At 43.4% G+C, this 288,358-nt stretch overlaps 2 protein-coding genes across 7 annotated transcripts; one reads left to right on the top strand and one right to left on the bottom strand.

Moving 5' to 3' along the window:
- Positions 1-27,503: 27,503 nt before the first annotated feature.
- On the bottom strand, positions 27,504-66,655 carry GXYLT2 (glucoside xylosyltransferase 2). 2 transcript variants are annotated; one of them, XM_061618609.1, is made up of 7 exons: positions 66,111-66,655; positions 41,967-42,159; positions 41,561-41,692; positions 34,862-35,005; positions 31,860-31,983; positions 30,336-30,508; positions 27,504-28,797 (listed from the first exon to the last, which is right to left on the bottom strand). In XM_061618609.1, the coding sequence occupies exons 1-7, from the start codon at positions 66,407-66,409 to the stop codon at positions 28,615-28,617; spliced, it is 1,248 nt and encodes a 415-aa protein (XP_061474593.1). In that variant the 5' UTR covers positions 66,410-66,655; the 3' UTR covers positions 27,504-28,614. The 2 variants fall into 2 exon arrangements, with proteins under 2 accessions (XP_061474593.1, XP_061474592.1); XM_061618608.1 differs by having other exon boundaries at positions 34,862-35,113; positions 66,111-66,653.
- Positions 66,429-218,193, top strand: SHQ1 (SHQ1, H/ACA ribonucleoprotein assembly factor). 5 transcript variants are annotated; one of them, XM_061618604.1, is made up of 12 exons: positions 66,429-66,807; positions 90,728-90,892; positions 93,209-93,270; positions 94,053-94,175; positions 95,265-95,422; positions 99,925-100,037; positions 103,528-103,658; positions 113,810-113,964; positions 115,050-115,103; positions 117,976-118,099; positions 132,971-133,091; positions 214,926-218,193. In XM_061618604.1, the coding sequence occupies exons 2-12, from the start codon at positions 90,750-90,752 to the stop codon at positions 215,581-215,583; spliced, it is 1,842 nt and encodes a 613-aa protein (XP_061474588.1). In that variant the 5' UTR covers positions 66,429-66,807; positions 90,728-90,749; the 3' UTR covers positions 215,584-218,193. The 5 variants fall into 5 exon arrangements, with proteins under 5 accessions (XP_061474588.1, XP_061474587.1, XP_061474591.1 ...); XM_061618603.1 differs by lacking the exon at positions 66,429-66,807 and adding an exon at positions 86,420-86,489; XM_061618607.1 differs by lacking the exons at positions 66,429-66,807; positions 214,926-218,193 and adding exons at positions 86,422-86,489; positions 161,748-163,817.
- Positions 218,194-288,358: the final 70,165 nt, after the last annotated feature.

Raw genomic sequence — 288,358 nt, forward strand, 5'->3', positions numbered from 1 at the left:
CTTTTTCATAATCCTGTACCTTTGCTCACTTTCATGAATGGTACTGAGTGATGACTGTTACTTTGGTTCCTACTGGTCTCTACTTTGTTGTTATGTGCCTTCAAGTCGTTTACGACTTACCGCGAACCTATGAATCAGCCATCTCCAACAGCATCTGTCGTGAACCACCCTGTTCAGATCTTGTAAATTCAGGTCTGTGGCTTCCTTTATAGAATAAATCCATATCTTGTTTGGCCTTCCTCTTTTTCTACTCTTCTGTTTTTCCAAGCATCATTGTCTTTTCTAGTGAATCATGTCTTCTCATTATGTGTCCAAAGTATGATAACCTCAGTTTCATCATTTTAGCTTCTAATGGTAGTTCTGGTTTAATTTGTTCTAACACCCAATTATTTGTCTTTTTCCCAGTCCATGGTATGCTAAAAGCTCTCCTCCAGCACCACATTTCAAATGAGCTGATTTTTCTCTTATCCACTTTTTTCACTGTCCAACTTTCACATCCATACATAGAGATTGGGAATACCATAGTCTGTGGAAAACTAAACAATGGCCCACATACTGGAAGCATTCAATATGGTAATATGGCAAATGCAATTCAATATAAACAAGTGTAAAATTATGCATATTGGAGCAAAAAATCTTAATTTCACATATACTCTCATGGGGTCTGAACTGGCGGTGACCGACCAGGAGAGAGACCTCGGGGTTGTAGTGGACAGCACGATGAAAATGTCGACCCAGTGTGCGGCAGCTGTGAAAAAGGCAAATTCCATGCTAGGGATAATTAGGAAAGGTATTGAAAATAAAACAGCCGATATAATCATGCCGTTGTATAAATCTATGGTGCGGCCGCATTTGGAATACTGTGTACAGTTCTGGTCGCCTCATCTCAAAAAGGATATTATAGAGTTGGAAAAGGTTCAGAAGAGGGCAACCAGAATGATCAAGGGGATGGAGCGACTCCCTTACGAGGAAAGGTTGCAGCATTTGGGGCTTTTTAGTTTAGAGAAAAGGCGGGTCAGAGGAGACATGATAGAAGTGTATAAAATTATGCATGGCATTGAGAAAGTGGATAGAGAAAAGTTCTTCTCCCTCTCTCATAATACTAGAACTCGTGGACATTCAAAGAAGCTGAATGTTGGAAGATTCAGGACAGACAAAAGGAAGTACTTCTTTACTCAGCGCATAGTTAAACTATGGAATTTGCTCCCACAAGATGCAGTAATGGCCACCAGCTTGGATGGCTTTAAAAGAAGATTAGACAAATTCATGGAGGACAGGGCTATCAATGGCTACTAGCTGTGATGTCTGTGCTCTGCCACCCTAGTCAGAGGCAGCATGCTTCTGAAAACCAGTTGCTGGAAGCCTCAGGAGGGGAGAGTATTCTTGCACTCGGGTCCTGCTTGCGGGCTTCCCCCAGGCACCTGGTTGGCCACTGTGAGAACAGGATGCTGGACTAGATGGGCCACTGGCCTGATCCAGCAGGCTCTTCTTATGTTCTTATGTTCTTAATATATATCCCAATTCCAAAGAAAGGGGATCCCAGAGAATGCAGTAATTATCGAACTATTGCCTTAATAACTCATGCAAGTCAAGTAATGCTCAAGATTCTACAACAAAGCCTCTTACCATATATGGAGCAAGAAATGCCAGACGTCCAAGCTGGATTTAGAAAGGGAAGAGGCACCAGAGATCATATCGCAAACGTATGTTGGATAATGGAATGGACCAAGGAATTTCAGAAGAAAATCACCCTGTGCTTTATAGATTACAGCAAAGCCTTTGACTGTGTAGATCATGAAAAACTATGGAATGCTTTAAAAGAAATGGGGGTGCTACAGCATCTGATTGTCCTGATGCGCAACCTATACTGTGGACAAGAGTGTCTGATTGGTATAAAAGATGTATTCAAATTTTGGTTTCGCATTTCTAGGGAGGGGAGAGGGAAAATTGCCTTTGGCTTACTTTCTCTTCTTTCTTGTGGCTATGAGCTCTGCCTTGCTTTTCTGTGCTCTACTCAGCTAAAAATTCACTGTCCACTCATAGGTAACTATTGTTTGGATGTGGGGCAAGAGCAACTCCTGTTTTGTTCTTTTGTTTATGTTCCAGAAGGGAGATAGAGTTAGGGTCCTCCAGATGGATAGGCTTGACTACCTTTACCTGTGATGTTCTGACTGACTTCCTTCCGTCGTTAGACTGATATGCAACAACTCCCATCAACCCTAGCCAGTTTAGCCAGTGGCCAAGGATGAAGGGAGTTGTCGTCCAACAACATCTGGGAACCCAAGGTTGAAGAACAGGGTGGGCTTTTTCAGGAGTGGTCAGATCACCACCTCTTTCAGGTTGAAGAACAGTGATTTATAGGACCTTAATAATTATATAAGAACATAAGAAAAGCCCTGCTGGATCAGGTCAGTGGCCCATCTAGTCCAGCATCCTGTTCTTACAGTGGCCAACCAGATGCCCTGCTGGGAGGATGGGCGGGATACAAAATAAGTAAATAAGCAGAACCTGAGCACAAGAGCACTCTCCCCACTTGTGATTCCCAGGAACCAGTATACAGAGGCATACTGCCTCCAACAGTGGAGGTAGAACATAGCCATGATGGCTGTTGTTATGTGCCTTCAAGTCGATTACAACTTATGGCGACCCTATGAATCGGTGACCTCCAAGAGCATCTGTCATGAACCACCCTGTTCAGATCTTGTAAGTTCAGGTCTGTGGCTTCCTTTTTGGAATCAATCCATATCTTGCCATGATGGCTAGTAGCCTTTAAAAGCCTTATCCTCCATGAATTTGTCTTAACAGTGCAATCGAATACATGTCTACTCAGGAGTTAGCTCTGTTGGGTTCAATAGGACTTACTCTAAGGTAAGCGTGTATTGGATGCAGCCTAAGCCTCTTTTAACGTCATCCACATTAGTGGCCATCATTGCTTCTTGTGGGAGCAAATTCCATAGTTTAACTATGCTCTGCATGAAGAAGTACTTTCTTTTGTCTGGCCTGAATCTTCCAACATTCAGCTTCATTGGACAGCCCCAATTTCTAGTATTATGAGAAAGGGGGGGGGAAACCTCTCTATTCACTTTCTCCACACACGCCATAATCTTATACACCACTATTATGTCCTCTTTTATTTGCCTTTTTTCTAAACTAAACATTCCCAAATGTAACCTTTCCTAACATGGGAGTTGCTCCAACCCCTTGATTGTTAATATACTGTCGCTGAAAGCAAGGGGAGTGATTTTGGTTGCAGGAAACATTTGCAGGGATGGCCTGCTACCTCTCACTTGGAATCATCCCTGCTGTGGAAAGCAGTTCATGGTGACAGGATAATATGCTACCCTAGAGTAATACCATATGCCAGAAAAGATAGAATCAGCCCCAATGTTACTGTATGGTATGATTTTTATGTGAACTGCCTTCTAGAACAAAAAGTGAGATAGAAATCGAATAAATATGTGTTACTAGACTTGCTTCCCAGGCAATTGTTATTTTAATAAAAGGATATTAATAAAGTATTTCTGGTCATGCAGAAAAGTTGTGATGGCATTTTACTGAACATCTTCATAAAGTTTGGTTCTTTGGGTTTGAGCTAAGTAAGGCTCAGGAAAAAAGGCTTAAGGAAAAAAACCTGGCCCATCACACTCCCATGCATGTTTTAAGAAAAGGGTCAATAATGACCAGTTAACTTCCATAGAATTATACACTGTCTGTTAGCCCACTGGTGGCACAGACTGGCCATCATTGCCTGAACTATCATTAAAAGCATGTAAGGCATTCGTTGAACAGGTGCTTTGCTCGCCACTTAGTAACAAAGCTCCAATTTGATATTTAGCATTCTTTGACTTGTACTGGCCTAGGGCAGTTTTGTTCAAACGATGGCATGTGCAAGGAATGTATTAGGTTTCCTCTAGTTCTGTTGTGGCCTTATAATTTTGTGAGACTCTTCTTGCAGCACATGAGAGCAACCAATCTTCAGATATCAGGAGAGCTTGACATAACTGGGAAAGGGAATCTCCTACCAGATTCATCCTCCTCTATGGACTCTATCAATGGGTGTGCAATGTTAGTAAGTGGACTGCACTAGAGTTTGTGTAATGGTAGGGTTGCCGTACTGCCCAGTTAGCAAAGTTTCACCCAGATTCTATCCATGCCACCCGGTACCCGCTTAGTCCATTAGGTGGCCCGGATTCTCAGCTTTCATTAAAAAGTCTCTAGCCCTTGTGGATCCAGAGATAGAAGGCAAAACGTGGAGGCAGTTTTCTGCCCATTTTGCCCAGACTTCCAACACAAAATATATAGCATTTTCACCATATAGATGACCAGGGCTTTAGAGCGACGCCAGTCTCCATCCATAAAGCCCACAAGCCTACGTTGCTTCCTTGCTTTTTCTTTTAGAGCTTTGGCTGGTGCAAGTGCTGCCTGCCAGTAATTTTTTGTTGTTACCGCAGCCGCCCTTTGCTTGGTCAGGTTGCTATGGTGAGTCCAGGGGATAGTGATCAATGTAAGAGCATATTTTAGTCATAGAGGAGGTCCTGCTAATCTCTTGTCTAGTCTACAAAATCAAGTCTAAAATCCTTACACAATTCTGTAACAGATTTAAAACCTTTTATCTTGAGTAACTCTAATATCACACCAAAATTCTACATAGACTTTGATTCGTAGTTTATAATAACATTCTCCCGTGTAGTACACTGCTACAAACTGCACTGATCACATATTATAGCCATTCTGCCTCTGTGTAATCCTATAGGATTTTTTTTTTAATGGAGCTAAAAAGATAAGGAGTAAACATGAAATGTAGTGGGACAAAATATATCTTTTTAGAGAAACAGAATAAATGTGTTGATTACTGTAGTAGAATATATGATCAGATTGTCTCTGATGTACTTTTAAATGTACTTGTAAACTTGTATAATTTACATTGCAATCCAATACATGTCTACTCAAGTAAGCTCCACTGGGTTCAATGAGATTTACTCCCAGGTAAGTGTGTATTGGATTGCAGCCTTATTTTTTATGTTTGTTTTCTATGTATTTTTTTTAAAGAGATACGTGGAATAATTCAAATAGATTTTGTTCGTTTTCTTTCACTAACTCATACTGAGGATAGTGTTACAGGTTTGGGGTTGAGATGGATAATTTCTATGAGTCTGCTTCCAGCCTCTGATTTGGCAACTTGCGCCTAGGGGTGAGAAACCCACTCTGCTGGTCAGATGAGTTTCTTTTCTAATCTAATGAAGTGGCCAGGTGGATTAATGGGTCTATCAGGTGCCCATCCACTGGTGAATGGGCCAGGGAGATCCTTTTGTCATTGAAACTCTTCAGGAGAGCCTCCCCCCCTTCTGGGGCCGAGGAGAGGCTTGTGTTGTTAGTTGTGTCTGAGAAAGGCTGGGAACTGAAGGCAGGCAGAGAGGCTGGCTCTCTGCACCATGGCTTTGGGGTACCTCCTATAACCCTGATGGAAAAGCTGGATATTGGACTACTGATGCCTTGAGCGCCTCCATCTTAAGCTCAGGTTGGAATGTGTGTGAATAAATTAACCATATTTCATAAAGACACCACAGTCTCTGCTGACCTTCCCAAGGAAACCAAACCCTGGGTGAGCACAGGGACCCCTAGAAATCCTACTGCTTGGAGATTGGTGTGGCGCACAACAATATGATCAGAATTTCTCATAGCCCTGAAATATATTGTTATTGTTCCTAGTTAAGGCTATTCTGCCTGCCTCATTTAGCATAGATGTTCTTCCGCTTGGAGATTGGGGTGGCGCGCAACAATATGATCAGAATTTCCCATAACCCTGAAATATATTGTTATTGTTCCCAGTTAAGGCTATTCTGCCTGCCTCATTTAGCATAGATGTTCAAAGTTTCACAAGTCAGTGAGAGAGATTTCATATATTTTACAGTCTTCTGTAGACCAACGTCACAGTATTGCAATACAGAATTAGTAAGCTACAACAGATGTTAAAGAACTTTGTTGTTGTTATGTGCCTCCAAGTCAACTAAGACTTATGGCGACCCTGTGAATCAGTGACCTCCAAAAGCATCTGTCATGAACCACCCTGTTCAGATCTTGTAAGTTCAGGTCTGTGGCTTCCTTTATGGAATCAATCCATCTCTTGTTTGGCCTTCCTCTTTTTCTACTTCCTTCTGTTTTTCCAAGCATAATTATCTTTTCTAATGAATCGTGTCTTCTCATTATGTGTCCAAAGTATGATAACCTCAGTTTCATCATTTTAGCTTCTAGTGATAGTTCTGGTTTAATTTGTTCTAACACTCAATTATTTGTCTTTTTGTGCAGTCCATGGTATCCGCAAAGTTCTTTCAAATGAGTTGATTTTTCTCTTGAACCAGTAGCACAATGGATTTAAATCTAGAACTTATAGTATTTCTAAAATTATTATCTGAATTTTGACTTATTTTTAACAGTGGAAGGGCAGGATATAAATCCTCTTAATAAATAAATATAATAAATATTGCATAGTATTGGAAATTAAAGTCTAGGCATTTAAGGCTGATTTTTTTTTTTTTAAAAAGATTCCTCATATCCTCCCCCAGTTTTTGGTGGTAATTACTAGGCACAAAAAACAACAACTGGACAATGCAACCATTGATATACTTAAGTTACATAATTGCATAACATTTAATATTAGCTTTTAATGTATATTTTGGGTACTCCTTCGGAGGTTTAGTAATAGAATCCCGTAGTTTCATTGATAAGGGGCCTTCTCAGGGCCATGTGTATTTTCTTGTGTATATGTTCCCATGTTTATGACCACTAGAAGTGTCAGTTACTCACCTCATCCCTACCCTTATCTCACAATGTAGTACTCAAGGGCTCCAAAGATTCAAGGGAGGAACGTCCTGACTTTTGAATTGTAGCAGGGACCTGTTACTTGTCTCTGACGTTGTCAATAATGTTATGTTACATTTTGTTTATTGCTCTTTTACTCCTTTTTACTTCTGAAACCTATATATTGGCTCTGCTGAAAATAAACGGGGCCTTCACTCTTGCCTGGCTGACGTGCCTGTGTGAGACTGAGGTCACTCTCTTGATCAAGAAGTGTGTGTCTTTACTTGGTACTTGGCCGAAAGCTCAGGAGCCCATTTGGCTCTCCTCCGCCCGCACTTACACCCGGGTATTGAGGTGAGCATCACACTGCTTTAGCGGGTGCTAAATAGCCTCAACAATTAATCCCCCCTTTCAGCTACATTCAGACGTCCAATGTCTAATGCATAGCTGCCTCATCCTTTACTGGCCACACAGACACACGCATCAAACAATAAGTCATGTCCTGTAAAGCTAGCTCGCTCATCGAGAGGGGCTTTCTTTGGCAGGCTGCAATACATTTTGTACAGCAAGTGGAAAGAATGGATACCAGGTTGGGAAGACATTGGATAAGACAACAACAGAGTACTAGGGAGCATATCCCACCCACAATATATGCTACGATCTTGTGCCAGCTAGACCATTCACTAAACCATTGAGTGACATCTGGAATTATGGATGACTGTTTAATTTTTTCAACATCATTATATACTTTGCCTAAATGATTTAAATGTTGTAAGACATCTGCTCTAGAATCTGTGATAGAAGTGCAGCATTCGCTTCCAATTAATGCGCATATACCACCTGAACTTGCCAAGAGGTAGTCTATGGCTAATCTGTTTTGTAACGCTACTGTCCTAATTTGCCCCTGTTCATTAGTCAGGTCTCGCAGGGAAATTGTGGTGTCATTTAGAAAATCCTCAAAGGAATTAGATAGCTTTATCAGGTCCATATAATTTTGCCCTGCCCTGTATTGTGGGAAGAGGCCCCGAAGGATTGCTTCCCCCGTCTTCCTTCAATTCCTGTGTCGCGCTACTGGGGGAACATTGGAAACTCGGATCCCCGGGACCACCCTTCCCAAGGTGCACATCCAGCGGACTGTCGTTGGCAAGCGTCTTTGTGCCCTGTGGCCACACAGCCACCAGAGCCCCTTGGGAGTGGGCTTGGACTATAAATTAAAAAGGAAAGGGAATAGTCCTGGTTCAGGGGAGTCTTTGGGTAGGAAGGAATACCAAGCCTGTGTCCAGGTGTAGTTTCCATAAAGCAAATGGGTATCACTGAAAACTCCCCATACATTAGTTTTTTGCTTACTCAAGATGAAGCGGCAATGCATGCCGAAGTGCGCTCTAGGTCTACTGCTCACACAGATCTCCCCTTGTAACGGACCACTGGTTTCTAAAGGACCATCCAGTTCTCTTGCGGGTGGTCGCTTTAGAAAACTCGGTATTTCTTTGATAGAGAGAGAGGTGCCTACCAGGGGAACCCCAGCTTCCCCATGTGGGGGTGTGTGTGCACAGACGTAACAGGTACCGTTCTTAGGGGCGGCAGCTTCCAATAGGGAGAGAAACACATTTGCTTTCCAGCTATCCCCCTTGTACATTAAGGGAGCTGGTGAAAACTTTCTTACTGGAGTGGAAGTGCCAGATGGGGGTCGGTACTTGGCTGTCAGTCCCTTTTGCCTCAGGTCTCTCAAAGTGTTATAGCAAGTTATGAATTCAACCCCAATACAGTATTTTGGTCCTGGGGCGCCTTTTTCCCTATAGGTAAACATGGAATACTCTTGTACAAGGGTGTACGTGTCCATGCTTGCCGGGCAAGGGGAGTGCCGTGACATTCCCTTTGGTCTAACACAATTTAAAGCAAGTTGTACTGCCCATGCCACCTCTGACCGTATACATTGCGCCACCTTGGGACCCAAATACCTGTGCGTAAACACCACAGCCGCTTTCTGACACCAGGTCCTCCATCCAGCGATTTCAGCCCTAAAAGATAGGTTATGTGCACGCATGGCTTGGTACAAGTAAGGATCTGGGCAATCCCCTGACGTTTTCGGGTCAGGCAGTCCCATCCTATTCCCTGCCGGGGGGTTCTTGTAATCTGCCTCCATACATATTTTTATTCCGTCTGGGCAACAGAGAGGGACAACGGGAAGGAGATCCCAACACATTGAGAAAACTTCTAAGGATGAGATGGGAGGGCTGATTTGATGTCAGATCTGCAGAATCCTAAATAATAATAATAATAATTTAGAAAATCATACACAGATCTTTCTTTGGTTTTATACTACATCATGGAAATAATGACTCCACAAACCTGCATTTTAATGCTTCCTATTGATGCCATTTTCCAAAGAGCTGAAGGTGTTGGCTGTTGACAAACTTCAACAGAGTTTTCAGTTGTTGAAGGACCCTAGAAAATTAAGCACATGCTTTAACATTTTTGCATCTTTATTTTACACCTCAATCATTTACTTTCCAAATAAAAGCTTACTGGCATTACAGCGTTATCTGAGGCAATCATCTCCAACATGCTGATCCATCTTTGGTTGACCTCATTCACTTCCTCTTTTAGCAGTTTAGCTGGTGGAAAACAATCATCTTCATCAGAACGTGTGCTAATATAGTGCTTTCGAGGTTTAGGCTCCTCTACTGCTGGCTGCTTGGTTAATTTCCCTGGACTCTTAGGAGTGCTGGCTGCTTCCATGTTCAAAACTCAGATTGTGTTCAAAGCTCAGAACAAGCCTGGGCATGCAATACTGGCCAGGGATGTGTTCAAGGCACAGAACATGCCTGGGCATGCAAAATGCCCGCTTTGACCGCCCCCCTTTCCTGATTGGTTCAAAACCTTGGCCTGATGGTTGCCATAGCAACAGTGGGGCCATCTGGAGGGGGTCCAAAGGGGTCCATTTCCAAAGGGTTGTGGGTGGGGGAGGGTGGGGGAGGTCGGGGTCATAAATCAACACTCCTAGGTTCACAGACAGGGGTTGGGGTTGGTGATGTCATTTGGAAGGGGGGTAAGGGCTGGGGTTGGGGGAAGGGGTCAGAGGACAGGGGGCATCATCAATCATTTTGACAGCAGGTGGTCTTTCTATACTACTCTTATTTAGACCCTCTATTCATGGCTTCTTCCCTACCCTTCTTCCAAGCCTTCTCCTGTCAATACATGCTTGTGAGTGAGGGCACAAAGCATAGGGTTTGGGGAACAAAACAGCAGAAAACTTTGGTAAAGGCTTTGAGGGAGTACCAGATTTGGGGGTTTGCAGTTAACACTTCTTAGCAAGTTAACATTCCTCTTGGCAGCACAGAATGCATCTTTGTGTCATTGCTCTGCACAGTGATTCATGTTCATGACCAAAAGCAAACTAATGCATACCAACCAGTCATATTTTGTGACTCTTCTTTTTTTTCTTGAGGTCCAATTTCAGTCACTTTCCATGAGCCATATTTGGAAAGTAAGGTTTAAGACTCATTAGATCTTATTAAGTGTTACCAAACTCACCTCCATCATCACAAGGATGATAGCCACCACAGCATCTATTATTAAGAATCTGAACAGTTCTCAGTCTGACAAAGGGACTTCCCAAATGTCAGAACTGATGAGATCATTCTATGGTTTGAGTTTTGAAGATGATTGGATAGCCACTGCAGCAAGGCAGCTGGTTTTCAGTCAGCCATTCAAACCTATGGAACGAAGCAGGGTTTCTACAGATGTCCACTTTGGAAAATACCTTTGTAGCCAAACCTAATTTCTTTGCCTAATGTATAATAATTATAATTAATCTGATTTCTTTCACAGAATCTCACATAAGAAGTCATAGGGTTGTGTCCAACTAAGTTTTGTGCAGAGTAGACCCACGGAAATTAATAGACTTGAATTAGTCATGTCTATGATTTTTTTACTTTTTTAAAAAGATGTCTTGAAAGCTTTTTAAAAATGTTTTTAAAGATGTTTTGTTTTAATGTATTTTAAAGTCTGTTTCTATTTTGTTTTAAAGTGTTTTTAGTGCTTTTGTTTGCTACCCTGGGCTCCTGCTGGGAAGAAGGGCAGGATATAACTAAAATTAATTAATTAAATAAATAAATAAATTATGGATTTCAGTGGGTCCACTCTGAGTATGATTAACATTGGATACAACCCATAGTTGTTTTAAGTAGGCTGCAGAGCAGAGAGAAGCAGGGCTATTCCATCAGCTCTCCAGACTGTTGTGCCCCAGGTGCACCAGGAGTTAACTCAGGGAGAGGAGTCAGATGAAGACGAGGTTCCTGGGAGCACTGAAGGAAGGGAGAATGCAGGCAGCCCACAGAGTCTCTCAGCCAGCCCCCCCCCATCGAGGCAGTTCCTGCTCCGCCTGCGAATCCCCCCCCGCCTGAGCCGTTGGGAAGCGACCTCTTGTGCCGTGCGCCAACCACGTCCTCACAGGAATCCCTGCCTGGCACTTCAAACACTTCCCAGCCAACCAGCTCCCTGCTCCCTGAAGTCAAGCCATCACCTATCGAAGCCCCACTGTCAGATAGGCCATCGGAGGCTCGCTCCCCCTCCCCCTGCACAAGACAGGGTGAGAAAAGGGTCCTTGAGAGGGCAGAACTTCGGAGGAGCCCTTGGTTACAGGCAAAGACCTTCCCTACATATGCAGATGCCCGCCCAAGCTCCAGTGCTGATTCAACTCTCCCCACATGCTGCAGAGAACGTAGTGAGCTAGACAAGTTTATGAAGCACACTGCTTTGGACATAAGCATCACTCTAATAAAACAAGAATTAAACCAAACCTCGTCTCCATCTTGTGTTTTGGGCTCTGGGCAGGACACAGACAGACCAACTGCCTTTGGCTCTTCATTGACTATCACCTAAGCGGCAGCCATTCTGCAGGAGAGAAGGGAAGCAGAGCTATTTCATTGACTCTGCTGAGACACCAGCTACCTTTGCCACTTCTTCATCCATCTGTCACCTAGCAGTAGCTATTCCACATGCGTTATATCCACCCCAGCTAGTTGTTATAAGAATTGTCATTTTAAAAACTGATGCCCAAGTTCGCTTCTCTCCTCTGTCCTCCCATTCCCTTTTCCTTGAGGACATGGACTGTCTTTTAAAAAAACTGATCTATAAGCCACTCTTGAGAGCCTTTTCAGCTGAAGAGTGGGGTAAGATTGATTATAAAATTAATAAAGCAATTGATGTTAGGAATTCATTAAGGTATGAAGTATATATAGTCCATAGAAACTAACACAACATGAACTACATTCATATATTTGCTAAATCCTTGCGAAAGCTTCACCATGTCTCCGAAATTGTTTGTTTTTAGTCTTGTTCTTTATGAGTATTATGAGCTTGCTTTGATGTATAGTTTAATTTTATAATTCCATACAAATTTTATGTATATACCAACTTCTGGATTATTGATTTCTTTTGATGTCTCACCTACAGCACCTGGCAGAAGCTCTCTTTTCTAATCACAGAGTTGATCTATCAGTACCAATAATTACTGACCAAAACTTACACAAAAATAGAACAGCAGCAGTGTTCATGTAGGCTAGTGTTATTTGGCCATGTGTACAGGGCCATAGTAGTCAATGGCAAATGGATAAATAGCCTCGATCTGGTCAAGTCTTTGTATGAAGAACAGAATTGTTCAATTTCCCACAAACACTGAATGTGTCCTTTCTTCCCCAACTCTGGCAGTCACCCAGTTTTGAGTCCAGACATTAGTTGTTGCTCATTCTTTTATGCCCACACTAATTCTTATCCTTTGTTTCAAACATAGACGTCATTCCTCTTTCCTAGTGTGAGGTTTAGGCAAGTCAAATTTTTGACTAACCAGCATGGAATACATCAGCTCTTCTGAGACACACACTGCCTCTGGCTCTTCTTCTCCCACATCTGTCACCTAGTAGTAGTCATTCTTTTTTTAACTTTTCTGACATTAATAGCATTAGAATTGGGCTACATTCACACCATACATTTATTCAATTATTATTCCACTTTAAATAATCATCCTTCTCCACAGAATCCTGGAAAGTGCAGTTTGTGAAGGGTGTTGAGTTTTTCAGGTTTAACATGAAGGTGAAGAATGATGAGGTGTAAAAATACATACACTCCATATAATAGTTTATTGTCAAAACTGACAGTCCCCTATACTATTTTGATTGGTCTACCCCTAGAGGCAATAATGAGGGGGCATCTCCAAGGTGAAAACACAGCCTATTCCCCTTGTTTTCCTCTCTTTTATTTTTTAAATGCTCTCTCCCATATCAGCGGACTATATCCAAACATGTGGAATATAATTATAGAAGATGAGACCGTATAGATTAATGACAGAAGGGCCATATAAGCAGTTTATTTACATCTCTAGCAACCACACCTTGTTCAATACATGTAGCTTTTTGTAGCACTTCCATTCAGGGCTAAGTCTGCGATGTGCAGCCTGTACAATTTAAGAGTCTTAAATCGCATCCTGATGTATGCAGTTGTAGCAATCCATTTTGTATTGACCATAAGTTGTAACAAAAATAAATTGATATACATGTTTTAATATATGTGTATCATGTATTAGCACTGAGTAGAACAAAAACAACATATACTGTTATCAGAATTAAGACACTGGTTGCCAAGGAAATGGAATGTAGTAAACAGATACATGGGGGGAAACTTATTGTTAGATCTGGGTCAGTGGTATTCAAACTATGAAATGAGCTGCTAATGGAGATCGCTGATTCATAGGGATGCGTAAGTCATAATCGACTTGAAGGCACATAACACACACACACACACAAGGAGGTGAAGATAATTTGAGAGGCGTTACATGTGATTCCTTCCAATTTAATTCGCCACCTTACCCTCATGTATACCTTTGGCTAGACTGGAAGTGTTCAATATATATCCCAATTCCAAAGAAAGAGAGTCCCAGAGAATGCAGTAATTATCAAACTATTGCCTTAATATCCCATGCAAGTCAAGTAATGCTCAAGATTCTACAACAAAGGCTCTTACCATATATGGAGCAAGAAATGCCAGACGTCCATGCTGGATTTAGAAAGGGAAGAGGTACCAGAGATCATATCGCAAACATATGCTAATAGAACGGACCAAGGGATTTATTTATTTATTTATTAGATTTATTAGTCGCCCATCTGGCTGGTTGTCCAGTCACTATGGGTGATGTACAGAATAAAAACATATACTTATATTAGAACATTAAAGATCTCAACAACAATAATAAAACCTAACCCACCCCAAAAGCCTGTCCAAAGAGCCATGTCTTCCAAGTCCTGGCAGAAGCTCATCATGGAGGGGACATGGCAGAGATCATTTGGGAGGGAATTCCACAGAGTGGGGACCACAATGGAAAAAGCCCTCTCCCTAGTCCTCACCGGTCTAGCTGTTTTAACTGGTGGAATGGAGAGAAAGTCTTTTGAGGCTGATCTTGTTGAGCAGCATCGCTGATGATGCTGGAGACGCTCTTTCAGATAGACTGGGCCGAAACCGTATAGGGTTTTAAAGGTCAAAACCAACATCTTGAATTGGGCCCGGAAAATAACTGGTAACCAGTGTAACTCCTTTAAAACTGGAGTAAAGTGATCTCACCGGTGACTGCCTTTAATCAAGCAGCTGCCGCATTCTGTACCAGCTGCAGCTTCTGGACCGTTTTCAAGGGTAACCCCACGTAGAGCACATTACAGTAGTCTAGGCGAGAGGAGACCAGGGCATGTACCACTAGTGGGAGCAGATGGTTAGAAAGGTAGAGGCACAGCCTCCGTATCAGATGGAGTTGATATAGCGCCGCCTGGCTTACAGCTGAGACTTGAGCCTCCATGGACAGCTGGGAGTCAAAAATGACCTCCAGACTGTGGACCTGGTCTTTCAAGGGCAGTTGTACCTCACTGAGCACCAGGTCAACATCTTCCAACCCTCTCTTGTCTCCTACAAATAGTACCTCGGTTTTGTCCGGGTTCAGCTTCAGCTTGTTCCTTCCCATCCAGTCACTCACCGACTCCAGACACTTGGACAGGGATTCTACAACCAACCTCAGTGAAGATTTAAATGAGAGACAGAGCTGCGTGTCATTGGCATACTGGTGACATTGCAGCCCAAATCTCCTGATGATCGCACCCAGCGGCTTTATATAAATGTTAAACAGCATCGGGGAGAGGATGGAACCATGCGGCACCCCACAATTGAGAGGCCAAGGGTCCGAAACCTCCTCCCCCAATGCCACTCTCTGGTACCTACCAGAGAGGAAGGAACGGAACCACTGCAGTACAGTGCCCCCTAAACCTAACCTCTCCCGGCGGTCCAGGAGAATACCATGGTCAACGGTGTCAAAAGCTGCTGAGAGATCCAGGAGGACAAGGAAGGTACATTCACCCCTATCCAATGCCCTCCTCATATCATCCACCAAGGCGACCAAGGCTGTTTCAGTCCCGTGTCCAGGCCTGAAGCCTGATTGAAATGGATCCAGATAGTCCGCTTCCTCCAGATGCGCTTTTCAGAAGAAAATCACCCTGTGCTTTATAGATTACAGCAAAGCCTTTGACTGTGTAGATCATGAAAAACTATGGAATGCTTTAAAAGCAATGGGGGTGCCACAGCATCTGATTGTCCTGATGCGCAACCTATACACTGGACAAGAGGCTACTGTAAGGACAGAATACTGTATGGAGAAACCGATTGGTTCCCCATAGGAAAGGGTGTGAGACAGGGGTGTATTTTATCACCCTATTTGTTTAATCTATACACAGAACATATCATACGGAAAGCAGGATTGGACCAAGATGAAGGAGGTGTGAGAACTGGAGGGAGAAATATCAATAATTGAAGATATGCAGATGATACCATACTACTAGCAGAAACCAGGAATGATTTAAAATGAATGCTGATGAAAGTTAAAGAGGAAAGCATGAAATCAGGACTACAGCTGAACCTCAAGAAGACTAAAGTAATGACAATAGAAGATTTACGTAACTTTAAAGTTGACAATGAGGACATTGAACTTGTAAAGGATTATCAATACCTTGGCACAGTCATTAACCAAAACGGAGACAATAGTCAAGAAATCAGAAGAATGCTTGGACTGGGGAGGGCAGCTATGGGAGAACTAGAAAAGGTCCTCAAATGCAAAGATGTATCACTGAACACTAAAGTCAGGATCATTCAGACCATGGTATTCCTGATCTCTATGAATGGATGTGAAAGTTGGACAGTGAAAAAAGTGGGTAAGAGAAAAATCAACTCATTTGAAATGTGGTGTTGGAGGAGAGCTTTGAGCACACCATGGACTGCGAAAAAGACAAATAATTGGGTGTTAGAACAAATTAAAACAGAACTATCACTAGATGCTAAAATGATGAAACTGAGGTTATCATCCTTTGGACACCTCACGAGAAGACATGATTCTCTAGAAAAGACAATAATACGGAAAAACAGAAGGGAGTAGAAAAAGAGGAAGGCCAAACAAGAGTTGGATTGATTCCATAAAGGAAGCCACAGGCCTGAACTTACAAGATCTGAACAGGGTGGTTCATGACAGATGCTGTTGGAGGTCACAGATTCATAGGGTTGCCATAAGTTGTAACTGACTTGAAGGCACATAACAACGAGACACTGAGGTGGAAATACTTTATATGGGTATCTCAGTTCAGATTGCAGGTAGGGGGCATATATAATCCCTGCATGTAGAAATCTAGTTGCTGGAAAAATGGGTTCCAGGCTAGCCTTATGTCTGACATGCTAGTTTTCTATGTGCAGGATTTTTTTTGTATGGAACATCATTCAATAATACACCACATCAAGATTGGTACATTAAGAAGTACAAGCTACACACAGCTTTTCCAACTTAGTGAGAGAAAGAGCAGGACAACCATCCATCCCTACCACCCTGTGCCCTGCACTTGAATGTCGATACTCTTGAGGGTCATGGGGTCAATATTCCCCACATACACACAAAAGGGATTTGCCCAGAATCTCTCTCTAGGAATATTTTTCTGAGGAGTGAGAGTTGTTGGGAGATCCCTGTCCCTCTCCCAAAGCTAGAAGTCCCAGCATCCTGTGGGAAGAGGGATGGTTACACAACTTAGGCAGTTGTAGCTCTGTGAGGGGAATCAGGGTCTCCTAACAACTCTCAGCACACCACAAACTACATTTCCCTGGTTTCTTTGGGGAAAGCCATGACTGTCTACAGTGAAGTAACAGCGGAATAAATGTATGGTGTGAATTAGGGATAAGACGTTATCTTCTAAAATCAATAAAAAGTTAAAGGTCAAATAAAACCCAAGGTTTTTGTTCTACAAATCAGGGATAGGGAACCTGTGGCCCTCCAGTGTTTTTGGATTACACTTCTCATAATCACTGACCATTAGCCAGGTTGTCTGGGGTTTATGCGATTTGAGAGTCAAACAACATTTGGAGGACCACAAGTTCCCCATCTCTGATTGGTGACTACCCTGAAGTCAAAATATCAAATTAATTGCATATATAGGTGCTCTTGCCCATCTCGCTATCCACCCCACCTCATGTTCTTTTTTTCCTTCCAAGATACACATTCGTCTGCCCAAAGGAGAAATCTTTTTCTTTCTCCTTAAAAGAGGACAAAGCACTTGCCCAATTCACCCAGACGTATAGACTGCATCCTGCACTTCAACAAAAACATTACTCAAGGTTTGAATACTCAGCCACCTCATTAACCCAAAACATTGATTCACCTTGACAGTTATGGATATTGATAGTTCAGACTCCAGTAGTTGGTATTTTAAATAGGTTAGTATTGATTAAAATATGTAGGCAATCTCAATGAAAGAATGTCCCAGAGGGAATGGGAGGTTGCCAAGTATATGCTGCTCTAGTTTCACAAGTCTGGACCTGTCCAGAGGCAACTGTATAGCGATCTGTATTCAATCATATAACTTGAAGATAATAGGGAATTCCCAGCCAAATAGCAGCAGGAATAAAATGAATGAAGTAGAATTGCTTTTGGCTAAGTGTCAAGGACTGGTTCTGGCCACAGAAATTTCACCAGCTGAAACAGAAGGTAATTTTGAATAGGAAAACAGCTATGTCTGCTAGGCTCAGGATACTGAATGGTGACATCAATTCATCCTTTCTTTTCTTTTTTTATTATTAATTTTTATTCAAATTTTCAAAGACAAAAAAACCACAAAACAAAAATAATTAAACAATAAAATAAAATGTTGACTTCCTATTTGTCGCAGATCAGTTATAAGTCTACAATATATAACAATCCTGTCTCCTAAATTATATTATAAAATCACTTTCCTCCAGTAGTTATCTTAATTAATCATCAAATCTCATAAACATTACTTTACTCTTCCCACAAAAAGTCAAAGAGAGGTTTCAGTTCCTTGAGAGATATATCTTTCAATTTTTCTCCAAATAAACATGTCGATTAATTCATCCTTTCTGAAACACAGCAAACTACTGGAAACCAAGGTACTCCCTTTTATGTAAAATCTAATCTGTCTGTAGGAACTGAGTCTCCAAAATTTAAATGTAGAGATTACAATTCACACTTTTACTCCATATATAATGAAGAAAATCTGTACTACCCACTCTGGAATTACAAGATTGTATATTGCAAACACATCATGTGCTCTGTTTGTGTATTCTGTTCCTTGGTCCTTTCTTGTGAATCATTTGTTGAGACTCCATAGTAACCTACCTGTAAAAAACTTTTCACTCTACATTGTAGTGCACAGATTGCTTTACACTGTTAACACTTTCATAAATTTATATTTTAAGTAATTGGCTAACAGGCAAAAAAACCCTTGCGGGTTTTATAAGTAGGTTATAAGTCTACTTATAGCCAACAGATATTTCTGGGAGGAAGGGAGGGAGGGAGTGCTGGAGTGGGGAGGGGTTGAGGAGTAGGGAAGTAGGGGAGAGCGGAGGAGGGGAGATGAAAGGCAGGTGTGATCATTTACATGCTTATTGAGATCAATGGGATTTACTCCTATGCAATCATGCTTAGGACATGACTTGGGAGAAGGGCAGGGAGGGGGGAGGAGGGTAAAGTGGGAGGGGAGGAGATTGGGTGGGTAGGTACTGGGCAGAAGGAAAGACCCTTTCCTTTCCAAAAGGAAAGCATAGTGAACAGTATAGTTTTTCAGGGTTTCCCCCACCTTTTTCTTCTACAACAGGCACATGTAGTCTCCCACCCAAATTTAAACCAAAGCTATCCCTGGCCACATCCACACCAGACTTTTATTTCAATTTAGACAGTCATGGCTTCCCCCAGAAGAATCCTGGGAAGTCTAGTTTGTGGAGGGTACTGTTGCTAGGAGAGGCTCTGTTCCCCTCCCAGAGCTACAATCACCAGAAGAGGGGCTGACTGTTAAACCACTCTGGCCACTGGAGCTCTGTTAGGGGAATAGGAGTCCCCTAACAACTCTCAGAACCCTTCACAAATGACACTCCCCAGGATTCTTTGTGAGAAGTCATGACTGATAGCCGTCCAGTGGAGCTTTTCCATATTGTCAGGAGTCTGTTGACATCAACTCCAAGAAATGGGGTTTTAGACCCTTCAGAGGCCCAGTGTGAATTGTTTGCAAGGCACTTGGAGGGTAATGTCGCGTGCCTCCATAGCAGTCTTGATGCCCCATCCACATCTACTGTAGTCCCCAATGAGATGTCCAGTGCAACGTCTGCTACAACTTCTTGGGAACCGTTTCAGTTGATGCAGCCTGATGTCATAGACAAGGTGCTTGCGATGATGCAGCCAGCAACATGTCCTCTTGAGCTTTGCCCTTCTTGGCTTATTAAAGCTTGCCGAGGGGGTTTGACTGAGTAGGTCCAGGGTGTGGTCAACACATCATTGTGGGAGGGAGTGGTTCCAGCCGCCCTGAAATAGGTGGTGATCCGACCACTCCTGAAAAAGCCCATCCTGGACCCATTGGTCTGTGACCATTATTGACTGGTCGCAAATACCCTCTTCTTAGGGAAGGTGATTGAGAGGGTTGTGGCACAGCAATTGCAAGTACTCTTGGATGAAACAGATTATCTTGACCTATTCCAGTCTCGGTTCAGGCCTGGTTATGGGAGTGAATCGGCCTTGGTCACCCCGATGGATGACCTTTATTGGGAGGACAGGGGGAGTGCGACCCTGTTACTCTTACTTTATCTCTCGGGGGCTTTTCATACCATTAACCATGGTATCCTTCTGGGCTGACTTGGTGAGATAGGTATTGGAGGCACTGTTTCCAGACTGGGATAGCCTGACCACTGCTGTCCACACACTGGTAACCTCTAGGTTCGATTACTGTAATGCGCTCTATGTTGGGCTGCTCTTGAGGTTGGTCTGGAAGCTGCAGCTGTTGCAAAATACAGTGACAAGACTGCTCACTGGGGCAGGGTATCACCAAAATGTCACCCCACTGCTGAAAGAATAGCACAGGCTGCCCATTTGCTACTGGTTCTAGTCTTGATGTACAAAGCCCTATACAGCTTGGGACCAGGATACCTGAAATACCATCTTATCCCTTATATACCCAGTCGATCACTGCGCTCTGCAGGTGAGGGCCTCATGCAGATACCATCTTATCAGGAGGTCCGTTCCACACAACATAGGAAATGGACCTTTAGTGTGGTGGCACTTACCCTATGGAATTCCCTCCCCTTGAATAATAGGCAGGCGCCATCTGTGTTATCTTTTTGGCGCCTATTTTTATTTTTATTTTTTTAAAAAAACAATGTTTTTAACTTTTTTAAAGATGTCTTGAAAGCTCTTTAAAATGTTTTTAAAGATGTTTTGTATTTTAAAGTCTGTTTTTATGATGTTTTAAAGTGTTTTTAGTGCTTTTGTTTGCCACCCTGGGCTCCTGCTGGGAGGAAGGGTGGGATATAAATCAAATAATTAATAAATAAGTAAAATAAAATAATGACTGTCTTAAGCAAAATAAAGGTCTGGCATGGGTGTGGCCTCTGATTAGCCAAGTCAAACAGCTGTGGGACTGGCTTTTAGAACACTGACAGTTGGTTCTTACTGAGTATGCCCTGCATTATCACAGATTTCAATGTTCATTTTCTTTAAATTAATTAAAAATCAGCCATGTACTTTTAAAAAGTTTTAAACTGCAGAAGATGAAGGTCAAAATAAGGGGCAAGGTCAGTAATAGGATTGCAGATACTCTGTGAACATGGCTTGATTTTTAATTAATTTCAACAAATTATGAGACCACTGACAGAAAAAGTCCAAAAGGGGTCTGGATTTTCTCTCTCTCTCGCTTTAGACTTTCAACTCTGGTTTCTCTCTGTTTTGTGTATTGCCATGAAAAATTAAGAGGGTTGTTAAGCAAGCGTTTCTGAGTTTAGGACTGTAAGTTTTGTAAGATTTTGTTTTGAAATGAGCTAATGGGAAGCAGCAGAATGGCATGCGGGTATTTTCAATTTAACATGGTGGAATGTGACAAATCCATGATGGCTATAGTATACAGCCACTCTCGTGGCTGTATAACAACTAAAATCAATAAGTACTCCTTAATTAAGCTCCATTTTAAAGGGCACAGTATTTCTGGATACGACAAATGCATGTTTGTGTGTACATATGCAGTCTTGATTATCGGAAGACTTAATTTTGTTCTAGAAAAAACAGCGGCTATTCAAATTTGAAGTTTGCTCAAAAGTTCATTTATTTACACGGTAAGTCTAAAATTGTGCATGAAATGCACTTTAATCATCTCCTTAGGAGCTATAAACATTTGGTGCACTTGTCAAATAAAAATATATAAGACACTTAAGTGTCATGGCATTGATCGTAAGGAATTGATTGTAATTCCTTACAGGCATACCAACACTTATGCTGCTACACATACACAAAGCAATTTTCATTTTTCATTTTCCATACAAATCTGCATCACTTTTCCACAGACAGCCATATAGCTACACAGGACTGAGACTCTAGTAGACTAATCTTAGCAGATTATTTTAAACACCTTTAATATTTCAGTTCCGCTCAGCAAATATTCTTGAGAAAACTATTTCAATGGAACTTGCTTCTAAGTTTTTGTGCTTACAAACCAAAGTATATGATAGACTGCATGACTGAACTCCGATTCCTACACATATTAGTCAGAGGTACTGTAGGGTCTATTTCTATGTAAAGTGTTGATGGTGAAGCACAGTTCTTAAAGTATTGTGCTTTACACTGGGGAAAATGGGAGGACAGGATTTTTTGCTTGGCAACCCTGCATCAATTTACATTTTTGGGTTTGGAATGAAGAAACATCATAAAGATTCTAGCCTGATATACTAAAGCAACTTAACATTATGGGAGAAATGCCATCCAGATCAAAGCAGCTAGCTTTCCCCAAGCTTAATGCTGAAAAGCTTCATTTGCCCTTCATAGGATCTTTTGAACTTGAATTGTCAAGCCCTTTGAGACAAGGTTTAGATAGCTGTTGAAATCCTAAGTGCACTTGCAGCCCGATGGGGGATACTATGCACAGTTAGGCACATCTAAGCTTGAAAGCAACTGGTATTCCTAGCACTGCACAAAATTGAGTAAATTTGCATACATAAGTATGCTTAGGGTTGGCCCTCTAATGATTGCCATAGTCAAGATTTCAAGATTGATGGCCAATTTATATTATTTACACCATATGCTAACATGCTGGTTTGTCCTTTTTACAGCTGGAGGTGTGCGCTATGAACTTGCCAAGCAAGACCACTGATCTATCTAGTCTAGCACTGTCTATTCTGGCTGGCAGCAGCTGTCCAAGGTGTCACCTGTGATCTTTTTTATTTAGTTGCTGAGAGTTCATCCTGAGATCTTCTGCATGTAAAATATGCACTCCACCACTAAGCATTTTAGCTGCTTGCTCACTGACTGCATTGAATGCACAGTGAGGTCATTATATTATAAATGGCTAATGGGTAGGTTGTGAATCGATCACTGTAGCTTCACCACAGGCCTACGTGCAGCAAGGTTTGCCTAGGTGCATATATTTGCTCTGAAAGTTTTAAACGTGTGACTTTTATATTAGTTAGTAACCATTCTGTTGACATCTTTTCTTCCTTCAAAATCACAACAGGTGGAAAATACCCTTCTGGTAATCATATTCTAGTTCAGAATATGCTACTACATATGGATAAGGAAGAGGACAGCAAGGTTTATATATTCCAGTATTTTATAAAAAGTGGTTATTGTTTTTTTAAAGAATCAGCAATAAATATGACATAATATGTTAATAAAGTTTTTAAAATGAACTATTGTTAAAACTGGAATGTGATAACAGCTCTGTAAATTGCAGCAAAGTATAAATTACTATGCTAAAGCATTTAGTAAACATTTATATTTTTGTTTTTTTTAATTGTTTAAGAGTGTTAAAGGCTACCCCCTTCCAAAAAATACAATGCACATGGAAAACATTTTCTTGCATAATTTCATTAATATTGTACAGAATGGTTTTTATGTTAAACCAATCCTTCATATACCAAATAGAGACACTAGGAAAATGTTTCCTTGTAAAAAACAACTTGTAACTTCTGTAAACATATCAAGCACTATGAGAGATAATGCTTTCTTCTACAACTGGCATAGAGAATCTGTGGTCATCCAGATATTGTTTGACTCAACTCCCATCAGCCCCAACCAGCGTTATCAATGGTCAGGGATGATGGGAGTTATAGTTCAACAACATCTGGAGGGCCACAGCCATTCCTGTTCTACAACAAACTCAAGTCCTTTGCTTCCTTCATTATCTGACCTACACTTGATACTTCACCATAATGGGATAATTGGAACTCGGCTTCTGAACAGGTGATCTGAATACATAAAAAGGGTTTAAAAGTTTGAAGGCATATGGCCAGCAATAATTACTTAATTTAAGCTGAAGCTTCACACCTGTCCTCAGTCAAGGGTGTAAGCTCAGCTTTCCATATGTCTGTCAAGACTGGCCTAAATCAAATAATGGCTTTATCCATGGAGCAGTTGCTTGTACTACAGTTCCCTCTCTGCACTGTAGATCACATCACTATAAAACATGGCAGGCTTCAGAATTTTGAGAACACACCTAAGATCCCTTCAGATATTTCCTTTGAAAAATGGGTATGCTCTCGGGTATTACGCAGAAGTCTTAAAGCAATATCAAACATAATATCAGAAGGGTAACAGAAACCCCTTTCAGAAACAAGCTGCCCATATTCAGAATTTGTTCTGAAACCATATGCTACATCAGACATTTCCAAAAGAAACCTAAGAAACCTGCATAGTAACCTTATGATGGCATTACATGTTTGTACATCTTATAACACAGTTTGAATCCTGCACACAGAAGTGGATTTAAAAAGGGGGGAGCTAAACCAGTCTTACTCTTTTTCTCCATCTGAAAAATATATAAATGGGCTCTTCAGAAATGTCTAAGTGTATTAAATGGACATTTTTCATACCCTGACCTTTGGAAAGAGGATGGTAGGTAGGTGGTTCTGCCTTTTGGATAGGGGATGATAATAGGTGGACTTTTGGTCACTTGCAAGATTATGATCTCATCCTTTAGCCCTTTATTTCCTTCCCCATATTTATTTGACTTTCTGAAGCCTGACAACAACAAAACACACCAGTGCTGGATGAGGAATGGGCTGTATCCAACTAAGTTCTACTCTCAGAATAGACCCACTGAAATTAATGTCCCTAAGTTAGCCATGTCCATTAGCGTGAATGGGTCTATTCTGAGTAATACTAACATTAGATACATCCACTGACTCTTTCTGTCCGCTGCTAGTGCAGATAACCTGTATGTAGTAAGAGCAGATCGTGTGAGATTTCAGTTCAGGAAAGGAAGTAATTCAGGCTTTGTGGCCTACAAAAATCGTATCAAACCACAAGAAGGGATGTGACAAGGTGACATTCTTTTCTGTTTTTCCCTTACTCTTCTCAGATCCCTGACTTGATGCTAACCACTTTGGTGCTTTCCTAATAGCATCTGTGTCTTCAATCAAGTGTATTCACCTTGTGGCAACAACACACCTAATCTGTGTGAGTTGTTCTTTATTTTTACACTTCATGTGTTCCAGGTTTTTTTAAAAACCTATTGACTGTCATAACTGCCATTACACATGATGGTTAATCCTGTTTGCCCACTAAAAAAAGTGTCACAGCCATTTTCAGGTATTGACAAGTCAACCCACACAAGCTACTCCCTAGCATCATGGTGAACTTCTAGCTCAATCTATAGGGTCCCTCAAATTTCTGTCCTACATTTTAGCAGAAATATTCTTGGTCCATTTGAGCTAATATTGGAAGTAGGATTACTAGGCTGTTCTCCACAAGAATGTAACTGTTAGGAGGCAGGGAGAAGTTCCAATGGTGCAGCAATGCTTATTAGAGCAGCCTTTGACAACCTGGTGCCCTCCAGATGTTGCTGGACTCCAACTACCATCAGCCCCACCCAACACAGCCATGCTGGCTGGGACTGATGAGAACTGCAGTCCAACAACATCTGGAGGGCACCAGTTTGGTGATAAGACCACATTAGAGTATATAATAAGAGATGTGGCAGCCAGTTTTGCATTCTCCCTCTATAGGGTAAGATGCACTGTCCTTAATAGAATGCCACTCTATATGAAATGTTTATGTCTTAGTAAGTATCACAAAGCAGAAAATAAGATATCCTCAAATTACAACAGCTATTCTGGTTGTTCTTCAAATTCTACAGGTGGAATGAAGCAATCAGTTTTCTGTCCAACATTGCATTCTATATTTTCACTAAAGAATGGGGTTATTATTGCACTGCAAGTTCTCACTTCTGTTCTTAATAGCTACATGGGGCATATTTCAGAACAGTGGCTGTTGCCACAAAGATGAGGCACAATCCTTTACAGACATAAGCATGCCTAAATCCATTGAGATTAATGGATGTAGGGACACTTAACTGTATTGCATCATGACCAAGGAGTCCCATGCCATTTTAACAACTAGTTAAGGAGACTTCATATGCAAGAGCCTATTAGGTCCTTTATATACAATCCTACCCACCTGTGGTAAGGAAATAGCACCAAGAGTGGCTGTTATTTGCATTGGTGGTATAAACACTGACAGAGAGAAAACGTAATTTTTTTCTCCCAGAGGAAGGTAATAAATGCTATGAAATTACAGGAGATGATACAGTACTTCTCAATGGAATAACACCGGTACTTCAATAGTGTCATGTATTACCCAGTCACCACTGCTTATTCCTTTACTACTGGTGGTGCTTTAGTCATGGAAACACTATACCATTGAAATTTTCATCTGCTAGTGATGATGATTGTGCCAGAGAACACTGTTGCTGATGCTTTAAACCAAATGGCTGTAATGTTTAAAATGCTGAAGATTTGTTTGCTCACAGTCTCCAAATCTGAATGAGCCATAAGATGTGCATAGCCAGTCTGGGAATACAGAATGCCAAGCTATACTGCACTGTGCCATTGTAGCCACTTCTACATGTACAACACTGTGTATATGTGAATTTATTCTGCCAATTATTCTCCTTTGTTACCCATGCACAGGCATCTCCTACATAGGATTTCACGTGTACAAGAAAGAGCAGTGGATCTGATCCTTATTTGTTTTGTGCAGCAGAAGCCTATAAGAGACTTTGCTCATGGAATAGGTTTGCTAGATCAAGGTGTGCTTATATCCAAAAATCACTGAGACACTATAAATTCACACTGTTATACAAAATACACTTTTAAGGACAAATGTGTCTCTCATAAGGGTTTTTTGTTGTTCTTGGCATGACAAAAGCAACTACAGGCACATGGTCTCAGCCTCTATGCTGTTAGTGCCATAGCAATTAATACACAATTGCTACTAGTAGTGAGAGCAAGAAATATAGATTCAATTCAAAAACACTTATGTTATATGGTCTTACTTCAAGCAATGACTTACCCTACACAAGAAATGAGAAAAGGTAACCACTTGCTATAAATGGTAAGGCATTTGCCACACACCTTATCACCATTCACCTTTAAAACACTGCAAACAGGTTTTCCATCTATGGACCAATAATGGGAAGTGCTCTGAAATAACATGGCATAAAATCACTATGTTGACTATACATTTTGTTTGCTTGTAATGGAGAGTCAGATCACCACACAAAGTATGGTTATCAGTATGAAATCTACTTAGGGGCTACTTAAAAAAAAATCAAAAAAACCTAGCTGCCTTTTTCGAGATCTGCTACTAGCCTAATGTCTCTCCCATGTTGCCTCCAATTTTTTCACAATCAGTTCACCATGAACTGTCCAGGGCCGGATTATCCATTAGGCTTAGTAGGCTGAAACCTAGGGGACTGGAGCTCTTGGGGGCCCGTGTCATGGGACAAGAGCTTCTGAACCACCCGCCATTCCCCCGCTTCATTTACCTTTTTCTCCGCTGTTTTTTGCGGTTTGCCACCAATCAAGATGGTGGCCGACGTTTCCCTAAGGGGCTGAAGCCTCTGCCGCCATCTTGGTTGATGGCACGCATGTGTGCTACACGCATTGCTGCCATCAACCAAGATGGCGGCAGAGGCTTCAGCCCCTTAGGGAAACCTTGGCCGTCATCTTGATTGATGGCAAACCTGCGCGCGCATATTGCCTAAGAGGAAAAGGGCCCCCCAAACACCAATCAGCCTAGGGGCTCTCCTCAGCTTAATCCGGCCCTGGAACTGTCCCTTATCAAGCCACACCGAATTTCACATGCAAAGAGCTGAGCAATAACATTTTATTTTATGTAGTTCCCATTCACTTCAATGGGACTTGCAGAGACATTCCAGGTGGATTGTGCCCTTCTAAGTACAATCTAAGTGCACTTGTACAGTAGCAATGTCCCTGTTGTTGTAGAGAGAATATGTAGACTTGTCTCTAATATAACAGTGCAATGTAAACAAGCAACTGTGATGAATTTCCTTCAGTTTCATGTTTATCTCAAACCAAGTAGCCTACACATTAATTAATGCTCAATTGGTAACTTGCTATTGTGGTATGATTGCTGCTGGAAACCTGTTTTCCTGTAGCTGGCTCTGGTGTTAGACTGTTAACACACAATGTTGGAATCACATGAGTACTTCTCACACTAGCTTTGGTAGCCCCAATGGAGGACAGATGTTAGCATGGGAAGTATCAAAAGCCAATGTGCAAGATCTAGGAATTGAAGCATTAAGAGCAACAAGAATGCATTAAATGAGGAAGCGTTATGCATTTCCTTCTACTACAAAACTTAAGCAATACCTGTAAGCATAGTCCCCACAATTACTTTCAAGTACAAGGAATAACTCTGAAGAGGACAGTGGCCTTCTCACAGAATTACAGAGAAATTCAGAGTTCACCCAATATCTGTCTCTACCTCTCAAGACATTCATTTTCCTGGGTAGCTGAAACCTCACATACTAACTTTTGGCTGTCATCTGTACACTCTGAAATGGGATGTGTCTAGACTAGAGCTTTGTCGCCTTCAAACAAGACAATAAGAATCAAATTAGCTTTAACAATCGTTTCCAAAAATTTCTGACACCTTCTGATGAATTTTTTAGATTTTTAGCCATGTTCACATCCATTATTATCAGCCTCGTTAACTGTGTTCACACCATTAATACCAAACAAATACAGGAACACCCTGACTGGCATTTTTGCTCAAGATGCAACTACCTTACAAGCCTATACATGTCTACCCTAAAGTAAGACCCACTGAGTTCAACTGGACTTGCTCCCAGTTAAGTGTGTATAGGATTGCAGCCTAAAACAGTCGTTCTCCCTTAAGATAATCTATCTCAGGGGGACTGAATAAAGAGATGAAAACTATATCAAAATATACTGTTATGATTATAATCTGAAGTTGCCCCCAACGTTGATGATCACTTGGCGTTCATAGACTTTCTTCATGGTTCTCTCAATTTGTTTTAGAAAAACCTGTGGAATTCGCCCGCATAAAGTGTGTACAGCATCAAGGAATTTCGACTGGAGAGGATAGTACATTGACTGGAAGATATTGTCTTCAAAGGGAAACTAAAGAACAAAAAATGGATAAAAAGACAAACAATATCTGTTATAATTGTTGTTATAACTTTTCCTGTCAATTTTAACTTGGGGAGAGGTTTAAATTCACAACAAGCTGACAATAACTTTTGTACCATACAGTGGCGAATCAATATCAGCATAAGTTGCTGATGTGCCTGCCCCTCTCTTATGCAGAAGAAAGAGGGATTTTCAAAGCTTCCTGTCCAAAATTAGAAGCTAATTTATACCAAATCACACCACTGGTCCATCTAACCCAGTACTGTCAACTCTGGTCAACAGTCTCACTTTAGGATCTCAGGCAAGGGTGTTTCCCAGATCTGCTATTTGAGACACTGGAGACTGAAATGAGACTTTATGCACACAAATCATGTTTCCCCCCTCACATAAACTTTAATCTCAACTTCTTCCCCCACCCAAAATACTTGCCATCAATACCTCATAGCTCTCATTCCTCTTTCCCCTTTGCTATTACAGTACTTAAAATTAGGACAATCTATTTAAGTTAGTGTGTGTGGAACCTTCTCAAGCTTTCACACATTCTGAACTGAATTTGGGCTGTTCCAAACTTGGGCTAGCAAGTTGGGCCTGGTCAGTCTACTGGTACTGCTGCTAGAATGTTCCCAACAGCCAGGTAGTAGTTGGAAAGTCAGACTAGAATCAGGGAGATCCAGTTCAAAATCCCACACTGTCACTAAGTTCATCGGGTGACTTTGAGCAAGTCACTATGAGTGCTTCCAGATGTAGATGATTTAGCAGAATTCAATCACTACTGTTCTGCTTTAGCAATTTCCACACTTCTAACATCCTATAGCTAAGTGGGCAGCCCCTTTTATCCACCCCCAGATGTTGGGAGGGAGACTATTTGCACTGGTACCACTGTGTGAGGAAATGGGTTAAATACTCCCTTCCACTCCCAATCATGATTTCCCTTTCTTAGTGCAATTTGTGTTTTTTTTTGGGGGGGGCAGGGATAGAAACAGATATAAAGGTAATACTGTTTGGAAAGGGAATGGTTAAATTGATAGAGTTAATTCCAAGAGAGGAGACATGGACCATAGAGAAGGAAATAGTTAGAAAAAGCATTAGAAAAATGGATGAGCAATATATACAGCCCATGACACTAGCGGAATAGCAATATTATTTATACCTGGGGAAATTACACAGCTATTCTGTTCAGTTAAATAAGGGATTTTATGGGTTATGGGTGTGGGGGAAAGGTAACAAACAGAAGCTGAACAAGGGAAAAGGGAAAACAGGAGAATGTTTTGTTAATGACATTGAACCAAGTGCCCTGTAAAAAGTGAGTAAATAATATGTTGCTATTCCACAGTAACTGCTCACTGTGGAAACAGCCTACCTCACAGGGTTGGTTATGAGGGTAAAACACAGGGGGTGGGGGAAGAGGCCATTTATGCTGCTTTGAGCTCTTTGAAGGAAAGTCAGAAATACATGAAATAATGTACTATAACTAAGTCACATGTCAGAACATGGTATGAAAATGTGCTCTTTGGCAGGGCAACACTTACATCACGTATTACTTCATACAGTGCTTTGAAAGTAGGCTGTTTATCATCATGGTAGACACCTCTGTTCCCATGGAGAATGGAAATGCCTTCTTTCTCTGCTCCTTTACAGTTACTGCCATACATGCAGTGATCTGGCCGATAGTTCCATTGGCAAGAAAACAGATACAGACATTCTAGAAAGCCCAGTTTGAGCAAAGATGGAAAAGGAGAAAAAAAATGACCACATGGCATGGAGAAACTACTAACCAATGTCTAGAATTTGGCACTGAACACAAAATCTTCAAAATGTGATCAGAAAATCTAAATTCTGAAATAAGAAAAGCTATACAAATTAGAGACAAGACATGTATATATTTAACTCCAATAGATTTTTTTCTAGTTACACAATTCGGAGTTATAGTTTTGGAAAGAGCAGGAACAGAAGGCTGAGCAGAATTTGGAAATTTTCTAATAAGAACAGATTAAACAAATAGTATACATGCAGAAAAGTCAATGGCTGCATTTGAACGCAACAATAAACCATACTTAATACTACAGGAATGAACCTCAGGCTCGCCTGCATGCTCCCTGCCTCTCTCCCCCTTCAGTGTGGCTGGAATTGGAAGCTTTTGCTTCCAAATGAACAAGAGTTACTCATTATATACAAATCCAGATACACTGTATTTAGTGTTAACTATGGAAACAATAAAAGCAGGGTTAATGAATTTAGCGTGTTTCCCTAAACTAAGGGTGGGTAACCTATGCCCAGCCAGATGCTGTTGGACTCCAACTCTCATTAGCCCCAGCCAGCATGGCCAATGGTTAAAGATTATGAGAGTTATTCTCCAGCAACATCTGGAGGGTCACAGGTTACCGACTGCTTACCTAAACCATAGTTTACACTAAACACGGTTCAGACAAAGCAAATAATTGCAGTTTTTTTTAAATGGAAGTCTCCTTGAGGCTGTGTCAGAAGGGAAGCGGAACTACTTGAGTCCTGAGCCAATGAGAGACAGGGAAATGGGCTAGTATGTCCATATCCTGACAGTCCTGAGGCTGGTACACTCCCTACTCCAAACCTGCAATCGTGATCATGCAATTTTTAAGACTTCCTACTCAGAAACCTTCAGCTGAAAACAGCCAATTATTATACAAAAACACTCACTGTAGCAGCTCAAGCCATGTGGGGAGCTATTCATTCCTGGCCCTAGTCACACAGCAAAATGAATATTACTGTGTTCTATATTTCTCTACAGTACCACAGCAATCCTTTGGGTTCAAGCCACACAAGAGCTAACAGCTCTCTACATGGTTACAGTCACCATGCAGAAGGGTTTTAAGTGGTGAACAATAAGTGGCAAAATTTATTTATTTATTGAAATGATGACAATCTGTTATCTTTCACAGTAATAATAATTCAGGCCAATGGGGCAGAGAGCGTGGACAGTCTACATGCCATTCTGTCACATATTCCAAGGAAACAAAAAGAACAGATTATATACACACATCTGTCATATACACATACACAATCTGTGCATCATTTACCTGGATTAAAGTAAAAAATAATATTGAGCAAGTCCTGGTCTCCCCATGTAATGTAGTTTTTGTACTTTTGGTATAAAGGGTACAACATCTCCTCCCATGTCAGGCCTGTCGGTATCATGCTGTTCTGAAAGATAGGGATAAATGATAAAAAGTAGTACTAACAGAAATCATAGCAGGAGTAAGGCATAGCAATGGTGAGCAACCTTCCAGGTTCCCAGAACCAAACAGCACAGAAAGGAAGAGCTGCTTCAGACAAAATCATCAGCTTGCCTAAACAGGGAGCCCATGAAGGAAAACTATGCAGACTGCCTGCCGGCACCTTCAGACAAGATGTTTCTGTACCAGCAATTGACCGTTCAAGCAACTATGTATTTGGCTGCCTGTGAAAGGCCATCAAATCCAAAAATGATTAGAAGCATGGATTATAGCCTCCTTTTATTTATAAATATATTTGTATAATGCTATTTTGTTAAAAACATCAAAGTGGTTCACAACAACTTATGAAAAGCAACAAATATACAATAAAAACATTAAAAATACAATAAAACAAAGGTCAACTATTGTGAAAATACATATTCTTAATTGCCTGCATTAGCATGCTGGAACAGAAGCAGATGTTTAAAAGTTAAAACAGAAGGTGCCTGTTGAATCTCTGTTGAAAATGGAAATGGACTGCCTTCAAGTCGATCCCAACTTATGGCTACCCTCTGAATAAGGTTTTCATGGTAAGCGGTATTCAGAGGCGGTTTACCATTGCCTCCCTCTGAGGCTAGTCCTCCCCAGCTGGCTACGGCCTGCTAAGCCTGCCACAGCTGCACAAGCCAGCTCCTTCCTTGTCCACGACTGCCAGCTGGGGGGCAACTGGGCTCCTTGGGACTATGCAGTTTGCCCACGGCTGCACAGGTGGCAGGGCACATAACCCCTGAGCCATTCACTGTGGGGGTGATCTTTAACTGGCCTTTTTACACCCAGGAGACATGAGTGGGGATTTGAACTCACAGACTCTGGACTCTCAGCCAGGCTCTCCTCCCCACTGTGCTATACCAGCAGCGAATCTCTGTTGGCACAGCACTATTGTGCCTCCAAGTGGCATCCATGTTTACATGAAAATGAAAATGGACTGCCTTCAAGTCGATCCCAACTTATGGTGACCCTATGAATAGGGTTTTCATGGTAAGCAGTATTCAGAGGTGATTTACCATTGACTTCCTCTGAAGCTGAGAGGCAGTGACTGGCCCAAGGTCACCCAGTGAGCTTAACGGCTCTGTGAGGATTCAAACCCTCGTCTCCCATGTCATAGTCCAACACTCTAACCACTACACCACACTGACTCTCTATGTTTACATATATGCAGTTAAAAAAAGACCATGTAGTAACACAGCTTGAACATAATACACCTGTAGTCACTCTAGCTTCCTTTCTTTTACTTCCATTTATGATGTCAGTTCAGAGAGAAGAAATCTGGCCCCATGCTCTGTGGTAAAAAACCAAACCAAACCAAACCAAACCAAACCACAGAGGCTCAACAGGTGGTCTCTATTTTTCCTGAAAAAACCCTCCAAAGTAGCTCTGCCATTTTATAGAAGCTATAACAATTTTATAGGAAGAAGCCACAGCTCAGTGGTAAAGCACGTGCTTTACCACTCATGAAAAAGGACTAGATTCAATACCACATCTCCAGTTAAAAGAATCAAGTAGGAGGCGATACAAAAGGTCACTGCCAGTCAGAGCAAAATATATTGGGCTTGATGGAGAAATAATGTGACCTGGTATAAGGCAGCTTCCTGTGATCTCATGTGCAGAAATTATTGCCATAAATGCCTTAATACTGTGGTCACATTTGAAGGTCTGGAATCTTCATGCCAGCGTGATGTAGACTGGAAGCTGGGAGACCAGGGTTTTAAATCCCAGCTCGGCCATGAAGCTCACTAGGTGACCTTGGGCCAGTCACTGTCTCTCAGCCTAACCTACTCCACAGGGTTGTTGTTAGGATAAAATCAGGAAGAGGAGAATCATGTTTGTACTCCAACACTCAAGTCTGTACACTTGAGCTCCCTGGAGGAAAGGAGGGATATAAATATCATCATCATCATTGTCCTTTTGCTTTTTGCATCTATAAATAAGAGCTGAAATTATTTTACATTCTGGGACCCAAAACTTGCCAGGAAAACTGCCTGAAGAATATGTAGGGTTATATGCAAATAAAACATTGTACATGTGAAACAGCTTCCATGACCACAACTTCCCCTCCCTCTCTCTTCCTATACCACACCCAAATCTGCTCCAGAGGGTTGGCGAAAACCCCAGAACAGATTTGTGGGATGCACAGGGAGAGGAGGAGGGGAAGTTGTGTTGGGCTCACAGAAACCATTCCATGCACTCAATGATTTAGTTGCATGCAACCCCATTGTTCTTTTTTTCTTAATTCGATGAGCAGGAAGATGCAAAATGCATCTCCGTAAGAATGTTGCTCAACAAAGGCCACACTAGTGATGTCAGTGTGACAGCACTCGAAAGCCTCCAAGAACGCTTTCACACAGCCAGCCCAAGCTAACTATCGCTTGGCTATGGGCCAATCTGAGAAGCTGTTTAGGTGATTCTGGCAGTCAGTGCACCCAGTGCAGTGGTTAGAGTGTTGGACTACGACCTGGGAGACCAGGGTTCAAATCCCTGCTCAGCCAGGAAGCTCACTGAGTGACCTTGGGCCAGTCACAATCTCTCAGCGTAACGTACCTCACAGGGTTGTTGTAAGGATAAAATGGGCAGGGAACCACATACTTGAGCTCCTTGGAGTAAAGGTAGAATAGAAATGTAATAATAAATAAATAAGTTACTCTGAAGACAACAGTCCAAGCTGGTTTTTCAGTCTGTGGAAAGTCATCTGTATAAAACTGTGAGAACGTTTCCTAAAAAGTAGCCAAAAACAAAAGGAGCACAACCCAGTCCCAATTTGATGGTATGAGAAAGACGTTTACTTCCAAAACAAAAACCCCTATTCTTACCTTGAACTGGGCATTTCTTATACGGGTTAAATTCATCAGCATGACACCAGAATTGACCCCAGTCATTCCATAATATGGGTGGCGAGCAAAGCGACTGTACCAGCCAATCTTTGGTATTTCATGTTCTGGAGCCATTGCAGCCAGCTGTGTGGAATTGAAAGCTCTCAGAAAGCCCCAGATGTCATCAATGGGTCGCAAAAATAGGACATCTGTGTCCACATATAAAAGGGAGTCTACATCTTTTAAAATCATCTTTTGAGTTGGAACAGAAAGCATGTAGAGGAAACAAACATACATACACAGTATCATCAAGAAGACCAAAAAAGACTGATGACAGGCTGATTTCTCATTTATGCTGTGAATACATGTAAGAAAACACATCATTTTGACCTAACATCCTATAGAGACATACAGTATAAACACCTCGGGGTCAACTGGGCAAGTGAGCCAGTTACTGCATTCTGGCTCACAAGAGTATTAGGGGAATGAGAAGGCGACAGAATAAGGGGTTTGCAAAAGGGAATGTATCTTATTTTTATTTAAAGTATTTCTACTTAGTCTTTCAGTTTTAAAAATAGCTAACAGAAATATAAAATAAAATGAAATCTCCCATCAGTAAGATTCACAATTGCAAAATATAAACAATAAAACCCATTTCTAAAAAACAATGCTGAAAGGATAAGACTTGCAATGAGAATGTACTGCTAGAAGAGGTTGCCAACTCATATAACCAGGTAATAGCTCGGCTGTACAATGGGTTACTAAATGGTGGTCCTCATTTTAGGCATGGGAAAGAACTTGCTGTAGAGAAGCACAATGTGATAACAGGTTTCAAACTTCCAGGCTGCTCCTGATAATTGTCATCTTCTGTTGACTGTCTTGATCACATGAATTATTCTTAAATGGCCAGAATCCACAGTGTGGTCTGAACTTCTGAAGGAGAATTAGCAAAAAGACATTATATGAATATACAGTGCCTTGCAAAAGTACTCAGACCCCTGACCAATGCTCTCATATTACTGAATTACAAATGGTACATTGTCATTTTGTTCTGTATGGTATTTTATTTTGAAACACTGAAACTCAAGATCAATTATTGTAAGATGACATTGGTTTTATGTTGGGAAATGTTTGTAAGAAACATAAAAAACAGAAACATGTTGCTTGCATAAGTATTCAATCCCTGTGCTATGGAAGCTCCCAGTTTACACAGATGAAAGAAATTGCCTTACCAAGGACACAATTACCTTAACATTGGCCTCCGCCTGTGAACCATTGAAGTTGTTGTCACATTGTCAGGATAAAAACCCCACTATTGAAGGATCATTGGTCAGGCTGTGGATCTGAATGAAAATGAAGACCAAAGAGCATTCTACAGAAGTGAGAGATAATGTAATACGAATGCACAGATTAGGAAAAGGGTACAAAATAATATCCAAGCGTTTAGATATCCCAGTGAGCACACTTGGATCAATAATCAGGAAGTGGAAGCTGCATCACACCACCCAGGCACTGCCAAGAAAAGGCAGTCCCTCAAAACTCAGTGCTTGAACAAGACTTGTGAGAGAAGCCACAGAGAGGCCAACAATCCCTTTGAAGGAGCTACAGAGTTCAGTGGCGGGGAGTGGAGTAATGGTGCACCAGTCAACCATATCAAGAGCTCTGCATAACACTGGCCTAAATGGGAAGGTAGCAAGAAAAAAGCTGTTACTCAAAAAGTACCATCTAAAAGCACATTTGGAGTTTGCCAAAAAGCATTGGAGTGCCCCAGCTGCGATGTGGGAAAAGGTTTTGTGGTCAGATGAGACCAAGATAGAGCTTTTTGGCCAAAACTCAAAGTGCTCTGTGTGGTGGAAACCTAACACTGCCCATGCCTCAAGACACACCATCCCTACAACAATCCCAAGCACAAGGCCAAAGCAACATTGGAGTGGCTCAAGAACAAAAAGGTGAATGTCCTACAGTGAGCCAGTCAATGTCCTGATCTCAATCCCACTCAATCTGTTGCGTTCTTTGAAAATTGCGGTCCACAAGCGATGTCCAACCAACCTGAACAACCTGGAATGAATCTGCCAAGAAGAATCTGCCAAAATCCCTCCAACATAATTGATTTTGAGTTTTAGTGTTTCAAAATAAAATATACAGAACGAAATTACAATGTACCATTTGTAATTCACTAATGCGAGAACATTGCTCAGGCATCTGATTACTTTTGCAAGGCACTGTATGGTGATGCCTGATTCAGACTTTTAGTCCATCCACCTAGTGCTGTCTGCTCTGACCAGCAGTGGCTTTCCAGGGTAACTTTTGAAACACTGGATAAAGCTGTAATGAGAGATTGTTGGTGATTTACTAGTTACCTCAATATATCAAAAGGGAAAAGAACACTAATCAGTCTGCTGATTCTTGTTCACAGTGTGCCCTCTTGTGGACATTTGATTTTGTACACAGCCATTCATAACTAGTACACTGTATTCATAAAAACCACAGAATAGGTTTCAATCTCTCTTCAAATGCAGCAGAGTGCCTCTTTTCTGTTTTACTTTCCTTCTTCTCTAATGTTGCAGAAAATCCCTCCATTGGTTTGCCTTCTTTCCCAGCTATCTCTTACTAGATACCTGGCAGAATGGCTCAGGTATGGGTATAGAGGTGGGAAGAAACCCCGGTAGCAATTCCCACTGTATATATATAATGCACAAAGTTGCCTTGGACAAGTCTCCCACCCACTCTCGCAGTCATCCAGCCAAGAGAGCGGGCATAATCCTATGTATGCTGCCCTGCTCTCCTTGCAAGAAGGGAAAGATGAACATGTGGCATATAACATCATGTGCACTTTTAAATTGGCCATAAAGATAGCATGTATTAAGGTATGTGACCACATCTGTGATGTTAAAAAGATACTCATGGAACATATTCAGCAGAGAAAAATCTTGACTGTCATTTGACTAGCCTTGAAGTCTAAATATTTGAATCTCAAATTCAGTAAGAGCATTTCCTAACTTGGACAGTTAGATGCTCATAATCTTATTGTCCAAAGCTTAGAAGAAAAAGAAAAAGAAATGGTTGGGATAAGCAGAAAAAAGTCATCAATACTTTGGCTTTTAAATAAAATATCTGTTGCATTTGAAGGCAGACTATTAGATTGCATACATAAATAATTTAGACAACCTATTCTGGAGAAAATATTTTTTTAAAGCCTATTTAATGGATATGAAGAGACATTTTTGTTCTTTTAAACTCTGGTTCTTATCTGGGCTTTTGTTTTTGATCAGTAGCACATGCTGCACTATTGGTGGAATAAGTTAAGTGTTCCATACAGCAGGCACTTCTACAGAAAAGCTGTAATCAAGACAATATGCTGTACTCCCCTTATGATAATGGTGGCACTTTGGTCTCACACTCCTGACTTGACACTTGACTTCTCAGCTTTCTTTTTCTCATTAATTTTCATAGATTCATTCCCAATCTCTCCAATACACATATACTGTTGCAGCGAAGTGTGGAACGCTACTAGAAAGTAATGAGCGCCATTTATCATGACCCCTCCAATATCACTGTTCCCCACCCAAATATAAATGCACCAACCTGTGAAGCTAGCTAAATATTGTTGGATGAACACAACACTTTCCTCTGAGGCAGGCAATTTAGAGACAGAGATTTCATTATGGATGTAGGAGGCCAAACTCTTCCTTAGACCATATCTGAGTCCACCAATGATTTGGCCAAGCAGGAGATCGAGCTAAGAAACTCTGAGATCCTTACATTCTGGCAATATTTTAAAACAATTCCGTGACAAGGATTGCTAGCTCCTGGGCAAAATGCAAGCTCTTATGCCTTTAGCAGATTTGTGAAGAGAGATGCCCAGTAAGTTTGAGGTCCCCTATTACAGCGCTGCAGGGATAAGAGACAGCACATTTCTCAATCACAAAGCTATTATATAATAGAGGAGCATCCTTTAATGCCATGTACTGGAACAGAGAACTGATTGTCAGAAGGCAGACCTAAGCAGGATTCACTCCCATCTTTACATATTATAGCTATGGGCTGGGTAATAGGGTTAATTAATTAATTAATTAATTAATTAATTAATTGTTAAATTTATATCCTGCCCTTCCTCCCAGTAGGTGCCCAGGGTGATAAAACAAAAACACTAAAAACACTCTAAAACATCATAAAAACAGACTTTAAACTATATTAAAACAAAACACTTTTTGAAACATATTATTTTAAAAAGCTCTGAAAAAATCTTAAAAAGCAATTCCAACACAGACACAGACTGGGCTAAGGTCTATACTTAAATGGCCTGTTGCAGGAGGAAGGTTTTCAGTAGGCACTGAAAAAGATAACAGAGATGGCGCCTGTCCAATATTTAAGGGGAGGGAATTCCAAAGGATAGGTGCCACTACACTAAAAGTCCATTTCCTATGTTGTGTGGAACAGACCTGATAAGATGGTATCTGCAGCAGGTGTCTGCAGGTGAGCGTACTGATCGACTGGGTATATAAGGGGTAAGACAATCTTTCAGGTATCCTGTTTCTAAGCTGTATAGGGCTTTGTACACCAAAACCAGAACCTTGAACTTAGCCCAGTAGTTAATGGGCAGCCATCTGAAGAGCTCTAAAATAAGAAGCATATTGTGAGAAAATGATCTATTACTTCTGTCAGAATATTAACAGTACTTATTAAAGTATACCGGGGGCGTGGGGTGGAAAGAGAACAAACTGTGTTGCTTATTATTTCAACACTAAGGAACCATTCCTTGAAATGTTGCAACGACACGGGCTGAAACTGTAATTTGATGCTACAGTTCTTGAAGAAAATGTCTCTGGTTGCAGATGCCAAAAATGTAGGACCTTTTCACTCTACAGTACATAGGAATCAGCTTGTTCTCTTGAGATACATTCCGGGAACGACTGATGCTGACTACAGCGCATCACGGGTGGTATCTGTGGTAAGGCTCCAGTTCCAGATTTTGCAGTGAGGAAGTCAGTTAATAACTTCATGATGTTCTTTGCAATGTTTGAGCAGGCATCACAAGAAAAATAGCTCCTGCTAGCTTGTTACTTCCAATGAGAAGTTGGAGCATCTACCTGACAGTGAGATGTAGAATTCACAGGTCTGTAGCAACAGGTTAAACTTAAGTTATGGGGAAAGACTGTAGCTCAGTGGCAGAGCATCTGCTTTGCATGCAGGAAGTCCCAGGTTCAATCCCCGACATCTCCAGGTAGGGCTGGAAGAGAACCCTGCCTGAAACCCTGGAGAGCCATTGCCGGTCAGTGTGGGCAATACTGATCTAGGTGGACACATGATCTGACTTGGTAGAAGTCCGCTTCCTACGTTCCTAACTTCTGCTAGTCAGAATCTGATTTTTTTAAAAAAGGCTGGGAGAAACTCAGCAGAAGAGCAAAGTTGGACAAGACCAGTCCACCTACCTCTAGCAAGCAGCTGCCAAAATAGTTATATAATTATTGACCAGATTAAAAGAATGCTGCTCCACCCTACTCATCTTTTTTCTCCTTGAAGCAAGCCCACGAGTCTGAAAAACTGGTTCAGCTGGATTAAGGAGAGGAAGAAAATTGAAACCAGCTCTCCAAGTGGACGCTTCCAAATGCATAATCCTCACATAATGTACACCATTGTCTGGGTGCCCTAACTTCATCACACATCAGTCCCAGAGACAGCAAGAGACAGGCCAGTCTTGCTGGACAGCATATCTCAGAGGCAGAGCACTGCTCTATCAACCAACAGAGTTTTCAGATCACAGGATGTTTCCGATCAGCGCTGGAGGAACAGCTTGGTCTACCTGCTCTTGGGCCTAGGCTTTGCCAATTCACCTTGAGTCGGCTCCAACTCTTATGATGTGCTGTCTCAGGGCCTAACACTGGAATAGCATGCTTTTCAATATCACCAGCTTGCTTGCCAAACTCTGCAACCCAACCCTGGTACAACTGTAAGTACTCCACAGTCTTACTCGCTGCTCATTTTTCTGCAGGCTTCAGTTAAGAGCAGGAGAGGATTAGGGCTAAACGACCTGTGATGTTAAATGTGCCTTTGCATTTTTTAAAATGAAAATGCAAATAAGCACCAGCAGGGAAAGGGGTGCCGACCATTCACAGCAGGCTTGGAGGGGAGATTTATCCTCCCGTGCCATGGTCCTGAGCAAAAAGCCCTCATCTGCCAGTGGGGGTGAACAGCGCCTCCAGAGGAGGGAAGAGCTGTAGCTCAATGGTAGAGCATCTGCCTTACCTGCAAAAGGTCCCAAGTTCAATCCCCGGTATCTCCAGGTAGGGCTGGGAGGGTTCCCTGTCTGAAACCCTGGAGAACCTCTGCCAGTCAGTGCAGACAATACTGAGCTAGAAGGACCAATGGTCTGACTCAATATAAATAAGCTTCCTGTGTTCCTACCCAACCTAAAAGAAAACTGAGATTGGCATCTTGTTGGGCTTCTGGAAGGAGGTGTGGGAGCGGAGGAGCTGTATGACAGGTCTGCCAGCAAATGGACCATTTCAGTCTGTGCGTGAGGGAGATCTCAACACTTCTAAGGTCAATGGAGTTTCTAGTCTTGAGATACCTTAGGTTGCAATCCTAACCATGTCTACTCAAAATAATGTCCCACGGAATGCAAAGCAACTTACTCCCAGATAAGCAGGGTTAAGATTGTAGCCTTAGACTCCACTCACTGAAATCTGGGTGCCTTACCGGAAGAAACAGACGCTGGGCAGCACATGGCTTGAATAATTTTTTCCATTCCTGAGCATTTCCTACTGAAAAGGCGATTGGGTAGACATTATATTCAAACTTCTTTGTATAAGAAGAGGGCCATTCCTGTAACTGAAAAGCACAAGGAGGAAAGGTGGATTAGAACTCCTGAGAGGCAGTTTGTGGGAAATGCTATTGCTCTACAAAGTCAAACAAATTAAAACAAAGCCCTTACTCAGGGAGAGCTTTCCTGAGGACTTGCTACTAGAAAGAGTTTATCCGCTCATTAACTTGTGGCTGTCAGAGCATTTCTAAGTGAATCTGCAAGCTAATAATCAAAGATCTAGATTTGGTTGTGGTGGTGTGTTTGTGTTTGTTTTTAAAGAAAACAGTGAAGGGGACTCACTTTCCTGTCAAATTCAGGCTTCAAGGAATCCTCTGCGAAGATGTGGAATTTGAGTTTCCTGTTACTAAAGAGAACTGCTGATTTCAGCATGATGAGAGTTTCTTCCAGCCGGTTGCCACATGCTACAACTGCCAGATGCATCCATTGAGACAACGAGAGCTGGGCTGTAGAATGCTTCTGGTCCTTTGGTCTCCTAAAAATACATATATGTGTTTAAAAATGTGCTTGAGTGAAATACAATTATCATTTTTGGAGGCTTTATATTAAATAAGTACAATAGCATAAAGAGATGTGTTCTCAGGCTGGATTATAAGAGCTTGCCAGGGTAATCTTAATTAGGTCACCTAATCAGCCCAAGTTTTAAGGTGCTAACATTGTCCTTGATTATCTTTATTGTACAATTGTTTCCTTACACATAGTTCGGTTTTTGTTTCATGTTTCAAACAGCAATTAAGGCAAAAGATTCAGAAATGTATTTTATGGCTGTCAAAATCTGGATGGCTTCAGTTGTTACAGGAAGCATCACCAGCCAAACGTTTAACGGACTCTCACATCTGGTGAACAGCCTTTCTGACTGCAGAGATACATTTGCAAGCATGCAGGCACAAGTTTCCAGGAGATTTTGGAATGGATTCCTGGAACTCTTTGCTGAGTGACACCAGCAACCAATAGGAGTGAAGATATAATGCAGATGCTGGAACCTTTCTGACTTACATCCTAGTCACTTGACTCTCTGTTTCAATAATACTATTTTTTCCTTCAATCCTCACTTGGCTAACCACCCAGTTCTCAAAATTACTACTTGTTCACTCCAGTCCTCATCTGATCAACTATCCATCATGTGCTCATTTATTACAAGATTTGACAAATGACTGAGTAGCAGAGACAAAACCATCTCTGCAAGGGAGACTACAGGTTCGGGGAGGGTGATAACCAGGGAAAGTGGGGATAGAATGGTTATATTGTACAAAAAGAGAATGTGAAAACTCTAAGAAACTATCAATAATAAAAAAAGAGATTTGGACAATGGCTGTAAACCAAAGGCCTCAATGTTTAGGGGACAAGAGTTTCTAATATGCCCAGCATAGATACTTCTTCTATGGCTTTCATTCACACTTCTCCTCCCACACATCCTCTATTGGCTCTTTGCTACTTACTGACACTTCTTCCTTTTGCCTTACACAACCAGTTGCCAAAAACTTCAAAATTCTATGGAAATGCAGAGTAGGATTACATAGAGGAACTATTATATGCAAAATAAGGTCATCAATGAATCATGGCTCTCTCGGTGCAAAAATGTCAACAGCCCTGTGATTGGGATACTTCATACGTAAGGGTAATGGATTTTCTTTCCCACCAGAAATCAAAATAAAGTCTGCAATAGCTGCTGTTCCATATTGCAACATAAATCTTCTTGTGCCTAAAGGGACACAAGCATTCAGTACCTGACTGGTTCAGGATTGTAATATATTTCATTAATTGCTGAAAAGTCCATGGGCTTTTGTCTTAATTAAACCTCAGTTTCTGCAGTGGATAAATAATGGCACACTACACTTATGCAAATAGTATTTACTTTCCAGCCAATTAGCACAAAACCCACTGAATTATTAAAGCACATAATTGGCTGCTTGCACAGATTGTGCTCTTTTCCCTTTCTTATTGCCCTGATTTTGTCTCCTTCTATGCTTACTCTTAATTGCATCATTAAATCATGCTGTACACAGAAAATTAAAGCTTTGCTATAGCTCTTGCCCATGTGCTGCAACTGACGCAGGTAGAAAACTCCAGCTGTTTATTACACCAATGTTAAAATGTTTTGTGCCAGCAACATAGTCCTTAAACAGGGACACTAATTTTATATGTGGCCTGCCATCTTAGCAATGAATTCATGGAAATGCTACTTTAAAATCTACACTGGCCCCAATAGGGGATTTCAGAGAAGGAATTTCCCTCAGGGCTGCATTGGGGAAGAAAAGGTTAACTTTCCCCTTTTCACCTGCTGTGATTCTGAAAATTATCAGCACACACCACGCCAACCCCAGAGGCCTATTTACATCTGTTTAAAAATTGATGCTATTTGTGTTTTTTTCCCCATAATATGTTATTTAACATAACATCTAGTTTGGCCCCTGGCCTGGTATAAAATAACTATGTGCACCAGACAGAAAGGACCCCTGACCTCTTCGAAGAGTGGAACTATGCTTCACTCCTCCTGAAGCTTAAGAATGTGTGTTTGGTGGCGGTGGGGAGCAGTTTCTCATCATCATGGCAGCAGCTTCTCTGGATCTGGTGCCACAGAGTTGGCCCAGGAGCCAGCTTCAGCTCTGAAGGATTGCAGGAACCAAGAGTTACAACAATTTGCTTCCTCTCAAACAGCATTTAGACAGAAAAGAGAAAACGCTGGGACTGGACCAGTGAAAGGTTCATTCACAGTGCAACAATGTGCTTGGGGGTCCAAGAGTCACATTTGAAATCAATTCAAGCTGGATGCAGCACCACACATGACAATGCATTAGTCTAAAATTTCCCTGTTCAGGTATCTGTATTAAGCTGAAATACAGAATTCACAGAATACAAGCAATACAGCACATGGTGCAACACAACAAATACTGACAGCTGCAACTCAACCGTCCATGAAACATGGAGCATAAAGCAGCTCACCAGACTTGCCATATCTCACAAAATAGAAGATGGGTTGTAAAAGAGAAAGGGTGTGAGGGACTGACATATCAGACCCCTGATCAATGCTGTCATATTACTGAATTACAAATGGTACATTCTAATTTCGTTCTGTATGATAGTTTATTTTGAGACACTGAAACTCAAAATCAATTATTGTAAAGTGACATTGATTTTATGTTGGGAAATGTTTGTAAGAAACATAAAAAATGGAAACATGTTGTTTGCATAAGTATTCAACCCACACAAATTAATATTTGGTAAAGCCACCTTGCGCGGCAATAACAGCTTTAAGTCTTTTGGTGTAGGTACGTACCAGCTTTGCACACAGTGTTGGAGGGATTTTGGCCCATTCTTCTTGGCAGATTTGCTCCAGGTTGTTCAGGTTGGTTGGACGTCACTCCTGGACTGCAATTTTCAAAGAAAGCCAAAGATTCTTAATGGACTGAGATCAGGACTTTGGGCCACTATAGGACATTCACCTTTTTGTTCTTGAGCCACTTCAGTGTTGCTTTGGCCTTGTGCTTGCAATCATTGTCCTGCTGAAAAGGGAATTTCCTCCCAAGCTTCAGTTTTTTAGTGGACTGAAGCAGGTTCTCATGCAGTATTTCCCTGTATTTTGCTCCATCCATTCTTCCTTCAATTTTAACAAGATGCCCAGTCCCGGCTGATGAGAAGCATTCCCACAGCATGATGATGCCACTACCACACTTCACTGTAGGTATGGAATGTCTTAAGGCATGGGCAGTGTTAGGTTTCCACCACACAGAGCACTTTGAGTTTTGGCCAAAAAGCTCTATCTTGGTCTCATCTGACCACAAAACCTTTTCCCACGTCGCAGCTGGGGCACTCTCATGCTTTCTGGCAAACTCCAGACACGCTTTCAGATGGTACTTTTTGAGTAACGGCTTCTTTCTTGCCACCCTCCTATACAGCCCAGTGTTATGCAGAGCTCTTGATATGGTTGACTGGTACACCATTACTCCACTCCCTGCCACTGAACTCTGTAGCTCCTTCAAAGGGATTGTTGGCCTCTCTGTGGCTTCTCTCACAAGTCTTGTTCAAGCACTGAGTTTTGTGGGATGCTCTTTTCTTGCCAGTGCCAGGATGGTGTGATGCAGCTTCCACTTTCTGATTATTGATCCAACTGTGCTCACTGGGATATCTAAACACTTGGATATTATTTTGTACCCTTTTCCTAATCTGTGCATTTGTATCACATTATCTCTCACTTCTGTAGAATGCTCTTTGGTCTTCATTTTCATTCAGATCCACAGCCTGACTAGTGATCCTTCAACAGTGGGGGTTTTATCCTGACAATGTGACAGCAACTTTAATAGTTCACACGTGGGTGCCAATGGTAAGGTAACTGTTTCCTCGATAGGGCAATTTATTTCATCTGTGTAAACTGGGAGCTTCCACAGCACAGGGGTTGAATACTTATGCAAGCAACATTTTTCCGTTTTTTATGTTTCTTACAAACATTTCTCAACATAAAACCAAGCTCATCTTACAATAATTGATCTTGAGTTTCAGTGTTTCAAAATAAAATACCATACAGAACAAAATGACAATGTACCATTTGTAATTCAGTAATATGAGAGCATTGGTCAGGGGTCTGAGTACTTTTGCAAGGCACTGTACATTAGGGCCCCACTCATATGGCGGGTTACATTCCAGACCCCAGCCGAAAAGTGAAAACCGCTGAAAAGCAGAACTCATTGAATAGAATGGCGCGCGATGCCTGAAAACCGCCGTAAAAGCGGAACAAGCACCGTATGAATGGGGTTTTAGTCTAATTGCGTCTAATTGAGACCGCCGCAAACCGCCGTTAAGCTAAGCACCATAAAGCGGTGCCCTACTGTATAGCAGAAGGAGGGAACAGAAATTGGGAGTGCTGCAGTAAAACCAGCGGGTCGGGGACAGAGGAGAAGGGTAGGGGGCAGAGAGAGGATGATCTGGAGAGATAAAGGCAGAGAAGACAAGAGGCAAAGCTGCTTCACCCGATGCTCAACTGTTCTACAAAGCAGCCTTTGTCAGCATCAACAAAGCTGCCTTTCTTGGCACCTGACGTTGCTGGTGTCAGGGCTTAGTGGGCCAGAGGGAGGGATTCCCTGGAATTCAACCTCCGAGAAATTCAGAGGCCAGCATGCAGCCTCTCCACCACCTCATTTATTTCTGAAAGGCAAACTTTGGTATTAACAGAAAGATCATAAAAGAAGGTTGTGAAGATGAGGTTCCGAGCCTGCAGGACGCTTCTGTCCAATCAACAACCTCTGTCCTTCTTCTACATTTTATTTACCTCCTAAAACAGAATTGTGTACCCTTTCTGGCATAGCTAGCTTAACTAAGGTCTGGAACAACTGAGAAGGCACTACCAGGGGCCACATAATTGCCCTCTTTAAGACACTGAAACCCATTCACATTAGACGCAACACCACACATGACAATGCATTAGTCAAAAGGCTATGTTTTCAGCCATCTATATGAAGCTGAAATACAGAAATTACAAAATATCAGGAATGCAGCTGCAGTTCAGCCTACCACAAAACATGCAGCCTAAAGCAACCAGCACAACACTCCAATATTTCATAAATACAAAGCAGAGTTAACCCACCTCACCTAACCAGAACACAAAAAATACTGTTAACAGTGCCCTTCAGCAGCTACTAAAAACAGTAATAATGTTAACATTTAACATGCACTCCCCATAATCCAACAGTACTTATAGCACGAAACAGTATTTACAGGCCAGGCCACAACACATACACATAAAAAAAAGGGCAAATCTTCAAGGGCAAATACAGTAACAGTTAAGGAAGCAATTTGTGGGCCCTTAATGGGGTCCTGGTACTGGATTGGGGTTTCCTGGCTGCTCCTATTTCAAAATAAAAGTGACAGCATTAAGCACCCCTTTTATAAAGCACGATTAACAAAACACAGAGTTTGTTCCAAAAATGAAGAGTTGCTATAAGCAGAAAGTGTTAGTTATAGTGCAACTTACACTGTTTTTCTTGTGTTTTATAATGCCTAGGTTGGAACTTATTCTATGGTGCTAGTATGGTGCAAAAACAACAAAGTATCTCATGGCACGTTAAAGACAAACAAACTGATTATGACAAGCTTTTGTGCACTAGAGTGCACTTTCGTGGACTACAGTATCTTCATTTGGCAGGCACACATACAGAGGGTGTAAAATGAAGAAGTTGGGAGTCAAATGCTAATAAAATGGAAAGGTATAGTCTGTGACAATTAAATTAGAGCTTAAATGACTTAACACAGGTTATTAAACTGATGGTGGGGAACGGTGATTCATGTGTTATCCTATCCATGCACCATATTGAACCAGCAAGAGCACATACAGAGAAATTTGGTGGCTACCCCTAAGCTCTGAATGTGCATTCCCTCTGACAACTATGTATGAGTATTGTTCATAAGAAGAGTCGTTTTCAATAAGACAAAAAGCCCATCAAGTCCAGCATTCTGTTTTCACAATGGCCAGCATGCCTTTGACTCCCTTGTCATCCAAAGGTCCAAGTGCCTCCCTAGCTACGTTTAAAGAATGTTTTAAATTGTCAGTCTTAACATTTTTAGTGATGTGCTCCTGTGGAGAACCTTTTTGGCTTCATGGATCAACTGTGACAGGTGGGTGGGGCAATCCACCTGTTAATCACATGACATCACTGTGATATCACATGACCGACAGCTGAGTTGCAAATATTTGCTCTGACAGGGATTGCTCCAATACACAGTAATGAAGAAACAGGTGCTTGTTTTCCAGCGCTCTTTGAAGCTGTCTCCCCTCCCCGTTCAAAGGCGTGATCCCATGCTCAGGCGGAAGTTTGGAGACTGTCTTAAAGAAAGCACTCTTTGAAGCAGCGATCTTTAAAAGGGGGGTTGAGACTGCTTCAAGCAGTGCTGCAAAACACTTTCAGATAGTCCCCATGCTCTCATGCTCAGACAGGAATCAAGTGCTCTTTGAAGCAGTTCCCCCACCCCTTCAAAGATCTTTAAAGGAGGAATCTTTGATTCTGCTTGCTAACTGTGCTGTCAACCTTGGTGGTACCTTTCCAATATGTAGTTTGCTTTCTAGTTGAGGTTCGTTGTAGTTGTGAAGAACCCCCAAGTTTCCTAGATATTTATTTATTTATTTTGAGAATCGCTTCCCATGAAACATCCCAAAATTGCAAAAATACAATAAAACACAAATGATAAAACATATATAGATACAATTTCTAGGTCAATACACATAATGACTGGAATAAAAGTTTTCACTTAAAAGGCTTAAAATTTTGACCTTCACTTTCAATTTCTTTCCCCCGCAATATCCTCATTTTTGAGAAGTTTCCTCTTTTGAAATCAAATGTGACTGTGTTGGACTCTCTTGGCAATTAATCACATACATTTATATTGTAATTTGATAGCACTGTGGTCACTGTTCCTAATTGGTTCAAACACACATCTCACACCAGGTACTGGGAGCCACCTTAAGATGAAATCCAGGGTCACCTCCCCTCTTGTCAGTTCCATGATCAACTGTTCTAAGACACAGTCATTTAGCCTATCTAGAAATTTTCGTTCTTTGTCATGACTAGTCTTGAAGTCTCCCATTAATACAATATTTTCTCCTTTGGACACCTCCTTGATTTCATTTTCCATCTCAAGTCATCATGAAGTCTATACACCTATCACAAGTTGCCCCATGACTTCCCCAGACCTGCTCTGAGGGTTGTGGGAAACCCCAGAGCAGATTTAGAGGGCATTTTGGACAGGGAGGCAATAGTATGTCCACAGCACTAAATTGCTCTTGGGGCCCAATACTGTCATCCACAGGCATTCAGTGGAGGAGTCGGCCCCTTCTGGGATTTCCAGCTATATGACACAGAGCAACACCCCCTCTGGTATGCCCTTTCTTGTCCTTGTCAGAGAGTTTGTATCCAGATATAATTATGTCCCACTGACCTCCCCATGTTACTTTTATGGACCCTATATCTACGTTCTTCTTTAAAAATAATCACTCAGAGGTTACTATTATTAGCATATAAATAACTATACAATGGTGTCTCTCTCCAAATGTCTCTGGCATGTGGGTTTTAGCCTATGGTACTTTGGCCTTTTTGAATTGCGATCATTCTCCTCTGCACTTTCATTGCTTAGTTCTACCTTTCTCCTATTTGGACAATCCTATTTTTTATTATTTATTTATTATATTTATACCCCGCCTTTCTTTTCATGATAGAAACCCAAGGCAGCTTACATATGGTTCCCAAGCCATCTCCTATCCAGGCACTGGCCAGACCTGCTTCAGCAGGGTGCTGGCCTCATGTGCCTTCAGACCATAGCCTGATAACCATACTGAAGTGGATGGCTCCTGTCAGCTTTACTGTAGCAATCAGTTTAAAAGCTGCTCTGCTACCTTTTTTATTTTGATCGCCAAGAGTCTGGTACCGTTCTGATTCAAATGGAATCCATCTCTTTTGTACAGGCCCAGGTTATCACAAAATGTTCAGTAGTGCCTAACAAATCCAAACTCCTTGTCCTGACACCACCATCTCATCTACGCACTGAGATTCCTTAGTTGTGCCTGTCCAGCTGGCCCTGTTCATAGAAAAGGTAGCATTTCAGAGGAGATCCTGCCTTTTAAGCTTCCAACTAAATGATGCTCCCAAAACCTCATGACTACTTGTCCCAGTGTCATTGGTGCCAACATGCACCATGAGTACTGGCTCCTCCCAAACTCTATCTACCAGTCTACCTAAAAGACATGCAGCATCTACAATCTTTGCACCAGGCAGACAAGTCACCATGAAGTCTATACACCTATCTCAAGTTGCCCCACACCTTCCCCAGATATGCTCTGGAGGGTTGCGGGAAACCCCAGAACAGATTTAGGGGGCAAGGGGATAGGGGAAAGTTCCACTGCACTAGGATAAATCCTTGCACTATTGAAACAAGTGACTTAGTGCTATGCTGGATACAAGCCAATCCTTTTGCTCTGGATACTTTAACATAATAAATAAGTGGTACTTAACTCTCCTCACATAGGCACCTAACTCACTTATTACCTTTACACTTTGTCAATGGGGCAGACACTTTGTCAGCTAGGGCTCCTCTCTCAATGCCATGAAGACATATTAAACTATATGAAGCTGCCTTATACCAAGTCAACTTGGTATATTGTAAACCGCCCAGAGAGCTTCGGCTATAGGGCAGTATACAAATAAAATAAATAAATAAATAAATAAATAAATAAATAAATAAATAAAAGGCTGATTCATCTAACCCAGTTGCATCCATTATGGCTCACAGCAATGTCTCGGGCACAGGGCTTTCCCAGCTTTGCTACCTGAGATTCTTTTAACTGGAGTATCCAGGGATTTCTTCACCATGCAGAGCATGTTCTACCACAGAGGAATATCTGCTTTCCCTTTAAATCTGTGCTGGGAAAAGCAGATATTCCCCTGAAGTACAGTTATCTTTGAAATTCACTGGGTTGGAGGGGAATTTTATATTTATACAATGTTTATTTATGGCAGAGTTTTGCCATTGAGGTGAGACGGGTGGTTACCAAGGACAGCAACTTCTCTGAGGTGGCACTCCATTTTTGGAACTCTCCAGGGAAGGTTACCTAATGCCTTCTTTGCTATCTTTTCAGTACCAGGGAAATCCTTTTTATTTTCCCAGGCTTTTATTATCCGAAGGAATTTTTAACATTCTTTTTACTGCAACTTTTAACCTGCTTTTTTATACTTTTGCTGATATTTTCTGTATTTTCATTTTATTCTTAACTTGTATAAACCACCCTGATATTTGTATTATTACAGGGCAGTATGAAAATCAGATGGATAATTAAATGTTTATAGATCAGATTTTATTTTTAAAAAAGAATTTGTAAGTGAGGCATGCTTGCACTATTTCTGGCTTTCTACTTTTTGCTTGTTTGTTTGGTAAATTGATGTTGCCCTCCTTGTCCATTTGCCTTTTGGGAATCAGACAATTTGGTAGATACCCGCAGGTGCTAACATGTTTTAGGTTTTTTGCTCTTTTAATTGGACTTCAAATGAATTAATAATCTATATTTTATATTTGCCTTTATATTTGTTTCCTTTTGTTATCTACCTCAAGCTTTTGAACAAATGAATTCATTTAGCCAGTGCTGTTTGGTAAAAAAAATGAGGTGTCAGTGTTCATACCTTGCTGTGGATGCCAGCACAAAACGGCTGCCATGGGGAGCAAAAAGAAAAAAATAATTTAACTGCTTGCTGAATTGGCATTAACACCTGACAAGAAGGAAATAAGTCAGTCCTAAGTAATAACTTTCATTCCCTCCATATCCATGTCTTGCCTCTAGATCAGTACCTGGAGGATGAGGGAGTTGGTATTCCTCAAGACGGCTGGATTTGCCTCTAAAGTTTTTGCTTATCCATTCCCCTGTTAGAATAACAACTCATAAAGGATCTCTACTCCAACATGAATTTGCCTACATAATTCCATCAGGAAGCATTGGATATGTATGTAGCTGCACCATGTGGTGAACCACTGAACTGTAGCTGGCAGCGTTCTCAATGAAGAACCATCCAGCACTGGACTGACTCCCCAGTGGCTCTTTCCAGGCAGGAAGGAGCATAAGAGGTTTCCTGTTACAGATGACCCTTTCTTAAGCAACATGGTCTTCCTGAATTTTGGTATGGTCCCAGGTCCTGTTTTGCTCTTTGTTATTGACTACTGGCTGGTCTCATGGTTCTTGGTTCCCAATCCCAGTCAATCCCTTCCATTTTCCAAGGCCTTTCTTCATAGGCCCACCTTTGGTGGGTGGTGACTGGAGAAAGGGTCTTGTTGGTCGTGGTGTCATATCTGTGGAATGATCTTCTTGGGGAGGCTCAGTTCGTGCCTATTCTAATGTCTTTTCACCACTACGTTTTCATGTCTTAATTTGCCATTATGCCCTTTTTTATGTACTGAAAGACAATTCTATCTGATAATAATAATAATAAACTTTATTTCTACCCCGCCCTTTTTCCAATAGGACTCAGAGCAGCTTACAGCTAAAAGATAACACACCATTAAAACATAGAAATGTATACAATTAAAAATAGAATTAAACTATGAGAAAAATTAAAAACTATAAAACGTACGTTTAAGAACAGCAGACAATTTAAAATAATAAGTTCATAATGTAGTCACCCATCCTATGACACTTAATCCTGGCCGTTCTCTATCCCAAATGCCTGTTGAAATAAAACAGTCTTTACTTGTTGCCGGAAAGACAGCAAGGACGGAGCTAATCGCACCTCACTCAGAAAGGAGTTCCATAGCCTAGGGGCGGCCACTGAAAAGGCCCTATGTTGTGTCCCCATCATATGTACTTGCGAAGGTGTGGGGAGCACAAGAAGGGCCTCACCTGAAGATCTCAAATCCCAAGCAGATTCAAGTAGGGAGATACGATCTGCCAAATAGCCTGGACCTGAGCCGTATAGGGCTTTGTAGGTCAAAACCAGCACTTTGAATTATGACCAGAAACAAATTGGCAGCCAGTTGAGCTGTTGTAACAGGAGAGTTGTACGGTCCCTGTAACCAGCCCCGGTTAGCACTCTGGCTGCAGCTCTTTGTACCAATTTAAGTTTCTGAACAGTCTTCAAAGGCAGCCCCACGTAGAGCATGTTACAGTAGTCTAAGCGGGATGTAACCAAGGCATGCATCACCCTAGTCAGATCAGGCAGGTCCAGGAATGGGCGCACCTGGCGCACCAGTTTTAATTGGGCAAATGCGCTCCTGGACAAAGCAGTAATCTGGGCCTCCAAATTCAAAGCTGAGTCCAGTAGTACACCTAAACTGCGAACCTGAGACTTCAGGGGGAGTGCGACCCCATCCAGCACCGGTTGAATCCCTATTCCCTGATCTGCCCTCCGACTGACCAGGCGTACCTCTGTTTTATCAGGATTTAATCTCAACTTGTTTGCCCTCATCCAGTCCATCACTGATGTCAGGCACTGGTTTAGGACCTGTATGGCTTCCTTGGCTTCAGGTGGAAAAGAGAAATAGAGTTGAGTGTCATCAGCATACTGATGGCACCGAACCCCAAAACCCCGGACAACCTCTCCCAGCGGTTTCATGTAGATGTTAAACAACATGGGGGACAAAACTGAACCCTGAGGGACCCCATAGGTCAATGGCCAAGGGGTCAAGCAGGAGTCCCCCAGTACCACCTTCTGGGTTCGGTCCTCCAAGAAGGACTGAAGCCACTGTAACACAGTGCCCCCAAGTCCCATCCCGGCAAGGCGGCCCAGAAAGATACCATGATCGATGGTATTGAAAGCCGCTGAGAGGTCCAGTCGAACCAACAGGGACACACTCCCCCTGTCCAGTTCTCTGCGTAGGTCATCCACCAAGGCGACCAAAGCCGTCTCTGTCCCATAGCCAGGTCCGAAACCAGACTGAAATGGATCCAGATAATCCATATCATCCAAGAATCTCTGGAGTTGGGCGACCACCACACGCTCTACTACTATGTTTGTTTGCATATTAATTATATATTTATTTTATTGCTTATGGAAGCTACCCTGGGAATAGAAACGTAGAAAACTGTGGTATAATAACCTAAAACAAACATGTTTGAAACATGCATTGCTATGCCGTGGCATGATAAAAATACAAGTCATTGTGTTTTTAAGGGTACAAACTATAGTCAAGGTCTGTTCGCACAGCAGTGATATCTCCCCCCACTGTGTAAGGGCCACATTCTGTTCTGGACAAACGTCTAGGAACCACATGCCAGTGGTGGGCAGAGCCAGAGGCCAAACTGACCTGAGCAATGAATGTAGAGCTCACCTTTCTACAGCAGACTAGCTTCTACACATGGTCACACATCCCTCACTATTCTCCATTCAGACTAGCAAGAGTTAAAGGCTGAATTCCAGCTACAAAAAAGCAATCAGGAGGGTGCAAAGCTGGGGGTAGGGGGGGTAGGGCATGTACCTTGGTGAAAGTCCTAAGGGCCAGGTAGAGAGACCTATAGGGCTACATTTGACCCCCAGGCCTAAGGTTATGCACCCCTTGAGTAAATGCTTGTTTTGCTTACATCTTGGGCTTCAGTCATAACCATACTTACCAGGAAGGAAGTCCCACTGAATTGAGGGCCAAACTAGATGTGACTCAGGAGATCTTGATTAGAATCTCCCTCAGATTCTCTTCTGCTAATTAGCATCCCTGTTGGTTAAAGGCTAGGAACGTGCTGCTCTGAGGGTATATTTTATTTCATAAATGTAGCCCTGCTTTTTAACAACTTGACTTGCAACTTTTTTTTAAAAAGACAATACATTATAATATGATAATACAGTAAAAGTATAATCAATAAGAGGGCACTAAAAAAACTAATAAACCATCACAGGATAATAATTTAACCCTTTCCTTCCTCCTTCATTCTCTGATGTAAGTCACCCACCCCAATTCACTATTAGCTCTGCAATGGAGCGAGGGGGGGGGAGAGAGAGAGAGATTTAGAGAAGGACAGATGGTTTGTCCCTCAGTGAGATTTCTGAATAAGCATGATTAAGATCAGGCTGCTAGTGTCCTTTGGAATGCTAGCCGAAATAGCTAGCAAAGAACTGCCTTGAAGCATAAACTCAGCAAGATTACATCAACAGGAATATTCTGTTATTGTCTTGAGCTCCGTTTACTACAATCAATAAACAAGAGTCTACACAAGTGTATAGGGGGGGTAGAGCTGACAAACTATAAAAGGGCCCCCCTCAATGGCTGTGTAAGGATTAGTTACACAAATGAGACTTTGAAGGGTATCTTTATTAGCTGGTATCTCCTAAGACACACAAATTGGCTGCTAGCCTAAGCAACAGACAGCATTAAGCACCAAGCATTAAGCAGACAGTGTTAAGCATTTCAAACAATACTGCATGAAGGCCTGGAGGCATACTTCCTAAGAATATCACTTTGATACTTGCCACCAAATATACAACAGGCAGGGCCTTACCAGCTGTTTCAGCCATCCATTGCTGCCAGCATCTCAGTATGATAGCTTTAACTAGTATGAGCACTGTGGCAAAAGACCAAGCATGACACAATATTTTTGTTTGCCAGGAGGGTTAGATAAACCTCACTTCATCATTAAGCACAGCTGGATTCTGTCAATCTTGAGCCATTCCAGATCCAGACAAAACAGGGCTTATCTGCCAAAAGGCAGCCCTAGAAATCTTACAGCCCAGAGTTAACCATGTATACTTGTAATTAAGTGTGACTTCATTCAAGGAGATATTCTTATGCTTTGTAATGTTCTTCTTAAATTTCACTCAAATCTAGGCTGCATACACATTATATGCATATTTAATAAATCACACTGTTTTCAATGGAACATATTCCCAGTTTAGGTGTTCATGAGATTGCAGCCTCAACAAGGAAGCATATACAGTGTAGGGTTGTCAGGTCCATGGCCTGAGACTGATCCTGTATCTTTAGGAGAAGAGAAGGTCAGCCAAGTGCAGGTGTTCTTGCAATTCTGTAATGGGAAAAACCACCAGGTGGAATTCTCCCTCCCCCCTCCACAACTTTTAAAGATACAGAAGACCTCTTGGAGGCCGGGCCTGGCCGGGCCAGTGGAACATGCAAGCCAATTCTATGCAGTACTATTTGCATTTATCCATTCTATTTTTATTCTGTTTTTCAGTCAGTGGGCCCTCGGAGCACCCTGCATAAATAACTCAATTAATACAATAAAAACATAATTAAAATATTTGGCTGTCTGTCATTTTTAGTACTAACAGAAGGAACAAGTTTCCAGCAAACTAGAGAACTATAAGCACTTTGTCTAGACCACAAAAGCTCTGGTGGACAAAGGTCTTTACTTCTTTCTTTAGATTAACCTCCAAAGCATTTGCCAGAAGCAGCTGTCTTGAGAGGAAGTTCCATACGAAAGTTGTCAATAAAGAGATAGCCTTGATCTAGCAGCCACTTACTGTGCTTCTTTTAAGACCCTTTCCATTCTCCCTAGACCAATCTCTCTCTAAAGGAGATTGACCACAGCCCTGATAAAACATGGCCTAGCACACTAAAATTGGCCTGGATGGGCAAAGGTCTGAAGAACAGGTCATTGGATAAAGAGCTAAGCAAACTCTGTCCATTTCTTCAGCCTGCAGCAACTGAAACCCATCTAAGCAAGTGTAAAAAGGAGAAAGCCCTGGACACGTCCCTGGGCTGGAACTGTTATGCAACAAAATATGGAGTCCAAATCGGAACAGATGTGAACAATTTTACAGGGAAAGTGCTGAGCAAACGTATTGTAGTGGGCTGCCAAGTAATCACTCATTCCAGCAGAAAGCCAAATTATTCTATGGCCTTGAACTAGCCAAGTAAAATGGATGACAATGACACAATGCAATTGTAACAGAGTCTGTTTTTCTTTTTGCCACTGAGCAAACTGCCACTGAGCATACCCTAAAATAAGCTCCAGTCCAAACTCTTCTCCAGCTATATTCCCATTATCATCCCTGCTGCTTCATTGATTGTAGTCTAAGTGCTATCATATTAATTAATTGAAATTAATTAATTGAAAGAGGCGGTGATCTGACCACTCCTGAAAAAGCCCACCCTGGACCCATTGGTCTGTGACAAGTACCGACTGGTTGCAAATACCCCCTTTTTAGGGAAGGTGACTGAGAGGGTTGTGGCGCAGCACTTGCAGGTACTCTTGGACAAAACAAATTATCTTGACCCATCACAGTCTGGGTTCAGGCCTGGTTATGGGACTGAACCGGCCTTGGTCACCCCGATGGATGACCTTTATCAGGAGAAGGGCAGGGGGAGTGCGACCCTGTTACTCTTACTTGATCTCTCAGTGGCTTTTGATGCCATTCACCATGGTATCCCTCTGGGCCGACTTGGTGAGATGGGTATTGGAGGGACTGTTTTACAGTGGTTCCGATCCTATCTCCAGGGTCGCTCTCAGAGAATAGCATTGGGTAATTGTCTTTCAGCCCCCTGGCAGTTGTGCTGTGGGGTACCACAGGGTACCATCTTGTCCCCCATGCTGTTTAACATCTGTATGAAGCCCTTGGGAGCGGTCATCAGGAGATTTGGGGTGAGGTATCAGCAGTATGCTGACAATACCCAGCTCTATTTCTCTGTAACATCTGAATTGGGAGAGGCCGTGCAAGCCCTGGGCCGCTGCCTGGACTCGGTGGTGGGCTGGATGCCGGCCAATAAGCTGAATCCTAGCAAGACGGAGGCACTGTGGGTTGGTGGTTCCCAAGTTCGGATAATTGGTCAGTTGCCTGCTTTGGATGGGGTTGTACTCCCTCTGAAAGAGCAGGTCTGTAGTCTGGGTGCTCCTGGATCCATCTTTGTTGCTAGAGGCCCAGGTGACCTCAGTGGCTAGGAGTGCCTTTTACCAGCTTTGACTGATAAGACAGCTGCAGCCATTTCTGGAGCGGGATAGCCTGACCACTGTTGTCCACACACTGGTAACCTCTAGGCTGGATTACTGTAATGCTCTCTATGTGGGGCTGCCCTTGAGGTTGGTCCGGCCGCAGCTGGTGCAAAATGCAGCCACGAGACTGCTCACTGGGGCAGGGTATCGCCAACATGCCACCCCACTACTAAAAGAATTGCACTGGCTGCCCATTTGCTACCAGGCAAAGTTCAAGTTTCTAGTTTTGGTGTACAAAGCCCTATAGAGCTTGGAACCAGGATGCCTGAAAGACCATCTTACCCCTTATATACCCAGTTGATCACTGCGCTCTGCAGGTGAGGGCCTCCTGCCGATACCATCATTGGGAGGTCCGTTCCGCACAAAATAGGAAACAGACCTTTAGTGTGGTGGCACCTACCCTGTGGAATTCTCTCCCCTTAAATATTAGGCAGGCCTCATCTCTGTTATCTTTTCGGCTCCTTTTGAAGACTTTCTTCTTTCAACAATCCTTTTAAGTTGAGACCTATCCCAGTCTGCGTCTGTATTAGAATTGCTTTTTAATATGTTTTTTAAAAAACAATGTTTTTAACCCTTTTTAAAAGATGTTTTAAAAGCTTTTTTTAAAAAAACGTTTTTAAAGTTGTTTTGTTTTGGTGTACTTTAGGGTCTGTTTTTACGATGTTTTGATATGTTTTTAGTGCTTCTGTTTGCCACCCTGGGCTCCTGCTGGGAGGAAGGGCGGGATATAAATCAAATAATAATTAATTAATTAATTAATTAATTTTTGGATTAGCTGTCTATTTCAGAGATCAAGGAAGATTTCAACAGGGTATTTAAAAACTACATTTGGTATCTCCTGAGGGTAGTTTGGAGTTAGATCCATCAGCAGGGGGCATTCCAGACAAGACAAGCACCCAGACCTCCAGAGCACTGGAGTGACTGTAATCCAAAACACATCCAGGCAGCAGCCTGTACTGGATGAAACAGTTGCATAAATCAACTCTATTTTATTATTTTACTTACAGTTCTTCCACCATGGAACCCTAGGCAGCATACACGTGGTTCCTAGGCAGTTATCCTTCCAGGCACTGACCAGACCTACGTAGCTTCATTAAGATGGTGGCCTCATACACATTCAGATCATACACTGGGACCTCTACTCCAGACTACTCTATTCTCAGCCTGATTAGAACATCATCCACCACATGTTCTGCCATATATATGGGTTCCAAAATATACTGGGATAGTCTCCTGCTATCACAACAACCAAATATTTTGAACCACCTCAACAGGAGGGATATCAGCATGCATGTTGAAATTCTCCAGAACTAGTAGCCTGGTTACCTCAACATGACATCTGAGACCACTTCGGCTAGCTCATTTGGGGAGTCTGCAAAGCATGGCACGGGGAGCATACTAGCAAAATTCCCCACTCTATATCTTGGATGCAATACCAAGTACATGTGCTCAACATAAGAGGTCTGATGGATGGGAGAACCCGGTCAGAGATATTATATCTCAGAAGCAAATCCCACTGAGTGAGGGACTATTCCTATGCATGCAATGCTCTGCATGCTTAATGCAATTGATTGTGAGTAAATATACTTAAAGTCAGAATGCAGTCTTAAGCATACTTACTTGCAGCAAATTCTTGCTAGAACATGGACACTGACTGAATTTGGACACAATGCTAAGCCATGGTTTAGTGACAAATGAATGAGCCTAATGTACTTCTGGGCTCACATTCCCCCTCCCCCAGCTTGAGGATGGCTTAATTTGAAACTAACCATAACTGGTGTTAAAACCACAGCTCCCAGCTAGAATGGCAGATGTAATCAAAAGTTTCAAGCTCCTCTTCAGTCATGTGGGAGTACACAAACCCAGGAGGAGGCTAGGCTTAGGCACATAGCACTAAACTGGTGGGATAAATCCTGGGTTCCCCCACCAAAGATGGGACATTTTGGCAGGCTGGTGTAGCCACTCACCTCACTATCATTTGCTGTCACTATGACATCAGGCATCCAATTTTTCCTTTGTAGCATGCCGAGTCATGCTAGAAGGGAAAACCCAAGTCCAACCAGGTGCAGCTTGGTGTTACTGCTGATTGACACTTACTTCAAGCTTCACTATCTGCAGGGGTCGGCTGTGCTAGCAGAATCCCAGCAAGCTTGTTAGCTGACAAGTACTGACTTCAAGCTCTGCTTTTCTGCTAGGATCAGCTGGCTAAGGAACTCAGCAGCGCAGCTGATCCCACTCTCTTGCTCTCTCTACCAATCAGCTGATGGGGAGCACACTTTATTTTATTTATTTATTTATTTATTTATTAAATTTCTATACCGCCCGACTAGCATAGCTCTCTGGGCGGTGTACAACAAAGGAATATAAATATACACAATAAAATCCAATAATTCAGTGCCAATTGTGCACTGCCAGCTGTGTCTCCACCTACCCCTCACCTGTCATCATACATGTCAGATGTGGGGCAGGTGGGTGTGGTTTGGAGGGAAGATCTCATGGACCACATTGGGACCTGTGGCTGGCCTAATTAGGGCCACATGCCTCAGGTTCCCTGTCCATGCCATAGGAGCTTAGGGTTCACAGCTGTTAAAACTTTGACTTCCATTAAAAATGAATAGATCAGCCTTCTAGTATTATATTTGCACATTTATCTGAGATATAAAATGTAAATACTTAAATGATGTATTTCTCCATGTTGTTTATTAGCATTATTCTCACTTTAATTAATGGATCTTTGGGCAGAATGAACTAGTGATCCATAAAGATTTGGGCAAAAACTTTCGTAGCAAAAAAGATGGAGAGCTGAAAACTCTATCCCTGCTTCCTCATTCTGAAGCGTTCTCCTTTGATGAACAGTTCCTGTGAAGCCAGACTTTGCAAGCTGCACTTGACATTTCTGTAAATAAATAACACCGAGATAAACGCAAACTTCAGAACAGATTATTAGTGTTCATTTATGCAGGGGACTTGCAGAGCAATCCTAAACTCTAGTGCAGCAGGGGAGGGAGATACCACCATTACACCAGCACAACTTCTATCCTACAGTCACCCAGAACAGCATTGGGATGAGAAAAAAACACTTAGATCTTAAAAGCCGAACACAGAGCAACATCCCCCAGCATCCATAGCAACACCAACAGTGGCCACCAATCACAGCCAATGTGGTGATGTCATGGAGATGACATGGTAAAGCTGCAGAGAAGCCCCCTATGTCAGCTGGACATGGGAGGAGGCAATCCACTCTCAATGGCAGGGAGAAGCCCTGCTCCACCTGGGACAAGCCAAATATAATGATGCCACAGCATCATTCCACTGTATGTGGCACAGATAAGAAGCCACCTGCAATGAAGAGTTCAGGTTTTCACAGGCCGAGGCCCTGGTAGCATCTATCTTGCTATCCACCCCCCTCAGAGCCCCAACTTGTAAGGCCAGCTCAACAAAGGTCACAGTAGGGAAGGAAAAGGATCCTAATCAACCCCACCCTAGCAACAAAGAAATATCGCATAGGGCAAAGTCACAGCTTTTAATGAATAGTATCTGGGATGGAGGAAATGCTGAAAAAAAAAGAGACACACGTGGGGTTGCCAGCCGGTCACCCCAGCAGGACTCCTCTGCCAAGGCAGCACAGTAGCAGGTGCAAAGTCCCTCGTGGCCCCATCTCCTTCATCAGCTGCATAACTGTCTGTTGGGCAAAGATACAGTAGCCTGCCTGGAAGAACTGCTGGGAGCACCCTGGTCACTGCTCCCGGTCACAGGGGAGTGTGGGAGAAGGTCCTGTGAAGAGCAAAGGAGGACAGAGAGTTATGGCCACCACAGACCAGGATGCATAGTAGGTGCTTGTGCGAGGTGGTAAGAGAGAAGAGGAAGGAGTGCCAACTAGGTACCCTGGTGGTGCTCCCCCTACATGCAGGGAGGAGACTAGAGCGACTAGGGTCGCATTTACCCTTAGAAACCGGAGGGGTTTTTTGCAACAGCTTGCTCTGCTCCACATATCTGAGCTGTGATCTCACCAGGCAAAGAAGATGAGTGCTTGGCCAGCAGTGGCAATGGCTGGAATGGAATGTCTTGTAGGAGCCGCCACTCCCAGCTGTTTGGGAAAAGAACGGTACAGCAACACAGTTTGGGCAAGGCACAGGGCTCACATACAGCAAGGGGAGTGGAGGGGGGGCACGAGAGACAAGTGCAGCAGACACACTTTTTGTAGCATGGTTTCCCCCCTTCCCTGGCTTACCTGTGTGAGGTGCCCTCTCCTGTCATCCCCAGTTCTGGCAGTGGAGCACAGGTGGATGCTGGAGTGGCAAACTGAGGTGCCTGTTAAGGTTCTAGGCACAAAAACTTTAGCAATGTGCTCAAGTGTGTTCTAGAGAAAAGTTGCTTGGTGTAAAGAGCTCCCTTTTTTATTACTAGGAGGAAAGGCAAACCCTTTCAAAGAGGAGCCAGCAGGTACTTGCCCTAACAGACTCCATTCCCAAGGTGCTCCCTTTTTGCAGAAAAAGGGCCCCTTCTGCCCGTTTTCACACCACCACACCTCTCCCTTGTGAGGTCTTGTGGGCGTGTTCATGACCCGAGGCCAGAGACACACAGTCCTGTGCTCTGGGCAGGATTACCTTGAGTTAAGTGTCCAGGTCTTTCCCTATATAGGAGGTTTATATGCTGGTGAGGGTGTGCTGTGACTGGGTGCTGATTTGTGCCATATCCTCTACTCTGTCGTGACGAGGTGGGCAGGGTGCTGAGGGTCTGGAAAGGGACAGGATTTGGCAGTATTTATTTATTTCCTGTAGTGGTTAAGGTGTTGGACTGTGACCTGGGAGACCAGGGCTTGAATCCCCACACAGCCATGAATCTCACTGGGTGACCTTGGGCTAGTCACTGCCTCTCAGCGTCAGAGGGAGGCAATGGTAAACCCCCTCTGAATACCACTTACCGTGAAGACCCTATTCATAGGGTCACCCTAAGTCAGAATCGACTTGAAGGCAGTCCATTTTCTTTCAAGGAATTCAAAGGAAGGCGGCATACATGGTAGGCTCCCCACCTCCACCCCCATCTTCACCCCATTTTGGCTGCTACATCAGCAGAGTTGCTTTGACACAGTAGATATGACGGCAAAGTGTTGCACCAGGGTATTCACACAGTTATGCTAGTACGGACAGGACTACAACTCCCATGATGGAAACTGTAGTCCAAAACATCTGGAGGGCACTAGGTTGGCAAAGACTGTACTATTGCATCTTGTATTCCACTGACATAGGGCACGTGCGCAGTATCCTATAGCCCAGCCTTTCCCAACCTTTTTGTCTCCAGATGTTGCTGGACTAGAGTTCCCATAATTTCTGACCATTGGGCATGCTGGCTGTGGCTGATGGGAGTTGTAATAGCAACATCTGGGGACTCAAAGGATGGGAAAGGCTGCTTATAGCCTCTAAACCAGAAGTATGGTACTGTGCCCTCACTTACCCTTTATAGGGGAGTTTTTAACCACATTTACTTCTCATTTATTTGCTCCTGCCTAAAATGTCCATGATAATCTAACAGATATAGTCTGAAGAAAAATGACTTCAGGAGGTACAGTTGCTAATGGAAGGTAATCCTGCCTTAATACACCCATTTGAATTCAGTCCATGATTCACGCCCGGTCACAGTAAACATCCCTTGCTCACAATCAGATACAATGCTGGTAAGAAACCAGCCGCTTTAATAGGGAAAAGAATAAGATCTTAGAGAATGGGGCAGTCTTTCCTTCAGAACATCTCTGTGAAATCATGAATCAAAGACACACAGAGTTTATTTGATAGATGAGGTCACACTGAGCTGGAAAAGGGATGGGAGAGCAGTTTTCCAGCCCAGAGACACCACGTAGCAATTATCTATACTTTCCTGATTTAAAAGCCTATTATTTTCTGGCATTTCAATTTCACCCTTTTTCAAAGAATCATAACAGGCATAAATTGCAGTGTTTTTCTAATTGCAGTAATATTAAAAAATATCTAATTACTGTCTAAATTAGAGATGTGTTGACCAGTTAATTATTCAGCTGCCTATTATTTTACAAGCATCATTAAAGCCACACACCTGTCATGAATTCGCCCCCCCCATTTTGATACACTAGTGTCTGTGGGGGGGGGGAGAATGCAGAGAAGACAGCACAAGTTTAGCTTCCAACCGGAACAGCAACGGGACATAGCTGTGATTTTCAGCAGGAAGTGCCCCCCCAGAGCCACTGTCCTGATCCAAATCACCACTTTTTACATATATATGTAGAGAGATCGCAAATACAAATCTTTAATGTCTCATCTGGTTTGGACCACAAGGACACAGAAACGTGTACTGTAACCTCTAAACATTTTCATGGTGGAACACACATCATTGTATTGTGTTTTGAATGACTTACTGAAAACTTATTTAGTGTTCTACTTAACGCATATAAGTGAAACGAATCTACTGAAATATTTTAAGTATCTTTATAGTCAGTGTTACTGCTTCTAATATTAACATCATCTTCATAAGTCTAGCCATGAGTATTTCAAAAGAAAATCAGCCAAGGATAAGGTTTTTAATCTTTTTAAAATTCTGCCTGAACCTTATCTTAAAAGAGCTATCAATCTGCTAACTAGGCTCAAGCATGAGAAAAATGCATACAAACCACATAAAATCAAGGGAGAGACACTGAATTGGGAAATCTCAATACATTTCCTCCCACAACAGACATTTTTCATGCCCTGGAGGATGGAAGCTTGCTGAACTAGTGAGGAGACCCAAGAGACATGACACTCAAAAACATGCATACTGACAGTTGTGAAATGCATTGCAAGTGTTTATTTGGGACAAGTATATAGGTCAGGAAGTTGATGCCCACCACTCTTCACAAGTAACCAGGTACATTTTCCCCACTCTTATAAGAAGATTATATCTGTGTAGCAAAACCACAAAGAGTAAAGCCACCCTGAGCAGAGAAGGGCACAAATATTCTACAAAATGAATTAAACAGAAGATTTCAGCTGCTGATCCAGCAAAACTTTCTGGAAAGGGTTATGTTTTTCATATTGTTATAGGTTGAAGGAGCTGATTTATTTGTCTCCCATTTCAGTAAATGGGTTGATGACTGTAACTGATCTTTAAAGGCCATCACTTCTCCCTTGACATGATGTACTCTGGCATGATCCTATAGAACGAAGTGCCTTGTGCAGGTTCTCTGTGGCATATGTGTATTCTTTTCAGCAAAATATAGCAAAGCAGTGAATAAGAAAGGTTTGTGTCCCATCTCTGTGCAACACTGCACATGCTCACACATGGGTACATTCAACACATGTGCAGCAGTACACTTAATCTGTACTCCTTATTTTTGAGTTTAGACCACACACTGACTTTCAAATTCACCATGTGTATTCACACAAACATCTGTATAGGCACCCTGCACATGTATACAGCAAAATGTATGAACAGCCTTTTCTCCTTTTCCCCAAAAGTGCAAGCACCATTTACAGCATGTGTTACTGATAGTGATATACTCTGCTGTACCAGCCCCAGTCAAGCAGGAAGTGGTCCTGAGGAAATTACAAAAATCAGCAGGCACGAAAACTGAGTAATGTGATGTACATGTGAAAGTGATACATTTTCCACTGTTTGAGCCAACTGCAGCACATCCATGTGTGTGTCATGCAGTGCTTCATATGTTCTGAGGTATTACAGAAGGGGTATTAGGTGTACCTGTTAATCTGCATCCTGTAAAGCAGCCCCTAAGGTTGTAATCCTGATCATTCTTCAAAGTAATTCCCTTTGCAAACTTTCATGGAATCATTTTGTTAGGATCGGTGCACTAGGCTACTATAACGCAAAACACTGTGGTTTTAGACAAAAAACACTGAAGAAACCCGGTTTCCTTTTCATGTAAACGAGTGGAGGATCAAGACCCCTTCTTTGCAAACTCCCCATCCCAACATACAAGGCACCGTTTCTAATTCATTATTTGCGACCAGCATTCAAAAGACAATACACCCACAGAAGAAACGAAAAAACACGCCCAAGGTTTTTACCTAACGTTCGCAAACTTCCCTCTAGCAGCGCTGCGTTTGCCTGTTTTTTTGTGGAGACGTGGCTCCCTCTTGGAAACCTGAACTGCCTCTTCCTCCTCTTGCTCCGCAGCCTGGACGGGTCCGAAATGTGCCTGCAGCGCGGGGGCGAGGTTGCTTCCAGGCCCGGAGGAAACGTGAGCCAAGTGACTTTCCTTCGCAACTTTCAAAGGCGGCTCGTCGGCGTTACCCACGAAGAGGTAGAGCAAGAGCAGGATCCCCAGGCAGAGCGCGAGGGCCACCACTTTGCAGTAGAGTTTCATTGTGCGCCAGACAGCGGCGGCGGCAGCCTCAGCCCCGGGGAGACGCCGCCTCGCTCGTCACCATCCTCCTCCCGCTTGCTCGCTGGCAAATTGGATCCAGCCTTGACATTTTAAAGCTGCTTTTTCGCTGCTCGAGACATTGTGCGCAAGGAGGGAGTTGGCGGCGTACAGCGGTACGCCTCACTAGCGCGGCTCCGATTGCGGCGGCCAAGTGGGAGGGAGGAGCGACTGGGTCACTCCTACCGTAAAGCGCAGAATAGCACCTCGTCAAATTAGCCTGAAAGAAAGCTTTTCATTCCTTGACCTCCAGAACTTGCTGCTTCGGAGCCTTCAATATTCCAGAGATGACAATAAGGAGACAAGGCCAGCCCAAAACACTTGGCTGCTTGAAGCGAAGGGTAAGGTGGCACTCCCTTCCATAAACTATTTTTAATGTGTTTTATATTGTTGTGACCCACCCTGGGATGGTGATGATTATGATGATGAGAATAAGAATAAGAATAATAAAAAGCAGAAGCTAACTTCCTGTTTTCTAATCCTCATACTATGCACTATTTTAGCCTTAGGTGGACAACTGGCTTGTATCTAATATCATACTCAGTCAGAGTAGATCCACTGAAATGAATACATATGACTAACTTAGAGCCATTAATTTCAATGGTCTACTCTTGAGAAAAGCCTAGTTGGATACAGTCTAATGCCCACCACTGGTTAGCGGGTGCAGACATTGCTATGTCCTCCAACTAGGACAGACATGTGTCCTGCTTTACAGAGAACAGTTCTCTGTTTGAAGGCATCCTCTGTTTGAGTGCTGTCCAGTTCATCTCTGGTTTAATGACCCATAAGAAGGAAGCTTAGGGGCCTTGACATTGCCCATCCACACTTTGCACCTGGACAGCAGACTAGGTAGGCATATAGGCCACCTAGTCGCAGGCTTCCCCACTGTGTTGAGATGTAATGCACATTCCCATTTAAATTACAATTATTTCTAGATTTGCATCTTTACATATAAATAAGCATATACGATTTTTGTCCAAACCTGTGACCTCTTACGCTCTCTCTCTCTCTCTCTCTCTCTCTCTCTCTCTCTCTCTCTCTCTCTCTCTCTCTCTCTGCATTCTTCTCATTTTGACAATGGAGTAGGTTACCATACACCAACATAGGGAACTGACCATGGGGTGGGGGTACTTAGGCGGCATATCCACCACTGCTTAATCCCCCCACCCAACATCTGCCGCTTGAAGTGTCTGCCTCACTCTGCCTAAAGTGGATTGGTCCTGGGCTACTCTTGAGTGGTCAGTAGGTCAGTGGAAGAGCATCTGCCTTGCATCCAGAAAGTCCCAGGTTCAGTTCCTGACATCTCCAAGTGCGGCTAAGAGGCAATCCTGTCTGAAATCCTGGAGAGTTGCTGCCAGTCAGTGTGGACAATACTGAGCTAGATGGACCAATGGTCTGACTCAGTATAAGGCAGCTTCCTATGTTCCTCAGCATTTAGACAATGCTGAAGGGACTTTACGCCACCTGCTCTGTGTTTAGTTTTCTATCCACTGCTATCTAGGAGGGAAATGGCAAGTGAATGAGCAGTCATAGCTGCCCTCCTCTTGGGCAGAGTGAGGAAGCAATCAGTGATGGCAAGAACAGCAGCAGGATCATGCAGCTCTAGTGATCACTTGTGGGGGCACTGCTGAAGTATTGCCCAACAAATAAAAGATGATCAAGTGTTTTGGACCCGGATTAACATGTAATTAGTTATGGGATACTGTGATGGTCAGTAACAGACATGACTTTAAAATAGATTCATTAGACAGAATCAGGGAGAATACCAGCACTGTCCTGTGTAGAGTTAGACACAGAATACTATTGAAATTAGTGGACTTGGGTCTTCCTAAGTGGGCTGAGTCAACCAATGGCTATGATAGCTAAAAATATTTAGAGGAGGTATACCTCTAATATCAGATGCTTGGGAGAAATCACAGGTATGGTTGTCACCATCTTGCCCTGTTTCTGTGATTATTTCCATTTTACAAAGAAAGAACTGATAGTGAGAGGCAGTAACTTACTTCAAGGTTACATTTTACTAAAGCAGGACCTGTACTCACATGGGGACATAAGAAATGACTTGATGGATCAGACCCATCAAGTCCAACGCTCAGAAACAGGATGTGATGGTGTCTACAGCGGCGTCACTACGGGGGTGCGGACCGCACCGGGTGACACCATCAGAGGGGGTGACACCCAGAGCTGCCCCTAGGCACCGGGAAGCCCTGCAGCGGGCATCTTGCCAGCCACTTCCCTCTTGGGGAATCTCCCGCTCTTCGGCTGTAGAGCGGTTTTTCCCCCCATCCTGCCTGGCCTGCCCGCTCATCAGCTGTGAATTTTAGGAGGGAGGTTTGAATCCCCTGCCTGCTCTTGGGCTGCGTGCCTGAGTGGCTTCCCAGGAGTAGGGTTACCAAGTGTCCAATTTTTGGCTGGAGTTTCCGGTTTTGGGGGGTCCCCTCCGGATCCCCAACTAACTTACCTTAATCTCCGGACTCTCAGGTTCAATTAAAAAAAACACTAAGTTTCTAGGTCGTCTGGTTCCCGAGATATACACCAAAATGTCAGCCCCCCCACGACAATCTGTTTTTTAACCGATCTGTATAGCAGCTTTTAGCGCCCTTTCAGGATTGTAGCCAATAAGGGGAGCCAGGCTTGTGATCTGTTGACCCAGGCAGTGCTTAGGCTTCATTACAATGTCAAAATGGTGGTTTTGAGGTCTTCAGTTTGAGTAAGTAAAAATATGGGTTAAAGGTTTTTTTCTCTTGTGTGTAGCAGTCAGACCCTGGGCTGTTGGAGAGGGCAGTGCTTTGAAAACCTTTCCAATATGAAAGCTTTAATTCAATACTTGCTTTTCTGGAAGTAAAGGAATATTGATCCCATGTACCTGGCGTAAACCCCATCGAATTCATTAGGACTTACTTTTGAGTAGACATGGTTAGGATTGTGTTGTAAATTAATGGGACTTCTGAGTAAACATAACAAAGAATTGTGTTTGTGTTGTAAATCTTTCCCTTCTTCTCCAATCCTATTTTTAAAACAATTAGGCAGAGAGAGAGAGAGAGAGAGAGAGAGAGAGTGGAGTCTTTCCAACAACCCTGTGAGTCTTTCCAACTTCATGTGAGAGGAGTTTTTCAAAGCTGAAACTTATAAAGAACTTATAAAGAACTATTTGCTATCTGCCATGGGACAGTCAAGGCTTTCCAATCTTGCGATATTATCAATTTTGATGTAGTTCTTAAATGTTTTTATTTCGAATTCTATTGTTTTCTTACTGAATTTTCACTTTAATCACATGAAATTATGTAAATGTATATACATTTAGGCTGTGCGTATGATATTGTAATTTAAAGGTGTAATTTTAATTTTGCTAGTTGTTTATGTCACTACTATTGCCATTACATTCAGTGATATACGGGAATTACGATTTACGAGTAACATTAGTACAAAAAACATTACTAAGGATTCTGTATGGTCTGGTACAGGAGGAGGTCCATGGGGGACACCATGAGTTACCACACTGGGTGACACCAACCCTAGTGACGCCACTGGGTGTCTATAACTATGTTATATGATTTGTGTAATTCTTTAGCTCAAGAGCAGGCAATGCACTGGTAACATTTGCAAAATAACACTTGTTGCAAACTTTCACTCTTGCTTCTTCCATTAAAAACACTCCAGAATCTGATTCCTCCAAGAATTTGGAAAATTTGGATTCCATGCAGGCCTTACTTTGGCATTTCCCAAAATTACAACTTAGGGTGATGCATTTTTTTAATCAAAGGGTTGTGTCCAGTCTAGTCCAGTGTCCTGTCTAGTGGTTAAATCAGCTTCAGAGACTCCAGCACATGTGAACTCTTTCCTGCATTACTCAGAGCTGAACATATGATTTGCTGGTTTCCCAATTCCTGGGGTGCTCAATTAAGCTATGATTGTTTATCCTTCCTGAAAGAAATACAACAAGAGACCAGAAAAACCCACCCCATCCAGTTTGGGTGTATCTTGCCTCATCTTTCTGAAAGAGGACAAAGCTCATCACCACATATAGGAAAGGTCTCATTAGACAAAAGCAAGGCTCTACATTCCACCCTCTGTGACAGTTGGACAAACACTCATGAGTGCTTTTGCCTTCCAGGATTGTGCAGCCTGGGTGTATGGAGCAGAAGAAACAGTTACTGCACACAGTGTTTCATTACAACCCCCAAAGGGGGTGAGACTACAGCGGGCACTAGAGGGCAGCCAGGTCAAGCCCTGGCCAAGAGCCCTGTGGCCCAGAGGTGCCCCTGAAGGGCCCCTCCTTAGGGTGGGAGGGTAGCAGTCCCGTTCTGCTCCTGACCCTGCCACAGATCACAAAGAGGGAGTTCCCAGGCACCCCCCTCCAATACAGTCAGTGCAGGCTTCAATAAGCCAGCCAGCCCCACCTACCTCTCCTGCCCCTGTGAATGACATGCATGCTGTGATTGATTGACGCCAGGCATGCACATGCAGCGTGCACGTCATTCACAGGGACAGGAGAGGTACGTGGGATGTGTGGGCAGGCTTATTAGCCCTGCACTGCCTGTATGGGGGGGTCATGCCTGGAGCTGGCCCTGGGGAAGACTATACCTGTATTAACAGTCACTGCAGGCTCCCTGCCCTCACAGGCAGAGGTAGGGGACCTTTTTCATCCAGATAGCTGCATTCCCTTCTGGGCAACATTCCAGGTGCCACATGCCAGTGGTGGGCAGAACAACATATGTAAATGTTATCTTTCTGCAGTAGGCTAGTTGCTGCACACCTTTCTATGTCCTCCATATAGGCAAGCATGAGGCATGATCAGAGTTCAAAGACACATTCCAGCCAGGCAAAAACATGCAGGGTGTGAAGCAAGGGTGGTCATTGGTGTGGCTGGGAAGGGGATGTGGCCTGCCCAACGCCCAGACAGAGAGGCCTGGAGGAGCATATTTGGCCTCAGGGTTCCCAACCTTGCCCACAGAGAACTGAAACACCAGCACTGGCACAACACTTGGGTGGCCCTACTTCCTCACCTTCTCATACACCTCTACTATTCAGAGACTATTTGTTTCAACTGCTACCTATTGCTCATACTCACTCTGTGTCTACCCTTCCTTTCCACAGACTGCTCACAGGTACAAGACCTTCTCCCATACTCTGTCCTGTGAAGGCCACTCAGGAGACCCAACCTATAAACAGCAACAGGGACGAGGGCACTCCCAGGTGTTCTTCTGTGGGCTTGTTTACCTGCCTGCTACAGGCAGGCTCCTATATTCTTGTCAGCTCCATAGCAGACAGTTATGCAACAGGTGAAGGTGGTTGCCATGAGGGATACTTCACCTGCTACCCTGCCATCCAAGGCACAGGAGCCCTGCTGGGGCATCTTCTGAGCAAACTCATACATGTCATTCTCTTTCAGAACATCTCAGCACCTGTTCTGTAAAGGCTTCTGACATTGCCACACATGTTGTTTCTGTATTGTGAGAGTGATAGATAGGGATATTTTCCCCATAGCTACTATGATCTGGCTTCAAGTGGCCTCAGGATGAGACTCTAATGCAAGGGAAGCTGGGATGTTGGTGGGCTCAGAGGCAGTGGCTGCTCAATCAGATACCCCAGACTGTGACGTGACATGCATAACTGTGATGGGTTCTGCAGTAAGAATGTATAAGGCAGTCAGCTTGGGATGGGGGTGGTGGTGGAGAGAAAGAGGGATGAGGGTGAGAAAGAGGGAGGAGCAATGCAAGTTGGTCTGTCAAGTAACATGGGGCAGTAACATGGATTGCTAGGGGGACAGGGTGGACTTAAAGGGCTGGTTAGTCCATGCAGTGCTCCTCCTGATAGACTCCTCTGGCTGTAGGCATGCCTAGAAACCTACAGCACTAGGGCCATTGCTTGAGTGTGTGTGGTGATGCATGGGAATGTGCTAGGTGGTATTGCCAGCACATTCCCTGACTGGTGGACAGTGGCAGCATTTCCAGGAATGCCAGGGGCATGCCTGTCATTTTCCCACCACGTTTAGTTTCTGTGTTGTGGGTTGTACCCTCCCCTTGTGGGATGAGCACATATTGGATACAGAGTGGATGGTCTGCTAACATAGCAGCGGTGTATCTCTGGCCCCAGCATAAGGAGAGTATAGAATTTACGCAAAATGTAGTTACCTAAAATTTGAGTACACACCTCTAATTTCTGTATGGGTCCCTTTGTTTGCTAAAATTATTTAATGAAGGGTGCACTTCATTTTTAAAACTGTGTATTGTTCTGTTCTAAATTGGCCCCCTATAGATCTCAAAATTTACTGTTAAAAAGTTCTAGCAATATTAAAAGATTTTCATACATCATTATTTGAACAAGATAAACTGGTTATACAGCCTTAAGCAGCTTGGTGCCACCCTTATGTACATTTGTTGTTGTTGTTATGTGCCTTCAAGTCGACTATGACTTATGGCGATCCTATGAATCAGCGATCTCCAACAGCATCTGTCGTGAACCACCCTTTCCAGATCTTGTAAATTCAGGTCTGTGGCTTCCTTTATGGAATCAATCCATCTCTTGTTCGGCCTTCCTCTTTTTCCTCTCCCTTCTGTTTTTCCCAGCATTATTGTCTTTTCTAGTGAATCATGTCTTCTCATATGTGTCCAAAGTATGATAACCTCAGTTTCATTATTTTAGCTTCTAATGGTAGTTCTGGTTTAATTTGTTCCAATTATTTGTCTTTTTTGCAGTCCATGGTATGTGCAAAGCTCTCCTCCAATACCACATTTCAAATGAGTTGATCTTTCTCTTATCTGCTTTTTTCACTGTCCAGCTTTCACATCCAAACATAGAGATTGGGAATACCATGGTCTGAATGATCCTGATTTTAGTGTTCAGTTATATATCTTTGAATTTGAGGACCTTTCTAGTTCTCTCACAGCTGCCCTCGCCAGTCCTAGCCTTCTTCTAATTTCTTGACTATTGTCCTCATTTTGGTTAATGACTGTGCCAAGGTATTGATAATCCTGGACAAGTTCAATGTCCTCATTGTCAGCTTTAAAGTTACATAAATCTTCTGTTGTCATTAGTCTTCTTGACATTCAGCTGTAGTTCTGCTTTTGTGCTTTCCTCTTTAACTCTCATCAGCATTCGTTTTAAATAATTCCTGGTTTCTGCTAGTAGTATGGTATTGGCTGCATATCTTAAACTATTGATATTTCTCCCTCCAATTTTCACTCCTCCTTCATTTTGGTCCAATCCCGCTTTCCATATGCTATGTTCTGCGTATAGATTAAATAAATAGGGTGATAAAATACACCCTTATCTCACACCCTTTCCGATGGGGAACCAAGAGTTTTCTCCACATTCTGTCCTTACAATACTCTCTTGTCCAGAGTATAGGTTGCGCATCAGGACAATCAGATGCTGTGGCACCCCCATTTCTTTTAAAGCATTCCATAGTTTTTCATGATCTACACAGTCAAAAGCTTTGCTGTAATCCATAAAGCAGAGGGTGATTTTCTTCTGAAATTCCTTGGTCCATTCCAACATATGTTTACGTTCTGATCTCTGGTGCCTCTTCCCTTCTAAATCCAGCTTGGACATCTGGCATTTCTCTCTCCATATGTGGTAAGAACCTTTGTTGTAGAATCTTGAGCATTACTTTACTTGCATGAGTTATTAAGGCAATAGTTCGATAATTACTGCATTCTCTGAGAGCCCCTTTCTTTGGAATTGGGATGTATATTGAACGCTTCCAGTCTGTGGGTCATTGTTTAGTTTTCCATATTTCTTGACAGATTTTTGTCAAAATTTGGACAGATTCAGTCTCAGTAGCTTGTAGCAACTCTATTGGTATGCCATCTGTTCACGGTGATTTGTTTCTTCCAAATATTTTAACAGCAGCTTTCACCTCACATTCTAAAATTTCTGGTTCTTCATCATACGGTTCCTCCGTGAATGAATCTGTCATCCTGGCATCTCTTTTATAGAGTTCTTCAGTGTATTGCTTCCATCTTCCTTTTATTTCATCTCGGTCAGTGTGTTCCCCGGTTGATTATTCAACATCCCTACTCTTGGTTTAAATTTCCTTTCACTTCTTTAATCTTTTGAAATAGGGTTCTACCCTTTTTGTTGTCCTCTTCTATTTTTATACAATAACTATTGTAATAGTTCTCTTTGTCCCTACGTACTAGTGGCTGTATTGTTGCATTTAGGGTTCTAACCGTGTTTCTATCTCCTTTTGCTTTTGCTTTCCGTCTCTCTTTAACCATTTTAAGACTTTCTTCAGTCATCCATTGAGGTCTTTCTCTCTTTGTAACTAGAGGTATTGTCCTTTTGCATTCTTCCCTGATAATGTCTCTGACTTCACTCCATAGTTCTTCTGGTTCTCTGTCAACTAAGTTTATTGCCTCAAACCTGTTCCTTATTTGATCTTTATATTCTTCTGGGATGTTATTTAAATTGTATTTTGGCATTATGATTGCTTTGTTGGTCGTCTTTGGCTTTACTCTGATTTTGATATGACCAGTTCATGCTTTGTACTGCAGTCTGCTCCTGATCTTGTTTTTGCAGAAAATATGGAACTTCTCCATCTTGTGCTACCAGTTATATAGTTAATTTGATTCCTATATTGACCATTTGGTGATGTCCACTTGTACAGTCATATTTTCGGTTGCTTTAAAAATATGTTCACAAGAAACCAATTATTGGCGTCACAGAATTCAATAAGTCTTTCTCCTGATTCATTTCTGTCTCCTAAACCCCATTTCCCCAAAATTCCTAGTTCTTCTCTGTTCCCTACTTTCGCATTCCAGTCTCCCATGATTATCAGCACATCTTGTTTTGGTGTGTGATCAATTTCTTCCTCTACTTCTGCATAAAATATCTCCAATTCCTCTTCTTCTGCATTTGCTGTTGGAGCATAGATTTGGATGATGGTTATGTTAACAGGTTTCCCGTTTAATCTCATTGATATCACTTGCTCAGACCTTGCGTTGTAGCTCCTAATTGGTTTTGCTACATCACTTCTCACTATTAAAGGAACCCCATTTCTTCTTAATTTCTCATTTCCTGCATAAAATATTTTGTAGTTGCCTGATTGAAAATGTCCCATTTCTGTCCATTTTAATTCACTCACACCAAGTATTGTAATGTTGATATGGTCCATTTCTTGCTTGACAATTTCTAACTTTCCCTGGTTCATGCTTCTCACATTTCATGTTCCTATTGTGTGCATCGTACAACTCCAGACTCTCCTTTCACATCTGTGTGCATCAGCCTCTGGGCTTCCTTTCGGCTTTGACCCAACTGCGTCATTAGTCACACAGCGCTACTCGTACTTGTCCTTTGTTCTTCCCCAGTAGCTTGGTGAGTGCCTTCTGACCTGGGGGGTCTCATCTTCCAGCACTATCTCGTGTTGCATTTTGGATACTCTGTTCATAGGGTTTTCGTGGTAAGAGGTATTCAGAGGTTGTTACCATTGCCTTCCTCTGAGTTTGGATGCATCTTAGTCTGGTGTCTCTGGTTTGGCCATTCAGACTTGGCTGCCCCTGCTAGGAGTCTATCCTCTTGGTCTAGACTCCTGACGGCATTGCTCTCAGCTTCTTCAACACTCTCAAACCCCCTCACCACGTTAAGGTGTGCATCCTAGAGGGGGTATGCACATTTATCTGTGAGGGAACTTCACTGGACATAGTGCAGTTATTTCTGAATAAACATGCACAGAATTGTGCTGTAAACCACAGAAGGTAAATGTGCCCATGGAGAGCACATTCTTTTGCAAGTGCTAGTAAGCTAGCGTAAGCATGAAATCTTCCCTCAGAATACTTTGTAATAATTTGGACATTTTTTCACACTTGCATACTTCCACATTTTTCCATGCCACCCTGTGATGTTTTACATGAAAGTGTAGAGTGTTGTACTGGTTAAGATGTTGTACTACAACCTGGGAAACCAGGGTTCGATCCCCACACACCCATGAAGCTTACTGGGTGACTTTGGGCCAGTCACTGCCTCTCAGCCTCAGAGGAAGGCAATGGTAAACCACCTCTGAATACCGCTTACCATGAACACCCTAAGTCAGGATCGACTTGAAGGCAGTCCATTTACACTTTTATAGTTTATAAATATTTAAAATAAATACTATTTCCTGAAAGCGATGCTAGTGAAATGGACTGCCTTCAAGTCGATCCTGTGCGGCGCTGTATCAACTCCATCTGATACGAAGGCTGCGCCCCTACCTTCCCAACCATCTGCTCCCATTGGTGGTACATGCCCTGGTCTCCTCTCGCCTAGATTACTGTAATGCGCTCTATGTGGAGTTACCCTTGAAAATGGTCTGGAAGCTGCAACTGGTACAGGATGCGGCGCATCGCCTGATTAAAGGCAGCCACCGGCGAGATCACATTACTCCAGTGCTGAAGGAGTTGCACTGGTTACCAGTTGTTTTCTGGGCCCAATTCAAGGTGTTCGTTCTGACCTTTAAAACCCTGCACGGTTTCAGCCCAGTCTATCTGAAAGAGCGCCTCCAGCATCATCAGCGATGCCGCTCAACAAGATCAGCCTCAGAAGACCTTCTCTCCATCCCACCAGTTAAAACTGCTAGACTGGTGAGGACTACGGAGAGGGCTTCTTCAGTCGTGGCCCCCACTCTGTGGAATTCCATCCCAAATGATCTCTGCCATGCCCCTTCTATGATGAGCTTCCACCGGGCCTTGAAGACCTGGCTCTTCAGGCAGGCTTTTGGGGTGGGTTAAGTTTTATTATTATTGTTTGAGATTTTTAATGCTCAATTGTATTTTGTATGTTTTTATGTTGTACGTTGCCCAGAGTGGCTGGATAACCAGCCAGATGGGCGACTAATAAAGTTAATAAATAAATAAATAAATATTCAGAGGGGGTTACCATTGCCTCCCTCTGAGGCTAGTCCTCCTCAGCTGGCTAGGGCCTGCTCAGCTTGCCACACCTGCACAAGTCAGCCCCTTCCTTGTCCACAAGTGCCAGTTGAGGGGCAACTGGGATCCTTGGGACTATGCAGCTTGCCCATGGCTGCGCAGGTGGCAGGGCACGTAACCCCTGAGCCACTCGTTGTGGGGGTGATCTTTAGCTGGCCCTTGACACCCAGGAGACACGAGTGGGGATTTGAACTCACAGACTCTGGACTCCCAGCCAGGCTCTCCTCCCCACTGTACTATACAAGCTTGAGCATTATGTAAAAGCAGACGGTTTAAATATCACCTACTCAAGCAGATTGCAATTAATAGCTTAGATGGCCATGTGCAAACACAAAAGAGTATTGTTGCACGCACCTCAGTCTCTGAGGTGTGCAAGACTTCCGGGGGCTCCTGCACTTACCTAGGATTCAGTTTCCTTGGAATGAAGGCCAGTGAAGACTGTGTTGTCTTTATGGTATATGGTTTTATTTACACATATATACAACCTGAGGGTAAAATGGAGGGGCTCACAGCATTAACACTCCAACAGATGTTGCTTCCCCATTAGGCTTCTAGGGGAGGCTTCCCAAAGCTACAACTTTGGATTCAGCACAGAGAGCTAGGCAACCCTCTCGTGTGTCTTTCCAACTTCTAGCTTCACTTCAGACTAACACACACATGCACGCACAGACGCTACTTCCAGTGTGGGGCAATAGTTCCTATAGCAACAAGATTTCTCTGGACCACATCTTTAGGTATGTAGATCAGCCCATCCAGTGAACAAAGAAAAAAGGGCAACCAAGATGATCAAGGGGATGAGGAAGGGACGTAGCTCAGTGGTAAACATCTGCCTTGAACTCTATCTGTTCCTATGGAGTGACTCCCCTATGAGGAAAGGTTGCAGCATTTAAGACTTTTAAGTTTAGAGAAAAGGCGAGTAAGAGGTGACATGATAGAAGTTTATAAAATTATGCATGGCATGGAGAGAATTGAGAGAGAAGTTTTTCTTCCTCTCTCATAACACTAGTAACTCATGGACATCCAATCAAGCTGAATGCTGGAAGATTAACGACAGATAAAAGAAGGTACTTCTTCACACAGTACATAGTTAAACTATGGAACTTGCTCCCAGAGGAGGCAGTGATGGCCACCACCTTGAACAGCTTTAAAAGAGGATTAGCCAAATTGATGGAGAATAACAGTATCAAAAGCTATTAGCCATGATGGCTATGCTCTGTCTCCACATTCGGAAGCAGTATGTTTCTCAATACCAGTTGCTGGAAACTGCAGGGGGGAAGAGTGCTCTTGTGCTTAGGTCCTGCTTGCAGGTTTGCACTATGAGAACAGGTGCTGGACTAGATGGGCCACTGGTCTGATCCAACAAGCTCTTCTTATGTACTTCAACTGGTTTGGCCAGAACTATTAATTTATGAAAGGAACTGGTTTGACTAGTACAAACTGCATCTTTTACAGGTACAGGATTTTAGGCTGGTAGGGGACTCACAGATATCTTCTAGACCAACCCCACTATCCCATAAGAGCATGTTGTACAAACCTCCTGTAGACCAATTAGATAAATGAGGTTGTTTGGTTCTCTCTGAACTAGAATCATTTTGTCTAAATTGTGACATTTTGATGGGAAGGAGCTTGGCCTGATAGTTATGAATCTGTCTGATCAAAACAGAATGCCAACATGTCTTTCTTTCTGTAAGGCACAACTGATTTATGGGGGAGCGGTGTTGATGGTTGCCTCTCTTTGTTTATGTGATTTGAAGAGTGCCTGGCCAGTATTATCTGGAAACCTAACTAAAACCAGATGTTTTCTCTGCAAACAAAGCAAATTAAGTTCACGCCCAGTATAAACATTATTCAAGTGGGATGGTTACATATAGTATGAAGATAACATGATACTTTCCATATCTTAGTGCATCTGTACATTACATACCATCATCTCGTGGTCTCCCATATCTAGGAAACTCAGAGATAAGTTTATTTGCATTCTTATTTGCACACAGAGTATACATTCAATAGACTGTGCAAATACATTTAATCTGACATTAAGAATGGCACATTAGCGAGGCCAGAGACCTGGCAGATTTGTGAGGTTCTGGATGGAACTGAACATAAATAAGCCCCAAATGCCTCCATATGCTAAGCAAGTCTCCCTGGGATTGCAAAACGGAGATGGGGGAATGAACATCTTTATGAACATTCTATATTTTTTCTGTTTAAAAAAGATACTCAGAGAAGGATGCAGTCCCAGGGCTCTTGCCCCCAGTAGTGGCTGGTGGGACTGCTGGGGCAGAAGGCAGGGAGCCCAACAGTAGATGGAGTCAGAGTCAACAGCAGGAGGAGCCAACTAAGTCTAGCTTTTCTCACAAACTCCTCCCTGCTGAGTTCTACAAGGGGCAACACTGTCACTAAGGCAGGGCTACTCCTAGACTGGTAAGTAAGGAGATAGGCAAGTGGGGGCTGGCTGAGGTTGATGGAGCAGTGCCCCATTCACCCTCGTGGTCTAGTCTCCACTGTTGCCCCACTCCCCCTATGATATCACTGGTAGTAAGCAAGACTCCATTTCTGTACTACAGTACGAGGAGATGAGGCACTTGAGGGAGGAGTCGGGGTCAGGGAGTTGCTGTGACTACATCCTCTTCCCAGCTGGAGGAAACTCTCCCGGATGCAACTTGGTAACCCTAACATGTGAGGTGTGTCTTAGCATAGAAATGCAATGTTGAGGAAAGCGTCACTGAATTCCTGCTTGCTAGATATGTGCAGGTTTTTAAAATAGCAGCTTTGGGAGGGGGCAGGAGGGAACACTCCCCCTCCCTGCAAACAAAATGACTGGATATAATCTAATAGCTGCACAACTGCAAGCAAATCAGGATGACTGCTCAGTAAATAGGTCATCTGGAGAAGCCCTGAAGTGTCGCCAGTAATAGTGTTGTTTATTTTTTAATTTTATTTCTTTGAGAATCGGCATCCTGAGCAAGCGCTTCTCATTCATATGCATTACTCAGCAATTTAAATAACACAATCTTGAGATAAAACAATAAGAAATATAAAACACAATTTCCAGAGGGGTTGCCTTATTAATCTCTTGTATCAAAAACAATCAAAGAGTCTTGTGGCACCTCAAAGACTAACAGATATGTCATCTGCTTTCATGGACTCAAGTCTACTTTGTCAAATGCATAAAATACAAAGGGGAATAATTATTTGTTTGTTTTATTTCAGGTATTTAAATACTGCATAATATTCAGAATTTCCAAGTGGTATTTCATAAAATGTAAAAAAAACCCCACCTATGAAGACCTCTCCACCAACTCTTAGGTAGCAGGAAGGTTGATATGGAAGTTATTTCTGCAAGTACATACATACATGGGTCATTGTTTCTTAGCACACAGGTTTGATTCCCTGGCAGATTAAAACAAAAATCTTAAGGCATTCTTGACTGGAATGTCTGACACAGGGCTAATCATTAAACTAATTTAACTAATCATTACAAAGTACTATGACCTACTCCTGTGCCTTTAACAGCCATTTAATCTGTTTCAGTCAGTGGAGCTTTTAATGACAATGGAGATAAGCAATGTCAGCTGCCAATGCCTGGAGCTCAAGCTATTGGGGCCAGTAGAAGACTTCGCAGTAATAACTCCTACACTTGCAAATAAAACATGACTGTTTTAAAGCAAAGGGGCTAACTTAACTGAGTTGTGGACCACAGCCAAAAGCATAAAACAGGCAAAATTATGTAATATTGGCATAGGTATGAATTGACAGTTTTGATTTTATAATTATCAGAAACAGGATGAAAAAAGTATTTAACATGGGAATCAGTCCTCTGTAAAAGGCATTAACAATACATCATTTTAAAAAGTAGCTGATAAAGATGATTGATCCCATGATTAGTCTATTACTGCCGAGGCATGAGAAATAGATAACTTTTTCATATCGCCACAAAAATACGGGATGTTAAGCAGTGTAGTGGCAAATTTAGAAGTGCAGGGTCCCTTTATGATAGTCACAGCCGTGCTCCCTTCTAAGATTATACAACCTTTTATGAGCATGAAAGGGGAGTATGTTAACTACTGAAAAGAGCCTTCTCAGTGGCTGACTCACCTTCTTTCACTCTGACTGGCTCCAATAAGAATGGAAAGGACAAAGAAGCATGATAGAAAAGGCTTCTAAGTGGCCAACACCTCCCCTTCCTGCTGATTGGTTCATAGAACGCTGGAGACATAGGGACCCCGCTGGGACCTGGCTCCCCAAAACATAAGGAGTCTAAGACCCTCTAAGACCCTGGACAACTACACCCCTGGGGACATTATGCTAAATTGGTGGTTTCCGCTGAAAACGACAATCCTGATTAGCTCCCTCTTCCCCCCTCCCTGTAATAGGGATGGGGAACCTCTGGCCCTTCAGGGAGGTTGTCAGACTACAACTCATATCATCACAGTCCATTGGCCATGCTGGCTGGGGCTGATGGGAGATGGAGTCCAACAACATTTGGAGGACCACAGGTTCCCCACTCTAGTAATGGAACCTACCCATACTCTTCCGACCTCTCGACATTGTTAATTCCTCTACTCCAGCTCTATGTCGTGATATCAGGAGGCCATGAGCAAATTCTGCTAGACATTGTGGAGCGGAGAACTATGCAATCATTAGATTTGGTGGCAGCCACAAATTTTGGGGTAATGCCTACTTTAGAGCCCCAGTGAGAATCTTTCCCCTCAGGCACTATTTGATGGGGACTTGAACTGAAACAGTACAGGATTGCAGTGTTAGGTTATGCACTTCTTCCTCTATACTGCTCATGACCCCACTCCATACCCTGGGGTGCTGCAGGGTACCATCTTGTCCCCATGCTGTTTAACATCTGTATGAAGCCCTTGGGAGAGGTCATCAGGAGATATGGGGTGAGGTGTCAGCAGTACGCTGATGGTACCCAGCTCTATTTCGCTGTAATATCTGAACTGGGAGAGGCCATGCAAGCCCTGGACTGCTGCCTGGACTCGGTGGTGGGCTGGATGAGGGCCAATAAACTGAGTCTGAATCCTAGCAAGATGGAGATTCTGTGGGTTGGTGGTTCCTGAATTCAGATAATTGGTCAGTTGCCTGCTTCGGATGGGGCCGTACTCTCTCAGAAAGAGCAGGTCCATAGTCTGGGGGTGCTCCTGGATCCATCTTTGTCATTAGAGGCCCAGGTGACCACAGTGGCTTGGAGTGCCTTTTACCAGTTTTGGCTGGTAGGACAGCTGCGGCCATTTCTGGACCAGGATAGCCTGACCACGTCCATGCACTGGAAACCTCCAGGCTAGATTACTGTAATGCACTCTATGTGGGGCTACCCTTGAAGTTGGTCCGGAAGCAGCAGCTGGTGCAAACTGTGGCAGCTGGACTGCTCACTGGGGCAGGGTATTGCCAACATGTCACCCCACTAATGAAAGAATTGCACTGGCTACCTGTTAGTTACTGGGCTAAGTTCAAAGTTCTAGTTTTGGTGTACAAAGCCCCATACAGCTTGGAACCAGGACACCTGAAAGACCATCTTATCCCTTATATACTGAGTTGATCACTGCGCTCTAGAAGTGAGGGCCTCCTGCAGATATCATCTTATCACGAGGTCCGTTCCGCACAACATAGGAAATGGACCTTTAGTTGTAGTGGCACCTACCCTTTGGAATTCCCTCCCCTTAAATATTAGACAGGCGCCATCTCTGTTATAATTTTGGCACCTACTGAAGACCTTCCTCTTTCAACAAGTTTTTTAAGTTGAGACCTTATCCCAGTCTGCATCTGTGTTGGAATTGCTTTTTAAGATGTTTTTACACTTTTTTTAGAAGATGTTTTTAAAGCTTTTTTACAAATGTTTTTAAAGTTGTTTTGTTGGATACCACTTACCATGAAAACCCTGTTCATAGGGTCACCATAAGTTGAAATCAACTTGAAGGCTGTCCAAAAAGTCTGTTCTTATGATGTTTTAAAGTGTTTTTAGTGCTTTTGTTTGCTGCCCTGGGCTCCTACTGGAAGGGCAGGATATAAATCTACTTAATAAATAAATCCAGCCAGCCAGCCATTCCTTTGGCTGTGTTATATATGTCCTGCTGTGGACCCACTGCTGCTGCTGGAGGGGACACTGTGGCATCATCTTGTATTCTGGGTGTGTGGTACTGCCATGGGTGTGCTAGGGGGAAGGCCCCTGTTGTTGCAAGCTCATTGGCTACCTTTGAACATGGGTGGCATGTTGGTACAAACCCTATTGGTGGGCACTGTCAGACTTTCCAGGATGTTGGGGACATATCTGCTGTTTTTACACTGCTTTTGTCTTTCCTGGTGAGGAGTTGTCCTTGCCCCTCCTGAGCTTACACATTGAAAACACATTGAATAATATAGGCTGGGATTAGGGTTGCCAGGTCCATGGTCTGAGACTGATCCTGTATCTTTAGGAGAAGAGAAGGTCAGCCAAGTGCAGGTGTTCTTGCAACTCTGTAATGGGAAAAACCACCAGGTGGAATTCTCCCTCCCCCCTCCACAACTTTTAAAGATACAGAAGACCTCTTGGAGGCCGGGCCTGGCAACCAAGAGGTCTTCTGTATCTTTAAAAGGTGTGCAGGGGGGAAGAAGAATTTCACCTTGTGGTTTTTCCCATTACAGTATTGCAAGAACACCTGCACTTGGCTGACTTTCTCTTCTCCTAAAGATACAGGATCAGTCTCAGGCCAAGAACCTGGCAACCCTAGCTGGGACAGAGGTGGTATACCTCCACCCTCAAGGCATAATATGAGTATTGGATTGCTCTGTTAGTTCTAAGTAAACATGTCTAGGATTGTGCTATAAATATTCTGGCAACTGAATTAAAATCTCTTTTTTCCTTTTATTTTTTTCCTGTTATTATAAGACCTCCAAAATTTGACAAAAGGATTGAAAGTGAATAAAGGCCATCATTTAAGAATATTTAATGCCTCATGCAAGGAACTTACTGAACTTAAAAACAGATAGGTTTCCAGCTAAAAAATTAACTTAGATTTGAACATTCAGCTTTCTATATTCTCCCTGTAGGGATTAAGCAAGGGATAGAGACTGAACTAATCTAGAAATAAAAAGCTAGAAAAATATCAGTAGATGGTCATAACACTATTATGAATGAAACTATTATAGCCTATAAAGTCCTGAGGAATTAAATCAATGACTTGGACAACAAGATCACGTTAAGGAACATTAGATTAGTGGGGTATCCCCCAGGGCATACTAGAGAACAGCAGCCTTTTAAAAAAATATCCCACACAGAATCTGGTTTCTAATGCAAGGATGAAGAATTATGACACACACACACCCACAGTATTCAGGAACATTTTCAAATCTCCACAGACCTTTTAAAAAGCATTTGCATCATATTCGGAGAGTGATATAGTCCACCATCATGTGGCTGGGAAACCATGTGAAAATGAAATCTTCACCAGTTATTGTATTGCCCTGTAAGTGGAGTCTGTTCACCGGACATGTGAAACCAAACTGAATCAAAGCATCTTCAGTCCTGCAAAGCAGGAACCTGAAGGCGACCATATTTAAAACAAACAAACCTCTTCTGAACCTCATGATTAGTGTAGATGTTATTGTAAAAAAATGTATCCAGTTTGTTTTTTAAAAGCCTTCTGTACCTTTGCAGAAGATTTAGAACTACTAGAGGCTTAAGAAAACACCCAACACCCTTAATAAGAACTTGCACCTGCCATCTTGCTCAGAGGTGAAAGGTGTTCAATCTCCTCCCACTAGACACAAAAAGAATGAATAGCATTGTTAAAAGGACATCTGTATAGACAAAAAATCACCCCAATCCTGCTCCTCTTTAGATATCTGTACCTATCTATCTACTAACTGTGGAAAGTCTAACAAATTTTGGAATATCTCATTTTAAATATATTGGCCAATCCAGAAAAAGGTGTACCCTAATCCTATTACATGTTTACATTGAACAGTTAACACCTACCAAGCTGAACAGGGCTTCCTTCCAGTGCTTTAGAATTGTTGCCTTACAACTAATCCTATCCTTGTTTATCTGGAGTAAACCTATTGGTTGCGCTTACATCCTTGACATCAAGGTAGTTGCAAATATTATTTTGTCCACCGATTTCATTTGAACTTAATTGCTCCTAAACTCCTTGGGATCAGGGCCAAAACATCATGTCCTAGTGGGGTAGGAAATTCCTCTCTTCTACTTGCCTCTTCACGAGAGCCAGTGTAGTGTAGAGGTTAAGGAGTTGGACTATGACCTGGGAGGCCAGGGTTTGAATCCCTACATAGCCATGAAGCTCACTAGGTGACCCTGGGCCAGTCACTGCCTCTGAGCCTCAGAGGGAGACAATGGTAAACCCCCTCTGAATACCGCTTACCATGAAAACCCTATTCATAGGGTCACCATAAGTCGGAATTGACTTGAAGGCAGCCCATTTCATTTTTCACTTGCCTCTTCATAAAACCTTCAGGAATGCAGACTGTCCTGCTATTCTGGGAATTCTGTTCCAGCATCCCCTCACCTTGAGAACCTTAGCTGGACACTAGTTTTTCTTCTTATTTTTCATACCAGTCTTTTCCAAAATATAGAATATTTCTATTCCATTAATTTTTCTCAAATACCTTTACCATTTTCATAAGACTCCTCTAAGATATCGACTTGTTTGTAACTTTCAGACTTTCCATGAGTTAAGATACACACTAGAAAAATGGCTGTTTTATCATTATTGTTATTTATATTTGATTTACTAACAGTATTTCTAAATCACCTTTCAAAAATATTCACAAGATTGTTGATGAATGCAAAACTAAAACACAAAAATTGTAAAAAGCAATTAAAGCAATGTCAAGCTATATAAAAAATAGGATAGAGCAACATTGAAGCAATGTCAGCTAATTTCCAAACGTTTGCTGGAACATATATATGTTTCAAAAAAGATAGCAGTGAGAAAGGCAAATGAAGTTCTCCAGGAAGTGCATTTGAGAACTCACGGGGCCACTATAAAAAAAGGCTGTTGTTCTGATAGATGACGATCTTACGTAAAGAGAGAAATGGCTCATTGCTCAGTGGTAGAGCACCTGCTGTGCATGCAGAAAGTCCTTGGTTTAGTCCCCAGCATCTCCAGGTAGGGCTGGGAAAGCTGTAGACGATACTGAGCTAGATAGACCAAGGATCTGATGGTATAGGACTGCTTCCTATGCTCCTTAAGAGAAGTAAAAGCCTTGAGCGGGGCCTTATTGGCAAATCTTAAAAGAGAGAGAGAGAGAGAGAGAGAGAGAGAGAGAGAGTGTGTGTGTGTGTGTGGAATTACACAGTTTCTGTGGTAACACCCATGTGATTGACTGTCTTCTTAGACATGTTTGCCTGGTATCATTGTTATCCTGTCTTCTTCCTTTTAATAGTTTTTAGCTGCTGCCTCTGGTCTTTCATTTTGTGCTGTTACTGCTGTTTCAAAATTTATTTCTATTATATCTGTTTGTCTAGCCAGTTCACCCCCATCAATAAAAATATGGCAACCAGCACCATACTGCTAATCCAAGCATTGCTTTTAAGTTGTTATGTGTTTTTAAGTCGACTACGACTTATGGTGACCCTATAAATCAGCAATCTCCAACAGCATCTGTCGTGAACCACTCTGTTCAGATCTTGTAACTTCACGTCTGCGGCTTCTTTTATGGAATCAATCTATCTCTTGTTTGCCCTTCCTCTTTTTCTACTCCCTTCTGTTTTTCCAAGCATTATTATCTTTTCTAGTGAATCATGTCTTCTCATTATGCGTCCAAAGCATAATAACCTGCCTCTTTTCAACATAGCTAGCTGCGATCACCGAACCATTTAAAGACAGGAGCAGCTGCTCTGTTCCCTTCACTCGCCAAATTATACCAGAGCAGAAAAAGGAGAAAGCGTACTTCAGCTAGAGCGCATGCGCAAAATGACGACAATGCGACTTCCCTTTGTTACCCGCATCTAATCACGTGGGTTTTCTTCGCTCGTTGGACCGTCTCTTCCGCGCTACTCTTACTTTCTAATCTAGACGATTTGTGAAGGAGGTAAGGCGACAGTTCCTGCCAATGATCTTACAGCCCGCCTCCAAAGAGTCCGCCTCCAAGCAGCCCTTTTCCTCCAGTGGAGAAGGGTGGCGGGACTGACTGCAGGCTCCGGCCAATGGAAAGCATATGCGCCATCGGGATGGGTGGGCCAGGGCTGGAAGGGGAGGGGAGAAACATTCTGAATGCGCGTGGTCTTCGGTTGTATCGGTGGGTGAACCTTAAAGGCGGCAGGCTGCCGATCCTGCCGTTTTTCTACTTTCTTAGAGCGAGTTTCGAGCTGTGTACAGGTAGAGGCTATATTTGACTGAAAAAGAATAGCTGAGAGGTGCTGGGGGCAGACCTTGCAGAAAAGGGGCCTGGAGGGGCATTAGCAGTGATAGCCGTTTTATTTCATCTGGTGGAAGAACGGCGTGTGTGGCAGCCTCTGGGCATGTTTGCAGGTATGTAAGTTGAAGTGTATGTATAAAAGTAACTGACGATTACCTTGTCGCTGACTCCATGTGACTGAACATTCAGACATATCTCTGTTGCGTTGTCTGTGAAAAGGAAGCATTCTTATTGGTGGCTGCTAGTCATGATGCCTGTACTCTGCCTTCTTCCAGGACCCGCGGCTTCTGAATATCAGTCGCGGGAGGCCAGAAATAGGGAGAGTGCTGTTGTGCTCGTGTCCTGCTTGTGGGCTTCCCATAGGCATCTGGCTGGCTATTGTGAGAACAGAATACCGGACTAGATAGGCTGGTACAGCAGGATCTAAGTTCATGTGAAAGCTAAGAAAGTATTTCAGGGTTGTGTGTTTCTGCACTATATGCCTCTGTTATTTACATTCTGGGATTTATAGCCCTCTGCGTTGCAGAGCTTCGGGGAGGCTAATGGCATGCTAAGTATTCTATTATCAAAATTCAGTTTGAATAAACATGCCTTATGTTGCATGTGGAAGAGTAATCTAATACACTAAACGTTTGTGAAAACGTGTTTGGTGCTGCTTTCTCTCTCTTCCTCTAGCTCTGCTGCTGTCCCTCACTCTTGTCCCTTTAGCTGCTCCAGAGGTTGATTGCACAGCTTCAGCTGAGGACCATTCTCAGCAACATTGTCTGTCTCTGCTGTGCATCCTGCAGTGTGTCCCTCATCTTCGGCAGATAGGGCTGCCATTCTCATGACATGTATCCTGTGACCAGCAGTCCCTTCCACTATGTTATGCTCTGTGCCTCAACTCACTAGCCCTCATAAACCCTTGTTTTGGATCTACTTCAGCGTTTGCGTCTCCCTCTGTACTTTTTCCAAAATCCTCTCACAGATCGTTTAATTTATCATTTCAGCATTTTCCATCTAGTGTCTTGAAGGGGGAAATTTGCTTTCATCCTCTTTCCCATCTGCACGGGGTTATTATCATCGGACCTTTGCTGCTACAGTCATGCTCCTGACAGGATTGCTCTATAAAGGCCCAGTTTTGTTTATTATTTATCAGAAGCTTTATGGTGTTCTCATTAAAATCCAAGGAAGGTAGATTCCTCAATTCCTTATGCATAGCAGCATTCTACACTTCTTCCACAAATCTCTTCTTGAGCATCTGTTCTGTGTCTTCAGCTTCTCACCGTTCAATTGCTCCTAAAGTTTCCTGAAGCCTCACAGCATATTTCCTCAAACTTCCAGTGGAGCCCTGAAGCCTTGAATAAAATCTTTGTTTCAGACAGGGTGCACCTTCAAACATGAACCTCAGCTTCTTAAAAGATTTCTTCTACCATCTTTTGATTTGACAGCCAAGGCAGCACCCACACTCTTTATGCCAACCCCTTCGGTCAGTGAATCAGTAACTCTGCTTTCTGTCTTTCACACAACGCATGTAACCCAAACATGGATTGCAGGATAACTTTAAATCCTCCCAACATTACCTTGTTTCCTTTTATATTTGCTCTTGCAAAGCTAGGCAGCCAGGGAGGGTGCTCCAGAGATATCGGGTAGGGTTCATGGCATTTGTACCCTGAAGTGTCCTTACTATTCACCACCAGCATTGTCACCAGTGGGGTTTGTGATGTCTCTGAGATGGTTGCCTTCTAATTTAGACACTTCAGGCCTTTTCATGATGCCAAATAAGATGAAGGGGTGGTGGCAAATTGCAATCCCTCTGGAGTCAAAGAAAATAAATATTTATTTTGCCTTGCAACATTAACAAAACTATTTCACACCACTAGTACATGGACAATTATAACAATTAATGGACAATGCAAATACCTCACAATGAGTGAAACGATTGCTGGTTGCTTGTCAAGAGCAAACTTCTTGAAAAATTAATTTTAAAAATGGTAATTAACTGCTTCTATTTAGATAGCAGTTCCTGTATGTGGACTTCTCAGTTTATCAGAGTTGGTTTTTCTTTCCATCACTCTGCTACTTTCTCCCCTCTCTCCTCTCAGGACTCCTCTTCCAACAGGTACTTTTACTTTCTTTTTCCGCCATTCCATGCCTGTCCTGTTTACACATCTTTTGTTCTAAGGTCCTTAGGAGCAGGCATTACATCGCTACTAAACACAGTGTTTAACATCAGCACTCTACTAGGTGCATTACAAAACAGAGATGTGGTAGCAGCCCTTGGCCATGTTGCTTGTGTGCAGATGCCATGCTTTTTACAAAATTCTTACTCTAGACAAGTCTGCTTGAAAATATAGTGCTGCTTTCTTGTACTCATCGTAGCTAGTATACTATACAACTGCACTTTCACCTAAGAGCAAGCTTGGAAAGTAGGGCTGTTAACAAGTTACAAGGATGTTTAATTGATCTTTTGTCTTTTTAACTGATAAATACAAATGTTCATATTACAAATATTCAGTAGGTGCTTTTTTGGATTAAGGATCTATGTAGGAGTGTTATTTTAATCTAAACTGCTATTCATCATTACAAGTAATAGCCATTTTTAATATTGTATTTTCATTCACTGTTACATTTCAGGGAATGATCTTGAGGGCATATGATGCAATGACCTTGCTGAAACTTACCAGGTCAGGGTCTGGTCAGCGAGTGGCTAGGAATTGCCATTTTGAGTTTCGTGATAGAAAAAAAGCAGTATATAAATGTGCTAAATTAATTAAATACTGTGTTATAGTAATGCACCAGAAACAAAATGGCCTCAAATATTAAACAAGTCTGCTGTTAATCACAGCTTCACAAATTAAAATTTACTCTCCCTGATTTAAATTGTGTCTACTAACTGAACAACTGAGGATTTACTGAAAAATTCAGTTATCATGCTCAACTGCAACCAATATTCTCTTATGTGTGTAGAAGGTGATTATTTTGTTTCCATGACATAATTTTGCAGGCAGCATCCAGCAGTATTCATCATGATAACGCCAGCATTTGAACTGAGTCAGGATCTGGAATTTCTTAGAATAACAATCAAAGTGCCATATGCACGAGTTTCAGAGTTTGAGATCTATTTTGAAGGAAAGGAGTTCAAATTTTATGCAAAACCATACTTTCTCAGGTAAGTAATGTCACTTCACTAGGTTCTGTTTAATTGCTAATGTCTTGTTTGGCACATTGTGTTAATGAGCACTTTCACCAGTCTTTTTTGGAGCAAGGTTTGTACATTCATGTGTGTGGCAGACAGTCATTAATATAGGAAAATTCTGGAACTGCATATAGGCAGAATTCAGATGGAACAGTAGACCATGGTTTGTTGCAAGAATTATTCTGTGGCTTGGTGCAGTACAATCCTGGGTTATTAACTAACTGTGATTTGTGCAAACTGCAGTATCCTATATTCAGATGAAACAAGAAACTAGTTTGTTAGAAACCATTAATGGAAGCTTCAGATTTCCTCTGTGAAAAAGAGGGAGGAAGGGAATGCATGAGGGAAGGCTTGCCATAGCACATTGTTCTGTCTGAATTTAGCAAATGTGTATTTGCTATAGATTGGCTGCTTATACTGAAAACCTTCTGTGGAGGTATTCTATATGTACAGCGTAAAATAATATACTTAGCATTTATATAATGCTGTTTCGATTGTTAAAAGCACTTTATATACATTCTCAATATATTCTTGTAACATTTCCTTAAGAGGCGTTAGTATCTCTATTATAGAGGGTGGAGTGAGGCCACTTTGTGATTTCATGGCAGAGGTGAGATCTGAACTGATTCTTGATTCCCCCGCCCCTGGCTCTGTTACACTACATGCCAGCATAGGTATCTGGAATAGCACTCATGCTTGCTGAGCAAATCTTCTAAATGGGCAGGCTGTATCTCTTTAAAATATTGTGAGAGCAGAAGACAGGCTGGGACAGGACTTCACAGGGGATGGGACTTTCATGTCTTGCATTCAGCAGTCACCCAAGCACATAACAGTTATTCACTAATAGGCAAAAAAAAAACCCTGTGCAATTTAAGAACATGCCGATAGCCAACAGATATTTCTATCAAACTTTTAAAAGCAGGGAAATTGGGCAGCTATAGTGAATGTACCAGGGGAGCAGGAGACCTGACCTCTTCTCTGAGATATTGTACTGCCCTGCAAATTTGTCAAAATGCAAACACCATTTGGGTTGGTCTTTCACAGTCGAATCCACTTCCTCTGTAGCTTGAAAGAATTTGGTAACATGGAGGGGAGGGGAGGAGATTTGGTGGGTGGGCACTGGGCAGAGGGAAAGCCCCTGTCCTTTCCAAAAGGAGAACATTGTGAACAGTACTGTTGTTTTTAAGTTGCTCCCCCCTTTTATTCTACAGCAGACACATGTAGTCTCCCACCCAAATTTAAACCAAAGCTATCCTTGGCCACATCCACACCAGACCTTTATTTCACTTTAGACAGTCATGGCTTCCCCTAAAGATCCCTGGGAAGTGTAGTTTGTGAAGGGTGCTGAGAGTTGCTAGGAGAGGCCCTATTCCCCTCACAGAGCTGCAATCCCCAGAAGAGGAGCTGACTGTTAAACCACTCTCGCCACTGGAGCTCTGTCGGGGGAATAGGAATCTCCTAACAACTCTCCGCACCCTTCACAAACTACACTTCCCAGTATTCTTTGTGGGAAGCCATGACTGTCTAAAGTGAAATACATGTCTGGCGTGGGTGTGGCCACCTGATTAGCCAAGCCAAACAGCTGTTAGTCTGGCTTTTAGAACATTGACAGTTGAGCATGCCTGACGCTATAATAGACTTCAGTGTTCATTTTCTTAAATTAATTAAAAATCAGTCATGCATTTTTTTAACTTTTAAACTGCAGAAGATGAAGGTCAGAGTATGGGGCAAGATCAGTAATAGGTTTACAGGTACTCTGTGAACATGGCTGATTTTTAATTAATTTCAACAAATTATGACCACTGACAGAAAAAAGTCCAACATCGGTCTGGATTTTTTTTCTTTTGTTTTACAGTTGGAACTCTTGATTCTCTCTGACTGTTTTGTGTATCACCATGAAAAATTAGCAAGTGTTTCTGAGTTCAGGACTATACATTTTGTAAGGTTTTGTTTTGAAATGTGCTTATGGGAAGCAGCAGAATGGCATGGGTTTTTTTTCAATTTAACATTGTGGAATGTGAAAAATCCATGCTAGCTATAGTTTACAACCACTCTCATGGCTGTATAATTTCTCTGTACCTAACCTCAGACTCTGCCTGTCTTCAGTCCCTGTCTGCTTGCCACTTCACTCAAATTACACAACTGCTGATTTGGACTTCATTTGCACTGAAATGGGGTTTGCCAATGAGGTTTGCCAAAGCCTGGCAATCAATCAGTGAATGCCCATTATTCTTATAAATATAAGAGTTGTAATTAAATGCCTTTAATTCCTCACCCAACCCCATACAGACTGGCACTTCCGGGAAGAATTGTAGAAGATGGGAGAGAGAGAGCATCATATGATGACACAGGTTTGTAATACTTTTAAAAACTTTATTTTGCAGAAAAACTTTATTTTGTTTTCTGTTCCACCAGTAATACAAAATATGGCTAGCTGTTCTTTCTGTTTCAGAATGTGTTGCATCATAGAGATAAGTTACGTACTTGAAATGCTTCATGTTTGCTAGACAGAAGGCGAGGGTGCTTCCCATGTTATGACTTCTTTGCTTCAAACACAGTCTTATCTAGTGGAATGTGTTGTGTGACAAATTATGCATTAGGGAAGAATGTTTCTGTGTCATGTCTCTTCCTCATATGCTTAAATTGGATTTTTGGATTGATCCAGCCAGATATGTAGAAAATTATATAGTTTGCATCTGTTTCTTACAATGTGGAAAGTGGTGAAAGAGCACATAAGTGACTCATGCTTATTACATTCAAAGAGGAAACTTTTTGAGGTGTAGGAGCTCTAGATGTGGAATTGGCTTCTGCATCCTGTGACTTCTGCATCTTTCCATTTGGAGGATGTGCAAATTCTTCTTTTGCATGTTAGTGTGGAAGCTGAAAATTAAGCTTTAATCATCTGTGCTCCTCTTTTACTGCTTTCTGAATATGTGAAAACATAAATGAGTGGGAACAGTTGACCTGCAGGCCTCCCCATGGATTAATGTAAGCAAAAATGAGAGCAGGGTGGTGGTAGGTTTTTTTTGGCATAGTATGGTCAGCAATTTTGCTATTACTCTTTGAAACACCCTAGTAGCTTATCAGAAAAAATGGAGGAATACCTCTGTTAACTAAATCCTTTTCTTTCAAGGGATTTTGACAATCTATCTTCCCAAGGAGATTCTCGGAGAGAATTTTGATGGCTTAGACATGTTGACAGCTCTCTTAGCACCAAAGAAATCAAGATCTGCAAAATCTTTAGTAGAAGAGATGGGTTTGTACAGTTTTAATTTAAAAAAATTGGCTCCTGGGTTTGAGTTCCTTCTCTCTTTGCTTCTGTAAGTTCATAAAAGCACGAATTTATGTGCAATGGAATGTAATGGTTTATATAAACTGATAATGCTCCTGGTTGTTTATAAGGACAAAGGAAGCTGTGTTTCTATCATGTCTGACCACTGGTCCATCTAGCTTAGTATTGTCTGTATCAGCCTTCCCCAACCTGATGCCCTCCAGACCTGTTATTCCTGGTCATTGGCCATGCTGGTGGGTGCTAATGGGGGTTGTAGTCCAACTGCATCTGCACTTGACTGACAACAGCTCTCCAGAATTTCCCCCCTTCCTTGCACAAAAATGAGGCTGACATCAGAGTCTCCCCATCAGCTGCACTCAACCTGCGCTATTGTTTAATGATGGGAAAGGATGGTGGTGTTTGTCAACCATCTGCTGTCCCCCCTTCTCTGTGGCTCTAAATGCCAAGGTCAAACCCCATTATGGCCTTCCAAGATCTCAGTTCTTATATCGCCTAACAAAGGAGCAGTTCACTTCAGCCTGTTTATGGGACAGCTCTATTTGGCTTTCCTCTACGGGATTTTCCCATTTGTTGATCAACATTTTGTTGGATTTGCAAGGAGTCCTTTTTCAGCTATTCAGAACTAGTTTTATTTGCAGACTTTATGCTTCAACTTCTGGATTTTTTTTAAAGATCTTCATTACTAGCCCTGTACTAATCCTGACTCTTAACCCAGTACTGTTTAGTAATACCAGTTTTTCTGGTCATGCACATACCTCTACTTTTATGCATAAACAAATGGAACATAGGTGCATACTTTTCCCCTGCAATACTAAATTACATGGTGAGGGCCTGCACCCAAATGGGCTTTATGCATGTGGGCCACCTTAATCAAAGTGACTTCCAATGTGTAGATGGAAGATAGTATGGGGAGGTAGGGTGAAAGAGTGTGATCTCAGTTCTCCAACTAGGTATTCTTTAGTAGATGTTGACATATGGCCCTGTGGAGTTTGAGAAGAAATTTTCTGATAGGCTCATTACTGTTGTGTTTTTCCCCTGGCTTGAAAACCTCAGGTGCTGAAAATGAGGAGAAGGTGGAAGAAGAAGAAGAAGAAGAATTTGACTGGGAAATTGAACAGACTCTTTATGAGGAGAGTAAAGAGAGCCCATTATGTTCGGCTTGTACCTATGGATTTGGAAATCTGAAGTCGGATGTTTTCAGACGTCTTCAGGTGTGTATGGATATGGTTACTGAAGTAAACCATCTGACCTCGAAGGCAGTGGTTCCCAACCTGGGGGCTGTGACCGCTAGGAGTGCTGCGAAGTAATCCAGAGGGGCTGCGAACAGTAAATAAAGGAATTATTTATTGATTTTTTTTAAAGAAGTCTTCATTCCCTGGACACTGTCTGCTCCCCATTGCCACTGCAGATGACACCTCCCCCTTGCTCCAAACTAGAGGGGAGGACTTTTGCTGAAGTGCCAGAGCATCTTTCTGGTGCACCAAAGGCAGGCATCTGCCTATAAAACTAGTGGCAAATGCAGAAGGAGGCTGAGGGTGGAGCTACCAGGAGGAAGAGGGGATTACTATCACTGATTCCTGTTTCCTTGCACTGCCACTACTGACAACACCCTTACGCAGAATGAGAGGAGAGGGTTTTTGTGAAGCAAAAAGATGCAAGGCTGCAAAGAAAGGCTGCTTTCCCCCTTCCTTCTTGGCAGCCAGTCTGCTTGCCTTTCTTGTCTCCTGATTCACTGCCATCTCCTTTTAAAAATTATTAATATTTGCGAGGCTGCCCAGATCTTGCCTTTGGCCCAGATGAAGCCAAGGAGCAGTGAGGAAGCTCAGGACTTGCTCGCCCCCCATTTCTGAGGCTAAGTGTGTGTGCCAGCATCCCCCTTTTCTTCTACCTACACTCGGTCCCCCCAATTTCTCTCTCCAAGATGCTGCGGCAGTTGAGGGCTTCCCCCCTCCCACGTGCCAAAAATGCATGCACGCCTGCAGATGCTTGCAGGAGGGGCAGGTGTGCTTGTTCATGCGCTGATCTGTCTTCTGCTCCCCTTTCATTCCCCAAGTGTATGCTAACCAAGTCATCAGTTCTGATGCTCATCCCAAGGCCTAAAAGCACTAACCCACCTACTCAATCTATCCACCCTTTTGTCTTCAGAATCTAGTACCCCCACCACTACCACATTGCTGTTTCTTTTATTTTTATTATTATTGTTGTTGTTATTGTTATTATATTAAAGCTCAGCAGGTTGGCTGAGGCTGGGGTCCACATACTGCAGCTGAAATGCATTTATTTATTTATTTGTTATATCCCACCTTTCCTCCAAGTTGTTCAAAATGGTGCACATGGTTCCCCCCCTTTCCATTTTATCCTTACACCAACTCTGTGAGATAGGTCAGGCTGAGAGACTGTCTGGCCCAAGGTCACCCAGTGGGCTTTATGGCTGGGTGGGGATTTGAACCTGGATCTTAGTCCAACACTGTAACCCACTGGTGTTGGTAGAGAAGACTGTACATCTTCAGACTATCTGTGTGGGGGAGGGGGATACTGATTTGACTGGAACTTTGCATCAAGAAAAGAAAGCAACACCTCCCTGTCTGCAGGGAGCTTTTTATGGAAAGGGATATTTAGATATGTGATTTTGCCATGCATAATTTTTTCAATTAACAGAGGCTAAAATTACAATTAGTGTGGGGAGGGGTCACAACATTTTTTGAGCTTATAAAGGGGGTCCTGTACTGATAAAGGTTGGGAACCACTGCTCTAAGGTCTTCTATTCTTCTCCCACTCTATAACTAATTTATTTATTTCATTTATACCCCGCGTTTCTTTCACAATGGAACCCAAGGCGGCATACATGTTCCCAGGCGGTCTCCCATCCAGGCAAGGACCAAACCCAAACCTGCTTAGCTTCAGCAAGGTGCTTTCAGACCATACCCTGGTCTAATTCTGAAACATATTGCTGTATCACTGTGAAGGAAATCCTTATGGTAATGTCACTGAAGTAGAATAAGACCACCACACAAAAAATGTGATGTCTGAATGGGTGCCACAAATAAATGTGGCTTTTCTGGGTGGGCAGATGCCCATTTGAAACAACCTGTAAAATGGAAGCCTTAAACTGTAAAGAGAGAGAGAGTTCCTGGGTGATTTACTTGGGAGTGAGTCCCACTGAATTCAGCAAGGGATGGCTGCTGCCATCATGGGCTAAATAAGACCCAGCTGCTTCCCCAGTTTCCTGCTGTGTTGTTTTTGCTATTCCAGAAGGTCTGTTAGCCCTCTGGAGCAGCTTTTCAGGGGATATGGAGCTGTAGGAGATAGATGGAAGCTGTAAAAATCTCCTTCCCACCCCCATTTCCTCCAGCAGGGACATCCTGTGAGTGGAGTTCTGCTTACAGGAGCTATAGATTCAAGCTGTTGTACTGATTAAGTCACAACCATGGACAGTGTTGTGTGTTTTTATATTTATTATTTATTTATTTATTTATTAAATTTATATACCGCCCGACTAGCAATAGCTCTCTGGGCGGTGAACATAAAATAGCATAAAAATACAATGAATAACAAAATAATACTAAAATACAATCATCAATCCAATACAATAAACATTTTAAAAAGTAAATCAGTGTAACTTAAAATGCTTCAGAGAATAGGAAGGTTTTGACCTGGCGCCGGAAGGAGAGCAGAGTCGGCGCCAGGCGTACTTCCTCAGGGAGACTGTTCCATAGTTCGGGGGCCACCACTGAGAAGGCCCTAGATCTTGTCATCACCCTCCGGGCCTCCCTGTGAGTTGGAACCCGGAGGAGGGCCTTCGTAGCAGAACGTAGTGCACGGGCCGGTTCATATCGGAAGAGGCGTTCCGCAAGGTATCGTGGTCCCGCACCGTATAAGGCTTTATAGGTTAATACCAACACTTTGAATCTAGCCCGGAAACATATTGGCAACCAGTGCAAGCTGGCCAGAACAGGTGTTATATGCTCGGACCGCTTGGTCCTTGTCAGCAATCTGGCCGCCGCATTTTGCACTAGTTGTAGCTTCCGAACTGTCTTCAAAGGTAGCCCTACGTAAAGCGCATTACAGTAATCCAAACGTGAGGTTACCAGAGCATGTACCACTGATGTAAGGTCCTCTTTATTCAAATAGGGACGTAGCTGGGCTACCAACCGAAGTTGGTAAAACGCATTCCTAACCACCGAGGCTACTTGAGCCTCAAGTGAGAGGGAAGAGTCTAAAAAGACTCCCAGACTACGAACCCGGTCCTTTAGGGGGAGTGTGACCCCATCCAGGACAGGGTATATATCCACCATCCGATCAGAGAACCCGTCCGCCAACAGCATCTCAGTCTTGTCTGGATTGAGCTTCAGTTTGTTAACTCTCATCCAGTCCATTGTCGCGGCCAGGCAGCGGTTCAGCAAATCGACAGCCTCACCTGAAGAAGATGAAAAGGAGAAGTAGAGCTGCGTGTCATCAGCATACTGATGACAACGCACTCCAAAACCCCTGATGACCTCTCCCAACGGCTTCATGTAGATATTAAAAAGCAGGGGGGACAAAACTGACCCCTGCGGGACCCCATATTGGAGAGCCCGCGGTGTCGAGCAATGTTCCCCAAGCACTACCTTCTGGAGACGACCGCCAAGTAGGAGCGGAACCACTGCCAAGCAGTACCTCCAACTCCCAACTCCGTGAGCCTCTCCAGAAGGATACCATGGTCGATGGTATCAAAAGCCGCTGAGAGATCAAGGAGAATCAACAGAGTTACACTCCCTCTGTCTCTTTCCCGACATAGGTCATCGTACAGGGCGACCAAGGCTGTCTCAGTGCCAAAACCGGGCCTAAAACCCAATTGAAATGGATCTATAATATGTGCTTTGTTTGCAGATACCATGGATTTGCTGTTGAAAGCCCTGTTATGGTTTCACCTTCGGTCATGATTTTTAATGAAACTTTGCACTACATAATCGGCCAATGCAAAATGTTAATGGTGCCATTCAGGAACATTCTGTGATCTGAGCTTGCTTGTCTTTAATTGAAATCCATGGAAGATGCTTAACAACCTCTTTGATGAAGAGTGACAGTTAACTATAAAACTGAGAAGTGTTTTAAGTGCTGAAGAGTTTCTTTTTTTATATTTTGTTTAAATTGCACTTCTCTGTATAAACAAAATTAAGAATTCACACAGCACACTTCCATGTGAAGAACCCAGTATTGGAAACAAATGTATAGTGTTAAACGAACTGTTCTGCATTCTTCATCGTGGAAGCCGGGGGGTTCTGTAAATGCTTGTTTTCAGGCTTCTGTTTTCACACTTATTTACAAGTCGTGGAGGTAAAGGTGAATAGCTTTGTTGTTGTTTCTGCAGGAGCCGACAACTGTTACAAAGATTTCATCTTGGGTAGGCAGATCCTGGGAAAGGCTGATTTCAATCTTTGGGTCTCAATCTTAGGACCATTTTCAGGAGTAGCCCTACATAGAGTGCATTGCAAAAATCCCGTTGTGAGGTCATTGGAGCAGATGACTGAGGCCAGGCTCACTCGGTCCAGGAATGGCTGTAGCTAGCAAATCAGCCATAGCTGGGCATAGGGTCATTTCACCATTCTAACCACCTGGGGCTCTAGTTTCAGTTTAGATTTGAGGAGAATCTCCAAGCTTTCTGTCTAAACCTTTAACAGTGGCATTTTCCCCTTTTACAGCTTTGTTGATTCTTTTGTTCTTGTCTTTATAGGATGAACTTAATGAAGTTATTGATATTAAAAATCCAGACTTAACCCCCGCAGCTGAACGCAGAGAGAAAAGGCTTGCAGCAGAAGTTGCCAAATTTGATCCTGATCATTACCTGTAAGTACTTACCTGTTATGTGTTTCCACAACATGTGGTTCACCATCACTTCATCATTCAATCAAAGGTGGATCTAAAAATACTTTTTTAAAAAAAGGAAGGATGTGCTTTCTGTATCCCCTAATATTTTGCTTTATGTTGCATCTTAGACTCTTCATATGTATAATAATCAGAGAAGATAACGTACATGATGCAGATTTATTTTTTGAGGCTCAAAGGCTAGCTGGAATTCAGACAGAGTAGATGCAACCTCTACAGAACCGGCTGAAGGGCTGCATTTGGCCCCTGAGGGTTTAGATTAAGTAACTACCTCACAAATTTAAGGCAGTTTCTCCACAAAACATGCCAACTGAAGCTACTAGCCATGATGGCTGTGCTCTGCCACCCTAGTCAGAGGCAGCATGCTTCTGAAAACCAGTTGCTGGAAGCCTCAGGAGGGGAGAGTGTTCTTGCGCTTGGGTCCTGCTTGCGGGCTTCCCCCAGGTACCTGGTTGGCCACTGTGAGAACAGGATGCTGGACTAGATGGGCCACTGGCCTGATCCAGCAGGCTCTTCTTATGTTCTTATGTCAGAATGGGACATTTGGAAAAGCTGTCATTGGAGACCAATTTATAACCCAAGGACCTCCTTGTTAGACTCTTTGAGAATATCAGGTCACATTCACACCATACATTTATTCCACTATTATTCCACTTTAAACAGTCATGGTCTCCTCCAGAAATCCTGGGAAGTGTAGTTTGTGAAGGGTGCTGAGAGTTATTTATTTATTTATTTGATTTATATCCCTCCCTTCCCCCAAGCAGGAGCCCATGGCAGCAAACAAAAGCACTAAAAACACTTTAGAACATCATAAAAACAGACATTAAAACAAAACAACTTTAAAAACATTTTTTAAAAGCTTTGAGGATTTTTTTTAAAAAAGGTTAAAAACATTTGTTTTTAAGAAAAGGTATAAAAGCATATTAAAAAGCAATTCCAACACAGAAGCAGACTGGGATAAGGTCTCAACTTAAAAGGCTTGTTGAAAGAGGAAGGTCTTCAATAGGTGCCGAAAAGATAACAGAGATGGCGCCTGTCTAATATTTAACGGTAGGGAGTTCCACAGAGTAGGTACTGCCACACTAAAGGTCCATTTCCTATGTTGTGCAGAAGAATGGACCTCCTGATAAGATGGTATCTGCAGGAGACCCTCACCTGCAGAGTGCAGTGATCGACTGAGTATATAAGGGACAAGACGGTCTTTCAGGTATCCTGGTTCCAAGCTGTATAGGGCTTTGTACACCAAAACTACAACCTTGAACTTGGTCCAGTAGCAAATGGGCAGCCAGTGCAATTATTTCAGCAGCGGGGTTACATGTTGGCGATACCCTGCCCCAGTGAGCAGTCTCACTGCCACATTTTGCACCAGCTGCAGCTTCCGGACCAACCTGAAGGGCAGCCCCACATAGAGCGCATTACAGTAATCCACCCAGGAGGTTATCAGTATGTGGACAACAGTGGTCAGGCTATCCTGCTCCAGAAATGGCTCAGCGGTCTTACCAGCTGAAGCTGGTAAAAGGCACTCCTAGCCACTGAGGTTACCTGGGCCTCTAAAGACGAAGATGGATCCAAGAGCACCCCCAGACTACAGACCTGCTCTTTCAGAGGGAGTACAACCCCATCCAAAGCAGGCAACTGACCAATTATCTGAACTCAGGAACCACCAACCCACAGTGCCTCCGTCTTGCTAGGATTCAGACTCAGTTTATTGGCCCTCATCCAGCCCACCACCGAGTCTAGGCAGTGGCCCAGGGCTTGCATGGCCTCTCCCAGTTCAGATGTTACAGAAAAATAGAGCTGGGTATCATCAACGTACTGCTGACACTTTGCCCCAAATCTCTTGATGACCGCTCCCAAGGGCTTCATACAGATATTAAACAGCATGGGGAACAAGATGGTACACTGGCACCCCACAGCAGAACTGCCAGCGGGCCTAAAGTCAATCACCCAATGCTGTTCTCTGAAAATGACCCTGGAGATAGGGTTACTTCCTGTTAAAATCTAATGAGGCAAGACTTGGACTGACAGCACTTCAAAAAGAAGTAAAACAGTGCCTCCTTTTTAGGAGACCCCTATTTCTCTCACATGGGGGAAGCCATGAATGTTTAAAGTGGAATAAATATATGGGGTGCATGTGGTCTCAGTTGAGTTTTGCCCAAGTTGTTGATGCTTTAAAAAACATCCTCAGAATAGCATGGTTTAATTTGGTATTCCTATTTTGCTGTTTATTAGACAATATTGATTGGCTCTGCTTGCATATCGAACTTTAGAATGGTTTATTTGTTTGCATTTACTGAATAAACCATAGTTTTTCAACTGTCCACCAACATTAGGTCTTAGCTTCATGTGTCTCGAAACTATGACAAAAACAAAAAGAGAAATATATTTAGGCTGGATTCAAACACACAGTGAACTGTAACCAGGAAACTGCGAGCCTGGGCTTGGACAACACATTAAGCCCAAACTATGGCTTAGTTCATTGCAGCACAACTGTAGCAGGACCAAGGGAGGAGCACAGAATTCGCAGTCTCAACTCTGGAAACCTTCATATTTGTGGGTTCATTTAAGCCATGGTTTGGAATAGGGTTGGTTCACACATAATGCTATGCGTACATCAGTTTTAACCATGGCTAGCAGCAAACTGCAATGATGGCTAGAACTAGACCTTTCTCTGTGTTGTCTTTTTGTTTTTTTTAAAAAGAAAAGCCTATCTCTGTTGTTCTCTCCCCCCACCCCTGACTCCTGCGTAGATCTTTTTGCTATTCCTTAGCTTGGTATTTGGACTTCAGCTCCTGACACACTCAAAGATTCCCCCCCCCAAGTTTTCAGGTTAAATTTTCTTAGGGGAATTTGCTTGAGGTATATTTTCAGGCTGCTGAATCCAAATGCACTCTTATCATAAATCCAAAGATTACAGCCCAAATGTTTGGTGCAAACTCATTACGAGGAAATGTGTGCCCGTGCAGGCTTGCTTTTTAACCAATATTGATGAAATGTTGAGGGCAAACTCAGAGGGCAACTAGCTAGAATTCGTCCAGCAGACCACATCCTACCTTTTTTTTGCTCATCACTGATTTGCAGTGATGTTCTTAACAAAAGAAAAATAATTATTCCCATTTCCCCAGGTCAGGAACTGATACTGGAAGACTTTAGCTCTCCTTCAAATGTCAGGTCATACATGTTCAGCCTTACAACTAATTACGCAAAAAAATACTGATGTATGAAAATAGTCACATGTTATCACCCCTCTAATGAGATACACAAATTTCAGACGTGTTTAGGAGTCCTGCATCTCTGGGCTTTGCATGGCTACCAGGAAGCTCAAAGAAATTTGGCAACCCTGGGCTCCTGCTGAGAGGAAGGGTGGGATATAAATCGAATAAATAAATAAGTAAATAATATATGAGTGCCTAATTGGATTGTAACACAGGAATCCTTTTTATCTTTCCAGTGCTGACTTTTTTGATGACAAGACTGTTCGTCATCTGTTGAAATATGAGCCTTGGTGGGTTAAAGCCTATGGAAAAAAGATGAAAGCCCAAGAAAGCAGTCCTTGGAATGAGAGCAATCAAACTGCACTTGGTAGGGCCACACTTCTAAGTCTTGTTTAGATGTTCCTTCTCCATGTTGCTTGACAGCAGCAGACCTCTTAGTGGGCATTTTTCAACCATTTATTTGCTCTACTTTGTGGAAAGGAGGGCCTTTCCAAACATCTTTCTGCTTGTTTTTGAAAAGACTATCAGATGTTGCTTGAGATTTCACAGCATAATAAGGACAAAGAAAGGTATATCTGGAATGAATTGTTGGCTTTGCTCTTTGGAAGGGATCCGAAAGACAGGCAACATTTTTGGGTTTTTTGCTCTCCTCAGTCTGGGAGCTGGTATGCCTAGTAACAAAATGAGAATAGCTAAGTTGAGAGAAGTCAGTGCTCCACATTATTAAAAATGTGCAAGTACCCATTTTCATTGTGTCCTCTCCTTAGTGTGCACTAGCAGCCTGTTAAGACCACTACATGTTCATAAGCCTATAAAGTTAATGAAATCTGTCTGCAGTTTTCTTTTGACATTTGTCTCAGTGGTTGAGCAAAACAGCAACTGTAGGGGTTTTTTTCCATTCATGCTTTGACAACAAGCAGTTTTCCATCTGGATGATAACAACAGATGTCTGTCTTTTTGCTGTTGTGCTGCCTTGTGTCCTTAGGTTAAATTGCTTTCTCACAGAGGCCTACTGGGATAATTGGCTCAGGTAGCTTATGTTGGTGGGCTCTTGTTGGGTTCATATCAGGTGTTTAGAAGGACTCTTAGTAAGGAGAGGCATGGGTGATGCCACCCCAATCTTGATGATCACGGGTAGAGGGAAGTATAGCCATGGGGAGGTGGTGAAGTTCCATAGAAGATGAGGGCAACGCTATCTACGCCTTGTTCCTCCCTCTCACTCCTCTAATGGATGGGTTCCTCGTTGCGCATCTGCTGTGCCTACAGGCCTGTGTGTGGTGTTGTTAACTCCAGATCGGTACACAATACGACCACACTCATCCATGATTTGATCGTGGACGAAGGTGCCTATTTGGTGTGCATTACTGAAACCTGGATGGGTGAGCTGGTAGGAGTTGATCTGACCCAGCTTTGCCCACCTGGATACTCAGTGCAACACGAGCACAGGCTGCAGGGATGGGGGGAGGAGTTGCTGTGGTCTACAGAACTTCCATCTCTGTCACCAGGAAACCACTCATGTCTTTGAGCTGGCTATGAGTGCCTGTACCTGGTGTTGGGCCAAAGAGACAGTAAACTTCTCTGACCAAGCTGGTGGAGGCCGTCTCGGCTGTGGTGTTGGAGGAGTCTGGAGTGATAATGCTGGATGATTTCAATGTCCATGCTGAGGCTACCTCTTGTGTTCCGGCTTGGGGCTTCAAGGCCTCCATGACGGCCATGGGGCTGTCCCAAGTTGTCACTGGCCCAACACATAGGGCAGGGCATACCCTCAACTTGGTTTTTGCTCCAGATGGAGGAAGGAGTGGTCTGGAGACGGGGGTGGATGTCACCCCATTGTCATGGTCAGACCACTTCCTGGTGAAGTTTACACTTACGGCTCCAGTCCTCTCCTGCAAGGGTGGTGGACAGATTAATATGGTCCACCCCCGGAGCCTAATGGAATCCACTGGATTCCTGAATGCCCTGGGGTAGTTCCCAGTAGATAGAGCAGGTGACCCTGTTGAAGCCCTTGTAACTCTGTGGAACAGCAAGGTGTGTTGGGCTCTTGACATGCTTGCCCCTCAGTGTCCTCTCCGGCATTGCAGAGCCCGGTTTCCACCTTGGTACACCAGTGAGCTAAGCGCAATGAAACAGGCTGGCGAAAGACGTGTTGTGAGGCTGATCGGGCACGAGTAAAACATCATAACCGTGCCTACTGTGTGATGTTTTAAAGCGTTGTTAGTGCTTTTGTTTGCCGCTCTGGGCTCCTGCTGGGAGGAAGGGCAGGAAATAAATAAATATATAAATAAATGTACTGAGTGACAATATTAAGAAGTGCATTATCTACCCCTTTATAGTTAAGAACAATTTATAGTGGAAGTATTTTCCGTTCCTGCCAGAAATCTTGTGATGAGGAAAATTACTTCAATTTGCACTATGTAAAAGAATTTTAAAAGCAAGTTTCTCACAGGGTGGTTGTGAAGATCAAATGGATTGGGAGAAAACCACTTTGAGCTCCTTGGAGGAAAGGTGGGATGTAAATGTAATAAATAAATAAAATTGAAGAGTTTAGTTTTGAGCTGTTAGTATTCTCAGCTGAACACAAAAGGTGGCTCCCTCACAAGGATTTATTAACTTTTTCAGCATAGCAACAGTCTTTTAAAATTCTGAGCAATTATGGTAGCTTCTGCAAGTGAAAGACAGATTTCCCAGTCTCATATTTTTGCAAACATGAACTACCAGGTTGCCCCTGTTAAAGGTCCTCGGCACGCACTTTTCTCTATGCACAGCTTGATGAAGCGTTGTCCAATAATCATTTCTGTTCTCAGTTATGACTGGGGGCTGCTTTGTATGTTTTTGGCAAGCCGTCTGCTCGCTTGCGCCATTGCTATTGGGATTTGTTGTCTTCTGTCTTGCTCCCTTAAAGCATTTTGTCCTCTGGTCTGCTTGAACAACAGGTGTGTGCACCTAAGGTAGTACTGGGAAAGCAAAATTCCATTTCTTTTGCTAGCTCAGAACTATGCTTCAGTAGTGACAGTGCTCTTGTCTGTTCATCTGTTATGCACAAGAAGACAAATCAATCAATTAATTAATGCATTTGTATACCGCCCCATAGCTGAAGCTCTCTGGGTGGTTTACAACAATTAAAAACGTTAAAAACAAATATACAAATTTAAAAACACATTTTTAAAAAGCAATTTAAAAACACATGCTAAAATGCCTGGGAGAAGAGGAAAGAAGAGGAAATAAATAATAGTTATACAATCCTGGACAGAAAGGAGATCAGGAAGTCAAACTGTGGATTATGGCAGCTGGGGAGTAGACCAAAAAGTGGAAACTGCAGCAAAATGTAGGGTATTGCTTTTCATTAACAGCAGTGCTCCCATTCAGGTCTCCAGCCAGCCTGGAACATGAGCTTTGTAGTCCTGGTGGGGCAGGAGGTTTTAAGTGGAATTAATTGGGGGATGCTCCTGGAACCATCTCCATCATTTGAGGCCCAGGTAGTGTCAGTGGCTAGGAGTGCCTTTTACCAGCTATGACCATTCTTCGACAGGGATAGCCTGATAAAAATGATTCATGCTTTGGTAACCTCAAGACTTGATTATTGCAATGTGCTCTATATGGGGTTCCCCTTGGACCTGGTCTGGAAACTCCAGCTGGTGCAAAATACTGTGGCTAGACTATTGGTAGGAACAGATCATTGCCAGCATGTAACTCTGGTGCTTAAAACTTTGCACTGGCTGTCCATGCTTTTCTCAGTGTTACTGGGCCAAATTCAAAGTTCTTGTAGTAATTTACAAGGCCATTAACAACCCTAAGGACTGCCTGATCACTTATAATCCTGCCTGATCACTGAGATCAGTGGTGGAGTGACGTGTCACTCTGATGGTGGTGGGAGACTAGCTGAAGCAACAGGAGAGATGCTCCAGCCTGGTGTAAGGGGTGGGGGGTTGGATTGCACCCTTAGTGATCTATTGTAATTGATTAAAGTATTTTTGTTTTGTTCTCATTTGTGGGTATTTTGTTAATATGATAATATTAACCAAAAAGGAGACAATAGTCAAGAAATCAGAAGAAGGCTAGGACTGGGGAGGTCAGCTGTGAGAGAACTAGAAAAGGTCCTCAAATGCAAAGATATATCACTGAACACTAAAATCAGGATCATTCAGACCATGGTATTCCCGATCTCTATGTATGGATGTGAAAGTTAGACAGTGAAAAAAGCAGATAAGAGAAAGATCAACTCATTTGAAATGTGGTGTTGGAGGAGAGTTTTGCGCATACCATGTACCGTGAAAAAGACAAATAATTGGGTGTTAGAACAAATTAAGCCAGAACTGTCACTAGAAGCTAAAATGATGAAACTGAGGTTATCATACTTTGGACACATAATGAGAAGACACGATTCACTAGAAAAGACAGTAATGCTGGGAAAAACAGAAGGGAGCAGAAAAAGAGGAAGGCCAAACAAGAGATGGGTTGATTCCATAAAGGAAGCCACAGACCTGAACTTACAAGATCTGAACAGGGTGGTTCATGACAGATGCTCTTGGAGGTCACTGATTCATAGGGTCGCCATAAGTCCTAATCGACTTGAAGGCACATAACAACAACTCTCTAGTTTGGCGAGATTTCATTGGAGTTCTTTGTTATCCTTTTTTTATTTTCACCAACCTGAATAATTTGGTGTCATCAGCAAACATGCCTGCCTCCATTGCTTGCCCTTGGCTCCAGATCCTTTATGAACAAGTTAAAAGGAGCTTTCTGATGCTCATCTTTCAGACCCCACTTCTTGCATCTTCTGTTGTTTGTTTACATGTTTGTACTGTAGGAATTTGCTGATTTATATAATTGTATTTGCTTTGTTATGTTAGCTGCTTTTGGAAGGCAAGTGATTTGGCAATGGCCATGGGCTTAGACAACTTTAAAAGAGGATTAGACAACTGTCAATGGCTACTAGTCATGATGGGTATATGGAACCAACAGATGCAAAGAGAGTGTGCCACTGAATACCAATTGCTTGAGGGGGGGCAACAGAAAAAGAACTGCTGCGTTTATGCCTTGCTTGTCAGTTTCCCAGAGGCATCTAGTTGGCCTCCATGTGAAATGGGATGCTGGATCTGAGTAACCTTTTGGTCTTAATCAGCAGGACTCTTATATTCTGAAGTAACCACATCCCAGGCTTTTTACGGCTTTGGAGGTAAAAGCTACCACTCTAAATTGGACCTGCAGACAAATGGGTAGCCAATGTAAAAATGCAGTGTTCTGCTCCATTCTCCCAGTCAGTTACCTGCCAGCATCATTTTTAGATCCGTGGATGTTTCCTGACATTTGGCAACGCTATGTAGAGTATGCTGTGTTGCAGCCCAATCTGGACATTTTATATTTGCTGCTGAAAGCATGAACCCACTTAAAGTACTTACAGATAATCTTACAAATCATCCTCAAAAGAAATACACACACACACACATTCATATTTTTTTATATTAAAACTGATTCTTGGCTTGGAGAAGTAAAACATCTGCATACCTTTTTTCATTCTTTGCATTGACAGTTTTTGTTTGCTTGGTTTACTATATTTTTATTTCCAACCTTTGGGCAGGGCATATGACTACCACAACTCTTAGCTGTTCTGTTTTAGCTTTTGTGTTATGCATCTGTTTGCTTTTTTTTTTTTAAGTGACTACTGCAGCCATTTTATCTCTTCTTTCTTTGCTTCTCTCTGCTTCAGCCTTCCTACACCAGGAGCTGAGAAGAACGTTCTTCCAAAAAGCCAGTAGAAATAAGAATGTGGTGTAGATGTCATGATGATGGGCTTTGTGACCAAGGATCTTTCCAGTAGGGGGCACTTTATTCCTTTAGCTGACAGTTTGAAATTTCTTTTCATGATTCCATTAAGTCAAACAAATTTTTTACATAAGCTTAACTAATTATTTGGCATTTCCCATGTGTGTGTGGGGGGGGGGGAGGAGATGGGTGGACTTTGCAAAGGAGTGCTCTTCCGCTACTCAGGACTACATTGTACTTTTGCTCTGCAAGCTCCAGTTGAAAGTTTAAGCTCTTTCAAAAGTCACATTTGGCTTGGTTAACAACAGTTCATCTTTATTTGCCTTCAAAATATAATAATAATAATAATAATAATAAAACTTTATTTTTACCCCGCCCTTTTCCAATAGGATTCAGAGCGGCTTACAACTAAAAACAACATCGTTAAAACATACAGAATATATTATTAAAAAAGAATTAAACTATCAGGGAAAGTTAAAAACGACAAAATATAGGTTAAAACAGCGAACAATTTAAAATAATAAAACCATATAATATGATCACCAAGCCTATAAGACATTAATCCTGGTCGTTCTCTGTCCCAAATGCCTGCTGAAATAAAACAGTCTTTACTTGTCGCCGAAAAGACGGCAAGGAGGGAGCTGATCGTACCTCACTCGGGAGGGAGTTCCATAACCTAGGGGCGACCACCGAAAAGGCCCTATCTCGTGTCCGTGTCAGCTATACTTGCGAAGGTGTAGGGAGCACAAGAAGGGCCTCACCTAAAGATCTCAAGTCCCGGGCTGGTTCATGTAGGGAGATACGATCTGTCAAATAGTCTGGACCTGAGCCGTATAGGGCTTTGTAGGTCAAAACCAGCACTTTGAATTGTGACTGGAAACAAATTGGCAGCCAGAGGAGCTGTTGTAACAGGGGAGTTGTATGGTCCCTGTAACCAGCTCCAGTTAGTACTGGCTGCAGCTCTTTGTACCAATTTAAGTTTCCGAACAGTCTTCAAAGGCAGCCCCACATAGAGCGTGTTACAATAGTCTAAACGGGATGTAACCAAGGCATGCATCACCCTGGTCAGATCAGGCAGGTCCAGGAACGGGCACAGCTGGCGCACCAGTTTTAATATAGAATTCTAAAACTCTGTTTTAGGTGACAAGCAGTCTTCATAAGTTTAAGCAGCCACATGCATTTAATATGTCATTTACATGCTCTTTTATTTTCTCTCCTAGTAATCTGTCATGCTTAGTAGTGATCTGTCTCCAGTTTCCTTTTATAGGAGAAGAAAAATGATACTTGATTTCTTAAAAGGCCTGATATATCCCTTTGTTTCTAAGGCTGCTATCCTATACCTGCTTACCTGGGAGCAAGCGTCCTTGAAACTCATTGGGAATTACTTCAGAGTAAATGGGTATAAGATTGCACTGTAACTGCCTAAATATAATATTTGCCTCACTTTTATTTATTTGGTCCTTGCATTTAATGAAATGATGGTGGTTCAACATCCCAGACATTCTAATGTCTTTTGTGACAACGATAGGCAAAATAATTTCCCAAAGGTGCAAAGAAGTCATGACCACAGTAATGGTGTGATCCAGACTAGGATCCTTGTGTTAACATCCTTTATAAATTAAGGCTGAGTTGGTAGTCTGTGTCATAGAATCATAGAATAGTAGAGTTGGAAGGGGCCTGTAAAGCCATCGAGTCCAGCCTCCTGCTCAATGCAGGAATACAACTTAAAGCATACCTCACAGGTGGCTGTCCGGCTGCCTCTTGAATGCCTCTAATGTTGGAGAGCCCATGGGCCAATCAGATGACATCAGTATGATGATGATAATGAAGTCACATGATTGACAGGTGGGTTGCCCCTTCTGCTTACAAAGCCTGCCCTGAGCCCCTCCTTTTATTCCGCTATCAGAGCTTGAAAGGGGGGCAGGGAGGCTTGGCAAGCCCACCTCAGACTAATCCCTTCAACCTCTGAAAAGGATCAGCACAGGGTGAACTTTCCAAGGCAAGCAGACCCGGGTTTATTTCTTCATCGGCGTGCAATGGAGCAGTCCCTGCCAGAGCCGCTGCCACTTTCACAGATTTGCTCTGGCACATACTGCTCCATTGTGCAGCAATGAAGCAACAGGCTTCTCACGGAGTTCAGGTGCGTGAGAGAACTCTCTGGCATGCCCAGCAGGGCTTTTATCCCTACTCAGCTGGTGAGCAGGGATGAAATTTATTTATTTATTTATTTATTGTATTTATATACCGCCCCATAGCTGAAGCTCTCTGGGTGGTTTACAGTAACTAAAAACATTAAAAACAAATATACAAATTTAAAACACATCTTCTCAAAACAATTTAAAACACAATTTAAAACAATTTAAAAAGACATGCTAAAATGCCTGGGAGAAGAGGAAAGTCTTGACCTGGCGCCGAAAAGATAACAGTGATGGCGCCAGGCGCACCTCGTCTGTACAATCTTGTTCCATGCTGGGAACAGGTCCATGTAGCCAAGGCAGGATAAACCCTGTCCTGCCGTCCATCAGCTGACATCATGTGTGATGTCAGCTGGTAGGTGGGTGTGGTTTGGGGAAAATGATCTCATGGGCCAAATTAGACCCCTTGCGGGGCCATGATTAGGCCAGAGGCTCCCCACCCCTGTCCTAAAGGATAGCACAAAAAAAAAAAAAATCTTGTGGGAACTTAAAGATTAGCAAATTTATTCTGGCAAAAGTATTCATCTGATTTTTATCAGATGCATGAACTGCAGTCCTAAGCTGGCGGACACATAGGGGTTGGGAGTGGGGCCAGGAGGAATGGATGAATGTGAAAAAAATCTGGTGCTTTTTCAGAATAATTTTCAAACTTAAGGGAGCAGAGAGCCCCTCCCCAGACCAATTTCTCTATCACTTTCGGTTTGATTTTTCTTCAGCAGTGTAAGTGTATTTAATTTCACAATTCATTCCAACATGGTATAATATTATTTTGCAGCTATCCCAATATTAATTATTTTTGGGAAAATTGTAGGTGTAGCTGGAGCTGTGTTGAGGCATTCACCAGAACAGTCAAAAGAGTTAAACTGGGGTGCCCTGCCATTGTTGATTCCAGGTGTGCTAACATATACACACCAAAATAATTTTTTCTTCCTCTGGATAACCTTTAATCGTAATATACCTCGCGTTAACATATTTCCTTCTTATCCAGTTAAAACTGATCTGTAGTTTAATTATTGCTACACCTTTTGATTTTAGTTTTACACAATCTGCATTTGCATTTCTAATTTTCAGATTCTTTAGATAATGCTATGCTGCTTTTAATGTCTATTAGAAGAAGAATCTGAGCTTGATCTTTTTTAAAAATAAAAATGGCCTTTTTTTCCTCTTCACATTGACTGTTTAAAATGAACAATCTTTAGTCAATCTGGATATCAAAATAATTGACAATGCAATATCTCTTGACGTGAGGGTGGGATACATATTGAAGGGAAGCCTTTAAAATCTAAAATATTTGCATGAATAATCTATCAAAGATCTTGCATTGGGGAATTGACAGCTAGCCTGCCTTGCTGATCACTAGTTGACTCTGGTGTGCTTTGCTTAATGTGCTCTGCTTGTCTTGGTCCAAGGTAGATGGCATGGGAAACGTAGGAAGTCGCCTTATATCGAGGCAGACCAATGGTCCAGCTAGCTTTATACTGTTCACAATGACTGGCAATGGTTTTCCAGGGTTTCAGACTGGGAGTCTTTTCCAGCCCTGTCTGAATATGCTGGGGACTGAACCTGGGACCTTCTTCATGCAAAGCAGATGCTCCACCTTTGAGCTACAGTCCTTCCATGACCTGTTACATTTTCCTTGCTGATGGAAGCCTTGCTACCATATCCTCTGCTCTGAGCCCAATTGCCTTTGGTGCTTCCTCTCCATCAGCTGTCACCTTGGAGCAGCCATTCTGCCTGGCAGCAGCAGAGGGAAGAGATGGGAAGGAGGGACACTCCCATCAGCTCTGCTGAGCGGCCAGTTCCTTTGGCTGTTTCTCTCCCTCAGCTGTTTCCATTCAGGAAGGTTCTTTATAAGGATGCTGTGGACAGCATAGAGCTAACACATTCCATCAGCACAAGGATTTCCCCTTGCGGAGTGGAACTCTCTCCCCACGTGTGCCCTGTGCCCATTCCAGATCTGCTCTGTAGGGTTGGAGAGAATCCAGAATAGATTTAGGGAGTGCTTGGGGGCAGAAGTTCCATTGCGCAAGTGGAGATCCTTGCACTTGCGGAACATGTTGGTTGGATGCTGCCCTGTAACTTGAAAAAAAATGGTGCCTGAGTTTGCCTTTTCCTCCTGTTTCCCCGTCCCCTTTGTGTCATGTCTTTTAGATTGTAAGCCTGAGTGCAGGAGTGGTCTTGCTTTTTACTGCGCTGGGATAGCCTTTTTGGCTGAAGAGTGGGTTTAAAAAATGCTTTGAATGAAAGAATGAGTAAATCCTGAACAGAAATCCGATTGCCCTACTTCCCTGTTTACAGGAGAATGGGGAAGCTGCAACTTTTTTGACTGCATGTGGTATGAGTTGATAGATGTCATAAGGAAACTGCTCTTAATTCTGAATGGAAACAAGCAAGCAGGTGCTGCAAAAGCCAACTGATTTGTTCTGAACTTAACACACAGGAGTGGTTCTAGGATTTGAGAAAAAAGTTCCCATCAATATCACCCTTGTTAATTCAAGTCATGTGGATTTTTAGCGTGGCTATGGATATGGTGTGTTAAAATAACCTTTTTTTTTTTTAGTTTCCTTCACAGAAGACGAGAAAGAACAGCTAAGAAAATTCACTAACAGAACTTTCCTGCTCGATAAAAGAACCTGTCACCAAGTATATCTGAGTTTAGTCGATATACTTCTGGCTTATTGCTATGAAATCTATGCCACTGAAGGAGAAAAGAATGTGAGTTTCTCTCTCCCCCTTCCTTGTATGAAACATCAGTGAAATGGCTCCACTAGAATGGCTACAGGGAATTACTCTGTCATCTGGGAGATACGGCTTTCAAGATGGACTTTGTTCCCAGCACTAAAAGCACGGAACCGAAATGTTATATCACTAGATTGGTTTCCCAGGCAGCTGTTTGAAATTAACAGTCCAGGGTGTGAGGTGTTCTTCTCTCTCTCTCTCTCTGTCTCTGTCTCTCTCTCTCTCTCTGTCTCTCTCTCGCGCGAATGCTGCTCCAGCAACTCTGCTGTTTAGCAGTAGAGGAAAGGGAGGGAAAGCCCACTGGGAACTTGATAAGGTGATGAAATGATTTTACAGATAATATCTGAGAGACGTTCTTCATCTACATGTTGATTGGATGTTTTCTAGGACACTTTACTGTACACACAGGAGCATTATTTTGTTTGAAGTAATGTTTATTTGTTGAGAATTACTATTCTTGAGGTAAGAGGCACAAGGTCTTCTGTAGTGTATCCTAGACTTGTTGTTCTGTGTTTGTTAAGAATAACAAACTGCCTGTTTGTGGAGGCCTGTTGTGGACTACTTGGGATATGATTTTTGGAGATGGAGGACTAGGTGTAAGTTTGGGTAGGATAAGGATTAAAGTGGCACCAGGTCCATATTGGAGGCAAGTTGGGACAGGGTTCTAGAAAATTTGGATATTAGTAAACAGGTAAGACTTGGAACAGGGATTCAAGCCAGAGAACAAGCTGATGGGAAATGTTTACAGTGGAGAGAGGGTAAGCAAAAATAAAGGTCCAGAAATGGACAGGTAACAGGTTCAGGGAGGTAGTACTGAACTTGGTGTTGTAAGCTTTTTTTCCTATATCAGAGTTCTAAAACAGTTTGTCTAACAGAACAAAAGATACAGGAAGTGGTGGAGGAATTGACGTGGGTTAGTATTGGCAGTCATATGGGGAAGATCTAAATGAGCTTTAATTGAATCAATATATCTTGCAGTTTTCATTTTCTTAGTTTCTGCACATATAGCTTCTTTTTCTGAACACTATGTTGTGTTCTAATCTAGTCTTTTTTCCTTTCAGGTTGAGTCACCATGGAATATACGAAAATTGAGTTCAACTTTGTGCTGGCTAGAGGTAAGACGAATGTGTCCAAAGTGCATTGCTAGGGCAATACATGCGAAACAGAAGCATACCTGATAAAGCATTGCTTCTACTTTTCATATTGCATTTTACTTCTACAATGTACTGCTAGTAATGCCATTTTTATCCTACAGCTGTTCCTATATTGCAGCTGAAGAACCAAGGTTGCCCAAGGCTACCCACTGGTTTTGAAGGTTGGTCTCCTTTCTTCTGGACTGATCCCTATGGACACAGCACCAAATTGTGGGCAATCGCCACTTGACCGCAGTGGTTTCAATAGCTGCTGCAAATACTGTGGAGCCCCTTTTCCTCAACACTTTTGCTGCATTCTGTTCCTCCCCTCTTGGTGTTGGAGCAGCAGAGAGGAAATGTGCCTAACCATAGTTCCTCATGTTGTCCAAACTTGGGGGAAGGTGGTTTGTTTAACTAATGGTGACAAGAAGCTGGGATCTGAAACCATGGTTTGATCCTGGCTTGTTCTTGTTAATCTGATGTCTGAATTCAGGGAATTGTGCTTTGTTTAAAAGTGGAAGCTTTCAGTCCCCTCTGGTGCATTAGAGGCAAGGGGGGAACGTGTAGGCCAAAGGCTTATTCAGACTCATTCATGTGATGGGGAACTGTGGCTTCTCCTAGGTTTAAACTAGGTTAGTTTTGAGTGTTTTCTCTGGTGTTGGTCTGTCCACGTCCAAATCAAACTGCTGAGGAAAGGGGATGTGTGTATAAGAGAGTGAATATGATACCATGTGTCTGCATTTGTGCTTCTGATGCACATGCCTGTGTAAATAGGCATGTTGTCCAGTGGCAAATATTCCCTGTTTGGGCAAGGTCCTTGACAGATTGGCAGCAGCCTAGCTTCGAGCATGCTTGGAGGAAACTGATTATCTGAACACATTACAGTGCAGTTTTAGGCCCAATCATGGCATTGAAACAGCTTTTGTTGCCCTGGTTGATGGCATTTGCCAGGAGACAGATTGGGGCAGAGAGTATTATCCTGCTCATTCTCCTCGGTCTCTCTATGGGTTTTGATACTGTTGACCGTGGTATCCTTCTAGGGTGGCTCCAGGAGGTGAATTTGCGGGCAGTATATTACACTGGTTCCACTTCTACCTTCAAGGTTGTTTCAAGACAGTAGACATGGGGGGGTTGTTGCTCAACACCATGGAAGTGTCCTGTGCTGTCCTGCAAGGTTCCCTCTTGTCCCCTGTGCTGTTTAGTGTCTAGTACCTAAAAGAGCCTTCCCCAGTATCAATCATCTTGGATCCTGCAATTGGCAGGTGAGGCCTTTTTGGTGGTGCTGCTACTGGGGGCTGCCTGATTGGCATTGACCCGTGACGGGGCCTATGCAGTGGCAGTTCTGCGCTTGTGAAATGCTTTCCCTGGTGAGGTGCATCTGTCCCCCTCATTATTGACGTTCAGAAGGACTTTGGAAACATTCCTGTTTACCCAGGCATTTGATGGCTGAAGGAGACTGTTCCTGGCAACCCGGAAATCACTGGATGAGACAATGTTTTTAATTAATTTTAACTGTTTTTGGAATGCTTGTTTGTTTTGATGATGCGTTTGCCAACCTGGGCTCCTTTGGGAGGAAGGGTGAGATATAAATTCAATAAATAAACAATAATAATATCTGAAATTGACAGGAGTTGTCATCAGGAGATTTGGAATGAGCTGTCATCAATATTCAGATGATGTCCAGCTCCATCTCTCTGTTCCAGCTCAATCAGGAGAGGCAATTCAGGTGCTAGACCATTTGGAAGCAGAGATGGGCTGGATGTGGGCCAATAAATTGAGTCTGAATCCTGATAAGAATGAACTGTTATGTGTTCAGAGTTCTTAGGTTCAGGAAGGGTGGAGACGGCCCGTTCTGGATGGATTGTCGTCACTACCTACAAAACAGTTAAGAAAATTTATCTTCCTAGGCAATGCACTTAGGCGTTTTAAAAATTCTTATCTTATTTGCAATGAGTTCACTGGAGAATGGCAAGCATATTTGCTTTTTGAAAGGAGTCTAAAGATATAATGCTTGTTGAAGCTGCTCCATTCTCTAATGTGTTATTCCTTTTAATTTAAAAAGGGAATTAAGTAATAGGTGTTTTCCCTTTAAACAAGGTAATTGTAGCACAGGAGTCAGGAAAGGAAGGCAAATGTAAATCCACCCTGCAAGTATCATGCAAATATGAATTGATCAAAGTCTCTCTTAGGAATGAGTTTATTTATGTACAATCCCAATTTTAAATCTTAACAGATGAAAGGTATTTTCTTTTTCGCTGCAGGGATATATTAATTTCCTGGTTAGAAGACAAAAAGCTTGATATTTTAGATTTCAGGCATATCGTTAACATAAAATCAATGTGGGTCTCTGTGCTGAGATCATCAGTCAAGTAAAGAGAGAGAAAGACTACTCAATAAGAACTTGCCATAATTGCTCTGCCATGATTGCCAGAATAAAAGGGGCATATAATTTGCTGCATTTTACAGGAACTTGGCAAATACATTCCTTCTTGACTTTAAAATGTTAGCTTTATAGCCAAACTTTTTTTTCCTGTTTATACTTTTATAAACGGGCTTCTTCGGGAGGAAGGGTGAGATATAATTTCAATTAATAGCAGTAGCGGTAATCAGGGTATATGCCCTGTGGTCTGATCAGTTTGCCCTGCTTACTGAGCTAGGGAGGTGAGGATATGGCACTTTCTAATTGAATATGAAACAGGATGGGAATTTTACTGGTAAGACAAAGTTGCTTGTAATTTTGTTGGAAAAACCAATTTCTGTTGCCGTATTATTTAGCCTTTTTCTTATAACTGCTATTGAAATAAACATGTTTTGTCCCCTTGTAATCAGCCTTTAAAAATATTGTTCCATGCAGAGTTTCACTAGCATTTTGGAAGTTCTAATATCCTTTGGAAGAAGAGTTCTGTGTTATCCACTCTACCGACACTTCAGTTTAGTGACTCGAGCCTTAAATGACGCTGTTATGATATTACAGCTGGGTAAGATATTTATGTTTTATCTTTATAGTCTGGCTGTTTCAGATTGCTTGTGTATTTGTATGTAGTAATGTTTGTTCAGAAAAGCATAATTTTAAGTAACTTTACTGTACAAGGAGTCTGAATAGTTTTATGGGACAACTTTTTAGGTATGTAATGCTTAATTTCATGTGTGCTTGTAAGCATTCTTAATACTGCTATCCTACACAGTTGCCTGTGAGTAATTGAACTTGGTGGGACTTATCTTTGAGTAGACATGAATAGGACTCCTTCAGGGAGGAAGGGCAAGGATATAAATTTAACAATAAGTAAATAAAAATAGGATAGCAGTGTATATCTGCTTTGTACAGTATTGAATTGTCATAGTGTAATCAATTTAAAAAGCCAGGTTTGGTTCAGTTACCTGTTACTGTCACATTTGCATAAAGTATAATGGTGCATTCCTTGCTTGTTTAAAAAACAAGAACAAAACCCCACCAAAGTTGGCAATTCCAGAAGGATGAAGCCTTTGTTTCCTTGTGGAAGCACGGCAAGCAACCATTCTCCATGGTGCAGTGGGATTGTCCTGTATTGAGCTGCGTTGGCTCCTTTGTCTGCAGATATCCCTGAATCCGCACTGAATCAAAGTGACATGCACAATTTGCTTCTTATCAAATTCTGACAATGTATTGTTGAAAGGCAGGTGTAAGAGCCAATGAGCAAAGCCTTCTGTTCGTAGAACCAAAAGATCACTGTAACCCCACAAGTTACTCAGTCTCGCCACTCATTCATAATGTTTAACAGCTTTAAAGCATTGTAAAAAGTCAAGTTGGAACTGGTTTATTTCTTTCTACATTGGCAAATGCTTTCTTTTGATTGTGTAAAGTTACCTAGGAAACCATTGTTAAGATGAAATGTGATTGGCTCAGTTGGATGATCGTTAGAGTTGTGGTTGGAATTTAAATAACTTAGGCGTGAGTGTATAGTTGACAAAAATGAGTTCTTATCCATGTCCACTTGTATTATTTCATTAGAGAAAGGAAGAGTACATAGAATGATAGATAATCATCCAGATGTTCTTCCACTCCCAAGTTCTTTAGTTAAATAACGTGGGAGTGGAAGAACAGTCCTAATAATGGTTTGTTAAAAAAAGAATTACTGTGAATATGAGAATGAGCGAAAGTGTGTAATAATTGACATTGAAAATGTCAATATTTGTGCACTGAATTCTTGTATGTCTATAAGTGTGGGTGTAATTCTGCCCACATTTATCTACAATTGGAGGAATAAAACTGACAATTGCAAAATACCTTAGAGTGGATTAAAAATATTTAAATATTTTTATTTAAATATTTTTGTTTGATTTTTAAAGAAATTGAGATTAGAAAAAAGAACTTTAAAAACCCTTGTTTAAAACAAAATTACAACTTATACAAACAAATGTGTTTAAATCTACACTTCCAATCTCTCAAATTTAATCCATAACCCTCTAGGGAAGTGAATGTGTTCTAACATATAAACACATCTGTGCTTACATAGTTTTTAGGAAATTTTATTGAATGTTACTCTTTTTATGCAAATAGCTTAGAAATTTTTATTAAGTAGTAAAACCATTTTATGAATAAAGATTAGTTTTAGTCTTCGAGCAAGTGGTAGTGCTTTATACATTAATACAGTGGGCAACATCCAATGATGTCTGCTTGTGCAATGGGGCTTCCAGTTTCTCTTCTTTCCCCTGACGCCCCTGTAAACCCAAAAAAATCTGCTCTGGAGAGTCTCCCAATTTTCTGGAATGGATTTTGGGAGTTCACAGGGGGGATAGATGAAGGCAAAACTCCATTGCACAAGTAGATGCTTGCTCATGTTGCGTTTAGTCTCACCCAGAGAAAGTAATTTCATATCTGCCCTCTTTTATCTAAGCAGACATCCTACTGCTCCTAAGTAGTACAACTGTGAAAGCATGAATATGCTCCATATGCCTATTCAGAGACTATGTGAATGGCAAAATAGGAAGCATGTCTTTTTCCCCACTTCATTTTTAAGTCATAACTTAAAATTTTCTCGTGTTTTAAATCCATCCATCCGAAATATATTTATTTATTTCAGCATTTGTATGTTGTCTTTTAGGACTAACCAAAGGCAGCTCACATATAATACAAATAATCCAATAAAATGCATCCTATAAATCATAATCCAAACTAAAACACTTGAACACTGCAACATGCACACAGAAGCAATTTAAAACAACAGTGTACTGCATAAGCTAATCTAAAAGTAGTTTAAAATGAACATTAGAACAGTAACAATCCAGAGCACTCCAAATATTAATTAAAACCAGCTTGAAAAAAGGTCTTCAAATCCTGTTTAAAAACTGATGAAGTTAGGAGCTATGCATAACTTCCCAGAGAGTTTTAAAAATATGGGACCACCATCAAAAAGGCCTTGTCTGTACTACCCGCCGGCCTAATACGTCTTGTTAGAGAGCCCCAGAAAGGGCCTCTGAGGCTGATCTTGGGTGTCGGTGTCAGCAACCCTTCAAATAATTTGGTCCCAAACTATTCAGGGCTTTAGCAGCTGAGAAATAAGTTTGATCTAGTGAAAGTCGTCTGTGCCATAACTACTTGAACAGAGTTCTCCAAATGTTGGCATACCTTGGTATCTAGTCAAACTTTTAATTGCCACTAACTCTCCACTTCCCCAGCAGGGCCCTTGCATCACGTTGAGCTTCAGAGACTCTCAACAGGCAGCAAGACTTCTTGCTGCTTTTCAAGAGCCTTTGAAACCTGGGGCAAGATTTAAGACACTCCCATCAATTTCTCACCAAACTAAAACATGAAGTTATAAAACTCTAAAACTGGCAGGGGGTGGGTCAAAAATATGTACTTTTAAGGAAATTATGACATTCCAAGTTTACGACTCTGAGTGCTGCTCTGGGTGTGCTATGGCTGCATTTGCACATTACGCTAAACCATGGTTTAGCACTGCGTGTGCAACCCTGAACCAAATATTCCCTCTCCTTCTCTTCCTCCTGCATGGTCAAGAGAAGGACATTGCCAGTATTTAGTTTCACTTTCATAGAAGTGATATATGCACTGCATGTTGTGTTTTAAAACAAACTCTGTTCAGTTTCAAAACAATAGGATAAAGTATAAGCATCAATGAGGGTCCCAAAATGACAGTGCATAAACAACAAGACCCAAAATATGAAAATAGTACTGTATTGTGCTCCAAGGACATCTATACCAAAAATAAATATAGATACAATTAAAGAAAACAGTGTATTATACGGATTTTCAGCAGTGTTCTGATATATATTACACTTTTTTGTTTAATTGTATCTATATATTTTTTTGTATATATGATACTAGAGTTTCAGAACAAGCCAACTTCATATCATGGACTATGAAGCGTGTTTATTTAACAAACCAGAGTTTGTTCCAAACCACGATTTCTAGTTCAAATAATACCACAAGCCAAGATTCTGCGAAAGTGAAACTAAATGCTGGTCAAGTCCTTTCTTCCACCTGGAAGCGGGGAATGTGCAAGTCTGAGACTTTGATTGGGCTCATTCCCGTGTGTGTGTGTTGCATTAAAGCATGGTTTCAAGCATAAAACCAGTAAGAAGCAATGAACTGTTGCCTTCAATAAAGTTCAGCCTTGAAAACATCTTGATTGTTGGAGGATAAAAGCTTTACCTGATTTAAAACAGAGAAACTCAAGGCTATTTTTTAACCTACTTTGTTGATTTGCTAGTATTTCTGCCATAGTTCAAATTTATGTCTGTAGCTGTGTGGGCAAGAACAATTTTTAATGGAAACTTTGAGTTCTTGAGAATATGAGAAGACCTCTCTTACCAGTGTACCTTCTGTGGTGAGGCCTGCATGCAAGATGGGAGAAATATTTTGCAGTTCAGCAATGAAGGAAGACACTTAGACATGCTATAGAGCAGGGATTCCCCAACTGTGGTCCGTGAACTTCATTCAGATGGTCCACAATGTGTCTATATTTGTGGCTGAAGACATCCATTGCATTAAATGTTCACAGAGATTTTTAATTGTATTTTTAATGCTTCTTTTATTTCATATATTGTATTTTATTGTACTGCAATTTAAATTCTATGGAATTCAAACTGTAATACAAGAAAATGCAATATATAAGTAATAAAATAACCAATACAAATAACATTAAAAATCATGCAGCATCTAGCACAGTGCATTACAATTGCTGCAACAGGCAGAAAATCATTTCTGTGGGGGGAAATGTTTGGGAACCACTACTGTAAAAACTAAGTTTTTGATGTATTCCTTGAAAGGCTTGACTGGCATCTATTGTCTATCTGTGCATGATCTTATGATGGGTATCTGAACTGGATAACTTACGGAAAGCATTTTAGCTCACTGATGAAAGCAGATGATGCTGTAATCTTCACGCGAAGTGGCAAACATGATGTAAAAACAATGGATACACTGGATGCAATTTGCCTTTTGCAGCAGCTATCAGCTCTTGTGCCAAACATCTAAGTTACTATTTAAGCGTGGAGTTTTAAAAGTTTCCCTGTTCCTAGGGAAACTGTACAAATAAATCCAGTTCTCTAAACATATGCATGCCTTGATTAGCATCCTATGTTGGTGCCTGCATTACAGATTTTTGTCTTGGGAACAAAATATGTTCATGTATTAAGGCTCTATGTCTTTTGATGAAAAGGATATTGAAATGTTAACACTTTTTCCCCTTTTATATCTTGTTAGATCTAATTTTCAAAGGAAACATGTACAAACTCAGCTGAATTTGATAGGCATTTGATTGAGTTAGTAGTACATAAAATATTAAAAATATTAAATGTTAGTAGTACATGAAATATTGAAAAATGGCTCTTGACATAATTAGGAAATTAGAAACTAGAAGTAATAGTGTAGCAATAGATTAATCACAAGTAGCCCAGATGTATTTATATAAATTCCGCTGATGATCTTCTGCAACCTGTATAGATAAAGCATGCTGTCAGACACTGTAGCAATAATGTGTTTAGTTTGGCATTCACATCTGGTTCCACGTGTAAGGATTGTGTTTGGCCTATTTTTGATGAAAGAAAGAGGAGAGAAGTATGCTGGGTGCCCACTTTCCCTGGGTGCCCACTTTCTATTCTCCCCAAATTCTTTATATGTTTGTAAACTAGTCCCAAGTACACTTGTTTGGAAGTAAATCCCATTTATTTTAAGGAAGCTTACTCCTTTGACATACTGACGGGCTTCAGATACTAGACCTAGTTCATGAGCCTTTGTGACAGGAAATGAAATCTTATATGTATTTAGTACTATTGTGCAGGCAACAAATATTAAAACGTATTTCAGTTCAAAACTTTACTAAAAGGGACATACCAGCAGCATTTCATCTGTGCTGAACATTTTCTGATCTGTTCAGATTCCTGATCCAGAGATGAAACATATTGAAAACATATCTAACTTGTTGCATGACACTTTTTCGCTGGCAGCCTGGTGATCCACCTTGAGGTTTAGGTATCTTACTCCTTGAAATGCACTGATGTAAATCAAAGAGCTCTGTAAAGATATTAAGCTGGTGTTTTTTGTCCCAATGTGTTTTTAGAATACATCCTGTCTCGAGGTTGCCAACATGTTGGACTCCAATTCCCAACAGATCCAGCCAGCATGGCCAATGGTCAGGGATAATGGGAATTGGGCCTTCCAAATGTTGCTGAACTACATGTTGACTTACCTTGGCTATTAATAGAAACTCTCTGTGGATTTTTATGTAGCCAGAACATCACCATAATAATAATAATAATAATAATTTAGTTTGTGGGTCGCCTATCTGGCCAATGGCCACTCTAGGCGACGTACAATTTAACAATACATTACATCATAATAAAATACATCATAAAATACAATATAACAATAAAACAATAAAACAGTTCCAGTACAGAGTAGTAGGCTATTGGTCGTAAAAATTTAACCCTCCCCGTAAGTCCCAAAGGCCTGTCTGAAGAGCCAGGTCTTCAAAGCTTGGCGGAATACATTCAGGGAAGGGGCATGTCGAAGGTCATACGGGAGGGAGTTCCAGAGAGTGGGGGCCGCCACTGAAAATGCCCTCTCTCTTGTCCCCGCCAACCTAGCTGTTTTAGTTGGCGGGATTGAGAGAAGGTCCTGTGTGGCTGATCTTGTTGGGCGGCATGGTTGGTGGCGCTGGAGGCGCTCCATCAGATAAACTGGGCCGAGACCGTATAGGGATTTAAAGGTTAATACCAACACCTTGAATTGGGCCCGGAAAATAACTGGGAGCCAGTGTAGGTCGAACAACACTGGGGTGATGTGTTCCCGGCGGCGACAGTTTGTAAGTAGTCGAGCCGCAGCATTTTGTATAAGTTGTAATTTCCGGACCGTTTTCAAGGGTAACCCCACGTAGAGCGCATTACAGTAATCCAACCGAGAGGTGACCAGGGCATGTACCACCAGTGGGAGCTGATGATCAGGAAGGTAGGGCTGCAGTCTACGAATGAGGTGTAATTGATACCAAGCTGCCCGGCTCACTGCCGAAATCTGAGCCTCCATGGACAGCTTGGAATCAAGAACAACCCCAAGGCTGCGGACCTGGTCCTTCAGGGGCAATTTCACCCCGTCGAACACCAGGTCAACATCTCCCAGCCTTCCCTTGTCTCCCACGAGTAGCACCTCAGTCTTATCAGGATTCAACTTCAGCCTGTTCCTTCCCATCCATCCACTCACGGATTCCAGGCACTTGGACATGGTCTCCACAGCAGACTCTGGCGAAGATTTAAACGAGAGATAGAGCTGAGTGTCATCCGCATATTGGTGACACTGCAGCCCAAATCTCCTGATGATTGTCCCCAGCGGCTTCATATAGATATTAAATAGCATGGGAGAGAGGATAGAGCCCTGTGGCACACCACAATTGAGAGGCCAAGGGTCTGAAACCTCCTCCCCCAATGCTACCTCTTGATGCCTGTCGGAAAGAAAGGAATGGAACCACCGTAGTACAGTGCCTCCTATTCCCGATTCCTCCAGGCGATGTAAAAGGATACTGTGGTCGACAGTATCAAAAGCCGCTGAGAGATCGAGGAGGACAAGAAAGGTGAATTCTCCCCTATCTAATGCCCTCCTCATATCATCAACCAGAGCGACCAATGCTGTTTCAGTTCCATGTCCAGTCCTGAAACCCGATTGGTATGGATCCAATAATCCGTTTCATCCAAGTGTGTCGACAACTGATTAGCCACCACTCGCTCAGTTATCTTGCCCAGGAATGGTAGGTTCGAAATTGAGGCTTGGAGGGACCCCAAGGTTTACAAAAGTACAAAAAAATCTTTAGGCAGGGATATGCCAAGATAGACCAGTGAGGAGTGAGCCTGCACAATGAGCAAGGTCTGCTGGCTGACTATTGGAGGATGGAAAACTGGGTGGAGGCAAGTGGAATGGAAAATGGCATGCTATGGTTGGCTGGAAGCCAGAACAGTAGCACTTCGAACTGCAGTGTTTTGTTGTAGGTCTAACTTTTTATTACAACACAGGCTGCATCCTCTTTGTACTGGAGATTGTAGCATCCAGCTTATTTTATCCAATGTAAAAGGAAAATGTTTTATCTGGCTCATTTCTCTTTCTCTCTGACCTTGGACAGTGAAAAGTCTAGCAGTTCTTGAGGGGAGGGTAGTAAGGAACAAGGCAGTTTAATGCCAGTTGGCCTCATCTGCCTAACCACTTGCCTTCCTTTTCTGTTTTTTCCATCTATCACATGTATCCTCAGAACGAATGTAGTGCAACAGCAGCATTGGGGTTTTGTACAGTGTAAATAGCAGCCCATGGTAAGCATGCAAAAAATAGGTACAGTTGTATGTCCTTATGACTCTTAAGAGTCAGGATTGGGGAACCGGATCCTTCTCTCCTCCACCCCCTGCAGGCCAAGTTAAGCAGGTGGGTAAGACCATCCACCTGTCAATCACTTGACATCACAATGCAGTCAGATGACCTGTTTTCCCCTGACGATCAGCTGATGGTTCGTGCTTGAGATACTGCTGTGATTGTCAACTATTAAGACAGAAGCCACTGTGCCTGCATGTTCAATTAAAGTTGCGTTTGCTGGTACAAGTGTACTAAACATTCTTAACAAGGAAGAATCAGACCAAAGTACACTACTCAATTGCAATTTTATTTTTTTTAAATGCTATACCTCTTAAACACAATGAAGCTGCAGGGGCCTCCCAAACCAGATCAAGACTGTGTGGACAATAGGGTTCAGTCCCCCTTTCCAAGATGTTTTCCCATGGAGAATCATCCCACCGAGCTGCTCACAGGGCTAAATCAGCAATTTGGTTTGGACTTGGATCAGGTGGGGCATGTCTACTTTTTGTTGAGGAGCTGTGTCACTCAGGTTCTGACTAAATTTTAAAAACAGCATGTTTAACTTGATGTGTGCTTTAGTGTAAAGCCACATGATGCAGCAGCTCTACTGAAGCTAAGCAGACCTGTGTCTGGTTAATGCCCAGATGAGAGACGGTGAACCTATTGTATGTGGCCTTCATATAGGAGATGCAGGATGTAACTACAAGTAAATAAATCTGAGTGTTAAAAAAGAATCTTGTTAAAAAGACTATATATCACAAAATAAGTAAGTCATGGTAGGCCATGTTTTTAGAATGCGAGTGTTTGAGTACTCTTGTTCCTCCAGATTCTGGTAACTGTTGTTTAGGATGCCTGTTTGGTGATGTCTCTGAAGAACCATAACGTTAAGCAGTGTTCCTAATTAGGAAAAATACCTGTGATATAAACAATGATTATTTGCCACTTGAAGGTTGTAGGCTAATTTTTGATTTCTGTGTTTTTTCCAGGCATTAGCTTTGGGATGAAGAGTGTGTGTATAACGTTCACCCATTATATAGCAAAGGGTTTGTTGTTGTTGTTGTTGTTAGGATATACTCAGTAATCAACTTACCGTTTTTGCATGTGTTCTCTCACTAGCTTACTTCCCTGGAGTGCTACAGTTGGTAATGAGTGCTGGACTTTGTTTGTAGCACATTCCTTCTCTGCAAATCTTTTACCTTTTTATTGATCTGTCTTGATCTCTATCAGCTGGCGATATTCCAAGTCATGAAATCTTGGACAGCAGGGGGAGTTTTGAGTCAAATGCAGCTTGGGAGTTTTTGATTTGTCACATAGTTTGCTTATCCTTTTTGTGCTTGGATGTGGAGTTATCAGAGAACAAGGCGCAGCCAGAGTTTTGAAAGCTGCTCTCCTCTTTTATTCAGGTGCTTATGTTGACAAACTATATATTTGTATCCTCCCACTGACCCATGAGCATTCCATGATATATTTGAACTTTAACATTGCTTTTTGCGCAAGAAAAAATCTGCTGGAGAACATGAAGTGATGGTGGGGAAGTGGGTTGAAGCTTTTCAGTGCAGAGGTCTTATGTTTCAAAAATCAATCTAACATATCGTTATAAATGGGCTCTCATTTTCTTTAAAAGCTTGCTTCATTTTTCTTCCAACAGCAGTCAGAGATAGCATGTGTTTTAAATTGTTTTAAATTTTTAAATTGTGTTTTAAATTGTTTTTAAAATATGTTTTTAAATTTGTATGTTTGTTTTAATGTTTTTAGTTACTGTAAACTGCCCAGAGAGCTTCGGCCAAGGGGCGGTATATAAGTACAATAAATAAATAGCTCACTACCTGTAATAGCAGCAGTCTGACAAATTACAGGAACTTGTCCTGTGACCTTAGGAGACACCGTGCATTTCTTTAATATCTAGGTACCTACACTGAAATGAAAACCCCTTCAAAACAAGATGGTAGCCTTTAATCTCCGTGTGTAATGGAAAAGCCAAGCCTCCACCCTCTGTCCTTCCATGTAAGAGTGGGAAGCCTTTTTTCACACCAAGGCCTGCATTCTCATCTGGACAACTTTCTGGGGGCCACTTGCCAGTGGTGGGTGGGGGCAGAGGCAAAAGTGGGCAAAGCAACTACAAAAGGCTACTGTTTGCATACCCCTCTCGATCATCCATCCAGACAACCAAGAGGCATTATCAGAGTTCAAGGACACATTCCACCCAGGCAAAAATACTCAAGGACAGAGATGTGAAGGCCTGGAAAAAAACTGGAAAATTTGGGGGGAAATCCATTTTTTCCCAGGAGGAAAACCCACAATACTAATACCAATGAAACAGGACTTCTCAATTCTCTTAAATGTGTCTGTTCTGTAGAAGGCCTGTGACAAAGATCGGCTCTCTTGCCCCTCCATTTCAGCTGGGCAGCCCAACACATATGCCCAGCTGGAATCCACAAACCCAGGGTGGATCCTGTCAGACAGGAACATGGCCCTTTCCTCTGCCTAGGGCAGCCTTTCCCAACTAGGGGGCCGCCAGGTGTTGCTGGACCACAACTCCCATCAGCCTCAGCCAGCATTGCCAATGGTCAGGAAAGATGGGAATTGTGGTCCAACAACATCTGGTGGCCCACTAGTTGGGAAAGGCTGGCCTAGGGGGTATCCGGCATCCCCTCCCTCCTCCCAAAAGGTTAGTCCCCGTTACCAGCAGTACGTGACTTGAGCCTTAATTGGTTTAAGGTAAGCCAGGTGTCCCTTAAACCCACGTGGGAGGAAAAATCTTTAAGAGGTGGGCTGTGATTGGCTTGCTTTGTCCCTCATCTGCCATCAGGAAGAAAAGCCTACACTTCACCAGCCAAGCAGCTTCACACGCGAGGAGACCAGACCCATAGCCTTAATGTAGGTAGTGACTTAGTATCAGTGCTATGAAAAAGTATTTGCCCCCTGTCTGATTTTCTGCATTGTTGCATATTTTTGGCACTGAATGTTGACAGATCTTGAACCAAAATCTAATACTAGAGAAAAGGGAAGTTGAGTGAACAAACACCACAGAATTTTGATACTTATTTTATTTATTTATTAAAGAAAGTTAGGCAACACCCAGGGCTGTTGAGTCAGAGTCGTGGAGTTGGAGTTGGAAGCAATTTTGGGTGCAGTCGGAGTTGGTAGAAATGTACCGACTCTAGCTTCAGAATAAATTTTGATTGACAAATTTTTTAAAATATAAATTCACAATGTCAGAGAAGCTTCCCATGAAGTCAGCTGTATTTGAGCATTTCACCATAACTCAAGATGGAAAACATTTTGTGTGTCAATGTATGACACAGGACCCAGATGAAGACAAATGCTGTGATGCCAAGATCAGCGCATATTCAGGCAGCGATAAAAATGCTCCTATGAGAGCTTCAAATTTAAAAAGACATTTACAGCACTTTCCAGGACTGTGGAGGTGGAGTCGGAAGCAATTTTGGGTGGAGGTGGAGTCGGCATCGGACAGTAGAAAAATAGAGGAGTCGGAATCGAAGGTTTGGCGTACCAACTTCACAGACCTGGCAACATCCAATGCTCCTGTGTGAAAAAGTAATTGCCCCCCTATTAACTCAACCCAATGAAAGGGATTGTTAGGGCCAGAAGTTTGAATATCTTGGTAAACAATCAGGCCTGCTTTGGGCCAGCCCTGCCCAATATAAATCTGACTAACTTTGGCCCTTGCCATCAGATTGAAGTTGCCAGCACACCAGCTCCACAGCCACATCATGCCACAATCAAAATAAATTCCTGAACACCTCTGGAAAACAGTTATTGATGCATATCAGTCTGGAAAGGGTTACAAAGCCATTTCTAAGGCTCTGGGGCTCCACCGAACCACAGTCAGAGCCATATTGACCAAATGGAGAAGGTTTGGGACAGTAGTGAATCTTCCCAGGAGTGGCTGTCCTGCCAAAATCCCTCCAAGAACAAGGCATAAAATCATCCAGATGGAACTTTTTGGGTGACATGGGCCCCATTATGTCTGGCGAAAACTGAGCACTGCATTCCACATGAAGAACCTCATACCAACAGTCAAGCATGGTGGTGGCAGAGTCATGGTTTGGGGATGCTTTGCTGCATCAGGACCTGGACGACTTCTCATCATTGAAGGAACTATGAATTCATCTTTGTCTCAGAGAATTCTACTGGCGAATGTCAGGCCATCCATCTGTCAGCTGAAGCTGGAGCGCAGCTGGGTCATGCAGCAAGACAATGATCCAAAACACACAAGCAAGTCTACATCACAATGGTTAAGGAACAAGAAATTTAAAGTTTTGGAATGGCCTAGTCAAAATCCAGACCTAAACTCCATTGAGATGTTGTGGCAGTACCTGAAAGGAGCAGTTCATGCTCGAAAACCCACAAATATCACTGAGTTAAAGCAGTTCTGCATGGAGGAGTTGGCCAAAAGTCCACCTCAGCACTGTGAGAGACTGATCAGGAACTACAGGAAGCTTTCAGTTGCAGTCATTGCTGCTAAAGGTGACGTAACCAGGTTTTGAGTCTAAGGGGGCAATTACTTTTTCACATGGGGGCATTGGGTGTTGCTTAATTTTCTTAAATAAATGAAAGAAGCATCAAAATTTTGTGTTTGTTCACTCAGGTTCCCTTTTCTCTATTATTAGATTTTGGTTCAAGATCTGTCAATATTCAGTGTTAAAAATACGCAACAGTGCAGAAAATCAGACGGGGGCAAATACTTTTTCACGGCACTATAGATAGCTTGTTTTTATTTGAGACATTCTGCTCTGTCCTTCTTTTGCTCTTAACAAACATTATCTAAATGGGACTGTGCGGGTCTGTGTGCTTGGCTGCCAAACTCTTAGGGTGTTTAGAGCCCACACATGCCTAGGGTGTTCAAGAATTTCCACTACTGGATAAAAGGATTTTGGGGGGTAAAGAAAAGCAGTCTCTTCAGATTGCTGGGAGCGATATAGGGAGACTGGGGTGCTGGCTTTATCTCTCACAGTAAAATACTGAGGGATCAGCTGGAAACACAAGAGGCACTGGTCCAGGATCCTGGGGATCTAGAGCTAAATTAGATCCCCCCATTTCTGTCTGGAAAAAAGGGGTGTAGGAAGTGCTGGCAGCTCTACTGGATAAATGGAGAAGTACAGCTGGTCTTACCTTATAAGACAGCTGTGCAAAGGAAGGGAATGAATAGGCTTTTCTGAGTCTTTCATTCATCACAAGGACCAGTATTGAAAATGGCATGATACTAGCTTGGCTTCCATGAATTGAGTGATATCCTTGGAACACTGACAACGGTACTCTTCAATATCTAATGTGAGGCTGCTGGGAAAAGATCATCTGCAGCTTTGGAGTCAGGCATCTTCAGTGTGCTGATAGCCAGCTCTATGCTTCTTTAAACCAGGAGTGGGGAACTTGTGGTCCACCAGCTGCTGTTGGGCTCCAGCTCCCAGCAGTCTCAGCCAGCATGGCCAATGGTCAGGAATGTTGGGAGATGTAATTCAGCAGCATCTGGAGGATCACAGTTTCCCACCTGTGTTTTAAGTTGGCCTGGTCCTAAATTGCATCTAGAAGCCTTGGTCAGATAGATAAGGCTAAAAACTGAAGGTGGTGATGACAAGACTAGTGGTTATGCTGGTGGGTAATCCCAGTGTTGTGATGGGATTTATGTTGCCTGCCATGCTGAGGTTACTATTTCCCTCTCTGAGCTGCTTTGGAGTCCAGAATGCTCCTGTCTGGACCTTGACAAACAGTTGGAGATGGAGGTCAGAGTGTCAGACTAGACCAGGGTTCAAATCCTCACTTATCCATGGAGCTCAGCCTAACCTACCTCACAGAATTATTGCAAGGATAACATTGGGAGGGGGAGAACCACATGTACCACTTTGAGCTCCTCAAAGGAAAGGTGGGATTTAAATGTCATAATAGTTATAGGCCTTTTTGATCTGCTAGTGGTTTTTTTAAAACCAACTTAATGCTGAGACATTTAGCTTCTCTGCTTTTAAGTCCTCAGAGAGAAGAGTGGGATACCAAATAATGATAGTAAATGCAGTTTTATTGTGTAGACTTTTACTCCTTCTGGTACAGGGGATATTTTGCCATGTTTGTGCCAACTATTGGCATCGATTATTCTAATGTGCTCTTCTGGGCTGCCCTTTAGGATGATTCAGAAGCTCCAGGTGTGTAGTGCATAGCGCTGCTGCCTGTCTCGAATATTTAGAATTAGAAGCCCATTCAGTAATTTTAGGACTACTATACTGGCTGTCAGTTTGCTTTTGGAATTCAGCTTGTTGGTATCTACATTTTTAAAGCCCTTCAAGTCAGGGACCCATATTTTAAAAACTGCCTCTTCCTGTATAATACTCCATCTCAGAACAGGTGGTTATGATACCAACCAGAGGGGAGGTGGTCCTGGATTTAATCCTACATTATGCCCAGGACCTCTGCAAGATGCAAGTGTTGTTGAAGCAATTGAGAACAGGTAAAACACTAGTCAATTTCTAATCAGAGAGATGCTGTTTTGACAGAAGAACCTTTACCTTGTGCCCTTGAGGAAGGTTGTCTTCAACTGAAACACATCAAGCATTTTATTGCTTTATATCTCACAAGGACTATTATTATTGGGTAGAGATTTATAATTCGGTTCCGGTTTGAGGCTTTACCACTTCTTTTGCCTCCTTCAATTTCTAAGTCAACTTTAAGCAGTTTTTAACCACAATCTCTGGTTTGTACATAATGACTAGTGTTTTAGCATTATGTATGAACCAGCCCACTGACGTTCTTCCTTTCTTCTTTAATTCTGACATGTAAAGAGGAGTTTCACCATTCTTGCAATCTTTTCAGGCTTTCATGAACCATTGATTAATGCTAAAGGCTGTTATTACTTCCCCAGTTTCTAGCAAATAATAATTTGGCAGCTGATAGCCTGTTACTAATAAGATATTGGATCAACTTCCCATCCAAATTTTCAGGCTGGAAAGTTATAAGAATTGGGTGGTGGGGACAAAAAAATTAAATGTTTTTTATATGATTTCCTCCCTTGCAGGTAAAAGTGCCGTTTTGAAGTGTCTGTTAGATATTCACAAGATTTTTCGAGAAAATGATCCTGCATATATTCTCAATGATCTTTACATCACAGATTATATTATTTGGATTCAAAAAGCCAAGTAAGTTTTACATCTGCAGTTCTCTTGATGAAAGCCTTTTGGCATGTTTGATCCAGTAACCTAGCTGAAAATAAGTAAAGTCACTGAGATACAAATATCCACTTTGCCTAACACCCTCAATGGAAACTTTCTCAACTCATCTCTTATTGCAATTGGTACTTAGTTTTCTTGAAAGGCAAAAGCAGAAACTCTTAATTGAATTCAGCGTAAATGACAGGGATTGCCTCCTTCAAAAGAGTTGTACTTATATATATATACATACACAAGTGGTCTGCAGGCGCAAGTATCGTGTTGAAAAGTTTCCTGTGTTATAATGTGACAGTTTTGAGAATAAGGGAAATGGCTGAGCATTATTAAAAATTACTAAGCAGCATTTTACACAATGCAATACAAACTCATTCAGCTGAGGAGCTATATTATGGGCGTTTCATATTGTGAACCAAAGAACTCCAAGTTCGAACAAAGTAGATTATGCAAACAAAGCTGTATAAAAATGCATTTATTTTACATAATGGTACCTAATCTGTAGACATTTATTCTGAATCAAAAATCTGACTGCTTACAAAGTTGGAAGCAAAGAGTACCGTGCAGGAGGAAAGGAATGGCTAAGTAGTAGATAAGCATAATTCTGCAGAGAGTAGGCAAAAGTGTCTGGAAAAGTGATGAATGTGATACAGATTCTGCCGCTTCAATGGCGAGGTTTTTTGCAGGTCGTGTCTTCATGGTTTCAAATAAAACTGCATCCAAGAGGCTTAGAATCTTTTTTCACTGAGAATTATGAATCGAAAGGCATCACATTTGCATACCAAGTGCCAGTTTACTCATGCCATTTCCCATGTATTGAATCATGCAGTATGAACAACCCTAGCCACATTCATGTGCCAGAAATGGGGATAAGCAAAACTGCCATGCAAGTAGTTTTATACTGCCATTGAACTATTCAGGCAGGATATGAACGAGGGAAACAAACCGTTATGTTTGAGGGATTTCATGGGAGTATTCTGCTGTGCTTGAAAAAAGTTTGAAGTGTTTTCATGTTAAACCTTTTTAATGTGATGTTGTAGCACAAATTCTACATTTTTGCCTCCAAAAATCTGCTTGCATGTTTTACAAATTTGTACAAGGTTGACATGTGACATAGGGGAGATTCAGCAGCAGTTGCAATTTATATCCTGCATAAGAAAATACGCAACCCAGCTGAATGAATGTTGAATGAATATTTATTGCGGTCATAGACCAAAATATGTATATACATTAGTAAAAGCAACAAAGTACAATAAAAGTAACTTAAAAACAATTAAACAGTTAAAATTTCATTATAGCCTGGGTTACATCTATATCCAACCCTCGCCTTGACATAGATCTCCTGCATTGGATAGCAGCAGAGCAAAAGCTAGCAACCTTAGCTGTTATCTGTGGAGTCTGAATTGGATAAAAGGTAATTTGCATAAAAAGCCTCACTTGTACCAGGGAGATTTTGTAAAATTGGAGTGATTAACTGAAATCTGAGATCTCGATAGAATAGGCAATGAAGTAGCACATGTTCTACCGTTTCTACTACTCCACCACTGCATGGGCAAAGTCCTTGTAAGGGATTTTTTTATATCTGCCCTCCAAAAGTGCCGAGGGCAAGATGTTGAACCTCGCCCATTTAAAGGCTCTTCGAGATTTAGGTACGGACAGTGTGTTTAAATAGGAAGCAGGTATAAATGGCCTTGGATTATATCTATGTTTAGTAATTAACATCAGATGGCCTTGAAGATCAACATCTCGGATCCGTCAAAGGATGCTCTCTTTAGCTTTTACATGTCCCATTTTAAGGATCACGGGTAGGGAAAACCCTAGGCTTAATATTTTGGCATTTGTCATCTTTTTCCATTTGGACTGGAAAGCATCCGATATGTTCAGTTTTTCTTTAGCCGCTGGATTGCTTGTCATTTATCCTACTACACAATAATCTGTGTTAGAAGGATTTGCTTTAGTTGCAAAAATATGTCATATATCTTTTTTGTGGCTATATGAGTGAAGGCATTCGGTATCTGAGCTAATCAGTATTAGAAAGTAATTGTAATATGTATTTAGGATATAATTTGCATAAGATAAACTCAAACCTGATGGAGAATAAGCCTCTAAGTGGTTGGTAAATTCTGTTCCCCAGTATTGATATGTGATATTCCCAAGAGCTCTTGACATGATGAACCTCAAAATACACCTAAGGGCTAGAGACTATGTAATGAAAACTGAAATAAATGGGATTTTAGCAGATGCTTATGGTCTCTATATATGAGCTGCAGACAAACCATAGCATATGCTATCCTGATCATACAGGGTTTAAGGCCATGTCAGCTAGGATTTGCAAAAGAATATTCATTACTTTATAGGATCTCAATGGAGCTCTGTAAAAATAAGCTCAGCAGTATTGATAGGCAAATGGTCAAGGAATACCTAATCACTTTGAATGGGTTCAAATCTGTAGGACCTGATGAACTGCATCCTAGAGTATTGAAGGATCTGCCTGAAGAACTCTTAGAACCACTTACTATCTTTGCAAAATTGTGGAGGATGGGTGAAGTGCTGGATGATTAGAGGAGGGCTAATGTTGTCCCTAAGGGCAAAAAAGAGGAATCTGGGAACTACAGACCAATCAGACTGACATTGATCCCTGGGAAAATTCTGGAGCGGATCGTAAAGCAGTCAGTCTGTAAGCACCTTGAAAACAATGCAGTGATTACTAGAAGCCAACATGGATTTGTCAAGAACAAATCCTGGCAGCCTAATCTTATCTCATTTTTTTATTTCCTAACCTCCCTGGTAGACTGTGAAAATGCTGTGGATATAATGTATCTCAACTTCAGCAAATCTTTTGACAAAGTGTCCCATGATATTCTGATTAGCAAACTAGCTGAATGTGAGCTGGATGGAACAACCATGCGGTAGATCCACAGTTGGTTACAGAATTGTACTTAAAGAGTGCCTATCAATTGTTCCTTTTCAAACTGGAGGGAGGTAACAAGTGGGGGGTACTGCAGGGCTCAGTCCTGGGCCCAGAGCTCCAACATTTTACTAGCGACTTGGAAGAGGAGGTGCAGGGAATGCTTGTCAGATTCGCAGATGATACAAAATTGCGAGGGATAGGTAATACCTTGGAAGACAGAAACAAAATTCAAAGGGATCTTGATAGGCTGGAGCATTGGGCTGAGAACTACAGAATGAAATTTAGCAGGGCTATGTGCAAAGTTCTACACCTAGGAAAAAGAAACCAAATGCACAGTTATAAGATGGGGGATACTTGGCCCAGCAATACTACATGCAAGAAGGATCTTGGGATTATTGTTGATCACAAGCTGAATATGAGCCAATAGTGTGATGTGGTTGCAAAAAAGGCAAATGCTATTTTAGACTGCATTAACAGAAGTATAATTTCCAAATTGCGTGAAATATTGGTTCCCCTCTATTTGGCACTGGTTAGGCCTCATCTTCAGTACTTCATCCAGTTCTGGACACCACACTTTAAGAGGGATGCAAACAAACTGGCACAGGTTGAGAGGAGGGCAACAAAGATGATCAGAGGACTGAAAATAAAGCCCTAGGAGGAGAGACTGAAAGAATTGGGCATTTTTAGCCTTAAGAAGAAAAGACTGAGAGGAGATATGATAGCATTTTTCAAGTTCTTGAAAGGTTGTCACACAAAGAAGGGCTGGGATCTCTTCTCGATTATCCCAGAGTGAAGGACACAGAATAATGGGCTCAAGTTGCAGGAAGCCAGATTTTGACTGAATATAAGGAAAAGCTTCCTAACTGTTAGAGCAGTACAACAATGGAACCAATTACCTAGGGAGGTGGTGGGCTCTCCAACACTGGAAGCATTCAAGAGGAAGCTGGACAGCCACCTGTTGGGTATGCTTTAATTTGGATTCCTGCATCGAGCAGGGGGTTGGACTCAATGGCCTTATAGACCGCTTCCAATTCTATGTTTCTCCAGGTCCTCCCTCTGAGGGAGGCTGAGAGGGTGGTTACAAGGGAGAGGGCCTTTTCAGTTGTAGCTCCCCATCTGTGGAATGCTCTCCCCAGTGAGGTCCACCTGGGGCCTTTGCTGACATTGGGTTCAATTGGAGGAGTGTAAGTGTGTTTTGTAAGTGTAAGTGTGTATTCTATTGCAGCCTTAGATGATGTTTTGTTACTAGTGTGCTGCCAAAGCTTTCTGGGACTGTTACTTCCCCCCTGTTTTTATGATATAATGTATTTATATTTGTTTAAAATGTTTTGTGAGTCTGTTGGAGACCTTCCGGTAACAAGCAGCTGACAAGTCTAATAATAATAATACCAACAATAATAATAGTAATAAAAACCAGAATAGAGTAGGTAAAGAATATACTTCTCATTCACATGGAATTGCTGAAGCAAACACCCCATCTCCACTTTAATACAATCAACAATTTATATAAGCAAATTGCAGAAACGTAAAATGGATGAACCTAGAATTTCAAATATATTTTCCAGCAAGGAAAGAATTGTAAGACACCAGTATTGCTGCTACACTGTCAGTGAATATAAGATCTATATAAGGCCTACCAAGCCAGTCATTGGAACTGAAATTATATTTTGATGGCTAAAAAGAACATAGGCCATGTATAAGTGATTGATGTATTAACATACTTAGTGCCCGAATGTATGTTGTGCGCCAGTTAAGCAGAACCTATTTTCTCTGGAAAAGGGGCCATTACAGCTTTTTTACTGTCATAAAGACATGACACAATTGCCGCCTCCCAGTAGGGAAGTCTGAGAGTTGGGTGACTGGAAAATAATCTCCTTTTTCTAATACCTTCTGCTAATACATTATTGCAGCAGATTGTTAACAGCATGTGCAATAAAGGATCATACCTACCTGCTTTTAAAGCACGTCCACTTTTGTGATCTCTCTCTGTCTCTCTGTCTATCTCTGTTGTGCCCCAGACTGAGGGAGAGCTAGATAGGGAAGTGGAGTGGAGTCAGATGAGGATGAGTTTCCCTGGCAAGCAGGAGGAAGAGAGAGTAGTGGGGAGAATTCGAGCAGACCCCAAACTCCCCTGACCAGCACTTCCATGGATGCAGTTCCTGCCCCTCCTGCGAGTCCTATGCCAGAGCAGTTGGGAAGCAACTCTTTGATCACGCCATCCCCAGCCGCTAGGGTTGCCAGGTCAGAAGCATCCCAAACCCTAAGATTTTGGGGGTGGGCCTGAGTGATGTCATGGGGCGAGTCCAAGTGATGTCATGAGGCAGGTCCAAGTGATGCCACAGGGTGGGTCCAAGTGATGTCATGGGGCGGGTCCAAGGGATGTCATTAAGCATGATACATTAAGCACCAACCACAGTTGCTTGGCGCATACAATTCATACAAAAACATTTCTCTGATTGGAAATTAAGATAGAAATCTTAGCTAAAACATGGAGCCTGGGTCGGGAACATTTAATCTAGCCAATTCGCTTCTGGCAAAAAGGGGTCAAGTGCCCTCAGGCCAGGCCAGTCACCAGAAGGCCATTGTAGGAAGAAAGGAGCCTAGCGCTGTGGAGATGTTAGATGGGAGCACTCCGGAGTAAAGATGGATGCCCCTGAAGAGCTGCAATTCTAAACACACTTACTAAGGGACTAAGCCCTTACTTTGCAGTAGATACGGTTTGGATTGTGTTATTGGTAAAGCTTGACTAGGGATCCTCTGCAAAGATATCCATATCCAAGAAGGTTGGCAACCCCCTGCTGGGAATGCCCTGCCTCTACCTTTTAACATCCAAATTTGTTTACAGATTTAACCCTTCACTTCAGAAAGAGGTCTGAATACTGAGTAAGAAGATTCTCCACCCTTTTCTGTCTCCCCTGTGGGCTGCTATAAACTTTATTAGCCAACCCAATTCAAGTGAATATAATTTACAGAGAAAGCATGCTTGATTTGGTCTACCTTCATAGGCAGCAGCTTGGGAACAACAACAATTGCAGCCACACTGCCCAGTATGTGAATTCTCTTTTACCACTATTGGGCAAGAAACAAACAACAAGGTACATCATCAGTGGATTTAAGAAAATTGAGCGGAGCGCATGGAACCACTGTTGTTGCTTCTGTGGATGAAAGGGAGTGAGGATAAAGGCAAATGAAATGCAAATAGAAAAAGAACAAAAGACAGTGATGATTTCTTAAATGCAATACCATACCAGCTGCAACAAGATTCCTACGAGTAAGGCAGAAAACTAAGCATCTCACAACCAATCAGGATTCCTAACCCAAAATATGAAAAATGAAGAAATATTTGTATAGGCATGACTTTCAAATATATATATTATTTACACAACCTGTAAAGATATTTATAGTGCAATCCTACATTTATTTATTCAGAAGCAAGTCCCAATGTATTCAGTGGGGCTTACTCAAACAGGGACAGAACTGCAACCTCAAGTGATAAGCAACTTCATTCACACAACCCAAAATTCAGAATCATGCCACTTTAAGCTGTACTGCAACTATTTATACTTGTTTTTATGGTTATTGGATTTTAAAGGGATTTCTTATTGTGAGCTGCCTTGGTTTCCATACTGCAACCCTACCTCACAGGGTTGTTGGAAAGACTCCCATATACACACACACACTGGAGATGTTAAAATACATACACCCCATATAATAGTTTATTGTCAAAACCAATTGAACATTGCAGAACATTAAAAAAAATCAGTATTAGTTCCTTGCATAATAAAAACAGTGATACCTAAGTATGCCTTGCCTAATTGCTTTAAAAATAGGATTGGAGGGGGAGAGAAAGATATACAACACAAACACAATTCTTTCCTGTGTTCACTCAAAAGTCCCATCAATTTACAGCACAATCCTAACCATGTCTGCTCAAAAGGAAGTCCTATTGAATTCAATGGGGTTTACTCTGGGTATGTTTACTCTGGAAAGCAAGTACTGGATTAAAGCTTCAATTTGGGAAGTTTGCAAAACACTGCCCTCTTCAAAATTTAAACCTGTCTGACTCTTACACACAACGAAAAGACTGATACTTATTCAATCTGTGAGATGTTCAGAAAAGCAGGAAAAAGCACATTTTCTGAGCCTTGGGCCAGTCACTGCCTCTCAGCCTCAGAGGGAGGCAATGGTAAACCCCTGTTAGCTTCAGGGCTGGGCAGTAACGAAGCAGCCGGCAGTTAGCTGGGCAATAAATCAGTCAAGGCCAGGCAGATAACGGAGGTCGGCTGGCAGAAGAAAGGCTTGACAAACTAACCAGTAGCAGTGTCCAAGAGCATTGTTCAGGTAGGGAAGCAAGGCTCAGAAAGCGAGAGGTCCAGTCCAAAGGTCTAGAGACTAGCAACAGCATTACACACGAGGGGTCACAACTGACATTGTAGTCAGCAGTCTGCTGCAGCCATGAACTGCCTTTTATAACAGACTCCCTAAGCCAGGTGCCTGTGATTAGTTTCCCAACTGCTCAGAGCTGCTTGTTCTTAAACGACCCGACCTCTTCCTTCGTTGCTGTGCTACTCGCTGGCATCTCCTTTCTGCAGGGGGGAGAGGAGCCTCCTGTTCATGCCCAGAATCCAACTGAGGGGCTTCAGCCAGGTCCTGGACATTCTCCAGCTGGGGAAGAGCCAGAGTTGTGTCCTCAGGGGTTCCACTAGTTCCTTCTCCTGGGTCTGCCAACTCTGCCTCTGAGTCCTCTGAAGGGGCCATGACAACCCCCTCTGAATACCGCTTACCATAAAAACGCTGTTCATAGGGTCACCATAAGTCGGAATTGACTTGAAGGCAGACAATTCAGTTTGACTCTTCATTTTTGGCTCTATAATTCCTTGTCAATCACAACCCTGATTTCTTATTGACTAAAACCCTGGAAGGGCAGGGATTAGAGCAGCAACTAAGAAGTTGTAGGGGGACTGATGTTTTGGTGTATATCTCTGGAACCAGACCACCTAGAAACTTAATTTTTTAAAAAAATGAAAGCTGAAAATCCAGAGATTAAAGTGAGTCACTCGGAGACCCGGAGGGGACCCCCAAGAACCAGAGTCTCCGGCTGAAAAACTGCGGCCTGGTAATCCTACCAGCCACACAGGAATTCCCGTCAGACATTTCAAATGCTTCCTAGGCAATCAGCGTTCAGTTTCCAGAACCCGCGCTGTTCACCTAGTGAAGCCTCCCTGTCTGATTTGCCGTCTGAGACTCCCGCCCCACCCCACATGAGGAGGCGCAAGAAGAGAGACTTTCAAAAGGTGGAGCTCAGGTGGAGCTGCTGTTTACGTGCGAAAACTTTCCCTACATAAGTCGGTGTCTTTTTTTTACAATAATTTTTATTCAAATTTTCATAAAACATACAAAACAAAATCATAAAACATTCAAAGACAAAAAACAAAAATGATTAAACAAAAAAATAAAATGTTGACTTCCCATTTGTCGCAGATCAAATCAGTTGTAGGTCTACAATATATAACAATCCTGTCTCTTAAATTATATTATAAAATCACTTTCCTCCAGTAGTTATCTTAATTAATCATCAAATCTCATAAACATTACTTTATTCTTTCCACAAAAAGTCAAAGAGAGGTTTCAATTCTTTAAGAAATATATCTATCAATTTTTCTCCAAATAAACATGTCGATTAATCCATCTCGTTAATAATAATAATAATCTTATTGTCATAACCATAGTCCAAATAAACATATCGATTAATCCATCTCATCAAAATCTGTTAGGTCCAATAATTTCAATAGCCATTATTCCATTATCCATATTAATTCCATCTTCCATCTTCAATAGTCCTGTTAAGTCCAGTAATTTCAGTGTCCAATCTTCCATTATCAGTATTCCATAATAATCTTGCTGTCATAGCCATAGTCATATAATAAGAGTCTGATGGGAATTTCCTCTATCCCAAATATTTTCTTGCCATCAATTCTGAATAAGTTGCTGAAATATTGTTGTAAAGTCATATCTGTGTTCTTCTTTTTTACAAAATGCACTGGCTCATCTCTTGAGAGTTTTTCCATTGTCACATGGCTGCAGTTAATTCCATAGATTTTCTCTATATCAAGCTCCATCACGTCATTCCAGTCCAGAAGATTATCCAAGTCATTGATAACTTTATCTCTTAATATCTTCATTAATTTCTTCAGAGATAACGTTAAATTCCAAACAGTAGATTTTATTTCTAATATCCATAAACTCCAGATCTTTTTCCAATTCCACATTTGTTCCAATCTCCAGGGCTTGTATCTTCCCTTTATTTTTTCTTTTCTCATCTCTGATCTCATTCTCCTCTCTCACAGGATCCCCTATTTCTTTAAGCTCCTGCGTCATTTTGCTCAGTTCAATTTTCAGCTCCTTACTGCCCTGTCGCAGGGTTTGTTTCGTTATCTCAATCTCATCCATTATTTTCTGAAACATAATTACTTCCAGATTCTCAGCCACTTTCTTGATTGCCATTTTTAAAACCACCAAAACAAAACAAAAATAAAGAAGAACCACTTCTTATTTCAGCAACAATTGGGTTAATATTCCAGGCTTGATGACATCACAGTATAAACAGAGCAGCCTGCCTTATCTCTCTATGTTCAAGAACACAAAACAAATTTAGTTCCCAGCATCAAAACAGTTAGTGGCGTCGTGAAGAAGCAGATTCGTCAAAATAAAATAGACCAAAAAGAGAATAGTCCCAGACAATATAATGTTCCTCGGAATAGAAATCCCTCTTCTGTTTATATCTTTAGAATGCACTTCCAGGACAGCTTTTTGCAATAGAAACAGAGATAAGCTGTTAATTTCGTGAATAACAGAGAAGAGTTATAGCTCACCCAGAAGTTCTTTAAAGCTGATTCATTTGACAAATCTCTTTTTGCTGCAACAATTTAAACCAAGTAAAAAAAATAATAGAAAGAAGGGTGCTTGCCTGTTAGTCCGTTTTCTCTTTGAAGAAAAGATAAACGTATTGCATTAATCAGATAGAGCTTGTTCGGAAGTCCGTCCGGCATTGCTGGCTGGACCTTTTCTCATAAATTAATGAAATCCAGTCCTCCCAACAAAAACAGGCATTTGAGGTTGATCTCTACGTTTCTCCCTGCCCGGGAGAAATTTCATCAGTCAAAAAAAAAATGTTCTGACTGATTTATATCTGAATAAGCTTCTTTTGAGGCGGGAGCCCGTCTCAAAAGCAGGCACAAGCGAAGTCACCCTTCCCGGAAGTCCCAAGTCGGTGTCTTCTGACGTACAAGTGCTGAGTCAACTTTCCCCAAACGCTGCAGAGACTGCTAGTTAGGATAGTTATGAAAACTTGTGAGTCAGAGTAGACAGGTGAATGAAGTGCACCGCTTTGTATGTAACTATAACTTTAATTTTAAAAAAAGAAAAAGACATCACCAGTCTCAGTCTCAATCCTTGACAACTTGACTCAGCCACTGCCTCCCTTCACCGGCATGACCATGAGAGAAGACGTGGAGAGCAGCGGCGGCACAGAAGGGGGTCTCCAGTCGAAGCCTTGTATGCAGAAGTCCAGAACCTCCGTGCAGAGACCCAGAACCTCTGAGCCCCTTTTAACCAAGCTACTCAAGGGGGTGCAGCTGCAGCGGCTGCGCCTGCAGCCCATATCAAAACGCTGGTGGGATTGCCTCCACAATATGGTGGCCAGAGGGATCAGTTTGCCATATTCCTTGCCCAGTGTGAACTGTACATGCGAGTGCGTCAAGCCGAGTTCCTGAATGATGATGTGAAGGTGGCTTTTGTTATCAGTCTCTTGGAAGGGGAAGCTGCCAAATGGGCTATCCGGTTTTTGTTCAGGAACGATCTTGTCTTGACCTAGTATACAGTGTTTGTCGACGCTATGACCAAGATGTTTCGTGATCCTCAACAGAAAGAGACAGTATCCTGCCAGTTGGGAACCCTGAAGCAGGGGGAAAGCTCTGTGGGGGTGTACACCAACACCTTTTGTGTCTTAGCTGAAGAGGAGAATTACAGTGACTCTGCCTTGATGTATTTCTACCAGAATGGACTTAGCGCAGAAGTCCTGGACAAACTGGCACACACCTCCCCGCCTGGCAGCCTCACCGAGTTGATCCAGTTATGTCCGCAGATAGACAGCCAGCTTGAAGGTCGTTGGTTGGAGCACAAGGCAGAAGCCCTGTGTTCTCAGGCTCCCATACTACTCCCCCATGCCCGTTTCACCCCTGGCGTGGGAACTTCGACTTCATTGAGGCCCATGCAAATTGGAGGAGAAAGGCCACACCTGTTGGAAGAATAGGAGAAGTGCAGGAGGGAGGGGCTGTGTTTGTACTGTGGGAGAGTGGGGCATCTAGGTTGGGGGTGCCTCTTCAAAGGAGAAAGGTCTCTGGTGCAGGAAAACTCCAAATCCCAGCACTCGTAGAGGCCAAAGAGGTGGGAACGGAGCAAGAACCACGGCCTCATTGCCAGCCCCTTCCTTTGAAGCCTGCTCTTCACCTGCCAGTCTGATTGGTCCTACCTTTGGGACAAGTCCTTTAGGTCCACACCATGATAGATTCAGGGGCTTCCTCCTGTTTTATGGACTGGGGTTATGCTAAGGATCATGGAGTGCCATCCCAGACCCTAGAGAAGATTTTGTCCATCGAGACCATTGATGGGTGGTCCTTAAGTGTCGGGAACTGTTCCTAAGGCTACAGAGATGCTAACGATGGATATTTTGGTACACATGGAAAGCCTGTCATTCTACGTGGCCACCCTGCCTTGCTTCCCAATAGTATTGGGAATGCCCTGGCTGGTTCAGCACAACCCCACTATTTTGTGGGATGAAGCTGTGGTAGTGTTTACTTCAGACTATCGCCATCAGCACTGCCAGCTGCAGAAGGAGACTCCACCCAATGTCTTGGCGGGAGCCGCGCTGCGGGAGGGAGTTGTTTTGCCCCCAAAATATGAGTACAACTGGGTGTCCTTCCTGTCTTTAGCAGAATTCGCTTACAACAGTGCAGTGCACACTACCACTCAACAAATACCTTTCTTTGCTAATCTGGGATATCAACCGCGAGCCTTTGCCAACCCTAACATCAGCCCAGCCGTTCTGGCGGTGGAAGACTTTGTACAGGAACTTCAATCCATGCAACAGTTGCTAAAGGAACAGCTGGAGAGAGTGAAGACTGACTACAAGAGAGTAGCTGATCAACATCTGCAGGCGGGACCCGAAATTCATGTGGGAGACAAGGTATGGCTATCCACTCGCTATTTGCCGACCCGAGTACAATGTCATAAATTGGAAGCCAGGAATTTGGGACCTTTCGACGTAGAAGCCCAGATCAATCCAGTAGCCTTCCGACTGAGATTGCCTCCCTCCCTAAAGATACATCAGGTGTTTCATCTCTCTGCTTACACTAGAGCAGCCCCCCGATCCCCATAGGATACAAGAGGTGCCGCCGCTGCCTATAGATATGGATAGGCAAGAGGAGTACAAGGTGAAACAGATTTTGGACTTGCGGAAACGCCATGGGCAACTGCAGTACATGATCCATTGGAAGGGATATGATCAGGCAGAGCGCTCTTGGGAATCAGCTACCGACATCCACGTGCTGGACCTGGTGAGAGAGTTCCACGAAGCCTACTCGGATAAGCCCAAGCCCGTGGGGTGGGGGGGAATGGAGCATGGAGGGGGATGTGCCCCAGACTGAGGGAGAGCTATATCGGGGAGTGGAGTCAGATGAGGACGAGGTTCCCTGGGAAGCAGGAGGAAGAGAGAGTAGTGGGGAGAGTTCGGGCAGACCCCAAACTCCCCTGCCCAGCACTTCCATGGATGCGGTTCCTGCCCCTCCTGCAAGTCCTACGCTAGAGCAGTTGGGAAGTGACTCCCTGATTGCGCCATCCCCACTGGACACTTCAAATGCTTCCCAGCCAATCAGCTTTCAACTTCCAGAGTCCGCGCTGTCACCTAGCAAAGCCCCCCTGTCCGATTTGCTGTCTGAGATCCCCCCCCCTCGCCCAGTACGAGGAGTGAGACTTTCAAAAGGTGGAGCTCAGGCGGAGCCGCCGCTTACGTGCGAAAACTTTCCCTACATAAGTCGGTGCCTTCCAAGGCATGAGCGCTGAGTCAACTTTCCCCAAACGCTGCAGAGACTACTAGTTAGGATAGTTAGGAAAAGCAGTGAGTCAGAGTAGACAGGTGAATAAAGTGTACCTCTGTGGATGTAACCATAGCTTTAATAAAAAGAGAAAAAGACATCACCGCAGTCTGAATCCTTCGGCTCTGGGCAGGACGCACACACTCAATCTCAAAAACATTCACTGCCCACCTAATGATAAGGTGAAATTTTATGTCCATCTTTTCTGGTTTTTCTTTTAATGGGTTCCTTCTTGGACTTAATAACATCTCTTTGTGTGTGTATGTCATATTGCTGTCCTTGGACTTGGAAATCGGTGGAACACTTTTTCTTTGGGGAAACAATAGGGAGCCTAGCAGCGGCTAAATATGGTTAGTGAAAATATTGGACAACTTGGACTCCCTGACAAACCCAGGAATCAGGGGCAAGACATGAATAACACCTGAAAAATTGCTGTAGCCTCCCCAGGCACCCTGAGAGCTTAGGAGAGGTGGTTGGCTACCTGGAAGACATTTGCCCCTTTTCTGGCTTCTCTGAATCTCTCAGGGAGGGCTGAGCAGGCTCTGGACACTATGAATTAGCCACCAAAGAACCCTTTCAATTATGATGGTTAGGATGATTTTCCGACTCCCCCTCCCCCCCCCAGAAATCACTAACAGTTTTTACCAAATGTACCTTTCCCTTATGTGGTTACATAGTGCCATTGTGGTAATTACAGCTACTTTCAGGGATGGAGGCCACTTCTGGAAAGAAAATGCTTGATGGTCCACAAGCTCTTCCTGTGGTTTGAGACCCGCAGGAGTAATTAATCAAGGAAGCTCTCATTCCTGGAGGCTACCAAGGAAAGACTAGTTTAAGAGTCTTTCAGAGATGCCTTAAATGTAGGGTGTCCTGACTCGGGCTGCAACCTTAACACCTACCTGGGAGTAAAGCCCATTGAATTCAGTATGATTTACTTCAAAATAGACTTGTTTAGAATTGTGCTGTTAATTTCCAAGAAGGTGTCCTTGTAGTTTTTGATCACCATTCAAAAAATGAAACACTGCACTTTCCAGAAATGATCCCTCTCCTGATGCAAGTGTGGGGCAGTTGGGGTGATAATTTCCACATGAAAGTCATTCTTCTTCGGGTGGATGGTGCCAGCACATGAAATCTAAGGAACTGAGAAAGTTTAAATCGTTTTGCAGGACTCTCTGTATTATGCCATACATTTCTAGGGACATGTTCAAAAAATGATTTCAGTAGCCTATGGCTGTCTAGCTGTGGCCCTTATAATTAATTTAAAAGGTTTTTATTTCATTTTTTAGCAGAAGCTTCCAAGGCAGCTAGGCACTGTGGTTTTTCCAAAGGGATTGCACACTCCCCCTAGCAATCTCTTGTGTTGTAGAGAAATCAGTTTTCCAGCACCCAAAATACAAGTTCTTGAAAACAGCAGTTCTCACCTAGAACTATTTTTAAAAAAATATTGTTTAAAACACGTGGACAAAACAAAGGGCAAAGAGTTCAAGTTGCATTCCATGTATATTGATTTTTTCAGAATTCTATAACTGGCTGATATATACAAGATTTTATACATCCAGACTTACTGACTTAGTAGTGTTGTTAACTTCTAGTTTAGTGTCTAATTTGCTATCAACAGATTGATAATAAATTGGTTTTCCTTCCTCCTGATGTCATCTAAGTCATGGTTGGCAAACAGTGCGTGATTCCAGAGTCTGTCTGTCTGTCTATTTATTTATTTATTTATTGCACTTGTATACCGCCCCATAGCCGAAGCTCTCTGGGCGGTTTACAGCAATCAAAAACATTAAAACAAATACACAATTTAAAAACATATTTTAAAAAACAATTTAAAACACAATTTTAAAATTCAAAACAATATAGAAACAATTTAAAAAGACATGCTAAGATGCCTGGGAGAAGAGGAAAGTCTTGACCTGGCGCTGAAAAGATAACAGTGTTGGCGCGAGGCACACCTCGTCAAAAACATCATTCCATAATTTGGGGGCCACCACTGAGAAGGCCCTCTCCCTTGTTGCTACCCTCCGAGCTTCCCTTGGAGTAGGCACCCGGAGGAGGGGCTTTGATCTTGAACGTAGTGTACGGGTGGGTTCGTATCGAGAGAGGCGTTCCATCAGGTATTGTGGTCCCAAGCCGTGTAAGGCTTTATAGGTCAAAACTAGCACCTTGAATCGAGCTCGGAAACATACAGGCAGCCAATGCAAGTGGGCCAGAATCGGTTTTATATGTTCGGACCGTCTGGTCCCTGTTACCAATCTGGCTGCTGCATTTTGCACAAGCTGCAGTTTCTGAACCGTCTTAAAGGCAGCCCCACATAGAGTGCATTGCAGTAATCTAATTTGGAGGTTACCAGAGCATGGACAACTGAAGCCAGGTTATCCCTGTCAAGATAGGGTTATAGCTGGGCCACCAACCGAAGTTGGTAGAAGGCACTCCGTGCCACCGAGGCTACCTGAGCCTCAAGTGACAGAGATGGTTCTAGGAGAACCCCCAGGCTACGAACCTGCTCCTTCAGGGGGAGTGCAACCCCATCCAGAACAGGTTGAACATCCACCATCCGGTCAGAAGAACCACCCACTAACAGCATCTCAGTCTTGTCTGGATTGAGCCTCAGTTGATTAGCCCTCATCCAGTCCATTGTTGCAGCCAGGCACTGGTTCAGCACATTGACAGCCTCACCTGAAGAAGATGAAAAGAAGAAATAGAGCTGTGTGTCATCAGCATACTGTTGGCAATGCACTCCAAAGCTCCGGATGACCGCACCCAACGGTTTCATGTAGATGTTGAACAGCATGGGGGACAGAACTGACCCCTGCGGAATCCCATACTGGAGAGTCCACAGTGCCGAGTAATGTTCCCCAAGCACCACCTTCTGGAGGCGACCTGCCAAGTAGGAGTGGAACCACCGCAATGCAGTCCCTCCCACTCCCAACTCAGCCAGTCTCCCCAGAAGGATACCATGGTCGATGGTATCGAAAGCTGCTGAGAGATCAAGAAGAATCAACAGAGTCACACTCCCCCTGTCTCTCTCCCGACAAAGGTCATCATACAGGGCGACCAAGGCTGTTTCTGTGCCAAAACCAGGCCTGAAACCAACTGAAATGGATCCAGATAATCTGTCTCATCCAAGAGTGTCTGGAGCTGGCCTGCAACCACTCGTTCCAGGACCTTGCCCAGGAATGGAACATTTGCTATTGGCCTATAGTTATTAAGATTTTCTGGGTCCAGGGGGGGCCTCTTCAGGAGTGGTCTCACTACTGCCTCTTTCAGGCAGCTAGGGACCACCCCCTTTCGCAGAGAGGCATTAATCACCTCTCTGGCCCAGCTGGCTGTTCCATCCCTGCTAGCTTTTATTAGCCAAGAAGGGCAAGGATCCAGCACAGAAGTGGTTGCACGAACCTGTCCAAGCACCTTGTCAACGTCCTCAAGCTGCACCAACTGAAACTCATCCAAGAAGTCGGGACAAGGCTGTGCTCTGGATACCTCACTTGATTTACCTGCTATAACACTGGAGTCTATGTCCTGGTGGATGCTAAAGATTTTATCCTGGAAGTGCCTAGCAAATTCATTACAGCGGGCCTCAGATGGTTCTACCATGTCCCTGGGGCCAGAGTGTAATAGCCCCCGGACAATTCTGAAGAGCTCTGCTGGGCGGCAGATTGATGATTTGATAGTAGCAGCAAAATATTGTTTTTTTGCTGCCCTCACTGCCCCTAAATACAGCTTACCATAGGCACTTACCAGTGTATAATTGCATCCACTAGGAGTTCGCCTCCATCTGCACACAAGCCGTCTCCTATATTGTTTCATCGCTCTCAGCTCTGGGGTATACCATGGAGCCGTACGAGCTCTACACAGGAGAGGGCACTCAGGAGCAATCATGTCAACCTCCCGGGTCATTTCTGTATTCCACAGTTCAACCAGGGTTTCGACAGGAGCGCCAGCCCTATCAGCCAGAAAACTCCCCAGAGCCCTTTGGAAACCATCCGGATCCATTAGTCTCTGGGGGCGGACCAACTTAATAGGTCCCCCACCTTTGCAGAGGGGAAAAGCCGCTGTAAGTCTAAACTTCAGCAAGCAGTGATCTGTCCATGACAGAGGGACTGATGTAAGGCCCCCCACATTCAGATCACCAACTCCATGTCCAGATGAAAAACCAAATCTAGAGTATGCCCTGCTACATGTGTTGGGCCAATGGCATATTGGGACAGTCCCATGGTTGTCATGGAGACCATGAAATCCTGAGCCGCCCCGGATAAGGTGGCCTCGGCATGGATGTTGACATCCCCCAGAACCAACAGTCTGGGGGATCTCAACAGTACACCCAAGACCACGTCTGTCAGCTCAGCTAGGGAGTCTGTGGGCAGCGGGGTGGGCGGTACAGTCTAATTCCTGTTATAAAATGTCTACTTTCTAGAATCATGTCTTACTAAACTTGTGCAATCTAGGACATGCCCTCCAACAATGTAATAAATCTGTATTAGCTAAATTATATTTTAAATGCCTGTATGCATTTTGAGGAATTACTCAGTCTGAAGAGTTGAGTACCTTCAATTGATTAGCTGATAGCTTCCCAAGTTTTGATGTAAAGACAACTTACATTTCAACATGTTTTCTAATAATAGAAATCATAATCTAGTCGATTGACAAGTGTAACTGTTACACCTGTTTAGCAGCAGAAATTGTGGGTGCTGTTAATATTTCTGTGTACCGCATTTTGAACATCCCTGTGAATGCAAAGAAAAGGAAAGGGTGGCAGGGGGGACAGAGAGAGAAGAGTAATTGCTGTTGTGGAGAAACTTTATTTTTGAGGGAATATATAATGATAATGGTGATGAAAACCGCTTAGAGGTTTTATTTAAATTAAGCAGTATATAAATTTTGTTAAATAAAATATAAATACTGTTTGGTATGCATATAGTTAACTGCGAAGAAGAAAATTTGTGTCTTTGTCTCCTAGCTAGAGCCTGTGAAGATATACATAGTACATGAATTCTGCTGGCAGTCTGCCAGTTGGCAGTTAAACTGTCACATTTGCTGATGGTTAATAAAGTGATGGTGATCCACATGCAAGGTTTCAACTTTTATATATAGGGGAGTAGCATCCTTTTTGGTCAGTTTATGATTGGTCATTTGGTGGACATTCCATTCAAACCTATTGGTCCATAATTGTAGGCCAGTGGGGGTTTGGAATTCAACAGAAGCATGTTGATTGGCTTGGAATGTCATGGCTGAAGGAAATATAAGGCCAGGCTCAGTACCGTTTGGGGTTCAGTTGGGCAGCCTAAAGAGGCAGAAGAAGTGCAGTGGCTGGCAGCTCATGAAAAGTAAGGGGTCACCCTGAAAGCTGAAATCACAGAAGACAAAAGCTAGGAGGGTCTGTAAGAGAGGATTGGAAGATTCCAGTGCAGCTTTTGGGTAGAGCTGAGGCTAGTGTGACAGCAGGTGCCAGACGATCTGAGGAAGCAGGGGGCCTAACCCTAGCTCTGGCTGTATGAAGACCTTGGATGACCTTGAAAGATACCTAAGGGGGCATGAACCCTGACCAGAAGGCCTTTGAACAAGCCTGTGCGTTAAGTGGGATGGAGTTAGGAAGGGCAATTGGGTATGGTTATTTTTATAGTCATAGGGACTAGAGCAAGTATCAAGGCATCTTAAAACAACCGTAACACCATTATGTAATGGTTAACATATCAACTCTTAACCCAAGTCAAATAGCTTGGCTGCGAGAAAACATATATTATAAATAAGCATTGTAAATTATGTTACCTTGTAACTTTTAACTAGAGATCTTTGGTATGTTTGTCCCATGCCCTGTACCAAGCTACTGTATGTGTGAAGGATAAAGGGTGAATAAAGATATTGAAGTAAATGGTGTTGGTGGAACTAAAGAAGAATAAAGAGAGCAGGTGTTTTTAATTCCATGTTTATCATGGTGGCAACTGGTGGAATAAGAAAGTGCCAGGGCCACAGTCCCTGGCTAAGTGGAGGAGGTGGTGGGATAGTAAATCGTAGTAAAAAAAAAACCCAGCTGGGCCCAGTAAATTCTCAACCCGTCTATAGGAAGTTGTACCCCTGTGGCAATGCTAATCCACATCCCTTTCAGTTACGTGGGGTCTTTCTTGCTGTGGAAAAACATGAGCCAAGTAAAAGGATCTCAAGCCTGAGACTTATGTGGCTTTGCTTTCTTTCTCTCTTTCTCTTCTACAAGCTCCTCCTTTCAACTTTTTTAACAAAGCAGTTGGCTGTCTCAGATTCAGCATATGCTGTACCATAAAGCAGACACTGCATGCCTAGTAATTTTCTAATAGTTATTGCTTTAATTATTCCCTTATATGCATTCCACATAAAACATTCTATTTGTATGCAGTGCAACAATTATGGGTGGGTGAGCCATATTGCACAAATCTGCAAAACACGAAAGGAGGAAGCTGTTAATAGGCTCTCCCAGGTTGCAGCGGATACATAGAGAGCAGTGGAGGCAGCTCATACAGGAATCTTGGCAGGTGTCGTCAACATTTTATGTTGAAAAGCCAGATGCGGCCAGATGGAAAATTGCATCTTTAACCCTTGAGGTTGTGCAGCGTGTCACCACTTCACTTGATCCTCCTGCTAAGCAAGCTTATAATATTCCCTGTTGTCAACCTTGTTACTGCTTTTGTTTTCACAATAGAATTAAAATTAATTTATCAGGGTTTTGTGTTTTTTTGGTCAAGTATTTAAGAAGTGGCACTGAATGCTGTTAAGGGAATGCTGGACATCTGTCATAGATAAAGAAAATCTACTTGCTTCTTTACACACTTGGTTTTTATTTTCCCTCTACCTTCTCATCGCTTACATAAAGTTGTTGGGCCTCTGGCATCCCTGTGGGTTAGGAAAATCTATGAAGGATGATGGGTATGTTACTGATGAGTTGCAAAAAATTGAGGTGAGAGGATAGAAGCTGGCTTTTCAATTGCTTTGAATAATGAGAACCGCTGAGGCTGCTGGAGTGAAAATATACCAGTTTCTTTGCCTCAGAGTCATTTCAGATGACCAGGCCCTTCCTTGATGGAAATTGTATTCCCTTGGTTATCTCTTGTTGTCCAGGGCAGAGGCTAATCTCCCTTTTCCTTTAAATCAGCCTTTCCCAACCTTTGGGTCCCCAGATGTTGCTGGACTACACTTTCTATAATTCCTGACCATTGGCCATGCTGGCTGGGGTTGATGGGAGTTGTAGTCCAGCAACATCTGGGGACCCAAAGGTTGGGAAAGATTGTTGTAGATTTAGGTCCATAAGCAAGTACTGAGAAGACGGTACTGAATCAGTCTTTAAACCTTCAAGGTGGCCTTTCCCAGACTCTCTTTACTCTGATAAGTTTGGCATGGAACCTGCCTTTCCTTTCATGACAGCTGATTACATAGACCCAGTGCATATGTAAGGTTTATTACTCATAAATCAGGGACTAGCCTAGGAATGTCTCTTGCTTTTTCTTGCCTTAACTATTGTTCAGCAGTATGTGTGTCTGATACTAATCAAAGTTGAAATGAAACTACAAAGCCTGTTTAAGAGAAAACGTGATTAGCATTGTCCATGGTTAGTGTTGGGCCCATGTAATGATAAAATGTAATTAAGGCAGAGAAGATTTTCTCTTGGCAGAGGGGGAAGAAACATGCCTTCCCAAGGCTGGCTCTGTTTTTGCATAGCAGCATCCCTTCTTGGCCAGACTTGAACTTCTTCACTTTTATGCCTCCCAGGTTTAGCCTAGTTTTGTCTGCATAAAACGATATAGCCTTCAGTATGGATTATTTCACTCAAAATAATGGCCATGTCAGGAACATAGATTTGGAATCTGTTCCATTAGCACATGCATATACACATAAAATTCATACTTACTTCTGATTACTCATGAATGTGAGTACCAAAGGTGATTTAATGATGTGCATTAAATCTTGAGAGTACACCCTTGATGATGTCTCTGATTATGTCAATTTCGCAGCAGTCCCAGAGTGTCTGTCTGCCTTTGAATGACAGATATACTTTGATTATAGTAGAACCCATGAAGGCTTCAACATTACCCTATGATGACTTTGCTGCAGCAGCTCAGCCATTCATGACCCAAAGGCTCAATTGTTGTCGTTCACTCTTAGCACAACTTACAAGCAGAACATCGCTGTAGCTGGCAACACTTTCAGAATGTTGCAGCACATCTCCTTATGCCTCAGAGCAGACATGCTGTGTTAAGCTTATCCTTTATTTTTTTGGTGGCCTCTGGTTATGGGTAGGGTAGTTTTCAGAGCCCCTGACTGATAGAAACCAGGGTTGCCTTTTTCATCTTTCTGGCAATTGTCCTTAAGAGTACATTGTGTATGGTTGTGGCCCGCCTGTCTTACTAGAGTCTCAGTGTCAAGGGAGCTAGGTAAGTGCATTTCTAGCTTTTTGTGATGGGATTTGTCCAAGGCTGTTTTTGAGAGCCAGCAGCCTAGAGCATTGGTCTTTGATTAGGGAGCACCAGTTTCAAACATTTTCTCAGCCATCAAGTTTATTGGTGACATTAGGCCAATCTGTCTCCCTCATTGGACATATGCACATGTCACAATAAGCTAGGTTTTGTAGTGTAACATGATTTATTGAGCATGAGCAGAATGCATGCTGCCCATTTCCTTCTGCTTTACTCCTCCCTGATGCAAACAGAGGAAACAAACAGTGAAGTTGCAGTGAAGCTTGATGTTGTGAGCCAGGCAGAAGGGAGGCAGCCAGTTGAAGGCGAGTCAGATGATGAGGACTTAGACTGGGAACCAGGAGGAGGGGATGACAGTGGGGTGGACTCACAGGGCGCCCCAACCCCCGTCTCTCACGACTCGGCTCCCCCTGCTTCCGACGTTCCTGAAGAATCACCACCTGGCTCATCAGACGCTTTCCAACTGGACACGGGCCTGCCGTCTGCCCGCCTCTGAGGTACAGCGAGGCATGTCAGATGTTTCCCAGCCTAGTGTTGTCCAGTTTCCCATGCCCAAATTGACTGTTAGAGCCCCCCTCCGTTGGAAGGGGAGCTGGAGATCAAACCACCTTTGTCCTGTGCTCAGAGGCGCTTGAGGCGGGAAGTTCAACAGTTGGAGTTGAGGCAGAGCCTGTGTGTGCACATGCGATCCAAGCCTACTTCAGCTGGAGGGGGATCCTGTTGCTGAGTCAACATCTGAGTGCTGTGTTAGCATGCTTGTTCAGTGTTAGCTTAGGGCCAAAGTTCCTAGCAAGCGTAGTTAGGTTAATGAGGTGCACTGCTTTTGATGTATCTATAACTTTAATAAAAAGGGGGGGGGGAAACAAGCATGTCTGTGACTGAGTCCTTCGACAACGGGCAGGACACTTGACTTCCCACTATATGTGAACCCAGGATTATGGTTGGTTTGTTTTTTAACAAGCCAGGATGTGTAAGCAAGCAGCAAACCATGGTTTAAAGATACTGGCCTGTTGGGGAGAAACAACAGATGAATATTCATATATTCAGATGTAATACTAAGCCAAGTTTAATTGTGGCTTTCTGGATTGTTTATTCTGCTTGCAATGGGGAGGAGCGAAGCAAGGGTGATTGGACAGCATGCACCATAAGCCATGATAAGCCAGAAACCTTGGCTTGTTATGTCTAACCTACCTCATATGGTGGTTATGAAGATTATATGCTGTGGAGCAGGGAAGAAGGAATAGGACCATGGAAGTCCCTCTGAGTTCCTTGGAAGAAGGCTTTGATAAAAATGTAATAAAATACAGTCTGTGTTGTCAAAGTACATTGAGTAAGCATGGCCATAATCCTCAGACAGTGAATCACCTCGAGCAATTCTGCTTGCATGTGCTTTTAGGCACGCCAAGTACCTTGCCTTCATGGTTGAGGGTAAGGAGGAAGGGTGGGGGAGAGGAGAAAACTTTAAAAATGTAGACAATGTCTATTCAAAGCAGTGGCTGAGATCCAAAGAACTTCTGCAGAGGGCATAATTATGCCCCTTAGAATCTCCCCCCCCCGGCTCAAATGACATCAATCAAACTAATTTAGAAACTTCCCTCGGTTTCAAAAGAGGCTTGCTACGTTATGTGAACGCTTGATGTTCCCTTCAGCATGCAGAACTGGCCATGTGCCTTTTTGTATCCTGGCTAACGGAAATAAAGAAGCTCTTGGTTGCATTTCTGCTGATTCTTTTCCCTAGGCCCTAGAAACCCAAGTGTACCTTAAGTTTGAATCTTGGTTAGATTGGTTTCTTTGTTGAGTTGTCATTTGTTATGGATTTTTAGCAATTACTATGTTCAGGAACGTTGAATAGAGGTCATTTGTTGAAAAAAGTAGCTAGTGACATGGTGGAGGAATGGAGACATTGGCTGCAGGGGTCTGATAGGATAGGGTGGCTGAACAAGGACCAAAATAAGTTGTATAATCACACAGTCATGAGTAGAGAAAGATGACCTTGGGTTTGAATGCCAGCCCTGACCAGTTTTTCTGCCCGGCACAGCATCCTATTTCTCTCCAGCGGCTTTCTGTCTTTCTACTGTCAGCCCAAGACATTTTGCTGTCTGAGGCAAAGGATAAGATTCGTCCCCTGTTCCAATATAGAAACCAATGGGACTAGCAGCAGAATCTGACTTCAACACTGGTGGCATGATAGCATCCCTAACTGCACCTGGAACAGCAGGTCAGTTTAGGGTGGTCAGGACAGATTGTGTAGCATCAACAGCTCTATCCTCTAACAGGGCGCAGATATGGAAGGATATGTCAGTGTTCTAATGTTTCAGTCTTAAATTCAGTTCTCCACATTTTGGCAGCAATTTGCAAATTTTTATTGAAAAAATTCTAATGAAAATAATGTTTTTTTCCAGCATTTCTGTGTGAATGTCTTCTAATAAAAACATTTTTGTACGTCGTTTTTACTAAAGTACACATTTTTGCAAGCAGTTTCTCCTAATCTAATGTATTTTTGTATGTTATTTTCACGAATAATTTATTTTTGCCCACGCGTTCCCCGAATACACGCTGTTCTGTAATATTCTGTAAATATTGCTTGACTGGCAAACTGCATTGCAAAATCTTTATAAGTGCAAAATGTCAAAGAATAGCTATGTTTTCAGTTCTCATATTGTTTTGGAAAGTGTAAGTTTGATAAATTCAGCTTTAATTATGAACTGAATTGAATTTCTCCCCCATCCTTACTTAGGAGGAACAGCCAGGGGGCTGCTGCTGTTATTCCCCAGCAGTTGCCTCACTTTACCTAAAGCCAGGGCCAGCCCTGGGACTGGTATCTGATTAGCCACAGTGTGTAGCTTCTGGGCTGTATTCATTATACTGGATCAAACGTTGAGCAGTACTGCTGTAGACAAATGCATATCATTTTGTTCTTTCTCACCTCTGCTGCAGTCCTTCCTTTTGCAGTGCAGGGATAATGTTACTGATCTAGCTTACAGAGCTATTGTTATTGTTAGAACTATTGTAAAGATTGCTTAAAATGTATGCGAAATGCCTTGAACCTTCTAAACCCACCATATAAATACTAAATGCTCTTCCTTCATGGTCGGCGGCAGTATGCTTCTGAATACCAGTAGCTGGAAACCACAGGAGGGAAGTGTGCTTTTCCCTCTAGTCCTGCTTGCGGGCTTCGCCAGAGCTTGGAAAAGTTACTTTTTTAAACTACAGCTCTCATCAGCCCCAGCCAGCATGGCCACTGGATTGGGCTGATGGGAGTTGTAGTTCAAAAAAGTAACTTTTCCAAGCTCTGGGGCTTCCTATAGGCATCTGGTTGGCCACTGTGTGAACAGGATGCTGGACTAGATGGGCCATTGATCACCAGGCTTTTCTTATGTTCTTACTTCAGGAGTGGGGAGCCTGTGATCCTCCAGATCTTGGGCTACAACTTCCATCATTCCTGGCCATTGACCAACCTAGCTAGGGCTGTTGAGAGCTGGAGTCCAAGAACAAACATCTGGAGGGCCACAAGTTCCTCATCTCTGTTCTATCTATTCATCTCAGTTACTTGTTTGTTTGTTTGTCCTTGTACTTCAGGCTTTGCAAACAAACAACAGCAAAAAACCAAGGTAGCTGCTTGTGGAAGCAGAATCAATCATGTAGAGTAAATGCACATGTATAGAACTGTATTCGGTATGCTGAAGTTGGATGTTTGCATGTGGACCTTGGGGTTTTATTGAATTTTTGATACACAACGTGCACATACACCAGTGAAAACCACTTCTGGCCATTTTCTGAAGTAATAAAATGAATATTGTGGTGATACTCATACCATTTTATTTATTTATTATTTATTAGATTTATATCCCACCCCTCCTCCCAGTAGCAGCCCAGGGAGGCAAACAAAAGCACCAAAACCACTCTATAACATAATAAAAACAGACTTTAAAATATATTAAAACAAAACATCCTTAAAAACACATTTTATGATATAATTATGTCACTTTTACCTTAATTTACAACTTCCCAGATGTCTTTTATGTGCGCTGTGACTTTTGTGACAGTCTGAAACATAAAGCGGCCATGGTATAATAAAATCAGTCCCAGTTATCTTACTGTCCCTGTGTGCTGCAGTAGCTGTATATTTGGCTGTCAAAAACCCATATTCAAATCCCTTTCCAGTGATGAATCTTAGTGGATGACCTTGAGCAAGTTGCTTGCAGCTTAACCTACCTGGCAGGGCAGTTGTGAGACACAACAGCTGCTTTTGAGCTCTTAAGTTCTTAAAAAGACAGATAGGCTACAGATGCCAGGAAGGGTGGAATATACATTTCAGAAATTAATAAAAAATAAACCAAGGAAATAGGGTGGTTGTACACCTTACAGTTACTTGAACATCAGTGTTACCTGATTGTTTTCTGCAACAAATGCTTGATGTTTAAAAGTAATACATGTATGTTTACTGTTGGTCATGAGCGCATAATCTAACTCATACTTATGCTGGGCTGAGGGGAGTTGGATGTCACCAGCAGAAGCCCCTCCTCTGCAGCTGACCTGTATGCTGAAGAAGCCCAGCCTGGCAGAATCCAGCAGAAGGCCCGAAAAGGGGGCATTCTGGGGGCATGTTGGAAGAGGGACCGAGGGGGGGACTTATGCGACATCCAGCTCCTGCAGGTCCCAATCCAGACCAGTTACGCCGAGAAAAAGGTCAGTCTAAGACAGTGGTTCTCAAACTTTTTTGGTTTGCGGTGCACTGTAAAACAGATAAAAATTTTCTGGCGCACTTTGTGTCCAAAATTAAAAATATATTTAGGGCCTAGCTATTAATTGATCATGGATGTAATAAATCTCTATACAAATGGGTTTCTTCTCATTTTTAAAATATACTTTCATAATATTCGCTGCACACCTAGTCACCTCTTGCGGCGCACCGGTGTGCCACGGCGCACAATTTGAGAATCACTGGTCTAAGAAAATAATTGGAATGGAAGTCAATGGAGAGTGCTTACTCACTGGTAGGGGTATTCCCGGGAGCAGGCTTTTTCTTTTCTGTTTGTGCGCACAGCTTCCGGTGAAGCCAGTGCTCAGCTGGCCCGATGGCTCCCAAATGGGAAATGGATGCCGCATAGCTTCCCAAAGGCTCCTCCTCCATCAGCACCCCTTCTGCCGGCTTCCCATGAGTCAGATTGTTCTGTAAGTTACCTCCAGTATCGGGCAGAATGCCTCTGAATACCGGTTGCTGATGATCATGAGCAGGAGAATGCTATGGTGCTTATGTCCGGCTTATGGAGTTCCCAGAGCCGCCTCGTTGGCCACTATGAGTACAGAATGCTGGACTTGTTGGGCCTGGGGTCTGACCCAGAAGGGCTGCTCTTGTGTTATGTATACATGTCTTGGAAACATGATTGAACCAAGTCAGGTGTTACCTCCTCATTTTACGCATTTGTTGCAGAGAACCTGGCATCACTCCACAGCAGTCTGATGAATAGTAGTACCAGTGGTTCTTAGCTGGTAGCTGGCTTTTTTCATAAATGTTAGACCCTTGCATAGTACTTGCAAGCAAAAGTGCGTTTAGATGGTCTTCAATCACCTCTGTTTTCAATAACGGCACTGATTTTACATGATGTCTGAAGGTAATATCTTAAGTCCGTCCCTTGTTAGCCTCTCTGTGCTTTCCAGCCTATGTTTAATTTCCCTTCCCTTCTGCTATTTTTTTTTCCCGGAAAGGCTTTTTTTTTTTACTTCTGGGAGGAAATAGTTCCTAAACATCATGGGCAAATAATTCTCAGAATTCATCCTGAGATGGACAGCAAACTTTAAACTGGTGCATTTCCTGTCAGCAAAAAGAATATGCATGAGTGCAAAGGCTAGCTTCCTAATAAAAAACCCTGACCACCCTTTTCCCATTGGGACTGGGCTTGGCTGGTGTTTTGCCTAGGGAATCGTGAACTAAAATTGCTTTCACAAATGATAGCAACTGTATAGTGTTATAAGCAGATTTGATACAATAGATAGTGCAAGGAACATACTCTCTTGTGATTTGTAGAATTGGGAATAAAATATTCTTGCTGGATCAAAGCAACAGTCCATGTGGTCCAGCACTGTCTCCAAAATACCTAGTCTGATATTTCTGAAAAACACACCCTGATGTTGATAACAGTCCCTGTTTCTCTTGAGGTTCTGGCAATTGGAAGGAGACTGCTTCTGAGTGGGGTAGAATGATTCTTGTCAACATGTCCATTCTTCAAGACCTTCATTTCCTAGCAGTCAGAGCCTGCAGTCACATGGGCTTCTACAGTATATATAAAGGGAAGATGGTTTAACTTCATCTCAAGTGGAAGTTCCTGACTTGCCCGCTCCTATACACTAACCTCAGTAACTCAGCTGCTCACTTGTGCCAGGCTGCTTTCCTTTTCAAAGACCACTAGACCCCAAGCACGGCAAAGACAACACATACTGGCAGCCGTTGTAAAGGGTGTGATGGTTTTAATTGTTGACTCTCTTAATATTTCTGTGGAAATTTATTCCTTGGATTTCCAAGGATAAATGTTTTGTTTTTTTCTCATTTTTTTCTAGATTTCAGCCTGCCTATAGGGTGACTATGGATAGTGAAGGGTTACCCATATATGTTCCCCCCAAATCAATCTCTGTGTTTCTTTTTACCGGCTGCCCTCAAGTTATATCCAGTGGTGTTTTGGGGTGGGATATTTGCATGGATGAAATGGATTATACAAACCTTAGGTTTTAAAAAATGTCACGTGCCAACCAATCCATATTCCAACCTCACCCTTTTCTTTCCTGAAGCACAGTGCCCCGTAGCCACACCCTGCCACCATACTATCTCCATAAAAGCAGCAACTTCACAAAGAGTGTTTTGTGAGTAAGAGAAGCTGTCTATTACAGTGTACAGACTTGGAGTAACAGTAGCTTTGCCTTGCGGTCGGGAAGGAGTGACAGACGAGAGTAGAGGATCCAGAAAGTGTCCTTTATATGTGTTTTAGCAGCCCTATATAACATGGCTTTTCAATAGGGGTGGGGGGATTTAAGCTCCCTTCCCAGCTGCTCATTCACATTTTCCTTTTGATGCTCTTCCTCCCCCCTCCCTCCCCCACCCTGTTTATTCCATCATCTTTTCTCCTCCCTGCAGTTCTTATCCCTTGAGGCTGCGTCTGAGCAATGCACCTTGCCACACGTAGAGAGGAGACAGAAGAAAGGCTCTTCACTCCCTTTGGGTTCTTTCTTTGATTTCTGTGAAGTTGCTGGGCGTGAGGCACTTTGCGATCAACTTGCAAACGGGGGTCGGCAATTCATGTCATCTCTTTTCAGCCAGCACTTCTCGTCTGTTTCCTCCTGTTTTGACTACAGGGACAACATGTAGCCTGTGTAGCTGCTGCCTTTTTAAGCAGGTGTGGCGTGCAGCTGTGATCAAAGAGGGGAAGCTTCTCTCCATGCAAATAGCATCTTTCTGTTCTGTTCGCAGCCTTGTGAGTAGCTGACACCCTTTGGCAGTGATTCTGCCATCAACCGCTTAACTGGCGTGAGCAGAGACGGAAATGAAGGGCAAATGTTCCTTTCTCGTGGTCCTTTTGATGTTATATTGAAATGATAATCTATAGTGGGAAGGGGGGGTTATCCCTCCACTATCAGCTGTTCTGCAAGGATTCCCCCATGTTGCCACAAATTACTGTAAGCTAACGCCTGGGGCTTGAGACAGCAGCCAGTGTAAGATGCCCAGTGGACAGCCAGAGGAAAGTCCATTAATATATTATGATAGACACGTTTGTGTCATTGGATGAAAGAGAATGAAAGAACACCTGCCATTTGTCAGGAATCTTCAGGATTTTGTAGGGCTCCACTTTGTAAACCCATAGGTCAAGATTATGCTGGGTTCTTGAGACAGACTTTGTTGCTTTGTGTTGTGTTGTGTGTTTTTCTTTCCCAGTTACACTATCAAAGTCACGATGGGAACTGGCAGGGGAGCACAGCTTCAGTTTAAATTCTGGTTAGTTTTAGGAAGGAAATAATTTTGGTTACATTCCATCAGCTGACACGCAGGTGGATGCAAACCCAAATCTTGTATGTCGGGATCATTTTGACATGATTCTTCATTCAGACTCTAGTCCAGTGCTCCTGCTAGCTATTTTTTTTTCTGAAAGGAATTTGCATAAGAGCAGAATTGATAAGTAGTTTCCACTATTAAGTCACAATTGGATGATGGTGGTGATTGGAACCTCTGTCCAAACAGGATTGGAGCCTACTACCCAAGTTCCATTTCCTCTCCAATTAAAAGGGGACGTCAGCCAACTGATGATTTAGTACTACCCATGAGAACATCCCCTTGAGAATGTAGAGCTCATTCTCATACATGTGCTGATAGGAAAGACGTAAAATATGCTTGGTAACTTCATGCATCTCATAAAGGGGTGTGTGCATATGCGCACATGCACACATATCACACACATACAGTTAACAGTCAAGCTACATGTGATGGCAATAGATCTGTAGCATAGGTGACTGGGAGAAGGGATCTGAACACATACACATACCTACCTTTAAGGCTGCATTTTCTTCCAGAGGGTTGAAAAAACTGGAAGTGACTCACACTTGGAGCAAAAAACAAAAAACAGCTTTAAAAATAAATAAATGTAAGTGTTGGTGCGGGGAGAATTCTGTGTGTCTCCCCCCCCCCCGGCACACACCTTTCCACTTCATAGGGAATTGGTAGGACCTGGTTTAGGCCTTTCTGCTGTCTCATCTAGCTGCACCCTTGGATAGATGGAAAACTATTCAGAAAACTACATTTCTTCCCCAAAACCAGGATTCATAACTGTAACTTAATTACAGTTTGTACTTTTTGTGTATGTGCACTGAATGAGTCATCTGTTTCATTATTAATATTTTTTCTGTTACGCTGTTGGAGTATGAGACTTGCTTTTTCTGGCTGAGTCAGAAAGTCCATCTAGTCTATTACTCTGCCTCCAGCAGTAAACAGACCATTGCCAGGAAACTGTGTTGCTGCTGCTGAGTGCTTTGATTGGCTGCCAGGTTTTGGACCTTGTTGACTTTTTTTTGGCAATACCAAGCCATTCCCAAAGCCCAAGTAAAAGCCTGCTTCTCTTTCCCAAAGAATTAGAATAGTACAGTTTCTTTTTCCTTTTTTAATCATTTAATATTCTTGGTTCATCTCCTACTCAGCTCTTCTTCATAGCATGCATCTGTGTAGACTATAAATTCTCAGTGGATATGTTTTCTTTAAGGGATTTCTTGTCCAGATTATGAAAATAAATGCCACATCTTAAAAGTTTTATATTGCCTTAACATCTTTTATAGTTGCTTTAAGGGAGGTTCTGCAGATTCAGAGATAATGGAGGAAGGGATGATGTTGCATCCCTAATCAAATGTTGACACCACTGCCTACATGGGGACCCCCCCTTCCCACCTCCTATTCATTCATCCATCCATCCACCCATTTATTCATTCATGTATTCATTAATTCTCTCTCTCTCACTCTCTCTTTTACGTATTCAGACTTCCCACCCAACCCCCACCAGCTAGCTTTTCTCCCTCTGGGACCCCTAGCCTCTGCTTGCCTCCAACCTTTCTCCCTTTTACTCATCATCCATTCTCTCTCTCTGTCTCTCTACCCCCCCACATACACTAGTCCTTTGCTGCAAGCCTCCTTTTGCTCATATCCTACCTGTGGCCTTCCCAGAAGAGCATCTGGTTGGCCACTGTGAGGACAGGGTGCTGTACTAATGGGCCACTGGCCAGATCCAGCAGGCTCTTCTTATGTTCCTCAGTAGAAAAACTCAGCAGTTCTTTACCAAAGCCCTTCCATACCTGCTGCTGCAGAGAGTGTCCCGCTGCTGGTAAAGAGGGGGAAGGTGGCTGCCAGGCAGGCATTCCTGTGCACATGTGGTCACACCACAGTGGGCCTGCAGTGGAGCTCTGAAGGGTGGCTGTCTTTGCCGCACACTGCCAGGCCGAAGCAAGTGCCAGAATGCCTGCCTGTCAGCCACTGTTTTATCCTCCAGTACAGCAACATGGTCCGGTGGCCAAGGTTATAAAAGGCTTTGCAGGGCTGCACAGAGAAGGCAGAGGGCTGCTTGTAACCTGTGGGTTGCCTACCTGTGGTATACAGAATACAGTGGTTGTGCCTCAAGAAAGACAATACTGGGGAAGAAAAAAGAGATGGCACACACGCTTAAATGCCACAACTTCTCATAGCTCACAGATGACAGAACTTCAAGGTAGGGACTCAGGTTACATCCTAACCACCATGCAAGCTTTATTTCTAGCTGACGCACTACCTCGGCAGAACTGGGTATAAGAAATGGTTTAAAAGGGGGTGATTCAAATACATCCCCTAGAAGTGCAGGTTTATCTCTCCCAAGTTAGAAGGCCATCTTGCTCATCTATTTCCCAGAGACATTTTCAGGAGTTCCCCTCCCCCATTCACCCCTTGAGAACCCCAGCCCGTTTAATGTTGAAGAAGCGCAGGACCATATAAATAGTGAATAAGAGAGAGAGACAGGAGAGAGAGAGAGTGTGTGTGTATTCCAAGCCAGTGTAACTCTCCTAGGAGCATTGTGGCAAAGCTGAAAAAGTCCAGTGCTGCATGTGCTTAACTACAGCCCTGGCAACCAGCAGCCAGTCAAGATCCGTAGCAGTCCCTAAATGCAAATCCATCTGGGTTGAGAAGGATACTTCTGGAGCATCATATCTGCTTTATCTCCTAGTGGGCTGGATGAGAGAGGAACAGATTTCCCTCCAGGTTTGTCTAGCCTAACCCAGCACCTCTACACAGGGCTAGCTGGAGAGGTGGGGTTGGTTCCTTGAATTGACGGATCACTCCATCAACTACACTTCATTTTTATTCTATGCAGTCTCCCTGGTTCACCTACCGAACACAGCCCTGTTCTCTTTCTAGGAAGATAGTGAAGCAAGACCCAAACTATATATTGTGCTTGATGCACAGCTGCTACACATTTGGCTTCCCACGTCCTTTCCCTGATGTCCTGACATTGCAGCATTGGAGGTGTTCCAACCCTGCTCAACATCATTGGCAGCTCCTGGCAAAAGAAGGGGGGGAGATATGAAATGCCATGGTTCCCTGTTAGAGTTACAGAGGGGGAGAGAAAAGTGAGCATGTGCCTGCCATTCTCACTGATAGCCACATGTTTAGTGTAAGATCCAATTTGCCCCAAGGACTTTTAAACAGAAAAAAGATGGCTGCTTTGTATGGCTATGACTTTAATACCACATGGGGTCCTGAGCCAGTGTGGGCAGTTGTTCATGCACACTGTCCATGGCTTGTCTTTTTCATCTTTGTTACTTAAACCTGTTTTGTTCTTTCACCACTAATCTTTCAGCTTGTCTTCTTGGATTCAGTTATCTCTTCTCCTGCCCCTTTATAATATTCAGGCAAAGCTTTAAAATTGAAAACATGCAAGTGTTCCTCCCCACCCCCAATTTTTCATACCTTCAAGGTCTATTAAAATAAATGAGAGTTTTGCCACTGACTTCAATTGTATTTTGACTGCTTCCTGAATCCTGCTATGTGGGAAATATGTTTGCACACTGTGTATTTGTTAGGCATCCATAGGGTTGCCAGCAGGGAGAGGGAGAGAACAGGGGCCAGAGCCCAGAGGGGGCCCACACTTGGAGCTTTCATTTTTTTATAAAGGAAACCTCTTAACCCCTTTAGAATAAAAGTTGTGAAGCAAAATGGGCAGGCACCATTCAAGCAATTGCTTTGGGAGATATAAACTTTCTTCTGCTTTTTAGTGTTTTTAACCAGTGAGTGAAGTCAGAGCTGAAATTTTTCTTGCTGCAAAAAGGGGAAAAATCGCTTCTTAATAACTACAGCTGATAACATTGCTGTAGTTATTAAGAAGTATAAATAATGTAACAAATGCTCTTAGAATACATGGCTTGCTTTTTAATTGATCTGAACCGTATTTGTTTATTCATTAGATTTATATCCCGCCCTTCCTCCCAGTAGGAACCTTGCTTGCTGTGTATCTGAAGTCTCTTTCTCACCCGCTCCCCTCCCCCGCCATCTAAAATGCTGTACCTGGTCTTGTACATAGTGTTAGTCTGGGAGACCCACAGTAACACAACTAGCTTATAACTCAGGAAACATGAGTTTGCACAAAGGGCTCAGCTTAAATTCCCCACTCATGAATAAGAATTACCCATAGAGTAAATGGGGAAATTCAGCCGTGGTGTGTCCCCACCTTAAAAATAAAAAAAAGTTGTGGTAAAGATGAGCGTTCCTGGAGTATGAGGCCTTCTGTATGCAATTGAAATAGATTGGTCTTTGCTGTAACCTGAGAGGTGTTATGCATGAAAACCAAACAAGCTTCAGCCTCACTTCTAACCTGCAATATTAACAGTGGGCTACATTGCAGGGTTAGTGTAATTCTCTCCCAGCCACAGCACTCCCGCCTCTCCAACCTGTAATATGGTGATAATAGGTTGTATTGGCATTGGAATTGGCATTTTAAACTCTTTAAAAAAAAACAACCGTTTTAATTTTTAAAAAATTAAATGTGTCATTTGAATCTGAGTTGGAAAGCGTGTGAACTCCTGTTGTTTGCTGCTGCCTTTTGTGGGGGGTAGGAAATGCTTCTACCCTGTCACAGCGTGCTAAAAAACTGGATTTTTCATTTGATTTCTTCTGCCCCTAAAGAAGAGAAAATTGGCTTCCAATGTAAATCCAGACGTTCCATATCCAGGCTGTAAAGATAGGTTACTCTGTAACTTTCTCATTTCTATATATGCATCCAAATTTACTGCTAACACATCTTTGTACCTCTTCCTTTCCTTCTACCAGTATCTCTTCACTCCACCCACCCAAGAAAAAATCTAACATTAGAAAAACTGTGGTCAGAATAAATGTTATTTATTTATACTCAACACAGGAATTTGTATGTTCAGCTTTAGCTTTGAGCTGTCTGCTTTATTACTTTTTTTTCCTTTGCAAGACCTCTTGTGTACAGTGTAGAATGGGCCGTGTCATTGTTTTGACAGCTGATAAGCACCAGAGGAGGTTTCACAGCTACTGTGTTGCTTGTTGAAGAACTGTCATTTGTCCTGAGATGGGCTAGTAATTTAACTCTTGTCTACTGCTTTGAATTGCCTCATCCTGCTTTTACTCTTCTACTTTGGATAAGGCCATGAATGTTCTTAAAAAAAACCTTTTCCAGAACCGGAAGCCCAAAGCCTGTTAATTGTGCCATTTAAATATATGTGCTTTATGTTTCCTGCTACTTTTCCACTTGCCAATTAGCTTCCATAGAAAGTAATGTTTGGCAGACTTCTTTCTCTTTTGTTGGCTTTGTCAAATGCTAGAAAGTATTTGACAGATGTACTATTTGTGTCTGATGTCAAATCCTTTGAGCTGTGTGCACCACTTGAACTGCAGCCTTTCCAGCACTCTCCAGCCGAACAGCCTCATGATGAGCCTCTTGGCGACGACGCTGAAGTTGGTTCCTAGTTCCCAGTTCCCAGTTCCTTATTTGTGTGAAATTTCAGTCACTAACAAAGAAGAAAAGTTGACAGCTACAGCAACATCAAGCCAAATTTAAAATCCCCCTGAACCCCAAAATAAATAATGGGGTACCCTGTATGATATATCGCTGTAATCAGGAGACTCTCCCCGTCAAGACTGACAATAAATTTATACAATCAAAATCATCAGGATTCCGATATTATCATAAATACATAATGATGTCATAAAATCATAAAAAATAAGTAACTGGGGGTACACACCCCAAAATCTGCTCTGGGCCAGGACAAATCATACACCCCAGGAAAGGGGAGGGTGTCCCCTACGAGATACCACTGCGTCCCGTCCGGCCCAGAGCTTCTGCTGGGCACCAGGCACTCACGAGGGCATCTATGCAAAATCAAACTGGACAAAAACACGCAGAAAAAAATAAGTAACTGTGGGTACATACCCCAAAATCTGCTCTGGGCCAGGACAAATCATATACCCCAGGAAAGGGGAGGGTGTCCCCTACAAGATTCCACTGCATCCCACCTGGCCCAGAGCTTCTGCTGGGTGCAGGGCGCATGACCGGGCATCTATCCAAAACCAAAGCAGAAAAAAACATACAGGAAAAAATAGGTAACTGGGGGTACATGCCCCAAAATCTGCTCTGCGCCAGGACAAATCATATACCCCCGGAAAGGGGAGGTTGTCCCCTATGGGATACCACTGCATCCTGCCTAGCCCAGAGCTTCTGCTGGGTGCAGGGCACATGGGAGGGCATGCATCCAAAATCAAACTGGACAAAAACTTACAGGAAAAAATAAGTAACTGGGGGTACACGCCCCAAAATCTGCTCTGGGCCAGGACAAATTATATACCCCAGGAAAGGGGAGGGTGTCCCCTACAAGATTCCACTGCGTCCCGCCTGGCCCAGAGCTTCTGCTGGGCACAGGGCACATGGGAGGGCATCTATCCAAAACCAAAGCAGAAAAAAAAATACAGGAAAAAATAAGTAACTGGGGGTACATGCCCCAAAATCTGCTCTGGGCCAGGGCAAATCATATACCCCAGGAAAGGGGAGGATGTCCCCTACGAGATACCACTGTGTCCCATCCGGCCCAGAGCTGCTGCTGGGCACCAGGCACTCACGAGGGCATCTATGCAAAATCAAACTGGGCAAAACACGCAGGAAAAAATAAGTAACTGGGGGTACACGCCCCAAAATCTGCTCTGGGCCAGGACAAATCATATACCCCAGGAAAGGGGAGGGTGTCTCCTATGGGATGCCAGTGCGTCCCGTCTGGCCCAGAGCTTCTGCTGGGCACCAGGCACTCACGAGAGCATCTATGCAAAATCAAAGTGGAGAAAAACACGCATAAAAAAATAAGTAACTGGGGGTACACGCCCCAAAAACTGCTCTGGGCCAGGACAAATCATATACTCCAGGAAAGGGGAGGGTGTCCCCTATGAGATGCCACTGCATCCTGCCTGGCCCTGAGCTTCTGCTGGACGCAGGGTACATTGGAGGGCATCTATCCAAAATAAAACTGGACAAAAACTTACAGGAAAAAATCAGTAACTGGGGGTACACACCCCAAAATCTGCTCTGGACCAGGACAGATCATATACCACAGGAAAAGGGAGGGTGTCCCCTACCAGATGCCACTGCATCCCGCCTGGCCCAGAGCTTCTGCTGGGCGCAGGGCACTCACGAGGGCATCTATCCAAAACCAAAGCAGACAAAAACATACAGGAAAAAATAAGTAACTGGGGGTACATGCCCCAAATTCTGCTCTGGGCCAAGACTAATCATATACCCCAGGAAAGGGGAGGGTGTCCCCTACCAGGTGCCACTGCGTCCCGCCTGGCCCAGAGCTTCTGCTGGGCACAGGGCACATGGGAGGGCATCTATCCAAAACCAAAGCAGATAAAAACATACAGGAAAAAATAAGTAACTGGGGGTACACGCCCCAAAACTGCTCTGGGCCAGGACAAATCATATACCCCTGGAAAAAAGATGGTGTACTCTATGAGATGCATGTCTTTCCCAGCTAAAATAATGAAGAGTAAATATGGCAAAACTGGTACAGAACACGGCGGTGCGCCTGATTAAAGGCAGCTGCTGGCGAGATCATATCACTCCAGTGCTAAAAGAGCTGCACTGGTTACCAGTTGCTTACCAGGCCCAATTCAAGGTGTTAGTTTTGACCTTTAAAACCCTATACGGTTTCGGCCCAGTCTATCTAAAGGAGCGCCTCCAGCAACATCAGCTATGCCGCCCAACAAGATCAGCCTCAAAAGACCTTCTCTCCATCCCATCAGTCACAACAGCCAAACTGGTGAGAACGAGAGAGAGGGCTTTTTCAATTGTGGCCCCCACCCTGTGGAATTCCCTCCCAAATGATCTCCGCCATGCCCCTTCTATGATGAGCTTCTGCCGGGCCTTGAAAACCAGGCTCTTCAGGCAGGTGTTTGGGGTGGGCTAGATTTTATTATCATTGTTTTTAGATTTTCAATTTCTAGGTATTGTATGCCTATTTTGTATGTCGCCCAGAGTGGCTGGACAGCCAGCCAGATGGGCAACTAACTAACTAACTAACTAACTAACTAACTAACTAATTAATTAATTAATTAATTAATTAATTAATAGTGGTGACCACTACAAAATCTTCTGTGGGCTATGAAAAATCATTCACTTGAGCAAAATGAATAGTGTCCTCCGCGAGATGCCGCTGCATCCTGCTTGGCATGGTTTGTGGTCATACGGAACAGGTATCGACATCTATGCACAACAACAATAATCAAGCTGTGTAGAAAATACATAAGGAACTGTGGGATTCCACCATCAAACATGCTTTGGGCACTGCAGGTCATACACCCATGCATTCTGGAGAGGGTTCCCACCCAATTCAGAATTTCTTGTATCTGTATGGCACAGACAAGGGCATATATGTATTAGAAAATATAGCAAATATGTACAGGAAAAGAATAAGGAAATGAGGTGCCCATCACAAAATATGGTTTGGGGCACCATAAAACATACTACATTGCACCTGGAAGAGTGTCTTCTCTGAGATGCCATCCATGAATGCTTTTGAGTGTCAATTATGAAATTACATCTTCAAGAAATCATTGTTGTTTAACCTGCCACGTTTCCTTCTGTCGCCAATACCAGTGGCTTTTTAAAATAATAATATTTGAGCTGTAACAAGGTAAGTAAGAGGGTAGACCGATACAAAAATTAAACATAAGAAAATCCCATCTTTCAACAACCCTTTTAAGGAGAGACCTTGTCCCAGTGTGCCTCTGTATTGGAATTATATTCAAGATGTTTTCAACAATGTTTTGTAATTTTCAAAAGGTGTTTTTCAATGTTTTGTATTTGATTTTGTAAAGATCTTTTGTTTTTAAGATGTTTTTAAAAGACTTGGGGGGGGGTATCACTTTTTTGCCACCCTGGGCAAATGTGGTGATGTTTGTGCAACAGATGAGTTGTTCCAACACTTCACAAAGAAAAATAGTACTCCAAGTCATATTGTAGCAATGAGGCTATAAAGGACCAAACAATAATGATGATGTGCAATGTGCAGTTTAGAAGGTCCTCTTCTAAATCTACTACTATTTCAGAGATGTTTGAAAACCAGGAGATTATTTCGAATGGGTGAAATCGTTTAATTCCAGCCCATGTGAAATGGTGTTGATTTTGTAAACTGCAAAAATGTTCTAATATATTTCTAAGCAAAATGTTTTTTTACTGTTTTACCAGTTCTGATAAATGTGACTTCCTTATTTGTTTTTTAAATTAAGTCTGCACTTGTTTATATGTTCATTTGTATACTTGGTTCTTACCTGTTGGAGAAATATAATATATATGTGTAGTAATTTATTTAGAGATATAATAAATCAAATGCACAACAATTCTTCTCAAAGTATGACTCTATGTTATCTGGTGCCATGGCAGATGGAAACTTGGCCGGATCACCAGACGACGATTCACTCAAGAAGCATAAAGATGTAATTTCATAGATGAGACTCTAAACTATGCATGGATGGCATCTAATAGAAGACAGTATCCCTGATGTGTGGAACTATGATTCGTGGTGCCCCAAATCATAATTTGGAATGGGCATCCAAGTTTCTTATAATGTTTCCTATAAATTTTGGCTATTCTTCTGATACATAAATTAATGTTGTTGGTGTTGTTTAGATTTATTCCCTGCAGTTAACTAAAACGTTTCGGGCGGATCACAAAAGTTATAAAATGCGTAATTAAATACAGTTCAAAACACTCTAAAATCAGAAATGATAAATGACCTTGTCTGAGCTATAACTGAACAAAAAGCTCTGACCTGGGTTGGAACCAATGCCATCTTGTAGAGGACCCTGTCCTGTATGAATATGTGTATGGATCGTCACCTTGCAGTGGTGAATGGGCTTGCGTGTTCTAATGAACCCTGTGAATGATGCCGTCAGGAGTCATGTACTCCCAGCGGGGTCATCCATGGCGGTAAGGTCAAGGGAGAGGAACCAGACAAAGAACGATCAAAGAAAGTCCTCAACGGCAGAACAAGCGGAGGATAACAATGTGTATGTTACAATGGCTGTGAAGGCAGATGAAGGCTGCAGCAGATAAAAGACTTCCAAACAACGTGGTATCCATGCCATTGGATCAAAGCCTTTTTCTATCAAGATTGTGTGTTGATTGTCGTGCACCGATCTCCCCACATAAAACAAATTCACTCACAGGCGTCTTCCAACCAAACCAAACCAAAAGTCCCATGGCGATCGGTGGATGGCAACGGGGGCAGGACTGTGAAATCCAGAAGCCGCTAGTCATGAACCGGCACATGGGCAGTGGATACAGACTCAGTAGTCCTGGCTCAAGGACCGAGGCAGTTGAGTTGTTCGGCAGCTTTATCCACGTCTGAGCATTCCTATTCAGGATCCACTCTGCTCACCCCTTATGGGGAAGGTGCTAGAAAAGGTGCCCTAAATATAGTCTGCCTCATCTTCCTGACTGGATTACCGCGTCCAGTGGGGTCACCACTTAGCAGTCGCAAAAGACAAATGAACTTTGGAACGTGGAATATACGGACATTGCTGGACAATACAGATAGTGAACGTCCTGAACGCAGAACTGCCATCATTGCGAGGGAGTTGAGATGTTTTGGTATTGACATAGCAGCACTCCAAGAAACTCGAAGAGCAGGAGAGGGACAATTGAAGGAAGAAAAAGGTGGTTACACCTTCTTCTGGAAAGGACTGCCTGAACAAGAACGATGAATACATGGAGTAGGCTTTGCTATTAAAAATGATCTTGTGAAGCTCTTGTCAGAAGTTCCTACTGGCATTAATGAAAAACTCTCAACTCTCCGATTAAAACTTGCCAAAAACCAGCAGGCAACTATTGTAAGTGCTTATGCACCAACATTAGATGCTGATGAAGACATCAAGGAAAAATTTTATACCCAGCTGGACACCATCTTATCAGAGATACCTAAGGAGGACAAAATTATCCTCCTGGGTGATTTCAATGCAAGAGTTGGGCGTGATTTTGATTTATGGCCAGAAACCATTGGGAAAGAAGGAGTTGGTAATAGCAACCTTAATGGAACTCTACTTCTGACTTAATGTTCAGAGCATAATCTTATTATTACAAACACACTCTTTCACCAGAAAGATAAATTTAAAGCATCATGGAAGCACCCTCGGTCGAAGCACTGGCATCTCCTGGATTACGTAATTATCCGTGCCAGAGATTGTCATGATGTACTCCTTACCAGGACCATGACGAGTGCCGATGACTGCTGGACAGATCACCGATTAATTCAATCCACTATGGCCATTAATATTGTTCCTTAACTTAGGCTCCAAGGAAGAAAACTAAGGCGTAAAATGAACATCCACGCCCTTCAAGATCCTATTAAGCGAGCTTGCTTTCAAACAACTCTCAAGAAACATCTACCTACAGAACTCCCTGAAAATGTTCAGGAACACTGGATTAAACTGAAGACATCCATTATTGCAGCATGTGAACAAACTATTGGATACCAAACTAAGAAACATCAGGACTGGTTTGATGAGAATGATAGTGAGATTGAACATATCATTGACAAGAAAAGGAAAGCCTGCCAGATATGGCAAAAAGACATTAACTGTGCTGCTAAGAAAAAAAATCTATGCTAGTGCAAAGGCTGAGGTCCAAAGAAGAACAAGAGAAGAACGCCCAGTGGATAAAGAAAGCTCAAGAAATCCAGCATTCTGCAGATGCTGATGATGCACGGGGCTTTTTTAATGCCACAAAGGCCGTCTACAGACCAACAAATTATGGTACAAATCCCTTACGTTCAATAGATGGTACCAAACTTCTAAAGGACAAAGAGTCTATTGCACTGCATTGGAAAGAGCATTACCACGATCTCCTTAATCGTAACTTTATTGTGGCTGATGAGGTCTTTTCGCAAATCCCGCAACAACAAATTAGAGATGAGCTTGCAGTATCCCCTAATTTGGATGAAGTCAGTAAAGCCATTAATCAAATGAAAAATAACAAAGCTAGTGGACCTGATGGGATTCCTGCTGAAGTCTTTAAAGAAGGTGGGCCTGAACTTACACAACAACTTAATAGGCTCATCGAAAAAATCTGGATGAGGGAGGAGATCCCGGAAGACTTTAGGGATGCCATAATTATCACTCTTTTCAAGAAGGGTGATAGAACAGATTGTGGGAACTACCGAGGTATCTCTCTTCTTGCTACCGCAGGTAAAATCCTTGCAAGGATCCTTGCAAATTGCCTCCTACCTATTTCAGAAGACATTCTCCCTGAATCCCAAAATGGTTTCCGCCCTTCCAGGCGGACAGTGGACATGATCTTCACTGCACAACAGCTTCAAGAAAAATGCAGGGAGCAAAACCGACCTCTGTATATGGCATTTATTGATCTGACTAAGGCCTTTGATACTGTAAATCGAACTGCCCTCTGGACCATCCTTCTGAAAATTGGATGCCCTGATAAATTTGTGAATGTTTTGCGACTCCTCCATGACGATCAAAGTGATCCATTCAAAGTGGGATCAGGCGTCAAACAGGGATGTGTCATTGCTCGGACCTTATTTGGTATTTTTATTGCCATGATTCTACACCTTGTTGAGGGGAAACTTCCCACTGTCGTGGAAATCACATATCGAACAGATGGAAAGCTTTTTAATCTCAGTAGGCTGAAAGCAAAAAGTAAGGTAATTACAACCTCTGTCATAGAACTTCAATATGCCGATGATAATGTAGTCTCCACACATTCAGAGGAAGATCTTCAAACTATCCTAAATGTCTTTGCAGAAGCATATTAAAAGCTTGGCCTCTCGCTTAACATCAAAAAAACCAAAGTGCTTCATCAGCAAGTGCGAACCAATTCCTCTGTAGCACCGTCAATCCAGCTTAATGGTGCAATGCTGGAGAATGTCGATCAATTTTCTTATCTTGGCAGCCATCTCTCTGTAAAAGCTGACATCGATGCTGAAATTCAGCATCGTCTGAGCTCTGCAAGTGCCGCATTCTCCCGAATGAAACGTAGAGTGTATGAGGATTGGATATTCGCAGGGAGACCAAAATGCTTATTTACAAAACCATTGTACTACTGACCTTACCGTACACCTGTGAAACATGGACCATCTATAAACGCCACTCCCAACTTCTTGAAAGATTCCACCAATGCTGCCTCTGGAAAATTCTGCAAATTACTTGGGAAGATAGGCGGACTAATGTTAGCGTATTGGAAGAAGCAAAGACCACCAGTGTTGAAGCAATGATCCTCCAACCCCAACTTCGCTGGACTGGCCATGTGGTTCGAATGCCTGATCACTGTCTTCCAAAGCAGGTACTTTGCTCCCAACTTAAGGATGGAAAAAGGAATATCAGTGGACAGCAAAAGAGGTTTAAAGATGTTATCAAAGCTAATCTTAAAAGATGTAACATGCATTAAGAATTGGGAAGCCTAGGCCCATGAACGTTCCAAATGGAGGTCGGCCATTATCAAAGGTGCTATGGACTTTGAAGAAGCACGAGTAGAGGGCGAAAGGGACAAGTCAGCTAAGCGGAAGGCACGTCAAGCAAATCCTCATTGTGACCATCTTCTATCTGGAAAACTATGTCCTCACTGTGGGAGGCTGTGTGGATCCAGAATCGGCCTCTACAGTCACTTACGGACCCACCACTAAAGACCTTACAATCTTACTCGGCCACGAGTGATCGCCAATGAATGAATGAATGATATATAATACTTCAAATAAAGTTTTGGGGTGGGCATCACCAGATCCTTTTTTCCCCTACCTAATTTAAACATTTGGATGTGTATAGTTGCTCAGATCCACTCCTTCTACACACAAGAAATTCTGGGCAAGTCAGGAAGCCATAGATTCTCGTAGAGAATGTTTTTGTCCATTTTAGTTGTGAGTACATGCCATCATATGCGCCCTGTGCCCTCCACAACCTCTGGGCTAAGCAGAACGCACCGGAATGTTATAGAGGACACCCTCCCCTTTCCTGGGGTGTATGATTTGTCCTGGCCCAGAGCAGATTTTGGGGCGTGTACCCCCAGTTACTTATTTTTTCCTGTTTTTGTCTGCTTTGGTTTTGGATAGATGCCCTACCACGTGCCCTGCGCCCAGCGCCCAGCCGAAGCTCTGGGCCAGGCGGGACGCAGTGGCATCTGGTAGGGGACACCCTCCCCTTTCCTGGGGTATATGATTTGTCCTGGCCCAGAGCAGATTTTGGGGCATGTACCCCCAGTTACTTATTTTTTCCTGTATGTTTTTGTCTGCTTTGGTTTTGGATAGATGCCCTCCAACGTGCCCTGCGCCCAGCAAAAGCTCTGGGCCAGACGGGACGCAGTGGCATCTGGTAGGGGACACCCTCCCCTTTCCTGGGGTATATGATTAGTCCTGGCCCAAAGCAGATTTTGGGGTATGTACCCACAGTTACTTATTTTTTCCTGCATGTTTTTGTCTGCTTCGGTTTTGGATAGGTGCCCTTGTGAGTGCCCTGCGCCCAGCAGAAGCTCTGGGCCAGGCGGGACACAGTGGCATCTTGTAGGGGACACCATCCCCGTTCCTGGAGCATATGATTTGTCCTGGCCCAGAGCAGATTTTGGGGTGTGTACCCCCAGTTACTTATTTTTTTATGATTTTATGACATCATTATGTATTTATGATAATATCGGAATCCTGATGATTTTGATTGTATAAATTTATTGTCAGTCTTGATGGGGAGAGTCTCCTGATTACAGCGATATATCATACAGGGTACCCCATTATTTATTTTGGGGTTCAGGGGGATTTTAAATTTGGCTTGACGTTGCTGTAGCTGTCAACTTTTCTTCTTTGTTAGTGACTGAAATTTCACACAAATAAGGAACTGGGAACTAGGAACCAACTTCAGCGTCGTCTCTCGGAGCTCTCCATGGGATGCCCTTGATGCGTCAGGCTCAAAATGGTGTGTGAGTAAGTCACTTGCTCTCTTTGGTGGTGTCTGACAGGTGATTTCAAGAAGTCCTCTGGCCAAGCTGGTTTTTGCCACAGTGGAGATGGGAAATGGATCCCAACAGCCAGGCTTCTTTGAACCACCTGCAGCATTTGATGTAAGACCTGCTGGATTCCTGGCTTTCTGCTGTGACCCAATTAAAATTGCAGTATTCTGGTGCCTAAAAAGACATTTCAAGCAAGCCTTTTTGTTTTGGCTTTCTGCCTCCCACAGGAAAGGTAGTGCTGTTTGAATGCAGCTGTTGAGGTTCAATGTAGAAGTGATACTGATGGTCAACATGAAGCTTCTCCCTGTATTCTGTGGAACCAACTTCCATAGATATGGCACATGAGTAGAAAAAAATGTTATTTTTTTTCTTTTATCCCACCCCTCCTCCAAAAAGTTCAGAGCAATGTACAAAGTTCTCTTTTCTTCTCCCCCGCCACCTCACAATGTTATCCTCACAATAGCACAGTGAGGTAGGTTCGACTGAATGGGAGAAAGTGAATGTCCCACAGTGCGCTTCATGGCTAACTGGGGAGTTAACCCTCAGTCTCCCTAATCCTAGCCTGATTCTCTCATAACTGTACCACCATGCCAGCTTTCAGTATTGTTCTGTTTCAGTTTACTGGATGGAGTAACTAGTAGCTTTAGCCATTGTACTTGTAAGAAATTATAACCATATTTTTTCTCTCCAGTGTTAAGTATCTGTTCATAGCATGTTTATATGGTGTAAACAGAGTGTAAATGTCATTATTCTGTGTTTAAGTAGCATTTGTGCATGCTTACAGATAGATGACCACAGGTTTTTGGCTGGCTGGGTCTTGGTAGCCAACCAAGTACTTGGTCACCAGAAACTTGTCTTTCACCTCAGGGTCCTCTTCTGCTACTCAGAGCAAGGTCAGGGACAGTCGCTTGCATTTCTTTTCCAAGGTTCAAGCTCATGCTGTACCTTCAAGGTGCTTGGGTAGAGATGTAAAATTTCCAGAAATTTTGAAGCCATGGGAAAAAACCACAGGTCTTTCTCTGTCGTTTTTCTTCAGAAAAAAATGGAACTTTTTGGAAAAATTGAAAAAAATGCAATATTAGCACTTTTTACAGATTGAAAGTCAGTTTGTTACTTCAGGAACATCAAATGTAGTTACATACAAGTTAGTTTGGCATAAAATTATCACATTTGGTATATTAAAAGTACATTTTATTCAAACAATTATTACAAATGGAATTTACTTTTTCAAATTTTTACTCTTTTTTGTAACAAATGAATCTACAAGATCCTGAACTGTAAGGAACATCTGAACATTTTGCCAGTTTATGAGGAGCAGGCAAAAAACAATTTTTAAAAAAGGAAGAAACCATCAACATTAATAACAAAGAAAATTATTTATGTCTCCGCTAGTCCTCCACAATGTCAAGCAGACATAAAGCATCCATTTTCATAAAAAGAACTGAGAAAAAAAGGGGGGGCACGATTCAATGAAACATTTTACTCATCATGCTAAAATAAAACAATCCATAATCCATTTTTTCTTCATTTTTTCCAATTTTTTCTATTTTTAAGGGAAAAAAGGCTTCGGGGAAAAAAACCATGTTTTACATGTTTTTCCCGACTTTTCCCGTTTTTTTCCGGGCCTTCACATCTCTATGCTTGGTCCCCTTGGAAGCACAGCTTGAAAAGGACAAGCCCCAGCCTTCCTCATGAGCGTGGAGAATAGAGCAGGTATGGCTTCAGCAGCTGTGCTGTACTTCCCTGGCATTCCTCCAAAGCGCAGCACAACTGCTGGGACACCCAATTGCCTTTCCAGTTTCAGGTTCAAGAGGACAGCTGGGGCTTCTTCATGTTGCATTGTGCTTCTTATGTACACAGAGTGCCTCAGTGCAATTCTGAAGACGATATCCTGTCCTCTTCCCATCTCCAAGGTCCAGGAGGAAGACTTGGGCTTTCTAAGCTTAGCACAGGGTGAGGGAGCACTTGCCATGACTAGTGCAGCAAGTGGAATTGTGGAGCCTTCCTTCAAAAATGTATGCCTTGTTGTCGAATCCAGCTTTTCTTCATGCAGAAGTTCTCTTTGTCTTTTTGCCTAGCCCTGAATGAGAGAGCCTCATGCACATAGTTGCTTCATGTCAAAGGTTGTGCCTCTGGTGTGCCCCTTCTATTGTTGCAGGGTATTCCCAACACCTAAGAAGACTGCTTCTGTTAGAAAGTGTAAAACAGGAGTTTTATAGTGTTGAGTTTTGAGGGTGACGGATGTTTCAGTAACAGCAGGTATAAATGACACTTCATTTTCTCTCTTCTCCCTGCCTCACATCATTGGCAAGGCTTCTTCTGCTGCAAAGCTGCCAAATGGTGGAGGGGAGGGAGAGGGCAGCACTGGAGAGTTTCTTTTTCTGAGAAGTCTGTATAATGCAAAAGAGTTCTCTTCTCTTGCTCCCCCTTCCCTAATAACCCTCAAGGATATTTGCTGTGAGATATCAGGGTCTTAAAGGGGCCCTCTGTCCTCCATGTCCCTTTTTTTCAGGGTGGGGTGAGAAAGTATGTGTTTTCAACCACCCTCCTAGCATTCTCTGTCCTAACTGCTCTCAGCCATAGACTTAATAAGTAGATCTCAAACAATCTGCCTAACTTCTGGGTTTTTTAGGACCGCACATTTCACCTTCTCTAGACTTCGCTGCCATCAGAAGTACATCTTGGAAGCTCACAGGTTCTCATCAGGGAGTTTCAGCAATCTTAAAACATTTTTTTCCTTTTAATTTATAAACCTAGGCACTTCTGCACGGAAGTACCTGAGTACATAGAAACCACTGTCTTGTTTTTTTGGCAGCCCCATTTCACTGCCAGGCTGATATGCACTCTGCCACCCAAGTTTGCTATTGGAGAGAATGTTGTAGGCTGAACTGCTTGAAAGTAGCTTTGCCTGGGGGACTTTCCTGCAGCTAATGGCATCTGCATATCATTGACAATAGAAATGCAATACAGTCTGGATTTTGCGGATTGATCGCTGTGTTGTCATCCCCTTTAGAAAGGCATGCACTGAGAGTGCATTGCATCACTGCATGGGAACATAATGAACAGAAGAAGGAGCTCTCCTTTCCAAGATTCCACAGCTATGATATTTACACAGTCACTTAGCAAAAGCTGCAATTATAAAACCTGTGGTATTCAGATGGTGTATAATTTGTGTACACAATACCATGAAAGACTAATCTACCCTTTAGACGAAGTTCCTGTTGAATCTAGCTAATTACCATGGGACACACCATGTTGCATGTGTTTGCAAAGAAGTCGGAGCCAGTTAGTACGGATGCAATGCATAGCCCTTGGTATTGCTAGGATTCTGACTCGTGAAATTGTTGAACAGACAGCCACAATCTGTTTAATTTCTGATGTCTGGACAGAAGAATACATTGTGTTTGTGTCTGCTTTCTACATTGAGCGTATTCTGAATTCCTAATAAACAGTTGCACATACATCTGCATGTGCACAAATAAATATGCATACATATATGGTTAAGTTTACATGTTTTACTTTTGAGGTGATCATTAGAAATAGCCTTGTAGCTGCAAGGAAGAACATTGGATTACAGCATTTCTGCTAAAACTTACATATTAAAAGTGCAATTGATCTTGTTTCTCCAGGCATATTTTTCTGAAAAGAAATATTTCAGTAAAATGAGGTGTTTTGAAGGCTTATATATATATATATATATATAAAATGCTACTGTTGGTTCATTTATGGAGTTCCTCCTCATTTATACTGGCAGAAGGTTCTGTTTCATTATCTGCTACACTGTTGACTCTGGTTGCTCTGTGTGAGGGGCTGCTTCAGTACTCCATCTGCAGTATCTCCCATATTTTATTGAAGCTAATTGAGCTTTTAGTGTATTTTAGTTATATGCCTTCTGTAGTTACATTTATGCCAGTTCTTGTCATCTATTTGCAGTTGCTGCCCCTAAATTATGGAGAAACTTTATTTCTAAGGTATGTGGTCTTAACTCCCTCACTAAAAGTTTTAGAACATTAGTGCAGAGGCGAACTCCTTGGCTCTGTCTAGATGTTGAAATAAGCTTAATTAAAAAAAAATCATTGGCAGCTCTTCATTTCAGGGCTGTGGAGTCGGAGTCGTGGAGTCGGAGTCGGGAGCAATTTTGGGTGGAGTCGGAGTCGGTAGAAATGTACCGACTCCGACTCCAATTCCGACTCCTTCATAAATGGCAAATGTATATTAACTAGTAATAACACATTTACTGTAGTAAAATGGTAGCACTAGGCATTTCATCACCACCACATGAATCCAGAGCTTGGGAAAGTTACTTTTTTAAACTACAATTCCCATCAGCCCCAGGGATTGGGCTCGCGGGAGTTGTAGTTCAAAAAAGTAACTTTCCCAAGCTCTGGATTCACGTGGTGGTGATGAAATGCCTTGTGCTACCATTTTACTACAGTAAATGTGTTATTACTAGTTAATATACATTTGCCATTTATGAAGGAGTCAAAGTCGGACAGTAGAAAAATAGAGGAGTCGGAGTCGAAGGTCTGGCATACCGACTCCACAGCCCTGCTTCATTTGCTCCTTCAAGAATGGCTATGGAAGCCTTTACAATGGCAGTTGCCTTTTTGAAAGAGAGCACTGGAGATTTTGTGGGGGCTCTAATAATGTGCTCATTCACATATAAACACGGTGAGCCAGTGATAGGAGATGTGCAGCAGGAAGCATACTGGATGAACTACTTCCACAACCATGTCATCTCAGCCCTCCAAATCCCCTGTAGCTGCGGGCACAATACATTCCAAAACTACTTCTCCCCCAAAGCTGTCTCAGCAATGCTGAGTTAGGCCAGGCCGATGTTTTCAGGCACTATATTAACCCTGGTGGGACTAACTTCCAGATACTTTCTAAAAGTTTGGATCTGAGTTGCTGCCGTTTATTGCAGGGTAGCATCGTAACCCAGGCTCCTGGAGAAAGCCTGAGAGAGATTACTTGGGGCTATTGCAGTATTCTGATAAGAGGCCAGCCCTGAAAATTACTACTTTAAAAAGGAGTAGATAAGCATTAATAGAAATTCTTTAAGATGAGGCATTAATTCAAAAGATGGCGACCACACAGGGTTATGCTGAATGGCAGCCATTTGAGTTGTGGAATTTGTGTAGTTTCTTGAGTAGAAGCAGTATGACCTGTCTTAGTCATCATTTTCATTAGTGACCTGAAGAACATTTTGTTAATAAAACTTCATTTTATGATGCCAAATTTAGAAGGCACTATAAAAAGACAGATTGATGAAAGATTATACAGTATTAGGTGAACTTATGGACTCGGTTATGGAAATAGGATGAAACATGGTGGTATGCTTGGGGACTGCAGAGGAGACTTGTATCTGAGCCCAATGAATGCATGTTGGGATCCAAGTCATCCCATTATCTGGTTAGCTTGGATGGTGTGTCTGCCCTGGAATGTACACCCATACACTTTCAAAACATACTCTTTGTTCTTCATGCTGCAGCTTGCTTTTCCCTGGTCTCTGGCTGTGCTGGCTGGGGTTGATGGGAGTTGTGGTCCAAAAGATCTGGAGGGCACCAGGTTGAGGAAAGCTAAGTTTTGAAAGGGCAGCAAGATGCTGCTGCTCTGGCATAGAACTTGCAGGCATATCTAGGAATATTGATCAAATGTAATAATTGTAGCCAGGCAGTAATCAGACCAAATTCTAGCTAGATTTTTCCTTCTGACAGTCTGCACTCTGTGCTGAATCTGTCTAGCCAGTTTTCTCCTTATAGGTGAGGCAGTTATGCTGAATTTATTTAAGCATCCAACTCTAAACTTTCTGATGGGCCTTGCCCAAGATTACTCACATTCTAACCCTTTGTTCTTGCTAAAAGCTGTTGAGGTTTTTTGCAGGATAGATGATGGAGAAGCAAGGTGATCAGACACGCCCTGCAGGTCAGCATGCTACCTTCCTCCTTTTGCTAATGCAGCTACTCCTTGGCCAGGTCACCTGCAGGGTACACAGACATTAAATACCGCTTTCTTGTAAAACCAGCGTGCTATACTGATGAGCACAGGGTGGTGTCATGCTGTAGGTGAGTGCACATTGGGGCTTCAGCTCCACGTGTGTGGAGACTGAAACGAAAGAGTGGGTGGTTAATCATATGAAAGACCTGTTTCTCATGTCTTAGAATCCCAAGGGAAAACTCTGCTCTAAAGCAGCCTAAGGGTTTACTTCAAAGGTTTATGGGTTTTTTGAACATCCGGGGGAGGGAGAGGGAGTGCTTTTTATGCAGAAATTATGCATGTCCTGCTAGAGACAGTAAGATATCTCCTTATTCTCTCTCCCTACCTTCCCGTAATGCATCGTAAAAGGGTATCTTCAAACTTCAGCATAAAATGGTATGCTCTAAAACACTGTTATGCAGTATGAAACATTGGATGGTATTCAGTGCTAGTCCTAAGAGCTTGGAAAAGTTACTTTTTTGAACTACAACTCCCATCAGTCCAATCCAGTGGCCATGCTGGCTGGGGCTGATGGGAGTTGTAGTTCAAAAAAGTAACTTTTCCAAGCTCTGTTCAGAGGAGACTCACTGAAGTTTAGGTATAACTAACTTAGGTTCATTAATTTCAAAAAGTCTACTCTGAGTAGAACTTAGTTGGATAGCAGCTTAGTTGGATAACAGAAACAAAATTCAAAGGGATCTTAATAGGCTGGTGCATTGGGCTGAAAACAACATAATGAAATTTAACAGGGGTAAGTGCAAAGTTCTATATCTAGGAATTAGAAACCAAATGCACAGTTAAAAGATGGGGGATACTTGCCTCAGCAATACTGTATGTGAGAAGGATCTTGGAATTGTTGATCACAAGCTGAATATGAGCCAACAGCACAATGTGCCTGCAGAAAAAAAGGCAAATGCTATTGTAGGCTGCACTAACAGAAGTATCGTTTCCAAATCATGTGAAGTATAGTTCCCCACTATTTGGCACTGGTTAGTGTCATCTTGAGTACTATGTCCAGTTCTGGACACGGCACTTTAAGAAGGATGCAGACAAATTGGAACGGGTTCAGAGGAGGGCAATGAGGATGATAAGGGGTCTGGAAACAAAGCTCTGTGAGGAGAGGCTGAAAGAACTGGGCATTTTTAGCCTTGAAAAGAGAGGACTGAGGGGAGATAAGATAGCACTCTTCAAGTACTTGAAAGGTTGCCACACAGAGGAGGGCCAGGATCTCTTCTTGATCGTCCCAGAGTGCAGGACACAGAATAATGGGCTCAAGTTACAGGAAGCCAGATTTCAACTGAATATCAGTAAAAAACTTCCTAACTGTTAGAGTGGTACAACAATGGAATCAATTACATAGAGAGGTGGTGGGCTCTCCAACAATGGAGCCATTCAAGAGGCAGCTGGACAGCCATCTGTCGGGTATGCTTTAAGTCAGATTCCTTCATTGAGCAGCGGATTGGACTCAATGGCTTTATTGGCCCCTTTCAACTCTACTATTCTGTGATTCTATCTAAACTGGCTGTTGCTTATGGAATCCTTACCACATTATCAGGACCAACACAAGTTTACCTATATGTGTCCATGTTCCAGGAAATTACACCTATCGCTCCTTGCAGCATGTACATATTTTGCATTTGTTTTTGCAGCACCATCTGTAGCAAATTATAATAGGATGACTATAAGGGACATCATGGAAACTTCATTCATACTGTGTTCTTGTGGCTTGAATTGGGTAGGAACATACCGTACTCAGTCTCTTTTATTATTAATCATATATTTCAAGTTGATCTTAGAAAGCTACTAAAGGTGGATTTAGACAGACGTTTCTCTTGATGGACTTCACAGCTAATGCTCACCCTATTAGCTGTAAAAATCTCACTTGTTTAACTGAATATTGACTATAATTCAACCTTTTTAGACTACGTCATTGTATGCCTTAGGTGGCATGTATTGGGAATCTATCTACACACTGTTTGAATCAATCTTGCAAGCCCAGGTCAGAAAATGTTGTGTAAACTATGGTTTAGATTATCAGTAATGCTAATCTCTGTATCATTTCAATTTTAGTATATGTGCTACCAAAGTGAGCGCATTATTGGGAATGAGCCACGGTGAGCCTCACGCTTCCGTGCACCCACTCCTTTCTCTTCCTTTTGTGTGTAACTGCCTCTTTAAAAGCCTGCTTTGGATCCACAGGTTTATGACATCTGCCTCCCAGTCACAAATACCCCTTTTTGGGGGAAGATGCTTGAGAGGGGTTTTGTGTTACAGCTGCAGGCGTTCCAGTCTTAGTTCAGGCCTAGTTACAGGGTTGGGTCAGCCTTGGACAACCTTTTCTTGGGAGAGGAACAGGGGGAGTGCAACCCTGTTGATTCTGCTGGACCTCTCAGCAGCTTTTGATACTGTGATGCCTTAGTGGACAGACTTGGTGGATTGAGAGTGGAAGGCACCATGGTTCAGTAGTTCTGTTCCTACCTGCTGGGCTGGTTTCAGAGAATGGCATTGGGCGACCATACCTCAGTCCCTTAGCAATTTAGGCTGTGAGGTTCCATAGGGTGTCATCTTGTCCCCAGTGCTATTTAACATCTATATGAAGTTGTTGGGCATGGTCATTAGGAAGTTTGGAGTATAATCCAGCTCTATTTTTCTACTACATCTGAGTCAGGTGTGGCTGTGCCAGTTCTGGATTGGAGTCTGGATGCAGTGAAGGGGCTAGATGACAGTTAATAAGCTGAATCTGAATCCTTTCATAATATGCTGGCAAGTGTTTATATAATTACCATGGAAAAGGAGTTTAAAGGTTGTCTTTCAGTGGCATGTTACTTTGCTCTTACAATATGTATTTATGTGTGCAGCTTCATCAGTGCATGGTATTAGCAGAAATTGCCTCCACACTTACAGCAGAACCCTATGGCTTAGGCATGCCACACATGCACAGGAAACCTTCCTAAGTAACTGGATTGCAATGATGTTCCATTCTTGCAGTTAGTTATAGACAGTTATCGTTGAACGTAAGATTGTGTATTCTGTGTTTGCAATTTTTAACCATCAGCTAAGATACTGAAATGTCTTTAATATTCATTATGATAAATCAAAATAAGATGTTTTTAATACACAATAAACCTAGATGATAGAAAATTTATTCTTGTTGAGCTACATTTTATTTAATTCATATGAAAACGTAGGCAATGCATCAGTAAATAGGCTGTTCCTTGTGTGTAGGCAGATTCCAACATATTATTTCATGCAGAAAAACACTTTGGAATGGGAATAAATGGATCCTCCGTGGTGCAGAGTGGTAAGCGGCAGTAACGCAGTCGAAACTCTGCTCACGGCCGGAGTTCGATTCCAACGGAAGGAGGAAGTCGAATCTCCGGTAAAAGGGGTTGAGGTCCACTCAGCCTTCCATCCATCAGTGGTCGGTAAAATGAGTACCCGGCATATGCTGGGGGGTAAAGAAAGGCCGGGGAAGGAACTGGCAATCCCACCCCATATATACGGTCTGCCTTGTAAACGTTGCAAGACGTCACCCTAAGAGTCGGAAACGACTCGCACTACAAGTGCGGGGACACCTTTACCTTTATTACATACACATTTATCTGCATCCTGACATGATTTCCACATGCATTTCCTGATATCCTTCCCAAACACCATTGTGCAGAGAGAAATGTTAAAATCATCTCAGCCTCTCTAGATGAGCTGTTGTTGGGATTGTATAAGATAAGAAAAGGCACTAAATTCTTTTCCCTGACTGTTAAAGGTTATCTGCAAATCACTGCGGTTTAAGAACTTCTTAGACAAAATTTAGCAGGATACAACAGAATAAAAGCAAGGTGGTTAACTAGGCCTGCCAACAGTGATGTAGTGTTGTCTATCAGGTGTCACTCCAGGTGTGTGGGCAACTTCTGGAATGCTGCCTCCATTACTTAGACTGTTCCCTGAAGCTGTATGTTAAATAAAAACATGCATACGATCAATTTAGCTTGCAATTAAACATTTTCCTTAAGCAGTTGGCACTACGACAACTGATAATTACCATGCACAACACTTTGGAAAAGCCTTATTATGCTTGTTTATGTGGGATCACTTTGGGCATAATAATAAGCTATCATTTCTACAAATGTGCTTACTGTACGAGCACACCTTAATGTAATCACAAGACTCAATTAATCACATGGGAGAATTAAAATGAGTGACTTTAATCTTCCTAAATGCAATGCTTATTGAAAGAGCTTTAAAACTTCAGGGCACGTTTACTAAGCTTTGCTTTATATGCATTTTTTTTTATTTTTTTTTTAGCAATACTGCCCAGGGTCACATTCGCACTTCCCACCTTTTTGCTTTTCTTCTTCAGTGCATAATGGTTATCTAGCAATGTCCCCCAGTGACCCTTTGGGGAAGCTGGTTGCACTGTGCTTTCTGCAGCTTGACTCTTTTGATATAGATCTCAAGTGCTAATAAACGTTCCTTTTAAATTGGCAAGTAGATTCCTGACACTTGATTCACCATACCATGGAGTATGTTTGCTTAAAAGAAAGAGGAGAAAAACAAAAAAGCTAGATGGGTAATTCCTGTTAAACAGAACTCTGATGGCTTCAGTGAAGCCTTGGAGTGGCTATAGCTGAATGCAAGTGCACATGCTCTGCATACAGGAAGTACAGTTCAGGGCATTTGTAGTTAAAAAGGATCATGGTTAACAGGGCTGAGAAAGAGGCACCCCATTTGAGATCCTGAAGGCTACCAGAATAGTCAGTGCTATGATAGATGGACCAATAATTTGATTTAGTATGAGGAGGCTTCATGCAGTTGCAGTGAAAAAGGTGAATTGCATGTTGGGGATTATTAGGATAGGGCTTGAAAATAAAACTGGCAATGTTGAAATGCCTTTATACAAATCTATGGTGCAGCTATACTGGGGATGCCGTGTATAGTTCTGGTGGCTGCACCACAAAAAGGATACTGTAGAGCTGGAAAAGATGCAGAAAAAGGTAACCCAAACTGATTGAAGGGTTGATACAACTCCTTTAGGAGGAAAAGATACAACATTAGGAGCACTTTAATTTAGAAAAGAGGGAGACATGATGGAGGTGTATAAAATTATACCTGATGTGAGGAAAGTTGGATAGGGAGAGGTTTTTCATTCTCTCATAATATTAGAACCTAGGGTTGTCCAATGAAACTGAATGGTAAATTATTCAGGACAAGGAAAAGAAATGTACTTCTTCACATGGTTAAACTCTGAAGTTTGCTACCACAAAATGTAGTGATGGCCACCAACTTGAATGGCTTTTAAAAGGGATTAGACAAATTCATGGAGACTAAAGCTATCATTGGCTACTAGTTATGATGGCTGTGTACGCCCTCCATCAGAGGTCTGAATATCAGTCAGGAGAATTACAGTGCCTTGCAAAAGTACTCAGACCCCTGACCCAATGCTGTCATATTACTGAATTACAAATGGTACATTGTGATTTCGTTCTGTATGATGTTGTTGCGCGCCTGCCCAATCTCCGAGCAGTGAGATTTCAGGGGTCCCTGCACTCATCCAGGGTTTTGTTTCCTTTGGGAAGAAGATCAACAGAGACTGTGGTGTCTTTATGAAATATGGTTTATTTATTTACACACATTCCAACGTGAGCTTAGGATGGAGGAGTTCAAGGCATCAGCAGTCCAATATCCAGCTTTCCCATCAGTGTTACAGGAGGCATCCTACAGCCATGGTGCAGAGAGACAGCCTCTCTGCTTGCCTCCAGTTCCCAGGCTTTCTCAGACAACTCTAAACACACTCAAAGCACAAACCTCTGCTAGCCGCCAGGAGGGGGGAGGCTCTTCTGAAGAGTTTCAATGACAAAAGGATCTTGCTGGCCCATTTCAGCAGTTGCTGGGCACCTAATAGACCCATTAACAACCTGGCCACTCTATTAGCTTAACAAAAGAAACTCATCTGGCCAGCAGAGCTAGCCCCTCACCCCCAAGGCACAGGATTCCAAATCAGAGGCTGGAAGGGGACTCAGGAATTATCCATTCCAACCCCCAAACTCACAACAATATTTTATTTTGAAACACTGAAACTCAAAATCAATTATTGTAAGGTGACATTGGTTTTATGTTGGGAAAGGTTTGTAAGAAACATAAAAAACGGAAACATGTTGTTTGCATAAATATTCAACCCCTGTGCTATGGAAGCTCCCAGTTTACACAGATGAAATAAATTGCCCTATCGAGGATACAGTTACCTTACCATTGGCCTCCACCTGTGAGCCATTGAAGTTGCTGTCACATTGTCAGGATAAAAATCCCACCGTTGAAGGATCATTGGTCAGGCTGTGGATCTGAATGAAAATGAAGACCAAAGAGCATTCTACAGAAGTGAGAGATAATGTGATACAAATGCATAGATTAGGAAAAGGGTACAAAATAATATCCAAGTGTTTGGATATTCCAGTGAGCACACTTGGATCAATAATCAGGAAGTGGAAACTGCATCACACTACCCAGGCACTGCCAAGAAAAGACCGTCCCTCAAAACTCAGTGCTCGAACAAGGAGACTTGTGAGAGAAGCCACAGAGGCCAACAATCCCTTTGAAGGAGCTACAGAGTTCAGTGGCTGAGAGTGGAGTAATGGTGCACCAGTCAACCACATCAAGAGCTCTGGCCTGTATGAGAGGGTGGCAAGAAAGAAGCTGTTACTCCAAAAAGTACCATCTGAAAACACGTCTGGAGTTTGCCAGAGAGCATGAGAGTGCCCCAGCTATGATGTGGGAAAAGGTTTTGTGTTCAGATGAGCCCAAGATAGAGCTTTTTGACTAAAACTCAAAGTGTTATGTGTGGCTCAAACCTAACACTGCCCATGCCTCAAGACACACAGCATTCCTACAGTGAAGTATGATAGTGGCAGCATCATGCTGTGGGGATGCTTCTCTTCAGCCGGGACTGGGCATCTTGTTAAAATTGAAGGAAGAATGGATGGAGCAAAATACAGGGAATACTGCATGAGAACCTGCTTCAGTCCACTAAAAAACTGAAGCTTGGGAGGAAATTCCCTTTTCAGCAGGACAATGATCCCAAGCACAAGGCCAAAGCAACATTGGATTGGCTCAAGAACAAAAAGGCGAATATCCTACAGTGAGCTAGTCAAAGTCCTGATCTCAATCCCACTGAGAATCTGTGGTGCTCTTTGAAAATTGCAGTCCACAAGTGGCGTCCAACCAACCTGAACGACCTAAAGCGAATCTGCCAGGAAGAATGGGACAAAATCCCCCCAACACTGTGTGCAAAGCTGGTACATACCAAATACTTAAAGCTGTTATTGCAGTGCACAGTGGCTCTACCAAAAATTAATGTTTGGGGGTTGAATACTTATGCAAGCAACATGTTTCAGTTTTTTATGTTTCTTACAAACCTTTCCCAACATAAAACCAAAGTCTCCTTACAATGATTGATTCTGAGTTTCATTTCTCAAAATAAAATATCATACAGTATGAGATTAGAATGTACCATTTGTAATTCAGTAATATGAGAGCATTGGTCAGGGGTCTGATTACTTTTGCAAGGCACTGTATTTTGCACTCATGTTCTGCTTGTGGGCTTTCCATAGGTATATGGTTAGCTACTTCGAGACCAGAATGCTGGATTGGAGAAGCTGTGGCTCTGCAGCTGTTGCTGGATTGCAACTTCCATCATTCTTGACCATTGGTCATATTGGTTGCAACTGATAAAGTTTGGAGTCCAACAACAGCTGAAGGGCCACAGGTTCCCCATTCCTGAGATAGGACTTTGGACTGATCCAACAGGGCTCTTTTTATGATTTTACATGTTACATTACTCTTTTTGAAGAGAGATATTCTTTCTCAGTAGTTTTTGCATAATAATGTTACCAAGTAAAATGGCTTGGGGCCTCCTCTTTGGGAATTTGGGAAGGTATGAGGGCCTGTTGTGCTTCCAGTGACATCATGAACATGATAGTGTTTGAACTGGGCTTGTAATGACTAAATTATTTTCCAGGGTTTTTTTGCAAGGTGAATGGGGTATGTGTGGGATAGCTCAGTTTTCCAAGCCTACCTTTAAATTGAATTTGGGATGAGGTGGCAAGGTTTCACCCATCACTACTTCACACTACTTCTCTAAACTCATGTGTATTCACCATCGAGTCCAGTACTGCTTTGGAAGTTTCCTGGATGCTCATGATGATTTGTTCAGTTGTTTTACATAGGAATATACAAGTGATCAAATACTATGTTGTACAGAAGCAATCACATGACAGAAAGTACCAGTCCTAAAATGATCCAGAAATACAAACGTTGCTTCTGCCACCCTGAACATTCTAGGCAAAATTTCAATCAGATATAAGACACACTGTTTCTTTTTTCAGTTGTCTTAACACTCTCCAACTGGTAATCTGGTTTCACAGCCACCTCTTACCCTTGTTAGGTGGGCATTGATTGACCCTTCAATGTTCTTAGGTTTAGGTTGGATTCTTGAACTACAAACAATTGTTTTACTCTTGTTCAATGCTTGGCACGATCTACCTTCAGTTGAGCATTTAGGACCTATTTATTTTAATGGAAGAAATAGCATATGCCAGCCTTTCTCTCATGCAGCCAGTGAGATTTTTTTTTAAAAAAACCTAACTTTGAGTGAATTAATAAATAGATACCTATAAAGAGGGCCTGTCTTCAGGCTATTCTTTTTGGATTTAAAGGGAACAATTGATACAGCTAATAGAGGAAGTTTTGGGGGGAAACTTTCTAACACCGATTTGAAGTATTTACTGCTGATAAAGAGTTTGTATTTTAATACCAATTTAAATATTCAATTCCTGCAGTGCTTTTGATAAGTAGAGGTGAAACAAGACTAAACGCTTCTTGTTTATTTACCATTTCCATAGATAACATAGTTCTTCTATTACTGGCAAAAGAAAAGCATTGTTTTTTTTTACTACCCTGCCAATAGATTCCTGAAAACTTATAATGAAATTTTATAATCTATAACAAATCTGTATAAAATTGTTTATAGTCTCTAAAACAATATCAGTAACAACAAAAAACACAGCAAAAATCAACAAGGGAATGAAAAATAAAAAGGGGTTCATCTGGTACCCCAAAGAACCCAGATTGGGCAAGGGCCTTAGTTCAGCAGTTGAGCATCTAGGTTCCACTTCAGTCCCCAACATTTCCAGGTAGGATAAGGAGAGACCCTTTTTTGTAATCATAGAGAGCTGCTGTCTGTCAGCACTAGCAATACTGAGCTAGATGGACAAATGGTCTTACCCAGTGTAAATTTCTGGGAAGCGAATGTATCTCTACTTGGAGAATGTAATCTGGATTTACTTACATTCAACAAAAGTTTAGCATCTACCAAGCCAGTGGTACATAACTGAGAAAAATCCTCTTTCCCTTTTTTAAAAAAGGAAAAAGAACCTGTTTTTAAAAGCTTCCTGTTTGATGAGTGGAGAGTCTCTTTCAGCTAACAAGTCTCAAGGCAAAGTGCAGACTAGTTGCTGCCTCCCTGTTTCTAGTTCATACAAACTGGGATCATGTATTTGTTCCTCCTTCTGGAGTCATTCTGTCACCAGTAAAGCAAATATAGTTATATATATCCGTTTTCAAAGGCGTTAAAGCACAACAGTATTGGAGTTTGATGGTGGAACTTCACAGTACAAAGAATAATGAGCTGCTCCTGAAGAAGGCAGCCCCATGCAGAGTTTGCTCCTTTCTCTTTGTAATGTCTATTTCAACTGGCCTTATGTCATTAAAACATGCATGTCTCTTCATGGCAGCTAACAATGTGGAGTGGGGATAGGAAAAAACTCATTGGAAGGTCAACCTGGGGACAGTCGAACTAATATGAAGGGGGGGCTCTATATGGGGCTGTACTCTTAAGTGGCAGTTCATGTTCTTTGTAACCTAAGAGTTCTGCCCCCTGAAATTGCTGGGGGGGGGTTGAGAGAGTGTTCTAGTTTAGTTAGATGGAGGATTACTAATTGCAGTATTGTTGCAAAATAATAATAATAGAGAGTTTTGTTATGTGCTTCAATCTAGATCAAGGATAGGGAAACTGTGGCCCTCCAGATGCTGTTGGTCCCTAAGTCCATCAGCCTCAGCCAGCATGGACAGTGGTCAGCAGTGATGGGAAATGTAGTCCAACAACATCTGGAGGGCTGCCAGTTCCCCATCTCTATCTAGATAGATATACTCTTTTCCATCCCTTTGCAAATAAAAGTGTAACTTGTTTTTTTAGCTATTGGATGAGATACAAAGCAAGGATAGTTAGCAGCACTTAAGGGTAGAAACACACTTACTGTTCTGCCAGTTCCAGTGCATCTCCACTTGTCTTTCTGAAAACGGGGGGACAACACGCTAGTCAGACCCTGCCCCTTTTTATTGTAAAACCTGGTGGGATCAGCTGAGTGCATTTTTTTAAAAAAAGGTTTCGCAACTGATCAGCAGATCAACCCGATCCTCCTCCAGGTGTGGCCAATGGAAACTCTTTGCTGTAGGCAACTAGTGTGCTCACAGCCCAAGTTACTGTGTTTTGAACTGCAATGTACACATGAAAGTAGTTACATTCAAAGGAAGTAAAACAAGTTTCTGGGAGATCTAAGACATTTTCTGTTGTTAAGTGAGCACTGACCTCGGGCAAGGCCAGGCTCAGGCTGGATGTGATGCAAGGCAAGGCATAGTTGAGGTTCAGGCTGTAGTATGAGAGAGCAGAACTCTGATGTCACTTCAGCAAGCACCAAACCAAGACTGAGCCCTCTATAGAAATAGCAGCTGCATCCTATTTGCCAGCCCTGTCCTCCCTGGAAGGTGCTTTTTCAATTAAAGAGCCTCAGCTAGCTCCATCAGTCTCCTCCTCCATCGGAATAGGAGAGATGCCAGTCTCAGTGGGGCCTCTGTGATGGAGTCCTCCAAGTCTGAGGACAGGAGTGCTACATCTTCAGGCTAGGGCACAGGGCACCGATGGCTCACCTGGTGGATGTGTTTATGGGCTGGCCCTGCATGCTCTTCCCTTTCTGTTTCAGAGTCATTACCTTCATCCCCTGAAGATGAGGAATTTGACTCTAGTGTAGTGGCATTTTCTGACACATGAAATGCTCAAAGAGAACTCTTAAGTTTCTTTTTCTGTGGATTATATTCTTTCTGGTCTGACATTGTTGTCTGCATTAATGTTGTACTGGCAAAATCCTTGATATTTACAGATATTCATATACTTTTGAATTACATTCCTGTGGTATAGGGAGGGCTGGTTCCATGTTTCTGGGGGGCCTTGGGCATAGAGAACCAGTGTGCCTCATGTCCCTTTCCTCCTCAAATCACATTCCTCCTTCTTGGCCCCAGCTCTTTTAAGTAAAACAAATCTTGGCCAATATTGAAACCCTGTATTATCAAAGTAAAACAATACAAGTTTTTGAATGGCACTGGTTGCCTTTTTAACTTTTTGTGAACAATATCATTTCTAGGAATAGATTAATCAATAATCCTATACTCACCTGGGAGTCCTGTTGAACTCAGTGGAGCCTACTTCTGAGTAGCATCTCATTTATTGGGATTATTTCCTTCTCCTACATCTAATCCTTGCACCTGGATTCTCAGTGGGTGCATTACCAATTCCCTTCCTGACCCAGAATTCTGCTCACAAAAAAAGGAACTTCAAAGAAAAATTTGAGGAGATGAAATCCCCATATTTCCTGAGCCTCTCTGTGGAACTTGTTTGGACAGTGATGGGTGGAGGTGGAGTGGATCTGTTAAAAGAAAACTTCAACATACAATGGTTTTGTTGTAGATAAAATAAATGCAGAATGCAAAAGAGTCAAGGATGGCTACGACTTGTATACGGTGTTTTGGGGGCACAGAGGAGTGTGCTGTCTATTCCCTGTGCTCTGGCTTTTCTCTTTGGAGAAAAAAGCAGTAAATCCTGTGACATCAGCTGAGGGGGCTGTTCAGCTCACACTGAAATATTGATTGCTTGGCAATGAGATGCCTGCTGGTGGTGCCTCTGGCTCCCTCCATGCATGCACCAAGTGATCTGCCTCAGCTGCTACATTGCTTCTTCTGGGCTGACTCCTCACTTCCACAGGCAAAGCAGCATGGGTACTTTAATATCCCTTCCTTCTCTTCCGCCACTGCCATTACCCCGAGAGAGCTGCCATGGCCCTTTCCCCATGCTTATCTCCCAGGAGGCTTGCTCAGTTTCTCAGACACTGGGCAGCAGCAGGAGGGAGAGGCAGCATTGCTGCCACCCTCCAGACTCTTGCAAGGTTGGAAAGGTGGAGCTCTGTGGCAGAGGAGGCCCCTCAGCAAGAGGCACTCAGGAAGGCAACTGATTGTTGTCGACTTCATGCACTGAGCTGAGGCATAATGTGCGGTAGATGTGTATGCATATGGTAGCCAGCGTGGCAGAATTGGGCTCAGGCTGGGGAGGGGCCCCTGTGAGCTCCTGGGCCCTCGGCCAGTGCCCGACTTGGATGACCGCTAGAGCTGAGCCTGGGTATAGGGGTTAATGGCAGGACAATAAAAGTGGATTTTACAAGTCCTTATGGTTGCTAAGACACTTATATTTCAAACCTGGAAGCATGAATGCCCACTCTCTATTACACAGTGGTCTGAAGAGCTCACTGCCCTGTCTATACTTAAACATATTTCACATAGACATTGATTTCATGTGGATACCTATTTGGACCTCAGGAGAGATTATACTATCTTATATGTTTAAGTTAAGATGCGTGTGTCCATACGTAATATAAACTGATGCTGGTTTATTGCTACTATTAGTATAATTCACATATTTATTTTTCTTTTTATCTTTGTCAAATGTTTTTATTTATTTAATTTTTCTCTTTTTCTTTCCCTTTGTTAAAATTGCAAATAAAAAAATTAATAATAATAATAGTTTCTTTATTACCTACTTTTTGTAAAAGATTTGTATCCCCCTCCATTCACACACGTAGCTTTATGTGAACTTTCAGTATCTTAATAGCCACAGAAATATGAGCTTACTGTCTCAAAGCCTTTTTTCAGAATATACCGATATTCTGTTTAATGATTAATGGAACAGACTTAAAGCCTTTTCAGGCTATAAATTTGTCAGACTGCAATCAAACCAAACATATTTGTTTCTCAAAGGAGTTTGATTTTTGGTACTTTGTGCAGAGAGAGTAATTAAATAAATCATCAGGAAAAAAGACAGAATTGCTTAGTTTGAGAATATTGCTAGTCTTATTAAAAGGAACAGAGAAGAAGAGGCAATGGAGAATTATGAGGATAGATATGACAGAGGGAAGATTTCTCTGGAGAGAGCAGCTAACTATCAGATCGGGGACGGGAAGCAGAAATGGAGAGCAAGATACAAACCCTTTTTACAAGAACAAAAATGAGTAAGTTTGATTCAGTGGGAACAAGGGGGGGAGAGAGCAGCAGTGCGACAATTAGAGCTGAAGATTTGTCTTCCAGGGAATGAATATTTTTCCTCTTACAGTGAGTGACTGTTTTCAACAAAGCTTTAAAAAACAAACCATGAAACTGGTAAGGGAAACTTTTCGTTTGCTGTTGTTTGCCTGGGAAATGCATTTGCTGGAAAATATGCCCAACATCAAGAAACTCCCAGAACATCATGAAGCTTGTTCTGACATTCTTCTTTCCAGGGACTACAGTCCAAGAGCAGTTCTTGACAATATAAATGTCTCTGTCAGGCTGTTTACTCCAGCGACTTGCCTCTGTAGTTGTGCTTTTTTTAAAAAAATGAACACCAGCTGCTTTGCTGCTTCTTGCTTGCCAGAGCACAGGATACTTGTAAGGGATGCATGTATGATGAGAAGTGCTGGCTTTTCTGGGTAGACTGTGTGATATACCTCTACTGTTGATATGGTCTCAGGACTATGTCTCCTAACACAACTGGGAGACAAACAAAAACTTCCATATCTTTGAAAATAAATGCCAGCGTCATGTTCGAATGAGTAATATGTATGCCTGGCTGGAAGCCAGGCCTATGAACTCCTCTAATGCTTTGGAGCTCTGAAGTTTGCTTATCTGGCTAATAGCCAAACACATGTTGTATTCATTCTGATAGCATGACTGCTTGTCTTCTGAAAGGTGTGGGTGTTGTTCTGCGGTTTGTGTGCACATACTGGAGTTTGTACCCTCTCTCACGTCAGCACCCAAACTACATCTTCTGAGAGCAACTTGTCTGTAGTGTGTTCTGCGTACCTGGCACATACAGATGAAATTTCCTTTCCTTAGATATGCACCCAACCTAAATATCCAAACGGAAGTGAGGGGACACAGTGGGTGAATTCATGCATAATGCCAAGCAATGGTTTAGTGCTACTGGAACGAGCCCTGTGCATGCAGACCACCTCCGCTCCTTGTGTGCTCTGCTTAATTAGTTATTCCTAGTTTGCGAGCAAGCCTGTTTGCCATTCACATCCAAAACATCAAACTAATGGTTTGTAATCCTAGTTTGCAGCTGAAGCACAAACTGTAGTCTGCTAATGTGGATGCCACAACATAATTAAGTGGAGCAATGGGAAAGAGAAGACAGTGTATGCAAACACATTATTCATTCCCAAAGCACCACCCCATGGAAATGTGTTCCAAGGTTTGCAGGTGGCCTCAGCTCTTAGGAACAGGGCCGGCTCCAGACATGCCAGGGCCCTTGGGCTTCAGCTTCCCCTGGGCCCTGGTGTGTGCGGGCACATATGCGTGTGGGCCCCCCATGCCCCCCACCTACCTGTCTCCTATCTTAGCATTGCCATTAACCAAGATGGCAGCCACAGTTTCCCTAAGGGGATGACGCCTCCACCACCATCTTGGTTGATGGCACGCGTGCGTGCATCTAAGAACATAACAACATAAGAACATAAGAAGAGCCTGCTGGATCAGGCCAGTGGCCCATCTAGTCCAGCATCCTGTTCTCACAGTGGCCAACCAGGTGCCTGGGGGAAGCCCGCAAGCAGGACCCGAGTGCAAGAACACTCTCCCCTCCTGAGGCTTCCGGCAACTGGTTTTCAGAAGCATGCTGCCTCTGACTAGGGTGGCACAGCACAGCCATCACGGCTAGTAGCCATTGATAGCCCTGACCTCCATGAATTTGTCTCATCTTCTTTTAAAGCCATCCAAGCTGGTGGCCATTACTCCATCTTGTGGGAGCAAATTCCATAGTTTAACTATGTGCTTAGTAAAGAAGTACTTCCTTTTGTCTGTCCTGAATCTTCCAACATTCAGCTTCTTTGAATGTCCACGAGTTCTAGTATTATGAGAGAGGGAGAAGAACTTTTCTCTATCCACTTTCTCAATGCCATGCATAATGTTATACACTTCTATCATGTCTCCTCTGACCCGCCTTTTCTCTAAACTAAAAAGCCCCAAATGCTGCAACCTTTCCTCGTAAGGGAGTCGCTCCATCCCCTTGATCATTCTGGTTGCCCTCTTCTGAACCTTTTCCAACTCTATAATATCCTTTTTGAGATGAGGCGACCAGAACCGTACACAGTATTCCAAATGCAGCCGCACCATAGATTTATACAACGGCATTATGATATCGGCTGTTTTATTTTCAATACCTTTCCTAATTATCACTAGCATGGAATTTGCCTTTTCACAGCTGCCGCACACTGGGTCGACATTTTCATCGTGCTGTCCACTACAACCCCGAGGTCTCTCTCCTGGTCGGTCACCGCCAGTTCAGACCCCATGAGCGTATATGTGAAATTCAGATTTTTTGCTCCAATATGCATAATTTTACACTTGTTTATATTGAATTGCATTTGCCATTTTTCCGCCCATTCACTCAGTTTGGAGAGATCTTTTTGGAGCTCTTCGCAATCCCTTTTTGTTTTAACAACCCTGAACAATTTAGTGTCGTCAGCAAACTTGGCCACTTCACTGCTCACTCCTAATTCTAGGTCATTAATGAACAAGTTGAAAAGTACAGGTCCCAATACCGATCCTTGAGGGACTCCACTTTCTACAGCCCTCCATTGGGAGAACTGTCCGTTTATTCCTACTCTCTGCTTTCTGCTTCTTAACCAATTCCTTATCCACAAGAGGACCTCTCCTCTTATTCCATGACTGCTAAGCTTCCTCAGAAGTCTTTGGTGAGGTACCTTGTCAAACGCTTTTTGAAAGTCTAAGTATACTATGACCACTGGCTCACCTCTATCTATATGCTTGTTGACACTCTCAAAGAATTCTAATAGGTTACTGAGACAGGACTTTCCCTTGCAGAAGCCATGCTGGCTCTGCTTCAGCAAGGTTTGTTCTTCTATGTGCTTAGTTAATCTAGCTTTAATCATACTTTCTACCAGTTTTCCAGGGACAGAAGTTAAGCTAACTGGCCTGTAATTTCCGGGATCCCCTCTGGATCCCTTTTTGAAGATTGGCGTTACATTTGCCACTTTCCAGTCCTCAGGCACGGAGGAGGACCCGAGTGACAAGTTACATATTTCAGTTAGCAGATCAGCAATTTCACCTTTGAGTTCTTTGAGAACTCTCGGGTGGATGCCATCCGGGCCCGGTGATTTGTCAGTTTTTATATTGTCCATTAAGCTTAGAACTTCCTCTCTCGTTACCACTATTTGTCTTAGTTCCTCAGAATCCCTTCCTGCAAATGTTAGTTCAGGTTCAGGGATCTGCCCTATATCTTCCACTGTGAAGACAGATGCAAAGAATTCATTTAGCTTCCCTGCAATCTCCTTATCGTTCTTTAGTACACCCTTGATTCCCTTATCATCCAAGGGTCCAATTGTCTCCCTAGATGGTCTCCTGCTTTGAATGTATTTATAGATTTTTTTGTTGTTGGTTTTTATGTTCTTAGCAATGTGCTCCTCAAATTCTTTTTTAGCATCCCTTATTGTCTTCTTGCATTTCTTTTGCCAGAGTTTGTGTTCTTTTTTATTTTCTTCATTCGGACAAGACTTCCATTTTCTGAAGGAAGACTTTTTGCCTCTAAGAGCTTCCTTGACTTTGCTCGTTAACCATGCTGGCATCTTCTTGGCCCTGGCGGTACCTTTTCTGATCTGCGGTATGCACTCCAGTTGAGCTTCTAATATAGTGTTTTCAAACAACTTCCAAGCATTTTCGAGTGATGTGACCCTCTGGACTTTGTTTTTCAGCTTTCTTTTTACCAATCCCCACATTTTTGTGAAGTTTCCTCTTTTGAAGTCAAATGTGACTGTGTTGGATTTTCTTGGCAATTGGCCAGTTACATGTATGTTTAATTTAATAGCACTGTGGTCACTGCTCCCAATTGGTTCAACAACACTTACATCTCGCACCAGGTCCCGGTCCCCACTGAGGATTAAGTCCAGGGTTGCCATCCCTCTGGTCGGTTCCATGACCAACTGGTCTAGGGAATAGTCATTTAGAATATCTAGAAACTTTGCTTCTTTGTCATGACTGGAACACATATGCAGCCAGTCTATGTCCGGGTAGTTGAAGTCACCCATTACTACCACATTTCCTAGTTTGGATGCTTCCTCAATTTCATATCTCATCTCAAGGTCTCCCTGAGCATTTTGATCAGGGGGACGATAGATCGTTCCCAGTATTAAGTCCCTCCTCGCGCACGGTATCACCACCCACAACGATTCTGTGGAGGAGTCTGCCTCTTTTGGGGTTTCGAGCTTGCTGGATTCAATGCCTTCTTTCACGTATAGAGCGACTCCGCCACCAATACGTCCTTCCCTGTCCTTCCGATATAGTTTATATCCAGGGATAACCGTATCCCACTGGTTTTCTCCATTCCACCAGGTCTCCGTTATGCTCACTATATCAATGCTCTTCTCTAAGATCAAGCACTCCAGTTCTCCCATCTTGGTTCGCAGGCTCCTAGCATTAGCGTACAGGCACTTGTAAGCAGTGTCTCTCTTCAAGTGTCTTTGGCACTTGTGGTTAGGCCTGTGGTAATTTTGTTCTTCTGAATTTATATCCTGTGCCCCTGCTCTCACAATGCCTACTTCTAGGCCTACCCCTTTTAAAATTTCATCATTTCTTTGGTTTTTATCCCAGGGGGGAGGTTTATTCCGAACCGGACCTTTCTCAGCTCCTGTCGGGTTTCCCCCCTCAGTCAGTTTAAAAGCTGCTCTGCTACCTTTTTAATTTTAAGTGCCAGCAGTCTGGTTCCATTCTGGTTCAAGTGGAGCCCGTCCCTTTTGTACAGGCCCGGCTTGTCCCAAAATGTTCCCCAGTGCCTAACAAATCCGAACCCTTCCACCCGACACCATCGTCTCATCCACGCATTGAGACTGCAAAGCTGGGCCTGTCTGGCTGGTCCTGCGCGTGGAACTGGTAGCATTTCAGAGAAAGCCACCTTGGAGGTCCTGGCTTTCAGCATCCTACCTAGCAACCTAAATTTTGCTTCCAGGACCTCACGGCTGCATTTCCCCATGTCGTTGGTGCCAACGTGCACCACGACCACTGACTCCTTCCCAGCACTGTCTACCAAACTATCTAAACGACGGGCGATATCCGCAACCTTCGCACCAGGCAGGCAAAACACCTTGCGGTCTACACGCCCATCACACACCCCACTATCTATGTTCCTAATGATTGAATCACCCACTACAAGGATCCCTCCAGCCCCTGGAGATATATCCTCGGCACGAGAGGATAGCTGCTCATCCCCCAAGGAATGGGTCCCTTCTAAGGGATCGTTTCCCTCTTCCTCAGCTGGATGCTCTCCTTCCCCGAGACCATCGTTCTCCATGATAGCAGGAGAGCTATCATCGTTGCAGTGGGACACAACTATAACGTCCCTGAAGGCCTCCTCCACACACCTCTCTGCCTCTCTCAGCTTTTCCAGGTCCGCCACCTTGGCCTCAAGGAAATGAAGTCGTTCCCGGAGAGCCAGGAGCTCATTGCACCGAGAGCACACCCACGACTTCTGTCCAACAGGCAGATAGTCGTACATGCTGCAGGCGGTGCAAAACACTGGAAAGCCCCCACACCCCTGCTGGCTTCTTACCTGCATAGTTTTGTTTAAGGTTTATTACGTCAATGGGTTGGAGACTGAGGTTTAGTTGAGGTCAGGGAACAGACGGGCAGAGTGGGGGGCCCTGGCCTCCTTGCCCTGCTGCCGAACTTGCTCTGCTGCTTAACTCGCCTTGACGCTTTGTCAGCTGGGGCTCCCTCTAGCTCGTGGAGCAGGCTCCTTCGCTAGGGTGCTCTGACTTTATATGTGTGGCTGGTTCCTCCCAGCTACTGCTGCCAGCCAATGATGTGTTACTTGAGGCTGATGGCTATCAGCTGGGGCTTAACTCTTTAGTATTCTCTCAGGCTTCCTTCCTTCCTGAGCGAGGGGCGGGGCTGTTTAAGCTTTTGGCTGCTTTTAATCTAATCAAGGGGCTGCACCTTCCAGGCAAGTCTTTTGTGTTTGTTGTTTTCCCACCTAGAACAGCCTGACCTTTCTTTAACCTAGGGAAACAGAGCTTGTGGTTGTGTTTCAGGAAGACTGAAGCTGCCCTTTTTAGCAAGGACTGAGCTGACTCTCTCCCTGTATGTGTCGGTGGAGTTTCCTTTTCCCCCTTCTCTCCGACTGGAATTTAGCCTTGTTTACAGTGTCCCCTGAAGCTTTCCTGCTAGGGTGGTGTTGAAAACTAGCTTTCTATGGGCTTCCTTCTCCTAGGATCTGTCTCCTAAGATATAGGTTCTTTCAGGATTTGGCTCCTAGCTCAGGGTGACCTTGGGCTGCCCTTATTACTTATTGCTCTGAGCTGTTTTACTTCAATTTAATAATGGAATAAATGGAATAATGGAATAAATGGAATAATGGAATTAATGGAATAATGGAATAAATGGGAGCTACTTACCCTCTTTTCGCTCTGCTGCTTAACTCGCCTTGACACTTTGTCAGCTGGGGCCTTGACGCTTCGTCAGCTGGGGCTCCCTCTAACTCGTGGAGCAGCTCCTCAAATTCTTTTTTAGCATCCCTTATTGTCTTCTTGCATTTCTTTTGCCAGAGTTTGTGTTCTTTTTTATTTTCTTCATTCGGACAAGACTTCCATTTCCTGAAGGAAGACTTTTTGCCTCTAAGAGCGTCCTTGACTTTGCTCGTTAACCATGCTGGCATCTTCTTGGCCCTGGCGGTACCTTTTCTGATCTGCGGTATGCATTCCAGTTGAGCTTCTAATATAGTGTTTTCAAACAACTTCCAAGCATTTTCGAGTGATGTGACCCTCTGGACTTTGTTTTTCAGCTTTCTTTTTACCAATCCCCTCCTTTTTGTGAAGTTTCCTCTTTTGAAGTCAAATGTGACCGTGTTGGATTTTCTTGGCAATTGGCCAGTTACATGTATGTTTAATTTAATAGCACTGTGGTCACTGCTCCCAATCGGTTCGACAACACTTACATCTCGCACCAGGTCCCGGTCCCCACTGAGGATTAAGTCCAGGGTTGCCGTCCCTCTGGTCGGTTCCATGACCAACTGGTCTAGGGAATAGTCATTTAGAATATCTAGAAACTTTGCTTCTTTGTCATGACTGGAACACATATGCAGCCAGTCTATGTCCGGGTAGTTGAAGTCACCCATTACTACCACATTTCCTAGTTTGGATGCTTCCTCAATATCATATCTCATCTCCAGGTCTCCCTGAGCATTTTGATCAGGGGGACGATAGGTCGTTCCCAGTATTAAGTCCCTCCTGGGGCATGGTATCACCACCCACAACGATTCTGTGGAGGAGTCTGCCTCTTTTGGGGTTTCGAGCTTGCTGGATTCAATGCCTTCTTTCTTCTTTCCTGCCATCAACCAGGATGGCGGCAGGGGCTTCAGCACCTTAGGGAAACCTTTGCCGCCATCTTCATTAAGAGCAATGCTAAAAGGCAGGAGACAGGTAGGTGGGGCAAGGGAATGGCGGGCAGGCAGCAGTTCCTGCCCTGTGATCCGCAGCTACTCCCTGGCTAGGAGTGCCCACTTCCAGCTCCAGTTACTTTGCCAGCATATATCCCTTTTGGACAAAGATGACTTGGCTGCTGTACTCCATGATCTGGTAACTTCCAGTTTGGATTATTGCAACACATGCTACCTGGAGCTGCCCTTGATGATGACTCGGAAACATTTAACTTGTCCAAAATGCAGCAGCCAGATTAGTGACTGAGGTTCAATTTAGAATTCAAATGACCCGTTTTAAAACAGGTGCACTAGTTGCCAGTCCATTTCCAGACCCGATTGAAGTGCTTGCATTAGTGTTTTAAAGTCCTAAATTAGGATCCAAAATATCTAAAAGAATGTCTTCTTCCCTACAAACCCTCTCAGGGGTTAAGATTGACAGAGGGTGCCCTCTTAGTAGTTCCATCACAGAAGTTTGCTGCATGGTGCCCTGAGAGAGGGCACCTTCTGTGGCAGCCCCTAAGCTGTGGTATTTTATCCCCACAAGTGTGCCTAGCACTTTATTGTATAGCTTTCATCATGTGCTGAAGGCACATCTCTTTGACACCTGAGATATATATTTTAGGACCCACTGTATTCTTCTGATTGTAAATTGCTTTAATTGATATTAATATGGTATTTGTATGTTGTGGTTTGCAGTAGTACCTTATGGATAGGAAGTCCTATAGGTGAAGAGGAAGTCCAATAAATAATATAGACAGACTCATATTCAGGCAGCCTCCCTGCTCTCCTGATCAGTGCAGAGCCCACCCCATCACAACTCTGGGCTAGGAAGAGACAGACCTCTCAGCCCAGCCTAGCACATTTGCAATGGGGAGGAAAACCCTCCACTTACCTTGCAAAGGGACCTGTTCTTCCTCTGGCCTGGCACCATTGCAAGCAAGTCTTAAGAGCTCAGGAAATAGGAAGGAGCCTTCCCTGTTGCTCTGAGCACTGAGACCTTCTTCCAGAGGGAGAGCAGGTGCCTCTGCAGGGGAACTCAAGGAAGAGGCACCTAACTGTTAGAGGGATGGCAGACCGTTGGAAGTGTCTTGATTTGCTGAATGTGCGGTGCAGATTTGCTATCACTGCTGTACATTAACACATGAACAGATGCTTTCCAAATTCTTGGTTCAAAGTAAAAAAAGAAGCACAGCTACTGAAATGTAACTACTTAAAACCAAAGCACTGAAAGGGATCAAAAAGTCTTTTCATTCAAACTCCTATTATGAAGAAGGTTGATTATTCATCAGCCTGACACACATGCAGTCCTAACTGCTTCCAGAAGCAGGTGCTTTGCTGAAATGTGCTAAAGTCCCCCCTGAATTAAAGGGATGGGTAATTTGGGGGGGGGTTGTCCACATGATTGCTTTTAGGACAGCCTTTGCCAGTGTAGTGCCTTCCAGATGTTTACAACTCCCTGTTCAAGAGAGTTGTAGTCCAAAACATTTGGAAGGCAGCAGGTTGGAAAAGACTCCTAAGAGCCATCATGTGAACAACCCAAACAAATTTGGATTGTATACGTCTGCTGGTGTTTGAGGTTGAGTGATTTTTTTAAACTGCACTCTGGGACAATAATTACGAGATGTCACCTGTCCTAGTATGTGTAAAAAAACAATGGGTGTAGGAAAAAATGGCTGCAACTTTTGCAGAGTAAATGCATTCTTTGCCAGAAAGCTTACCCCCTCTTTTTTTATAAAGAAAAGAACAAAAAAGCAATAAAGTTGTATGAAATGTGGAGGGGAGTGAGGAAGAAAGGGAAACCAGATATAAATAGCAGACATACATCCTGGTTTTTTTTTTGCAGTAGAGCTTTGTCTCAGGCTATCAATCAACTTTTCACCACTTCCTGCAACAGCAGGTCTGCTATAAATCCTGCCGTAACTGACTGGGTTTCATTTCCTCTGCCAAAGCCTGCTAACCTGTGAGGCATGACACAATGACACCAGAGCGAGCAGCTGATAATATAATACACAACTCCTGTGAGGCAAAAGTTAAAGTGCTTGTTCTCTCAGCTGAATGATTTTAAAGATCTTTATATTCTAGTTCCCGGGGGGGAATAATTACTCAGTATAACATGCAGTGCATTTTTTAAATCTCCTCTAGGAATTTTATTGTATGGCAATGCTATGTTTTTTTTAATGCTCTAACCCTTTTCCAAATTGCCTCCATTCTAGGAGGCAATGCAACTTTTTTTTTTAAAGTTCCAGTAGAGTGTTTTAGTTCAACCCCAATTATAAGACTATAGTATTGGGTGATTGTCTTTCGGCCCCCTGGCAGTTGTGCTGTGGGGTGCCATAGGGTACCATCTTGTTCCCCATGCTGTTTAACATCTATACGAGTCCTTGGGAGTGGTTATCAGGAGATTTGGGGTGAGGTGTCAGCAGTATGCTGATGATACCCAGCTCTATTTCTCTGTAACATCTGAATTGGGAGAGGCCGTGCAAGCCCTGAACCACTTCCAGGACTCGGTGGTGGGCTGGATGAGGGCCAATAAACTGAGTCTGAATCCTAGCAAGACGGAGGCACTGTGGGTTGGTGGTTCCTGAGTTCAGATAATTGGTCAGTTACCTGCTTTGGATGGAGTCGTACTCCCTCTGAAAGAGCAGGTCTGTACTCTGGGGGTGCTCCTGGATCCATCTTTGTCACTAGAGGCCCAGGTGAGCTCAGTGGCTAGGAGTGCCTTCTACCAGCTTCGGCTGATAAGACAGCTGTGGCCGTTTCTGGACCGGGATAGCCTGACCACTTGTTCACGCACTGGTAACCTCCAGCTGGATTACTGTAATGCTCTCTATGTGGGGCTGCCCTTGAATTTGGTCCAGAAGCTGCAGCTGGTGCAAAATGCGGCGGCGAGACTGCTCACTGGGGCAGGGTATCTCCAACATGTCACTCCACTGCTGAAAGAATTGCACAGGCTGTGGGCCAAGTTCAAGGTTCTAGTTTTGGTGTACAAAGCCCTATACAGCTTGGAACCAGGATACCTGAAAGACCGTCTTACTCCTTACATACCCAGTGAATCACTGTGCTCTGCAGGTGAGGGCCTCCTGCAGATACCATCTTATCAGGAGGTCTGTTCTGCAGAACATAGGAAATGGACCTTTAGTGTGGCGGCACCTACTCTGTCGAATTCCCTCACCTTAAATAGGAGCCATCTCTGTTATCTTTTTGGCGCTTATTGAAGACCTTCCTCTTTCAATAAGCCTTTTAAGTTGAGACCTTATCCCAGTCTGTGTCTGTGCTGGAATTGCTTTTTATTTATTAAACTTGTATACCGCCCCATAGCCGAAGCTCTCTGGGTGGTTTACAATAACTAAAAACAAATACAATTTAAAATACATCTTTTCAAAACAATTTAAAACACAATTTAAAAATTTATTTATTTAATTTATTTTAATATGTTTTTTGGGAAAAAATGTGTTTAACCTTTTTTTAAAAAAAGAGGTTTTGAAAGCTGTTTTTAAAATCATGTTTTTAAAGATGTTTTGTTGTAATGTATTTTAAAGTCTGTTTTGATGATGTTTTAAAGTGTTTTTAGTGCTTTTGTTTGCTGCCCTGGGCTCCTGCAGGGAGGACGCGTGGGATATAAATCAAATAATAAATATTAAAGGCAAGGTTGTAGATCAGCAGCAGAGGATCTATGGATCTATTAGGTCATAGATTCAATTCCTCGTGCTTTGAGTTAAAGAATCTCAGGTAGCCAAGCAGAGATAAAATAGTGCCTGAGATCCTGGAAAGTTGTTGCTGTGAGATCAGCATGACTGTTCTAAATGCTGGTCTGATTCTAAGAAGGCCAAAACTGCAACTCCAGTTTGCTCAGTTCGATCTCTATAAGCATATCAAAAAGCGCAAGAACAGCATGAATACTCTTTGCTATTTAAGGGAAATAACACACATAAGCATACAATTAAGCATCCTTTACCAAATGTTACAGATTAGTTACTGTGCTATTATTAATTACCTATCAAAACCATTAAACTATTTAATAATCCCCATTATTTTATAAAAGTTGAATGAGCAAATTGTCCATCTGTGCAGCAGCGTGGAAGGGTAAGGACTTTTCTAACATGCTTTATCCTATGTACACACACATCTCATTGCACACAAACAAACAATTGTTTCGTGCTGTCGATCTGCTCACCAAAAAGAATGCTGTGTAATGGCAAGCTGTGTATTTGCTCACCTAATATGTGCCCTCTGTTAACAGATTTGGAGGCTTCCCATATAGCGACCTTTGACATTTCAGTAGTGCTTGTAATATTCTTGTAATGTTGTTACCATTTCTTGAGTTGCTGCTTGATTCAATAAAAAGAATGTATCTAATTGCCAACCTCTATTAGGTTGATGTGTTTTGGAGCATGATCTCCATATGATTGTGATTCTGTTGCAATCTTTGAAACTCATTCTGTCAAATATAGAGAAATAAAAGGTCTAATGTTTGAACAGGTATTATGAGGGAGGGTAGAGAGTTCCTCTTTCTTAATTTAACAGACTTTGCATGTTACTTGCCCTAACATATTTACAAAGAATTGTAGGAAATATCATGTTTAAAGCTAATGTGATCAAAGCTATAGACAGGGAAAAGAGGTAAGGTGAAACCCCAAGCGTGCACAAAAATAAATGTTATTTCCCCATTGTGTTTCAGATTAAATTTTTTCTTCAGGGGCACTTAAAAGCGTACAACGGTGTGCTTTTTAAGTATCCCTGTAGAAGAATTTTAATTTGTAGCATGTTGGATCATCTTTGTTTTTGTGAACCATTGGGATTTCATCTCCCATTTTTCCTCTCTGTCTTTGGTGCCTCCCACCTGTTGGTTTTGTCAAAACTGTAGGCATCCACATTTTTTGTGTATGTGCCTATGACCATGAGGTGGTTTGCTAGGCAAAAATGCTGATAGGCACAATTTAGTGATGGTGGGAGGTAGGAAATCCTACTTTTACCTTTACTAGGGCATGGCAGTGGAGGAGGGGATACTGCACTCAACACCATTCAAGTGCATGGTTGCAGCACCTTCCACTGCTGTCTCCTTGTGGCTGAAGATACAGGTATGAGCCTCCCTCCCTTTATTGCCATGGCTGCTGGCAGGTTTGCCTGGTGAGCCACTGTGTTCACTCCTTGCTTTTAAATCCATGCAAAATGTCTGAGTAGGCTCTTTCACAGATAGACACTTGACAGTAGAATTCCACCTTCCATCCATTAGAACTTCTATCCTAAGAACTAAGGCCAGAATGTGCAGTGCTTAGTTCCTTCTAGTTACTAGAAGAGGATAATAAAAAAGATAGAGCAAGAACCCTATTCTAAAAGATTAGAGAAATCAAAAGGAAAATCAAACCAAGAGTAGGGCTGTTGAATAATCAACAGGGCAACACACTGACTGACCGAGATAAAATAAAAGGAAGATGGAACCAATACACAGAAGAACTCTACAAAAGAGATGCCTGGATGACAGATTCATTCATGGAGGAACGGTATGATGAAGAACCAGAAATTTTAGAATGTGAGGTTAAAGCTGCTCTTAAAATATTTGGAAGAAACAAATCACCAGGAATAGATGGCATACCAATAGAGTTGCTACAAGCTACTGAGACTGAATCTGTCCAAATTTTGACAAACATTTGTCAAGAAATATGGAAAACTAAACAATGGCCCACACACTGGAAGCATTCAATATATATCCCAATTTCAAAGAAAGAAAGGGGATCCCAGGCAATGCAGTAATGATTGCCTTAATATCCCATGCAAGTAATGTAATGCTCAAGATTCTACAACAAAGGCTCTTACCATATACGGAGCGAGAAATGCCAGCCGTCCAAGCTGGATTTAGAAAGGGAAGAGGCACCAGAGATCATATTGCAAACATACACTGGATAATGGAACGCACCAAGGATTTTCAAAAGAAAATCACCCTGTGCCTTATAGAATACAGCAAAGCCTTTGACTGTGTATATGAAAAACTATGGAATGCTTTTTAAAAAATGAGGGTGCCACAGCATCTTACTGTTCTGCTGCACAACCTATACTCTGGACAAGAGGCTACTGTAAGGACAGAATATGGAGAAACCAACTAGTTCCCCATTGGAAAGGGTGTGAGATGAGTGTATTTTATCACCCTATTTGTTTAATCTATATGCAGAAGATATCATACAGAAAACGGGATTGGCCCAAGATGAAGGAGGTGTGAAAGTTGAAGGGAGAAATGTCAATAATTTAAGAAATGCAGATGATACCCTACTACTAGTAGAAACCAGTAATAATCTGAAACTAGTACTGGTGAAAGTTAAAGAGGAAAGCACAAAAGCAGGACTACAGGTGAATGTCAAGAGGACTAAAGTAATAACAACAGGAGATGTATGTAACTTCAAAGTTGACAATGAGGACATTGAACTTGTCAAGGATTATCAATACCTTGGCACAGTCATTAACCAAAGTGGAGACGATGGTCAAGAAATCAGAAGAAGGATAGGACAGGGGAGGGCAGCTATGAGAGAACTAGAAAAGGTCATCAAATGCAAAGATGTATCACTGAACACCAAAGTTAGGATCATTCAGGCCATGGTATTCCCGATCTCTATGTATGGATGTGAAAGCTGGACAATGAAAAAAGTGGATAAGAGAAAAATCAACTCATTTGAAATGTGGGGTTGGAGGAGAGTTTTGCAGATACCATGGACTGCGAAAAAGACAAATAACTGGGTGTTAGAACAAATTAAACCAGAACCATAAGTTGTAATCAACTTGAAGGGACATAACACACACACTGTTCCTTCAAGCATTCAGTGAGAAGCCGTGATTCACTAGAGAAGACAATTATGCTGGGAAAAACAGAAGGGAGTAGAAAAAGAAGAAGGCCAAACAAGAGATGGATTGATTCCATAAAGGAAGCCACAGACCTGAACTTACAAGATCTAAACAGGGTGGTACATGACAGATGCTCTTGGAGGTCACTGATTCATAGGGTCGCCATAAGTCGCAATTGACTTGAAGGCACATAACAACAACAACAACAACAACAACAGAAATATTTATATGCCACCTTTTGCCCCCTCAGTAAGGGGACCAAGGTGCCATATCAAATTTCCGAAATAAGGATATTTTGGAGTGGTGGGATCTGAAACACAGAACATTTCCTTTTGTTCTGTGGAAGCATGATGTTTATAAAAAAAAGTAACATCCTTTCTTTTTTATACAACAATACATTTCTAGAACATCAAAGCAAACTATGTCCTTTAATGTAAGGAACATCTGGAAACCATGTATCAGATTGTGGTCTCACATCCACAATTCTTCCACTTTGATCTGCCTTCCCTGGACTGGGGACAAGAGTAAACTGCACCTGACAGCCAGATTTTGTCTTATGCTGGTTACACTTGGACACTGCAAAGGAGATCTTCAATCATTTTGTAATGAAATCCACTTAGTGAGGATTCTCCCAACTACATGTTAGAACAGTTCTCTTTTTCGTTCTTTAGAAAGTGCTAGGTATAGGCAAGCCTCTTCCAGCTCACCCTAAACATTATCAATCACCCGCAAGGGCTTAAGGAGATTACTGGAAAGACTTCAAGGTTATTTGAAAAAGAAAATCTGCACATTAACTGCTCCAAAACAAAGATCATGGTGTTTGGAAATAGGCCCCTCAACCTCAAATGGTCAATTAAGGGACATCAAATCGACCAGTGCCGGGTATTCAAATATCTGGGCGTGCACTTTGCGGACATTCTCACCTGGAAGAAACATACCAAGTTTACAAAAATTGCTGCCCTGAGAACATGCGGAGCTATTCTTAACTTCTTCCGCACCGCAGGGGGTAATCTTGTAATCCCTGCATTGAAAATCTTCCAGAGCAAGGTGCTACCCCAGATACTATATGGAGCTCTAGTTTGGGGCTGGGAGGACTACCACTTACATATCCTAGAGACTGTCCAAAACAGTTTCTTGAAAAAACTGTTATTACCAGCTGGTACCCCAGCGGCCTTACTGCATGCGGAGGTGGGTTTTCCATCCATAAGAGCACGGATTCATCTTGCCCTGTTAAATTTCTGGAGTGCCATTAAAGATACTCCAACCAGGCTAATTCTGAAAGCTTGCGCTGAAAGAGCTATTGCAGATAATTTCTGGACCTCCAAATTAGCAAATATTTACCAACTATACCATATATCCTCTGCAATTCCCGCAAATAGGACCAGGCTCAAAGAGGCCATTTTTCAGCATAGTGCCCGGCTAGACAGGCTAGCAATAATAAACTCCAAATTCTCCAAGTTGTTTGGAGTTTTTAAACGTGACCACCTCAGTGCAAGCTATCTGGCCCAGCCTTTAGCATCAAAACTTAGGCAGGCATTTACGGCACTTAGATTCCAGACGATGCCGAACACAGTATTGTTTGGTCGATACAGTCAGATCCCTAGGTGTCAGCGATTATGCATCTGTGGTGCTCCCGTAGTGGAAGATTTGCCCCACTATCTGTTTGAGTGCCCTCTATATTCCCATCCACGGGCCAAATTTCTGAGTGGTTTGTTGCCCAATCAGAGCTCAGTTCAGGTCCTTCCCGCTATCGTCCTCCTTCTCTCAGATACTGATCCAACGATCACGCATAGGGTTGCCCTATTTGCCCTAGCAGCACAAAAGCTGTGGGCGAAGTTTTTAGCTGAACAAGTGTCGGTATGCTAACCGAATGATAGGACCCCTTGGGTAGGGGCCAGCCGAAGACAAGTAGTATTGATCTTTTATTATGGAATTAGGAGTTATTCTGAACGTTTTCTCCTTTTGTATCCTCTGTATTCCTCAGTCTACTCAATTTGATAGGGGGGTATAATTAAGGGGTTATATGGTTCCTTTGTAATTGTTTTACTTTGTGAAGAGATGTGTATATTGAATGTGTGTTCTGCAATGGCCTATGGCTAGGCAATAAAGTTTTACCTACCTACCTACCTAAACATTAACGTGGTTTCCAAGCAGGTGTCCATGGGTGCCTTCTTTGGTGCCCCCTGGATGAATCATAACCGCAGATTCCCAGTTCTTTTAAAAATATGTTTTTAACATGTTTAGAACCTGAGATATAAGGCAAAACGTAGACACCATTCTCATTTTTGTGAGAAACTAGCCTGCTCCACTCTTTCAGTGTTTTACTTCCTGCTCCCCCCCAAAAAAATCCTTCCTGTGAACACCAGTGTGGGAGAGAGGGACATGTATGAATAAGTGGTCTGTGTGTATGTGTAGTCTGTGAAGGGGAGAAATGCACTTGGGCAGAGAGAGAGGGAGAGATGTATATGTGAAGTGTGTGTGTGTGTGTGAGAGAGAAAGATGCTTGTGTCTGTATGTGGTGAGTGTTTATGCATGAGAGAGTGTGGTGTTTTTCCTGGTGCTGGGGAATGCTCCCAGTTATTATAAGAACAGTCCTGCTGAGTGAGCCCACCATACTGTTCTCCTAGTGGCCAGTCAGATGCTTATGGGAAACCTGCAAGCAGGGGCCTTACTTGTGATTCCCATTGGCTGGTTTTACCATTACTCCTGTTTCCTACAGGCTTCCTCCCCTTCCCCAAGGGGGGAAAAAGCCTCACCTAGGGGGAGGAGAGTTAGGCAGCAGAAGGTTCCTTTCAGCAGGCAGGCAGAGATGGGTAGAAGACATGAGGTGGGAGACCCATTTCATGTTGTACCCAGCTTGAAGGAGCTTGAACCAGACTTAAAATGGGGTCAGGGAGAATTCACCTTTCAGACTTGGCCCTTTTGTTGTCTCTCCTAACCTTGGTCACAAGGTTGTACCTTGCAGTTTCTTGCTTATAGTGGTTTATTTGCCTGAAATCTGCTACAGAACTGGACTGGTTTGTTGTATCCTGTCATAGATGATGATGATTTAAAGAGACTAGGTAAACATCTTTTTCTTATGAGAAAGTGCTTGCTTTAATTCAGTAGACACCCCAAAACAAGCATTGGAAACCAATGGAAAAGGGTGTGGGAGATGAGACATATTTTCCTATCCAATAAAATCCTATCCCAAGTCACCAGAACAATTGCATGCACTTGCAGATTAATATTGTACATTTTCTCTCAGTCAGCTGTTAGGCTGGATACCAGCCTAGTTTTAATAGAAGTAGGAACTCATTCTAAAAAGATTGCTTTCTTCTGCTGTTTCTTCTGAAATATCTAATGAACTTTGCTAAAGTGGCATGAATACTACTCTAGGCTAGAGGGATGTACAGATGAGTACAACCTCATGTTATCCAAACTACCAGAGGAGAATTGTCTAATCAGGTTTTCAGACGGAAGTGTTCTTTTATAGTGTGGTGTTAAGGGTCTAGAGAGAGTTAAGCAAAACATGCAGTGGGTTTATGACTATTCCAGAAATGTGGGTAATCCCAATATCAGTGCTTAATTATAGGTTTGTCACCATTGAGGTTTGTTGGTTTAATAATCTTTGCATCTGTGTCAGCCATACAGAGTATACTTACATGAGTTTTCTTTCCTACTTTTAAAGGTCAAAGAAGCTGGCAGCCCTTGCCGAATGTGTGCAAAAAGCAGAGCTGAGCAAGGACAAAATAGGTTTAGAGCTGGACGAGCTGGAAGCCGCGGCACTGATTGTGCAAGAGGAAGAAAAGGAGTTAAAAGCCGCTAGCGCAGATGTTTCCGAGCAGCAGCTGCCTCCCTCTGAAGGAGAGGCGAGTGACTCTGAAGACTCAAGCATCACTTCATCATGTGAGACAGGAGACTCCGATTCAGATGAACAAGAGTCCTCAGCCAGTGAAGATGGGAAAATAAATCCTTTACAAAGCACACTCCAAGAGGAGAGGACAGCCCCGCTTATTGACTGTAATGGATTAAGGCGAGACACAGGCACTTTGATGTTAGATGTTAGTAATGAAAAATCAAAGGCTTCTTTGCAATCTACATCTGTTCCCGGGAAACTGATAGAGGAATTAGGGAAGCAAATGCAGGCTGCAATTAGGCTTACGGAGCAGCCTGAAGGTTTGTCTCCTGTAAGTGGCAGCAGCAGAACTTCACAAGAGACAGGAACAAGCCGCACAGCTCAGCCTCAAGGACTTTCACTGGACCATAATGGAAAGAGACATTTCTTAGAGGTGACTCCAAAGCCCAGCACTCTTCTGTTTCTTGGTCCCACAAATGAAGCTTCTTAAGCAAATGTGGCTGGGGTGGGTGGATTTTGAAGTTATGGTTCTTTAAACAGTCACTTCAGCAAATGACATATGGGGCAAAACAGGATGTATCTTTTTAAATTTTGATTTCCATTTTTTTCTTATTACTAATCAAAAGCCTTCATGGAAGATGGTGAATGACATTGTAGTGAATCTTGTTTCAAATAGCAATGATCCACCCTAATAAAATGCTGATACCTATATGCAAGAGATGTCAGTTCTCTTGAGTTAATTTTGAAGTGGCGTCATTCAAGGTTAGTAGTATTACAAAAGTATAATCAAACATTAATGAATTTGTGACTTGTGTTGTGCAAATTGCTTATAGTGAAAAATTATATTTAAATATCTGTTTATATTTTAATATTTTGTTCCCAACTTCTAAAATGTTCACTCTAAATATTACGGCCCTCTTTATTTCCGTTTAATCATTTTGAGGTGCCCACTGTACAGCTACTTGCAGTAGTCTTGTAAAATTCTAGGCACTCATATCCAATATGATTGTTTTTCAGTAGTGTTGCATATGCAACCTATTCATTGCCAGTGCTGTCTTATCCTGTATTTATCCAGAACTAAATCGTATTGTGTTCAGTGGGGCTTATTGGCAGGTAAAGTGTATTGCTCCCATCATGTTTTTTTTTGTCTGTGAAACATGGCTGTGTGCGGTCAGATTTTTTAATCATGTAAATAGAGTAGTCAAAATATATTTCACCTTAAGTGTGAACATTCAGTTTCAGATTATTTGTACTCCAGCTAAGGTGCTAAGATGCGATTTAGATGGAGGAAAGGTGGGTTAGTGGTTTGTGCAGGTCTGAAAGGCATGAAACATTCTTTTAGTTGTAACTCTTCCAGTGGTTTGCCAGAAGATGCACCACAATTCAGTGGCAGAGCTCAGCCTATACAGCATTTTTCTGGCTTTTAGTGCCTGAACTACTACTTATTCTCCTGTTCCATTCTCAAGTAGTTAAGCTTCATTTGCTAGCACTAGGCAGAGCTGTATGTATTTTGTGCACCCAGTATCCTGAATTCCACCAAATCTTTTCTTTTCTTTTTTGATGATATGTTTCCACCATGGTGGGCAAAGGCAGAATAAATTATACAGACAATGCAAATGGATTTTCACATGCCTGATTTCTTGTGCAGATTTGAAAAGAAAAATATAGGGGTATATCCTTTACACAGCTATAACACTGGGGTGCTCCAAAGAAATCCATATTGCAAAAGTTAAGTGTCCCATTCTTTAAATTTTCTCCTCCATTTTGTGGCTGGCAGCTGAGGAGAGAGCTTGCTTGTCTGTTCTTTGAACAGCTCTGTCTCTGGGAACTGTCAGCTTCTGTGTTAGTGAAATCAATCTCTTTATTCTGTCCAAATCATTGTTTCTCCTCCTGTGTAGGGAAGAATGTTACTCCATTCTGACTTTGTTGTGGCACAGTTGGAGCTTGACCTCTCCACCTCTCTCTCCCAATACTCAGGAGATTTTACTAGGCAGAGAGAAAATTCTGCTTCCTATATATTAGGAATATATTAAACGTGCTAACTACTATACAGTGATATCCTTCAATTAAGGCCAGGTGATATGCATTATGTGTGACACAAGGTTTGTCTCTGAAATTAGCATCCTGTGTCAAGTATGTTCCCCCACAACCAGTGGTGGCTGGTGCCCATTCAGACAAGTAGGGCAGAAGGCAGGGAGCCCAACAGGAGGCAGAACCAGAGCCAATGAGAGGCAGAACCAACTAATTCTAGTTTTGTCCCCATCTTCCTGCTGAGTTCTAGAAGGAGCAATCCTGAAGCTAAGGAGGAAGCTGAAAGGCAAGGCTATCCCTGGACTGGTTGTAAGCAGGCAGGCAGGCAGGTGGGGGCAGTCTGAGGTTGGCGGGGCAATGCCCCATTGGCCCTAATGGACCAGCCTCCACTAGCCACAGCAATAAGTGACAATTAACAAACCTGTGCTCTGACATCATTGCATGCCAATTATATGGAACAGGACAAGACTGTGGTAATGTCAGAACATAAGAAAGTGTTCCTAAGTATTGTGGGAAGAAGGAAGAGAACTTGTACATGGGATGCAGTTTTCAGTAGTATCCACAGGATGCCTGAAAGCATCTATTTCCACTCGCTGAAGTTGTTAAGAAAGAAAAAATGCCTCATTACACCCCACCAGTTGGCTAGAAGTCAGTAACCCACATTCGCCCCCTCTTATCTGAGGAAGTTTTTGGTCCTGATATTTTTGTCCCCAACATCCTAATCTTGCAGGTTTCTGTTTCTGCCCTGTTATATAGCCCCTGTTCTGTTTAGCTTTTTTATACCTCCCAAATTTGTTGGCTATGCTGGTTTCACAAACCAAAGCTAACAGGGAGAAAGAGCAAGTGGTACCAAAATGATCGCTAGAGTCATCTGTTGCAGTTGTAGGGGAGATGCTGTTCTAATTCTTTGTTTTGAGTTTTGGTGGTCGCATTTCTTTTTTTAAAATGGCCACCCTCCCTCCCACAGTTTGTACTTGAAAATGGTTGTATTTGTCTACTGTAAACAGCTGAGAGGTCTTTGTTCTAGTAAATGGTATTTACATTTTGTTAAATAAAATAAATAAAAGAATCTCCATCATGCATCTTCCTCACACTATCAAACACCATGGCCATGCTTTGCTTTGCAAGGGAGGGAGGGTGCTATTTTAGAACACTCCTATATAACAGATGTCTATAGTTCCCCATAAATGATACCTGTGCAGGCACTTCAGACTGTTTCATGTGTTCCATGGCTGATGGCTTACCATTTTTCCACTGTTCTTTACTGCAGTAAATACGTAAACTCTGAAGGGGAGATGCACATACCTAAACCTGTTGCTCCCTGGTATATATCCTTTTCATACTGATTGTCCTGCCCAGAGATGACTGATTCTGACTGAGGCAAGGTGATGTCTTTTCCCCTTTTTATTAGCGTTATAGTTACATCCAAAGCAGTGTGCTTCATATACCTGTCTACTCTGACTCACTACTTTCCCTGACTAGCCTAGCTAAGCAGTCTCTGCAGCGTCTGAGGAGAGTTGTCTCAACATTTGTGCCTTGGGAGACACTGGTTTAAGTAGGGACGGTTTTGGCTCGTAAAAGGCGACTCCGCCTGAGTTCCACCCTCTGAAAGTCTCTCTTCTCGTGCCTCCTCGCAGGGGGGCGAGTCTCAGATAACCCATCTGACGGTGGGGCTTCGCTAGGTGACGGCGCAGTCTCTGGAAGCGGGATGTTGATTCGCTGGGCAGCATTTGAATTGCCTGGCAGGAATTCCTGCATGGGAGTAGATAGCACGGGTGGAGAGTTGCTTCCCAACTGCTCGGATGTTGGACTCGCAGGTGGAGCAGGAGCTTAGCTTCCTCGGTGGAAGTGCTGGGCAGGGGAGTTTGGGGGCTGCCAGAACCCTCCCTGCTCATCTCCCCTCCTTCAACTTCCCATGGACCCTTGTCCTCATCTGACTCCCCTCCCTGATCTAACTCTCCCCTCGCCTGGGTCACAACACTGATGTGTTCACTGTGGAGAAACCAGCACTGCTGTTATCTATATGTAAAGTATGAAGCAGCTCTGTGTTCTACAACACATTGATTGTGGAGCATCGACAGCAAAGTTATACGTAGAAACTTTTTCATTGCTTGGAACTCTGTCCAATGGAAGACTTGTCAAAACCTTAGCATCTTTTGAAGATATTATAAGTGTTTTTCTCTTTGAGCTGGATTTTGGGAGTCAGTGTTAAGTCAATTGATCATTAGGGTTTCTGTCTTCTGTTAATAAATGTTAACTGATAGTTGATACCATTCTTTATTTCATAGCTGCCTACTCCAAACCTAAGTGATTAAGTGAATCAACATATACATTTAAATAAATGAAAGCTTCCCAATTTGCATTAAAATATTCTGAGGAGTGTGGTTAGCCACTTCAGAAGGTTGTGGGTTTATTTTAATTGGAATAATTAAGAGATTTTCCTCTCTTGCATGGCTTGAATATTGTAAACTCTGAATCAGCTGCCCAAAGCAAAAATCCATACAGCTTTTGTCTTGCCCCTGCTTGGTAATTTGTATGCATACTAGCTGATTCACATAGCTAGTTCACATACCGATTTGATCTGGGCAGAAAATAAAAATGTTGGTCAGACTGAACAGGAAGTCCCAAAATGGATAAAATGAATTAGTCCTCTGAATCAGACTGTTAGCACCTGCATATCATTGTAGTACAATGTAAGCACAACATTTGTTTTCAGTATGTCTGATTATCAGCTTGTTAAGCAGGTTTTTCTCTAAATGCACCCAGTATGCTAGAGACTTCAAATGAAATTCTGAAATAGAAGTTTTCTGGCTGATAACCCACACTCTTGAATTGCTGTACAAGAGTAGTATTGTAGATTGGCCAAAGCTTTATTTTTATTTACTTCCCATCTGTTGACTCCTCTCCCTGAAAGATATGTAGAGTTTATTTTATATCAAATGAAGGAAGCGCTGATGAGCCTCTCTTTACTGCAGTATATGATGAATGTACCGAAGAAATTGATTCATACCTCAGGAGTGAGTGGGCTCAGCAGCTTGGCACAGTTGACACAGCTAAATATTGTCAAAGCTGGTGTCTCAAGGCTAGAGAAAACAAACAGGGAAACACATGTCAGGCAGATAAATGGCTTTGCTGCTTAGAGCTGTCCGGGACGCCATTTGTTTCTGAGATAAGGCAGAAGGCTCTCCAAAGCAGCAGAATGATAAGACAAGAGAATGGAATGAATGTGGAACCGTGTCATTAGCTGGATGCTTTACCGGCTGAAGGCAGAGGAATTTACACCCAGAAAAAAATTGGATCATGGCTTGTATCCAAAGTAGTGCTAAGTCTCTCATTCCGTTAGTGCAAGGATTTATGCTTATGCAATGGAACTCCTGCCCGCTGTGCGCCCCCTAAAATTGTTCTGAGGGTTCCTCCAACCCTCCGGAGCAGATTTGAGGAGGGCAAAGTTCCCATTACACAAGCCTAAATCCTTGAACAAAGGCACAGGATACTTCCCTATGTTTCTATACAAAATTCTAAATTGGCACTCTTATAGCCACACTAACATTGTGACACCCTGCCCCAGTCTGGCATCCTGTATGTATTCTGATGCACATGAATGCCATTCCTATGCCTCTCTCTGTTTGTTTGCACCTTTCCACTCTTATTTCAATGGAAAGGGTACCCTGCACATGCCATTGTGCATATAGTCCCGTTCACTTGCTTAAAGTGAATGGGGAAGGCTGGGTAGCAATTCCATGAGGAATGGCTGGATCAGGATGCCTAATCATGATATTCCGATCTATTGTTCTTTCAAATACAAAATGTACTCTTTCCCATAGATCCCAGAAATTCTCTTCACTCCTTCCACTTGACCCTGACCTGAAGGAACCTCTGTTATCACCCCACTTCCATAGGCATACCATCCACCTTGTTGGTGTTTTTAGTCTCAACTTTTCCCCTCAGTACTGTGCAGCGCTGTTATTACTCCTGTGTTGTGACAGGGTACTGCTGCTGCTCAGTTACCCATACCTTTCAGCAGGGGTTCTCAACATTGTGCCCCTGGGTGCACATGGCACCCATGGAGGCCTTTCCTGGTGCCTGCAGGGTCCTCTTCCCTGCTGCAGGTAGGATTGGAAGAAACATTTTATTATGGTCCATAGACTAGGTTGCAGCATGTGTGTATAGTGCCTACAGGAATTTGTCCAGTTTGCAAATACGTCAATGGGCCTCCAAAGGCTGGTGACCTCTGCCTTTCATCCAGCATCTACTCTTTCATGTGTTCCCTCTCCAACATGATGGATCTCTTAGTCGAAAAAGTGGCGATGAACTGAGGTCTGTTGAAGTGAGTAATGCATTTGTAAGAGGATAACCTACAGAGGAGTTTGGCTAGATGGATGGCAATGACTGATGATATGAAGATGAGGCTCCATTGACAGTAATATGTCCAACTTCTTATAACTAAAACATCAAGTGTGTGTGTGTGAGAGAGAGAGAGAGATTACTGCAGATAGATACTTGGGGTGGAACTTTGTGCTAAACGAAACCTAGAGCTGTCCTTGAAAACAGTGGCCCTGTGTTGCGTTTTCTCTTCCTCCTCCAAGTGTGGCAAATGTAAATGTACTGCCTTCAAGTCGATTCTGACTTATGGTGACCCTATGAACAGGGTTTTCATGAGGCTGAGAGGCAGTGACTGGCCCAAAGTCACCCAGTGAGCTTCATGGCTATGTGGGGATGCGAACCCTGGTCTCCCAGGTTGTAGTCCAACACCTTAAGAACAGACTTTAAAATATATTAAAACAAAACATCCTAAAAAAAACCTTTAAAAAATCTTAAAAAGCAATTCCAACACAGACTGATATAAGGTCTCTACTTAAAAGGCTTGTTGAAAGAGGAAGGTCTTCAGTAGGCGCCAAAAAGATAACAGATTGTGCCTAATAATTAAGGGGAGGGAATTCCAAAGAGTAGCTGCCACAACACTATGTTGTGTGGAACAGACCTCTCCTGATAAGATGGTATCTGCAACAGGAGGCCCTCACCTGCAGAGCTTACTGATTGACTGGGCATATAAGGGGTAAGACTGTCTTTCAGATATCCTGGTCCCAAGCTGTATAGGGCTTTGTACACCAAAACCAGAACTTTGAACTTAGCCAAGTAGCTAACAGGTAGTGAGTGCAATTCTTTCAGCAGTGGGGTGACATGCTGGCAATACCCTGCCCCAGTGAGCAGTCTCGCTGCCGCATTTTGCACCAGCTGCAACTTATGGACCAACCTCAAGGGTAGCCCCACATAGAGCACATTACAGTAATTGAGACTGGAGGTTACCAGTGCATGAACAACAGTGGTCAGGCTATCCCAGTCCAGAAATGCCTGCAGCTGTCTTCCCCTTCAAAGCTGATAAAACGCACTCCTAGCCACTGAGGTCACTTGGGCCTGTAGCAACTCAGATGGATTCAGGAGCACCCCAAACTACAAACCGGCTCTTTCAGAGGGAGTATGACTGCATCCAAAGCAGGCAACTGACTAATTATCTGAACTTGAGAGCCACCAACGAACAGCACCTATGTCTTGCCAGGATTCAGACTCAGTTTATTGGCCCTTATCCAGCCCATCACCAGGCAGCGATCCAGGGCTTGCATGGCCTCTCCCAATTCAGATGTTACAGAGAAATAGAGCTTGGTGGTATCGGCATACTGCTGGCACCTTGCGTCATATCTCCTGATGACCACTCCTAAGGGCTTCATATAGATGTTAAACAGCATTGGGGACAAGATGGTACCCTGTGGCACCCCACAACACAACTGTCAGGGAGCCAAAAGACATCATCCAATGCTATTCTCTGAAAACAACCCTGGAGATAGGATTGGAACCACTGTAAAACAGTGCCTCCGATACCCATTTCACCAAGTCAGCCTAGAAGGATACGATTGTCAATAGTATCAAAAGCCACTGAGATATCAAGAAAGAATAACAGGGCTGCACTCCTCCTGTTCCTGTCCCAATAAAGGTCATCCATCAGGGCAACCAAGGCCAAATCAGTCCCGTAACCAGGCCTGAAACCAGACTGGAATGGGTTAAGGTAATCTGTTTCATCCAAGAGTACTTGCAATTGCTGCACCACAACCTTACAACCTCTCAGTCATCTTCCCAAAAGGGTTATTTGTGACTGGGTGGTAGTTAACACAAACCAATGGGTCCAGGGTGGGTTTTTTCAGGAGCTGTTGGATCACCGCCTCTTTTAGGGCAGCTGGAACCATTCTCTCCCGCAACGACGCATTGACCACACCCTGGATCCACTTGGTCAAACCCCCTCAGCAAGTCTTAACAAGCCAAGAAGGGCAAGGGTCGAGAGGACACGTTGCTGGCCGCAGTGTTGCAAGCACCTTGTCCACGTCATCAGGCCCCATCAACTGAAACCATTCCCAAGAAGTTACAGCAGACTTTACACTGGATGCCTCACTGGGGCTACAGAAAATGTGGAAGGGGCATCAAGATTGTTGTGAAGGCAAGCAACTTTACCCTCAAAATGCCTTGCAAACAATTCACAGTGGGCCTCCAAAGGGTCTAAAACTCCATTTTCTGGAGCTGATGTCAACAGACCCCTGACAATACGGAAAAGCTCCACTGGATGGCTACTTGAGGATGCAATGGTGATACAGAAGTGGGCCTTCTTGACCACCCTCATTGCCACATAGTAGGCATGGTTATTATGTTTTGCTCCTGCTTGATCAGCTTCACAGCACGTCTTTTGCCACTTGCGCTCCAGCTGTTATCCAGCCTGTTTAATTGTCCTTACTTTACTGGTGTATCAATGTACAAACTGGGTTCCACAGTGCCAGAGAGGATGCTCAGGGGCAACCGTATTAAGAGCCCAATGCACCTCACTGTTCCATAGCATGGCAAGGGTTTCAAAAGGGTCACTGGGAACTCCCCCAGGGCATTCAGGAATCCAGTGAATTCCGTAAGTCTCTGGGGGGGCAGACCATCTTAATCTGTCCATCACTCCTGCAGGATTGGAGCAGTAAGTATACACCCAGAAGTGGTCTGACTATGGCAATGGGATGACATCCACCCCCCCATCTCCAGAACATCCCTTCCTTCATCTACAGCAAATTGAGGGTGTGCCCTGATCTATGTGTTGGACTTGTGACAACTTGAGACAGCCCCATGGTCGTCATGGAGGCCATGAAGTCCTAAGTCGGAACACTAGAGGCAGCCTCAGCATGGACACTGAAATCACTCAGGACAATTGTTCTGGGCTCCTCCAATACCACAGCCAAGACAGCCACCGCCAGCTCAGTCAGAGAAGCTGCTGGGTAGCAGGGTGGATGGTACACCAGCAGTTTACTGTCTCCTTGGCCTGACACCAGGTGCAGGCCTTCACAGCCAGCTCCAAGACAGAGTGGTTTCCTGGTGACAAAGATGGAAGTTCTGTAGACCACAGCAACCCCTACCCCTGAGCTCTGCAGCCTGTGCTAGTGTTGCACCAAGTATCCAGGTGGGCAAAGCTGGGTCAGATCAACTCCTCCCAGCTCACCTACCCAGATCTCTGTAATACAAACAAAATCAGCACCCTCATCCATAATCAAATCATGGATGAGTGTTGTTTTATTGTGCACTGATCTGGCATTAAACAACAGTGGCACAGGCCAGTGGGCACAGCAGATGAGCAACAAGGAACCTGGCCATGGGAAGAGTGGGAGTTAGGAACAAGGCATAGATAGCCTTGCCTTTGTCTTCTATGGTAGCTCATCACCTCCCCATGGTTGTACCTCCCTCTACCCGTGATCACTTAAATTGGGGTGGCATCACCAGTGTCTCTCCTTACTAAGACTCTGCCTAAACATTTGATATGGACACAACAACAGCCCATCAACAAAACCTACCAGAACCAGTTATCCCCGTACACCTCTGAGAGAACTGGGAACAGTCATGCACACTCAACATCTTTCACACAGGGCACATCTACTCTTCCCTGTGTCATACCCAGAAAGGGCCAGCCTTCTGCCAGTTGCAGATTCTCACTATAAATGCATCTGGTGACTTTCTCCTATAATTTAGTTCACCGCACAAGCTTTCACCCTGCATAGGAACTTCACATGCGTCTTACACCCTCCCCATTACCAATCTCCTCTAAATGGTTTAAAAAGAAATAGAAGGGGGTAGTGCCCTCGGGACTCCCTAAGGGGCTCCCCAAGGTATGACTCCCTTTGGTGTTTTCCCTTTGGTGGCCACCTCGTTGGTGGCAGACCCGCCACCCACAGGCTGCTGGGCTTTTATGCCCCCTGAGCCAGCCAGGAGCTGATGCAAGAGGTTGCAAGATTGACTGCAGCCTGTCACTGGATTCAGGGTCAGGCAGGGGGTCCCAGTCCTTACAGCACTTACAAGGGACCTCAGGTGTCTCAAAAGACAGTGACCCAACGGAACGAGCAAGCAAGCACCCATATGCTCAAGTACTCACTCCCTTGTAGCCCCTGACATCAGCACATTTGGCACAGTATCTGAAAAAGGGAGCTACATGCCTAAGAGATAGGATGTTTCTAGACAGAATGCCAGTTGCTGGAATCCAAGGAGGGAAGAGTCCTCTTGCACTCAGATCCTGCTTCTGTGCTTCTCATAGGCATCTTGTTGGCCACTATGAGAACATGATGCTGGACTGGATGGGCTATTGGCCTGACCTAGTAGGCTCATCTTATGCTCTTAAGCTGCCTTTTTCAAACTTCATGCTGATGATTATGTGGGGCATTTGTGAAGAGGTGGAGCCAACAGGCGCAGCCCCTTCCCATGTTCATTAAGAGAGAGAGAGAGAGAGAGAGAGAGAGAGCATCCTTAACTGTTGCCCCAGCCACATCATCGACTGGCAGGGTTGGGAGGTGTTCATGAAATGACATGTGGAAAGTGTTACGGAAAGTTCCTCCTTTGAATGACTTGAATCCGAAAAGGAAGAGTTTCTCTGATTTCTGCCAATCCCCCCCTGCACACACCTATAACCTCCTATGCTGCATCCAGTTCTGGAGAATCCGTCATCACTTGAGAGCAGGAGGCTGCAATGGGAAGGAGGCGGTGGAATATCCCCATTCCGCAAGCAGAATTCCACTGATCATTCATAGGTTCCACATCAATCTTGGTTTGCACATTCAGGTGATAATCAGGTGGTTAGTGATATCGTGCTGCCCATTTTTTTTATTTATTTACATCCTGCCCTTCCTCCCAAAGGGAGCCCATGTATGGGGAAGGGCTGTAGCTCAGCGATAGAGAATCTGCTTTGCATATGCAAAGGTCCCAGGTTCAGTGCCTGACATCTCCTAGTAGGGCTGCTGGGAATGTTCCCTGCTTGAAACCCTAAGAGAGCCACTGCCAGTCAGTGTAGGCAATACTGAGCTAGATGAACCACTTATCCTACCTAATGTAAGGCAGCTTTCTTTGTATGTAAAAATCAAAATCAAACTTTTGATTTTTGGACTTTATTCAGTCAGGGTTTTCATAACATTTTTTCCTTTGGGCTCTCTCTGGAATTGTATACTATAAGCTCATTAAGTCTTTACAAATGTTCTAACTGTGCAGAATGCATACATGTAGGGAGGCTGGCAGCAGCACAGCAACATCTTATATGCACATAGACTCACTTCAGACATTGAAATGACTATGCTAGGTGGGAACTGAGCAGAAGGCCTATCGCTTATATGTTCTAAAAACCTAAAATATCTGTAAAAGGCTAAAGTTTATTGTCTTGTTGGTTCTGCTACTCTAAAGCAGCAGACATTAAGCCAAAGCCCTATAAGATATAATCAGCTCCCCAGAGGGAGTTCCTCAGAGGAGTTTTGTTTCGCCCAGAGACTTCTGAGAGTCAACTTTCAAAGAACATTTTTGCTCTCATTATTTCAACAAATAGCTAGAAATATTATGGTAATTACCGTTTAAACTTTAAACCTTGGATATTAATGGGCACATTTCAATTTTTAGCAAGTGCCGTGGATATTTTTGAGCAAGTGCCATGGCCACTTCTCCCCCCCCCGTTTAATCCTCCCCCGAAGAGACCGACAGAAAGTAAGAAAGAAAGTAAGAAAGAAAGAAAGAAAGAAAGAAAGAAAGAAAGAAAGAAAGAAAGAAAGAAAGAAAGAAAGAAAGAAAGAAAGAAAGAAAGAAAAAGGAGAGAGAAAGTGTGCACTACTTTTTGAAGGGATCTGGATAAAAATCAGATCTGGTTGAATTAATCGGAGTCTTGGAAATTATATAGAGCTGGAAGAAGATATGGGAAAGAGCGTAACTTCCTCCTTCAGCTCTATTCGCTTTTCAGGGGAGAAAAATGAAACCACTTCCACCATCTCATGACCAAGGGGCTCAGAGACTTCATGGGTGCAGGAGAAGACCTCAAGGGTGCTGTTGTGCCCACAGGCACCATGCTGCCATCCCTTGCAGTAACATATATTGCCCACAGGCTGCATGCCATTTGAAAGATATTTTTGTTCCACTTACAAGCATAGGTGTCAATTTTGTGCTGCAGGACTCAAGCCCCCACAGATTTCCCTGGGAGGAGGGCTCAGCCCCCCAGGCAGCATTGACAGTCTCACATGATGAACTCAGTTACAACAACAGCTGCAGCACAAGACTGCCCCACCTCACTCACTACGTCTTGTCTCAGTAACCTACTAGAGTTCTTTGAGAGTGTCAACAAGCATACAGGGGCAACCCAGTTGACATAGTATACTTTGACTTTCAACTTTGGACCTGTGGTTTTTAACTTTTTCATAAACAATCTAGTGTTAGGGGTGAATGGTGAGGTGGCCACATTTGCCGATGATACTAAACTGTTCAGGGTTGTTAAAACAAAAAGAGATTGCGAAGAGGTCCAAAAGGACCCCTCCAAACTGAGTGATTGGGCAGTAAAATGGCAAATTAAATTCAAAGTAAACAAGTGTAAAGTTATGCTTGATGAAGATGTTGACCAAGTGCGCAGCAGCTGTGAAAAAGGCAAATTCCATGCTAGGGATCATTAAGAAAGGCATTGAAAATAAAACTGGCAACTTCATAATACTGTTATACAAATCTATGGTGCAGTCACATTTGGAATACTGTGTACTGTTCTGGTCGCCTCAAAAACGATATTGTAGAGTTGAAAAGCATCCAGAAAAGAGCAACCGCAATGATCAAGGGGATGGAGCAGTTTCCTATGGGGAAAGCTTACAGCAGCATTTGGGGCATTTCAGTTTAGAGAAAAGACAAGTAAGAGGTTACACGATAGAAATGTCCTGGGGAACATTTTGGGACAAGCCGGGCCTGTACAAAAGGGACAGGCTCCACTTGAACCAGAATGGAACCAGACTGCTGGCACTTAAAATTAAAAAGGTGGCAGAGCAGCTTTTAAACTGACTGAGGGGGGAAACCCGACAGGAGCTGAGAAAGGTCCGGTTTGGAATAAACCTCCCCCCTGGGATAAAAACCAAAGAAATGATGAAATTTTAAAAGGGGTAGGCCTAGAAGTAGGCATTGTGAGAGCAGGGGCACAGGATATAAATTCAGAAGAGCAAAATTACCACAGGCCTAACCACAAGTGCCAAAGACACTTGAAGAGAGACACTGCTTACAAGTGCCTGTACGCTAATGCTAGGAGCCTGCGAACCAAGATGGGAGAACTGGAGTGCTTGGTCTTAGAGGAGAGCATTGATATAGTGAGCATAACGGAGACCTGGTGGAATGGAGAAAACCAGTGGGATACGGTTATCCCTGGATATAAACTATATCGGAAGGACAGGGAAGGACGTATTGGTGGCGGAGTCGCTCTATACATGAAAGAAGGCATTGAATCCAGCAAGCTCGAAACCCCAAAAGAGGCAGACTCCTCCACAGAATCGTTGTGGGTGGTGATACCATGCCCCAGGAGGGACTTAATACTGGGAACGATCTATCGTCCCCCTGATCAAAATGCTCAGGGAGACCTTGAGATGAGATATGAAATTGAGGAAGCATCCAAACTAGGAAATGTGGTAGTAATGGGTGACTTCAACTACCCGGACATAGACTGGCTGCATATGTGTTCCAGTCATGACAAAGAAGCAAAGTTTCTAGATATTCTAAATGACTATTCCCTAGACCAGTTGGTCATGGAACCGACCAGAGGGACGGTAACCCTGGACTTAATCCTCAGTGGGGACCGGGACCTGGTGCGAGATGTAAGTGTTGTTGAACCGATTGGGAGCAGTGACCACAGTGCTATTAAATTAAACATACATGTAACTGGCCAATTGCCAAGAAAATCCAACACGGTCACATTTGACTTCAAAAGAGGAAACTTCACAAAAATGAGGGGATTGGTAAAAAGAAAGCTGAAAAACAAAGTCCAGAGGGTCACATCACTCGAAAATGCTTGGAAGTTGTTTAAAAACACTGTATTAGAAGCTCAACTGGAGTGCATACCGCAGATCAGAAAAGGTACCGCCAGGGCCAAGAAGTTGCCAGCATGGTTAACGAGCAAAGTCAAGGAAGCTCTTAGAGGCAAAAAGTCTTCCTTCAAAAAATGGAAGTCTTGTCCAAATGAAGAAAATAAAAAAGAACACAAACTCTGGCAAAAGAAATGCAAGAAGACAATAAGGGATGCTAAAAAAGAATTTGAGGAGCACATTGCTAAGAACATAAAAACCAACAACAAAAAATTCTATAAATACATTCAAAGCAGGAGACCATCTAGGGAGACAATTGGACCCTTGGATGATAAGGGAGTCAAAGGTGTACTAAAGAATGATAAGGAGATTGCAGAGAAGCTAAATGAATTCTTTGCATCTGTCTTCACAGTGGAAGATATAGGGCAGATCCCTGAACCTGAACAAACATTTGCAGGAAGGGATTCTGAGGAACTGAGACAAATAGTGGTAACGAGAGAGGAAGTTCTAGGCTTAATGGACAATATAAAAACTGACAAATCACCGGGCCCGGATGGCATCCACCCGAGAGTTCTCAAAGAACTCAAAGGTGAAATTGCTGATCTGCTAACTAAAATATGTAACTTGTCCCTTGGGTCCTCCTCCGTGCCTGAGGACTGGAAAGTGGCAAATGTAACGCCAATCTTCAAAAAGGGATCCAGAGGGGATCCCGGAAATTACAGGCCAGTTAGCTTAACTTCTGTCCCTGGAAAACTGGTAGAAAGTATTATTAAAGCTAGATTAACTAAGCATATAGAAGAACAAGCTTTGCTGAAGCAGAGCCAGCATGGCTTCTGCAAGGGAAAGTCCTGTCTCAGAAACCTATTAGAATTCTTTGAGAGTGTCAACAAGCATATAGATAGAGGTGATCCAGTGGACATAGTGTACTTAGACTTTCAAAAAGCGTTTGACAAGTTACCTCACCAAAGGCTTCTGAGGAAGCTTAGCAGTCATGGAATGAGAGGAGAGGTCCTCTTGTGGATAAGAAATTGGTTAAGAAGCAGAAAGCAGAGAGTAGGAATAAACGGACAGTTCTCCCAATGGAGGGCTGTAGAAAGCAGAGTCCCTCAAGGATCGGTATTGGGACCTGTACTTTTCAACTTGTTCATTAATGACCTAGAATTAGGAGTGAGCAGTGAAGTGGCCAAGTTTGCTGATGACACTAAATTGTTCAGGGTTGTTAAAACAAAAAGGGATTGTGAAGAGCTCCAAAAAGACCTCTCCAAACTGAGTGAATGGGCAGAAAAATGGCAAATGCAATTCAATATAAACAAGTCTAAAATTATGCATATTGGAGCAAAAAACCTTAACTTCACATATACGCTCATGGGGTCTGAACTGGCGGTGACCAGAGACCTCGGGGTTGTAGTGGACAGCACAATGAAAATGTCGACCCAGTGTGCGGCAGCTGTGAAAAAGGCAAATTCCATGCTAGCGATAATTAGGAAAGGTATTGAAAATAAAACAGCCGATATCATAATGCCGTTGTATAAATCTATGGTGTGGCCGCATTTGGAATACTGTGTACAGTTCTGGTCGCCTCATCTCAAAAAGGATATTATAGAGTTGGAAAAGGTTCAGAAGAGGGCAACCAGAATGATCAAGGGGATGGAGCGACTCCCTTACGAGGAAAGGTTGCAGCATTTGGGGCTTTTTAGTTTAGAGAAAAGGCGGGTCAGAGGAGACATGATAGAAGTGTATAAAATTATGCATGGCACTGAGAAAGTGGATAGAGAAAAGTTCTTCTCCCTCTCTCATAATACTAGAACTCGTGGACATTCAAAGAAGCTGAATGTTGGAAGATTCAGGACAGACAAAAGGAAGTACTTCTTTACTCAGCACATAGTTAAACTATGGAATTTGCTCCCACAAGATGCAGTAATGGCTACCAGCTTGGACGGCTTTAAAAGAAGATTAGACAAATTCATGGAGGACAGGGCTATCAATGGCTACTAGCCATGATGGCTGTGCTCTGCCACCCTAGTCAGAGGCAGCATGCTTCTGAAAACCAGTTGCCGGAAGCCTCAGGAGGGGAGAGTGTTCTTGCACTCGGGTCCTGCTTGCGGGCTTCCCCCAGGCACCTGGTTGGCCACTGTGAGAACAGGATGCTGGACTAGATGGGCCACTGGCCTGATCCAGCAGGCTCTTCTTATGTTCTTATTTATACAGCCACAAGAGTAAATTACCCCCCATGCCATTCTCTGCTTCCCATACGCTCATTTCAACCCATAAGGTCATTTCAAAACAAAATCTGACAAAATTTATAGTCTTGAACTCAGAAACACTTGCTTAGCAACCCTCTTAAGTTTTCATGGTGCTACACAAAATAGTCTGAGAGAATTCATAGTTCAAAGTGTAAAACAGAAAAAAATCCAGACTCCTGGACTTTTTTCTGTCAGTGGTCTCATTGTTGAGATTAGTTAAAAATCAGCCATGTTCACAGAGTACCTGTAATCCTATTACAGACCTTGATCCCATACTCCCTTCATCTTCTGCAGTTTAAAATGTAAAAAAATGCATGGCTGATTTTTAATATAAGAAAATTAACATTGGAGTCTAAAATACCACAGGCATGCTTAGTAAAAACCAACTGGAATGTTCTAAAAGTCAGACTGATAGCTGTTTACCTTGGCTAATCAGGTGGCCACACCCCTGCCAGATATTGATTCCACTTTGAACTGTTATGGCTTCTGACAGAGCTCCAGCGGACAGAGTGGTTTAACAGTCAGCCCTTCTTCCCAGAGAATTCTGGGAATTGGAGTTCTGTGAGGGGAATATGGCATCTCTTAGCAACTCTAAGCACCCTTCACAGACTATATTTCCCAGAATTCTTTGGGGGAGCCATGATTGTTGAAAGTGGAGTGCATGTCTGATGTGGATGTGGCTAGAGACAGGTTTGTTTTAAATTTGGGTGGGAGACTACATGTGTCTGCTGTAAAATAAAAAGGTGGAGGAAACCCTGAAAAAGAATGATACGGTTAACAATGTTTTCCTTTTGGAAAGACAGAGGGCTTCCCCTCTGCCCACCCCCAATCTGCTCCTCCTCACCCCTCCCTCCTTTGTCCCCTACCCTTACTCCTTCCCTCCCTCCTCCACCCTTCCTGCCCCTCCCCCAAGTCAGTTTCACCTATCCTAATCATGATTGTACAGGAGTAAATCCCACTGAACTCAATAAACATGCAAATGATCAAGCCTCCCCTCTTCTCCTCCTCTCTCCTCTCTCCTATCCCCTCCCCTCCCCCATCCCCTTCCCTCTTTCCCCTCTCCCCTCTTCCTTCTCTGTCTCCCCTCCCCTTCCTCGTTCTCCCTCCCTCCTCCTTCTCCTCCTCCCCCAGTCAGTTTCCCCTATCCTAATCATGCTTGCACAGGAGTAAATCGCATTGAACTCAATGAACACACAAATGATCAAACCTGCCCTTTTCCTCCTCTCCCTCCTCCTCCCCTGTCCCCTCCTCCCCTCTGCCCTTCCTCCCCTCCCTCCTCCTCCCAACCCTATCCCCCCTGGTCAGTTTCACCGATCCTAAGCATGATTGCAGGGGAGTAAATCCAACTGAACTCAATCAGCGTTTGGAAAAGTTACTTTTTTAAACTACAACTCCCATCAGTCCCAGCCAGCATGGCCACTGGAGTGAGCTGATGGGAGTTGCAGTCCAAAAAAGTAACTTTTCCAAGCTCTGAACTCAATAAGCATGCAAATGATCAATCCATTCTCAGCAAACTTGCAAAGGATCCCATTTCTTCCTTCACAGATTAAAAAGCAGAGAACTTCCCTAACAGGTAAAAAAACCCTTGTGATTTAAGAACATACCCATAGCCAACAGATACTTCTATCAAACTTTAAAAAGCAAGGAAATTGGGCAGCTATAGCGAATGCACCAGAGGAGCAGGAGACCTCTCTGATATATTGTACTGCAAGGATTTTTTGCCTATTAGTGAAGAAAACTATGCATGGCATGGAGAAAGTGATACAGAAAAGATTCAGGACAGACAAAATAAAGTACTTCTTCACACAGCACACAGTTAAACTCTGGAATTTGGTCCCACATGAGATAGTGATGGCCATTGGGTGGCTTTAAAGGAGTAGATAAATTCATGGAGGATATCAGTGGCTAATAGGCACAATGACTATGTTCTGCCTCCATGGTCAGATGCAGTATGCTTCCAAATACCAGTTGCTGGAAACCGCAGAAGGGGAGAGTGCTCTTGTGCCCAGGTCTTGCTTGTGGGCTTCCCACAGGCATCTGGTTGCCCACTGTGAGAACAGGACGCTGGACAAGATGAGCCACTGGCCTGATCCAGCAGACTGTTCTTATGTTCTTATCTCTCTATTGTGTCATACTCCAATTTCCATGATTCTTTGGGGCTTTGTTCCTGTTTGCCAATATTTGCTTGTTTGTTTGTGTGTGTGCTACAAATGTACACCCTGCTTTAAAGGGCCCACAGCCCTCACAAGGTGGCTTCGTCCTTAACCCTGGCTCCACTCACTTACTTTGGAGCGTCAGACTGCAAGGCCTCAGTTGGGCCCAACATACTGCAAAGCTGTGAAGACTACTGAACTAGCTAAGTCAAGAGCCTCCACAATATTAAATATTGTTGTAGGATTGTGGGGTGGTATGGATTCTTCTGTGAGTCTGCTTCCCAGCCTAAAATCCTGTATCTGGGATTTGGGACCTGCAGCAGAGAAACTTGCTGCACTGGTCAGACAAGTTTCTTTGATAATCACTGTGGGCTGGCCACGCTCCTCCCCACCCTCCTCCCCTATGGATTAATCCGCATAAGTAAGAATGTGGTACAGAGAAGTCCTGTTGACATAGGAACAAATAGCCAGGGATGCTCCTTGAGGAGAGTGATATACCCCGCACTCCACCTCCAAGGATGGAGTTTTTGTGTGTGTTTAGAGTTCGTCAGAGAAAAAGGCTGGCTAGCTTGGAGTCTAGGGTGTTTGAGTCAGTAGCTGAAACCCAAAAGGCTGTAGCCAACTTGGAACTGGCCAACAGAGGTGAAAATGAAACAAAATGAAAAAGGATTGCAGGAACTGGAGAGGCAATTGCAGGAGGTGAAGCAAGACTGCCTACCCACTATGGGAATGAGTGGCTGGGTGGGAGACCATCAGCCAGCAACTGTGGGTAAGGAGTTCACCCTTATGGAGTTTTCCACCCCATGCGCTCCATGGAGGGGCCTTGAGAGAAGAGGGCTGGCCACTGCTGCTGGTGCTGTCCAGATGTCCACTCTTCATGATGGCAAAATCTCCTGGGAAGCCTATCGCTCCCAATTTGAAATAATCTCCGAAATAAATGGCTTCGATGAAGGACAGACTCTTCCTTCTTTCCTGATACCACGGACTAACATGGCTACGTCTCTCCTATATTTATATGCAATTTAGACTAAAAGATAACAATATCAAACTGCTGAAAAGAGGGTATGAGAAAGGTTTTTTGTCAGCTAACATGAGCTCGTTCAGCTGGCCAGCTTCAGCCAACATGAGATAGTCTTAACCCTGCACTTAAACTGGCAGGTTTTTTATTTGTGAATATACTGTGTTTTAGAGTGGTTAAACAGTGGTTCCAAATGCTATCTACGGGGCGGGGGGAATGTTATGGGAATTTAGAGACGATAGGTGGGATGTGGGGGGAGGGATGCAGAGGTTCAGGGGAGATGAGGGAGGGGGGAGGCAGAAACAAGGGAGGGACAAATAGGGGATTGCTTGACTTAGCTGTAAAATTTCAAAAAGATTAAACAAAAAAGATGGTTTGCAACATCTGGATGACCACAGTGTAGTGCTCTACGGCTATGCTATACTACAAAAACTCGTTATCTATTGCCATACCACATGTCTGCTTGCAAGTGCTTAGGTGTCATGGCCCCGTCAGAGGACTCCTCAGATGAGGACGACTCGGGAGTAACAGCAGCAGACCCAGGAGCAGCAGGAGACACGGAGGAGCCTCCTGAGAATCCAGCTCCTTCTGCCCCTCAGCTGCAGAGCACCCCAGGGACAGCAGAGGCCCTGCAGCCAGACACAGACAGTGAACAGGATACTCCCCCCTCACCTGCAGAACGTAGACAGCAGAAGGTCAGGCAGAAGAGAGGCAGGCCTGTCTCCTTAAGGCCCAAACGCTGAGGGCTCACACCTGCTGTCCATCCTGCTCTTTATAAGGCACACCTTGGCTGCAGCTTGTTGCTGACTGCAACGTCAGGCATGGCTTTGTGTAGACCTAGGTTTCCTGCAGCATCTCTTTGACTGACCTCCTTGGCAATTGATCCCGGACCTCCACTGACCTCGCTTCTGGACTTCTGACTCGGCAAGTACGCTTCGGATAGGCCTGGCAGATTTACAACCCGACTGCTGGCTAAGGACTTTCCTTCCCTGCCAAAGACCCAGGAATTTCCAGCCCCCCCTGACACTGCTGATGCAGTGTAGAGCTGACAGTTTGCAGTCAGCCCAAACAAAGCAGGCAACAAAGGAGTGGGGGAAGTGCTGACCATGGAGCAACTCCAGCAGGAAAACTTGCTCCTGCGCTCACAAGTAGACCAGCTGCTATTGGCCGTCCAAGGCTTGCAAACCCAGCTAGCAGCAGCCCCACCCCCTCTCCCTACAGGGAGAGCCAAGTGCCCTGTGACTCTCCCAGAGAAATTTACTGGGGCTTCTGACCAGCTCTCAGCCTTCTTGGCCCAGGCCCAGCTCTTCATGGAGTTACGACCAGAGGCCTTCCCAGATGATAAGACCCGGGTGGGATTCTTGATTAACCTCTGCACCGGGGCGGCAGCTAGATGGGCCACGCCCCTGCTCCTTGAGCGGAGCCCCGTGCTCAATGACCTAGCCGCCTTCAACAGAGAACTGAAGGCTATGTTCGAGGACCCAGTCCAATCTGCCACAGCCAACCGCCGGATACGCAGGCTGCGGCAAGGCCAACGCCCCTTGGGGGAATATGTAACAGACTTTCGTCTATTGCAACAAACCCTGGGCTGGAATGAAGCCGCTCTCATGGACCAGTTTCAGGAGGGGCTGACGGATGAGCTCCTAGATGAGCTAGCTAGGTTGGAGCGCCCTGGAACCCTGCAAGCCCTCATACGCCTGTGTCTCCAGGTTGACGGGAGGCTGGAAAGCAGGCGTGCTGCCAACCGACCCCGGCCAGTCTACAGAGCATCAGCCCCAGTGGCTGGGCCCTTGGAGCCTGTCGGCAAGGACCCTACACCCCCGGCAGAACCGATGCAGCTGGGAGGGGCTCGGCCACGTCTCTCTGCGGCTGAAAAGCTGTGACGCCGGCAACAGGGCCTCTGCCTGTATTGCGGGGGCCCGGGACATTTTGCAGCCCAGTGTTCCGCGAAACGACCCACAGCCCCTGCCTCGGGAAACACCCATGCCCCGGCCTTCACAGGCCCCTGAGCCGGGGCAACCTCATGGTTCAAGGGGCCTGCCACCTCAGTTCCTCACCGCCCAAGCATCTGACCCTGTTGATCACACTGACAGTCCCCGGAAGGGGGACCCTACAAGTACCCGCCATGCTGGACTCAGGATCCACCAGCAATTTTATGGATGTGTCCTTTGCCAAGCTCCACCGGGTTCCTAGTCAACCCATTCACCGCCCCCTTCTGGTGGAGACTATTGATGGCCGGCTTCTCGCCTCGGGCCCTGTAGTACAGGAGACAGTGCCGCTCGACATGGCCCTGGGGGAGCACGAAGAAAGCCTCCAGTTCTACCTGGCTGCCACACCCCACTTCCCGGTCGTGCTGGGCCTGGCATGGCTCCAGCGGCATGACCCCATCATCCAGTGGTCCACGGGCCGACTGACCCTCGGATCCCCCTATTGCCAAGCCAACTGCTGGAGGCCGAAGGAGCGCATCCTGATGACCCAGGAGGCAAGCTCCGTGCCCGAGGCCTTGCCGGAACAGTACCGGGAGTTCGCGGATGTGGTTGGGAAGCAAGAGGCAGACCAGTTGCTGCCCCATCGTCCTTACGACTGTCCCATTGATCTGCTCCCCGGAGCCAAGATTCCTGTGGGCCGGCTTTATTCCCTGTCAGAACCCGAACTGGCAGCCCTCAGAGAGTTCCTCGACAAGAACCTGCGCCGAGGGTTCATTCGCCCTTCCACGTCCCCTGCAGCTGCCCCTGTCCTCTTTGTCAAAAAGAAATGTGGGGAACTCCGGCTGTGCAATGACTACCGCGCCCTCAACCAGATTACAGTTTGGAATTGCTACCCTCTGCCCCTGATCCCAGAACTGTTAGAGCGGCTGCAGGGCGCTCTCATTTTCACCAAACTAGACCTGAGAGGGGCCTACAACCTGGTGCATATGCGGGAGGGCGATGAGTGGAAGACGGCCTTCCGCACCTGTTATGGGCACTTTGAGTACACCGTGATGCCGTTTGGCTTGTGCAATGCTCCTGCCGTCTTCCAGCACTTCATGAACGACATCTTCCGGAACCTCCTAGACCGCTTCCTGGTGATCTACTTGGATGACATGCTGATCTACTCGCGGAACCCCTCGGAACATAAGGAGCACGTTCGAGCGGTGCTGCAGCACCTGCGGGAGCACCGCCTCTTCGCCAAGCTCGAAAAATGCGCCTTTGACCTCACGACCGTGGATTTCCTAGGCCATCGGATCTCGCCCTCGGGTATCCAGATGGACCCCGCCAAAATTGAGACCATCCTCCACTGGGCAGCTCCGCGAAGCCCCAAAGATTTGCAGCGCTTCTTGGGCTTCGCCAACTATTACCGCCGGTTCATCTCCCACTTCTCCGAACTCACCATGCCCATATCAGACCTGCTTCGAGGCAAAGAGAAGTTTGTTTGGACCGAGGCCGCTCAACAGGCCTTCCGGCGCCTCCAACACGCCTTTACATCTGAACCCATCCTCCAGCAACCCGACCCTACCCGACCTTACATAGTGGAGGCCGATGCATCAGATAAGGCAGTGGCAGCGATCCTACTTCAGCCGGTGGGGAGCAAGCAGTCCCTGCTCCCCTGTGCGTTCCACTCCCGGAAACTCAACGCTTCGGAACAGAACTACACCATTTGGGAGAAGGAGTTACTGGCCATCAATGTAGCCTTCGAGACCTGGCGTCATCTCCTGGAAGGGGCACGCCATCCGGTCCAGGTACGAACAGACCACCGAAACCTGGAGCACCTGCAAAGCGCCCGACGGCTGAACCAACGCCAGATCCGGTGGTCCCTGTTTTTCTCCCAGTTCCAGTTCACGGTCACCTACCTCCCTGGCCACCGAAACACCCTAGCAGACGCGCTCTCTCGCAAGCCAGAATACCGAGCCGAGCAGGTCGATCGCCCCCTTTGCCCAATTCTTCACCCAGAGAACTTCGCCGCTACCCACCAGCCACAACCCCTCCTGGACCAGGTGCAGGAACAGCAGCAAAAGGACCCCTACGCCCTGGCCCAGCAGCGAGAGCTCCAGTCAGGGATGCCCGCCCAGGACAGCCCCTTTTCCTTGCAGCAGGGCCTCTTGTATCACCGGAACCGGTTGTACGTTCCCCCGGGAGCTCTGCGGGGAGAGGTGCTCCACCTCTGCCATGACAGCCAGCCGGCAGGGCATTTTGGAACGTATAAAACCCTCCACCTGGTCCTACGGGATTTCTGGTGGCCCCGGGTCCAAGCGGACGTCAAGGACTATGTAGCGGCCTGTGATACCTGCCAGCAAGCCAAGAGCCACCCCGGCAAGCCCCCGGGGCTCCTGCTCCCACTGCCTACGCCCCCCGGGCCCTGGCGCTCGGTCTCCCTGGATTTTATCACGGACTTACCAGCCTCCCGGGGAATGGCCACCATCCTCGTAGTTGTAGACCTGTTCACCAAGATGGCCCATTTCCTCCCCTGTGCTGGCCTCCCCTCTGCCCCAGAAACTGCACAACTGTTCTTGACCCAGGTTTTCCGGTTACACGGCCTCCCCTACCACCTGATCTCTGACCGAGGAGCCCAGTTCACTGCCTGGTTCTGGCAGGCCCTGTTTCGGGCCCTGAATGTCCAGATCCACTTGTCCTCCGCCCACCACCCTCAATCAGATGGACAAACAGAACGTACCAACGCCACCGTCGAACAATACCTGCGGTGTTACACCTGCTTCCAACAGGACAATTGGGTGGATCTTTTACCAATGGCGGAGTTCGCATATAATAACTCCGTGCATGCCTCCACGCGCCAGACCCCGTTCTTTGCCACCTACGGCTACCACCCCCGATTCTTCCCCTCAGTGTGACCCCTGTCGCCGGTCCCCGCTGCGGATGTCATGCTGCAGGAGTTGCAGGCCCTGCAGGCAGTCCTGAAGGAGCAGCTGGAGCAGGCAAAGGATGCATATAAGCGCTTTGCTGATCGCCACCGCCAACCAGGCCCGCCGCTGAAGGTAGGCGACTGGGTATGGCTCTCAACCAAATTCCTGCATTCGCAACGGCCGTCTCACAAGCTGGAGGCTCGGAATGCAGGTCCCTTCCGGATCACCCAGCAAATTAACCCGGTGGTGTTCTGGCTCCAACTCCCTGCCTCCTTCCGCATTCACCCTGTCTTCCATAGATCACTGCTGACTCCCGCTCTCCCACCTCACCCCTTGAGTAGTAAACCGCCGCCCCCGCCGCCGATACAAGTCAACGGGGAAGAGGAATTCGAAGTGGCACAGATCCTGGACTCCCGGAGGCATCGGGGCCGCCTCCAGTACCTCATAGACTGGCAGGGGTACGGCCCTGAGGAACGCTCATGGGAAGATGTAGCGCAGGTGCATGCCCCTCGTCTGGTCCGGCGCTTCCACCAGCGCTACCCGGATAAGCCGGGCCCCGGCGGGAGGCGGCGGGTTGGTCGTGGGGCGGGGGATGGTGTCATGGCCCCGTCAGAGGACTCCTCAGATGAGGACGACTCGGGAGTAACAGCAGCAGACCCAGGAGCAGCAGGAGACATGGAGGAGCCTCCTGAGAATCCAGCTCCTTCTGCCCCTCAGCTGCAGAGCACCCCAGGGACAGCAGAGGCCCTGCAGCCAGACACAGACAGTGAACAGGATACTCCCCCCTCACCTGCAGAACGTAGACAGCAGAAGGTCAGGCAGAAGAGAGGCAGGCCTGTCTCCTTAAGGCCCAGACGCTGAGGGCTCACACCTGCTGTCCATCCTGCTCTTTATAAGGCACACCTTGGCTGCAGCTTGTTGCTGACTGCAACGTCAGGCGTGGCTTTGTGTAGACCTGGTTTCCCTGCAGCATCTCTTTGACTGACCTCCTTGGCAATTCATCCCGGACCTCCACTGACCTCGCTTCTGGACTTGTGACTCGGCAAGTATGCTTCGGATAGGCCTGGCAGATTTACAACCCGACTGCTGGCTAAGGACTTTCCTTCCCTGCCAAAGACCCAGGAATTTCCAGCCCCCCCCCCGGACACTGCTGATGCAGTGTAGAGCTGACATTAGGGTACTATAAATACTTTCTTCTCCCATAGCCTTTGCAGAAGTCTTATGGTCAATTTATGTGATCAACCAATGGACCTGGTGTCTGTGTCTTTTTCTCAGTGAAAAATATACATTTGCTTAATATGTACAGGAAAAGGCTCGGAGGACGTGGTAGTTGGAGCTCCGTAGCCAAGCTCTTTTGCTCTTTTGCCATCTATTTTAACATCTATTTTAACATCTATTTTAACATCTATTTTTACTTTATTTTATTAACTTTGTATTTTTTGGGCTCACATGTGCGTGGAATTAAGTGGTAGTTCTCGCCCCGTTTTAATTAATGAAAGTTTACATACCTTGGGGCGTTGGGACGAAGAGTGCTGTGGAGGAGTGGTTGTGGCGGCGGAGGAGACGGGAGTCGAGAGGCGGCGAGCGGGCGTTGTGAAGGAGCGGCTCGGCAGTGGTGAGAGTACCGCAGTAGAGCGCCCGGCGGTGAGAGCGCTATGGAGGAGCCCCCCCCTGGTGGCGGCGAGAGCGCCGCAGGGGGAACGCCCGACGCCGAGTGTGGCTGCGAGAAAACATCGTGAAAGAACAACTCCGCGGCGGTGAGAGCGCTGCGGAGGAGCGCCCGACGCCGAGTGTGGCCGCGAGAGAGCATTGTGAAGGAGCGCCTGGCGGCGGTGAGAGCGCCGCGGGGCGGGAGTGCCTGACGACGAAAGTGGTGGCGGCGAGAGAGTACTGTGAGGGAGTGACTTGGTAGTGGGGAAAGCACCACAGAGGAGCGCCCGGCGGCGGTGAGAGAGCCGCGGGAGAGCGGCGGCGAGAGAGCTCCGTGTAGGAGCAACTCCGCGGCGGTGAGAGCGCTACAGAGGAGCCCCTGGTGGCGGTGAGAGTGGGAGTCGTGTTCCATCTTCGGCATCTTCGGCCTCTGGCGCCGCGGCCTCGAGTCGTTTCTGGAGTCGGCCCTGCTTTCTGGGTCGGCTCCATTCATTGCATTCATTGCTTTTGGGCCCATTTACCGCCTTTGGGCCCTTGTTTTGACGGATACCGCTATTGTCGTTTGTCAACTGTTGTCATTGTTGTTGTCTGGTTGTATGAGTGGCTGTATGAGTGTGGGTGTGATTGTGTATAGATTATGAATTCTGTTGTTTATTTTATTTTTATTTTTATTATGTGCCTGGGCGGGAGAATAGGGTGCGGGGAGGGAGGACCAGAGGGGGGCCCTATTAGCGTAGTGACGGGTAATGGGAGGTATGGCGTTGTGAGGAGGACATGCCAGTTTAGGGGAACTCGGCCCAGACAATTGGTGGCTGTACCGTGTTCCGGTCCTCCCCACATCCACAGGATTGCTGGTAGTTCTATCAGCCAACTCTCAGATCTCCAGTTGCTGCTTCTTAATGCCAGATCGGTAAATAATAAAACCTCCCTCATCCATGATTTAATTGTGGATGAGGTGGCCGATCTGGCGTTTATTACTGAAACCTGGGTGAGCGATCTGGGAGGCATTAATCTCTCCCAACTGTGCCCACCTGGGTATTTGATTCAGCATCTAGATAGATCCGAGGGTCGGGGAGGGGGAATCGCTGTGGTCTATAGAAGTTTAATCCCTCTTGTTAGGCACCCTATCCAGGTGGCTAATGGTCTGGAGTGCCTTCACATTGCGTTGGGTCAACGAGACAGACTGGGAATACTGTTGGTGTACCGTCCACCCTGCTGCCCAACAGCTTCCCTAACTGAGCTGACGGAGGTGGTCGCGGGCTTGGTGTTGCGATCCCCCAAACTTCTGGTATTGGGGGATCTCAACATTCATGCCGAGACCGCTTTGTCCGGGGCAGCTCAGGACTTCATGGCCTCCATGACAGCCATGGGGCTGTCTCATTTGTTACTGGCCCTACGCATATTTCGGGGCACGCTCTAGACTTGATTTTTGCCACTGGATTAGGGGACGGTGATCTGGGAGTGAGGGATTTTACATCTGTTCCTTTGTCATGGTCAGATCACCGCCTATTGAGGTTTAGACTCACAATGTTTTCTTCCCTCTGCAAGGGTGGAGGACCAATTAAGATGGTCCGTCCCCGGAGACTAATGAATCCTGAGGGTTTTCAGAAGGCTCTGGGGAGTTTTCCGGCTGATAAAACTGACGCTCCTGTCGAAACCCTGGTCAATCTGTGGAATACGGAAATGACCCGGGCAGCTGACACGATCGCCCCAATGCGCCCTCTCCTTTGCAGAGCTCAATGGGCTCCATGGTTTACCCCGGAGCTAAGAGTGATGAAGCAAGAAAGGAGACGGCTTGAGTGCAAATGGAGACGAACTCCCGATGGCTGTAACCTTGCACTTGTGAAGGTCTCCACCAAGCTTTATGTGAAGGTGGTGAGGGCAGCAAAGAAGCAGTACTTTGCTGCCTCCATTCAGTCATCTTCCAACCACCCAGCGGAGCTTTATATAGTTGTTCGGGGACTCTTACATTCTGGTCCTCAGAACGCAATAATATCATCAATTACACTGATTTACTTTTAAAAATGTTTATTGTATTGGATTGTTGATTGTATTTTAGTATTATTTTGTTATTCATTGTATTTTTATGCTATTTTATGTTCACCGCCCAGAGAGCTATTGCTAGTCGGGCGGTATATAAATTTAATTAATAATAATAATAATAATAATAATAATCAACAGCTCGCTGTAATGAGTTTGTGAGACACTTCCAAGATAAGATCACGAACATCCGCCGGGACCTTGACTCTAATATTGTAGCAGTTGATCCTAATGAGGTGTCCAGAGCACAGTCTTGTCCTGTTTTATTGGATGAGTTTCAGTTGGTACAGCTCGAGGATGTGGACAAGGTGCTTGGACAGGTGCGGGCGACCACGTCTGCTCTGGATCCTTGCCCCTCGTGGCTAATAAAAGCTAGCAGGAATGGAACAGCCGGATGGGCCAAGGAGGTGATCAATGCCTCTTTACGAGAGGGAGTGGTACCACTCTGTCTGAAACAGGCGGTGGTGAAACCGCTCCTAAAAAAACCCTCCTTGGACCCTGACAACCTTGACAACTATAGACCAGTAGCAAATGTTCCATTCCTGGGCAAGGTTTTAGAGCGTGTGGTCGCTCGCCAGCTCCAGGCTCTCCTGGATGAAACTGATTATCTGGATCCATTTCAGTCGGGCTTTCGGCCAGGGTTTGGTACAGAAACAGCCTTGGTCGCCCTGTATGATGACCTCTGTCGGGAGAAAGACAGAGGGAGTGTAACTCTGTTGGTTCTCCTGGACCTCTCAGCGGCTTTTGATACCATCGACCATGGTATCCTTCTGGGGCGACTTGTGGACTTGGGAGTTGGAGGCACTGGTTGGCAGTGGCTGTGCTCCTACCTCAAGAATCGTCTCCAGAAGTTGGTGCTTGGGGAGCATTACTCGAATCCCTGGATACTCCAATATGGGGTCCCGCAGGGTTCGGTTCTGTCCCCCATGCTTTTTAATATCTATATGAAGCCGCTGGGTGAGGTCATAAGGAGATTTGGAGTGCGTTTCCAGCAATATGCTGATGATACGCAGCTCTACTTCTCCTTTTCATCTTCTTCAGGTGAGGCTGTTGATGTACTAAACCACTGCCTGGCCGCGATAATGGACTGGATGAGAGCTAATAAACTGAGACTCAATCCTGACAAGACTGAGATGCTGTTGGTGGGGAGCTCTCTGCCCAGATGGTTGATGTCTGACCTGCCCTAGATGGGGTTACACTCCCCCTAAAGGAGCAAGTCCGTAGTTTGGGGGTCTTATTAGATCCGCTCCTGTCACTGGAGGCTCAGGAAGCCTCGGTGGCACGGAATGCGTTCTACCAGCTTCGGCTGGTAGCCCAAATACGACCCTATCTGGACAGGGAGAACCTTGCCACAGTTATCCATGCTCTGGTAACCTCTAGATTGGACTACTGTAATGCACTCTACATAGGGTTACCTCTGAAGACGGTTCGGAAACTTCAGCTAGTGCAGAATGCTGCGGCCAGAGTTCTTACCGGGACTAAAAAATATGATCATATAACTCCTGTCCTGGCCCAGCTGCACTGGCTACCAATATGTTTCTGGGCCAGATTCAAAGTGTTGGTTCTTACCTATAAAGCCCTTAATGGCATTGGACCGCAATACCCGGTGGAACGCCTCTCCCGCTATGTACCAGCCCATTCACTGCACCTGACGTCGAAGGCCCTTCTCCGGGTTCCAATGCATATGGAGGCCCGGAGAGTAATAACTTGAGCTAGGGCCTTCTCGGTGGTGGCCCCCGAGTTATGGAACGCCCTCCCTGACGAGATACGCCTGGCACCTTCTTTGTTATCTTTTCGGTGCCAGGTAAAGACCTACCTTTTTGCCCAGGCATTTTAAATTCTACTTTAATTTGTCTTTGTCTTAATTTTGTTTATATATTTTTTATACTGTATTGTTTTCATGTTTATTTGTGTTTTAACCTGTTTTTATCTTTTGTACACCGCCCTGAGAGCTTGTTGCTATAGGGCGGTTTAAAAATGTAATAAAATAAAATAAAATAAATAAATTAACAATGGAGGAAAGGTCATATTTCAGCTGTCTGAAGATCTTTTGTTGAAGCTGAATGTGTTTGTTGAACCTATACAGCAGAAATAAGCACCACTGAGTTCAGTGGTGCTTGCTCTCAAGTAACTATGCACAGGATTACAGTCATGGCCCACAAACCTAATTATGAGATTTTATTAGTAGTTTGTTTTGAATGTCTGTGTTTTTAAAGTGGAGTTTTTAAGCAGTATGTTAGAAAAGCAAGACATATAAAATCCTGGTGGCATGACTGGATTTTCATTGGGATCGTGGCTATGGGAGCTGTCATGATGCACTCCACAATTGTTAGGAATTGCCCCCAATTGGTTAAGAGTCTGAAGTGAAAAGAAGACGATTCCCACTACTTTGAACTTTATACATTGCTCAGAAACTGAGTTAGTGCATAGCAACTGTTTTGCATTCTGCACTGGGTCAGAGACTACAACCATCCCCTTACCAAATAAAGGCACCCAAGATGCTAACAAGACTCCTGCAACTGAATGGCCAGGAAGATTAAAATGTTCCCTTACAGGCTTTTCTGTGTTACCTTTCTTAATGCCAAATTTGTGTCCATTTATTCTCTTGAGTAGAGACTGTCCAGTTCGTCCTGCTTACATGTGTGTACATTTACAGATCTTAAGGGGACCATCCTAAAAGTGAATTTCAAAGAAGACAGGACACAATGGGAGACCGCTGAGATACCACTATAACCACTGGCCTGCACCCACCTTTTCCTAGGTTTGGCCCAGCCCCAGCCCCCCAGCCCTCCCAAAATTGGAAAGTCTATTCTCTTGCTTACAGGTTCCTCTTAGCTTTCAGATAAGTTCAGCTTTTATTTATAAACAAAGTTTTAGCCCTCACAATGAGGAAAGCAAGGGCAAGGGGCACCAAGGGGCAAAGAGAGAAATAAGCAAGTGATCAGTGTCAGCGCTGGCATGTAGTAGGTTGTGGCCCCATGAGGGAAGGTGCCTGGTGTCTGCAAAACATTCTAAAGTGTTAGCCCCAGCAAGAAGGCATGCATCATTTGGACGTCGTTTCAGACAGCAAAGTGTCTTTGGGTGGGCACTGAACACTATCTAATTTTATAGTAATTGTGTGATTCCCAGACTGCTTAAATTTTAAAATGTGAGAGGGTAACTTGTGGTTTTGTCACAGCTGACTTAAAGCACCTCCAAAATAGAAAATTCTAATATTACAAGACTGACATTTCTGCCAAGCACCTTTGTGCTCATATCAGAGCTGTGCAGAAAAAAAATTAAAACAAATAATACTATTTACATAACCTTCAGCTAATGTGGTTTCCAGAATGCTGAGTCTGCTTCCCCCACCCTTCTCCATGATTCTCCTCTGCAGTCTGAAAGAAGCTGATTGGTTTCTACTTTTATCATTTTCCTAATCCAGGATGGTTTAGGAAAGCATCTTGCCAATGGCGTAACAACCATGATGTTCAATCCCCTATTTTTCTTCTCCCATAAAATAAGATTTTCCTGGCAGTAGGAACATGATGGACCAATAGAGAGAGGGAACAAGGGAGAGATGTGCATGGTTTCAAAACCTGTCGCCCACACGTGACAGGAATCCCTACCAGTGTTTTTTTTGTGGTTCCTTAGCCTTCAGCGGACCACAATTCTGCATGGCCATGAGGACTGGAATGTAGAAACTAACTTTTATAAAAAGGTAAAACCTGAAACTCTAAGGATGCCAAATTTCAACCAAGATTTTAAATGCATTTGAACACAATACATTTCCAGATATATGGAATACACATGTAGGCACTACAGTGCATTGACTCAGTGATTTGGCTCTTAGGAACCTGAGCAGCCTAGCTCTGTTATGCACTAAATCAGCATGAGAATGCAGTGCTGGCCTTTTTTCTCTTTTTTTGGTACTTGAAGCAAAAAAGCACACAGACACGTGTGTGTATGCACATGCTCACACTCTCCTGCTCGGGATGGGTGCTTATATTTCTAATGAGGCATGGAGATGGAGGCTGGAAAGCAGCACTCCCTCTGGAATCAACTGTCTGTTTCACATTATATCACAGTGCAGTAAGAATGGAAGCATGGCTGAGTTTCTGACTTTTCTCCCCAGCGCTGTTCCCCTACTTCACTGCCTTTAGTATCATATAATATTGTGTATTATTTAATATCACTCTTGTCTGCCTTGCTCTAGCAGCATAGACACACGGACCCTCCAGGACTCAACAGCTTTGCAGAAAGGGAGAGAGGCATGTACAGAAGCAAAATTCCAGCTGTGCAAAGTTCAATCTGAGAAGGGCATAACATCATCCAATGATTTGTCACTCAATGCCTTGACAGCTAAATGTGTGAACGGCCTGCACTGAAAAGTACTGCACTGGAGAGGAAGTCAAGCGATGAGGAAGCTGTCCATGGTGTGTGTTCCCAGCCTGTCCATTTCACACAAGCAAGAACTCCACCCTCTTCATCTTGCCATTCTTGTGTGTGAATGAACTCTAACAAGTAGCCTTCCAGTCTGGCTGAAGTTGCCACAGGAAGACAAGAGTTGCAGAGTTCAACCTGAATTCAGGATAAGGTGGAACAATGTGGCATCTAATTACTCATGAACGCAAAGACGGTTCCAGTGAGTGAGTCATAAATGTTAATGGGACTTGTAGGCATAAATCACCTATGAGCCAAGCTAGGAACTAATCCCATAAATTCCACTCTTAAATATTCTTGGCACTGGCCAAGGCTGGAAAAAGCCCCCCTTGCTTAACCGTGGCATAATTGGTTTCTGCCTCCTGTCCACACTTCTGGAGTAATTTGAGAGGAAACTGTCCCATTCACCACAGCAGATAAATTGCCGGGCATGTTTTGCTGGCTGTAACTCCTCCCTCTCTAATCTGCTGCACTGGCCATTGACTTGCCTAATTATGTGTATTACAACTACAGAAGGCTTACACCAACAGCAGGGGGGCTAACTGTGGAATGAGTACAATGATTGTTCCATCTGTTCCTGCAGAGCTGAAAGGCTGTGGGCTCTGAGGCCAGGAAGGGGGGGGGAAATACCATCTAGCACAGGTGCCTCTAGAAGGGGAGTCTGTAATGTTCCTCCCACTGGCACCACCTGTGATACTCCCACCCATGGCTACCAGCAGTCAGAATCACACTTTTATTTTTCTATAGCTCACTCTAACACAGATCTCACAAGATCCCACTGCTAGGTAGCACCACCAGTCACTCCCTGTAAACAATACTGCTAGAGACTTTGCCTTAGTCTCTCTATGGCTTGTTACTTTGTGTCTGGGTGCCCTTGCTGTCCACAACCCCCTTGTATCTTTGTTTGTAAAGCATACAATCCTGGGTTGCTCTGGATACTTGACGATGTTACAATATCTCCCTTCACCGCTGCCACCATTTATTTGATACAGTTTCCCTCCAGCCTTGGTAATTACCCTGCCCTCTCTTCTGGTCTGTGTATCCCCAGCTAAGGATCAGGCTTTTGGTAAACCAATAAAAGTATTTATTTGATAACACCAGGAAATAACAAGATTACTTTAGGAATGTTCAACAAGCGTATGGTTTCATATAGTGTCACTCTTTATGTTTCCCATATATATATTGCCTAAATATCAGCCAACTCCAATCCAACCACAACCAACTCCAATCCACACTCCACAACCAACCGCCAACAACTCCCCCACAAAACAGAACCCTGAACCAACTGCCATCCTCTCATTTATACCTTCAGCCACTCAAACACTCAGCCAATCATCATACAGCATTCTCCAGCATTCTAGCCCATGCACTCCCCCCTCTCACTCAGTCACTTACCATATATCACTTAATAAACCCGCACTTACCATATTTACAGATATTAAAATACAGGGACATCACAGAGTCCCTTTACCAGGTGCTTTAACCAGCATTTTTTTTAAAAAAAATCAGCTATTGTCTTTCAGCATAATTACAGCATATTCCTACTTTAAATTAATACAGGCAGGCACAGTTGAAGCAGTGCAAGAAAACTAGGGGCTCTGATCTGGTTTTTGAGTCTTATTTCATTTACCCTCATGTGCTGTTGTGTAGCACTGGTGCAGGGAATGTTTTAGGGAGGGTAGAACATTACCTTCCTTCTTCTTTGAGAGTTTCTAGGGGTGTACTTATGTTTGCAAATAAAATTCATCTGGAATTGTGGAGGGTGGGAGAGAGAAGGAGCAGGGAGAGGGAGTTGTAGCAGACAGGCAGCAGGCAAAGAATGGGTGGATCAGTCCTTTACCTGCTCCCTTCTTCACTGAAAATCACTTTCCCAGCCACTCCTGCAGCTAATTTTCACAATAAGTAATGCATGCTGGTGCCACTGGAATTGCCCTATCATTAGGAGAGTAATAAGAATCCAAACTTTGGGGAGGAAAAAACCCCTTATGAACCTAGGAATATGCCTTCTGCAGAAACAGATCATTGATCCATTTAGCTCAGTATTGTCGACACTGCCTGGCAGCAGTTTTCCAAGGATTCAGACAACCCTACCTGGAGATGCTGTGGATTGAACCTGGGACCTTCTGCATGCAAGCAAATGATTGACCATGGAGCTACCACCCCTTCCATCAAATCCTGTCAACACTATCCAATACTGTCCCTCCCCCAAAAATGTATATCTGAACTGCTCTTATTCAAAGCCCTCTGCTCCCACAGTTCCCCAAGCATCATTCTGTGTAAACATCAGTTTAAGGATCTGTGCTTCACTTTTTTCTGCTGCTGCCAGTTCACTTACAATGCTCTCAAGCCTCCTAACAACATGTGTAGTAGGCTTAGGCGTGGATGGACACCAGCTCTAGAGATGGGAAACCTTAAACTAAGATTAAGGGCTAAGTCCTGGGCCTAGTGGTCTTCAACATTTTTATTAATGACTTGGGATGAGGAAGTGCAGGGAATGCTTATCAAATTTGTAGATGATACAAAATTGGGAGGGATAGCTAATATCCTGGAGGACAGAAACAAAATTCAAAGTGATCTTGATATGCTGGAACACTGGGCGAAAAACAACAGAATGAAATTTACCAGGAAAGGTATAAGTGCAAAGTTCTACACCTAGGAACAAGAAACCAAATGCACAGTTATAAGATGGGGGATACTTGGCTCAACAATACTACATGTGAGAAGGATTTTGGAATTTTTGGGAAATGAACCAACAGTGTGATGTAGCTGCAAAAAAGGCAAATGCTATCTTAAGCTGCATTAACAGACGTATTGTTTCCAAATGGTGTGAAGTACTAGTTCCCCTCTATTTGGCACTGGTTATGCCTCATCTTGAATACTGTGTCCAATTCTGGACCCCACACTTTAAGAAGGATGCAAACAAACTGGAACAGGTTCAGAGGAGGGCATCAAGAATGATCAGCGGACTGGAAGCAAAGCACTATGAGGAGAGGCTGAAAAAACTGGGCATGTTTAGCCTTGAGAGGACCAAGGGGAGATATGATAATACTCTTCAAGTACTTGAAAGGTGGTCACATAAAGGAGGGCTCAGATCTCATCTCAATCATCCCAGAGTACAGGACATGGAATAATGGGCTCAAATTACAGGAAACCAGATTTCCCCTGAACACCAGGAAAAACTTCCTAACTGTGGAAGGTATGACAATGGAACCAATTATCCAGGGGGGGGGGTTCTCCAACCCTGAAGGCATTGAAGAGGCAGCTGGACAGCCACTTGTTGGGTATGCTTTAACATGGATTCCTGCATTGAACAGAGGGTTGGACTCAATGGCTTATAGGCCTCTTCCAACTCTACTGGTCTATGATTCTATGAGTATTGGTTTATTAAAGGGAAACTATTTACATAAGGGAATACTGAAGCTTATATTGGGACTTTACGGTGTTTGTTGTCAATTTCTCAAGACTTAAGAGACTCTGTTGCTGATACCAGTCTCGTAAGTGGCTTTTACCTCAGGCCAGTTTTCCCTAAACCTTCACCCCAGCCAAATGTTCCCACAACTCAGTCACGCTACAAGGGACAATCTGTCTTTGTACCCCTAAACTCCTCTGGTTGTCCTCCTGGCTGCTTAGATTGTTTAGCCAACTTTAAAGCCCCAGTTGTGTCACTTCCCTCTGGTAAGACCTTTTCACAGGGCCGCCTCTCAGATCAATTCAGTCACCAGCTCTTTTACCCTGATCTTCACCAGAAAAGTATTAACAAAACACTGGGTATAAATATCCAGGTCTCAGTTTTCTCCTCAGCTTAATGCTGGTCTTGTTCTTTACACTGCCCTCATAAACCAACCAAAAAAAAAAGTGAAAGAAGGTTTTGCACAGCTGCTAAATAATAGTACTCAGTTTTAAAGAGATAACTCTCCAGGGGAAAATAAGGAGCTCCACAGTTTTGGAGCCACTATCAAGAAGGCCACTATATCTCCTCGATGTTCTAACATGGCACCCACACCCTCATACAGTCTTGTTAAGCAGCTGTTCTTAGTCAGCACCCTAACAAAATAGGGGTGTTTCCTCTGCATATGTTTTTGAATCAATTGAAATGACTCCTCTGAGTGGCGTAAAACAAGACATCTACAGAGCCTCTACTGTGAGGTGATTTCCCTTGGTACTGCTCAGTTCACAGTCTCAGTGCTAACTGCTTATTGTGCTAATGGCATCCTCTCGCCAGAGAAAACATTATACTTCACATCTGAAGTGGTTGGCAGAAGCTGTAATCGAGGTGTGAAGTGACTTTCCACATAAGAACATGCTTTTCATGCTCTTCAGTGTCAGGTTCCTTGCTTGTGTTGCCACGCGGAACTCTATTATCGAAAACTCCAAAGCAATTAGAGTTTATAAGATGATCTGGCAGGTTTTCTGTTGAGGGTATTATTACTCTCTGTGGATGTTCTAAATCCCACATTTACAAAGGAGAATTGATACTGCCAAATTGTATTGTATTTAGCAAAATCACTTACAAGAATTCAGCTTGGAAACTAGTGATATTTTGGCAGGGATGAATGCTTGTCTAAAAATTTTAAGGTTAACATTAAAAAAATAAGATCAAATATTTTCCAAACCAGGTTTTTTTTTTTGCTGCCTCTGTCCTTACAAGCTTGTGTGTAGTGTGAAAAGGAAAACAGTGTCTTGAGACTTTTTCAAGAGCCACGTAAAGCTAGATGCTATGTGGGCTCCTCTTCATCACCATCATAATGAGAGTCAGTGTGTTATAGTGGTTAGAGTGGACTAGGACTGGGGAGACCCTGGTTCAAGTTGCCTCTCAGCCATGAGGCTCACTAAGTGATCTAGAAATCTAAATCAATACAAGGTCAGCCATGATCATGTTAAAGATGGGCAACTGAGGCTATAGTTGTTTGCCTTAGGCCAATCATTGTGTTCAGACCTGAGCTGAGATTTGACCCAGCATCTTCCTCAGGTGGTCATAGTCTTCATAGGACTTGCAGATGAAATGAATTTTAATTGGCTGAAAAGAAAGGGGGAAGGGTAAACAGAAGCAGGAAACAAGAAAAAGACAAGAAACATTTTTTTTAAAGGCATACTCCCTCTCCAATTTGATTTTCACCCATTATAAGATAGAAGGAACTGGGTGTCAGTATGGGGGCTGGTGAATATATTACATATCTAAAACCATACATGTAATAGATTTGGAATTAAGGGCCTAGATCCAAATCCTAGCTTGTTCATTGTGTGAGATCTTGAATAAGTTACTATTTTCCTAAAAAGGGTGTTGGTTAATGGCATTCTTTGTGTGATGATAGCCGGAGTGAGTGAGATAAGTATTGCAAAAAACAAACATTGCAACTGGTATCAGAGAATGATAGAGAAACACTAAATAATAATGCAGATGATTAAGCATGGACAAAGAGCTTGCCTAATCATTGTTCGAGGCCTTACAATGTAGCTACAAGGAAGACAAAAGTGAATGACCAAACAAGGATGGGGTTGAGATTGCTTAACTACTCTCAGGCGTTGCATAAGAACTAAAGAGGAGTCCCGCTGGATCAGACCAGGAATGGACAACCAGATGTTGCTGGACTCCAACTCCCATCAGTCCTAGCCAACATACCGGATGGTCAGGGATGATGAGAGTTGCTGTCCATAAACATCTGGAGGGCCACAGGTTGTCCACCTTTGGATCAGACTAATGGTCCATCTGTCCCAGGGCTGGGGACCCTGTGACCCTCCAAATTTTGTTGGACACTCATTCTCCATCAGCCCCAGTCAGCATGGCCAGTGGTCAAAGTTTTATTTATTTCACAAATTTTATAGACTTCGTAATTAAATTGAATAAATTTTATTTATTTATTGCGTTTCTATCCCATCTTTCCTCCAAGGAGCTCAGGATGGCATACATGGCTCTCCCCTTCTCAGTTTTATCCACACAACAACCTTGTGAGGTAGGTTATGCTGAGAGTTTGTGTCTGGCCCAAGGCCACCCAGTGAGTTTCATAGTCGAGTGAAGGTCTCCCAAATCCTAGGCAGACACTCTATCCACTACACCACACTGTCTCTCTTTCTAAGTGCTTTACATAAAATATTCATAAAAATACCAATAGAACCAACAAACTTTAAAAAGAAGTAGACATCATAAAATTAGCAAACCTTTTTCTAAAATTAGATTTTTATTGAAATTTATAACAATATCAAAATAATAAAACATACAAGATGTCACAGTCACTAAATGTAAATGTACTGCCTTCAAGTCGATTCCAACTTATGGCGACCCTATGAATAGGGTTTTCATGAGGCTGAGAGGCAGTGACTGGCCCAACGTCACCCAGTCAGTTTCATAGCTGTGTGGGGATTCGAACAGTGGTCTCCAAGGTTGTAGTCCACCTTAACACTACGCCACACTGGCTCTCATGTCACAGTCACCAAAGACTACAAAAACATATCACAGGGAAAAACAAACTTAGATTTAGAAACGACACTACAAAAACCTTAATCCATAGTTAATGAGTGCCTCTCCTCCTTGATTACACCCCTGGATTTTCGGTATTCCTGGGTCAGCTTTTCATCTAAAGCAAACTGCCAGACTCTTGCATATCACTTATTAACAGACAAAGAGCTAAGATCTTTCCAGAAATTATCAAGCATTTTTATGAAAGGAGTTGAAGCCCAGCAGCCTCTGGAGGGCCACAGTTTCCCCACCCCTGATATAGGCCAACATCCTGTTTCCCATAGTAGCCAACCAGTTGCTTCTGTGCAGCCCACATGTGGGGCATGAAGGCAATAGCCCTCTCCTGTTGTTGCTCCCCAGCAATTGGTACTGAATGGCGTACTGCCTTTGAACGTGGACAATTTGATATAATCATCATGACTAGTGGCCACTGGTAGACTTATTATTCATGAATTTGTCTTATTCCCCCTTTTAAGCCAACAGTTACAGAGAATGCAAAGCTATTATGGACTGGGAAATAATTAGTTTTAAGGGTGCAGGGTATAACTTCTCTGAATAGAGATGAAGAGCTTGTTCTAAGCCAGCCTTCCCCAACCCCAAACCCTCCATATTTTTGTACTACAGGTCCCATCAGCCCCAGGCAGCATGCCTATTAGCAGCAGGTCATACAAGACAAGGCATACAGAACAGTTTGGCACAGTCACGGGGCTGAAAACAGCACAGCTTTTTGCAAAGTATGTTGGCTACAATCACATTTACCTAAATAGTTTTTATACAGCCACAAGAGTGGCTGTATACTATAGCCAGCATGGATTTTTCACATTCCCCAATGTTAAATTGAAAATACCCCCCATGCCATTCTGATGCTTCCCATAAGCTCATTTCAAAATAAAAACTTACCAAACTTATAGTTCTGAACTCAGAAACGTTTGCTTAACAACACTCTCAATTTTCATGGTGATACACAAAACAGTCAGAGAGAATCAAGAGTTCAAAGTCTAAAAAGAGAGAGAGAAACCCAGAACCCTTTTGCACTTTTTTCTCTGAGAGTTCTCATAATCTGTTGAAATTCATTAAAAATCAGCCATGTTCACAGAGTACCTGTAATCCTAATACTGACCTTGCCCCCATACTCTGACCTTCATCTTCTTAAGTTTAAAAGTGTAAAAAATGACTGGCTGATTTTTAATTAATTTAAGAAATTTTGGCTTGAAGCCAATGATAACGTGGGGCATGCTCAGTAAGAACCAACTGTCAATGTTCTAAAAGCCTCACAGCTGCTGGGCTTGGCTAATCAGGGGGCCAGACCCACACCAGACTTGATTTCACTTGAGACAGTCATGGCTTCCCTCAAAGAATCCTGGGAAGTGTAGTTTGTGAAGGGTGCTGAGAGGAGACTCCTATTCCCCTGAGAGAATGGTTTAACAGTCAGCCACTCTGATTGAAGGTCTGTGAGAGGAACAGGGCATCTCCTAGCAACTCTCAGCACCCTTCACTAACTACACTTCCCAGGATTCTTTGAGAGAAGCCATGACTGGCTTTGAGAGAAGCCATGATAAATTGTTTTAAATTGCTTTTAAAAGATGTGTTTTTAAATTTGTATATTTGTTTTTAATGTTTTTAGTTATTGTAAACCGTCCAGAGAGCTTCGGCTATGGGCAGTATATACATACAATAAATAAATAAATAATGATTGTCCAAAGTGTAATAGAGGCCTGGTGTGGATGTTGCCAGGGACAGCTTTGTTTTAAATTTGGGTGGGAGGTAGGGTTGCCAGGTTCAGGGCCTGAGACTGATCCTGTATCTTTAGGAGAAGAGAAAGTCAACCAAGTGCAGGTGTTCTTGCAACATTATAATGGGAAAAACCACAAGGTGGAATTCTTCCTTCCCAAGAGGTCTTCTGTATTTTAAAAGTTTTGCAGGGAGAAGGGAGAATTCCACCTTGTGGTTTTTCCCATTATAATGTTGCAAGAACACCTGCACTTGGTTGACTTTCTCTTCTCCTAAAGATACAGGATCTCTCTCAGGCCCTGAACCTGGCAACCCTAGTGGGAAGCTACATGTGCCTTCTGTAGAATAAAAAGGTGGGGGAAACGCTGAAAAGCAATGATAGTGTTCACAATGTTTTCCTTTGGGAAAGGAAAGGGGCTTCCCTTCTGCCCAGTACCCACCCACCCAATCTCCCCCCTCCCTGCCCCTCCCCCAGGTCAGTGTTGGACTACGACCTGGGAAACCAGGGTTCGAATCTCCACACAGTCATGAAGCTCACTGGGTGACGTTGGGCCAGTCACTGCCTCTTAGCCTCAGAGGAAGGCAATGGTAAAATGACATCTGAATACCATTTACCACGAAAACCCTATTCAAAGGGTCGCCATAAGTACGGTTGAGTTGAAGGCAGTCCATTTCCATTTTCAAACATGATCGCACAGAAAGAAATCCCACTGAACTCAAAAAGTATGCAAATGATCAAACCCACCCTCCTTTCTCCTCCCTCCTATCCCCTCCCTCTTGCCCCTTCCTTCACCCTTCCTTTGCCCCTTCCCACTCCCTCCCCCTCCCCTTCCAATCCACTCTTTCCCCTTACCCCTTCTCCCTCATCCCCATGGTCAGTTTTACCTATCTTAAGCATGATTGCATGGAAGTAAATACCATTGAATTCTATAAGCATGCAAATGATCAAACCTCCCCTCTCGCTTCCTTTGTCCCCCTCCAATATGCTCCTTCCCCCTCCCTCTCCCCCTCCCCCATGGTCAGTTATACCTATCCTAATCATGATTGCATAGGAGTAAATCTGATTAAACTCAATAATCATGCCAATGATCAGACCTGCCTTTCCTCTCCTTCCCCTTTCCTCTCCCTTCCTCCTCCCCTCCCCTCTTTCTTCTTCCTCCTCCCCTGCCCACTTCAGCCTTCTGTCCCTCCTCCCCTGGTCAGTTTTACCTATCCTAAGCATGATTGCATGGGGGTAAATCCCACTGAACTCAATAAACATGCAAATGATCACATCTGTCCTTCTCCCCTCCCCCTCCTGCCTGCTTCCATCCAGTCCTCCCCTCTGCCTTTCCACCCTCCCTCCTCCTCCTCCTCCTCCTCCTCCCTTCCCCATCCCCTGTGGTCAGTTTCACCTATCCTAAGCATGCAGGGGAGTAAATCCCACTGAACTCAATAAGCATGCAAATGATCAATCCATTCTCAGCAAACTTCCACAGGATCCCATTTCTTACCTCCCAGATTAAAAAGCAGGGAAATGCTCAGAGGCACGTGTTAACAAATTCTTCCAAGCTACACAGGAAGTGGATTGGACTGTGAAAGACCAACCCAAATTGTGTTTGCATTTTGAGAAATTTGTAGGGCAGTACAATATCTCAGAGAGGAGGTCAGGTCTCCTGCTCCCCTGGTGCATTCACTATAGCTGCCCAATTTCCCTGCTTTTTAAAGTTTGGTAGAAATATCTGTGGGCTATAAGTACGTTCTTAAACCGCAAGGTTTTTTTGCCTATTAGTGAATAATGACACCCATAGGTCTGTGGATGCATTAGGGGGTTTGGGCAGACAAGTAAAATTTGCACAGATCTAGTAATGCCTTCTGTCCCTGTACCAGAGGTGGACATCCTGTGGCCCTCCAGATGTTGTTTTATTGCAGCTCCCATCATTCCTGACCAGCAGCCATGCTGAGACTGATGGGAGTTGGTCCAATAACATCTGGAGGGTACCAGGGTGTCCACCTTGTTCTATGCTATAGGATTATGTTGATAAAATGGATTAATAAAAGTCTATACACACATTTAGATTTTGTGTGCTCATGGTATGTTTTGGATATCCACCTAGAAAGGTCAAGTATAATGGCCACAAACATGTTCGCAAACAGGGTATACTCACCAAAGGTGTAGAAACCATTCAATGTTTTAAGAAGTCCTAAAGTCTTTTCTTGTGGTTGGTTTCCTCTGTTTCCTACTGCTTGTGGTAATCCATGCCCAAGGCAAAAGGACTACCTGAAAGATTTGCCAGGGCATTTTACAGACGGGTGATATTTTACAGTCTACTGCAAACCTTCAGTGTGTGAACTGAATGATGGCAAGGGAAATTGTGGCATATAGTCCTGGTGAAAGATCAAGCTGATCCTGTTTGTCTCAAGTATTGAATGCCAGAAGCAACAACGAGAGGTTTTGTGAGTTAAGCCCAGCTAGTTTTGGACAAGAAAGGTAATGGAAGCATTGTTATAATGGCCTTGTTTGAAAAATTAGGGTTTTTTAAAAATATATGACTCTCACTGTGCGCAAACCTCCCAATTTAGTAGTACTCAGTAAAAAAGCAATGATATGACAGCTGCAGCTATTATTTTACTAGTAAAGGGGAGAAAATGATTCCCAGAGAAGTCTTTGGTAAACATCTGGCACATATAAGAAGAAGACAAGAAGCAGGCAAGCGGCTTTCCATGATATTATCCCAGTCTTTAGCATCCCTGGCTGCTCCAGTTAAAGATATTTGTTACTAGTGGGCCATCCTTAGCTCCATTTTCCCCCAGAACATATTGCTACATGAATCCCAATTCTCTAAGCAGTGAATACTCCAGGGGTGCAGAATTTACCCAGGCTGTTTACTTTGAAATGAGAGCACTGGAGATTTAATGGTGTTTTATGATATATGGTTTATTTACACGTATATGCATACAGGTTGAGCACAGATGGAGATTCACAAGGTTAAACACCCTAACAGATGTCCAGGTTTGCAGCTTTCCATCAGATTTACTTGCAGGATTGCTTTACCCCATATGTGACTACCCAACCACTTCAATCTGCAGAACTGGCACTGTTATAGGTGCCACATAATTATACAGCCACGAGAATGGCTGTATACTATAGCCAGTAGGGATTTTTCACGTTCTACCATGTTAAATTAAAATACCTCCCCACACCTTTCTGGTGCTTTGTATAGTCCCAATTCAAAACACAAACTTACAAGACTTATACTGTTGGATTCAGAATCGCTTGCTCTACAACCCTGAAAGTTTTCTTGGTGATACACAACCCCCCCCCACGGAGAATTCACAAGTTACAGTGAAAACCGGGAGAGAGAGAAACAAGAAGCCGTTTGGACTTTTTTCTTCAGAAGTTCTCATAATCTGTTGAAATTCATTAAAAATCAGAGATGATGTAAAGTATCTCTAATCAAATCCCTGAGCTTGCCCCAAACACAGAGCTTAATCTTCAGTAGGTTTAAAGTAAAAAAATGGCATGGTTTATATTTAATTAATTTATAAAAATGCATTACAGTGGATGATGTCACGCAAGTGCAGTTGAAACCAGAAGTTCTTTTGTTTCCCTCCGACATGTGCCTTACACTAGGCTTCTGCGCAGTGCGTGCTCTGTGTTAAGAGGCATGAGGGAGGAGGGTAAAGAGCCAAACAGGTCGTGGAGCGGAGAGAGAGAGAAGAGCTGTGGAGGTGAGTGACAATGATGTGTATGTGTGTGTGTTACCCCCACCCCTGCTCTCTTCCCCGCCTGCCTTCCCCACTCGCTTAATCGCCCTGCGCCTCCCTGCTCTCTCCCCTCCATTTGCATCATATGCATCTCTTTATAATTGTGAAGCACAAAACCTTTCACACACTAAAGGGAATATACCAGCTCCTGTGGGCAGGTGAGTTTAACTTTCACACTTCCTGAAACACAATAAGTATTTGACTGCAATTCAGCCCCACATATGAACTGAATAGTAGTGCACATACCCATTCTGTAACAAAACATGCTCCATATAAGGCAATAGGAAAGGGCAAGTCTCCAAAAGGGGTACAGACTTACAAAGAGGAAAGAGGAATAAGGCTGAAATGGAGGCAATCAGCCCAAATAATAGAAAGAAGACATGTGCTGTGCTGATCTTGTTTTAGCAGGGAGGAAGCAACATTATTAAGACAGTTGATATAGTTCAGATGGTCACTTTAAATATGTCTGATTTACTTTGCCATTTTAGTGAAGTTTCCTATAGGAAATCATTTTCTTTTGTTTCTATTTCTGTGAAAATGTGAAGTACAGCAACACTTTGCAAAATTTACACTAAAAAAACTCCAAAAATAATTGTGGAATAATGACACTGCAGAATAGTCTCCAGTGGACCTCAGGAGTATCTCAATTTGCACAAGATAAAACAGTGGGAGGTGAAATATATTCTAGCAAAATGCTAAGTGTGCTCTATGTTTTTAATTGACTGTGCCCACCTTGCCTTAAATGAAGTGGTTTAAACATAGCAGGCTGAAAACATGCATCCTCTTTTTTCCAACTGCTAGAGCTGAAGTAGTAACATATTGTAATCAGTGTGATTTTACATCAAACTGTAGTTTCAGATTCAACTGCTGATGCACCCAAAATGGAAAGAGATAACCTCCAGTTTGAAACACAAAAGGCTATCTTCACCATCATATGACATTGACCAATAAAAAGGCTTTGAAGTTAATAAAAATAAATTTGACACAGATTTCGAGGATGAATAATGAGGGAAATAAAATTTTCTAGTTTAGATTCTCTGTAGAAACAGTAGTAACACAGGAAAGAAGCAAAGTAAGAAGAACATCAACAAACATACAAAAATATAATTCTCCATCTTTGGAGATGGCAGGTGTTGCCACCACTCACCATTTGCTCAGAGGCACATGTTACCAAATTCTTCCAAGGTACATAGGAAGTGGATTGGACTGTGAAAGACCAACCCAAATTGTGTTTGCATTTTGACAAATTTCTAGGGCAGTACAATATCACAGAGAGGAGGTCAGGTCTCCTGCTCCCCTGGTGCATTCACTATAGCTGCCCAATTTCCCTGCTTTTTAAAGTTTGATAGAAATATCTGTGGGCTATAGGTACATTCTTACACAGCAAGTTTTTTGCCTATTGTTCTGCACTTTTAAGAAATAGTTTCCCCACCACCACCATTATTGTCTTCTCTAGTGAATCATGTCTTCTCATGATGTGTCCAAAGGATGATAACCTCAATTTCATCATTTTAGCTTCTAGGGATAGTTCTGGTTTAATTTGTTCTAACACCCAATTATTTGTCTTTTTTGCAGTCCATGGTATGTGCAAAGCTCTCCTCCAACATTTCAAATGAGTTGTCCATCTCACAGTCTGTCTCCAGAATTGCAGACTTAGTTTATCCACCCATCCCGGTCACCCTGCTCAGGTGCAGAACAAAGGATGAGTCACCTCCTCATCTTTCTAGCCCATTCAGATATTTGCCTGCTATTGAAAAAGATAGATATGATCCCATCTCCATAACATAAGGGAATCTGCTAGGCTAATCCTGTCCATTTTAATAATCTCATCTTCCAAACAGGCTAGTCACTGGGCTAGAGGAGTCCTGTGAGGTCATTTAGACTCACTCAACTCGCTCTAAAAACATGAATAAAGGCAAGAAACTAGGGGTGGGGAACATTTTTCAACCTGAGGACCATATTGGCTCATAGGCAATGCAAGCAGTGTCAGGGGACAGAGTCAAATGTGGGTGGAGCAACAGGTGTGACTCTTACATTTGTAAAGTAGGCTATGTTCCAACCCAGCTACACGCACGCGTTGTTGCCATCAACAAAGATGGCAGCAGAGGCTTCAGCTCCTTAGGGAAACCTCAGCCACCATCTTTATTGATGGCAAACCTGCGCACGCCACAAAAAACAACGGATAGGTGAAGCGCAGGGATAGGGTGGCCCAAACACCAATCAGCCTAGGGGCCCTCCTCAGCTTAATCCGGCCCTGATTATAGTGAGAGTTTCTTTGTTGTCGAAATAGATTTATATGGTGGTTTTGTCCAGAGTTTGATCCAATCTTCATTTTCTTTTTCAATTTCCTAATTAGATTCCCACCATTCTTTCTGGCAATCATTTTGACCGTAGTCCACATATAATAAGTGTTTATAAAATCTAGAAATAAATATTGATTTCAGTGTTAGAGTCCCTGTTACAATTTTCTGAAAATACAGTTAACTATCTGTTAGCTTCCCTTTTAGTTTCTGAATTTAGGAGGAATGATCAAAGTTGGCATCCTAATAACCATGGGAATGGGATATTTCCTAGCTTATTTTTCAACATTTCTAATGATATCAGTGTCCTATCAGTACTGAAGAGAGCCAGTGTGATGTAGTGATTAAGGTGTTGGACTACAACCTGGGAGACCAGGGTTCAAATCCCCACACAGCCATGAAGCTCACTGGGTGACCTTGGGCCAGTCACTGCCTCTCAGCCTCAGAGGAAGGCAATGGTAAAACCACCTCTGAATACTGCTTACCATGAAAACCCTATTCACCCTGCTGCAGGGGTGCGACTGTGCTGGGACCATCAACGGGCAAGTTTTCCCACCTGCCTTGCCCCACCCCTCTGCCTGAACCTTATCAGGAAGAACTGCAGACTGGGAGGTACTGCTGCAGGGGTGAGACTGTGCTGGGACCATCAAGGGGCATGCTTTTCTACCTGCTTTGCCCCCTCACCCCTGCTCTTAGTGACATTTTTCTGGGGACTGTTCTTTACCAGGAAGATGAATGCTTTTGGTTAGCTGTGTTGCTTTTTAGAAATGCTACAATTTTGTTAGTTTGATTTTTTGTAAATTGTATTGTTTTTATTTGTGTTTTCTATTTGTGTGTAAGCTGCCTTGGGGGCCTTTTTGGCCAAAAGGCAGCCTAGAAATAAACTGTAACATAACATAAGTGTTGCACACCAGGCACAAGGGGAGTTAGATCAGTGAGAGGAGTCAGATGAGGACAGGTCCCTGGAGGCATTGAAGGGGGGGGACTCTGCCAGCCCTCAGACTTCCTCGGCCAGCACCCCCATCAAGGCAGGTCCTGCCCCATCTGTGAGCTCCCTGCCTGAGCCATTGGGAAGCAACCCTTTGCACATGCCAACCCCACCCACACAGGAATCCCCGCCCGGCACTTCAAATGCTTCCTCGCCAACCAGCTTCCCGCTTCCTGATGTTGCACCATCACCTAGCAAAGCCCCATTGTCAGATAGACCATCAGAGGCTCGCCCCCCCTCGCCCCGCATGAAAAAGTGCGAGGGACTTTCAGAGGGTGGAACTTCAGAGGAACCTTCATTTATGTGCGAAGACCTTCCCCATGTAAGCAGGTGCCCACCCAGGGTCTAGTGATGAGTCAACTCTCCCCACACACTGCAGAGACTGTTTAGGTAGACTAGTTAGGGAAAGTAGTGAGTCAGAGTGGACAGGTTTATAAAAAGCACTGCTTTGGATGTAACCATCACACTAATAAAATGAGAATTAAACCAAACCTTGTTTCCTTGTCGTGTCTCGGACTCTGGGCAGGACAATAGGGTCGCCGTAAGTTGGAATTGACTTGAAGGCAGTCTGTTTCCATTTCATTCACAAGAGGGCACAGAACACAGCTGGTAAAGAGGATGACTTGGAGGAAAGGGTGTGGTGTGGGGAAGAGTCTTGAGGGCCAGACAGAAAGGCCTGAAGGGCTGCACTTGGTTCCCACTGCCTGCATTAAACCCAGAGCTTGGAAAAGTTACTTTTTTGAACTACAGCTCCCATCAGCCCAATCCAGTGGCCATGCTGGCTGGGGCTGATGGGAGTTGTAGTTCAAAAAAGTAGCTTTTCCAAGCTCTGAAAAACCCTTTCCCTCTCTGCGACTAACTTCTCCACTACAAATTGCCCCCAACTTGCTCTCTCTGCTGAGGAATTTTGATATGTGTTCAGGACATACCCATTTCCTGAAACGGCTTTTTCTGGGGGTGTGGGCCAGAAAGGATCGTTAGGCATTGTTGCACATTTATGTACATTAACTCATTAACTATGAGTTAGTTTGGCTCATAGTTGTTTCTTTTTTTGGTTATCTAAACACAAAATGTCTAAGCACTGCTTCACCTCCCTCTATATCTCTCTCACATGCCTCTCTTCCTTTCAAGATAATAAATGTTGCTGAATGTTGCAGGCGTTATGTAATGAGTACAATCAGCGTCAACATACGTCTCCTTAAGTTTTGGTTTTAAAAAGAAAACTTAAGGTTTCCTAACAAACACCTGCTTCCCATGCCAGTGCAGGATGGGTTATTCCAGAGGTAATGATAGAGAAGAGTCTTCTGTGTGTAATAGTGAAGAAAGGGGCTCTTAGACAGTGATGCATAGTGTGAGAATAGGTGTCTTAAGCCCTTATTTTTGTTTATAACATGTTGGTCTGAAGCTAAAACCAGAGGGCCCTGAGCTTAGGGACGGAAGGAACCTGTGATTCAAAGGCTGCATGAAACCTTTGGATTGGATTGTTGTGGCACCGACAGTTTGGAATTCCCTCCCCTTAAATATTAGACAGGCACCATCTCTGTTATCTTTTTGGTGCTTACTGATCTTCCTCTTTCAACAAGCCTTTTAAGTAGAGACCTTATCCCAGTCTGCGTCTGTGTTCAAATTGCTTTTTAAGATGTTTTAAAGGGTTTTTTAAAGTTGTTTTTAAGATGTTTTCTTTTAATATGTTTTTAAAGATGTTTCGTTTAGATGTGTTTTAAAGTCTTTTATTTTTAAGATGTTTTAGACTGCTTTTAGTGTTTTTGTTTGCTGCCCTGGGCTACTTCTGGGAGAAAGGGTGGGATATAAATTTAATAATAATAAATAAACAAATGGCCAAGTCTGACATAAAGCCTTTTTTGCCCTTGCCTGCCTTGATTGAAGGGACAGTGAGCTGAAGTATGCACACATGTGCACCCACACATAGCCATAGCCCTGCCCTAAGAGAACAAATCAAATAAAGATTACCTGGTGCTTTGAAAGTTCCAAAGGCCCATGTCAATAATTTGTCACAATTTTTATAATTTGTTGTTTGTACACACAACCACATTTTTAATTGATAAAGGAATTTCTGTGTCGACAAACTTGTCCAGAGTTATAGGAAGCAAGGTTCTGATGATTTTTTTCTGTGTTCCTTTTGCCTTAATACTAGAACAATTAATTAAAAATGGTAGCACTGAGCCCTATTGATTCATTTAGCACTTGGAAGCTTAATGAGGTGTAAATCCTACAGGCAGCTGCTTGGTGGAGCTGACAAAGTAATTTATATCAATTGATGTGATTAGTAGAGGCCCTCAATCACTCCATTGTTGCTCCCTGCAATCTGCCATATTCCTAACAGGGAAAACTTAACTTTTGAATTTCTGTTAGACTGAATATAATGTTCTCAGGATTGTGCTAATGAGACTGTAAATGGGGTGCTCTGCATAGACAAATAAATACGTATTACTCCTTGTTGAAAAGGGAATGATTCCCCGCCTTTTCCTCTCTCTCTAATTGCTGGCTGAAAAACTTGCATATACATTTCTACAAACTGCATGAAAGATATTCACGAATAGGCAAAAATCAATGCGGTTTAAGAACGTACCTAGCTATAGCCCACAGGTATTTCTATCAAACTTTAAAAAGCAGGGAAATTGGGCAGCTATAGTGAATGCACCAGGGGAGCAGGAGACCTGAGCTCCTCTCTGAGATACTATACTACCCTACAAATTTGTCAAAATGCAAACATAATTTGGGTTGATCTTTCACAGTCCAATCCACTTCCTGTGTACCTTGGAAGAATTTTGTAACATGTGCCTCTGAGTATATGGTGAGTGGTGGCAATACCTGCCATCTCAAAAGGTGGAGAATTATATTTTTGCATGTTTGTTGGTGTTCTTACTTTGCTTCTTTCCTGTGTTACTAATGTTTCTACAGAGAATCTAAACTAGAAAATTTTATTTCCCTCATTATTCATCCTCGAAATCTGTGTCAAATTTATTTTTTATTAATTTCAAAGCCTTTTTATTGGTTAATGTCATATGATGGTGAAAGCAACCTTTTGTGTTTCAAATTGGAGGTTATGTTCTATTTCTATTTTGGGTGCATTAAGAGTGGCATCTGAAACTGCAGTTTGATGTAAAATCAATAAGTTACTACTTCAGCTCTAGCTGTTGGAAAAAAGAGGATGCGTGCTTTCAGCCTGCTATGTTTAAACCACTTCATTTAAGGCAAGGTGGGCACAGTCAATTAAAAACATAGAGCACACCTAGCATTTTGCTAGACTATATTTCATCTCCCACTGTTTTATCTTGTGCAAACTAAGACACTCCTGATGTCCAGTGGAGACTATTCTGCAGAATAGTTAGTGCCATTATTCCACAATTATTTTTGGAGTTTTTTTAGTGTAAATTTTGCAAAGTGTTGCTGTACTTCACATTTTCACAGAAATAGAAACAAAAGAAAATGATTTCCTATAGGAAACTTCACTAAAATGGCAAAGTAAATCAGACATATTTAAAGTGACCATCTGAACTATATCAACTGTCTTAATAATGTTGCTTCCTCCCTGCTAAAACAAAATCAGCACAGCAATGTTTTGTTTCTATTATTTGGGCTGATTGCAGGTGTTGCCATGGGATTGGGAGGGGAGGAAGGGAGGAGGAGGAGAGGGGAGAGGAAGGGAGGAGGAGGAGAGGGGAGAGGAAGGGAGGAGGAGAGGGGAGAGGAAGGGCAGAGGTGAGAAGGTGGATGGGAGCAGGCAGGAGGGGAGGAGAAGGACAGGTTTGATCATTTGCATGTTTATTGAGTTGAGTGGGATTTACTCCTGTGCAATCATCCTTAGGATAGGTAAAACTGACTGGGTGGAGGGAGGGCTGGAGTGGGCAGGGGAGGAGGAAGAAGGAAGAGGGGAGGGGAGGAGGAAGGGAGAGGAGAGGTGAAGGAGGGGAAACGCAGGTCATCATTTGCATTCTTCTTGAGTCCAATGGGATCTACCCCTATCCAAACATGGTTAGGATAGGTAAAACTGACCATGGGGGGGAGGAGGAGGGGAAAGGGGAAGGAGCGGATTGGATGGGGGCTAAGGAAGGGGGAGGGGAGGGCAGGTTTGATCATTTGCATGTTTATAGAGTATTTACTCCTGTGCAATCATAGGTAAGATAGGTAAAACTGACCATGGGGAGGAGGAAGGGGATGGGGAGGGGCAAGGGAAGGGGGAGGGAAGGGGCAAGAAGGAGGGAATAGGAGGGAGGAGAAGGGAGGGTGGGTTTGATCATTTGCATACTTTTTGAGTTCAATGGGATTTATTTCTGTGCAATCATGTCTGAAAATGGAAATGGACTGCCTTCAAGTCGATCCTGACTTGTGGCGATCATATGAATAGGGTTTTCATGGTAAACAGTATTCAGAGGTGGTTTTACCATTGCCTTCCTCTGAGGCTGAGAGGCAGTGACTGGCCCAAGGCCACCCAGTCAGCTTCATGGCTGTGTGGGGATTTGAACCCTGGTCTCCCAGGTCATAGTCCAACACTGACCTGGGAAGGGGCAGGGAGGGTAGGGGTAGGGGTAAGGGAGGAGATTGGATGGGTGGGCACTGGGCAGAGGGAAAGCTCCTTTCCTTTCCAAAAGGAAAACATTGTGAACACTATCATTGCTTTTCAGCATTTCCCCCACCTTTTTATTCTACAGCAGGCACATGTAGCCTCCCACCCAAATTGAAACCAAAGCTCTCCCTGGCCACATCCACAGCAGGCCTTTATTTCACTTTGGACAATAATGGCTTCTCTCATAGAATCCTGGGAAGTGTAGTTCTGAAGGGTGCTGAGAGTTGCTAGGAGACACCGTTTCCCTCACAGACCTTCAGTCAGAGTGGCCGACTGTTAAAGCAGTCTGGCCACTGGATGTCCAGTTCAGAGCCGGAAGGACGAGGCTGAAGCATAGGTGCAAGTAAATCTCATTTTATTAGAGTAATGGATACATCAAAGGCATTGCGCTTCATAGAAAACCCTGCGCTAACTCACTAGAATTCCTAACTACACTCTAGACATGCTCTGCAACGTGTGAAGGAAGTTGACTCAACGACTTCCATCTGTAAGCGGCAAGCTTAAAAAGGGAACGTTTTCGAACGTAATCTCTGACTCCTGCGTAATTCCTGTCTTTGCCCTGTCCGTTTCTCGCGGCGGTGGGAGCACAGGGACAGAGGGCGCGTTTCCAACGGCTCATCAGAAGACACCTGTTCCTGAGCAACAGGCTCAAGATCAGGGGGCTGTGCCACACTAGTATCCTCCTGGGAACTGCTTGGCAAGGGAGGAGCTGGCACTGTCTCTGGAGCCTCCCCCAACAAGTCTTCTGCAGCAGCTGGGGGCGGCAAGCTCTGTTCCTCGGGGAGTGCGGGACCCGTGGGAATTGGCTGGTGTGCAGGCTGACCCCCTCCCACAAGGTCCTGCTCAGACTCAACAATTCCCAACTCTGCTTCCTCTGGCAGCGGAGGCGCCTGAAACTCATACCTCCCCCTTCCCTGTCCGTTCTGGGTTAGCTGAGTCTCAACATCATCCCCCCCTCCACGTATTAACCCTTCCCACCCCTGAGGTCTAGGTTTCGCTGGATAAGCCTCATGAAATTCTCTCACCAAAGTCGGAGTGTGCACATTCTCCTCTGTTTCCCAGGAATGTTCAGTTGGATCGTAACCCTTCCAATGAATCAGGTACTGAATACGCCCTCAGCGTTTTCTCGAGTCCAAAATCTGTTCTACTTCATCTTCCTCCTCTCCCTATACCCACAAAGGCGGTGCGGGCTCCACTTGCGGCCGGTGAGGGTCGGGGGGAGAGTCCTTGGTCAACAACGCCCTGTGAAAGACTGGGTGCACCTTGAAAGCTGCTGGCAATTTTAGTCTGTAAGCCACGGGGTTAATCTGTGCCTACACACACGGGGTTAATCTGTGCCTAAAAGGGCCCTACACGCCGATCCTGCAGCTTACGACACCGGCCAGGTATAGATAAAAAACGTGTAGAGAGCCAGACCTTGTCTCCCGCTTGAATGAGGTCTCCCTCTCGCCGATGCTGGTCAGCTGCGCGTTTGTAATCCGCCTTGGCCCGTTCCAGTTGTTCTTGGAGTAGCTGTTGCATAGTGTGAAGTTCCTGTAAGAAATCCTCAGTGGCTGGGACTGAGAGACTGTCCTTTGGGGCAGGGAAGGCTCGGGGGTGGTAGCCAAAATTGGCGAAGAAAGGAGTCTGTTGCGTGTGCGAATGCACAGCATTATTATAAGCAGATTCTGCTAAATGCAGGTAGGACATCCAGTTGTCCTGCTGATACCCCACAAAACAACGTAAATATTGTTCCAAAATTGCGTTCACCCTCTCGGACTGTCCATCCATTTGGGGATGATGGGCAGACAACAGTCTTAGCTCGCTTTGCAGCAACTTCCACAACGCTTGCCAAAAACGCGCGGTGAATTGTGTGCCCCGATTGGAAACCAGGCTGTCTGGCAGTCCGTGCAGCCGATACACATTTTGCACGTACAACTTGGCAGTGTCTTGAGCGCTTGGGAGCCCTGCGCACGGAATGAAGTGAGCCATTTTCGAGAAGGCATCGACTACCACCAAAACTGTGGTTTTTCCCTGCGAAGGGGGAAGGTCTGTTATAAAGTCCATAGTAATCATTCGCCAAGGTCCTGCGGGAATAGGAAGGGGTTCCAACAGCCCCGGTGGCTTCCCAGTGGCATGTTTAGCCCTCGTGCAAGTGGGGCAAGAGCGAACGTAATGCTCTACGTCCTTCTTCACCTTGGGCCACCAAAACTCCCGGGTGACAGCTTGAATGGTCTTAAAGACCCCAAAGTGGCCTGCCGTGGGGGCGTCATGGCACTGATGAAGTACTCTCACTCGCAGTTCTCCGGGGGGCACATAAATAGCTTCCTGATGGTGCAGTATGCCATCCTTCCATATAAGGTCCTTCTGATCTGCCTTGGATGGCGCGTCCTCTTCGACCCGCTGCTCCTGCACGAAAGGGTCCTGTTGTTGCGCCTCACACACTTCAGCTTCCCAAGAATCTTGGCAGGCCCCTACCACTCCCCTCTCGGGAGGAATAATGTACTGTAACGGTCTTGGGGTGGGTTCCCTCTGAAATTCAGGTTTCCTTGAGAGGGCGTCAGCCCGCTTATTCTGCACTTGGGAGATATAATGAATTTTGAAATGGAACCGTGCAAAGAACTGTGCCCAGCCCACTTGCCTCTGATTGAGTTTACGGGCGGTATGAAGACTCTCTAGATTACAATGGTCCGTGCGCACCTCAGTTTCATGCTGCGCCCCTTCCAGATGGTGTCTCCAGGCTTCGAAGGCATCTCTAATGGCTAATAGCTCCTTTTCCCACACAGTGTAGTTTTGTTCAGAGTCGGTTAACTTTCTGGAAAAGTAGGCACAAGGTTTCAGTCCTCCCCCTTTCTGGGCAGGTTGCAAAAGAACACCTCCGATCACTACGTCTGACGCATCCGACTCTACCACAAAAGGGAGCGCAGGATCGGCATGCTGTAGGATGGGTTCGGTAGTAAACCTTCGCTTCAGGCTCTCGAAGGCCTCTTGTGCAGCTTCTGTCCATTGGAAAGGTCCTGAGCCCTTCAGGCAATCTGTGAGCGGTGCAGTCTGATTGGAGTAATTGGCTATGAACCGATGGTAGTAATTGGCAAACCCCAAGAAGCGTTGCAAATCCTTCTTGGTCTTGGGGGGTTGCCACGTGAGTACACAACGAACCTTTTCTGGGTCCATCTCTACTCCTGCCGGAGAGACCCGATACCCCAGAAAGTCCAACGTGGTTAGGTCAAACCCACACTTTTCCAGCTTCGTGTATAGACGGTGTTCCTGTAACTTCTGCAGCACTGCACGCACATGTGAGTCGTGTTCTTCGGGAGTATTTGAGTAAATCAAAATATCATCCAGATAAACTATCATGAAGCGGTCCACAAAGTCCCGGAAGATGTCATTCATGAAACTTTGGAAGACTCCAGGTGCTCCCGACAACCCATATGGCATTACTAAATACTCAAACTGACTGTAACGGGTCTTAAACGCAGTTTTCCACTCATCCCCTCCTTAATCCGCACCAAATTGTAAGCTCCTCTCAAATCCAGTTTCGTGAAAATTTTGGCGAAACGCAACTGCTCCAACATTTCCCTGATGAGTGGCAGCGGGTAACTGTTGGGGATTGTGAGCTGGTTTAGGGCTCTATAATCATTACATGGACGGAGCTCCCCCCCTTTCTTCTTAACAAACAGCAGGGGTGCACCAGCTGGGGACTGTGAAGGGCGAATGAAGCCTTTCTTCAAATTGGCATCCAGAAACTCCCTTAGCGCTGCCAACTCTGGTTCAGATAGAGAGTAGATCTGCCCGGTGGGTATGCGTGCCCCAGGCACCAAGTCAATGGCACAATCATAGGGCCGGTGAGGAGGGAGTTGCTCCGCTTCCTTTTTGTCGAAGACGTCCCAAAAGCTCCCATACTTGGTGGGCAAAGTTATCTCTCTTGGGGAAGGCGCCCCTGCCAACACCTCTGGCTCCTCTTCAGGCTGGCAATGTTGATGGCAGTACTTGGAGGTAAAAACCACCACAGCCTCATCCCAAAAGATTGTGGGGTTGTGCCTAACCAACCAAGGCATACCCAACACCACCGGGAAGCATGGCAAGGACGCCACATAGAACAACAGGTCTTCCCTATGTCCAGGGACCATCACTTCCACGGCCTCAGTCACCCGGGTCACCCCCCCAGACTTCAGAGGCCAGCCATCTATAGTTTCCACTGCCAATGGCTGACTCAGTTCTCGTGTGGGAATAGTGTGGTGTAGCGCCAACTCTCAGTCTATGAAACAAGAAGATGCTCTGCTGTCAATCATAGCCTTGGCTGAGAAGCTCTTGCCTGAGGGTAGGGTGATGCGAATGGGCAACAGGAGAGCCCCTTGGGATGAAAGGGGTCGTGGCCGAGGCTCAGTGTCTGTGGCAGCCCCCAACTCTCTAGCCTCTACGAGAGCTGGGATGTGAAGTTTTCCGGCGGCTGGGGTCTTCCGGTTTTGGCTGCACAATTTCGGGCGAGGTGACCTGGCTTTCCGCAGTAGAGACACAGTCCTTCTCTCCGGCACCTTTCTCTCTCCTCCTCTGTCAATAGCGGTCTAGCCCCCCCAATCTGCATGGGCTCCTCTCTCGAGACAGTAGGGACACCAGGATTGGGCACTGGGCGCGCACAGGGCAGCGGGGCAGCAACCTGGCTCCGGGAAGTTTCCATTCTCCGCTCCAACTTCCTTCCTTCTAGGCGGCTGTCTATCTGCAGACTCAGTTGAATCAAACCCCTCAGCGAGTCGGGGTGTGTGGAGCGCGCCTGTTCATCCAAAACTTCTGAACTCAGTCCATTTCTGTAAAAGTACATCAAGGCTGGATCATTGTACTCTGTCTCTTGAGACAAAACACAAAAAGCATTGGTGTACAGTGCCACGGACCCCTTTCCCTGTCTCAGGGTCCCTAGTTGGTGGGCGACCGTCTCCTTCCTCTGGGGGTCTCGGAACATATCCCCCATCGCATTCTTAAATGTGTCAAACTGGCGCAATATCTGGTCATTGCGAATCAAATACGGGGTGGCCCATTTTGCCGCTTCCACTTCCAATAAACTGATGATGAACGCCACCTTCGCATCATCAGTTGGGAACTCAGCTCTGTGCACCTGAATGTACAACTCACATTGGGCCAGAAACGTGGCAAACTGTTCACTCTGGGCCCCATATCGCACGGGGAGCCCCACTGGAGACTTCACAGGGGCTGCCGCCCCGGGGGGTGCAGCCTGGACTTGGGCAATCAAAGCACGGAGATTCTGGTTATCCACTTGCAAGGCTTGCATTGCGGCTCTGAGGTTCTGGTTCTCGGTTTGTAGGGCTTGCGTAGTCACTCGGAGGTTCTGGATCTCAGCATACAAGGTTTCCATGGTGATGGGTACTCCCCCCTCTTGCTCCGTTCTGGTCCATGTCATCCGCCATGGGAACAGATTCGAGTAGAGATGGTGGTTGAGTCAAACTGTCCAGTTCAGAGCCAGAAGGACAAGGCTGAAGCGTAGGTGCAAGTAAATCTCATTTTATTAGAGTAATGGATACATCAAAGGCATTGCGCTTCATAGAAAACCCTGCGCTAACTCACTAGAATTCCTAACTACACTCTAGACATGCTCTGCAGCGTGTGAAGGAAGTTGACTCAACGACTCCCCTCTGTAAGCGGCAAGCTTAAAAAGGGAACATTTTCAAACGTAATCTCTGACTCCTGCGTAAAAAACAACAACTCTGATACTCTTTAAAGTTCCATGTGTACTGATGGCACTGTGTATGTAATATATGTACAGATAAATAATAAAGGAGGAGAGATGAGGACTTAGGTATGTGGTAGGGGCATCTGATTTTCCCTTATTGGGGAAGGGCTGTAGCTCAGCGGTAGACCATCTGCTCTGCATTCAGAAGGTCTCAGGTGCAATCCCTGGCATCTCCAGGTAGGGCTTGGAATGTTCCCTATCTAAAACCCTGGACAGTGGCTGCCAGTCCGTGTACTGGAGACAATGCTGAGCTGGATGGAACAATGGACTGACTCAGTAAAAGGCAGTTTCCGATGTTACCAAAAGAATCTACATGACTACAAAGGATGGAGGAGGGACATTTCCAACATTTTATACTGCAGTAACACCTGTACATCACCTTCTAGCTCCTAACAAGCATGTAAAGTCTATAGGTTTAGGATGGGGAACCTGTGACCCTATAGACTCCCATCAACTCCAATCAGCATAGCCAGTGGCCAGGGATTAGTAACTCTTGGAGGGCAACAAGTTTTCCAGCCATGTTAGAGGAGAAAAAGTATTGTACACCCTCACTCCTTTGTGATGGGCTCTAGCCCATTAATACTTGCACCATAATAAATTAATTCCTATTTTTCATATCTATCCTAAGTCATAATACTTGCCCCCCAGCACATAATCCTATACACTCAAAAGATGTTCCATCAAGTTCTACTCAAAAGATGTTCCATTAAGTTCAATGGGGCTTATGTCCAGCAAACTGGGTATGGGATTTCTCTATTAATTAAAGTTTGACAAAAATACCAGAACCAAATGTTGACACTGGGTTTGTCCTCTTGAAGGCTTTGAAGTCAGAAGTGCTTGTTTTACAGCAGGATTGGGAACTTACAGCCCTCCAGATATTAACAGACTACAGTTCCTATCATCCTTGGGCATTAACCATGCTGCCTGGGGCTGATGGGGAGTTGAAGTCTGACAACATCTAGAGGGCCACTGGTTCTCCACTCCTGTTTTGCAGTTGCTGGTGCGTTTGAAAAGAACAGATCCCCTTCAACATCTGTACCATTTATATTATGTTGTTGCTGTTCAATACATAGTGAAAACAAGCTTCTTACAGCTGTAGTCTGAAAATATCAGGGACTTCAAGAAAACACATGTATTTGTACATCTGTATCCCCCAAAACTGTATATTCCATGTTGTATACAAATCTGTGGTATTCCTTCAGCCCTATAAGTACACTTGGAGGCTCTGCACCATCACCAGCAAGTGAGAAAATAGGTGTCGTGTCTATTAGATAGGGTTACTGAAGAGTATTCTAATGCAAGAATAAAAATAAACAAGGAGCAACTTTTTAGTAGCCAGTAAGAGTTGAAACAGGCCATCGACTCACTATGCTGAGCCTTTTTTTTTTAAAAAAAAGAAAGAAATCCGTCTAGAATAAGAGCAGGAAATGCACCCAGGCTGCCTATTAACTACTGGGCTAAGTTCAAGGTGCTGGTTTTGGTGTACAAAGCCCTATACAGCTTGGGACCAGGATACTGAAAGACCAACTTACCCCTTATATACCCAATCAATCACTCTGTTCTGCAGGTGAGGGCCTCCTGCAGATTCCATCTTATCAGGAGGTCTGTTCTGCACAACATAGGAAGTGGACCTTTAGTGTAGTGGCACCTAACCTTTGAAATTCCCTCCCGTTAAATATTAGACAGGAGCCATCTCTGTTGTCTTTTTGGTGCCTACTGAAGACCTTCCTCTTTCAACAAGCCTTTTAAGTAGAGACCTTATCCCAGTCTGCATTTGTTTTGGAATTGCTTTTTAATATGTTTTCAAAGCTTTTCTTTTCTTTTTCTTTTTAAAAAGATGTTTTTAGAGATGTTTTGTTTGAATATGTTTTAAATAATGTTTTGTTTTAACATATTTTAAAGTTTGTTTTTCTGATGTTTTAGAATGTTTGCTACCCTGGGGGCGGGTAGTAATAATACCAATACCAATACCACCACCACCACCACCAATAATAATAAATAAAACACCTAGCAAACAGTTGTTTGTGGCTCGGGATATCCCCCTCTCAAAGCAAACAAGGTATTCCCTTGTTTACCTCAAGCCAGCAGAAGCAAACTAGGATGCAAATTTTCATGACCATTTCAGTTCATAACAGCTGTCTTATACTGCCTGGAGATTCCCAGCACATTTTGAGACAGATGTGTAGGATACTAGAGGAATGCCAATGGCAGGTCCCAGTTCATGGCAGCAAGGCACATGATATTAGGGGAAGATTTGTGGTTCACTACTATAGCACATACTTTGCATGCAGAAGGTCCCAGGTTTAATTCCTGCAATCTCCAGATAGGGTTGGGAGAAATCACTGCCTAAACCTCAGAGACCCACTGCCAGTCAGTATAGACAATACTGAGCTAGGTGGACCAAAGTTCTAACTCTGTATAAGGCAGCTTCCTATGTTCCAATGACACTGACAAACCTAACCACATAAGCATAAGAAGAGCCTGCTGGATCAGGCCAGTGACCCATCTAGTTCAGCATCCTATTCTCACAGCGGCCAACCAGATGCCCATGGGAAGCCCTCAAGCAGGACCTGAGCAGAAGAGCATTCTCCCCCCCCTCCCTGCAGTTTCCAGCAACTGGTATTCAGAAGCATACTGGCTCCGACTGTGGAGGCAGAGCATGGCCAGGATGGCTAGTAGCCTTTGATACCATTATCCTCCATTAATTTGTTAATCCTCTTTTAAAGCTGTCCAAGTTGGTGGCCACCTAGACATTCCAGATTCATGCCGCCCTGGGCTCCTACTGGGAGGAAGGGTGGGATATGAATCTAATAATGAAATAAATAGATAAAAAGAGCTAGAGAACATATAGCTTTAAATCTGCCAGTGTGGCAAAAGTCAAGAGTGTGCCTTCTCTTGTCTGTTCCCTCCTCAACCCTATCATGTACTCATCTTCCCAACCTACTATAACTGATGAGTTATGTCAGGCAGCAAGGAAAAGAGGGTGGTGGGCAAAAGGGCCAGAAAAAGAACAGATAGAAGACCTGGCTGCCTTGGTTCCTGATGAACTGAGAGATTTACAGATTTATGACTGTTATCAAGCTTTGAATCTAGCATCCCTAAGCCTGAGTGGTGGGAAGTCAGGATTTAATGCCGTCTGGTAATGGGCAACTGGTTTAAAGTATATACAACTGGGACAAAAATGCCTGTTGTTTACCTCTGGACAAATCCTCTGTCATACTCCCCTTGGACTCCACTGTTGCCACCAGATTCCTGTATACACACCATACATTTAAAGCACATTTCCCCAAAGAATCCTGAGAATTGTAGTTTGTTAAGGACGCTGGGAATTGTAGCTCTGTGTGGGGTAAACTATAGTTTGCAATATTGGGGGGGGGAGATATGCTTCCATAAAAACTGGAACAGCACAGTCCAGTAGCAATGTTGGAGCAACTTGGACCATGCAGAAGAGAGGGCCAGGGCACTCCTGTGAGAATTTGTATGGATTTTAGGCCTTCTAGCAGAAGTACGTTATGGCTGGGGGAAGGGCAGCTGGAGAAAATAGTCTGTTTCCATTGTTAACATTTACTACCATTTGTAATCACATAGGTTGTTCATGTGACTGAATCTATACCCAGTATCAGAGCTTATCTCCCACATGAACCTCTTTGTGTCTGGCACATTCCTTTCCATTTTGCTCCAGGCCTGGATCATGGACAACTTCAATAATGTGCACTGAAATCTAAAACATAATCTCTAAAGGATTAGAAAGAAGGTGTGGCATTTGCTGTTGTCTTCACCCACTTAAGCAATGTGCATAGAGATGCATAAAAATGGAATAGTAATGCAAATAAAGTGGAGAAAGTGACAGTTACATAGCCCTGTGTATGAGCAGCTCACTGAGCAATTCGGGCTGGTGAACATAGTGCTATACAAATGCATTTTAGGAGGTTATGTTTCTTATGAGTAATGGGTAAGTGGCACAGGTAAGAAAAGAACGAATGAGAAGGGCTGCAAACTTAAAATGTCAAAAGTTCAGGAATCAATGTTAGACAGTCAGATCAGGTACTGTACAGAGCTGTCCCTGAGGCACCATATTGTTCCATGTATCAGGGCAGTACGACAGTATTTACCCTACATTCTTGATTGTTGAAGTGTGTGTTTAGAGCTGAGCACACCAATCAGAACCAGCCATTTTGGTCCCTGAGGCTGAGCAGCAAAGGATGCTTCCCCTCCCCCGCTGCCCAAGTCAAGACACACAATAGCCAAGGTGAGCTGAATTATTTTGACATCTAAGGCAGAAAATCCTGAAAGCTTTGCCCTCCCCAGCACTAAATATGTAATAACAATACATTAAATAGCAAACAACTTTCTGCCCCTTCATGACATCCACACTCTGCTGCCTCACTTTGCCTGATGGTGGGGCTGGCCCAGCCCTGAAACAACCTGACACTGTAATGTGGTTATGTGTGGGCAACACAGTTTTAACATGTATATAAAGTGAAAATGATAGTGCTGACTTTCACATAAAATAAATAAATAAATCTGGCTTTGCTCAAAAATGTCATAGCCAAACCCGTTTTCTGGCTTGTAGAACAAAATAAAATAAATACCTGACAATTGGCTCAGAGACCCTCTGGAAGGGAGAATTCCACCTTGTGGTTTTTCTCATTACAGTGTTTCAACAACACCTGCACTTGGCTGACTTTCTCTTCTCCTAAAGATACAGGGATCCGTCTCAGGCCATGAACCTGGCAACCCTACTTCCTATTGAGCCCAAGTCTCATACTGTTGAATTTGCAAATGGAAAAGGAGCAAGGTTACTTCAGATGAGCTGTGGTCAGCAGCCCAACATGTAATAACCCTAGTAGTGAGCTGTTTGCACACAGCTTGGAGATCGTATCAGTCTGATGCTTCCTGTATGGCTGACCCACATCAGTTCTGGAGTGGCAAACATAAGCTGAGTAGCACACAAGGCAGTTTTTGTGTGTTGTGGGTCACAGCCTGGATCAGTTTCAGCTGGGCTGACTACAGCCTGGCTGAAAACACTCTGAATCAATCAAGGGGGCCATTTACACACACACCCTTCAGCTATGAGACTATTTCAGAAGGAAGAGTTGTATTCTAGCAAACTGAGTCTGCGCTGAGGGGATGAAAGATTACAGCGATCAGCTGTGTGAGAAGAGATTTTTCTCCATCTGTCCACCCTCAAGGTCCTATTTCCTCATAAACTATTCCCTGAGACACAGAGAAAATTGAAGCTGCTCAGAAATGAAAAAGATATTTAGCGCCCAAAATGAATGAATATCTGACACACTGGCTGACTTCCATGGAACATATGGGGAGCAGCCAGCTGAACTGATGGATTTTCTGCAGCTTGCTCCATTCTCTCTTTTTAAAAAATGAGACTCTTCCCCCTCCCCCCTTCTTCACCAAAATGACTCTTCTCAGAAAATAAAAAAGAATATACTTGGGAACTTTAAAATCTAATACAAATCTCACCCTCTTGTCCCCTAGCCTAGCAACAAAACAAAATGAAGGGTTGGGTTTGATATTAAGCTTTCTTTTTTTTAAATACAATTTCCCAGAGACACTGGTGTTCCTATTCACCAAAATCAGGAGTGGGGAACCTCAGACCGGGGGGGGGGGGGAGGTGGAGGTGGAGGGGACAAGTGTTTTTTCCTGGCTGGAATTCATGCTTGTCTGGATGGAGGAGAGAGGTGTGTGTACGTGTGCAGAAAGTAGCCTATCATACAATGTAAAATTTACATTTGTTGCTCCACCCACTTTTGCCTCTGGCCTCACCCACCACTGGCATGTGGCCCCAGAGGGTTGGCCAAAAGGGAATGTGTCCCTCAGGCTGAAAAGGTTTCATTATTCCTGACCTAAACACTTCCTTTGATTGATTTAACAAAATGGGAACTTTCCACCTCAGCAGAATGAAGTAGTAATATCCTGAGGGGAGAGAGTAGACAGTACCCAGTTTAGGCTGCAGGTTGGGAACACCATTTTTGAAAGCTTGCCTATGTTTTGTTTTGTCCCAAACTCAGTGCACATGAACAGCACACAGGGAGAAAGACTCTTAACTCAGGCTGCTCTGTGTTATGCTTACAATGTGAATTTTTCATGTGCGGCAGTTAAAAAATACGACTTCGTGGCATAGTTTGTTCTCCCATCTCAGAACTCTGTCACCTCAATCCCATCTCATTCAGGTGCATGTATAGATGAGGTCTGAGAGAGGCAGTGAGGAGTGATAAAATGTGCTATTCTTGGTAATCACCAATGACTGGTGAGGTGACCAAGATGTGTTGTTGGTTGCCGTTGGTACTTCAACCTATTGGCTGTCCCTCGTGGGCAGCGATGAAGGCAAGAGAAGGGCCACATTGATTTACATGGTCCAGCACCACCATAGTAAATGCATAGACCTTAGCTCTTCCTTATCTCACAGTAGTGATACAAAAGAACAGCAGTTTGTGTACTGCCATAGGGGCCTTTACTGTGTGGAGTTTTTCCTTATAGAATAATGAATGCCCTTAGTACTCAGCTGCATATTACCAAAAAAGAGACTGCTTGCCCCTTTCCCGCAGGATCAGCTCCTCCAGTTAAATCTTCCTGGGGCGCATGGCATGATGTTATGTTGTGACTCCTTATTAGGAGTGTATATGCAATGAATGCAGATGAATGCAAATAAGCAAATATTTCAAAAGGTTGATTGAAAAGTAGAGAAAGCAAAAACAAAACAAAAAATTAATGCAAGGGCTTCTTTCTTCTTTTTCTTTTTGTCTCTGCCTTGCTCCTGAATTATCCCTATGCAGCCTTTCCCAATCTTTGGGCCCCAAACATTTGGACTACAATTCCCATAATTCCTGACCATTGACCAGGCTGGACAGGGCTGATGGAAATTGTAGTTCAACAGCATTTGGGGACTCAAAGGTTGGGAAAGGCTGATAGAACCAGACCTCTATTTCTTTGTGTTTTAAAGTGGAAAGCTGTGAATAACAGCTGTGTTGTCCCTTGACTACTGAGTCCACACAGGTGTTGGTAATGAAACAGAATTATCAACATGGTTATATACAGCTGGTTGGCAGATATCCAACAAAGGCCTTTGCAGGGCTAGGGTGTGCAGGGTGGGCTGTACTTAAAAAGACAGTGCAGTGTTAATTCACTGTGCCTGAGCAACTCCACCACACACATGCGCTTCACTGTTGCTGTGGCGGCTGACACGTGTATATTTTGTGGTTGGGAGCTTGCATCCAAGGTAAAATAGTTTGAGATGCAAGCATCTGTGGTCCTTAGTGTTAAGTACAGCTGCCTTTTAACTTAAGTACCTCATAGAAACATTCTAGAAAGTTTCCTAAACATGGAGACCATAGCTGTAAGGTGGGAGATATGTGGCTTATTGGTGTCAGCAGGTGGGTATATAAGAAATACTAGCTTTAAATAAGAAGCCAGGAGCTTGCACATTTCTGAAATGTTAGTAGTCACAACGCACTGACTACTTTTTTTTTTGTCTGGAAGCAAGGGTTGTTTGCATTGGAACTTCTAGCATTGCAGCTGCTGCTTTTACACAGATTCCTGGCTTTTTGTGTGCACATGTAGGCTTAGGTCATGGAGACTACTTCTTTTTATTTCCTATAATCCCCCCCTTTTTTTGTTTCATCTGCCTTCTGCTTTATGCTGTGCAGAACTGGATCCAGATTTAAGGGCCATGGGCAAAGTCCCTTTGGTAGACCCTCCCTCTTATTCTGACAGAACCCCCCCTAGCTCACTTGACAGTGGTGGAGCCAGCAGATTCCAAAGATAGTTGAGAGCTGTCATTTTAATCCCATAATGCTAAAAAATGCCCAATGTAGTGTCATTCCAGGACACTGTAGGAAATTAAAATGGAGGCTTCCAGCCTCAGCTGCCCATTGTGGAGGGCATAGGCAGGTGTAAGCACTGGTGGGCCCTGCTGGGTCCTGGCTGCCATCTTAGGATGCCAAGTGGTGATGCCAGGTCTACTCCAGGATTGCACTTTTATCTCTGCACAATGAGACCATCCCTCTACTCTTCAGAGTCCCAAGTACTATACCTAAATATTTAAATCAGATTGGTGGCTGATGGAAAACAATTTGAAAAACCTGAAACCCAATTCAAATTTAGACTCATAACAGATTTTATTTTTCCCTTCAGGAGAATTTTCACAGCCTTAATGTAATGTTCTACATTTCAGAAAGCTTTAAACCATCAAGACTTTGCCCTAATGTGATATAAATGTGATCCCCCTTTTCTCATGGGGGATTTCTTCATGTTTTCCCATTGGTGCAAACCAGTATGCCATCTATGCAATGTATCACATTACAGCAACCTGGGGGAAATTAAATCCTTAGCATTATATTTTGCTTGCTGCTGGACAATTAGGTATAGAAGCTGCACACAGAAGCTACCCCACCATTTGGCATTTGGCATGCTGTCAGTGCAGGGGAACAACTGATCGAGAAAGAACAGAGTAAAACCTGGGTCTTGTTTTTTGCTAGGAAGGGTTTTGATGGCAATCGTATCTTTCTGCCGTCTGAAATGCATCAGCTCTGGTTCTTAATGACAGTTTGGGGAGGGGCATATTTCACTTTAAGCAATGCTTGTTCCAGTTATTTAATGTGATTCACCATATTTCTTACTTCATATAGGAACAACTACCATGTCATGGTAGTTCACCCTAGTCTTATATCCATAACTAGGCATATGCAAAAATTTGCTAGTGGAATTTCACTTTTAAATCTGTTTACTTTATCCTCCTTGGAAAATCTGCCTGCCCATTCAAATTAGGCAGAGAAATAATAAGTAGCCCACCGTTACCCAGTGAGCTTCATGGCCTAGTCAGAATTTGAAACCAGGTCTTCCCAGTTCTTAATCAACATTTACATCACACGGGCCCTAAGTCTTTCTGGCAATCAAGAGTCAGAAACACTAAGGCTGCAATCCTATGCACACTTACCTGGGTGTACGTCTCATTGGGCTCAGTGGGACTTACTTCTCAGTAGCTATGTACAGGCTTGCACAGGAAGCTTCTATGAAAGCTTGCAAAACCTAAATATAACATACACATTAACATTTTGCAGTGCTCAGACCAAATAGCTCTGCCATTTCCATTCTGCAAACAAAATTACTCATATTCAGCTTGATTTGGGGCCATTCAATTTAAATGCAGAGCCAGATTTTTTTTTTGAGGAGCAGTCTTGTTCTGTCTGTTTGGCTTGGCTACATTTGGTATCACCAGCTGATGGGAATGTGTACACAGGAGCAGGCAAGCAACTGATGCAAGATGGACTTGTGCCCACCCTAGCTGGCAAAAGCCGTTTGAGAAGCTCTGCCTTCTTGTTGGCTGGGGCAATGCTCACAGAGGGCAGACTGACAGATGGTCTTTAATCTGCAGCTGTCAAGCCCTTGCTCAAAAAACGAAACCTGGAAATTCTCAGCTAGCCATTGCCTCATTTTAGAAGGTCCTTGTGAAATTAATGAGCCTCGTGGTCTGGATACACCTGGCTTCTGTTGGTCCCATTGGACCAGCTTTCAGTATATGCATGTCATCAAGACTGTAATTGAGTCTTTGCTTGAGAATTTCTCCCAAGAATTGACAGAGGCAATTCTACCTACCCATCATTTCTGTTAATATATTTCCACGGCCCTCTGTATTGTCAGCTGTGGCACACTGGTGATGTGACTAGGGGACCAAGCTGGCTGTCCTTCCTATGATTGCTCTTGTGTGGCTAGCAAAGCATGTCTGCCCCCTTCCTTGCAGACAATTGGTTCATTAGTCAGAGAAATCCATACACTAGGCAGGGAAGAGGGCAATGATGAATCAGAGAAGGCATATTGTTTCCCATTGTCCTGTATGTCACTCTGCATGTTGTTGTTTTTTCCTAGAATAGATGCTCCACTTTTAAATGTGGAGCTGTTATTTCTATGGCACCCCAAACAGGCTCTTTTTGCTCTCTAGCAGGAATGGAAATATCTGTCAATTTTGGTTTTCTCAGTTTCTCATTTTCCCAATCTTAAATTCATTTCTCCACATTCCTGCAGCAATTTGTGAATTCATTTTTTGAAGAAAAAATTCCTCATGAAAATTCTTCAGCATTTTAGTGAGAACCTCATCTACTAAACCCGTGGTTCTTAACCTTTTTTAGGTCACCGACCCCTTTGAGAATCTGATGAAAGCTATGGACCCTCATAAATAAATGCAATGTATTTGACTGCATTGGTGCCTGGTTCATGGACCCCTAGTTTTAAGAACCCCTGTATTAAACATATTTTTGTATGCAGTTTTGACTAATGTACACATTTTTGCAAGCAATTTCTCCTAATGTAAGGGATTTTTATATGTTACTTTCACTAATATGTTTATTTTTAGGCACACTTTCCCCTACTACATGCATTTTTGTAAACATTGATTGGTTGGAGAACAACATCGCAAAATTCGGATGTGCAAATTTTGAAGGATGGCTGTGTTTCAGTTCTCATGTTGTTTCAGAAAGTGTAAATTTGATACATTCACGTTCCAATGTGAATTGAATTAAATTTCTCCTCCATTCCTACTCTCCATATGTCATGAACAAGAGGGAACAAGAATTTGTGTTGGAGGTTACATGATGACAGAGTAAGCTCCATGATAGGGAAAGGAGAGAGTCCAAGGAGAAGCAGGGAGATGGGGAGAGAGACTGAGCACAAGTGCATCTCCTGGCTGCCAGTGCCATCCAGTCATATAAATCTCATCTGCTGGCACATGGTTCGTGGTAGGAGGAGCAGCATTTCTTAGGCCATAGACTGGAGGTTTATATTCAACCATCAAAAGCTAAATTGCTCCTGTCAGTTAGACTTGTTTTTCTGTTCAGTGTAATTAGTTCTTATTTGTACTGCTGTAAAACACCATTTTTAAAAAATTAACTCCTCAGCCATCATTCCACAATATGTGTGAATGTTCAGGTGCTTTCCTGACAGGCATGACTTCAAGATTTACACATGTTTCATAAGATTTAATTGCCAGCATATTGGAATGAGGAAGCATTGCTCCGGAATGGGTTTGTCTGTTCACAGAAAGCAGGGTGTTGTTTTTAAATCCTGAGGCCATGTGGCCAGTGCACAAGGGCATGGTGGCCACTCCAAAGCACACACCATGAGTGTGCAGATTTTCTGGGTGCACAGGCATGTACTTTCTCAATCTGTCCCTGAGCATCAAAATCTGAATTGTGGTACTGAAAATATGAGTTGAGTAGTTTAGTAGAGGGAGGAACATGGCTCAGTGGTAGTGTACATGCTTTGCATGCAAAAGGTTTCAGGTTCAAACCTGTCTCCTGCAGATAGGGCTGGGAGAGACTCCTGCCTGAAACCCTGTAGAGCTGCTACCAGTCAGTGTAGACAATACTGAACTCGATGAGCTAATGATCTGACTTGGTATACAACAGCTTCCTATCTTCCTATATTCATTGTAAACTGCCCAGAGAGCTTCGGCTATGGGGCGGTATACAAATGCAATAAATAAATAAATAAATAATAAATTCGTTCTTTATTTTTAATTCCGTATGGATGAAGATGCCTATGTTCCATTTTCTGGTCCTCCTAAACCACAAAAGTAGAGCTAGAAGGGTTCTTTTTGGACAGCATTGTTGTGCACCCAAGTGCAGATGAAAAAATAAAGTACAGCCAAGTTTGCAAGACAAAAACTTATGACCTTTGAAGGTTGGCTTGGAAAGAAAGATCACCATGCCCTATTATAAAGGCTATAATCTTTTGTGCCTGGAAACTTTTCAGGCTTGGGGAAAATGCCACTAAATGTGTCTTTTACCAGAAAAAGAAGTTGCCTAGAATACTTGCAGCCCTTAGAAGTAGCCCCCTGTGAACAGTTACCTGCATAAAACTGATGTTGTGGAGAGTAAGAGTGAAATGTACAGCTGTCAGACAACAAAACCAACCATGTTTTAGCTATACCAAATAATCTCTTAATTTATACAGTAGTTTCCATGCTAAATTGCCAAATAGAAAGCAAGACACCTTTTTTATGGCTGCAGGCATTCTTTACCCTGCCTAGGCTGTCCTCTCACCTCACTGGAAACCCTGGCAAGTGACCAAACAAATTTACTCAAAAGAAAAGTGCAACACTCTTTTATATACAAAATGAGCTAGTAGGTGATATCTTTGAACTGGCATGTTGATAGAGGATTCTTTCCTAGACATCTGGCTGGAGCAGTTGTACCCTGGGATGATATGATACAAGTTCAGATTTACGAATCTTATCAAATGTGTTTCATCTTCCTCTTCTGGCTCACTGAGATGCCACTTCCTTCAGCAGTCTTGGATAGAAGAAAAAGGTGGCCAAACAGGCACAGATACCTTACCACCAAGGGCCATTTTACACATTACACAAAGGCCAACCTGGGTTTCTCTCCAGACAGTTCTCCCAATGGAGGGCTGTAGAAAGTGGAGTCCCTCAAGAATCAGTATTGGGACCTGTACTTTTCAACTTGTTCATTAATGACCTAGAATTAGGAGTGAGCAGTGAAGTGGCCAAGTTTGCTGACGATACTAAATTGTTCAGGGTTGTTAAAACAAAAAGGGATTATAAAGAGCTCCAAAAAGACCTCTCCAAACTGAGTGAATGGGCGGAAAAATGGCAAACGCAATTCAATATAAACAAGTGTAAAATTATGCATATTGGAGCAAAAAATCTTCATTTCACATATACGCTCATGGGGTCTGAACTGGCGGTGACCGACCAGGAGAGAGACCTTGGGGTTGTAGTGGACAGCACGATGAAAATGTCGATCCAGTGTGCGACAGCTGTGAAAAAGGCAAATTTCACGCTAGGGATAATTAGGAAAGGTATTGAAAATAAAACAGCCGATATCATAATGCCGTTGTATAAATCTATGGTGCGGCCGCATTTGGAATACTGTGTACAGTTCTGGTCTCCTCATCTCAAAAAGGATATTATAGAGTTGGAAAAGGTTCAGAAGAGGGCAACCAGAATGATCAAAGGGATGGAGCGACTCCCTTATGAGGAAAGGTTGCAGCATTTGGGGCTTTTTTGTTTAGAGAAAAGGCGGGTCAGAGGAGACATGATAGAAGTGTATAAAATTATGCATGGCATTGAGAAAGTGGATAGAGAAAAGTTTTTCTCCCTCTCTCATAATACTAGAACTCGTGGACATTCAAAGAAGCTGAATGTTGGAAGATTCAGGACAGACAAAAGGAAGTACTTCTTTACTCAGCGCATAGTTAAACTATGGAATTTGCTCCCACAAGATGCAGTAATGGCCACCAACTTGGATGGCTTTAAAAGAAGATTAGACAAATTCATGGAGGACAGGGCTATCAATGGCTACTAGCCGTGATGGCTGTGCTCTGCCACCCTAGTCAGAGGCAGCATGCTTCTGAAAACCAGTTGCCGGAAGCCTCAGGAGGGGAGAGTGTTCTTGCACTCGGGTCCTGCTTGTGGGCTTCCCCCAGGCACCTGGTTGGCCACTTGAGAACAGGATGCTGGACTAGATGGGCCACTGGCCTGATCCAGCAGGCTCTTCTTATGTTCTTATGTTGTTATTTGCACTTTCCAGGTTCAGAGGTGAATACCAGCTGCTGGGAAGCGGGGGCCAACAAATGATCAAGGGTTTGCCTTCAAGCCCTGTCTTTGGGTTCCTGGATACTTTTGGTTGGTCAGGATGCAAAACAGGATGCTGAACTAGATGGACCTTCAGTGTCATCCATCAGGGTTGTTATGTTCTTTACGGGGCAGATTTTAGCTGTGTACATACTGTGTGTTAATGTGCATTCAGTGCAGGATGCAGGTACATTTTGGGGTGTATACACACACTGTCATCTCTGTCCACACTAGCATTTTAGGATGCTTTTATTCTTGCTTTTATATCTGCTTTTAATGCTGTAAGTCACTTTGAGTTTCTATTTTAAAAAACTGAGGGGAGGGGAGTAGAGAAGACCAATGCACTCTAGTTGGTAAACTCGCCCACCAGTGTGTACAGACAGCACGGATAGCAGCTGCCACTTTAACAAACATTATGGCAGGAAAGTGTGAACAATTGCAAACTGCTATGTACAAAAGCACTCTAGGGAAAAGCGACTCGCATGTGTTTCAAAGGCTACATGTGTACACGCCCTACGTGTGGCTCAGTGAAATCATCTGAATAAAAGCAGTCACATAATGTGCTTTGCTCCTGGATGGATTTTTCAGTGTTCATGGGGATAGGTAGAAGTACTCCTCCCTAAGAGTACAAGTTTAAAGAGATGAGGGGTGTAAAGAAATCCTGTCATTTGGCCTAAAAACATGGCTCTGCCAGTTTGAATTATGGGTAAAGATCCTGTTGCTGGGAAGAGTCTGCTCTCAGCAGAAATAAGCTTATGCTACAGTCATCCGCATTATCTTTTCAAGCCTTGCTCATAGCCACAGCTGAAGCTTGTTAACTGGGTTTGACTAGCTGGCTGTTGAACTGCCTGTATGCTATTCCCAAGGAGCCCCTGGAAAGTTCCATCCTAGGAGCCCTCTGATTGGCCCTGAAGCTTCCATCCATTTGCTATGCTTTTCCCCCCTAGAATAAGTTAGTTTCTGCCTCAAATTTTTGTCCCCACACCTTCGCTGATGTTGCATTTGGGGTGATGTATTATGCTGTTGCTGGTGGCATCCATCTTCCCAAGCTATACTAGTTTGTACATTAGAGCTAGGTGTAGTAAGTTTGTTATTTTTGTCTTGTCTTTGTAATTCTCAATGCTGGTGTTTTGCCTCTGTAACCTTCATGGGTATTCTGGGTTCTTTTATGTTGTTATTCTTAATTAGCCACTTTTAATAAAGCTATCTTACATCTATTTGTTTGTGTTCTTCCAGGTAAGCCTTGGGTACTAAACCAGCCCTTTGGCCTACTGCTGCTGAATAATCTATTTGACTTCAGGCTTCAAGAAGCGGAGAGTCTGGCTTTTAGCTCTTGCCTCTTTGGAATCTCAGGGACGTCCATTTAATTTAAGGTT

Source organism: Rhineura floridana, chromosome 3, assembly GCF_030035675.1.
Source record: "Rhineura floridana isolate rRhiFlo1 chromosome 3, rRhiFlo1.hap2, whole genome shotgun sequence".
NCBI lineage: Eukaryota > Metazoa > Chordata > Lepidosauria > Squamata > Rhineuridae > Rhineura > Rhineura floridana.

Bases quoted from the DNA above. Each gene is read 5' to 3' on its own strand.
- SHQ1 (XM_061618603.1), top strand. From the start codon at position 86,452: ATGCAGAAAGTCCTTGGTTTAGTCCCCAGCATCTCCAG. The intron at 86,490-90,727 runs GTAGGGCTGGGA...ATAATTTTGCAG, and splicing joins TTAGTCCCCAGCATCTCCAG to GCAGCATCCAGCAGTATTCA. The intron at 93,271-94,052 runs GTTTGTAATACT...TTTTCTTTCAAG, and splicing joins AGCATCATATGATGACACAG to GGATTTTGACAATCTATCTT.
- GXYLT2 (XM_061618608.1), bottom strand. From the start codon at position 66,409: ATGAAACTCTACTGCAAAGTGGTGGCCCTCGCGCTCTGCCTGGGGATC. The intron at 42,160-66,110 runs GTAAAAACCTTG...ATGTATTTTTAG, and splicing joins GGGAAGTTTGCGAACGTTAG to GAGACCAAAGGACCAGAAGC. The intron at 35,114-41,560 runs GTAAGGCACCCA...CCAACTCAAAAG, and splicing joins CCCAGCGTCTGTTTCTTCCG to ATGATTTTAAAAGATGTAGA.